This window comes from Macaca mulatta, chromosome 8 (assembly GCF_049350105.2).
Source record: "Macaca mulatta isolate MMU2019108-1 chromosome 8, T2T-MMU8v2.0, whole genome shotgun sequence".
NCBI lineage: Eukaryota > Metazoa > Chordata > Mammalia > Primates > Cercopithecidae > Macaca > Macaca mulatta.
The window spans coordinates 12,116,134-12,370,831 of record NC_133413.1 but is presented as its reverse complement, the minus strand read 5'-3'; the positions used below and the strand labels follow the sequence as shown (position 1 = coordinate 12,370,831).

Genomic DNA, 254,698 nt, shown 5'->3' with positions numbered 1-254,698 from the left:
ACGACCCTGAAAACCAGGGTGTGTACCAGGCAGGCTAAGACTGGCTGGACGCAACGTGGTCCTGGATTTGACTTAGGTTTCTCCTAAGACTTCATTATATGCTCTTTAACATCTTAAATCACACCAGTGCCATGACAGTTCCGGGGACACCCATATTTGAAGTAAAAATGGGTGGCACCACAGTCCCGAAAAATCGCCACACTTTTCCAGGAATTTTCATGAGTATTTCACCCCTTGGTTAAAGAAACCCATAGAGGTAGCAGCCCCAAGCCCCGTTTGCGTGACCCTCTCTTGAGTCCACCCACAATCCTTTTTCCTGAGTGTGTACTTTTCTCTTTGCAATAAATCTCCATATTGTCACTATTTTCTGAGTTGTCTTTGAACTCATTCTCTGGATAGTGTCAAGAGCCTGGACATTGGCTGGGGTCAAGGTCGCACTGGCGTTAGAGGATCTCCCTCAGCCCACCGGTATCAAACCTACTAAAACACAGGTTTTAACCCCCCTGGGGAAGGGTTTGAGCAGGTGACCCGCCAGCCTAAAGGAGGGTTGTTAAGATGGCGGGGACACAAGGTGTTTTATCTGGGGTATCCCATTTATCTTCACAACAACCCTGTGAAACAAATACTATATCCCCAGTAATACAGTACATGTTGCTCTGTGGATTCAAGAAAACAGCTATTTCAGGAAACACTCACAGTCCATTTTTCAACTGTAATGCTTACTTTTCTTGCTGTTAGGAAATGTTTTTTTGAGCTCACATCTATGCTAAGTCAATAATTTCTCCCGAACTTATGAAAGCCTGGAAACCCACCAAGACTCCCAATGTCACCCCCATCATTCCCTTCAGGTTGGTTGATAAGGAAGCAAATAGTTTTCAGGGACCGAAAACTGCATTTAATTGATTAAAGGCACCACTTGACCCAATGCAGCTCTACCCGACATGCGCTATGGCTGTCATTTAGGTACCCATATTTGGTGCAGTAACGTGAGAAGTTTGTGTTTCCAAAGAGAGCACCTGAACATCTGAGGCTGGAAATCCACCCCAGTGATGGTTATCAGGCTGCGGGGACTACATGCTGTAACTGGAAGATGTTCCCCAGTTCTGCTGGGTCCCGAGGCTCTGACACCACAGGTGAAATGTGAGTAAGTGAACAGTGAGAGCTGATCTGTGTTCACTCTGAAGGACTTCTCAAGAGTTCAAATGGCTCAGGGTAGCCCTACCCACACTCCCTCCCATAGACAGTCAGAAATTTACAAGAGATATTCTGTTTTATCTAGGCTGACCTTTTTTTCTCCCCACAGAGGAGGAAATGGGCTCAAAGTGACTTCTCAATCAGCCAGCAAGGTAGAGGCAGGACTGCTAACTCCCCATGTGCAATGTATTCCCCTGTGATTATCACCTGTACTCACACTGTTCTTGAGCCAGACCCCAAATTCTCCATCCTGCAGCTCCTTCTAACACAAATTTGAACTCAGCCTGGGTAAGGAGACGAGTAGGCATCACATCACCATCCTACACCACCTTACATGATTATATCTCAATAACTGCTAACTGTTCCTCTTTAGAAGCCATCAGAAAATTATACTTCCTTCTGCAGAAGCTGGAATCAATTGAAAAAATGAAAATCCTTGCTTCAGCCGCACATATACTAAAATTGGAATAATACAGAGAGGATTAAGCATGGCCCCTGTGCAAAGATGACATGCAATTCATGGTGTTCATTTTTTAAATAATATTTTTATTTAAAAAATTATTTTAAAAAAAAAATGGCCGGACATGGTGGCTCATGCCTGTAATCTCAGCACTTTGGGAGGCTGATTGTGGTGGATCACTTGAGGTTGGGAGCTCGAGACCAGCCTGGCCAACATGTCAAAACCCTGTCTCTACTAAAAATACAAAAATTAACCAGGCATGGTGGTGTGCACCTGTAGCTCCCCCAGCTACTCAGGAGGCTGAGGCACGAGAGTTGCTTGAAACCAGAAGGCAGAGGTTGCAGTGAGCCAAGATCACACCACTGCACTTCAGCCTGGGTGACAGAGTGAAACTTTGTCTCTAAAGAAAATTATACTTTCCTTTCTTTCTTTTTTTTTTTTTTTTCTTTTTTCGGAGATGCGGTCTTGCTTTGTTGCCCAGACTGGTCTCAAACTCCTGGGCTCAAGCAGTCCTCTTGCTTCTGCCTCCTGAGTAGCTGGGATTATAGGCATGAGCCACCCTGACCAGCTTATACTTCCATTTTAAATGTCCTTGGAAAACTGTACTCTTCCTTTGTCAGGAGATCATCTATAATTTGCTTTATGTGATAAAAAGAACTGGATAGGACCCTGCGCTAGGGCCTCAGCCCACACTGAAACCCCAAAGCCAGGTGTGAATAAGTCTGCTGAGGGGGGCAATTCTTTGTGAGCCCGTCAGCTGCTGCAGTCAATATGGTAGGAACCCTTGTAAGAATTCTTGTCTATGAATTATTTGAAAGTCAGCATGTGGACAGGCACAGGGGCATATGCCTGTAATCCCAGCACTTCAGAGGCTGAAGCGAGCAGATCATTTGAGTTCAGGAGTTCGAGACCAGCCTGTGCAACAAGGCAAGACGTCATCTCTACAAAAATTACAAAAATGAGTAGGGCATGGTGGCTCACACCTGTAGTCTACTCAGGAGGCTGAGGTGGGAAGGTCACTTGAGCCTGGGAAGTGGAGGCTGCAGTGAGCCAAGACTGTACCACTGCACTCCAGCCTGGGAAACAGAGTGAGACTCTGTCTCAAAATACAACACAACACAACACAACAAAAGAAAGTCAGTATGCTAAAAACTAGAAAGTCAAATGATAAAAGATAACTCAATGATAAAAGAAAACTCTATGAAAAGATACCGTGTTCCATATAGCTTTAAAAATTTTTTTTTTTGTGCTTTCCACTTTCAAAGAAACTGCTTCGTAAAGAACTATAGAAATGATTCATGGGCTGGGTGCAGTGGCTCACACCTGTAATCCCAGCAGTTTGGGAGGCCGAGGTGGGTGGATCATGAGGTCGGGAGTTCGAGACCAGCCTGGCCAACATGGTGAAACCTTGTCTCTAAAAATACAAAATTAGCTGGGCCTGGTGGCAGGTGTCTGTAGTCCCAGCTACGCAGGAGGCTGAGGCAGGAGAATCACTTGGACTTGGGAGGCGAAGGTTGCAGTGAGCCATGATCATGCCACTGCACTCCAGCCTGGGCAACAGAGCAAGACTCCATCTCGGAAAGAAAAAAAAAAAAAAAGAAATGATTCATGAAAGTATCATCTTTTTTGTTTTTTCACTGAGGCAGGGTCTGATTATGTTGTCTAGGCTGGTCTCGAACTCCTATGCTCAAGTGATCCTCCCAAGTATCAACCCAGGCAAGGACTCCTGCCTTGAGCACCTAACCTGGACCTCCTCTCACCATGCTGTAGCCCTTGTGCTTAAGTTTCTGATGGGCCAAGGGGGTATATCCCCTCCACCTTCTAGAACACGCGTGGTATGGAGGACCCTGAATTCCCAATGCAAATAGCATCAAGCCTGAATGGGGAGCATGGGGCAGTCTCCCATAGTCATTCAAAAGAAGTTGTTGAGGTGGGCATTCCTAGGCCTGGGGGTTGTGCAGCAGCTTGACCTCAGCTGTGTGCCCACGAAATTTCTTCTCTGTGCTGGATGAAACCCAGGCTAGGGCGAGTACTGTGAGTGTGCCACATCTGTCAGAGTGATGTGACACATTTAGATATTTAGGCATGTGGCATGTGGGCCTTCACGTGCACCCTTTCCCCAGGCCCTGCAAAGGATAAGCGTGGCCCTGCGAATGGTAGGGTTTTTCTAAAAGCAAAAACAACAACAACATTGTTTGGAGAAGTGGAACTCTATTATAAGTTTTCTTGCCTTAGAGGTCTATCCAGTGTCATGGATCTGATCTGTAAACTTTCCAAAACCTTTTCAGGTGAAGCCTTTTAATGTATCCTGTTTTCTGACTCTTAGATTGTTTTCTGTTTCGTTGCTGCCTTATGATAGCAAGAACATTCCATGAACATTGACTTTCTCCCAGAATCTAGACCCTCTCTGCAAGGGCAGAGTCATTTAGGAGAGTGGAGATTACATGGAAAGAGGTTGTGTCTTGAGTGAGGCCTTAAAACATGGCTGTTTAGAGGGGAGAATCCTAGATGCTCCGGACAAGTGTCTTTTTATCAAGAACAGCCTGGATTGGCCATGTGTGCTGGCTCACGCCTATAATCCCAACACTTTGGGAGGTAGAGGTGGGCGGATCACTTGAGGTCAGGAGTTCAAGACCAGCCTGGCCAACATGGTGACACCCCGTCTCTACTAAAAATACAAAAATAAATAAATAAATAAATAAACTAGCCAGACATGGTGGTACTCTCCTGTAATACCAGCTACTCAGGAGGCTGAGGCAGGAGGATTGCTTGAACCCAGGAGGCAGAGGTCGCAGTGAGCCAAGATCATGCCACTGCACTCCAGCCTGGGCAACAGAGTGAGACTGTGTCTCAAAAAAAAAAAAAGTCTGAACAGAGGTGGGCAAGAGTACTTTGTTCCTGTCCTTTGCTCTGTCAACAAGCCCCAAGTAAACGTTCATCCTGGTTTCTTTTGCTCTGTCTTCAGCATATTCAATCAACCTTCTTCCATCTTGACTGATTTCTCTTGACCTTGCTAATGCCCTAGCTACTGTCTGACTTTACTTCCTTTCTCTGTCAAATATCTTCCATAATTGGTCTATGATAGTCTGACTCCTCTCCCCTGGCTCCCTCCTTGGACCAGTCCAGGAAACTGGTTTCCATCCCCACCATGCCATCAGCCTTTCCCTCTAAAATGTCAATTCCCCCTTTCTCCTTCCTTGACCTCCCATCACTGAAAATGTTAAACAACTTCCTTTGGAAACTTTCTCCTTTCTTGGTCTATAGGATATTTGGTGTCACTTTAAGGTTTGAGTTTTCAAAAAGAGTCCCTGTAAAGGCTAATTATTTCATTCTAGGGATCAAGTTTGCAATTAGAATAAATGCTACCAAATGAAGCACTGTAACCACATGGGCAGAGTGGCCAGGATTTGCCTAGATAACGATGGCTTCTTAGGAGGACATTTAGTCAGTGCTTTTTCCACTTATATTTATATTATTCTATTTCTATTAAAGATGCATTTTGAAAATCATATGAGTGCTCTTTTGCACTGAATTTTATCTATCACAATTTAATCAAGTCTTGATTTTAAGGTGACAAAATGTTCTAATATGCACAAGACTGAGGGGTTTCTCAGGATAGGAGACGTTCTGTTCTTAAAATCGGGGTAATCCTAGGAAGCTAGTACAATTTGCTAACTGACTTGGTCTTTAAAACAAACCCTTTAACTTGCTCTCCCTTTACCCTTCAGGAGTTCAGAAAGCACAGCTTCCAGGAAATGTAACACTTTTTCAGCTGCTTTAGTTCTGATGTAGACTTTAGTTCTGATTTCATTTACCTAGCTGTTCACTACCTTAGAAGACAGGATATTCATGGGCTGGAGGTTCCAACGGACTTTGGAGTATGAAAATTACCCGTCTAGTCTTGAAAGAAAAGTCAGTAATTGCTTAACCCTTCCACGCAAATGAGACCCAGGGCTGGGTTACAACATCTCATGAGAAAATGATCTGAGTTTTTGAAAATGAACTGAGTTTTCTCCTTAAAGTCTGGAGAAGCTGAGGATATGCTGCCTGTGTCATGAAAAGGGGTAAAGGGCTTCCCACATTTCTCCTTTCTTGTAATTTTAGATCATATTTTGCTTTAAATAAATGACAGCAACAACAATGCTTCCTCCTATGTGGCTAAAGGTAACTAAGAAAAATCTCACCTGTGTGATTTTAATTAGGCCACACCCTTCTTGGCTTGTCTTTGGAGGAGATAGAAGTGGAAAAAGTCAAGGGAAAAACAGAAAGAGGAAAAGGAAGAGATATTTATTTATTTATGTATTTATTTATTTGATAGAGAGTCTCGCTCTGTTGGCCAGGCTGGAGTGCAGTGCCGTGATCTAGGTTCATTGCAGTATCTGCCTCCTTGGTTCAAGCGATTCTCCTGCCTCAGCCTACCTACTAGCTGGGACTACAAGCACACACCATCAAGCCCGGCTAATTTTGGTATTTTTAGTAGAGACGGGATTTCACCATGTTGGCCAAGCTGGTCTCGAACTCCTGACCTCAAGTGATCCATCCGCCTCAGCCTCCCAACGTGCTGGGGATTACAGATGTGAACCACTGCACCTGACCAAAAAGAGATATCCCTTCGGAAGGTGTTAGGCTTAGTCCAAAGCAGGGAATTAGAAATAAAGTCTTAAAAATTGACATCAAACACTTTTGCCAAAGGAGATCTTGGGGATCATGGCATTCTCTCCTGCCACTGGGCATCACTCACTGAGAAATCTCAGAATAATCACCAGTCATAACAGCTAACATCTCTTAAAAGTTTTCTATGCACCCAGGCACTGCGCTGTGTGCTTTTCATGCAATATTTCACTTAATCTTCACAACAGCCCTGAATAGTAGGTTCCATTAGTCTCATTTACAGATGGAGAAAAATGAAAGCAGAGCTATTGAGTGGCAAAATTCACTCAAAACAAGGCAGACTGTAAAATTCATGTATTTAATCACTGTGCTAATTCTTGGGGGGTCGGGAGGGTGGAGGAGATCGGTTCTTAACTGACTGGAAGCAGACTGTGTATTTTAAGCTGTAGAGAAGAGGGAAAGAGGCACCAGCTGGAGACAGGGCTGCCACCCAGTCTTCAGTAGAAATTGAACTAAGCTCTTACAAAATTGAAGAGTATTATATTGGGCAATCCAAAGCTCTAAACAAAGTGTCCCCAACTACAAAAACTGGGCTTAACAACTATTCTTAAATGTCACTGCAGGAAACCAACAGAATGTCTATGCTAGTTGTAGATCAGCTGTGTTTGTTCAATTTGCTAGTTTTACACAGAAACGGTTTAATACCAATGTCGTAAATCTACACTCCAGTTAGAGGATGTTTCAGACTTCATATATTGACTTCATTTTTTGAAAAAAGATGGAAGATGAATTTATTAAGCTCAGATTAGGTACAAATAATCTGACCTCTTTTGTTTGGATTTTTAAAAATTTTATTTAAAAAATATTTAAGACATACCTCACCCCTCTTTCCCAAATTTAATAAATCTGCCTTGGACTCACCATCTGATTTGAAAGCAAGCCAGTTCCGATCAGCAATGGCTAAGAAGCCTGAGACTTGCCACTTAACTACAAGCATGGAGCATAAAGTATGTGTTCAAGACACTGACTCCTCCAGAGAGCAGAGGCAAAACTATACCCAGACGACTGTTGTTTTTTCTTTCCCTTGCTCTCCAGAAAACTCATTTATCTTGGAATGAGCAACATTACATTTAACATTGGATCTCTTTGTGTTTCCAGGTCAAGTGGGAACACATATGCTCCCTACTGGGGAAAATAAACTGCAATGTATTTTTAGCATCCGTTGAAAGCACTTTCAGCTGAAGATATTCCACAGGACCCAGGCCATTTCACTACAAGCCAAAGGATTTGCCTCGACATCACCTAGAATTCCAGAACTTCTCCTGGGGGGTCCTGAAGCAGCAGTGTCCCCTCCCAACCCCCAACTGCCCACCCAATTCTGGAGCAAACATCCTCTTTCTGAGAAAAACAAGGAAAATTAGTCCAGTGAAAGATAAATGGAAAACATCTGTGAAATAGTCATGACACATGAGGCTAACTGTAGCATACTTGGCATTTTGAAATGAAGCATGTCCAGGAGGAGGGAAGGAGGAGAATGGGTTGCAGAGAGGATGCCCTTATCATCCCCTGCTTCATGTCTCTTGCTAAAGGCAAGCATTGGACAGGGAGCCACTCTATTGTGGAGCTTTTCAAAAGGGGCCTGCATTAGTCCGTTTTCATGCTGCTGGTAAAGACGTACCTGAGACGGGGAAGAAGAAGAGGTTTAATGAACTCACAGTTCCACGTGACTGGGGAGGCCTTCACTGTCATGGCAGAAGGCAAGGAGGAGCAAGTCACGTCTTATGTGGATAGCAGCAGGCAAAAATAGAGAGCTTGTGCAGGGGAACTCCCCTTTATAAAACCATCAGATACCATGAGACTTATTCACTGTCACAAGAACAGTATGGGAAAGACCTGCCCCCATGATTCAATTACCTCCTACCAGGTCCCTCCCATAGCATGTGGGAATTCAAGATGAGATTTGGGTGGGGACACAGTCAAACCATATCAGGACCTGTATGGTGCCTCAGTGAAAGGGAGAGCAAGGCATCACTCTCCACAGACCCAACCATGCTCCTAGGCATGGTGAGTGAAGCTCAGGTGCTTTCGTCTTCCATGCCACCTTCCAACTGTGTGTGTGCAGAACATAAGCTATGTAGCCCTGGGAGTGGAGTTTCAGTTACCAGTCTGAACTATAATGAGATGCAGTCACAGTGAGACAAATGGTTTAAGACTTTGCTTCCACCCACAAGGTTTTGAAATATTTTCCATGTTTAAAAATAAATGTACTAGTACCTACTTTTTAAATAAAATGACCCAGGGATATTGGGCCCTCCTTTTTGAACATCATAGTTCCAAAATTTCAGAAAAGTCAACAATGACGTAACACATATTATAAAGCATAGCATTGAAAACATAAAGTCTGGCCTAGCATGGTGGCTCATGCCTGTAATCTAAGCACTTTGGGAGGCCAAGGTGGGTAAGTCACTTCAGGTCAGGAGTTCGAGACCAGCCTGGCCAACATGGCGAAATCTCGTCTCTACAAAAAATACAAAAATTAGCTGGGCGTGATGGCAAGAGCCTGTAATCCCAGCTACTCAGGAGGTTGAGGCATAAGAATTGCTTGAAACCAGGAGGTGGAGGTTGCAGTCAGCCAAGATCATGCCACTGCACTCCAGCCTAAGAAACGCAGAGAGACTCTGTCTCAAAAAAAAAACTAAGGGGGGGAAAAAAAAAGAAAATGTAAAAGTCCTACCAAATGAGTATAATTATTATTAATAATATATTATTATTATTGAAGACAGACTAAACTTTGACTTTTTTTCTTTTCTTGCCCAAATTCCTACCCTAAGCCTGGGGAGTCATGGCCTACAAACCATCAAGTCTCATCAGAGAGGTTATATTTAACCCTGTATAATGTGGCCTGCCTTCCAACCTGAATCTGGCGTAACATCACATAACAAGGAAGTAAATCAAAATATTTTAACCCCAAATATATTTCCTTGCCATACCTTGAAATTGTCCTGCACAGTCATCTCTTATGGGGAAAAATCTGCATTCTATAGAGAATCCCTTTTCCATTTTTCCAGACTTCTTTCTGGATCCAGGAGTGAATAAACTAAGAAAGAGTCTAGCACCCTTTAAAGTCCGGTAAGAAACATTTACAGTCTATTCCCTGTGAAGCCTGCTACCTGAAGCCTTCCTCTGCACAGGGAAAACTTTGGTCACCATAATCCTTTATCTTAATCCAGACATTTCCTTTCTATTGATCCCAGGTCTTTAGATATATGCAACAAACTGTCAACCAGAAAAATTTAAAATCTACCTATAGCCTGGAAGCCCCAGCCCCGCTTTGAGTCGTCCTGCCTTTCTGACTCAAACCAGCGTACATCTTAAATGTATTTGATTGGCTGGGTGAGGTGGCTTATGCCTGTAATCCCAGCACTTTGGGAGGCTGAGGTGGGCTGATCACTTGAGGTTAGGAGTTTGAGACCAGCCTGGCCAACATGATGAAATCTCATCTCTATTAAAACTACAAAAATTAGCCAGGCCTGGTGGCACGTGCCTGTAGTCTCAGTTACTCTGGAGGCTGAGGCAGGAGAATCGCTTGAATCCGGGAGGCAGAGGTTGCAGTGAGCCGAGATCGTGCCACTGCACTCCAGTATGGGCAACAGAGTGAGACTCTGTCTCAAAAAAACAAACAAAAAAGAATTTGATCGATGTCTTGATGTCTTATGTCTCCCAAAAATGTATAAACCAAGCTGTGCCCCACACCTAGGGCACATGTTCTCAGGACCTCCTGAGGGCTGTGTCACCGACTATGGTCACTCATATCGGGATCCAATTACAATATTTCTTCAAATATTTTAGAATTTGACTTTTTTCATCAACATTATGAGGCCATGTATTTACTAAAAGCCAGGAAAGCCAAAGTTCTCATTTATTTCTGATACCAATGACTCTTATAGCAAAAACTTTTCTGCAAAACAAAACAAGAAAACCTAATTCTCTATCTACTCTCAATGTCATCCTATGAAATAGTGAGGGTCCTTGAAATAATGCCATAAGGGACTATGGTGTATAATAATGTAAGCATCACCGTTGGTCATAAGTTCATTACTAACCCCACAAATATTTATGTAAGGCTCTGGCTAAGCTGCCTGGACTTGAGACAACTTAAGAAGACATCTATCTTTGTTCTCTCCCTCAAAGCGTACCATAAAGCATTTATCCACTATTGATTAAGGTGCTCTTCCAAAGCTGTGGTCCTCTGATAAGTTCACAAGATACAGTCTATTTCAAAATTCTCTGATTTGATGGAAGTAGCTAACAGACCCCTCTGTCTGGTTTCTTTGTCCCCTAACTACAGTGGCTGCTCTGGTATTAAAGAACAATTTGAGGAAGCCCTTCCCTTTCTCTGTAAGATAATATTGTTCCATTGTTCCATTGCCTTGGTGGATCTTGAATACAATGATGTTAACATTTAATTTATATTTTCAAAACAATACTTGGAATATTAAGTTTATGTACTAGAGGTTTGGTTTTGTTCTAGTCTGGAACACTGAATTCACTATTATTTTTCTCAGTTGGGCTTATTTTAATAAGTTCTTATTAGCAAGTTCAACATGTTGTGCCAATTAAATGAAAATATCCTCCAAAATTATTTGGAAAAAATTAGAGAAGCCTTATCCTAGCAGCTTAGGACATAATCATATGTCCCTGCTGCTTATCGTGACTGTGTCACAGGCTGGGTCTCTACAGAGCAACTGGATTTAACTGGAATCAAACTCAGGTTTCCTCTTAAATTTTAGTGTTCACTTTCAGATGATGTTCTTAAAATGGATAGTTTATTTTTAAATACCCTCATGCGTAACATTAAACCTGACAAAAGATTCTAGGACATGATTTTAAAAATACAGTTGGTACCATGTACAGCTTTTTTGTATCTGTGTAAATTCACAGTGGTTCTTGAACTGCTCCCTGTCTCCCCGAGGAGTGGGCTGTCAGGAGCCATTTGTGCATGTGACCCCACACCTTGCCTTTGAATAATTAGACCTAAGGTAGGTGCTTAATTGAAACGGGGCCAAAGTCTCTTTCTTAGCAATTTGGACTTGGTCACGCCTGTAATCCTAGCACTTTGGGAAGCCAAGGCGGGTGGATTGCCTGAGTTCAGGAGTTCGAGACCAGCCTGGGCAACACGGTGAAACCCCGTCTCTACTAAAATGCAAAAAAAATTAGCTGTGCATGGTAGCTGGCGCCTGTAGTAATCCCAGCTACTCGGGAGGTTGAGACAGGAGAATCACTTGAACTCAGGAGGTGGAGGTTGCAGTAAGTCGAGATTGCGCCACCGCACTCCAGCCTGGACAACCAAGCGAGACTCCATCTCAAAAAAAAAAGCAAGAAATTTGGACTTGGGGATGAGAGAAGGAAAGCCAGTCTTCCTCTGGGCCTAGATGGTAAATTTGGAAGCATGAGCAGCCAACTCCCGACTATTAAGGGGACTTAGGAACAGAGAAAAGCCTGTCCACCAAGAAAGAAGATGGCAAATATGAGAGGCCACGTTTCTTGGGTTTCCAATAACATTTTGCTTTCTTGACTGGTATTCTTGAATCCTACCTCTTCTCCCTGCCTTCAAGACTTACAATAAATCTCCCACTTTTGCTAGAGTGCCTTTGAATTGGTTTCTCTTCTTTAAAACCCAAAGAATCTTAACATAGAAATTTTTATCTGGAAGTGAGTTTACAAGTTACAGTCCATTAAAGAAAATTGTTATATCAAAGCAGATGGGGTGAGAAGTGGCTAGTCCTCTAACCAAGAAACAGTATGTTTTCATGTGTGCAGTTCTTGCAGACTTTCAAGGAAGTACAGTCAGAGCAAGAAAAAGACTTCAGGCCAAGCTTGCCTCGCTGAAAGAAGACGAAGGAAAATAGAGTAAGAATACAGTTATGGGCCGGGCGCAGTGGCTCACGCCTGTAATTCCAGCACTCTGGGAGGCCGAGGTGGGCAGATCACAAGGTCAGGAGATCGAGACCATCCTGGCTAACACGGTGAAATCCCGTCTCTACTAAAAATACAAAAAATTAGCTGGGCATGGTGGCGGGCGCCTGTAGTCCCAGCTACTTGGGAGGCTGAGGCAGGAGAATGGTGTGAACCCGAGAGGCGGAGTTTGTAGTAAGCTGAGATCGCGACACTGCACTCCAGCCTGGGCAACAGAGCGAGACTCCATCTCAAAAAAAAAAAAAAAAAAAGAATACAGTTATGTACCAGAAGCCTTTCTGATAACAGCCAGCCATCTAATCTTGCTCAAAGTTAATCTAAAGAGCATCTATAAGGGCCAGTCATGGTGGCCCATGCCTGTAATCCCAGCACTTTGAGAGGCCAAGGTGTGTAGATCTCCTGAGTTCAAGAGTTCAAGCCCAGACTGGGCAACATAGCGAAATCCCATCTGTACAAAAAATACAAAAGTTAGCTGGGTGTGGTGACAGGCACCTGTAGCCCTAGCTACTCGGGAGGCTGAGACATGAGAATTGCTTAAGCCTGGGAGGCAGAGGTTGTAGTGAACCGAGATTGTGCCACTACACTCCAGCCTGGGCGACAGAGCGAGAGACTCTGTCTCAAAAGAAATACATCTATAAGGACACTAACCATGCTAATTATGTATCATGCTTAGCAGCAACCAGATCCTTTATTGGAACCACTTTTGAAACTAAAATTGGGGTGTTTATTGGGAAAATGTATAACATTTATAATTAGAATGAGAATATCTGATAGAAACCAGAGGACCTAAGGACTTCAGCTTCAAAACTTCTGCTTTGATTCCCAAAACCCTGCACGTCTGTTTCATTCCATTCATCCCATCAGATAAACACGCTGAGACCTGCCCCCTTGTAAAGCAAATCGGCTTTACAACAGCTTTGCAACTTGGGGGCACAGGTGACATTTCATGATTTATTAGGAAAAAAAAAGTGCCATCATAAGTTAAAGAAAATGATAGAGAAAATATTTTCAGTACATACGACATAGGGTTTATGGTAAAAATATATAAGGAGTTCCTACCAATCAATTTGCAAAAGATGAGTACCATAAAACAAAAATAGGCAAAACAATTTGCATTAGGAGAAATGCAAATAGCTAGTAAACGTATCTTTAGGAGTTTAACTTTCCAGAGTAATCAAACTAATGCAAATTAAAATAGGATACCGTATTTAGTCTGTCAGGTTGGAATCAATTGTTAAACATCCAATATTAATCAGAGAGTAGGCAAAAGGAACAGTATCAAATACTGCAGCTAGGGGTGCAAATTGGTAGAACGGTATAGAGAACATTTAATAATACACAGCAAAAACCTAAGAAAATGTTCTACTCTTGGGAATTATTTTGCTTTTAGAAATTTCTGCTAGCCAAAAAGCTGAGATAAATTAAAAAGTTTTCTAAAAAGGCCAGGCATGGTGGCTCACACCTGTGATCCCAGCACTTTGGGAGGCTGAAGTGGGTCGATTACTTGAGGCCAGGGGTTCAAGACCAGCCTGGCCAACATAGTGAAACCCCATCTCTACTAAATTAAAAATTATGAAAAAAGTTTTTTTTAATTCTAAAGAAATAGAAATGCACCCAAAGTTCTACACACAAGGATATATGGGGGGAAACCGAAAACACTCTGGATTTCCAAATGATTAAATAACTGTTGGCATGGATATATGATGGAATTCATGTAGCTATTAAAAACTGTTTTCCAAGAAAATTTAATAACTTTTAAAAATACTTATGCTGTAATATTTGTGGAAAAGATCAAACTACAGTACTTCATATAAACATGACTGCACTTTGATAAATAAAATAGATCTATATGTAATTACATATATGTGTGTAAATATGTATTCATAGGAAAAAGCCTGAAAATGTATGCTTTAGATTATGAGTAGTTGTTACTTCTGCTTACTGAAATTACAGCAATTTTCTTTTCTTTTTTATTTTTCAAATTTCCTATAATACATATGATCTTTATCAGAATAACTTATATATCCAAAGAAATTCATGCAAAAATATACGTATTGTAATAGTTAACGTTATATTTCTATATCTCAATTTATGATTGAGAGCAAGCATGTTCACAAGGAAATCCCCCTCTTTCCTGGAATATCACTCTGTGCTTCCTTCTTGGCCATAACACAATCCTTATCCAACATGTGCAGTTTCTCCAAGTTAATTGCATGAGACTCATAAAATTGGGGATTTTTAAATACATTTCAACAATGTCAGGAATCTGGTTGCTTAGTATTTCAGTACAAAACATTTCCAGAACTCTCACTTCTAGCTGAAAAAAAAAAAACACTGAAGCAGATGAAGTTCTGCAAATGCTGTTTTTGCTTAACTTTAATCCTGTTAAAGAGACTCTTCTGCCCCACCCCCCGTTTTATAAACACCCTACTTCTCTACCCCTCATCCCCTGTGTAGAGCTGATCATTGGACAATAGGCAAACGTGTGTAGCGGTCAAGCTTAACAGCAGGTAAAGAGACCAAGAGCATCACAGGGAATTCAGCCTGAGAGAAAAGAGCCTGGGCTAGTGACCCGTATTATACTCTAGTTTGCCTTTACCTGGCATTTGCATGGAAGATGGTGCTTGATGTCTTGTCCAAGTGATACAAATATGCTACCAGAAGACCCCATACGTGAGAATTTGAGGTATCATCAAAGACTAGGTAAGGAGGTACATCGGGTGCAATGGTACCTCTCACATTGATCATCTGAGTTAGGTGAAGTTTCGTAATCAAGTGATAGAAAAAGCCACATTGTAATTACAGTGAAATCTCTACCCTCCCTCACTCTGTGGCCATGGGCAAGTTGCGTAGCCACCATGACTGTCAATTCCACCAACTATAAAAGGAAGGAGTTGAATTACATCAGGCTCTCTTTTTTTTGTAGATGGAGTCTCACTCTGTCGTCCAGGCTGGAGTGCAATGGTGCGATCTTGGCTCAATGCAACCTCCGCCTCCCGGGTTCAAGCAATTCTCCTGCCTCAGCCTCCCGCGTAGCTGGGACTACAGGCACTCACCACCATGCCCGGCTAATTTTTGTATTTTTAGCACAGATGATGTTTCACCATGCTGGCCAGGCTGGTCTCAAACTCCTGACCTCAAGTGCCTTGGTCTCCCAAAGTGCTGGGATTACAGATGCACATCGGATTCTTAATTTGCAGTCTGACGATGGGCATCAGAAGGTCCATGAACAGGTAAAATTATCAGAAAATAATATGCATTTTTCTAGGAAAAAGATTCATAGCTTATATCAGATTCTCAATTCATGAACCCAAGAGAGACTATGACCCACTGAATTACAGAACCTTCAAATTCTATTCGAGATCAACATTCCAGGATTCTCCACTGATGCATATTTTGGGTAGAACTTTTACTTGATTAGAAAACTTTATTTTATTGTATCTCAGCTTTCTGGATAACAAAACCTTTTTAAATAAAATAAATAAATAAGTAGAAAGCTTTATTTTATACCATGTTTAGGTTTACTCAGACTTCAAATAGATGAGGCCAGACTCCAGGGTGAAGTGAAAATTGTATTTCCTCTCTCATCTATAAGGAATTTTGCTACAAAAAGGGTTTGAAAATGTATGGGTACACAAGAGCTACAAAATACAGAAAATGTATTAAAAGAGTTAAACATCTGTTGTATTTCATGTCAGTGAAGGATATTTTGCAATTGTGGGAAATTAGACACAGTTTGCTGCTTTTGTTCATCCAATTAAAATATTCTAAATTTAATGTGCGTTAAGGATAGTTATACACAGTGTTACCAGTTCTTGCAGACTTTCAAGGAAGTACAGTAAGAGCCAGAAAGAGAGAGACTTCAGGCCAAGCTTGCCTCGCTGAAAGAAGATGAAGGAAAATAGAGTAAGAATACAGTTATATACCAGAAGCCTTTCTGATCACAGCCAGCTATCTAATCTTGCTCAAAGTTAATCTAAAAAGCATCTATAAGGGCCAGTCGCGGTGGCCAATGCCTGTAATCCCAGCACTTTGAGAGGCCAAGGTGTGTGGATCACCTGAGTTCAAGAGTTCAAGCCCAGACTGGGCAACATGGCGAAATCCCATCTGTACAAAAAATACAAAAGTTATATGATCCTGATGCCGACCTTGGCATAGTATTTTTGAAACAGAGTCTCACTCTGTTGCCCAGGCTGGAGTGCAGTGGCTCCATCAAAGCTCACTGTATCCTCAACCACCCCAGGCTCACATGATTTTCCTACTTCAGCCTCCTGGGTAGCTGGGACTACACATGCACACCACCATGCCTGGCTAAATTTTGTATTTTTTTGTAGAGATGGGGTTTTACCGTGTTGACCAGGCTGGTCTCGAACAATCCACCTGCCTCAGCCTCCCAAATTATTGGAATTACAATTGTGAGCCACCACACCTGGCCAGCATAGTATTTTTTTTTTTCTTTTTTGAGACAGAGTCTTGCACTGTCATGCAGGCTGGAGTGCAGTGGCGTGATCTCAGCTCACTGCAACCTCCGCCTCCCAGGTTCAAGCAATTCTCCTGCTTCAGCCTCCCTAGTAGTTGGGACTACAGGTGTGTGCCACCATGCCTGGCTAATTTTTTTTGTATTTTTAGTAGAGACGGGGTTTCACGATGTTGACCATGCTGGTCTCGAACTCCTGACCTCATGATCTGCCTACTTCAGCCTCCCAAAGTGCTGGGATTACAAACATGAGCCACCACGTCTGGCCTCAGCATAGTATTTTTACAGAGTAGGTTGTGCTACAGAGAAGACCCTGTCTCAAGAAAAGAATAGGTTAGGAAGATGTGGGGGAATGTTACAAAACTGTAATTCCAAGATCCCTAACCCCACCAGTATGTAAATAGTATAGCTATAATGAATTCAGAATCTCCGGATTTTCATTCCCTGCTTGACATTCATCATGTAACGTATCTATTCACATCGGTCTCTCTGACATTTACCTATTCTTTCAAGAGACCACACTAAAAGCAACTAAATGATGATACAGACGTTTAACATCTTCTGACTTTAGAAGCCAGCTAGAGATGTGCTGGGAAATTCTGTATGGAAGGAGCACTCTGGGAGCGTCTTTGCCAGGGGCCACTGAAGCATGGTGCTAGATAACAACCGTTTTTTGACCAGCCTCGCTGAGCATGCAGAGCTGATCTCCCAGGTTCTGGGTGATCTGCGATGACGTCAGTGTGCAACAGAGACACCACATCCACAGAACGAAACAACAGACCGGCCCTGCAACTGTGGACCACAGTCCATTTTTATTTTAAAGTGGTTAACCTTGGATTGTTAGAGCTCTTATAAAAGTCTTACAAAAGGTGAAATTTGGTCTTTTAATCTTTACATTGCTCATCTCTTTAGCTTTTTGAAAAATATTGCTACCATGTATTTTTATGTAGTTTTGGCCCCCCCAAATTTAGTCAATTTGCAAATTAAGATGAAAATAAAACAAGTAAAAAGAATAAGACATTGCAAGGCCACGGTTCGTGGATCACTTGAGGTCAGGAGCTTCAGACCCGCCTGTCCAACGTGGTGTAACCCTGTCTCGACTAAAAATACAAAAATTAGCCAGGTGTGCGGGCGCGAGCCTATAATCACAGATACTGGGGAGGCTGAGGCATGAGAATCATTTGAACTTGGGAGGCAGAGGTTGCAGTGAGCCGAGATAGCACCACTACACTCCAGCATGGGTGGCAGAGTGAGACTCAGTCTCAAAAAAAAAAAAAAAAAAAACAATGAGACGATTGGATAAAAACAAAATCCAGTATATTCATGCAATGGGATATTATTCAGCCATAAAACGGAGGGAAATTCTGATATATGCTATAATGTGGGGGGATCTTGAAGATGTGATGCTAAGTGAAACAAGCCAGTCACAAAAGATCAAATATTGTCAAATATTGTATGAGTTCACTAATGCGAGATACCTAGAGGAGTCAAATTCAGAGCCAGAAAGCAGAATGTTGACTGTCGCACTGCTGAGGGAGTTAGGTGGGTGGGGAAATGGGGAGTTACTGTTTAATGCGTGCAGAGTTTCAGTTTGGGAAGATGAAGACTCTGGTGATGGATGGTGGTGATGATTGCATGACAATATGAATGAAATTAATGTCACTGAACTTTACACTTAACAATGGTTAAAATGGTAACTCTTATGTTGTGTATATTTTATCACAATTTTTAAAATCCACTGAATTGTAAAACAAACAAACAAACAAAAGGCTTGGCATGGTGGTGTACGCCTGTAATCCCTGCAGTTTGGGAAGCCGAGGCAGGGAGACAGCTTGAGGTCAGGAGTTCGACACCAGCCTGCCCGACATGGTGAAACTCCATCTCTACTAAAAATACAAAAATTAGCTGGGTGTGGTAGCACGTGCCTGTAGTCCCATCGACTAGGGAGGGTGAAGCACGAGAATTGTTCGAACCAGGAGTCAGAGGTTGCAGTGAGTTGAGATCTCGCCACTGCACTCCTGGGCAATAGAGTGAGACTCTGACTCACAAGAAAATAAAAGGAACATAAATAAATAAATTGTGAGATAGTGAAGGAAATTTGAATACTAACTAGATGTGCAATGATATGGAGGAATTATTATTAATTTTGATCTCTTTTAAAGACTCTCTTTTAGAGCTACTTAGTGAAATCTTTACGGATGAAATAATGCCGTCATTTGCTTGAGAAAAATCTGGTGAGGGCTAACAAAGAGAGTAGAGATCAAACAGTGTCGACCATGAGTCAGTTAAATTTAAAAAGAGAGGGGAAAAAAAGCACGCCTATAAACACATATTGCTGTTAACCTTACATAAATAAAACCAGAAGCTATGATTTTTAACCAAAATGTGTTACCTATTGGAATCTAAACTTTAGTTTGTTTGCCCAAACTAAGAGTGAATGTGTGTATGTATTCTCTAAACTGTATACTCCTTGAGAACCAAGTTTGTTGTTTTATCTTAAAAAAAAGTCCAGAAAATAAAGGGCACTAATAAATATTTGATGAAGAAACAATGGACTCTATCTATTTTTGGAATTCCTATGCTGCCCTGTACACCATCATTGTTTACTTGGAAAAGAAGTCTGCCTATATTACTCTCACTCTTAGGACACACAGGTTGATATTCACTTAACACAAGCCCCCCACTCACGCCATCCCAGCTGCCAAGCCTTGGTATTGTACCTTATAGGCCCCACACATTCTATTTATGACCCCCTTTGTTTGGAAAGCTCTCTTAAGATGTTTGCAAGAACCTCCTCTCCCTGCTTTTTCTTGTAACCTTCCCTAGAGTCCTGCTCTAGCCACCCCAGTATGGATTGCATCTGTGTCCCCACCCAAATCTCATGTTCAATTGTAACTGACCACGTTCAAGGTGGGGCTTGGTGGGAGGTGATTAGACCATGGAGGTGGATTTCCCCCTTGGTGCTCTTCTTGTGATAGTGAGTGAGTTCTCGTGAGATCTGGCTGTTTAAAGATTGTATAGCACCTCGCTCTCTTGTTCCCACTATGGCCATGTAAGAGGTAGGTGCCTGCTTCCTCTTCCCCTTCCACCATGATTGTTTCCTGAGGTCTCCCCAGAAGCTGAGCAGATGCCAGAATCATGTTTTCTGTACAACCTGGGGAATGAGTCAACTAAACTTCTTTTCTTTGTAAATTACCCCAGTCTCAAGTATTTCTTTATAGCAATGCGAGAACCAGCTAATACGGAAAATTGGTACCAGGGATCAATAGGATCCCTACTCTTACTTTGTCTACCTCTCTATTTCTTTACCCATCTTCTATCTCCTCTCTCCATGCACTTACCACTGCCTGGTATGTTTGTTTGTTGTCTTCTTCCCCTATAAGACTATAACCTCATGAGGAAGGAAATTTGACTGTTTTATTCACCACTGACTTTTAACCTAGGCCGTGGCATATGGTAGGTCACAAATGAATATTTGTTGCGTCAATGAATAAAGTGTTAAAAAGGCACTAACATTAAAGAGATTCTAACTTCTAGCTAGAACAATGAACTTCACTCATATCTTTAGCAACCTCCTCCTTGGGAACTTTCATGGAATTTAATTACTTGTACTTTTCATCTTCAAAGTGCATGTAAATGATTAATTATTTTACTCCATGACACAGACGCTAATGCTGCATTTTATAGTTGGGAAAACTAAAGCATAGACGAACTAAATCCCTAAAGATCAATGAGTGAGTCAATGTCAGAGCCAGATGAATAGGAGAATTTGGGATATTTAATTCTGAGCAACTGATTCCCCAAAGTCATTTAGCTATATTTTGTGCTTGTTACAACTCATTTAAAAGCATTTACAATTCCCCAATTTAAAAGCCTTTCAAGTGAGGAATTGGTTTGTTGTGACAGCAGGTGATTCAGTTGCTGTAAACCCTCATTCAGGAACTCATTCCTCAATCTGGATACAGTAATTCACAAAGCAAGCTAATGCTCTCCTACTAATCTCTCTGCCTCCAGTCCTTTGTTTTGCCAGGCATCCTTTGGAAAGACAAGAATGTCTTTCTAAATCCCAAATCAGGCCAGGCAGGGTGACTCATGCCTATAATTCTAGCACTCTGGGAGGCCGAAGTGGGTGGGTCAATCCAGGCCAGAAGTTTGGGACCAGCCTGGGCAACATGGTGAAACCTCATCTCTACTAATAATACAAAAAAAAAAAAAAACCACAGCTGGGTGTGGCGGCATGCACCTGTGATCCCAGCTACTCAGGAGGCTGAGGCGGGATGATTGTTTGGCCCGGGAGGCAGAAATTATAGTGAATCAAGATAGGACCACTATACTCCAGGTTGGGTGACAGAGCAAGACCCTGTCTCAAAAAAAAAATAAAAATAAAAATAAAAAATTCCCAATCTGACTGTGCTACACTCTAAACACATGTGTGTAAAAGTTGTCTGACTGTGCTACACTCTAAACACATGCGTGTAAAAGTTGTCTGCCTGTGCTACACTCTAAACACATGTGTGTAAAAGTTGTCTGCCTGTGCCACACTCTAAACACGTGTGTAAAAGTTGTCTGCCTGTGCTACACTCTAAACACATGTGTGTAAAAGTTGTCTGCCTGTGCTACACTCTAAACACGTGTGTAAAAGTTGTCTGCCTGTGCTACACTCTAAACACGTGTGTAAAAGTTGTCTGCCTGTGCCACACTCTAAACACATGTGTGTAAAAGTTGTCTGACTGTGCTACACTCTAAACACATGTGTGTAAAAGTTGTCTGCCTGTGCCACACTCTAAACACGTGTGTAAAAGTTGTCTGCCTGTGCCACACTCTAAACACATGTGTGTAAAAGTTGTCTGACTGTGCTACACTCTAAACACATGTGTGTAAAAGTTGTCTGACTGTGCTACACTCTAAACACATGTGTGTAAAAGTTGCATAAAGGGTTAACAGAAGCAGAGTTCTTCCTTTAGAAGGTAAAATGTGTCAAGAAAATTGACTCCGTAGAAATGAAATGAATAAATGCTGAGTGAGAGCTCAGTAAATATCTAGGACTATGAATAACTACATCCAAGGCATTATTATGTCTGTCTGTATAAAATATGTTGAATTTGCTTGTAAAATTCAGGTACTCTAATAGATTCGTTTTTCTGCTACTGGAAATACTAAGGAATGATAATAGGTCAAAATTTGCATTTGCTTCCTATCATGTAGAAACTTTAGCAAAATAAATAGCATCACAAAATTAACATTTTATTGAATTCATTTGAAAGAGCTATAGTCACCTCACTAATCTCACTGAATTAAATTATCTTGTTACTTATTTATACAAGGAAAAAAGAGCAAGTAAACTTAAGTGAATAAAATGTGAATTTTTAAAAATAGTAAGTTGCAGCTGGGTGCGGTGGCTCATGCCTGTAATCCCAGCACTTTGGGAGGCCGAGGCGGAGGGATTACCAGAGGTCAGGAGTTCGAGACCAGATTGTCCAACATGGTGAAACCCTGTCTCTACTGAAAATACAAAAATTAGCTGGGCGTAGTGGCACACACCTGTAATCCCAGCTACTTAGGAGATTGAGGCAGGAGAATTGCTTGACCCTGGGAGATGGAGGTTACAGGGAGCCCAGATCATGCCACTGCACTCCACCCTGGCCGACAGAGCGAGACTCTGTCTCAAAAAAAAAAAAGTAAGTAACTGTTTTAGCAGAAATATATGGTCTGTAAATAATTTAGCAGTTAGTAGTTTCATTAATGTTCATTCCTCATTTTGTTTTAAAATGGATGTGCCACCCTGCATCTATTGCAAATGTGGGGGAAACCCTTTGTGTCGTGTCTGCAAGAGAGATTCTCAAAGTCTAATTTAATTTTTAATTATTCAAATGTTCCTAGAAAGTATGACCCCAGAATTCTGTATGCAATCTCATTTTTCATTAGGAATTCCCTTTTAAAATGCAGACATCTCAAAAAAAAAAAAAAAAAAAAAGGTGGGGGGTGGGAACTGGGCACCATGGCTGATACTTGTAATCCCAACACTCTGGACGGCCTAGGTGGGCCGATCACTGGAGGTCAGGAGTTCGAGACCAGCCTGGTCAACCTGGCAAAACCCTGTCTGTACTAAAAACACAAAAATTAGCTGGGTGTGGTGATGCTTTCCTGTAATCCCAGCTACTCAGGAGGCAGAGGCAGGAGAATAGCTTGAACCCAGGAGGTGGAGTCTGCAGTGAGCCAAGATCATGCCACTACACTCCAGCCTGGGTGACGGGGTGAGACTCTGTATAAAAAAATAGTAATAGTAATAATAATCATAATCATAATACGAGGACAGTGGTTCTCAACTATGGCTGCACTTTGGAATCACCTGGAAACTTTATAAATAGTGATTCCTGGATTCCACCCGCTAAGATGTGAGTTTATTTGATCTGAGGAGTGGCCTGGGCATTGTAATTTTTTAAAGCAGCATCCGAAATGCAACCAAGATGGAGACCCTTGAAGAAGAGGCTCAGTCCATGGAAGTCCCTACACAAGACCTGAGAATGGAATCTAAGAAGGACCCAAAGCCAGAGAACCCTGAATATAATGGTTTCTAGATTTCTCTTAATTCTAGGTGTTGTAAACAATTTTCAAGAACGCCATTAGTAATATCTTACTGTATTCTTCACTGCTGGGGCTATTTCTCAAAAGGATCTAGTTTTCAGAATCTAGGATTTAAGTTAAATTGGGCTAAGATGAAAAGGATGTCAAAATAATGAAAACTTTTATATTACGCCGGGCACAGTGGCTCATGCCTATGATCCCAGCAGTTTGGGAGGCTGAGACATGAGGATCACTTGAGCCCAGGAGTTTGAGGCCAGCCTGGACAACATAGCAAGATGCCGTAGTTCAACCTTTGCATCTTGCTGGGTGCTTCCAGAACCCTGATCGCCTGAATCCCTTCCTTGACTGGCAGTGGATGTTGGGTCCTTGTCACTTGATTACTTAAGCTCCTTTAAAGTGTTGCTTTCCCCATCCTTGCTCCAGGCTGTTGGGCTTACATTCAGTATAAGTTCTCAGAAGCAAGGAGGCTGGTGTCATCATTCAGCACCCCTATTCAAACACTCCCTCAGTAATTCCTCCTGTTTCGTCTGGCTCATTGGGTGTTGCCCATAAAAACAGTTTGGCTTTTGTAATCACAATTAGAGCAGGCAGCATGACTAATCAGTCAGTTCACTGCATCTCTTGTTATCTCCTGTGAAGTGAGTCAGTTTCAACTTTGGCTTTCTGCTCATGTGTCACTCCCTGCTCTCTGATGTTCAAGTCTATGTTGGTTCCAGACTCTGTTTTATTTAACCTGTTTGTTTTCTTTCTAAAAACATATTCTGTATTCCCTTCCAAGCATGGAGCTAACTTCACAGGAATTTGGGAAAATTCTGATAATTCCAGCCCATACACAGAATGCCCAGGACAAGAAAGACGCTGTTCTCTGAGGAATTGTATCAAGAACACAAGTTGTTTAAGTCAGCATGCACGTGTTGAAAGTTTACAATGTGCCAGGTACTTTCATATATTATTCTATTAAAAATAAGCAGTATATGGCCAGGTGCAGTGGCTCACACCTGTAATCCCAGCACTTTGGGAGGCCGAGGTGGGCGAATCACAGGAGATCTGGAGTTCGAGACCAGCCTGGCCAACATGGCGAAACCCCATCTCTACTAAAAATACAAAAATTGACTGGGCATGATGGCAGGCACCTGTAGTTCCAGCTACTCAGGAGGCTGAGGCAGGAGAATCGCTTGAACCCGGGAGGTGGAGGCTGCGGTGAGCTGAGATCATGCCACTGCACTCCAGCCTGGGCAACAGAGCAAGACTTCATCTAAAAAAAAAAAAAAAAGCACTATATGCAGTATATGTTACTGCAGTTTTAGGTTTACAGAAAAATTGGGAAGACAGTACAGAGTTTCCATATATGCCACACTCAAGTTCCCCATTATTAACCTCCTACATTAGTATATTTGTTACAATTAATGCAATGCTATATGAATATTGATATGTTATGATTAACTAACATCTACACTTCATTTTTATTGCCTTATTTTTTACCTGTTGTCCTTTTTCTGTTCTGGAATCCATCCCAGACACAACATGACATTCTTGTCATCCATATCCTTAGGTTCTTCTTGGCTGTGACAGATTCTCAGAATTACTTTCTTTTTCGTAAGCTTGACAGTTGTGAGGAATATTGGACAGGTATTTTGTAGCATGTCGCTCATTGACATTTGTCTAATGTGTTTCCCATTAGACTGGAGTTAAGTGTTGGTGGGAGCAAGACCACAGAGGCCGAATGCCATTTTCATCACATCCTGCCAAGGGTACAGACTATCAGCATGGCTTATAACTGCTGCTGTTACCTTGATCACCCGGCTGAGATAGCGTTAGTCAGGTTTCTCCGCTGTAAAGTGACCTCCTCCCCCGCCAACCCTTCTGTTCTGTGCTCTTTGGAAGGAAGTTGCTACGTATGGCCCACACTTAAGGAGGTGGGACTTACAGCCCTTCTCTTTAAGACAGAGGATTTACATAAATTATTGGAAGATCTTATTTAGTCATTTATTTATATCAACGTGGACTCAAGGATTTTTTTTAATGCTTTGAGTTATCATTTAATTCCCTTCCCTTTCCTTCCTTCCTTGCTCTCCCTCTCTCTCTCTCTCTCTCTCTCTCTCTCTTTCTTTCTCTTGTTTTCTTGCTTTATTTTCCAGCTTTGGCCATGCTGTAAGCTCTTTCAGTTGACTTCCCTGTACCTATGACATACTCCTTTGTGCATGTGTGTGTGTGTGTGTGTTTGAGCACTTCCTTAATTTCTGGCTCTATAGGATATTTCAGACATCTTGTATATTTTCTCCTCCACTCGTAGAATCAGCCATTTCTCCAAGAAGCCCTGGTTCCTTTTATTGCAAAATGGTACTAAATAGCAAGATCTAGGTGGTAGATACTGTTGTTGCTGTGGGGAAGTCTTTGCTTCTCAGCTGAAAGAGAAAGGAAATATATGTGCATATACTAACCCATGTATTTACATATATCCATAAACATTTCTGTGTGTGACCATTTATAACTATATCAAGCTAAATATGCATTCATAGGGATGTCCTAACTCTATTCCATTACCTCATTACCTCATGGATCATTCTAGCCTCTTTCCCTTCTACCAACAGTGAGAAGTCTGACTCTGACCATCAATCATCATTTACTTAAGACCTCCTGGCCTCAAGTGATCTGCCCAACTCAGCCTCCCAAAGTGCTGGGATTACAGGCGTGAACCACTATGCCTGACCTGAATTTTAGCTCAGTTTCTATGAAAGGGTTGGTTTTGTCTTCTTGGTACTTTTGACACAAAGCTTATTTCCTTCCTTTGCCACTTCCTTTGCTGCTTTATCACCTCCATCTTTTTTCAGCCTCCACAGCTGCCAGCCATCACTAACATAAGTAAGGGGAGAAGCCTTAGCAACTTCATTAGACTTTATGAGGTGGGAGGGCACAGCTGGGTAGCCAGGTGGTGAGGGAGGGAGGGAGGGAGGGAGGGAGGGAGGGAGGGAGGGATGGATGGATGGTGGATAGATGGACAAAAATGTATCAGTAAATAGGCGCTGACTCATCCAAGATATTAATACAGCAAGGGGAAAGAAACATGGATGATGGGACAGGATTTACAGGTGACCATTAGTCAACTGTAATTTATATCAGTTGGGATATAGATTACACACCTCTGACTAGTCTGTGCCTTTTCATTGAGCTATGAACAAATCAATCATCAGCATGATATTGTCATCCAGTAACAGCTGGCAATTTAAAAACAAACCCATGTCCACTTTCCAAATCTGACCTGATGTCTGCACAATAGTGGCTGCGTGTCATTATAGATTTGTCAAAACTCATAGATTGGGCTGAGTGCAGTGGCTTACATCCGTAAACCCAGCACTTTGGAAGGCCGAGGCAGGCAGATTGCTTGAGTCCAGGAGTTCAAGACCAGCCTGGGTAATATGGTGAAATTCCATCTCTACTACTAATAAAAAACAAAACAAAAACCCATACGTTGTGCAATATCAAGAGTAAATTGTAGTCATAATGACATCTCAATGTAAGTTCATTGATTGTGATAAATGTAGTATTGTTGTGGTGTTGGATGTTGATAGCAGGGAAGGCTATGGCATGTGTGGGGAAAAGAGGTACATGGGAACTCTCTGCACTTTCCACTCAATTTTGCTATGAACCTAAAACTGCCCTAAAAAATAACTTTCATTAACATCTAGGCTGGGTGTGATGGCTCACACCTGTAATCCCAGTACTTTGGGAGGCCAAGATGGGCAGATCACCTGAGGTCATGAGTTCAAGACCAGCCAGGCCAACACGGTAAAACCCCATCTCTACAAAAAATACAAAAATTAGCCAGGCGTGGTGGCACACGCCTCTAATCCCAGCTACTCGAGAGGCTGAGGCAGGAGAATTGCTTGAACCCAGGAGGTGGAGGTTGCAGTGAGCCGTGATCACGTCACCGCACTTCAGCCTGGACAACAGAATGAGACTTGATCGCAAAATAATAATAATAATAATAATAATAATAAAGCTAAAGATTTCCCTAAAATATGAGCTGATCAAGAGTTTAAGATTCTTGAAAGAAGAAAATGGCATGGTGAAAGGAAAGGGGATTTTGCAAACTCATTTATCTGAATTTGGATCCTAGCTCTGCCACTTAATAGCTATGTGACCGTGGGCAAATTAATTGCTGTTATTTATATTAAATTGATATTAAAATGTTAAAGTATTAAATATAACTTATTAAAATCATACATAAATGACATTCTCTATTAATATTTAAAATGATATATGACAAAACTCATACAATGTGAGAGCACCAAGAGTAAACCTGAATGAACGCACATTTACAAATCATTCATGAGGTCAAAAGATCCCAGGACGGAATGTGGACTGCAGTAAAACGATCTAACTGTATTACAAAAGTATGAAACCACCTCACTGAAGAGGTGGAGGGAAGAGATGTTAACCTAAGTAACTCTGGAAATGAGCGGAGTCTGACAGACTAAAGCAAAAGAAATGGTCCATAAACACTGCTGTAGTCAGAAGTGGAATATGAGACTTCCACCAAGTATCTGTAAAGGAGGGGCACCTTTCTCCTCATCTCTCTCCTTTCCTACTGGGTAGAAGGAGAACTCATATGACTTGGCTCTGTGTGCCCACCCAAATCTCATCTTGAATTGTAATCCCCACATGTCAAGGTAGGGACCTGGTGGCAGGTGATTGGATCATGGTGGTGGTTTCCCCCGTGCTGTTCTCATGATAGTGAGTTCTAACAAGATCTGATGGTTTTATAAGTGTTCGGCAGTTACTCCCTCACTCTCTCTCTTTCCTGCCACCTTGTGGACAAGGTATTTGCTTCTCCTTCACCTTCTGCTATGATTGTAAGTTTCTTGAGGCCTCCCCAGCCATGGAGAACAGTGAGCTAATTAAACTTCTTTCCTTTATAAATTACCCAGTCTCAGGTATTTCTTCTTCTTTTTATTTTTCTTTCTTTTTTTTTCTTTTGATTGCTCTGTTCCCTAGGCTGGAGTGCAATGGCAAAATCTCGGCTCACTACAACCTCCACCTCCTGGGTTCAAGCAATTCTCCTGCCTCAGCCTCCTGAGTGGCTGGGATTACAGGCATGCGCCACCACGCCCCACTAATTTTTGTATTTTTAGTAGAGGAGGGGTTTTGCCATGTTGGCCAGGCTGGTCTCGAACTCCTGACCTCAGGTGATCTGCCCGCCTCAGCCTCCCACATTGCTGGGATTACAGACGTGAGCCACCGTGCCCAGCCAGGTGTTTCTTTATAGCAGTCAGAAAACTGACTAATACAAGGACAGGTGCCTGACATGGAAGGAGAATCCATCTTGGACTACATGGAGTGAAACGCAAGGGCTGAAGACGATGGAACAAGAAGATGGAAGACGCCTATCTTCTTCTCATGATGGTGGTGCCATTATGCCAGCTGAATCTATGTGGAACAAAAAGTAAACTTCTACCTTGTTTAACCCACTCTGATTTGCGGTTTTCTGTCACTCACAGATCAATCTAATCCTAACTGATATAAATTTTAGTTACGTCTTTTTCTCCCTGCCTTTTATCTCTCTAACAACTCCTGCATCCCTTAAAAAATGAGGCTACATAACTGTTCATGATATAACTCTCCTTGTGGGATATCCTAAGGTATTCTTAAGCACCTAATTCTAGTCAATAAAGCAGGGCATGAAGCCGACTGTCCCTCGCAAAAAGATTATGCCCTTACACGGAATAATAATTGATAATAAGTAGCATAATTTTTATAAACTCATCATCTTTACAAAAAGAGAATTTTTTAATGAGCTTTCAAGCAACAGTATAAATTTAGCTTTTGTTTCCTTTATATAAAAATTACACACTTACTGAATTTTGGGAGAAATGCCAAGAAGTATGACCTATTAAAATGTAAAGGAACACAAATTGCTTTGGTTTAGAAGGTGGCAAGTACGGGGTTTGAATTAGTCCGTTTTCACGCTGCTGACAAAGACATACCCGAGACTGGGAGGAAAAAGAGGTTTAATTGGACTTACAGTTCCCCATGGCTGGAGAGGCCTCAGAATCGTGGCAGAAGGCGAAAGGCACTTATTAAGTGACAGCAATTAGAGAAAATAATGAGAAAGAAAGAGTAGAAACCCCGGAAAAACCCATCAGATCTCATGAGACTTATTCACTATCACAAGAATAGCACAGGAAAGACTAGCCCCCATGATTCAATTACCTCCCCCTAGGTCCCTCCCACAACATATGGAAATTCTGGGAGATACAATTCAAGTTGAGATTTGGGTAGGGGGACAGCCAACCCATATCATTCTGCTCCTGGCCCCTCCAAAACTCATGTCCTCAAATTTAAATACCAATCATGTGTTCCCAACAGTCCCCCAAAGTCTGAATTCATTTCAGCATTAACCCAAAAGTACACAGTCCAAAGTCTCATCCAGACAAGGCAAGTCCCTTCCGCCTATGAGCCTGTAAAATCAAAAGCAAGCTAGTTACTTCCTAGATACAATTGGTATATAGGTACTGGGTAAAATACATCCATTCCAAATGGGAGAAATTGGCTAAAACAAAGGGGTTATAGAGTCCATGCAAGTCTGGAATCCAGCAGGGCAGTCAAATCTTAGGGCTCCAAAAGGATCTCCTTTGACTCCAGGTCTCACATCCAGGTCACACTGATGCAAGAGGTGGGTTCCCATGGTCTTGGGCAGCTCCACTCCTTTGGCTTTGCAGGGTACAGTCTCCCTCCCGGCTGTTTCCACAGGCTGGCATTGAGTGTCTGCAGCTTTTCCAGACACACGGTGCAAGCTGTCAGTGGACCTACCATTTGGGGTCTGAAGGACAGTGGCCCTCTTCTCACAGCTCCACTAGACAGTACCCCAATAGACTCTGTGTGGGGGCTCCCACCCCACATTTCCCTTCGGCGCTGCCCTAGCAGAGGTTCTCCATGAGGGCCCTGCCCTGCAGCAAACTTCTGCCTGGGCATCCAGATGTTTCCATACATCCTCTGAAATCTAGGTGGAGGTTCCCAAACCTCAATCCTTGACTTCTGTGCACCCACAGGCTCAACACCATGTAGAAGCTGCCAAGGCTTGGGGCTTCCACCCTCTGAAGCCACAGCCTGAGTTCTATGTTGGCCCCTTTCTGTCACTGCTGGAGCAGCTGGGACACAGGGCACCAAGTCCTTAGGCTACACACAGCACGAGGGCCCTTAGCCTACCCCACAAAATCACTTTTTCCTTCTGGGCCTCCGGGCCTGTGATGGGAGGGGCTGCCGAGAAAGTCTCTGACATGGCCTGGAGACATTTTCCCCATGGTCTTGGGGATTAACACCAGGCTCCTTGCTACTTATGCAAATTTCTGCTGCTGGTTTGAATTTCTCCCCAGAAAATGGGGTTTTCCTTTCTATTGCATTGTCAGGCTGCAAACTTTCCAAACTTCTATGCTGTGTTTCCTTTTTAAAACCGAATGCTTTTAACGGCACCCACGTCACCTCTTGAATGCTTTGCTTCTTGGAACTTTTCTCTGCCAGATACCCTAAATCATCACTCTGAAGCTCAAAGTTCCACAAATCTCTAGGGCAGGGGCAAAATGCTGCCAGTCTCTTTGTTAAAACATAACACAAATCACCTTTACTCCAGTTCCCAACAAGTTCCTTATCTCCATCTGAGACCACCTCAGCCTGGACCTTATTGTTTATATCACTGTCAGCATTTTCGTCAAAGCCATTCTACAAATCTCTGGGAAGTTCCCAACTTTCCCACATCTTCCTGTCTTCTTCTGAGCCCTCCAAACTGTTCCATTCTCTGCCTGTTACCCAGTTCCAAAGTTGCTTCCACATTTTTGGGTATATTTTCAGCAACACCCCACTCTACTGGTACCAATTTACTGTATTAACCTGTTTTCACGTTGCTGACAAAAACATACCAGAGACTGGGAAGAAAGAGAAGTTTAATCGAACTTACAGTTAGTTCCACATGGCTGGGGAGGCCTCAGAATCACAGCGGGAGGCAAATGGCACTTCTTACATGGCAGCAGCAAGAGTGAATGAGGAAGAAGCGAAAGTGGAAACCCCTGATAAACCCATCAAATCCGGTGAGACTTACTATCACAGAATAGCATGGGAAAGACCGTCCGCCATGATGCAATTACCTCTCCCTAGGTCCCTCCCACATCCTGGGGAATTCTGGGAGATACAATTCAAGTTAAGATTTGAGTGGGAGCACAGCCAAACCATATCAGGGTCTAAAACAATGAAAATATTGACAAAATAGTTACTTATGAATGGCATGTTGTTTATCATTTAAGCATTTTAACACATAGGCACTAATACCTCTCCATCTCCGTCTCTTCCCTGCCACCCTTCCTCGTTGATGTTATACTGGATTTAGGAATTAAGATTTCTGTTAATAGAAAGAGAAAAGGAAGATGGCAGTTAGTAGTTGCTGGGTGTCCATTTCCAAATGGTTACCTAGCAACAGTTCCAGGCGGTAGCTGCTAGGAGTAGCTCCAGCTGCTCATGGTTAAGCCGGCTTGAGCTACATAGTTGCTCTGCTAAATATCTTATTTGTGTGATTTTCAAATAAGAATCACCTTTTGGGGTTATATGGGCTGATGCTTCAGCTGGCCATCTGTTTTGTCTTGTCCCATTCCTTGACAAGATGAATGTGCTTGTTGTGTTTATAAAAGAAAAAAAAAAAAAAAAAACCCGGCCGCATGCGGTGGCTCACACCTGTAATCCCAGCACTTCGAGAGGCCGACGTGGGCTGACCACCTGAGATCAGGAGTTCGAGACCGGCCTGGCCAATATGATGAAACCCCGTCTCTACTAAAAATACAAAAAAATTAGCCAGGGGTGGTCACAGGCGCCTATAATCCCAGCTACTTGGGAGGCTGAGGCAGGAGAATTGCTTAAACCTGGGAGGCAGAGGTTGCAGTGAGCCAAGACCACCCCATTGCACTCCAGCCTGAGCAACAAGAGTGAAATGCCGCCTCAATAAAATAAAATAAAATAAAATAAGTTGTGAAAAAAAAAATCAGACAGTATTTGGAGCCAAAACAAAATGTCTCTCAAAGCTCCTAGGTGTCAAGTGATAGCAACTATGTAAATTCCTAAATAAATTTTTAAAATATTAATAAATAAAATATATCCCAGCTACTTGGGAGTCTGAGGCAGGAGGATTACTTGAGCCCAGGAGTTCAAGAACAACCTGGGCAACATAGTGAGAACGTGTCACAATTTTTTTAAGTCCACTTTTAAGTAAGAGTATTAATCGTTTACTTAGGCCCACAGAATGCATTTGAAGAGTTCAAGTCAGTGTTAAATAATTTTCACAAAAGTTAAATATCATTCTAAGGTCACTCTACCCCTTGCCTCTTAAGTTTTAATCTCTTTATGTTCAATTTCAGGAAACTAAGACAAGTATCCATAAAAGGAGAAACATGGGCCAGGCACAGTGGCTCACACCTGTAATCCCAGCACTTTGGGAGGCTGAGGCAGGCGGATCACAAGGTCAGGAGATCAAGACCATCCTGGCTAACCTGGTGAAACCCTGTCTCTACTAAAAATACAAAAATAATAGCTGGGTGTGGTGGCGGGCACCTGTAGTCCCAGCTACTTGGGAGGCTGAGGCAGGAGAATGGCATGAACCCAGGAGGCAGAGCTTGCAGTGAGCCGAGATCTCCCCACTGCACTCCAGCCTGGACAACAGAGTGAGATTCCATCTCAAAAAAAAAAAAAAAAAGAAGAAGAAGAAACACAGGATGTTTTATAGTGCTTGTGGTGCTTGATTTTTATATCTTGTCATGAAGCTGTGCCTTATTTCCTTTGTGTTAAACCTCTATTCTTGTTTATACCTGTTTTCTATCTGTATTTCTAAAACATAATGAATATTTCATCTATGTAGTTTCTTTGTAAAGTCTTTTGAGCTCTAACCTCTCAAAGGGCAGTCACTCAATATGGTTTAAACACACATCACACATGCTGAGGCCGGGCCTGAGCATGGGTGGCTCATGCCTGTAATCCCAGCATGTTGGGAGGCTGAGGTGGGCAGATCACTTGAAGTCAGGAGTTCGAAACCAGCCTGTTCAACACGGTGAGATCCCATCTCTAATTAACATACAAAAATTAGCCGGGCATGGTGGCACACACATGTAATTTCAGCTACTCAGGAAGCTGAGGCAGGAGAATCACTTGAACCCGGGAGGAAGAGGTTGCAGTGAGCTGAGATCGTGCCACTGCACTCCAGCCTGGGCAACAGAGCGAGACTTTAAAAAAATTTTTTAAATAATAATAAATAAATAAATACATGTCACATATGCTGAATGTGTAGAAATGGGATGTCTACTAAAAATCATATTCACAAGGACTCAAACAGATATCCGTACACCAAAGTTTATAGCAGCATTATGCGTGATAGCCAAAAGGTGGAATCAACCTTATCTGTTCGTGGATGGCAAAACGTGACGTATGCACACTATGGAATATTATTCAGCCCTTAAAAGGAATAAAATTTTGACACATGCTACAATATAGATGAACCTTGAAGACATTATGCTAAGTGAAATAAGTCAGACGCGAAAGAACAAATACTGTATACTTTCACTTACGTGAGATAACCAGGGGAGTCAAATTCATAGAGACAGAAAGTAGCATGGTGCGATGGGGCTAAACTGTTTAATGCGTACAGATTTTCAGTCTGGGAAGACGCATTTAGCTCCCACTTATAAGTGAGAATATGTGGTATTTGGTTTTCTGTTCCTGCAAAATTTTGGACATGGCTGGTGGTGATTGTTGCAAAACGATATGAATGTACTTAATGGCAGTCAACTATACACCTAAAAATGGTTACAACGGACAATTTTATGCTATGTATGTTTTACATAGCTTAAAAAAAAATCAAATATGCTTATTTGGTCCAGACAAATTTTAACAATGCTCTTATTTTCCCTCATGTTCCAGTATTTTGCCACATAGCTAGTGGGAGATCATTACAATACTAAAAGAGAAATCTGCTATGGAGGTTGTGTAATGTGCACCCATGTACTGAAAAATGAACCACAGTGTCTAAAAAGCAAAATCCTGGCCGGGCACAGTGACTCACACCTGTAATCCCAGTGCTTTGGGAGGCCGAGGTGAGCGGATCACCTGAGGTCAGGAGTTCGAGACCAGCCTGGGCAACATGGTGAAACCCTATCTCTACTAAAAATACAAAAATTAGCTTGGCATGTTGGTGGGTGCCTGTAATCCCAGCTACTCAGGAGGCTGAGGCAGGAGAATCGCTTGAACCCAGGAGGCGGAGTTTGCAGTGAGCCGAGATCATGCCATTGCACTCTAGCCTGGGCGATAAGAAGGAAACTTGGTCTCAAAAACGAAAGAAGACTGACTTCATTTTAAAAGTATGATTTTTATCTTTATATATTTTTTCTTTCATTTTTTTCTTGCTGTTTTTTTCTTTTCTTTTTTATTTATTTTTTGGGGGACAGGGTATTGCTCTGTCACCCATGCTGGAGTACAGTGGTGAGATTATGATCACTCCAGCCTTGAGCCCTTGGGCTCAAGCAATTCTCCTGCCTCAGCCTCCCGAGTAGCTGGGACCACAGGCACACACCACCACGCTTGGCTAATTTTTTTATTTCTTTGTAGAGATGGGAGTCTTTGTTGCCCAGGCTGGTCTTCAACTACTAGGCTCAAGTGATCCTCCCACCTTGGCCTCCCAAAGTGCTGGGATCACAGATGTGAGCCACTGTGACTGACCATAATGTTATTTCCTATTGCAAAAGCAAAACCTGGCCATTATAGAAAAATCAGAAAACGCACGCAGACCAAATAAATCCTAGGGGCACACACGGACAAATGGCCACACATACTTTTACCAAAGAAGTGTGGTAGGGTACCATGTCTACCTCTAAAGATGCTGGCCCAATATGTCCATCATCTACAGCCCATTTCCCCCAGATCCATCCTTCCAACCTTCTCTGTGATACTCTATCCCCTTATAGTTGGCCCTTGCATGCTGTATCACCCAGGTCCTTCTGGTTGGGCATCCCAAAGGAGTAGCGACTTCTCAGAAAAAAGTTCAGAAGAAAGAATTCCCAGCAAGAATTTTGGAGTTCCCCCAAAAGCAGATCTTGAAAGAATAATTTGAATGCAAGCAGTTTATTTGGGAAATAATCCCAAGAAAGTGTCGTAGGGAAATGAGGAAGTGAAACAGAAAAGAGAAGAAACCAAACAAATGGTTGTTACCCAGCAACTTACCCTTGTGGGCAACTGGAGTTTAATTTCTGGCGAGATCTTGGAAATAGTGAGGAACATGGACCTGTGAGCTGTCCCACTTGAGAGTGGGGAAGTCCCAGTATTTATCATCACTTCCCATCTGTCATTGGCTGAGGACTTAACCCTGGGATTGTGTACATGATATGTGAGGTCTGAGGAGTTACGGGGCAGCTGGTCGAGGGGACCACCTATTGGGACATGAAGACAAGAGAAAAATAGGGAATGGTCAATAGGGTCAAAAAGCTACACAATAATGCTGTAAGCAAGTACTGAACTGTGCCCATCAATTTCTCAAAAGGAGTAGCTGGATGGACCATTTCAGTGGAATGACAGGAACTAAAGCCAGAATACTTCAGAGTAAGAAGTAGAGACCATGTGTGGGGACAACTCTTTTTGTTTTTTTAAACGGAGTCTCACTCTGTTACCCAGGCTATAGTGTTGTGGTGTGATCTTGGCTCACTGCAACCTCTGCCTCCCAGGTTCAAGCTATTCTCCTGTCTCAGCCTCCTGAGTAGGTGGCATGTGCCACCAAGCCTAGCTAATTTTTGTGTTTTTAGTACAGACGGGACTTCACCATGTTGGCCAGGCTGGTCTCAGCCTCCCAAAGTGCTAGGATTACAGGCATGAGCCACCATACCCAGCCAGTTCTTCACAATGCTTGATTCTGAAAGGAAGGAGAGAAAGAGGGCTGTAGCCAAAAGGTTGTGAGGTTAGAGCAATGCTTTTCCAGCTGGGATCCTTGACAGATTCTCAGTCCGTAAGACCTGAGAATTTTAAAAGACACACACACACACACACACACACACACACACACACACAGTGTCCCCTGGATGCCCACTTCTAAGTGAATATTGCTTCCAAGTTTCAGTTCCTCTGTTTATATTTGTGTTTACAATCAAGTTGTAGCTAGGCAGTAATCCTTTAAAGATCATTTTCTTTCTTTCTTTTCCTTCCTTCCTCCCTCCCTCCCTCCCTCCCTCTCTCTCTCTCTTTCTTTCTCTCTTTCTTTCTTTCTTTTTTTCTTTCTTCCTTGAGACGGAGTTTCGCTCTTGTTGCCCAGGCTGGAGTGCAATGGCGCAATCTCCGCTCACTGCAACCTCCGCCTCCTGGGTTCAAGTGATTCTCCTGCCCCAGCCTCCTGAGTAGCTGGGATTACAAGCATGGGCCACTATGCCCGGCTAATTTTTTTTGTATTTTTAGTAGAGATGGGGTTTCCCCATGTTGGTCAGGCTGGTCTTGAACTCCCAACCTCAGGTGATCTGCCCCCTCGGCCTCCCAAAGTGCTGGGATTACAGGCGTGAGCCTCTGCTCCTGGCCTAAAGATCATTTTCAAACAGAAATTGTTCATGCTGTCATGGAGAAGGTTGATCTGGATGAGCGTGGACGTCAGTTTCTGTGTTGACAAGAAGGAACAGAGCACTGCCTTCTGCTCTGGTGGTTCCAGCTTTAGAGGTGTTTGAATTAGAATGAGTGTTCCCCATGGGGGATGCTTTTGTCCTAGAAAAGACATTGAGGGCCGGGCGTGGGGGCTCATGCCTGTAATCTCAGCACTTTGGGAGGCCAAGGTGAGTGGGTCACCTGAGGTCAGGAGTTCGAGACCAGCCTGGCCAACATGGTAAACCTGTCTCTACTAAAAATGCAAAAATAATTAGCCAGGTGTGGTGGCATGCACCTATAATCCCAGCTACTAGGGAGGCTGAGGCAGGAGAATTGCTTGAACCCAGAAGGCAGAGGTTGAAGTGAGCTGAGATCACACCACTGTGCTCCACCCTGGGTGACAGACAGAGCAAGACTCTATCTCAAAAAAAGAAATCGAGGCTCAAAGAGAAAAAGGAGAAACAGTGTATTAGTTCATTCTCACACTGCTAATAAAAACATACTGGAGACTGGGTAATTTATAAAGAAAAACAGGTTTAATGGACTCACAGTTCCACATGGCTGGGGGGCCTCACAATCATGGCAGAAGGCAGAGGAGCAAAGGTATGTCTAACATAGCGGCAGGCAAGATAGCGTGTGCATGTGCAGGGGAACCACCCTTTATAAAACCATCGGATCTCGTGAGACTTATTCACTATCACGAGAACAGCATGAGAAAAACCCATCCCCATGATTCAATTACCTCCCACTGGGTTCCTCCCACAACACAGGAGGATTATGGGAGCTACAATTCAAGATGAGTTTTGGGTGGGAACACAATCAAACCATATCACAGAGGCAGCAACATATCGGTGAGGGTAGATTTGTCACAATACAACAGGAGCACAAGCCGAGAGCTTTATCACATATACCCATCAAATCATTCTGGTTACTGCAGGACACTTGTCCTGAAAGCGTCTCTGGAAACATCCAGCGGCGAAGGACTCCAAGGCCTTAATTTTCAGAGAGGAATCTCTTTAGTGGGTATACAAGTGAATGACTCCAGCAAGACTGAGTGAGGAGGGCTCCTCTGTGGCCATAGCAGCGTCAGAATTGGGGAGACAGTGGGCAGGCCAGATGTAAAAGCCACTTGCCATTTGGGCACCCTGAGAATCTTCCTTCCTTCATGGGAATGCAGGCCCTGAAATAATATGATTTGTGTGTATCTGCAAAAGCAAGGAGAACTTATATCATAGGTAATCTCAAGATTTTGATGTTTCATAAGAAAGCTGAAGAACTTCAATGATTAGGATAAATAATCTTAGACCTATTCAGTATTTAAAGAAGTTTTACAAATAACACATACATATGTACTCATGGAGAAAAACACTGCTTTAATGGAGTAATTAGTTGCAACTTGTTATGTTATTTCCAATCTTGATCTATGTACCTATGGTTTTAGATCGTTGTGGTCCACGTGTTGAATATTTCATGAGTGACCCCAGACAAACCACTTCACCTCCACTTGTCTATTTTCTTATCAGCAAATGGAGATAACTGCTTTTATTTCACAGGGCTGTTGTGAAAAACAAGTGAAGTAAGGTAATACAAAAACAATTCGTAAACTCTAAAGTATACAATATGAGACATAATAGTTACATGTAATTGCTTCTGTTATGTTTTTCTATGTGTTACTTGTAACAGTTGCATATTATTCTGAGTTGCTGTCATAGTTTATTTAACCATAGTCTACTTGTTACTCATTCTTTCTTTTTGCTATCATAAATAAAGTTGATTATAAACATCTCTGCATGGTTTGCATTTTTTTCTCTTTTGAAATATTTCTTTAGGAGGAATTCCTGGAAGTGGAATAAATGAGTTCGAATGGTAGCTGAGACATTCTTTCTTAGATGATATACATCTTAGTACAAACAAAAAACTAGCTCATTATGCTGTACCATAATTCAGACAAATTAAGAAACTAAAACTAATTCTGGTGGTGTTAGCAAGCTGGTATATATAAAACCATATCATCATAATTTTCAAAAGGCGAATAGTTTCTTTGATTATGGAACATGTCTCCTGATGGCGTGAAATCCTTTTTTTGGAATGTGGCAGAATACAGTATGAAATGCAAAGACTTAACTCAGTAGCCTTCTTTTACAGTTTTAGCATCCTCTGTTTACAGGAGACCTGGTTTTTAAAGGATCAGTTCCTTCCCGTGTGAGGCTTCCAGCTCCTTGGCATCAGTTGGTTTTGATTCAGAGCAAAGTCATTGTAGTAAAGGACAGTTCGCTACATGGATTTTAGATTAAAATCGAGGAGATGAATTTTGTGCAGCAGGTACATAAAATACAAAAATGTATTCTCCATGATGTGGTTCCAGTTTTCTGGAAAAGATCAATTATTATTTTTTTTTTTTGAGATGGATCTTTGTTCTTATTGCCCAGCCTGGAGTGCAAATGGCATGATCTTGGCTCACCACAACCTCCACCTCCCAGGCTCAAGTGATTCTCCTGCCTCAGCCTCCCTAGTAGCTGGGATTTCAGGCATGCACCTCCATGCCCAGCTAATTTTTTGTATTTTTAGTAGAGACAGGTTTTTTCCATGTTGGTCAAGCTGGTCTCGAACTCCTGACCTCAGGCCATCTGTCCGCCTCGGCCTCCTACAGTGCTAGGATTATAGGCGTGAGCCACTGCACCCAGCCAGAAAGATTAATATTTTAAAAGTATATGCAGGCCAGGCGTGGTGGCTTACATCTGTAATCCCAGCACTTTGGGAGGCTAAGGTCGGAGGATCACTTGAGACCAGGAATTCAAGACCAGCCTAGGCAACATAACACTCTATCTCTGAAAAAAAAAAAAAAAAGAAAAAAAGAAAATTAGCTGGGCATAGTGGCACATACCTGTAATCCCAGCTACTTGGGACACTGAGGCAGGAGGGTCACTTGAGCCTGGTAAGTCGAGGCTGCAGTGAGCTATGATCCTGCCACTGCGTTCTAGCCTGGATAACAGGGCAAAACCCCATTTAAAAAGTTTTTTTAAGTATATGCAGATTCCCAGACTTCTGGAGTATAAGTGCTCTTAACATCTATGATCTGACACCATTTTTGTAGCCTTAAATTCTCAGATTGGCAAGAGGCTTCTGCCTTTTTGGATTGAAATTTTGCTTCTCTCTGGGCATTTCTTTAGAGATGATTGCGGAATCAAAGAAGAAATATCTGACTAAACTAGTATGGTTCAGTAGAAACTTTCCCTATGAAACATTTCAGAAGAATTTGACTTATACCACTTACCAAGGGATCAGGATGATTGATTATTAAGTGATTAGCTCTATTGTCCTTCTTTTGTTTTTCCAGTCACTTCTCTTTTAAATGGCTTGATGGGAAGTTAAGAGGAGGAATAACGGGAAAGCCTTGGCTGAAAGTTACATTTGATTCATGAGTGCTGCTTTGCCACTAACTAACTGGCTGACCAGATCCAACTTACTTAACCCATTTCCGCCTGAGTTTTCTCAAGTACAAAGTGGAATCTAAGGTCTAGTCCAGTTCCAACACTCTGTGATTTCATCTGGAGCAAAAGCCTTTCTCCATGACACAAGTAATCTTCTGAAGGCCAAATGACTTAAAGACTCTTTTGCAAATGTCGTGTGATTGTCGCTGCGCTGCCTGTGTGGGTGCCGGGCGGGGAAACGTGGGTGGAAGTAAATTCCTACTGTCTACAGCAACAGTTAAAAAACAGGTTGAAAAAAATACAGTGCTCTCCTGTGTTTGGGCAAACAGGAATCAGGCCACCCTGACCTCATGGTCCCACGGACGCTGCCAGGAAGCCCGAAAACTCCATCCAAAGCTGCTGAGACAGAATCTTTGGCAGAGCTGAAAGGAAGCTGAAAGGAGCCGTACCGGGAGTTCCTGCCCAAAAAGGGGTGAGCAGGGCACTTGGCAAACGCGCAGCATGTATTATGTGCTGAGTTAACACCCCTTAGTGTCATTATTAGCACTTTCAGAAATAGCCAGCAAAGCTATTTAGAGAGGGGGTTAAAAATTAAAAAAAACCACCAAAACCTTTAACTTACTCCAACATTACTTCAGGTGCATTAATACTTTTAAAATCTAAACTGTAGTCTTTCCACTTGTCGTTAAGGCATCATTATTCTTTAGACTCAAATTCTGCATTTCCTTGTTGACATATTCCTTTGGTGTTTCTTTGGCATTGCTGTTGAGCCTCAGATCCCACACTGGAGGATCGGCTTCTACGAGGTGTATTATGAGGGCGAAGTGAAAGCAAACCCCAGGGTCTCGTGTGACTCCAGCAGGCTCCCTTCCCCTTCCGGTCCCCACTGTCCCGGACCCGGAGTGTTGCCTGGCCATCTGAAGGGCCTTAGTCTCACCCGGTCTGCTCACCTCTGCTAATAACCTCTGTGTGATGGTACTTTTTTTTTTTTTTTTTTTTTTTTGAGACGGAGTCTTGCTCTGTCGCCCAGGCTGGAGTGCGGTGGTGCCTTCTCGGCTCACTGCAAGCTCCGCCTCCCAGGTTCACGCCGTTCTCCTGCCTCAGCCTCCAGGTAGCTGGGACTACAGGCGCCGCCACCATGCCCGGCTAATTTTTTGTATTTTGTTTAGTAGAGACGGGGTTTCACCGTGTTAACCAGGATGGTCTCGATCTCCTGACCTCGGAGATACTTTAATATTTTACTAAAACCTCGCTAGGGGTTCAATCTGACACTGCCTGCTGGTCTGGTTCTACACCCTGCTGCCTCTTCACGCAGCCCCTAGCTCCATGGAAAACCGTTTGCCATGGGCTTTCAAGTGCCCTTCCCTGAGCTTCCTCCCAGAAGGTTCTCGCCCCTGCCTGCTGGCCTAGATTTTCCATCCTTTGGTCAGAGGCGTTCCAACCAGAGCTGTGCCACCTTGAACAGGGGCTGAGTAAAATAAGGCTTGAGACCTACTGGGCTGCACTCCCAGGAGGTTAGGCACTCTGAGTCATACCATGAGATAGGAGGTCGGCACAATATACAGGTCACAAAGACCTTGCTGATAAAACAGCACGTGGTAAAGAAGCCGGCCAAAATCCGCCACAACCAAGATGGCAAACAAACTGACGTCTGGTTGTCCTCACTGCTCATTATGCAGTAATTATAATGAACCGGTGTGCTACAAGACACCACCACCAGTGCACAGACAGTTTACAAATGCCATGGCAACGTTAGGAAGTTACCCTTGTCTAAAAAGGGAGGAACCCTCAGTTCCGGGAATTGCCCACCTCTTTGCCAGAAAACTCGTGAATGATCCACTCCTTGTTTAGCATATAATCAAGAAGTAACTATACATAAGTATCCTTGGTTGAGTAGCTCAAGCTGCTGCTCTGCCTATGGAAGAGCCATTCTTTACTCCTTTACTTTTTTAATAAACTTGCTTTCACTTTACTCTATGGACTTGCCCTGAATTCTTTCTTGTGTGAGATCCAAGAACCTTCTCTTGGGGTCTTTATGGGGACCCCTTTCCAGTAACACTTCAAGTCTCAGCTAAAATGTCTCCTCCTGATATTTTATTGTTTCCTCTTGCAAGCTACCTCAGCACCCAGGACAATTCCAGCTGACCCTCGAAAAACTCAAGGGTTAGGGACGCCAAGCCCCTGCACAGTCAAAAATCTGCATATAACTTAACTCCTCCAAAATGTAACTAGCAATTGCGTCCAATTGACCAGAAGCTTTACTGATGGCATCCACAGTTGATCAACTCCGTATTTTGTTTGTTACATGTATTACATACTATATTTTTACAATAAAGTAAGCTAGCTAGAGAAAAGAAAATGTTATTAAGAAAATCATAAGGAAGAGAAAATGTATTTACTATTCATTAAGTGGAAGGAGGTCATCATAAAAGTCTTCATCCTTGTTGTCTTCATGTTGAGTAGGCCGAGGAAGAGGAGGGGTTGGTCTTGCACTGGGGTGGGTGGGTAGCAGCAGCAGAAGAAGTGGAAGAGGTGGAAGGAAGGGGGAGCAGGAGAGGCAGGCACACTCAGTGTACGTTTTTATTTTTTTATTTTTTATTTTTTTTGAGACAGAGTCTCCCTCTGTCACCCAGGCTGGAGTGCAGCGGTGCAATCTCGGCCCACTGCAACCTCCATTTCCCCGGGTTCAAGTGATTCTCGAGCCTCTGCCTCCCAAGTAGCTGGGATTACAGGCGCGTGCCACTATGCCCGGCTACTTTTTGTATTTTTAGTAGAGTTGGGGTTTCACCATGTTGGCCAGTCTGGTCTCAAACTCCTGACCTCAAGTGATCCGCCCGCCTCGGCCTCCCAAAGTGCTGGGATTATAGGCGTAAGCCACCATGACCAACCCTCAGTGTAAATTTTATTGGAAAAAAAATCCACATATAAGTAGATTTTGACTCACGTTCAAACCTGTGTTGATCAAGGGTCAACTGTATATATCCACAAGGGTCTGAGTTTCTTGGAGCCAAACATTTTATTTTGATTTTTATATTTTAAGCTTTGAAGCTTGAGCTCAGAATCTGGTAAAAAGGTGCCCAGTAAACGCTGTATAAATACATAGATCTGTGTTCTAACAATCTCATCTTCAATTCCTACTTAGAACAAGGTGAGGGAAGGTGTTAAATGAAAAAGAAATTTGTAAACTGACATGTGGGAATTTATATTAAACCATGTTCATACTTCAACTTGCTTTATGGAAACCTCTCCTGAAACAAAGAAAAGGAGAACCAAAAAAGGGTTCCTTTCAGTTTCTAAAATGTTATGTAAGAGGAGAGTCCCTGAACACCCCTGAACACCCCATCCCCCACACACAGGCCCATGGATTTCCCTCACATTCCGGCAACCACGGGCTCAAGTTTCTCTTTTAAAAACTTGTTAGGAAGGCTAAGCCTCGTTTATCCCTTGATGCAAATTATTCCACATAGAGATCCTCCTCCAAGAGCTCCTCGCTGGGGACAGTGAGCACCAGAGATGTGACTTTGAATGGAGGACCCTTTCCTGGCATCCGGACCACAGCTCAAACGCTAATCAGTGCTCCTGGGCTGCAATCCACTGTTGGCCCAGATTCCTGGCCCGTGGAAACAGGTCTCCACAGTGTAAAGAGCCTGGGCATTCTTGCCAGAAAAAGCTACTTTTAAATCCTGGCTCTGTCACCCACGGGCTCTATGACTGGGGAAATGTTACCTATCTTAGCAGAGCCCCTGTTTTCTCACCCATAAAACGGTGATAACAATACATGCCTCACAGTTGTTGGCAAATGAGACGAGAGGGCTGAGGTCTGGTCATGTAGCAGGTGCATATACAGAGTACTTTGTATGTCTTTGAGTGACTCTGGGGCTCTGAGACTTGCCAGGAGTAGGTTTGGATTGGTTGGTTATTGGGTCTTGTTATGAACTAGAGATGGTGTTGGGGGTGGGTTGGTAACAGCACAGGGGGCCTGGGGGATACCTGGTGAGGTGTGGCACACTGTGGACTCCTGAGGTTGATCTGCTGCGGGATATGGTATTCCAGGAGCTCCAGGGCAACTCTAAACCCACAGCCTGCGAAAGTGAGCCCTGGGTGATTCGATTCTGACACCTACTTCCTTTTCCAGTGGAGAATTTTTTCCATTTCTAGCTCGCTGAACGAGGGTGGGCCACTGACTCCATAGAGCAGTAAACACAGAGAAACTTTGAGTGTTGAAAAAGAAAGTAAATATCAGAATCAATTCCCATCTGTAAATGATCTATCTCCCTGTCTGACCTTGGAAGTGAAGCCCAGAGAAGATTGTTTCTCAAAGTGAATTCAGAGCACCTACTCCCAAGAGCTCAGACTTGTTGAATCAAATCTCTGAGATGGGGATGGAGAGTCTTCATTCAACCAAGTTCCCCAGGTAGTCCTGGTGCACCTTATACCCTCACTCCTTCAAGTGTGGTCCCTGGGACAACAGCAAGGGCATCACTGGGCACTTACAAGAACTTCAGAATCTCAGGCCCAGTCCCAAACCTACTGAATCTGCATTTTTAAAACATCCTAGTAACATGTAATATACATAACATACAATTTACCATCTTTAAGTGGACAGTTCAGGAGTGTTAAGTGCATTCACATCATTGTGTAACCTATCTCCAGAAATCTTTTCATCTTGCAGAACTGAAACTCTATACCCATTAAACAACCCCCATTTCTTACTCCCACAGCCTCTGGCAACCACCCAGAATCTGCATTTTACAAGATTCCCAGGATATTCTTATGCCCATTAAAGATGAAGAAGCCCTGCCCTAAGTATGAAAACCACAGATAACAAAATCAGGAGCCTGCAGTGGGCTTAGCGAGGCAACCAGGCCATTTCCTTAGGGCAAGATTAGGGAAACCAGTGAGCAGAACAATAGCACTAGAAAATTCTGATGCATGCTCCAGTGTGACAATCACTGCTATCCAGCAGTGATTTATAAGTCAATCTACATATTAGAATCGCCTGGGAACCCTCCAAACATTTTCATGCCTAAGACCCCTCCAAAATCCACTAACTCTAATCTCTAGAGGCAGGGCCAAGGCAACTAAATTTTTAAAACATCTCCCAGGGATTCTGATTACTCAGTCAGATTTCTTTTTTCTTTATTTCTTTCTTTTTTTTTTTTTTTAACAGTCTCACTCTGTTTCTCAGGCTGGAGTGCAGTGGCGTATTCTCACCTCCTGCAATATCCTCCTCCCAAGTTCAAGCAATTCTTGTGCCTCAGCCTTCTGAGTAGCTGGGACTGCTGGCGCGCACCACTACGCCTGGTTAATTTTTTTTCTTTTTTTAATTTTAGCAGAGATGGAAGATTTTTGCCATGTTGGCCAGGCTGGTCGTGAACTCCTGGCCTCAAATGATCCACTGGCCTCAGCCTCCCAATGTGCTGGGATTACAGGCATGAGCCACTGCGCTGCACCTCAGTCAGGTTTCAGAACCACTGATCTGCAGAGAGGAAGGAGGTTGGTAGGATGAAACGGATTCTGCAACCACACATGGGCGTTAGAGGAAAATAATGGTGCCGGGTAAGGCCTCAGAGCTGCTGCTTTGTTTTATAATCTGCTCAGCTCTCCTGGTATGAGTGATTGCCCTGGGGAGTTTAAACCAACCAACAAAGCTGTGTTTGCAAAAAGAAATTGCTATCTTATTTGATGTTCTAATTTTTTCCATGCAAACAATCCCTACCACCTCTTCCCTATTGCCTGCCATTATTTCCTATCGCAGCCCTCTGTTTATTTTCCTAATAGCATTTACCACAATTAGCAATTATTATGCTCATTGTCTGCCTCCTCTCATTAAAATAATAGCTAACTGTCTGTGTATAAAAACAAGGCTCGTAGGTCTTGTTCACCTCCTCCTCACACAGAGGCCCCTGATAAATATTTGAATGAATGAAACACACATAGTACTCAATCAACCGAGGTACCAATCAACTTTGCTATGCCATGGAATCACTGCCCCTCTTGTGGCCCCAAACCAGCTGACATCATATAGAAAGGGAGAAGCAGTCGTCTTAAAAGAAACTGCTGCACTGTCGGGATTGAAAGAAGTATGGCCGACAGGCTGTGCGCTAAAGCCCACAGGGAACTGTCAAGGGTAGTGGCGGCCCAGTGTTCTCAGGTGGTAGAGACCAGTGTAGGGAAGCAGCACTGGCAGGCGGATTACCTGAGGTGAGGAGTTCAAGACCAGCCTGGACAACATGGTAAAACCCCGTTTCTACTGAAAAAAAAAAAAAAATAGCCCAGTGCAGTGATGAGTGCCTACTAATCCCAGCTACTTGGGAGGCTGAGGCAGGAGAATTGCTTGAACCCGGGAGGCAGAGGTTGCGGTGAGCTGAGATTGCACCACTGCACTCCAACCTGGGCGACAGTGAGACTTCATCGCAAAAATAAATAAATAAATTAGAATTCTTCAATGAGTGAGTGATAGGTTCATTGAACTAGAGAAATCTGCATATAAATGTTACCTCATCCAGAACCTCCCAGCTGGTGAGGCTTGGATTACAATGTGTTTATGCAACTCCCCCTGTAGAATTCTGTAGTGGAAACAGCATAGATTTTGGAACACTATTGAAGACAAGTTCTGCTTCCTCTGTTAGCTGGCTGTTCAACAGTGGGAAATTACTTACGTGAGCTTCAGCTTCCTCATCTGAAAACGAGATGGTCTTTCTCTCATGTACTATGCCAAGCGCATAGTAAAGTGCCTGCTGCATAGCAGCGTTTGAGGAATGTTAACCCCTCAATCTGCAGTCTAGATTTTCTTACCCATTCTTTCTCACACTTTTTGTTCCTTTAGTTACAGCTTAGCCATTACCTCCTCGTCACTGGAACCACATGCAATCACTTAAAACACTTATTGTTTATAATATTTGATAGGCCGAGAAAAAAATCACATACTGTCTTGTGAATTTTCTTTTATCATTATATTGAGAGTTCTTGTATTGTGAATATATTAAAAGCTGAAGAATTTATTTAACTTATTCCTCAGCACAAATGGAAATACTTTTGGAGACAGGAGGCTTTTACCAGAAAGGGGTCCTGATCCAGACCCCAAGAAAGGGTTCTTGGATCTCGAGCAAAAAAGAATTCAGGGTGAGCCCACAGAATACAGTGAAACCAAGTTTATTAGAGAAGTAAAGCTGTCAGGGCTGCTGGTTGGCTAATTTTATGGTTATTTCTTGATCACATGCTAAACAAAGGGTAGATTATTCAGGAGTTTTCCAGAAAAGGAGTGAGGATTTCCCAGAACTAAGGTCCCTCCCCTTTTAGACCATATAGGGTTATTTCCGGGTGTTGCTATGGCATTTGTAAACTGCCGTGGTGCTGGTGGAGAGTCTTTTAGCGTTCAAATGCATTTTTTATTAGTGTATAATCAGCAGTGAGGACAACCAGAGGTCACTTTTGTCACCATCTTGGATTGGTTTTGGCGGATTTTGGCCAGCTTCTTTACTGTATCTTGTTTTGTCAGCAGTGCCTTTCTGACCTGTGTCGTGTAGCTGACCTCCTGTCTCATCCTGTGACTAAGAATTCCTAACCTCCTGGGAATGCAGCCCAGCAGGTCTCAGCCTCATTTTACCCAGCCCCTATTCAAGATAGAGTCCCTCTGGTTCTGAGGCCTCTGACACTAATTCCTGCTTCTTGCTGTTCTTTAGCACAGAATTTTGCAGTCAGGCACAGTTGTGGCATGAACCATCTTGATCTCAGTAAGTGTAATAGCTCAGATGAGGAACAATGGTTGCTCCCGAAATAGTCTTCATCCCTCCATGCAAATACTCTTAAAATGCAGCCCAACCACTGGTGATACAATGAATTGCTTATTTATTTCTAGCAATTATTTTATGATTTTTTATTAATACATAATCGATGTACATATTTTCAGGGATGTGTCATAATTTAATACATTCATATAGTTTGTAAAGACCAAATCAGTATAATTGGCATCTCTATCACCTTAAATAGTTGTGATTTCTTCATAGGTGAGACATTTGAATTATTCTCTTCTAGCTATTTAAAAATGTACGATAGGTTATTGTAAATGATAGTCACCCTACTGATATGTCAAACACTAACTGGGTCTTATTTCTTCTATCAAACTATATTTTTGAAATTCTGAAGATATACCATATGGATTGAAAAGGGTTTATATTTTTAAATCAGATTTTTATCTGCTTTATTTTTAACAGAATTCAGTGTTACAAAAGAGCTGTAGCATCTTTCAATCATTGTGATATTATTTATGTTAAGACAGTGGCGAGAAATACGAATTTATTTTCCCTATTTAGTCTCTCTCTTTTCTGTAGTAACATATCTCTAATTTTTAGTGGGTGCATTGCAGTCCAGTCAAAAGATGACATTTCCTAGAATCATTTGAAGTTGACTCAGTGAGGTATCTAAGTACTTGTCATAGAGATGTGAGTCAAAATACTGCATAGTCTTCTGAGAAGTCTTATAAAGAAAGTGTTCCGGCAGGGTGTGCTGGCTCATGCCTATAATCCCAGCACTTTGGGAGGCCAAGGTAGGCGGATCTCCTGAGGTCAGGAGCTCGAGACCAGCCTGGGCAACATGGTGAAACCCCGTCTCTACTAAAACTACAAAAATTAGCTGGGCATGGTGGCGGGCACTTGTAATTCCAGCTACTCAGGAGGAGGAGGCAGGAGAATTGCTCTAACCCAGAAGACAGGAGCTGCAATGAGCCAAGATTGTGCTACTGCACTCCAGCCTGGTCGATAGAGCAAGGCTCTGAAACTGTTCTGTGTTTATTCTTTCTCTTTTGCTGCCAGCCTGAACCATAGGAGAGATTACTGGAGCACCAGACACTTTGGACAATGAATATAAGGACCATGAGTATAAGGACCACACGCTAGAGACTGTAGAGCTGGCAGCCAGAGGAAATTGAGTCCTTAATTAATTTGGGGTAAGTTGCCACACTCACCCCAAACTGCCTACTTACAAAATCCCTTTGCAAGAGAAAGCAACCAAGTGTTATATCAAGCTGAACCTAATTTGAACCGATACAAGTTGTAGCTAAATTATACTTTGTTCATATTCCACTCTTAAGAATGAGTTTAATTAGAGACAATTAATGCATTGGTTCTATGATGACCAAATAGTTTATAGCCTACTAATTGTTCTGAAGTGCTGGCTGAATGTAGCATTTTGATTATAATGTGAAACAACAATATTAAGATGCTTAAGAAAATACAGTTGACCCAAAAAGTCAGTTTTAGACAACGATCAATAAATAGGCCCTATGTTTCTCTAGGCACCAAAGATTACCCCTTCAGGAAAACATATGCCAAAAAAAACCCCCCCAAAAAAACCACCATAATCTGCTGAAAGAAAAAGCAGTGCCTTTGGTTTTATGGATTTTACTAGCTATTTTTATGTGTCTTAAGTTTTAAATAGATTTTAGACACATTTATTGTGCTAGAGAATTTTTTATCACGAGTAAGAAAAAAAAATCTTTGTCCTAGAAACACATAGATGTAATTTTTCAGTCTTTGTTTATTAATGAAACATGAGCACAATGAGAAAGAGGTAGGAAAACTGGGAAAAATATAAGTTAGAGGAAAATAATGACAGAGGTTGTCCTACAGATTGGCTCAGATATAGGAATGTCAGAGGCATTTGAACTAGAGCAACTCCACCTTGAATAGGGCCTGGGTAAGCCAAGGCTGAGACCTAGTGGGCTGCATTTCCAGGAGGTCAGGCATTCTAAGTCACAGGATGAGACAGGAGGTTGGCACAAGGTACAGGTCACAAAGACCTTGCTGATGAAAGGATGTGGGAAAGACGCCTGCCAAAACCCCACCAAAACCAAGACTGTGACAAAAGTGACCTCTAAGTGACCTCTAGTTGTCCTCTCTGCTCATTATATGCGAATTATAATGAATTAGCATGCTAAAAGACACTCCCACCAGCACCCTGACAGTTTACAAATGCCATGGCAACATCAGGAAGTTACCCTATATGGTCTAAAAAGGGGAGGAACCCTTAGTTCCGGGAATCGCCCACCTGTTTCCCAGAAAACTCATGAATAATCTGCCCCTTGTTTAGCATATAATCAAGAAATAACCACAAAAATAGCCAACCTGCTGGTCTGCCTATGGAGTAGCCATTCTTTTATTCCTTTACTTTCTTAATAAATTTGCTTTCACTTTATTCAATGGATTCACCCTGAATTCTTTCTTTTGTGAGGTCCCAAAACCCTCTCTTGGGATCTGGATCAGGACCCCTTTCCAGTAAAAGGAGTAGTAATAATATCCACTATTTGAATAATAGATTTCTATTTACAAAGCCCACACATTATCTGACTCAGAGATAAGACTTAGGAAACAGGTTGGATTGCCAGGGGTTATGGGTGAGGGAAGTGATGACTGTAAAGGAATATCACGAGAAGGTTTTTTTTTTTTTTTTGGATAATAAAAAAGTATAAAGTGACCAGGCACCGTGACTCAGGCCTATAATCTCAGCACTTTGGGAGGCCAAGGCGGTCAGGAGTTCGAGACCAGCCTGGACAACATGGTGAAACGCCATCTCGACTAAAAATACTAAAATTAGCAGGAAGTGGTGGCATGCACCTGTAATCCCAGCTACTCGGGAGGCTGAGACAGGAGAATCTCTTGAACCAGGAGGTGGAGTTTGCAGTGAGCCGAGATCATGCCCCTGCACTCCAGCCTGAGCAACAGAGTAAGACTCTGTCTCAAAAAAAAAAAATAGTATACTCCAACTGTCTATGATAACCCATAGACATATGGGTTGGCCATAATGTTTGTCATGTATGTAAATACCACGGAATGATTCAGATTTTTAAAATATCAAATTAAGTTCAAGGTCATCAAAGAAACTTATGCAAGTGAGAGCTTCTGAGCCTTAAATTTCATTAGCTCCACCGTAAATCCACCTCTAATCATTATTTATACTTTAAAAACAATCAAAACAGTGTTCATAGTATGCACATTGTTCTGTAAACTTTTTCCCTTCAGCTATGCATCTTGGATACCTTTTCCTGTCAATACAGAGGGTTCCAGCTCATCTTTTACAAACAATTCTGTTTTTTAAAAATAATTCTGTGGTTGTCCAATATTCATTATATAATTCTTGAATGATATTTAAATTATTTCCACAGTTTGGTCCTCTCACTGGGAATATGCTTTATACAACAACAGAGCCTGGCATATAGTAAGCTCTAAATAAATATATGTTGAGGCCAAGTGGCTCATGCCTGTAATCCCAGCACTTTGGGAGGCCAAGGCAGGTGGATCACTTGAGGTCAGAAGTTCAAGATCATCCCAGCCAACATGGGGAAACCCCTTCTCTACTAAAAATACAAAAATTAGCCCTGCGTGGTGGTGGGTGCCTCTAATTTCAGCTACTCGGGAGGCTGAGGCAGGGGAATCACTTGAACCTCGGAGTCAGAGGTTGCAGTGAGCCAAGATCATGCCACTGCACTCCAGCTTGGACCACAAGTGAGACTCTGTCTCAAAAAAAGAGTGTGTTGAGTTGGTGCCTTGTTGTGAGCTGGGCGGACCCAGGTTTGCTAGGGTTAAAAGATACTGATCTTTATTTGCAGCTCCTCTAGCTAGGAGAGGTGAGAGGAGAAAACAAAGCCCACTATTCTCTTCTTCCCCTCCTGCCTCCTTTCTGTCTGCCCCTTGTCCCGCCCACTTCCCCTGGCTGTCATCGCCCAGCCTGGCTGTGAGTGAAGTGGGGGAAACATCACTACGGAACGGGTTTGGCCAGAAAGCAAGATGTGTTTTGGGACTATGCTCTCAATTTCAAAGCACTTTTAACATTATAGGAAAATGTTCCTGAACTTTCTTTCCCCACATCAATGACAGCAAAATCCCAGACGTAAAACTGGAACAGGGGCAATCTGAAGGTCCGGAGTGTATTTGGATAACGTGAGCCTGAAAAACAAAGCATACTCAAAACGAATAAAAATCTCACAAAATCAAGGAGTGTGAGACTCAAAACGAATAAAAATCTCACAAAATCTTTATGTTTTTGTGTGATAGAAGGGATTATAGACATATCTGCTTTAGCTAGGCCAAAAGGTGCCATCTGTTTTCTTGTTTGTTTGTTTGTTTTTAAGAGGTTCTTACTCTGTCACTCAGGCTGGAGTGCAGTGGTGCAAACATACCTCACTGCAGCCTCAAACTCCTAGGCTCAAGCCATCCTCCTGCCTCAGCCTCCCAAGGCACTGGGATTACAGGCATGAGCCATCGTGCTTGGCCTTCATTTGCGATTAGAAATGTTCTTTGTCACTAATAAGCCGAATAAATGTACTGAGGAAGAAACAGTCGTCTCAAAGTCTGTCATCCCAGAATGATAGAGTTTTGATGTTTTTTTGTTTTTGTTTTGTTTTTTTTTTTTGAGACGGAGTCTTGCTTTCTCGCCCAGGCTGGAGTGCAGTGGCTCAATCTCGGCTAGCTGCAACTTCCACCTCCTGGGTTCAAGCAATTCTCCTGCCCCAGCTTCCCAAGTAGCTGGGACTACAGGCACACGCCACCATGCCCGGCTAATTTTTGTATTTTTTGGTGGAGACAGGGTTTCACCATGTTGCCTAGACTGGCCTTGAACTCCTGACCTCAAGTGATAGACCTGCCTCGGCCTCCCACAGTGTGGAATTACACGCGTGAGCCACTGTGCCCCACCAAGTTTTGGCGTTTTTAGTGAGAAAATGTATATGTTTGTTTCCTAGACTAAATCTCTACATCACTCATGGAAGATAGTGGAATATTAAGCCTGCCAACTTCTCTCTTTCCAGCCTCTGCAGCCCCTTAATAGTTTAGCCTGGGACCACTCTTCTCCGTAGATTTCATCATGTTCTGAGGCTCAGGAGAATCGAAGGAACCCAAGGCCAGGTGCTCAGCATGAAGTCCAGGGTCACCGCTGTCCCTTTCTGCTTTTCAGCTGTGACATTGGCTTGCCAGGATTGGGCTCCTGCTCCCTTCACAGGGCTCAGTGGCTGCTAATGGGGTTCAGGACACACGATCCCAAAATGTTTTAGGCTGAAAGAACTTGAGAAAATGGTAAAACAAGAAGGTGGCTCTCACCTTCCCCCTACCCTTCTTCCCTGAAGCAGGTCATAAACTTAGGAAGGATTTTTCCAATGTTGCTCTAAAGCAGGTCATAAGGCCTTCATTCCAGAGGTGCCCTCCCTATACCCAGAGGAGAGGAACATCCTAATCTCCGACCACACAGGGACCCAGAGAAGAACCTGAACAAACAGGCCTGGCTACGTTCTCTCCAGTTTACTGCCATTAGATCATACGGCTTTGTCCAATCATAGTTTTGCATGGCCATCCATGAGTGAAAATACACGGGTTTACCCTCTTCTTCAGGGCTTCACTTCCTTATGAAGGCTCCTGTGTCATGTAAAACATATTCAATTGGTATGCTTTTTTTGGTTTCTTTTCTCATGTTTCTTTTGTTATAGGAGTCTGAGCCCCGAACCTCGAACCTAAGATAGGAAGGTAAGGTATTTCTCTTCTCTAACACTCCTAAGCCAAGTAACCAGGTCACATGTCTATCCCATAGTGTTCTCCAGACTGCTGAGCCACTTTGGTCCTTCTTTTGTTTGTTTGTTTGTTTATTTATTTATTTATTGAGACAGAGTCTCACTCAGTCGTCCAGGCTGGAGTGCAGTGGTGTGATCTCGGCTTACTGCATCCTCTGCCTCCCGGGTTCAAGTGATTTTCCTGCCTCAGCCTCCCGAGTAGCTGGGATTACAGGCGCACACCACCATGCCTGGCTAATTTTAGTATTTTTAGTAGAGACGAGGTTTCACCATGTTGGCCAGGCTGGTCTCGAACTCTTGACCTCCAGTGATTCACCCACTTCAGCCTCCCAAAGTGCTGGGATTACAAGCGTGAGCCAGGGCACCTGGCCTTTAGTTGTGTTGTTGATGCTTATTTGATTCAGCTCATTTCAGGCATTCAATGTCACCCTGCTAAGGGAGAATGGATTTTGTTTGGTTAGCGGCCTAACCAGCAATTGTGGTTAGACACTTTGCCTGTTTCCTTCATTCACTAAAATTATAATGTATTTTATTGCAAATGTCTCTCCATTTGGGGATTGAGTATAATTACCATTGGGTCTCTGCTGCTCCTAGTGAATTACCTAATGTTTCTTAGTTACTTACTAAAGAGCCTAACAGCCAAATAGTTTTAGTAATAGTTTAAGGTAAGAAAAAACGTAAACTTGGACAGGAGCACCTCATCCTTAACTTTTGTGGGTGTCATATTTCTCTCTGGCCATATGAAAGCATTTACCTCCCCTGTCCCCATAACTTTCACAGGGACCAAGAGACCTGGAGGCAAATGACAAGAGTCAGTGGGACAACAAAGGGGTTTACTCTTGTCATTTGCAGAGCTTTGTCTCTTTAAAGCAAACAGCCTCTTGTTTTTACAGTCACACCCTCCTCATAGTCATAAGCAAACAAATGTTGAGAAAGTGCCAGAATCACTCATGAGCAAGCTCTTTCTTTTTGAATCAGCCTTCCTCATGACTTTCTACCGTCCGCCTAGGGAAGCCTTCCTATGCCACCTACTCCCTCAGCTTATGTGTGCAAAACCAATATCACAGCCAACTCTTTTTAATCTACTAATCCTGATTTCTATCTTTTCTACCTCCATTGCATGGAGCTTTGGAAGGACAAAAATGATTAAGACAAAGTCTCCTTCCTCAAAGATCTTGCAGCCTTGTGAAAGAGACAAATACATATACATTTAATTTTAATAAAATGTGTTTAGCCAGGCACAGTGGCTCATGCCTGTAACCCCAGCACTTTGAGATGCCAAGGCGGGAGGATAGCTTGAGCCCAAGAGTTTGAGACTACCCTGGGCAACATGGCAAGACCCCATCTCTACAAAAAATATAAAACATTAGCCGGGTGTAGTGGCACGCACCTGTAGTCCCAGCTCCTTGGGAGGCTGAGGTGGGAGGATCAATTGAGCTCCAGAATTCTTGGCTGCAGTGAGCCATGACCGCACCCCTGCACTCCAGCCTCGGAGGCAGAGTGAGATTCTGTCTCAAAAATAACAACAGGCTGGGCACAGTGGCTCATGCTTGTATTGCCAGCACCTTGGGAGGCTGAGGGGGGTGGATCACATAAGGTCAGGAGTTCAAGACCAGCCTGGCCAACATGGCAAAACCCCGTCTCTACTAAAAACACAAAAACTAGCTGGGCATGGTGGTGCGTGCTTATAATCCCAGCTACTTGGGAGGCTAAAGCAGGAGCACTGCTTGAACCTGGGGGGCGGAGGTTGCAGTGAGCTGAGATCGTGTCACTGCACTCCAGCCTGGGTGACAGAGTGAGACTCTATCTCAAAAAACAAAACAAAACAAAAAACAATAACAACAACGACAAAAGGCGGGGGGAAAGTGCTATGATACAATTATACATAGGATGCTATGGGAGCACAGAGAAGGGCCACTGAGGCAAATGCAAAGCTCATGAAGGTTTTCAGGGGGAAAATGATACCTAAGTTGAACCACAAAACAATGAATACTGTTTGAACATAAAGCATGAGGCAGGAAACACTGGGCTGTGGCGGCTGGAGGGGTATATACAGGAACTATCATAAAAGTCATGGAGGTCAGGGCTTAGAAGAGGCTTTCAAGCATGGCTTTGAATTATTTATTCCTATTAAAGTTTAAGCTCCTTCAGTGTAGGAACCTGATCTATCTTGCTCACTAATGGATCTTTAATACCTAAAATGGTACCTAGCACCTAAATGGTACTAAATAAGTATTTGTGGAACTGGATGAAAGCTTGGAAATAACACTACCAGATATATATCTCTTATAAATCATTTTGGGAGCTATGTGGGACATCAGTCCTGAGGCTAATGCAATAGTCCAGGTAGTGAATTGAATGAGACCCCAACATGGCAATGAGAGCAGGATAAGGAAGAGGGAACTTATCTGAGAAATGTTTACAAAGTGAAATCAGCAGGAATTAGTAACTGGATGTAGGAGGTCAAAGAGAGGCAAGGATGACTCTTAGTGATAAAGTCTACAGGAGAAGGAACAGGAGTGGTGGCTCATACCTATAATCCCAGCACTTTGGGAGGCTGAGGCATGTGGATCACCTGAGGTCAGAAGTTCCAGACTGACCTGGCCAACATTGTGAAACCCTGTCTCCGCTAAAAAATACAAAAATTAGCTGGGCATGGTGGCTTGTGCCTGTAGTCCCAGCTATGAGAAAGGCTGACGCAGGAAAATCGCTTGAACCCGGGAGGCTGAAATTGCAGCGAGCTGAGATCCCACCACTGCACTCCAGTCTGGGCTACATAGTGAGACCCCATCTCAACAACAACAACAACAACAACAACAACAACAACAACAAAGACTACAGGAGGAGGACTAGATTCGGGGAGGGAACAAAACGATGAAACCTACATGGCTAGAAATTCTATTTTAAAAAATTTCTCTTCCACTTCCCTTTTCATTATCTACCCTTGATCCTCAGAGACCCTCTAGACAGGTGATGTTCAGATCACATTCATCCGGTCATACACATTCAAGTCATGTTTATGTAACTTTGAAATTATATCATTTATGAAATTATAAAATAGAATATAATTATATGCTATTTTTATAGTTTCTTCTTTTCTGAAAATATTTTCAGGTTTGTCATTTACTTATTTAAACCTGGTAAGCAGAGTGGGTTTATCATCTGAGTCTGAAAATTTTGATCCCTGAAGTCCATGTGGCCTTTTTCTATTATCTGTTGTTTCTGCTGATTCTCCCTCAAGTGCCTTTGCTTTCATGTAAGTGTGAGTCTCTTTAACTGTATGTTTGACACTGCTCTTGAAAGTTACACATGAGGATTTCCTGAGGCTCAGAATGAATATGCCTTCCCCTGGGAGGCTGTGCATGTGCTGCTGTCAGATGCTTAGACACACTGCTGCCTGGGAACCATCTCAAACCAAATAATGCTTGAGGCTCTCTGGCTCCCTCAGACTCTGTATGCTTAGAATGCAAATACATGTGAGAGCTGGTCTGTAGCCAATATTTCTAAGGATTTTTTTTCTTTTCTTTTTTTCTCCTGTTTTGCTCAGCTCCAAGGTAGCATTTTCTAGTCTCTTGTGGTTATGAGGCAGAAGAGCATGTTTAGTTCTGCTTAACTCTCATGCTGTTGGGGTTGCACCTGTGGTTAAGGGCTATAGGGACACTTTTGGGACTGTCCCCCTGTGCTGCACTTCTGTCCCCCTCACTCCACAGGGCTAACAACCTTAGCCAACTGGGTGTTGCCCCCAATTCCCTCAGGAAATATGTAGCTTAGGTCTCCCCCAACCCCATTCAATATATTATTCTGAAAACAGGCTTTATCCCAAAACTGGCCATTGAGTCCTCACTTGTCAACCTTTTTCTGCTTTTCAGTTTTTAAAGGCAATTCAAATAACCTAGCCCTCCTTTTATGGAAAAAAAGAAGTATTCTGCTAGAAATGTCGAACTTTGTAATTAACAAAAGGTAGACTCACTCAAAAGTTTTTTGCTTTGGGAATCTGCTGATAAAAATAAAGGTGAGTGGTTGCTTGATTTTATTAAAGAATAAATGTTTATTATTAATAGTCAACAAGATAAATCATTTCAGTTGGCATCATTATCTGTAACACTGTATGCAATTCCAACTAGCACTGTCTTTCTATCTCTGCACCTGGTACTCAGTTGATAAAAGTTATTTGAATAACCAGGGACACAGATGGTGACCTGTACTAGCTTCTAATCATATGACCTTAGGCTTCCATTTTCTCGATTCTGAAATGAAAAGGTTGAACTCTGAACTCTGAAATGAGAAGGTCATATCAGTTGAAAAAGTAGTATGGCTTATTTCAGAGCTAATAATCTGGGCTAATCACATTTCAGCTCTTTTCCCTGGGGAAGGAAGGGGAAAACAGGTTTATCCAGTTACTACTTTTTCCCCCTCTCCTCAGTCTAAAAAATAAAAGAGTTTGTGGCAGCATATGAACATAAATGAATATAGTAACACAGAAATATATACTGATACTTTAAAACCAGAGGAAGAGAAAAGAGATGAACACCACACATTTATTCCCTAATGTCCTATAATTGGGTCCACATCTATGCAAAACTTTGCGGTGGCCCAAGTAGAAAAGAAAACTTGACTAGTTACTAAACTCAAATTGTGTGTAAAATAATGGCAAGCCACAGAAAAGCTTTTCTAGATCCTTGTTCTGAGAAAATCTTCTCCCATGGGTTTTTAAAATCAGATTTCTAGGGCTGCCATAGAAAATTACCACAAACTGGGTGGCTCAGAACAATAGAAATGTATTCTCTCACAGTTTAGGAGGATGGAAGTCTGAAATCGAGGTGTTGGCAGATTCTTTTGGGGGATGCTGAGGCTGTCCCAGCATGACCTCCCAGCTTCTGTTGGCTGCTGGCAATCCTTGGTATTCTTTTTGTTTGTTTGTTTGTTTGTTTGAGATGGGGTCTCTTTCTGTTGCCCAGGCTGGAGTGCAGTGGCATGATCTCAGCTCACTGTAGCCTCCTCCTTGGGCACAAGCAATCCTCCTGCCTCAGCCTCCAAGTAGCTGGAATTACAGGCACGCACCACCACGCCTGGCTTTCTTTTTTTTTTTTTTTTTTGTATTTTTTGTAAAGACAGGGTTTTGCCATGTTGTCCAGGCTGGTCTCAAACTCCTGAGCTCAAGCGATCTGCCTTCTCAGCTTTCTGAGTAGCTGGGACTGCAGGTGTGAGCCACCGAGCCTGGCCCTTGGCATTCTTTAGCTTATATTTGTATCACTCCAAATTCTGCCTGCTGTCTCATGACCTTCCCCTCTGTGTGCCTGTGTCTCTGTATCCAAATTTCATTCTCCTTTCTCTTATAAAGATGCCAGCCATAGGAAAAGCCTACCTAAATCCAGCAGGGCCTCCATCTCAACTTGATTATATCTGCAAAGACCCTGTTTCCAAATAAGGTTGTGTACGAGTGATTCACAGGTACCAGTGGTTAGGTCTTGAATATATATTTTTCGGGCACAAAATTCACAGGTCTTTACAAAAGAAAGCCTGAAGGGTATAGAAGAAGCATTTATACCTCCTCTAGCTGCCCTTCTCCTGGGGTCCAGCCCCTCTTGTGCTCCACTCCTTCGCATCCCATCACCCCAAAGATGACTCCTTGACCACCTGGATGTCCAGCATATTCTGACAGATTGTTCTGAACTGCCCAGAAGGGGCATTAATAAATAACAGTAGCTGGATCAGCTAGTTATTTGTACAAGAAATAGAAAAAGCACTGTCAGTACTTACTGTGAACCGAAGCTTCCTGGAAGAATACCAGATTTTAGAATCATGATCAGTTTATCTTGGGTGAGTCTAATTAAGATTTTGGAATGAGGATCTAGCCATCTTTATCCTTACTCCAAATTTTTATTTGAATAAGCTGCCATATTTGCTGCTGTGTTTTAGATACAGTATGCCACTGGGCATAGTTTTCTGTGCCAAAGTCCAGAGAAATTAAGACAATGGAGGTTCTGGGACTAGTTTTGAGCCTCTGTGGTTAAATGGGTGCTATAGTTTGAAAGTGCCCCCCAGATTCCATGTATTGGAAACCTAATCTCCAACTTAATATGTTGATTGGAGGTGGGGCCTTTGGGATGTAATTAGAATTAGATAAAGTCATCAAGACAGGGCCCCCAAGATGAGACTAGTGGTTTTATTTTATTTTATTTTATTTTATTTTTTTTTGAGACGGAGTCTCTCTGTGTCTCCCAGGCTGGAGTGCAGTGGCGTGATCTCGGCTTACTGCAAGCTCCGCCTCCCGGGTTCACGCCATTTTCCTGCCTCAGCCTCCCAAGTAGCTGAGACTACAGGTGCCCGACACCTCACCCGGCTAAGTTTTTGTATTTTTTAGTAGAGACGGGGTTTCACCGTGTTAGCCAGCATGGTCTCAATCTCCTGACCGCGTGATCCGCCCATCTCGGCCTTCCAAAGTGCTGGGATTACAGGCTTGAGCCACCGCGCCCGGCAGACTAGTGGCTTTATAAGAAGAGAAGACAGAGTTGAAGTGGCAGGCTCTTGCCTTTTGCCATGTTATGACACAGCAAGAAGGCCCTCACTAGACACCGGTGCCATGCTCCTGGACTACCCAGTCTGCAGAACTGTGAGCTAAATAAACTTCTATTGTTTATAAATTACCCAGTCTGTGGTATTCTGTGATCGCAACAGAAAGCAGACTAAGACAATGAGTTAGAGACAGAAGCTGCTCTAAGTGTTAATTGGGGAGCCTCAAGACATAAGCACACTGTTTTGGGGTTCAGACTGGGGCATAGAGCACCAGGGAGAGGGGGGCTTTCTCATTTTTCTGTGGTCACACAGCTTGACCATGCAGCAGGGAGGACCAAATGGAAACCTGTACCATTCAGTGTATGAGAAGATTTGCAGCATGGAGAATGTAGCAAGTAAAGAAGTGTGTTGGAGAAGAGACACTGGTAGCTATGGCAGTGAACAAGTGACTCCTCTCTCAAACACTTCTAAGTAGAGAACTTACTCATATAAGAAAACTGGCTGGACGCAGTGGCTCACACTTGTAATCCCAGCACTTTGGGAGGCCAAGTCGGGCAGATCACTTGAGGTCAGGAATTTGAGACCAGCCTGGCCTGCATGGTGAAACCCCATCTCTACTAAAAATTTAAAGATTAGCCAGTTATGGTGGTGCACACCTGTAATTCCAGCTGCTCAGGAGGCTGAGGCAGGAGAATCACTTGAACCCAGGAGACAGAGGTTGCAGTGAGTCGAGATTGTGCCATTGCACTCCAGCCTGGGTGACAGAATCAGACTCCATCTAAAAAAACAAAAAAGAAAAAAGAATGAATTATTGGCTCCTCTCCCGTAAGCCTTGCAAGCAAAATCAGGGGGCCGTCCAGCCTAGTCATAAGAAAAGTGAAGTGACCTATCTTCTCTCTGACTGCCAACAGAATGGGTCACAAGAAACAAGCTCTTTCTATCTTTATTGGAATTCTTATTTATCTTTTAGAAAATAAATCCTATTTGCATAAAAAGAACTTTATCAGATTTACTTCTTCATGTTCTCTATTCCCAAATTGCCATATTGTCAGATGGGCAATTTGGCCCATCTGACTGACGGAACACTGAGAGGCTGTGATTGATGTGTGCAGAAGAACACAGCTGGAGGGCCATTTGAGTGTAATTACTTGGGGTTTTATTACTCTCCTTGCAAATGAAAAGTGTGAAGATGTGCAAGTGCCAATTGTTCCCAATTACTTGAAAGAGTTTCTGTTAATATCCAACCCCTTTCTGCAATTGTATTGCTAAATCCAAAGGGAAATTACCAGATTATTGTAGAGAATGTTAAGGTGGCTGAGCATGGTGGCTCACACCTGTAATCCCAGCATTTGAGGAGGCCGAGGTGGGAGCATTGCTTGAGCCCAGGCATCCAAAACTAACCTGGGTGACATAGGGAGACCCCATCTCCACAAAAATTTTAAAAATTAGTCAGGTATAGTGAAGCCCATGTATGGTCTTAGCTATTTAGGTGGCTGAGGTGGGAGGATTGCTTGAGCCCAGGAGGTCCAGGCTGCAGTGAGCACCACTGCACTCCAACCCAGGAGACAGAATGAGACTCTGTCTCAAAACAAAAAACAAACAAAAAGGCCGAGCACAGTGGCTCACGCCTGTAACTCTAGCACTTTGGGAGGCTGAGGCGGGTGGATCGCCTGAGGTAAAGAGTTCGAGACCAGCCTGGCCAACATGGTGAAAAGTCATCTCTACTAAAAATAGAAAAATTAGCTGGGCATGGTGGCGGGCACCTGTAATCCCACCTATTTGGGAGGCTGAGACAGGAGAATCGCTTGAATCCAGGAGGAGGAGGTTGCAGTGAGTGGAGATCACACCATTGCACACCAACCTGGGCAACAGAGCAAAAACTCCATCTCAAACAAATAAACAAAAATAACAACAAAAAATATATATCCATATATATTGGTTAAGCTATATATACACACACATATATATAGCTTAATAAAACAATTACATGGTTGAAATACAATCATCAGAAAAGATACCTGAATTCAATTAGAACAGTATGTGTCATATCTTTGATGCTCAATGGAATATTAGTAACAAATGAACAAATAAATAGCCACATAGAAAATACAACATAACTTTATACGAATAATAGTATATTGCCATAACTAGATATGTAAAGTCTCCTTGACCCACACATAAACAGTAAGAGGAAAAACCACAAATCAAATCAAAGTTTTTAAAAATGTTTTTTCCTTTCTAATTTTTTTTAGTTAGCTTTGAGTTCAGCTATCAAAACCGAACTTTTTTTTAACTCATTTTCTCTCCTGACAAAACAAAAGCATAAGTAGAAAAATAAAATAAAATTGGGAATATCCTCTACCTACTAGTCTATGTGCTCTTAACGGACCCAAAAAGTGGAACACACATTTGGTTATGGCACCCTGTTGACCTGTTGAAGTGGGGAGTTTGATTTTGTTAATATGACCTTGGGTGAATCCAGGAGTGCTAGAGTTCTTGAACCGGAAGATGTTTAAAAATAAGAAATAGCAACAAATCTTCAAGTTACTTATGCTTGTTAGGTTGAATTGCGGTGTTGCTCTGGGCTGTCTGAGTAGGTGGCTACTTTAGACAGCCTCTACCAAGTGGGTGGACATCCTCGGGAAACTCAATATTATCCTAAATCTCAGGATTGGAGAATATCTTGCATGCCAATGAATAGCCTGCAGGTACTTATAAATAAGTTGTTCAGTGATCTAGGTGCTTGCTTAACTATTATATCAAAGCATAATCTAAACAGGTAACACAGCATTTGGCCAAGTCATTCATAGTGTTTAGTAATTTACCTATAGAGGACTTGGCCCTGGGAAATGGTTGACTCGAACCTATGTGATTTTAGGAATTTAGGACTCTAAGAAGACCATGTGATGATGTATTGGTTTGGCATACGCCATGCCTGTTCTCCTCTGTCACCTCATAACTTCCATTGGCTCAAATCTTGCAGCACATGTGGGTTTAGGGATTTTACAGATACAAGATGGACCATCTTAGTATTTTTGCCCACTTTTGTTCTCTTATGTTACACCTTTCAGGTTGGAAATAGAACAAATGGGATTATTTGCTGGTAACAGTGTTAGATGACTCGGGGAAGAATAGATTACCCCTAGCTCCTATCAATGCACATTTATATACAATTTAAATAAGTGAGTTAGTAACGTTCCCTATGCAGCAGATGAAGCCCGTCATTCTTATGCTTATTGTGCAGTCCCTGGAGAGCTTCCATTTCCTAGAGCTGATTAACTGGTTACGGGGCTTTTCCCCACTCTTCTCTCTAGTTTTTTGTTGTTGTTGTTGTTTGTTTGTCTTTAGTAAATGCTCAAAAGCCTAGTGAGACAGACTAACAAGAACCAAATAGAGTTTCTCAGTAGGAGTTTTCTATTAATATACAAAGGGGTTTATCACTAAGCCATGGTTTTGCTCATATCCAAAACATAGAGCCAGCAAAGTCCCCTCTGAAAGAGTCTGCCAGTGGACTCAACCCAAGCACCAGCGAGTGTGCTTGTTATTTACAGAGCATTGATGAAGAAAAGATTCTTTTCCTGCTGATACTATAGTGATGTCCAAACTGAGTAATCAAGGTGCCTTTTAAAAGAAAAAAAAATCATCCTCCTAGTAGTTTAAAGATCCAATGTAAAAACACTAATATTTTATCCCATAAGAAAATTTTTTATTTAAAAGCATTGGTTTGTAAGAAGGAATGTCTTTTTGTTTTTGTTTTTTAACCAGGCCTTCCATATGAACTTGATGAACACTGGTTATGCTTTGAACCTCTTCTATGGTCATCATTACCCTAATGGAATTTAGGAACTTATATTATTTCCTATTCCCGTTTCCTAAAGAATTGCAAAAGTTCTTGTTAAGACAGACAGCTGAGGGAAGTGCCTAGGCTTTCAAAAAAAGCCAGCCTTTATGCTACCAGTACATGGGAAAATGTAAAGGAACCCTCCCCAAAAGAGTTTATTCTAGGAAAACAAAGTGAGCAACTCTGAGTGGAACTTTGGTTACAGAAAAGACAAGCTGCTTCCTGGGATGGGGGATTTTACCAAGAAGATAGAATGAGAGAATACAAATAATGGTTGACCTAAGAATTTGCAATTGAAGTTGAGACAAACCAAGCCACCTTCCCAACTCTCCCACTGCTCAGGAGTGATACCAACATCTTATTAATCTAGTGAAGCTCTAGGAATCGGGAAACTGAGTTGTATTTTGGAGAAAAGGAATCAAAAGTCTCTCTCTCTCTCTCTCATTGAAGATATCAAAAAGATCATTTAAAATACATATTATATTTGACTTTATGTTGATCCATTTTCATGCTGCTGATAAAGACATACTTGGGCCTGGGCAATTTACAAAGGAAAGAGGTTTAATGGAGAACTCCAGTTCCAGGTGACTGGGGATGCCTCACCATCATGGTGGAAGGCATGGAGGAGCAAGTCACATTTTACACGCATGGCAGCATGCAAAGAGAGCTTGTGCAGGCAAACTCCTGATTTTAAAGCCATTAGTTCTCGTGAGACTTACTCAGTATCACAAGAACAGCTTGGGAAAAACCCGCCCCGTGATTCAATTACTTCCCGTCAGGTTCCTCCCACAACATGTGGAAATTATGGGAGTTACAAGGTGAGATTTGGGTGGGGACACAGAACCAAACCATGTCATTCTGCCCCGGCCCCTCCCAACACTCATGTCTTCACATTTCAAAACCAATCATGCCTTCCCAACAGTCCCACGAAGTCTTAACTCATTTCAGTATTAACTCAAAAGTACAGTCCAAAGTCTTATCCAGATAAGGCAAGTCCCTTCTGCCTATGAGCCTGTAAAATCAAAAGCAAGCTAGTTACTTCCTAGACATAATGGAGGTACAGGAATTGGGTAAATACAACCATTCCAAATGGGAGAAATTGGCCAAAACAAAGTGGCTACAGGCCCCATGAAAGTCCAAAATCCAGTGGGGCAGTCAAATCTTAAAGCTCCAAAATGATCTCCTTTGACTCCATGTCTCACATCCAGCTCATGCTGATGCAAGAGGTGGGTTCCCATGGTCTTGGGCAGCTCTGCCTCTGTGGCTTAGCAGAGTACAGCCTCCCTCCCAGCTGATTCACAGACTGGCATTGAGTGTTTGCAGATTTTTGAGGTACATGGCACAAGCTATCGGTGGATCTACCATCCTGGGGTCTGGAAGAGGGTGGCCCTCTTCTCACAGCTCCACTAGGCAGTGCCCCAGTAGGGACTCTGTGTGGGGGCTCTGACCCCACATCTCCCTTCTGCACTGCCCTAGCAGAGGTTCTCCATGAGAGCCCCACCACCTGGGCATCCAGGCATTTTTGTACATCCTCTGAAATCTAGGAGGAGGTTCCCAAACCTCAGTTCTTGACTTCTGTGCGCTGGCAGGCTCAACACCACGTGGAAGCTGCCAAGGCTTGAGGCTTGCACCCTCTGAAGCCACAGCCTGAGCTCCACATTGCCCCCTTTCAGCCACGGTTGAAGTGGCTGGGACGCAAGGCACTAAGTCCCTAGGCTGCACACAGCATAGGGACCCTGGGCCTGGCACATGAAACCACTTTTTCTGCTAGGCCTCTGGGGCTGTGATGGAATGGGCTGCCGTGAAAACCTCTGACATGCTCTGGGTATATTTTCCCCATTGTCTTGGACATTAACATTCGGCTCCTCATTACTTATGCAAATTTCTGCAGCTGGCTTGAGTTTCTCCTCAGACAATAAGATTTTCTTTTCTTATTGCAGCATTGCAGCATTGTCAGGCTGTGAATTTTCCCAACTTTTATGCTGTGTTTCCCTTTTAAATCTGAATGCCGTTAACAACACCCAAATCTCCTCTTGAATGCTTTGCTGCTTAGAAATTTCTTCCCCCAGATACTCTAAATCATCACTCTCAAGTTCAAAGTTCCACAATCTCTAGGGCAGAGACAAAATGCCGTCAAGTCTCTTTGCTAAAACATAACAAAAGTCACCTTTGGTCCAGTTCCCAACAAGTTCCTCGCCTCCATCTGAGGCCACCTCAGCCTGGATCTTATTGTTCATATCACTATCAGCATTTTTGTCAAAACCATTCAACAAGTCTCTAGGAAGTTCTAAACTTTCCCACATTTTCCTGTCTTCTTCTGAGCCCTCTAAACTGTCCCATCCTCTGCCTGTTACCCACGTCTAAAGTCATTTTCACATTTTCGAGTATCTTTTCAGCAACACCCCACTCTACTGGTACTAGTTTACTGTATTCGTCTGTTTTCACACTGCTGATAAAGACATACCCGAGAATGGGCAATTTACAAAGGGAAGAGGTTTAATGGAGAACTCACAGTTCTACATGACTGGGGATGCCTCACAATCATGGTGAAAGGCAAGGAGGAGCAAGTCACATCTTACATGGATGGCCAGAGAGCTTGTGCAGGTAAACTCCTATTTTATCAGATCTCGTGAGACTTATTCACTATCATGAGAACAGCATGGGAAAGATCCCACCCCCAAGATTCAATTACCTTCCACTGGGTTCTTTCCACAATGCATGGGGATTGTGGGAGCTACAAGATGAGATTTGGGAGGGGATACAGGACCAAACCATATCAGATTTTATTTTCAAACGCATTTTCTTAAAAACAAATACAAGATGCTTTTCAAATAAATTATTTACACATATTCCAATTGGCATATATATTTTGTTACCATAAAAAGGTAATATACACATATGGTTGTAAACGAAGAAGAAACAGATAGTAGGCTACATGTAAAAATGATAAAGGGCTGCAGCTAATTGAGCTAATGGAGTTCCTTTCCTCATGGGGGCCCAGTGTACAATAGCTGCAGACAGCAGCTTCCTTGGTAGTGTATGCAGCCTGTTTCTTGTATGGGCTGCTCTAAGGGACCTTGGAGACAGGCCTTTCAGATGGATGTTCATGTCTCTGACCTTGCACTACTCTCAGTGCAGGCTCCAAATAGGTATTCGAGGTGCCTTTGGAAAGCCCCAGGGTGCCATGGCCAGGGTTCACATTGGCCAAGTCATCATGCCCATCCGCACCAACCTGCAGAACAAGGAGCATGTGACTGAGGCCCTATGCAGGGCCAAGTTCAAGTTCCCCGGCCACCAGAATATCCACTTCTCAAAGAAGTGGGACTTTACCAAGTTCAATGTGGATGAATTTGAAGACATGATGGCTGAGAAGCAGCTTATCCCAGATAGCTGTGGGGTCAAGTACAACCCCAATCCTGATCCTCTGGACAAATGGTGGGCCCTGCACTCATGACGGCTTCTACTGTGCTGCCCTCTCCTAATGCCCACCAATAAATCCTACTTCCTGTCCACCTTAAAAACAAATGATAAAGGGTAGTCACCTCTTGGGAATGAGAATAGGGCTGGTGTGGAAGTGAGTTTTTACTTCTCACTTGACATATTCCAAGTTTGAAAAACTGTTCCAAAGTGGGTATCATTTTTATAATAATTAAATTTCAAAAAATATTTCACTGTGTGACTAATCTGTGCAAGGGCAGAATGCAGAGGAGGGAGGCATTAGAGCCACATGCAAGGAACACCAGAGTCCCAGTGTGTTGGACTGCAGAAAGCCATTACTTATCATATTTGGCTAATAAATACAGTATGAAGATTACTTGTGATTTGTAATCTCTTAATTACAGATACACACAAAAGACAAGTCATGAATCACCCCAAATTGGAAGCAAGCAAGGTGTCCTTCAGTGTGTGAATGGATAAGCAACTATGGTGCATTTAGATAAGAGAATATTACTCAGTGCTAAAAAGAAATGAGCTATCAGCCATGAAAAGATGTGGAGGGTATTACAGTCATATTACTCAATGAAAGAAGCCAGTCAGCAATGGCTGCAGATATACAATTCCAACTATATGACATTCTGGAAAAGGCAAAACCACGGAGACAGGAAAAAGATCAGCGGTTGCCAGAGGCTGGGGAAGGGGTGAAAGAGTAGGATGAATCGGTGGAGAACAGGGGGATTTTAGCCCAATGGAGCTAGTTCTGTATGAAACTGTAATGATGGATATAGGACTTTATGAATTTATCAAAATCCATAGAACTGTACAATACAAAGAGTGAATTTTAATGTATACGACGGATTCAATTAATAATAATGTATCCATATTGGTTTGTCAATTGTAACAAATGTACTACATTAACAAAATGGTAACAGCCTAACTGTTGGGCAGAGAGAGGATGCATGGGAGCTCTCTGGACTTTCTGCTCAGTTTTTCTGCAAACCTAAAGCTGCCCCCAAAAACTAAAACCCAAATTAAGAACAAAGTTAACGCTGTTTAAACATCATAATAATAAAAGGCTACTAATAACATACTAATGTAGAAAACTAGTATTTCAAAACCAAGTCAGGACTATGATGCTCTCATCCATGTTTCTTTGTTTGTTGTTTTCAAGGTTAGGCGATGCTTTCCTTCGCTGTCCAGTTTGCAGAGCCGTCTTGGAGCTGGTGCGGGTCCTCCCTCGGTCGTCCTGGCTCTTGGGAAGGAACCAGGCGGGCTGCGGACCTGGCGCGCCCTCGTGCGCCCTCAAGTCCTTGGAAAGCGCAGATCTCGTGCGCTCTCCAGCGCCCTGCCAGGGTGCAAGGGCAGGACAGGTACATCCCGCATGCTGCGGTGGCGATCAGCGCGGACACGGAGCCCGGCTCCACCCGTCCGCCCAGCCCCGGGGTTCTGCCAGAGCGCCGGGCGCAGAGCAAGCGGGTCCGAGCTCCAGCACCTTCGGCAGCTCCCGGCCCCGGGGTACGAACGGCGGCCGTGGCTCACCGGGTGCAGGAGCAGTCGGCCAGGACACTAGAAGAGAAGCCTAGAGCAGGGCGAGTTTGTTTCCCCACCTCCTCTGGCCGGCTCAGGCTCTTAAACCCGCCGTGCAACAGACGCAGGTACCCGCTCAGGACGCTCAGTCAGTGGTGCAGGAAGCCCGGGTCGCGGTGCACCGTGTTTAAAAATAAACACCCACTTCCCTCGGGGCCATTGGTATTTATTCTATTTAAATTACACAGATTGTTTCCATTCCTTGGCGTCTGAAGTATTAAGGCTGAAGTCTGCTTTCCCAGCTATTTGCATGTATTTGTTTAGGGACGGAGTCGCTCTGCAACACGGGCTGCTCCTATGGCAACTGCTGCAAAACAAGATCAGGCTTCACCAGGGTCGGGGGAGGAAACCTCCCAAGAAAGCCAGGCACTGGAGTCACGGGTGTGGATGTCCTTTTAGGGCCTAGGAAAGGAGGGTCTGATGAGAAGGCATTGAAGAAAAGCCAGTATGACGACGATGCTTTCATGGTGAAGTTTTGTGCATTTTCTACTGAATATTTTTTAAAGTATGCCCTTCTTTTTGAGTTAGAAGGAAATATTGGCATTCAGAGTTAATGCTTCTTAAAAACAGTTATATGGAAGGGAAAGTATTCCACCTTAGCTCATTTGCATACAGTTGCATTATCCTTGATCTTTGTTTATATATATACGTGTCCAATGAATATACTGTAGGATGTGTATGTAATTATTGTATCATATGTATAGCATAGAATATAATTATATAACTTTTCTTTTGAAACTTTGTGCTTCAGAGAAGACACTTTTTGGGAAACTCCTGCACACTTTATACACTGAAGTTCTTTTTTTTGAGACAGAGTCTCACTCTGTTGCCCAGTTTTAAGTTTCTCTTTTGAGAGGCAGTAAGTGATGATTAGGGAGAATGAATGGACCACAGAGACCGAAATGAACTTGTAAGTGATTCTCTTTGGAATCTGAATGGGCCTGAGAGTCAGACCTTATCTTGGGAAAAAGTCTGTCAGGTGTGGTCACATTCGTCAGGCTCTTTTTCTGAGATAATGAGATTCCAGGGAGGGCATAGAAAGCATTTAGCTTTCCTTTGGTAAGCTTCCTTGGTCAGATAAGGACATTCGAGAAATAGTCCCTGCCCTTGGGGTTTGGGGAGGCACAAGACGAGGTTAGAGGGACCTTCATTCTGAGGCTTATTTCTGAGGCCGCTCAGCTTTCAAAAGCCCTCAGGATGCTCAGGTACCATATTTTGAGGCATGATTTTTCTATACCCCCAACATCATCAAACCACCTCATTTAAGCTTCATGTGATAGCCCATGGTTCCTTTCTAGGTTTTCTTTTGTTTTGTTTTGAGACTGAGTCTGGCTATGTCCCCAAGGCCGGAGTGCAGTGGTGCAATCTCAGCTCACTGCAACCTCCACCTCCTGGGTTTAAGAGATTCTCCTGCCTCAGCCTCCCCCGTAACTGGAATTACAGGCACATGCCGTGACGTCCAGCTCATTTTTGTATTTTTAGTAGAGACAGGGTTTTGCCATGTTGGCCAGGCTGGTCTCAAGATACCCACTCACTTCAGCCTCCCAAAATGTTGGGATTACAGGCGTGAGTCACCTCGCTTGGCCTATCTTAAGTTCTTATATTAAATATAGAGTTGACGTTTAGGATTCCTCTGGATCCAGCCTAAAAAGCAAGTCTTTATTTCCTTCTAAAGAAAAGGCTTATAACCCTATCAGACCCAATGCTCACCATTTTTTTCTTTTTTTGGAGACAGGGTCTTGCTATGTTGCCCAGGCTAGACTGCAGTGACTATTCAATACTGGTACCATCAGACCGCACTGCTTGAACTCCTGAACTCAAGGGATCCTCCTGCTTCCCCTATAGCAACAGGCATGCACCAATCATCTTTTCTTTCTTTTCTTTTTTTTTTTTTTTTTTTGAGGAGGAGTCTCACACTGTTACCTGTCACACTGCACCTAGAGTGCAATGGCACTATCTTGGCTCACTACAACCTCTGCCTCTCAGGTTCAAGCGATTCTCCTGCCTCAGCCTCCCAAGTAGCTGGGATTACAGGCACCTGCCACCATGCCCGGCTAATTTTTTGTACTTTTAGTAGGGACCAGGTTTCACTATGTTGGCCAGGCTGATCTCGAACTCCTGACCTTGTGATCCACCAACCTTGGCCTCCTAAAGTGCTGTGATTACAGGCGTGAGCCACGGAGCCTGGCCCATGATCACTTTTTATAAACAAAATTTTCAGTACTACCTACTATGCTTAATTTTTTAAAAATAGTCTTTATTTTTAAGAGCAGTTTTAAGTTCACAGCAAAATTGAGTAGAAGGTAGGGACAGAGATTTCCCATACACATAGCTTCCCCTACGCATATCTTCCCCTATTTATCAATATCTCCCACCAGAGTGGTACATTGTTGCAATTGATGATGCTACATTGACACATCATTATCACCCGAAATCTGTGATTTACTTATGGTTCACTCTTGTACATATGATGGGTATGACCAATGTCTACTGACATGTATCCACCATTATAGTATCATACTGAGTAGTTTCACTGACCTAAAAACCCTCTGAGATCCATCTCTTCATTCCTCCCTCCCCACCAACCCCTGGCAAACACTGTTCTTTTCACTGTCTCCATAGTTTTACCTTTTCCAGACTGTCATATAGTTGGAATCATACAGTATGGAGCCTTTGCAGATTGGCCTCTTTCACTTAATAATATACATTGTAGGTTTCCTTTCTGCCTTTTCATGGCTTGAGAGCTCATATCTTTTGAGCACTAAAAATTTTCCATTGTCTGGATGTACCATAGTTTTTTTCACACATTCACTTACTGAAGGACATCTTGGTCATGTCCACGTTTGGGCAATTATGAATAAAGCTTCTATAAGCATTCACGTGCAGGTTTTTGTGTGGACATAAGTTTTCAACTCATCTGGGTAAATACAAGAGCTATGATTGCTGGATCATATGACAAGAGTATGATTAGGTTTACATTAATAAGAAGCCTCCAAACTGTCTTCCAAATTGTCTGTATCATTTTGCATTTCCACCAACACTGTGGAAGAATTCCAGTTGCTCCACATCCTCACCAGCATTTGGTGTTGTGGTGTTCAAGATTTCGGCTATTCTAATACGTGTGTTGTAATGTCTCATTGCTGTTTTCATTTGCATTTCCCTGATGATATATGATGTGGAGCATCTTTTCATGTATTTGCCATATAACAAATATCCTTAACACTTCTTTAACAATCCTGAAATGCAATTCGTAGCTAATATCATTTACCTACAATATAATTGTTAAAATAGTCAATACAATGCTCTAAGAAATAAAGGACTAAAAGGAAAGTGATTAATAATGACATAATACAGGGACCCCACAAGAGAAGACATGATGAAGTAGACAGATGATTGCCCTTAAATGTAATAGGATCACCATGGAAGTGCCTCGTATTGGCAAGTAAAATATCCCAAATCAGCAATGAGATTCTCTGAAATGGCAAACAGCTCTTAGTAAAGCAAGCAAAACAAAGTATAATCTTCCCTCTTTTCACATTGTAGTTGCATTTGTGGAAATTTACTGTATATTAAAATTACACAAAACACATTTCGTGTTTATATATAAAATGGAGTTGAACTCTAGATGCAGATAATTATACATAGGGTGCTTAGTTTGTTTTTCTTACACAAACATCTGTTGGGATATTCAGAATTTGACAGAACTGTCTCATGCCAACAGTGCCACTCCAATATTGTGAAAAAAAATCCTACTTTAAAAACCACTGTTCTAAAAGATGGAACTTGGTTGAGTGTGGTGGCTCATGCTTGTAATCTCAACACTTTGGGATGCTGAGATGGGAGGATTGCTTGATTGAGCCCAGGAGTTCAAGAGCAGCCTGAGCAACATAGCAAGACCCAGTCTCCACCAAAATTTTTGTAAATTAGCTGGGCATAGGGCATGCGCCTGTACTCCCAGGAGGCTGAGGTGTTACTTACTGGTAGAGGGTCTTGACTGCAAGTTGTCTGGGTTAAAGGCATTTTTGAATGAAGAAGTGGACAAAATGCACAGCAAAGCAAGGACAGAATGAAACAAAGAAAGCTGAGATTTATTGAAAGTAAAGGTACACTTCACAGTGGGAAGCAGTTGGAGCAGCAGCTCAAGAGCCCAGATGCAGACTCTTCTTGGGTTCAAATACCCCCTATAGGTTTCCCATTGGCCACTAGGTGTTCACCTCATGTAAATAGAGTAGTGGCTCACAATCAGTGTGATTGGTTATGGACAGCAACCAATCAGAGGCTGAAGTTACAAAGGTCACACTGGTATGCACACATCGGATTGGTCTCGGACAGCAACCAATCAGAGGCTGAAGTGAAGTTACAAAGGTCACACTCGTATGCACACATCGGATTGGTCTCGGACAGCAACCAATCAGACTCTAAAGTGAAATTACAAAGTTGCACTTCTATGCAAACCAAGACTTGGCTGGCAATCAGCCTCATTGGTTGCAGATAGCAACCAATCAGAGGCTGAAGTTACAAAGTTACACTCCTATACAAAGGTCTGATTGGTTGCAATCAGAGGTACTTTCAATTTCCCATCTGCCTGAGCGGAAAAGATAGGGGTTTGCAAAGGGAGTAGCCACTGATCCTTGTCACTCAGGTGTGGATAGTTAGGGTTCTCCTTTCCAGGACCTATTCTCCTACCTCAGGAAGACTGATTGAGCTAAAGAGCGAGGCTGCTTTGAGCCATGATCACGCCACTGCACTCAAGCCTGGGTGACAGAGCAAGACCCTGTCTAGGAAAAAAAGAAAGAAAGAAAGAAAAGAAAAAGAAATAGAAAAAGATGTAACTCTTTCTCCAACAGGAACATTATGAATTTTATTCACTGACTTGAGATTTGAGTCCAAGAAGGAAGGTGAAGTTGCTGAAAAACCAGACTCACTTAAAAGTCAAAAGCTGAGCCAGGCACGGTGGCTCACACCCGTAATCCCAGCATGTTGGGAGGCCAAAGTAGGTGGATCACGTGAGGTCAGGAGTTCAAGACCAGCCTGGCCAGCATGGTGAAACCCCATCTCTACTAAAAATACAAAAATTAGCCGGTCATGGTGGCAGGTGCCTATAATCCCAACTACTCAGAAGGCTGAGAATCGCTTGAACCCGAGAGGTGGAGGTTGCGGTGAGCTGAGATCACACCATTTCACTCCAGCCTGGGTGACAAGAATGAAACTCTGTCTAAAAAAAGAAAAAAGAAAAAAAGAAAAGTCTAAAGCTGGTGAACTAATCCCAATGAGAAGCTTGGCACTGAAATGATGAGTTTATTCACAGAGAAAAAGAGCAAAGTCTCCAAAAGCTTTTCTAGGCATTTTGTAACTGAGCCGGTCCCAAGCACAGGTGCAGGAGTTCCTAGCTCAGCCACGGGGAATAACACTGCAGGGAATGCATGGCCAGGGATGAGCTGAATGAAATGGGGGGGGAATGGGATCCAGTATCCCGTCTCTTCATCTCCAAACAGCTGCCTGCCTGTAGAAACCATTTCAAGCTAGCTTGAGCACAGCGTCCCCTCTGCAGGGCTGCATGCCATTTGCTCGTCCAGCAATCCCGTAACTCATAGGCAGATGCTGTGTGCCGTATACCAAATAGCAAAGTGGAGCTGTGCGGGGCAGGAAAACTGGATCGAGAGGAAAGAGATGAGGCAATCATTCTTGGCTGCACAACAGAATCTCTTGGGAAGACTTGCTGGGCCCATTCCTATGGTATTCTTTTTTTCTTGATAAATGTTAGCGATTTTATTAGTCTTATGTCCTTGCTTTTGTGTACTCTCTGTCCCCAGGGAGATTATTTTTGAGAATTACCCCTAAATTTTCATTGTTTTTTCCCTTCAAATTCAGTGCTTATGAGACACATTATGAAATGGAGAAGCGACTCCACATTTGTTTAATACATTACTTCCTCCACTTAACCTCTTGCTTATTGGAGCTAAAAGCAGACTCTGTAGTTCTTATCTCCTAGTCGCTCTAATCCGCACTCTCCTAACCGGGAATTTACCATCATAGTTTCAATGCAATGGCAGTTTCATTTTCTTTTTCCATCCTAATCCAGTGGTTAGCTTAACTTGCTCTGCAGTGAAATATACCCATGGTATTCTGACTTAATTGACTGAGTGCATGACCCAGGCATCAATAATTTTTAAAAGCTGATAAGGTGATTCTAATGTGCAGTTGGGGTGCAGAATACCAATCTGGCAGCTGGAAACAAAAAAGAGTGAACATTTTCCCATTTGGTGCTTCCACAAAGTAATTAAATACATATAAATGCTGGGAAAAAAGAAGGCTAAGTCCCAAGCTATAAACTAGTTATATGATGTTGAGCTGGTTATCTAAGACTCAGTGTCGTCTTTAAAAGGAGGGAAATTATAGCACCAGCCATATACAGGTGTGAAGATTAAATGAGTTAATATGTGTAAATCACTTAGCATGCTGCTTGGCAGTGCCCAATAGACAGGCCCAAGGCACAGTGGTTCATGCACGTAGTCCCAGCGCTTTGGGAGGCTGAGGCAGTAGGTTCGTTTGAGCCCAGGAGGTTGAGGCTGCAGTGAGCCATGATCGTGCCACTGCATTCCAGCCTGGGAGACAGAGACTGAATCTCCAAAAAAAAAAAAAAAAAAGGGGGGTGGGTGCTGGGCACAGTGGTTCATGCCTGTAATCCCAGCATTTTGGGAGGCCGAGGTGTGCGGATCACTGAGGTCAAGAGTTCAAGACCAGCCCAACCAACATGGCAAAACCTCGTCTCTACTAAAAATACAAAAATTAGGCCAGGCGCTGTGGCTCATGCCTGTAATCCCAGCACTTTGGGAGGCCAAGGCGGGTGGATCACAAGGTCAGGAGATCAAGATCATCCTTGCCAACATGGTGAAACCCGTCTCTACTAAAAATACAAAAATTAGCCGTGCGTGGCTGTGCGCACCTGTAGTCCCAGCTACTCAGGACGCTGAGGCAGAAGAATTGCTTGAACCTGGGAGGCAGAGGCTGCAGTGAGCTGAGATCGTGCCACTGCACTCCAGCCTGGGTGACAGAGTGAGACTCTGTCTAAAAAAAAAAAAAAAAAAAATAGCTGGGCTTGGTGGTGCACACCTGTAATCCCAGCTACAAGGGAGGCTGAGGCAGGAGAATTGCTTGAACTCAGGAGGTAGAGGTTGCAGTGAGCCAAGATTACACCACTGCATTCCAGTCTAGGAGAGAGAGCAAGACTCCTCAAAAACAAACAAGAAAAGAAGTGCCCCAAAATGACTGCTGTTTCATCATTATCCTCATTGTCATTTTGGAGAATAAAAACATTAGAGGTTTATATACAACATATTTGCCACCATAAATAAGTGCAGATTCTGAAATTCAAAGCAAAAAATTTTTAAAAATCATTTTATATTTGCTAAGAGCTTTTCCTTTGAACAGAGACTGGGGGAGGCAGTTTCATAGATTTCAATGTTCATAACTGGATCCGTCCCCAGTCTTTTTTTGGCATTCTCAGCCTTGAACCGCGTCCTGTTAATCTTCCTCCACAAAAGCCCGTACTAGCTTTTATTTATGTTCTCTCAGAATATCCCATGTCTGTAATTTGTGTTGATTTATGCTCTATAAATACTAATTCCAGACTTGTGTAGCCAGCACTTTCTGGCCCCAAGTGCTCCACAAAATGGACTCAGATTGTCTTCTTGTATAATGCACAGTCTATCGGGTTGGTGAAAGGTGATAAAATGATCTGCAGAGCTCAGATGGAAAGAACCGCCTGGGAGAGCCAGGCTCCTAATCACTTAAATCCTTTCCAAACATGGGGAGGGGGTGGTGCAAGGGAGAATGAGAGCAGACAAAGCTGGTTGTCATTATTATGATTAGGCTTTTGCTCTAAGCCTCCAGAGAGTTGTGAGCTGGGGTAAATGATGTGAAGGATTCATTTGGCCTGGATAGAGACAGGCTCAAGGGGCTGCACCAGTAAAAGTGGGATGAACAGCATCTTAGACTCCCTTTCCTCTAAGCCCACTGCAAGCCACAGCCTCCCAAGCAGCCCAATGTGATAAGACAAATCCAAGGAAAAAAGAAGGAATACGCTTCCTCCTGAGAGCTAGATCGTCATGTCTCTAATCCCCCCAAACTGTTTTCCGTCAGGAATCTTATTTGTAAGCAACAGAATCCAACTCCAATGACTTTGGAAGGAAGAAATTTAGCAGAAGGCTATTCAGGAGCTCTGGCTCGTGCTGAGCAGATGGGAGAAGCAGGCTCAGAGTCAAAGTTTTAGTGGGAGGCAGGAGCACAGGTCAATCAGTGAGGACACCAGTGCAGTGGGCATCGGACATGACCACAGTGCTCACCCATGGCTGATGCTGGCACGAGATAGTGGTTGCTGCTGCGGGCATCGCTACCTCTGCACTTGGGAACTTGCCAGTGCCCTCCCATCTGCCACCACCCACCTATCCATGGTTTCTCCACCACCCTGCTGCCTGGGGTGCAGCAACCCCCAAACAGATGCAGCTTTGGGCCAGCCTTATGGAAAAGAAAGCAAATTCCCCGAATGTCTGAATCACAAACACAGAGACCACCCCCGTGACAGTGGAAATAAATGCCCTGGCCTCTGACCCCTACAGATCCATGTTCCTGCCCTTAAACCGTGCAGTGAGAGGAGGGCTGGGCTGCCGAACAGGTGGAGAGAAGAATGTGGTGTGTCCCCTAGGGGTTGGTGCTGGGGCTCATATTGTCTCCAGGGTTTCGTGCCTTTCTGTGTGGTTGAGGGCAACATTTCTCAGAAGTATGTGGATACCTGGGATTTTAAGAGGGTATCATGGCAACTGTTTCCCTCTCTAGTTTTAGAGGTGATGGTGACAAATATCTCTTATCTGAGAGCCTTTGAGTACGTACCAACTAATCATGTGGGGCAGTTGGTGGGGATCAGGTTCAAAGACGGGTGACACAGTCACTCTATTGAGTTAGCACCAGCTGAGCACAACAGGCCACCATGTTGTCTCTGATGACCATGCAGCATGGCAAGCTGCTTGTTGTCATCCCACATCCATTTTCCCCTTCTTCCTTGGCAAATGGCAAGCCAGCTAAAAATTGTATTTCCCAGTCTCCTCCTCCTCCTCCTCCTCCTCCTTCTCCTCCTCCTTCCTCCCTCCTTCCCCTCCACTCTACCTCGCCTCCCCCTTTGCCTCCCCCTCCCCCCTCCTCTTTCCTCTCATTCTCTTTCTCCCCCTCCTTTTCCTTCTCCTTCTCCTTCTTCTGACAGAGTCTCGCTTTGTTACCCAGGCTGGAGTGCAGTGGTGCGATCATGGCTCACTGCAGCCTCAACCTCCTGGGCTTAAATGATCCCTCCACGTCAGCCTCCCAAGCAGCTGAGACTATAGGCACACACCACCACGCCTGGCTAATTGTTAGATTTTTTTCGTAGATATATGGTTTTTGCTATGTTGCCCAATGTGGTCTTGAACTCCTGTTCTCAAGTGATCCTCCTACCTCAGGCGTCCAAAGTGCTGTGATTACAGGTATGAGCCATCGTACCCTGCCTACCCTCAGCCTTTTTTACAGCTAGGTGTGGCCATGCAGCTAAGTTTGCATCAGTGAATTGTGAGAGGAAATGATGCATGACATTTTGATTTCCACCGGGCGCAGTGGCTCACGCCTGTAATCCCAACACTTGGGGAGGCTAAATCTGGCGGGTGGATCACTTGAGCTCAGGACTTCAAGACCAGTCTGTCCAACATGGTGAAAACCTGTCTCTACCAAAAATACAATTTTGCCTGCAATTCCAGCTACTGGGGAGGCTGAGGCAGGAGATTCACTTGAACCTGGGAGGTGGAGGTTGCAGTGAGCCGAGATCGCTCCACTGCACTCCAGTCTGGGCAACAGACTGAGACAGAGGGAGACTCCACCCTAAAAAAAAAAAAAAAAAAAAAAAAAAAAATTTCTTTTTTGGTCTTACTCCCTTAAAACACTCCCCCAAATTTGACCTTTACTTCCCCCCAAATTGTTACAGATTTTCATTTGTTCCCTTTCTTAAATCAGAAAATGGCTATATGTGCTGCTTGGCTTTGATCATGTAGATTAATTCATAGCCCTAGGTCAATTTTTTTTTTCCTCCAGATGGAGTCTTGCTCTGTCACCCAGGCTAGAATGCAGTGGTTCAATCTCAGCTCACTGCAACCTCCACCTCCTGTGTTCAAGAGATTCTCCTGCCTCAGCTTCCCAAGTAGCTGGGATTATAGGCACGCGCTACCACGGCCGGCTAATTTTTGTATTTTTAGTAGAGACGGGGTTTCGCCACGTTGGCCAGGCTGGTCTCCAACTCCTGACCTCAAGTGATCTGCCTGCCTCAGCCTTCCAAAGGGCTGGGATTAAATGCATGAGCCACCATGCCCAGCCCAGGAGCTCTTAATCAGGGTTTTATGAATACTTAAGGAATTTGGGGATATAAGCCACGTGAGTTCATGAACTTAAATTGGGGAAAAAATGTCTTCATTTCAACTTAACTTTAACTGAAATTGAGTGTATTTTTCAATTATGAATACAGGAAAGTAACCACAGTATTAAGAGTACAGGTAACTTTGTGACCAACAGAAATATATTTTTATTTCACATTTCAGTTGAAGATATCTCAAAATATTATTTGTGCTCTTCACTAGTTTGAAATTGTGACACTAGACAATTTGACCCTACTAGATCTTTCTATTTAATGTATTAATAAAGAAGCAAATGTATTGGTAATTCACACATTTGCTTTATATGCATTGTGATGAATATATTTCAATATAATTGGTATCTTTTATAATCCTATGCATTTTATTTTACATCTTTGAAATAATTATTCTGAGGCTAGGCATGATGGCTCTCGCCTGTAATCCAACCACTATGGGAGGCTGAGATGGGAGGATCACTTGAGGCCAGGAGTTTGAGACCAGCCTGGTCAACATAGCAAGATCTCATCTCTATTAAATAATAATAATAATGATAAAAAGAAAAAAATTATTCTGAGATAGAGTCCATAAGCTTCACCAGACTGTCAAAGGGGACCTTGTCACAAAAAACTTAAGAAGCAACATGGTTTCTTTATTCTAGTCGTTCTGTCTTAGGGGATAGCAGAGCAACTGGCTCTCAGAATACATGTGGAACAGATCTCACCCTCAATGAAACCACTCACCTAGAGACTTTAAATAAGAGAGAAATCAACTTTATGATCTTTAAGCCATGCATTTTCCGGTCTTTTGTTACAGCAGCTTAAAAAATACTCTAACCATACATATAGTTTTAAGTTATTTTATTCTCTTTTTCTTTTTTTTTCTTTTTTTTGAGACGGAGTCTCGCTCTGTCGCCCAGGCTGGAGTGCAGTGGCACGATCTTTGCTCACTGCAAGCTCCGCCTCCCAGGTTCACGCCATTCTCCTGCCTCAGCCTCCCGAGCAGCTGGGACTGCACGTGCCCGCCACCGCTCCCGGCTAATTTTTTGTATTTTTAGTAGAGACGGGGTTTCACTGTGTTAGCCAGGATGGTCTCGATCTCCTAACCTCGCGACCGCCTGTCTCGGCCTCCCAAAGTGCTGGGATTACAGGCTTGAGCCACCGCGCCCAGCTATTCTCTTTTTCTTGTTTTAAAATTTATATCAACATCATTCATTAAAGGTAACAAGTATAAAGATGTCAAAATCCAACAACTTGTTGAGGATTATTAAAATGATAATAATTATGCAAATTTATTTCAAGGAGATATTTGCAGTTTGTATGTTGTATTCATCTCAGCAAAAGTATTATGTAGCACAACAAAATACTTCTTGTACTTTAAAAGGTATTGAGAGAAAATATGGTGCCTATTAAATCTAATTTGATTTCTTCTTTATCAAAAGTAAACATTAACACCTGAAATATGTTGTTTGCACAGAAATACCTATATTTGGAAGCTTGAAATATTTCCTCTGAATTGATAACTTAGAAACCAAACATGGAAATTATAGTAAGTCAATTTCATGTTTAATGTGCTAAATGCAATCTGTTTATACAGTAGTATGCAATTTTAAATTTTAAACCAGATTTTAATATATGTTTGATCCTAAGGCTAAATATTATATATACTCTTCTTGAATTAATTTGTTTATAAATCATGCTTTTGTGACTTAATTAATTAATTATTCTGGATGGAGTCTCACTCTGTTAGCTGGAGTGCAGTGGTGCCATCTCGGCTCACTGTAACTTCCACTTCCCGGGTTCAAGTGATCATGCCTCGGCCTCCTGAGTAGCTGGGATTACAGGCGTGTGCCACCATGCCTGGCTAATTTTTGTATTTTTAGTAGAGATAGGGTTTTGCCATGTTGGCCAGGCTGGTATTGAACTCCCGACCTCAAATGATCCACCTGCCTCAGCCTCCCAAAGTGCTGGGATTACAGGTGTGAGCCATGGTGCCCAGCCTGATTTAAATGAATAGTATGTATCAGTTGTTACACGGGAAAAAAATCTAAATGTTTCTATGTATTTTAAATATTCCTACAGATTATATAAAAATGAACTCATATGCTAATTGAAAATACACTTTATACTTGAAATTACTTTATATTGTATGCCTTGCAAAGTTGATAGAATTATTTTTGAAGTTATCTTTTTGCTTCCCTCAGCTATGCTATAAAGGGGCTTTGAGGATCAAATACAGAGCTCGAGAGTAGTGAAAGTACCACCAAGTTGAGAGGGGGAAGACCTTGTATGCAGGATAGGATTAACTTTGCCCACACAGGGGCCTGGCCTTTGCCCTCAGCTCCTGGGAGATAATCTCTAAACCGCTGAAATATCCTGCCTGATAAGAATGTTCACCTGAGGACTTTGGAACAAGCCCATAACCTATGCTAACAATGCAATCGATAACGCAGGCTTTGGGCCACACGGCTCCAGCTCAGCCTCTAGAGGGGCTGCAAACTAACCGTGTCGATGTGACAGAACCCCAGTAAAAACTGTGGACACCGAGGCTCAGGTGAGCGTCCCTGGGTGGTAATTCATGTATATCCTAACACATCACTGCTGAGTTAGTTCTCCACTGGGAAAGAACAACTGGAAGCTTTGCACTTGGAGCTTTCCTGGACTCTTCCCCACATGTCTCTTCCCTCAGTTTATTTATTTATTTAGAGACAGAGTTTCACTCTTGTTGCCCAGGCTGGAGTGCAGTGGCACAATCTTGGCTCACTGTAACCTCTGCCTCCCAGGTTCAAGCAATTCTCCTGCCTCAGCCTCCCAAGTAGCTAGAATTACAAGCAAGTGCCACCACCAGCACATCTGGCTAATTTTTTTGTATGTTGGTAGAGATGAAGTGTCACCATGTTGGCCAGGCTGGTCTCGAACCCCTGACCTCAGGTGATCTGCCCGCCTTGGCCTCCCAAAGTGCTGGGATTACAGGCGTGAGCCACCATGCCCGGCCCCCTCAGCTGATTTAAATTTGCATTCTTTCACTGTGATAAGCCACAACTGTGAGTATAACAACTTTCAGTGAGTTCTGTGAGTCCTTCTAACAAATTATCAAATCTGTGGGTGGTCTTGAGGATCCCTGACCCTGCAGTTAGTGTCTGAAGTGAAAGTGGTCTTGGGGCCTCCTGAACTTCACACCTGGCTTCTAGTCCTGACTGCCCCTAACTCTAGTTATCAACAAATCTCCATTTGCCTCCAAGCCACAATGTCTGCTGGTTCTCTACCAAACTCCCAACTTTCTCTGCTTTCCTTTGTGTCATTGCCTATGTTCCCTAACTCCAGGGGAAGATGAGCAGGTGGGAGACAGGGAGAAGCCATCCTACTTCTGGCTCCAGTGGCAGCAGTACCAGTGACTGTATACAACAGGGGGCCCGAGAAACATCTGAGGCTCCAGTGGAGACACAGGGTTGGCTTCTGTTCCCCAGCAGTGGGGACATCTCCAGACATTCAGCAGCTCCAGCTCGGGGACTGCTACAGCTTCTGACCTCTGGGTAATACCCCTCTTCTCTCTCTTGCTCTTCTAGCATACCCTACACCTTTGTCAACATCCCCTGAATTAATTCTCTTTCTGCTTTCAGTTTTCCTGAAAGGACAAGAAGGGAATACAGATTTCCCATCTGTATAAGGGGAATAATAATTATTATCTCTGTTCTCTTTATCATTCAGAACTGTTGTGAGCATCCACTATTAATGGTTGCTTTAAGGTTAATAAAGAATCACCTAATTTCACACTATTAGGATCATGCAAATAGGGGCATTCTCATCACAAAACAAGTATCGAGTAGGGAGGGAATTTCTCTGGAACGTGGAACAAAGACAGAAAATATATTTTAAAATGTTCTTACTGTATTATGATGCATTTAAGCCTTGTAGTCAAATCCCAGCTTTACAATTTATTGTCTGTGTGGCCGTAGGCAAGTTGCTTAAGTTCTCTGTGTTTTATTTCCTCATCTGTAAAATGAAAGTAACCATGGACCTACCTCACTGGACTTCTGTGGGGATTACATACAATAATTCATACATGACTGAAATGTTGTATAAGCTATATTCATGGACCATGATAAGAAACCACCACTATTTTCGCCTGTAATCCCAGCACTTTGGGAGGCCGAGACGGGCGGATCACAAGGTCAGGAGATCAAGACCACGGTGAAACCCCGTCTCTACTAAAAATACAAAAAACTAGCCGGGTGAGGTGGCGGCGCCTGTAGTCCCAGCTACTCGGGAGGCTGAGGCAGGAGAACAGCGGGAACCCGGGAGGCAGAGCTTGCAGTGAGCTGAGATGGCGCCACTGCACTCCAGCCTGGGCGACAGAGCGAGACTCCGTCTCAAAAAAAAAGAAAAAGAAAAAGAAAAAAAAAAAAGAAACCACCACTATTTTGTTTCTCATTGTTTATTTAAAATTTTTCAGCAGGAGAAAGTCTTTTCCTGCTCCTAAATGTAAAATCAGGTGGTTCTCTAATGCTTCTGACCATCCTTAGGTAATAAAAGTTTCTACAACCACATTAAGTTGCAAAACACACTCTCATTTCTAGATTTAGAATATCACATCCCACGTAATAATAAAAGCTTCCAGTTTTATGGAAAGTTCCCCCTAGCTGGGGTCTTTTGCTAAGGAGCCAGGTTTAGGAGGTATGATTCTCTTCTAGTCACCTTACCCCTGCAATCCCAATTTGATAACCACAGTTTCTCATCAATTGAAGTGGGTTAGGTTGGGTTAGGATAGAAAAGGTTAGGGTGTGGCCAGAAACCTTCTCCTTAAGTCACACTCTTGTAGGCTATGTTCTCACTTTCTGGGTTTGGCAAATGTTTGAAGGTGACTTTTTCATCCTGGTGCTTCAGATTCCACCGTGACCTTCTACTATGCTTCCCATGTTGAGGGCAATGTATTTGCTCCTGGTTGCTTTCCTCTTGCTCTGTGTGTGTATGTCTGTGTGTGTCTGTGTGTGTCTGTGTGTGTGTAGCTATCTGCTATGCATAGAATCTCTGTTGAAGACCCCTGTTCTTCCAGGCGTCTCTTGACCAGAGTTTAGACAGGCTCCAAGCCATCCTCCTCTCCCTCATGGTCCACATGTGAATTTTTTGTCATGACATACTTTGGGAGTGCAAGCTGACCTCAGTGCTGAAGCAACTCTCCTTCACCCTGTTAATGTCTTTTCTAGACTGCCCTTCTCTCTTGCCCTCTAGATTCTCTGGATGCAAGTCAGACTGCAGTCTACTGTGCTTCCACCTTGCAGGGGACACAAACCAAGCTCTAGTTGGTCCTAGTGAGGTCTCTCTTGACCCGACATGAAGAGGAGGCGTCCCTACCAGTCCCCTTTGGTGCACGTGACAAAGGACCCATACAGCACCTCTTTCCAGACACAGTTCCTTCCATTTTTTTCCCTCAATTTCAACTTTTTAATATATGGCCATGTATCACTTAATGATGGGGATACTTCTGAGAAATGTGTTGTTATGTGATCTCATCATTGTGCGAACATCATAGAGTGCACGCACACAAACATAGATGGTCTAGCCTACGACACACCTAGGCCACGTGGGACAGCCTATTGCTCCCAGGCTACGAACCTGCACAGCATGCGATTGCACTGAAAACTGTAAGCGATTGCCATAGTCTTAGTATTTGTATATCTAAGTATATCTGAACATTAAAAAAGGTATAGTACAACTATGATATTATAATATTTTGGGACCATCAACGTATGTGCAGTATATCATTGACTGAAATGTCATTATTCACTGCAGGACTGTATTTCTTTTTTGTTTTTGTTTGTTTGAGATGGAGTCTCGCTCTGTTGCCCAGGCTGGGGTGCAATGGCATGATCTTGGCTCACTGCAGTCTCTGCTGCCCAGGTGCAAGCTGTTCTCCTGCCTCATCCTCCTGAGTAGCTGGGACTACAGGCATGCACCACCAAGCCTGGCTAATTTTTGTATTTTTAGTAGAGACAGGGTTTCACCATGTTGGCCAGGCTAGTCTTGAACTCCTAACCTCAGGTGATCCACCTCCCTCAGCCTCCCAAAGTGCTGGAATTACAGACATGAGCCACTGTGTCCAGGCCAGGACTGTATTTGACTTAGTGGAAGTAGTCCAAAATTACGTAACTAGTTTTTGACTAAATCCTACTTTATAAGCCCTCTGGGGTGGTCTGTGTGAAAACTCACTTTGGTATTTAGTATCTATTATCTATTATCCTCATACCTCAGCCAAACTGGCAAAGAAGGAGCCTCATTTTTACATCTTTTATATGTGAAGAGCACTTAGAACAGTGCTCAATAAATATTAGCCATTGTTAACTATTGTGAACAGAAAACAGAACATGTGGGTAGTTTGAAATAAGCAAGTGGAACCAAAACAAAAGGATCACCCATTATCCTTCTTTCACAAAGAGCTTTAATGAATTTGATATTGTGGGATATCTTTTCTAGCTTATTTTCAGAGTAGAAGAGATTTTCATCTATTTGGAATGGATTAGCTGCCATTCAGCTTAAGCAGAGCAGTAGACTTGTGACCTCTTATTTTCAGGTTCATGATGCTTTGCAACTCAGCCACAGAAAGCAAAGATATGGGTGGCAAGGCTGGGCACAATAGCTCATGCTTGTAATCCCAGCACTTTGTTAGGTCGAGGCAAGTGGATCGCTTAAGGCCAGGAGTTCGAGACCAGCCTGAGCAACGTAGAGAGACCCCCCCATCTCTACAAAACAAACAAAAACAAAACAAAACAAAAACCAGCCAGGTGTGGTGGCTCCTCCCAGCTACTCCAGAGCCTGAGGTGGGAGGATCGCTTGAGCCCAGGAAATAGAGGCTGCAGTGAGCTGTGATTGTGCCACTGCACTCCAGCCTGGGTGACAGAGTGAGATACTGTCTCAAAAATAAAAAAGATATGGATGGCAGCAATTTTGCCCCACGTGGGGCTGCAGTGAGTGTATAGGGCCATGGTGTTTCTTGGGAAGGAGAATGTGGAAATGTTAATATTCAACCCATTTGGAAATACAGCAACTAACATTTCCTTCCACAGGTGTAGTAGGGAAACTGAGTGGTGCTGTCCACATGCTTGGAACCATTCCTCCAAGCCTGACTTTTTACAGCAAAAGGCTTATTTCATTTTACTTTACTTTTTGAGACAGTTTCACTCTGTCGCCCAGGCTGGAATGCAGTGGTGCAATCTCAGCTAACTGCAACCTCTGCCTCCCAGGCTCAATTGATCCTTCTGCCTCAGCCTCCCGAGTAGCTGGGACTACAGGCATGCACCATCATGCCTGGCTAACTTTTGTATTTTCAGTAGGGATGTGGTTTTGTCATATTGGCCAGACTAGTTTCGAACTCCTAACCTCAAGTGATCCACCCATCTCGGTCTCCCAAGGTGCTGGGATTACAAGTGTGAGCCATACTGCCCGGCCGGCTTATTGCTTTTTAAACCTGAAATATTTTCACGGACTGGGAGAGACATATTTTTTTTTGTTGTTATATAAATTCAGTCTCTTTCTTTGCACTTTCTTTTCTATCGAAAGTTGAAAAGTTTGATGGATTTGGAATAGGGAATGTAGTTCTGATTGGACCGGTCAATTCCCAGCTCTTAAAAGCCTGGACTGATACTCACGGATTTCTTGCAGCCTCACTTTCTTATTCCATAAAGTGGGATCCACAGTACCTAACTGCCCTGACCACTCACAGAACTGTTTTTGTTTTGTATTTTGTTTTTAGAGACAGGGCCTTGCTTTGTCACGCATGCTGGAGTGCAGTGTTGTGATCATAGCTCACTGCAGCCTTGACCTCCTGGACTAAAGGGATCCTTCCACCTCAGCCTCCTGGTTAGCTGGGACTACAGGTTCTGCCACCACACCCAGCTAATTGTTTAATTTTTTGTAGAGATGGGGTCTTCCTATGCTGCCCTTGCTGGTCTCAAACTCCTGGCCTCAAGCAATCCTTGCACCTTGGCCCCCAAAGTGCTAGGATTACAAGCATGCCCCACCGTTCACACCCTCACAGAACTGTTTTAAGGATCTGATCAGCAAACGGGTGTTAAAATTGCAATAATATTGTTTCTTTATCATGAAAGCACTTAATAAGTATATCATATAACCAGTTTTCCTATTGAGTTTGTGTTTGGATCTGCTAAAAATACATTTTACGCTGAGCAGGCTGAAAGAGAAAGCAAAACCCCAGAGAGCTCGGTGTTTTCTGACTAATAAAATAATCGACATAATCATATAATGATCAATTGCTGAACACAAGCCTGGCGAGTTCATTTATGTCAGTAAACAAATTCCAATTTTTTTCAATCGACATATTTTGTAGAATGAAAAATTAATTCAATGTTTTATAACAGTGTGATCACACATTTGTAACTGAAAGTCACATTTCTAGGAAGTTGAATGAGAGCTAAGTTTTTATTTTTATTTATTTATTTTTTGAGACAGCGTCTCACTCTGTCCCCTAGGCTGGAGTGCAGTGGCACAATATCAGCTCACTGCGATCTCTGCATCATGGGCTCAAGTGATTCTCATGCCTCAGCCTCCCAAGTAGCTGGGATTACTGTAGTATGCCACCACACCCGGCTAAATTTTGTAATTTTTTAGTAGAGATGGGGTTTCATCATATTGGCCAGGCTGGTCTCGAACTCCTGGCCTCAAGTGATCCACCTGCCTTGGCCTCCCAAAGTGCTGGGATTACAGGCATTACATCCACCATTCCCAGCCGAGAGCTAAGTTTTTAATAGCTGAGCATCCTCTGAATTATTTTGAGAGGTTATTTCCTCTCAATAAACACAACAAGTCATAGATCCTGCAGAGATTTAAACTGAAATAAGATGGCTGTGCAAGGAGACAACAGGACCACGGAGACTGAGATAAAATGATAGGAATATTGAAATATGCAAGTAAATAACTACACTGAGATTAATTAAAGGTAGATATTTTACTGTGGAGGAAGAGATTACAAATATAAAAGGCTGAGGAAAACCCTGATGTGTGGGATTGAAACTGATGATATCAGCGTGAATTTATATTTACATAGAAAAAGATACACAAAGATGGAAATATTTATATAGAGTATGTGTATGTGTGTGTCTTCCATCTCTGTTCATGAGGGGTCTCAGAAGCAATGACCCTACTGTAGCAACGAGTGTATTCTTCACTAGGCCAGGCGCGGTGGCTCATGCCTGTAATCCCAGCATTTTGGGAGGCCGAGGCAGGTGGATCATTTGAGGTCAGGAGTTTGAGACCAGCCTGGCCAACCCAACATGGCGAAACCCCGTCTCTATTAAAAATGTTTTAAAAAATTAGCCAGGAGTGGTGGCACACCCCTGTAATCCCAGCTACTGGGGAGACACAGGCAGGAGAATAGCTTGAACCCAAGAGACGGAGGTTGTAGTGAACCAAGATTGTGCCACTGCACTCCAACCTGGGTGACAGAGTGAGACTCCACCTCAAAAAAAAAAAAAAAAATTATTCTTCACTAAAAGACCCAGGACTCCTTAGAGAACTGGCAAATTCCTGGGCCAGGACAAGGGAAAGACAGAATGAGCTTGAAACAGTTTGTTGCACAAGAATGTAAGAAAATACTAAAAAAAAAAAAAAAATGGGAACATGTCAAAAGGACATAGGAAGCAGCTTGAAAAAACTCCCTTGGCCAAATCTAGGTTAATCTAAGTGTCATCTCCTCCGCCCCCCACCCCCCAAAAATGATAGAAATGGATTACATTTCCTCAAATAAAATAGGAAGCCATGAGTCCATACTGACATACATACATAGGAAAGCAAATTTCATAGGCATTTGCTTACATAGGAATTACATAGGAAAGCATCTCTTTGTAGTAGAATGTCAACTACAGAAAGAATTATGGAAATAGAAAAATCATCATTTAAGGCTGGGCGCGGTGGCTCACATCTCTAATCCCAGCATTTTGGTAGGCTGAGGCAGGTGGATCACCTGAAGTCAGGAGTTTGAGACCAGCCTGGTCAACATGGTGAAACCCCGTCTCTACTAAAAATACAAAAACTAACTGGGCTTGGTGGCAGATGCCTGTAATCCCAGCTACTCTGGAGTCTGAGACAGGAGAATCACTTGGACCTGGGAGGTGGAGGTTGCAGTGAGCCGAGATTGTGCCATTGCACTCCAGCCTGGACGACAAAGTGAGACTCTGTCTCAAAAACAAACAAACAAACAAAAGTTAAAGTCATTGTTTAATGACTACCACAATGACGGTTGATTCAGACAGGAATGGGTAATGAATGGTCCAGCCTGTGTGCTGGTATTTGATAAGGTACAGATACTCCTCGACTTACTATGGGGTTATGACCTCACAAATCCATCGTAAGTTGAAAATATCATCGTGTTTTAGATACACAGTGCTTCTTCTGATTACAGAATTTAAATATTCTTGAAACTTCCCTTTTCTTAATATCAGTGGTTTTGTCACTAAGTCTGAAACTTAGCAGTTTAATCTTGTCCTATTTCCATTAAAATATGGTTAGTCTTAATACCTACTCAGAATCCCTGCAATGTAAGGTACAAATGAAGATTCTGAGGCTACCCAGATCTATAAAGTCAAACCCTGAAATAAGGACCCCAGGAATCTACATTATTATGGAGTTCCTCAGGATTCTTACACACACTAAAAGTTAAGGGCTATTGTCGTATGGTTTCTATAATATTGAGCTTTGTGATTTTGTGAAGAAATGCCTTCAATAAAACTCTACAAAATTCCATCATGAAATCTTCATTTCAAATGTAATAATTTTCAGTTGCTTAGAGTACTTATTCAAGCATTTTTTTAATGGGCCCTTGCATAGCTAAGAATTTTTGTTTACATCACAAATGACAGATACCTTGGTTGACAATAAAATTCTTAGAGTGTAAACTTTTCCCCTCAAAATGTTGTAAATGTTGATCATTGACTTCTGGAATTTAGTATTTCAGATAAATTTGAGGACTACCTAATTTTTGTTTCAAGAGTTCTAGTTTTTGCTGGGTGTGATGACTATGTCTGTAATCCCAGGATTTTGAAAGGCTGAGGCAGGCGGATCACTTGAGGCCAGGGGTTTGAGACCAGCCTGGGTAACATGATGAACCCCCATCTCTAAAAAAATCACAAAAATTAGCCGGGCTTGTGGCACACACCTGCAGTACCGACTACTCCAGAGGCTGAGGCGGGAGGATCGCTTGGGCCTGGGAGGTTAAGGCTGCCGCGAGTTGTGACGGCGCCACTGCACTCTAGCTTGGGTGACAGAGTGGGACCTTATCTCAAAAAAAAAAAAAAAAAAAAAAAAAGAAAAGAAAAGAAAAGAGAAAAGAAAAAAAGAAAAGAGAGTTCTAGTATTTTTACGCCTGGATAATTCTATAATCTTTTATCATTTTAATTCAAAACTTTGCCAAGATGTGCCATTAATCTTGCTTGCTCTCGCACTACGAATGTTTTTTGGGTACAGGCTATTGCCTTCCATTGCATCTTTGATTATTTGCCCCACGAGTACCCTGCCAGGTACCTTCAAGCCTCCTCCCCTTTCTGCAAATTTCCTGAAGTATACCCCTGCCTCCTCTGCCTGGAAACTTCCTCCTCATTATTTCGTCACGGTTTAATAAAGCATACAAGTTTATATTATTGAGAGCAAAGTAGAGGCTTATAATTTTTTGCAAATAATGTTTTTCTCTTCTGTGGTTTCATTAGTGGTAAAATATACATACAAAAAAACTTTTAAGAATATATAAGTAACATATAAGCAAAGTAGAGGGGTTATAATTTTTGGCAAATAATGTTTTTCTCTTCTGTGCTTTTATAAATGGTAAAATGTATTATATACACAAAATAACTTTTAACAACATATAAGCAACACACTACTATTAATAAAACACTTTGCACCTGTCATCCCCGCTGAGAAATAGAACTTAGTGCATTAGGAGCCCCCACTGTGTCTCTTTTTTATTGCCTTTTCAAAATCTATTTTTCATGTAGGGATATGCGCCTAGCTATCATATTGTTTAGTTTTGAAAATTAAGATGCAAACACAAACTTAGCTGTATGAGGAGGGCCAGAATCGTCCCTATTTGATGAAGTCTCCCAGGTAATCTGAACGGTCTCTAAGTCATAGCCTGGCTTCATCTTGCTTGATTGCTGATGGGAAACCTTTGGAAATTGGTGGGCAAAGCTGTATGTGTGTCCTAGGAAATGTAGGCGTGTAAGGGCATCAGACAGAACTATGGCGTGGATTACAAAACATCAAGAAGAAATACAGGCCCGGTGCGGTGGCTCACGCCTGTAATCCCAGCACTTTGTGAGGCCGAGGTGGGTGGATCACGAGGTCAGGAGATCGAGACCAGCCTGGCCAACATGGTGAAACCCCATCTCTACTAAAAATACAAAAATTAGCTGGGCATGGTGGCAGGCGGCTGTTAATTCCAGCTACTCAGGAGGCTGAGGCAGGAGAATCGCTTGAACCCAGGAGGTGGAGGTTGCAGTGAGCCAAGATCACGTCACTGCATTCCAGCCTGGGCGACAGAGTGAGACTCTGTCTCAAAAAAAAAAAAAAAGAAAAAGAAAAAAAGAAATATGGTTACACACAGTGAGTTACAGTGTGTTTTCTCTTTCTTAGAAAACACACTGTTTCTTAGAAAACACACTGTTTTCCATGTTTTATCTCCAGCTGTTGCTTAGTTCAAAGCACAATACTTTTGTGGGGTGAATGAGTGTCTTCAACTACTATAGCAGCAGGACTTGGAAGGGAAAGTGGAACTTCATCAAGTTTTCATCAAGACAAAGTAAGCAGCTGGGTGCGGTGGCTTGCGCCTGTAATCCCAAAACTTTCAGAGGCCAAGGTAGGCAGATCACTGGAGGCCATGAGTTCGAGACCAGCCTGACCAACAGGATGAAACCCCGTCTCTACGGAAAATACAAAAAGTAGCCAGGTATGGGTGTGCACACCTGTAATCCCAGCTACACAGGAGGCTGAGGCACAAGGATCACTTGAACCTGGGAAGTGGAGGTTGCAGTGAGCCGAGATTGTGCCACTGCACTCCAGCCTGAGTGACAGGAAGACTCTGTCTCCAAAAAAAAAAAGACAAAGTCATCACATATCATCATCTGACCAGATTCATTGAACTTTCTGTTCATCTGTTAAATAAAGTAGGCATCTTGGTGGTAACAGCATTCAATGTGCCTGTCTCTTGAATTGCCCTGCTCCCATCCTGACCAGTGTCCCCTGGAGCACAGCTGTCATGCCACGATCTTTCTCCATCATCTTGGGGATTCTCTCTGCCTCTGTCCGGTGTTACATCTCCTGTTTTATTATGGACGTATAAGAGTTGCCCATATTTATGGGGTATATGTGATATTTTGCTACAAGGATACAATGTGTAATGATGCAATCAGGATAATTGGGATACCCGTCATCTGAAGGATCTGGCATTTCTTTGCGTTAGGAACATTTCAATTTCACTGTTAGATATTTTGAAGTATACAGTAAATTGTTAACAACCTTTGAAGATTTTGTGGTATAAGTGTGGTTGATTCTCAGCTTTCCCACTGGCAGCTTGGGATTTTGTTTTCTCATATTGTTACGAGAAACAAGTTTGTTAAATCGCTTCGCACTGACCCATTGGTTTTGCAGCTTCCAAAATGTCATGGCTGTTGTCTCCTTTCCTATTCTTCTAGCCCTTGTGGGTGTAGGTCTTAAAACAAAACAATTCCTATTTTTATGGGGTTCAAGAGAGAGAAATATTACATGCACATGTTCAATCCACCACGTTAACTTGGAAGTCCAAAAATGCCTACTTCTGTAAGGTCCAGTTCCTCTGGGAAGCATTCTTTTGGCTCGTCTGCCTTTAGCAGAATTAATCCTGTCCTTCAAAAGATTTTTAGTGTGGTGCATAACACGTTGGATTCTAATCCATTTGTTTACATATGCCTCTTTCCCCGGAGAAAATATGAATCCTCAAATGTCAGGATCAGGTTTCATTCTAATTTTATGAATAGCACCCATCACAATAACCACATGTATTCGCTAAATGTTTGCTTTCTACAGGAATGTGTAATTAGGTTCTGAAAAGGACAGTGCTGAACCTTTTCAAAAATTGGACACTTATTCAAGTACATGTTATATTGACTAGGAATTTTTAATTCCTCCTTATCGGTTGTCAAACTAAACCAAAACTGATAGCCGGTGAGCTCTTTCAGCAGCACAGAAGCCTGTTTCTGACACTCCAGATAGAGCAATGTTTGGTTTGAGTACCCTCTGGTGGCATTTCAAGAAACTAAGTTCTTTTACAGCCTGATTTCTGGTTCTGTTGCTGTTAAAAGCTTGATGGAAGACATCACGCATTTTCTTAAATTTCTTGATTGAACATGCATGACTTTTGCAATCAGAAAAATTGTATAATTTTTTCCAAAATAACATAACTTTATGAGTTTCTGAGACAAAAGAAGATGTTAGGAAGCTGAACAAACATACAAATAGAAATTGCACATATTTTAAAATTAATCTATTTCTAATGTTTGCTTGCTGTTTTTTTTGAGATGGAGTCTCGCTCTGTTGCTCAGGTCGCCCAGGTCGCCCAGGCCATCCAGGCTGGAGTGCGGTGGCACAATCTCAGCTTGCTGCAACCTCCGTCTCCTGGGTTTCGGCGATTCTCCTGCCTCAGCCTCCCATATACAGGCGCATCTCATCACACCTGGCCAATGTTTGTGTTTTTAGTAGAGACAGAGTTTCACTACGTTGGCCAGGCTTGTCTCGAATTCCGGGCCTCAGGTGATCCACCCACCTCAGCTTCCCAAAGTACTGGGATTACAAGCATGAGCCACCATGCCGGCCTGCTTTACCTTTCTTATTTCTCAGTCTGAGTCAATTGAATTATGATAAGCCTCAAATTGATCATTTATAATTCAAATGGTAAAAATAAATCTGGAATTCTTCATACTAGAAAGTCCATTTTCTTTTTCATGCCAAAAAAATTGAGTTTCTTCCACTCAATTTCAAAACAAATCTGAAATTTTTAACATATAGGCTTAAGCATGTTTATTTAAACAAAGACACATAAAAATGTGCAAAATGAACTTTGACATATTTTTAAGTTTTTATTTTTGTTTTTTATTTCTTTTTTCTGTTTTCTTTTCTTTTCTTTTTGGTTGTCTTTTTTTTTTTTTTTTTGAGACAGAGTCTCACTCTGTCGCCCAGGCTGGAGTGCAGTGGCGTAATCTCGGCTCACTGCAATCTCTGCCTCCTGGGTTTAAGCGATTCTCCTGCCTCGGTCTCTTGAGTAGCTGGGATTACAGGCACATGCCACCAAGCTCAGCTAAGTTTTGTATTTTTAGTAGAGACGGAGTTTCACCATGTTGGCCAGACTGGTCTTGAACTCCTGACCTCAGGTGATCCGCCCACCTTGGCCTCCCAAAGTGCTAGGATTACAAGCGTGAGCCACCATGCCAGGCCTTGGTGGACGATATTCTTAACGAAAGGGTCTGGATGTGGGTAAGCCTTCCCATCAGTGGGTTGTGCTTGTCAGCAAGGCTACACCTTCTGGTGCTGGGATTAGAGCAGAGGATCTTGTTTGTTTTTGTGATCAAGATTAGATAGAACATGATTTGTACCAGGTCACACAAATGTTTCTAAATAATTGTGTAACGCTTAGAATGAAACTTGGGGGTTGCCTGCATTAGAGAAAGGGCAAGTGTCTTTTATGTGTAGGAACAAGGGTGTGTGTGGATATGTGGGGTCACCAGAATTGTGGCAGAGAGTGTTAGTTGTCCTAATATTTGATCTTCCCTTCTTCAATAGTGATAGACTTTCAATTGTTCATAGGTAATTGTCCACAGAACCAAGACAATATTTTCACCAGGCTCTTTTGCAACTAACGTGTGGTCCTTTGACTAAGTTCCAAAGGACAAAATATAAGCATAATTAATATGCATGACTTCAGGATGTGACCTTATAGAGAAATACATAGTCTCCCTTTTACTGTTTCTGCCTTTCCATTGACTGAACGGTGTGTGGAATGGGGAGGTGTCTGGAACACGGCAGTGAGGGCAGCATACGAGGAACGATAAAACTGCAAGACAGAAAAGCCCTAGGTCCTTGATATCTTTATATTAACCTCAGAGAGAAATATGTTAACTTCTACCTCACTTAAGTCACATATATTTAAGGCCTATTTTATTCCCAATCAAATTTTAATTGTATTTTTTCCGCTTTATTTTTTGTAGACATGGGGTCTCACTGTGATGTCCGGGCTGGTCTCAAACTCTTGGCTTCAAGTTATTCTCTCGCCTCAGCCTCACAGTGTTGGGATTACAGGTGTGAACCACTGCCACTGGCCTTTTTTGTCTTATTTTCAAATCTTTATCCTAAAAAAAAGAAAACATGCCAAGAAATGAGACAGATTCTACAAAGGGTGAGATGTAACAAAATCTGGGAGTTTGAGGGGAAAATCCTGGAGGAAGGGAAATTGAACCTCTGACCTAAACAATGAATGAAATTAGCTAAGAAAAGTTCTGAAATGGGAACCGGCATAGTGTGTGGAGGTACTAAAAGAAGAATGGAAAGAGAAAAAAGGTAGTTTGTGCTAAATCAGGAGAGAGAAATATAACCCAGATCATCCTGAAGGCATTAAGGAAGGTAAAGAGGAAAAAAAGTCAAAAGTGATGCCCGTATTTTTGACCCAATCAACTGCATGGGTTGTGGAGTTATTTACTGAGAAAAGAAACACCACTCTGGACACGGTGGTTCCCGCCTGTAATCCCAATACTTTGGGAGGTTAAAGTGGGAGGACTGCTTGAATCCAGGAGTTGGAGACCAGCCTGGACAATATGGCAAAACCTTGTCTCTACTAAAAAATACAAAAATTAGCTGGGTGTGGTGGTGAGTGCTTGTAGTCTCAGCTACTCGGGAGGCTGAGGTAGGAGGATCACTTGAGCGATAATTGTGCTACTGCACTCCAGCCTGGGCGACAGAGGGACATCCTGCCTCAAACAAACAAACAAAAAAAAGAAAAGAAAAGAAAAAAGAAAAACAGAAACACCAGAGAAGTGGCAGGTTTGGGGAGGAAGATGATGACTTCACTTTGGATATGTCAAGTTTGTGGTGTTTGTGAATAGGCAAGTAGTTATGTGGCTCTGGTACTCTGAATTAAGATCATGGGTAGAGGCCGGGCGCGGTGGCTCAAGCCTGTAATCCCAGCACTTTGGGAGGTCGAGACGGGCGGATCACAAGGTCAGGAGATCGAGACCATCCTGGCTAACCCGGTGAAACCCCGTCTCTACTAAAAAATACAAAAAACTAGCCGGGCGAGGTGGCAGGCGCCTGTAGTCCCAGCTACTGGGGAGGCTGAGGCAGGAGAATGGCGTGAACCCAGGAGGTGGAGCTTGCAGTGAGCTGAGATCCGGCCACTGCACTCCAGCCTGGGCGACAGAGCGAGACTCCGTCTCAAAAAAAAAAAAAAAAAAAAAAAAGATCATGGGTAGAAACATAGATTTTGGAGTCATTGGCTACTGGATGGTAAATAAAGCTAGATGAATGGATAGAATACCTAGAGCAAGAATCTATATTTTGAAAAGAATATAAAAGTTACCAACAGGGCCTAAGATCCAAGTCCTGAAAGAATTCCGGAATTAAATGATTGGATATAAGAGGGGGAACTGATCAGGGAGATTGAGAAGAAATGACCAGAGAAAAAGGAAGGAAGCAGGCGAGTTTGCTGTCATGGAGACCAAAGGAAATGAGTGTTGCAGTAAATAAAGAATAGTCAGCTGGGCGCGGTGGCTCACGCCTGTAATCCCAGCACTTTGGGAGGCCGAGGCGGGCGGATCACGAGGTCAGGAGATCCAGACCACCCTGGCTAACACAGTGAAACCCCGTCTCTACTAAAAAATACAAAAAATGATCCAGGTGTGGTGGTAGGCATTTGTAGTCCCAGCTACTTGGGAGGCTGAGGCAGGAGAATGGTGTGAACCTGGGAGGCAGAGGTTGCAGTGAGCCAAGATCTCGCCACTGCACTCCAGCCTGGGTGACAGAGCAAGACTCTGTCTCAAAAAAAACAAGAATAGTCAGCAACGCTGGATGCTGTTAAAAGGTAAGTCAGATGAGATTTGATAAGAGGCTATTGGGTTTAACCACATGGGGATAACTAGTGACCTCAGTGGAGAAGTAGACGTCAGTGGAAATTAGGGTAGGTTGAATAGTGGGTAGATATGTGAAAAAAGAGACAATTCTTTCAAGAAGTTTAGCACCAAAGGGGGCGGGAGAAAAGATAGTGCAGCAGCCATAGGAATTCTGAGGTTGAAGGAGGTGTTTTGTTTAGCTGGAGGGCTTTTTAAGTTGGAAAATTTTGAGTCAAGCTCATTTAAATGCCAAAGGGAAAGGTCTACGGAGGAGGAAAACATTGAAGAGACAGAACAGAGAGTGGATAATACAAAATTCAAGATTCCTTGGAAGGTAGGAAAGGAGGGGAATTGAGGGAGAATGTGGTGGTGTCAACCCAGAAAATGAAGGTGGGAGGTAGGAATGGATGAAAGGGGAGGGGCTAGGACTCAGGTGAGGCAAGGGAGGTACTCACTTCAGGCACAAAATTTAAGGAGGCATCCCCCAAAAATCAGTAACTAAGATAAACACTTTACTGTAATTTTTTTTTTTTTTTTTGAGATAGCGTCTTGCTCTGTTGCCCAGGCTGGAGTGCGGTGGTGTGATCTCAGCTCACTGCAACCTCTGCCTCCCAGGTTCAAGCGATTCTTGTGCCTCAGTCTCCCAAGTAGCTGGGATTACAGGCATGCGCCACCACGTCAGTTAATTTTTGTATTTTTAGTAGAGACAGAGTTACGCCATCTTGGCCAGGCTGGTCCTGAACCCCTGGCTTCTAGTGATCCTCCCGCCTCAGCCTTCCAAAGTGCTAGGACTACAGGCATCAATCTCTTAATACATCAAAATTAATGTTAAAACTGTATGATGAACAAAATATCAGCATATTAAAGACACGATCAGATGTAAGCTGGTAGATTTGCCAGTAAAAAGCTAAAACTGTTTTCTTTGTGAAGCAGGAGGCAAGGCTGTCTGGTGAGAGTACGTGGGAAAGGAGATGGGAGGTTGGAGGTGAGAGCAGAAAAGGTTTGCTGCAGAAGTTGTGGACAGAGGGAAGACAAGACAAGTAGAGAAATCTGACGGCTGCCAAGGAGGACTAGCACCCACGTGGAGCAGGTGGCCCTTAATTCTTCACATCACTGATCTGGCCATTGCATGATCTCTAAGGCCTCTCTCAGAACTCAGAGAAAGTATGAAGAAGGAAAATAGATTTATGATCATGGCGGGTTTAAACAGGGAAAAAAGTTGAGGATATTGGCAAGGGATTTATGATAGTGGACCACAGAAGCTATGATAGGTTATGATAACGGGCCGTTGAACCTAAGCCAGCAAGGGAATAAGCCAAACATGAGAAATAAACTAAATCAAATGTGAAATGATAGCTCTGAAATATAATGTAAATGCCAAATGTTATGGGGTGAGTTGTGTCCCCCTAAATTTATGTGTTGAAGACCTAACCCCCAGTACCTCAGAATGTAACCATATTTGGAGTAAGAAATAAAAATAAAATCCTAAATCCCCTAAGGCCAGGTGTGGCGGCTCACACCTGTAATCTTAGCACTTTGGGAGGCCAAGGCAGGCACATCACTTGAGGTCAGGAGTTTGAGACTAGCCTGGGCAACATGGCGAAACCCTCGTCTACTAAAAATACAAAACAATGAGTTGGACATGGGGGCACACACCTGTAATCTCAGCTACTCGGGAGGTAGAGGCAGGAGAATTGCTTGAACCCTGGAGGTGGAGGTTGCAGTGAGCCAAGATTGTGCCACTGCACTCCAGTCTGGGTGACAAAGTGAGACTCTATCTCAAAAAAAAAAAAAATCCTAAATCCCCCAAACTACTGTACTGAACGGACCCCTTTCCAGTCAAGAAGACCCCAGAGAAACCTTAAAACAGAGTTCCAGGACATCTCCGGACAGGAGGTCAGACATGTCTCAGTCTGCCTCTTCCTTATTAAACTTTAACCAGAATCTTTCCTAAGAAGTAAGCAGGAACCAGCTGTGGAAGACAAGAGCAGATGACTTACTCTGTTACTGCTGTTAGCCAATTGTCTGAGGCCATGATGAGACTTCCCTTTCCTCTTTACAGTTTTTACATGACAGCTCACCAGTTTCACAATGCATACCTTCCTTATCAGAGACTGTTGATGATGGAGATGCTCTGGCCAGTCTACGGAGGATGCACGGAGGATTTTCGTGTACTCTGTTTCACTTTCTGATGTCAGAAGGCTGAAAACTCCACACTCAGATTATGCTAATGCTGCCGTTTGTGTACATATGACCCATGAAGAGGTATGAAGCTCAAGTGCACACGCATGTTTCTCCTTTAATAAACATTAATGATTCCTCCTATAGCTTATTAAATATGTATATTTGGCCACTACGCTCAGCATACATTCCTGTCTTATGCTTCCTTCCCTCAAAGTACCTATTTCTGGCTTCTGGCTGGAGGCTACACTTCCCAGCCTATCAGAATGGCAGCCTGCAAGGATGCACAACCCTAACCCTTTATGAGGGATAAAGCTCTCTTTTCTATACTTATGAACCTTGTCATTCTTCAGTTGGCAGGAGATTAGGTCTTTAAAGAGATGATTAAACTAAAATGAGATGGCCTGGCACAGTGGTTCACGCCTGTAATCCCAGCACTTTGGGATGCCGAGGCTGGTGGATCACCTGAGGTCAGGAGTTCAAGACCAGCTTAGCCAATATGGTGAAACCCCATCTCTACTAAAAATACAAAAAATTATGCTTTTTATTATACAAAACAAGGAGAATCCTCACCTAGATCTATTACAATGAAATTTAAGAACATCAATGACAAAAAGAAAATTTGCAGACTCCAGAGAGAAAGAACAGATTATCCATAAAAGAGTAAGAATCATATCGACATCACACTTTTCAAATAAACATAGGATACAGGAAGAAAATAACGTTTTTAAATGATTGAGGGAAAAGACTTTGTAACTTGCAGAAACCATTAAACTAAATAGAAAAGCTTTATACACATTTCCCATGAAATCAGCACAGCACCATTACTATTAATATATTACAAAGTCTCAGCCAGGCGCGGTGGCTCACGCCTATAATCCCAGCACTTTGGGAGGCCGAGGCAGGCAGATCACAAGGTCAGGAGATTGAGACCATCCTAGCTAACACAGTGAAACCCTGTCTCTACTAAAAACACAAAAAAATTAGCCGAGCGTAGTGGTGGGTGGGCACCTGTAGTCCCAGTTACTTGGGAGGCTGAGGCAGGAGAATGGCGTGAACCCAAGAGGCGGTGGAGCTTGCAGTGAGCAGAGATTGCGCCACTGCACTCCAGCCTGGGCGACAGAACTAGACTCCGTCTCAAAAAATAATAATAATAATATAATATATATATATATTTTACAAAGTCTCCTGGCCAATGTAATAAGAAAAGAAAAAGATATAAGGGGTATAAGGAAGGGCAGGGCTAAAACTGATTATTTGCAGAATTTGATAATTTTAGAAAAAAAGCAACAGAATAATAAAACTATTAAAAATTACAAGAAAGTTTAGAAATTATCCAGAATGTTCTGGGGATTAATAAACAAAGAATGTTTAGAAATTGAAAACCATCAGGAGTTGGAGACCAGCCTGGCCAACATGGTGAAACCCTGTCTCTACTAAAAATACAAAAATTAGCTGGGCATGGTGGTGCACACCTGTAATCCCAGTGACTTGGGAGGCTGAGGTGGGAGAATAGTTTGAACCTGGGGGGTGGAGGTTGCAGTGAGCCAAGATTGTGCACTGCACTCCAGCCTGGGCGACAGAGCAAAACTCCATCTCAAAAAAAAAGAAAAGAAAAAAGAAAAAGAAAGAAATTAAAACCAATTTTTTGTCTTTAAAATTTTAATTTCTTTTACATCAAAGGCAAGCTTACATAGAGTGAAACGCATAGATCTTACATGCATAATTCAATGTGTTTTGATAAATACATACATTACATAACCACTATCCCAATTAAGACGTAGAATATTTCCAGGACCTGGAAACTTCCATTGTGTACCTTTCAAGTTAATCCTCAAGCCCTAACCCCAAGCTGAAGCAGTCACTATTGTGAATTTCTATTATCATAGATTAGTTCCTGGCCTATTCTTGAACTTCATATAAGTGGAATTACAGTATGTCTTCTTTTGCATCTGGCTTTCACTCAAGATTTTTTCCAAATTCATCCATACTATTGCACGTATCAATAGTTTATTATTAGCTGGGCACGGTGGCTCACACCTGTAATCCTAGTACTTTGGGAGGCTTGGCCAGGCGGATCACTTGAGCTCAGGAGTGCAAGACCACCCTGGGCAACATGGTGAAACTCCATCTCTACAAAAAATACAAAAATTAGCTGGACCTGGTGGCATATACCTGTAGTCCCAGCTACTCGAGTGGCTGAGGTGGGAGGATCACCTGAGTCCCAGAGGTCAAAGCAGTCATGATCCTGCCACTGCACTCCAGCCTGCATGACAGAGTGAGGTTCTGTTTCCAAAAAAAAAAAAAAAAAAAAAATGCTTATTATTGTATATCAAGGAGTATTATGCCATTACAGGGATACATCACATTCTAGTTATCCATTCACCTGTTGATGGCGATTTGAGTTAATTTCATTTTTCAGCTATTATGAATAATGCTGCTGGAAATATCCATGTCCAAGCCTCCACCTGGACATTCACTTTCACTCTTCCTGAGTGAATACCTAGGAATGGAATTGCAGGGTGATAGGGACGATGTATTATGTTTATTTAATTTATTTATTCATTTTTGAGATGGAGTCTCTCTCTGTCACCCAGGCTGGAGTGCACTGGTGCTATCTAGGATCACTGCAACCACTGCCTCCCACGTTCAAGCGATTCTCTCCTGCCTTAGCCTCTTGAGTAGCTGGGACTACAGGTGTGCGCCACTACGCCTGGCTAATTTTTGTATTTTTAGTAGAGACAGGGTTTCATCATGTTGGCCAGGCTGGTCTCAAACTCCTAACCTCAGGTGATCCACCCTCCTCGGCCTTCCAAGGCGCTGGGATTACAGGTGTGAACTGCCGTGCCTGGCTCTTTTTTTGTTTGTTTGTTTCTAATCTGGTTGTCTTTTATTCTTTGTTTATTTAACTTAAAAATCAGTAATATTTTATGTAATGGTATAAAATAATTTACCATTCATAATGGCAAAAAACCCATAATGTATCTAGGAATTCCTGGTTACGAATGTACAAGATATCTATGGAGAAAATTGTGAAATGTTAAAGATCATCATAAAAGACAATCTGAATTAGCAGTTCTATATTACAAGAGGATAATTTGTCATTTCTCTTCAAATTAATCAAGTGAATTCAATCTTAATTTTTTTTTTTTTTTTTGGATTGGATTGGATTTTTTGAAGAGCAACAAATTTGTCCTAAAGTATACATGAAAGATTAAATATCCAGAAATAGCTAAGTCAGTATCGAAAAAGAGGAGTAAGAGGAGGAACATGTTTTAAAGATATGAAGACATATTGCAGAGCTGAGTAATAGAAAGCAGTGTGGGAAGGGTATAAGAACAAATACCAGAGACCAACAGAACAGAGCAGGATGCTCAAATACAGACCTAAACATATTGAATTATCTAACATGTGGCATCAGGCAGCAATGGGAGACAGCTTAGAAACAAAAGGCATTTTTGCTGGGATTACAGGTGTGAGCCACCACGCCTGGCCTTACAGTAAATTATTGATAAACAACCCAGGAACTGCCTCTTCTTTCCTTTAAAAATTCACTTGCAGCTACTACTAATCTGAGTATACCCAGGGCAACTTGAATCTACAATTGCAATCCTCAAGTTTGGCCCAAATAAACTCTCTACTTATATTAATTTTGCCTCAGCTTCTTCCTTTTAGGTTGATTATTTCATGCATGTTTCACCTTGTTCAATCTTTAATTGCTCAAACCAGAGTTTAAAGACAAAATAAGTTACTGCACGGTAGTAATTTTCACGTAGCTATTTTCATCTGGCTTGGATTTTTTTTTTTTTGACTATTTTTTGACTGACTTTGACTATTTTCACCTAGCCAGGATTTTTCAGAAGGGACATTCTTTAATTGTGTCTTACAATCCAATTTCCTCAGAGAAACTTCTTGGAGTTTCCCCAGCACAGTTGCTCATCATAGGCTTCATGGACAAAAGCCTCACTATTTATTAGATTCTCTTCTTCTTGGTCTTTTTCTTTATGACAGTTCAAATTTCTTGATGCTGCTGCACTAGTTCTAGAAATCAAAGAAACAAAGTCAAAAGAATTGTTTCTTGAGATAGAAGCTGAGATGGAGGTATGTACGGTTAGAAAGGACTACTTATCCCCATCAAAGATTATTGTTATTGGCATTATACCCTATCTCAATTGCCTATTTAACAAAGCAAATAATCTAGAATGGGCAAGATTTGAGACAAATATGATTCGTTACTAAGTGTTCACTTAACTTCCAAATTGGCGTATCTTCTGAGTAGATGGATTCAGGGCGACTTTAATCTATGCTCCCGGGTTGCAATCCTCAAGCCTGGACCAAATAAACACTGCTTATATTAATTTTGCCTCAGCTTCTACCTTTTAGGTCAATAGTATCAAGCCTCTTTAAGTGGCCTATAGGTAACTGAAGCTATGTTCAGTTTTTTTTTTTTCTCTGTGTGCGCCATTTTGTATCGTTTCTGTTGCTATGTCTTTAAATTCATTAATCTTTTTTCTGCATTGCTTAATGTGCTACCAATCCCATCCAAATAAATTTTTATTTCAAATATTTTTCACCTCCATCTAGAAATTTGATTTGTTTCTTTTCAAAAATCTTTCCAGTTTCTCTCCTATTATGTCTTCCTTTAAATCTTTGAGCATATTCATAACAGTTGTTTAAAAACCTTGTCTGTTAATTTCATCATTTTTATCATTCTGGAGTTTGTTTCTATTAACTTCACATTTTCTTACCACTTGGTCAGTCTCTCTCTCTCTTCCTCTCTATCTCTCTCTCTTTTGAGACAGAGTCTCACCCTGTCACCCAGGCTGGGTTGCGGTGGTGCAATCATAGGTCACTGCAGCCTTGAACTCCTGGGCTCAAGCAATCCTCCCACCTCAGCCTCCCCAAGTGCTGCGTGTCTCTTAATTTTTGACTGGATGTCTCACATTTTGAACTTAATGTTGTCGAATCCTGGATTTTAGTCTTTCAGAGAGTATTAGACTTCGTTCTTACAGGCAATTAGGTTACTTACAGAGCAGTTTGATCCTTTCAGGGCTTGTTCTAAGGCTTTTGAAGAGTCTACAGTAGCTTATACTCTGGGTCCTGCAGTCTAGGGCTATTGTATCTCACTAAGGCATGACGCTTTTGTAACTGCCCAAGAGTTTCATCTTGCTCACTGCCTAGACAGAGTCGATTTATCAAGACAGGCAAATTGCAATAGACAAAGTAATTCATGCAGAGCTGGCAGCACAGGAGACCCGAGTTTTATTATGTAAATCAGTCTCCTTGAACATTTGGGGATCAGAGTTTTTAAGGATAATTTGGTGGGTGAGAAGCCAGTGAGTCAGGAGTGCTGATTGGTTGGGTAGGAGATGAAATCACAGGGAGTCGATGATGTCCTCTTGCACTGAGTCAGTTCCTGGGTGGGGGACACAAAATCAGATGAGCCACTCTATCAATCTGGGTGGTGCCAGCTGATCCATCAAGTGCAGGGCCTGCAAAATATCTCAAGCAATGATCTTAGGTTTTACAATAGTGATATTATCGCCAGGAGCAATTTGGAGAGGGTCAGAATCTTGTACTTTCAGCTGCATGGCTCCTAAATCATAATTTCTAATCTTTTGGCTAATTTGTTAGTCCTACAAAAGCAGTCTAGTCTCAAGAACAGGGTTTATTTTGAGAAACGGCTATCACCTTTGTTTTAAACTATAAGCTATACACTAAGTTCCTCCCAATGTTAGTTTGGCCTACGCCCAGGAATGAATAAGGATAGCTTGGAGGTTAAAAGCAAGATGGAGTTGGTTAGGTCCGATCTCCTTCACTGTCTCAATGATAATTTTGCAACGGCAGTTTCTCTTCTGAGGTTTCTAGTGCATGTTCCATGGTATCCAATAATCTCTTCACTCTGGTTGCTGGGAGCTCAAATGATTCCCAGTTCTGTGTGAGCTCTCATCATTGTTTGGTGTACTGCTCCCCAATAATTGTTCTTTCCTGGCCTTGTGGAGTTTCACGTTTTTTACTCAGTTAAAGATTCAAAGGTACTCCTAAGCAGATTTCTGAAGCTCTTTTTCCATGTAATTCCCTCCTCTCCAGAATTCTGTCCCACAAATTCCAACCAACTTGGCCTACCCCAATTTCCTCAACTCCAATCCCTGTCTTCTCAACCTGGGAGATCCCAGGTTTCCATTTGATTTCCCTTCTCTGCACCACAGACTGGAAATGGCCTCTGGGCAAAAGGGCAGAGTGATATAGGGCTCCTTTTGTTTCTCTTCTCTCAGGTAAAACAATCCACAGCTGCCTGTTGTCCAATGTCTGAGGAGTTGTTTCCTACATCTTGTTCCGTTTTCTAATTGTTTACAGTGGGACACTAAGTCCAGACCCATTTTCTTTTCTTGTCCAGAAGTGTAAGTTTTAGGAAACTCCTTACGGAAAATGCGAATTGCTTTACTATTTTTTATGGTTGAAAACATCTTTCTCTATAACACCTCCCCACTTACCCTGCTTTTTTCTTCTCAGTAAAAGCTGACGCGATCATCCGTTCCGGTGCTACCCTCTGGTGTCCGGACTAGATCCTTGCGCAACTTCAACCCGCGCTAGTTCCGCCCACGGCCGGCCACGCCCCGTCCTCTCACCGGCGCGCCTCCCTCTTGTTCTTCCTCCCTCCCCCGTGGACTGCGGCGCTGGCGTTCCGTGCACGCCGGCTCACTGCGCCTGCGCGGCGTTTGGACGCCACACGCTCCCGGAAGTAGGAGGTGGCCGCTGGAGTTTGTGTGGCCGCCGCCGCGGGAACGCGAGCCCGGTAATTTTTCAACGGAGAAAGGCGAGGCTTTCGGGCTCGGCCGAGTGAGAGTGAGTAAGTGTCCGGCTCCAGTAGCTCTCCTCTGGCGTGACAGCCGGCATGGAGGAACCACAGAGTAAAGAGCCTGCCAGCGAGGCCGTGACTCCCGTGCTGCTGGAGTCGCCGCGGCCGGAGGGCCGGGAGGAGCAGCAGCGTCCCAGTCCCGAGGTGAGGAGTCGGCCCGCGCCCGGTTGTCGGCGCCCGCTGCCCGGTGCCCCAAGCGCCCTCGGCACCCCTTTCTTCTCAGGTGTCCCGCAGAAGGTGCAGCTGCGCGCCCTTGGACCCCAGCCTCTTCCCCCGCGCCAAGCTCCCTAGCCTTATCCTGGGATGGTTGTCTTGGAGCCCCATCAGGGCCGAATCACTCTGTGGGAGGGAGGAAATCGTCAAGACCAGTTCTGTCAATAGTGGGTGAATAGGTTCTAAGTGGGAGTTCTGCTCTAAACTTAGTTCTATGTTGACGGTTGCTGTTGTCACTCCATCTAGCCGTTATGGGTAATTTGCAAGGCTTTCTCTTTTTAAAATCTCACCATATACCCTAGGTATGTCACTTCATACCTTTAAAAAAAATTTAAAAACACCCACTAGCATCCCTCTCTCTTACCTGTTAAGTGGAGCTTCGTCTTAACTGCTTTTGCTCATTTACTGGTGTCTCATATAAACATAGTATAGTGTACGATTGAATTAATAATTTTGACATCTCATTGGTCGAACCTAGTTATAGTGGCAAAGTTGTAGAACAGTCTTGAAACTTATTTAACGAATGTAATTGTTGACTAGCGCTGCGGATTGTGATTGAACACTAAAATTGATCTTTTCCTAATAATAAACATGTTGAGCACTTCGTGAAGTGGGTATTTGCAAGAGGCCTCCTAACTCTTGCTCCTTACGTCCACAATCAATTTCTATCTGGCAGCTAGAACGAGCTTTGTAATAACATGAATTTGGCTTATTCTCCTCCTTAGTAACTTCGATTTGCTGCTCGGCGGGGTCTGGTGCCTGCCTCTGTTGCTAATTGGATCTCACACAGTTTTTCCCTTTTGTTGCCAGTGCCCCTCGCTTCCTTGTGTTCTTTTACGTTGGAAGGAAGGTCTTTCTTGTTAAGGGTGTCTCTATGTTCCTTGTGCGCTGCATGCACTTCCTTTGGATCTTTACAATTATCTTTCTCCTTCTAAAGTTGTTACTTTCAAAGAGTACTTGCTCATTCCCTCTCATAAAGAACCACTCTTCCACCTGCCTCCCTCTTCAACCTAAGATACATTGTGTCAGTCTCATCGTGTAAGTGGTTTTTAAAGTAAATTTCGAAGTTTATTTTTAGTAAAAAGTGTGTTTGAATCTACTTCTTTATATTTGAAAGTCTTGACACTTTTACAGCTACTTGAAGGCCTAGATTTCTGTTCCAAATTGGCTTTAGTGACGGTAGTAATTGTTAAAAACTTACCGTTACATGCTCTTAATAATGATACTTTTTTTTTTTTTTTTTTTTTACAAAAAGGAGCCGGGCGTAGTTGCGCTCGCTCAGGGTCCCAGCCACTAGGGAGGCTGAGTGGGGAGCATCACCTGAGCCCATGGGTGGAGGCTGCAGTGAGCTGTGATCGTGCCACTGCACTCCAACCTGGGTGACAGAGTGAGACCCTGTCTCAAAAAATAATGATGACAGTTTGTTTTTTTTTTTCTTTTTTTGGAGACAGAGTTTCATTCTTGTTGCCCAGGCTATAGTGCAATGGCATGATTTCAGCTCACTGCAACCTCTGCCTCCGGGATTCAAGTGATTCTCCTGCCTCAGTCTCCCTAGTAGCTGGGATTACAGGAACCCACCACCACACCCGGCTAGTTTTTGTATTTTTAGTAGAGATGGGGTTTCACCATGTTGGCCAGGCAGGTCTCCAGCTCCTGACCTCAGGTGATCTGCCCACCTGGGCCTCCCTGAGTGCTGGGGTTACAGGCATGAACCACTGCGCCTGGCCATGTTACAGTTTTTTTCAATCTCAAGCAAAGTTTTTTGTTGAATTCACGTGGTAAATTTCCATTATCTCTAATGCCAGTTGTCTTTGAAAACTAACAAGCTATTGCATATTTATATTTTTAATAAGTAGGTTCAAATTTCATCAGAACTCTCGAGTTCTGATGAAATTTGAACCTACTTATTAAAATATATATAAAGTATATAAAACATCAAGAAGATTTCTAAGTTTTTTTTTTTCAGTGTGCAGATGCAGAGGTTTTCCTTTTCTTTTTTTAGTAGGTAGTACCTCGATTTTTGGCAACAAAATAATAGAAGCATTTCCAAAACCTCTGTTTTCAAAATGTTCTCTATAAAGTTTCTTTTGACAAGCAAGTTACTTTCTAGCTTACTGTTAAAATGTATTTTCTTTTATCTTGCAACAACAGACTGTGTTCGTTTAAAAAAATGTTAAAAATCAAGCTCCCGTACCCTTCCCAGTAAGAAGAGGACAGCAATTTTAGAATACCTGTCTTTTTGTTATAGAAAATATGTAACTCATCTTTCAGTTCAACAACAGTTAAAGTGCTTTGTTGCAAGATAGTAAACCTGTGTTTGGTATGGAAGATTTTCATGGCCACATCCCAGAATGTAAAAGATTCTCTTATTTGAGATAATATAAACCATACACCCACTTAATTGAACACGTGAATATTGCAAAATGTTACAGTTCTGTGATGCTGAATGTTTCTCTCCATATTGTGGTATCTATCACTTTTCTCATTATATGGTCAGTATTCTATGTGACGTGATAGATGGATGTAGATACTGGCGTGGATGCTGTTGCAAATGTAAGTATTTTGTAAACTAATTTTGTGTTTCTGCAGATTGACAATACAAGTAGGGTTTTTAATATTTTCTTTGTGCTCCTTGGTGGATTGACTTGAGCATCCTTCTTTATGAATCATTAGTGTAGATCTGAAATTTGGGAGGAGACACTGATTTCTGAGGATTGGACCTTGGCTGTCTCTAGAACTTCAGTGAAGGAAGAGAACTAGAGCTGGACCTAGGAAAGGAAGCAAATTTTTCTTTATAGAAGTCATAATTTATGGCATCTATAGAAGAGGCCTACGTGTTACTTGTGAATAATTTTTGTAGCTACAGTTTTGGATGAGAATTAACAAGTGAATGAGAAAGAGGATTTGTCCAAAGAGAAAATCTACTTAAATTAACTGAGACATCTGTTTTGGTAGACAAACTGTTTCTTAATGTTGACCTAAATTTTAACCTGCCTAAAGATGAAGTTTAAAATTCAATGTAGATTTAAAGTCAAAAGATAATTTTTTATTAAATTCTGATCAAGCAGAGAGATATCTATTGTAAATTTAATATATTGTTGAAAGTGAATTATTGGTCAACTAGCAATACTTTTTTTTCTTAACATTGTTAACAACGAACCTCAATGTGGCTATTCTTTAATTTATGGACAGTTCACACATTGGAACTGCTGACTTCTTCCTCAAAGGAGATGGGTGAGTCACTCTTGAGTACTCTGGCACGTTTTTTTTTTTTTTTTTTTTTTTTTTTTTTTGAGACGGAGTCTCGCTCTGTCGCCCAGGCTGGAGTACAGTGGCCGGATCTCAGCTCACTGCAAGCTCCGCCTCCCGGGTTTACGCCATTCTCCTGCCTCCCGAGTAGCTGGGACTACAGGCGCCCGCCACCGCGCCCGGCTAGTTTTTTGTATTTTTTTTTAGTAGAGACGGGGTTTCACCATGTTAGCCGGGATGGTCTCGATCTCCTGACCTCGTGATCCACCCATCTCGGCCTCCCAAAGTGCTGGGATTACAGGCTTGAGCTACCGCACCCGGCCTCTGGCACCTTACCTAGCATTACATTTCCAGGAAATGTGTGTTGCATTAAATTGAGAGCTTAGATTAAGAAATAGTTCCTGAACCATCAGGATCAGTTCTAAGTCAGGGACTGTGGCCTCTTTGTGATTATCCTTTCTTGATCTGTAATTAAAGTTTATATGAGGACAATGTGGTAAATTATAACTGAGGTAGCAAGCTTTCATAGGGATTAACAGTAAGTACTAAGTATTTTTGAAAATTCTGGAGCATAGCTAATATTTGTGATAGTGCATGTGGAAAATAATTAACTTATAAATGAATCTTTGGAACTTAACATATTAGTAATTTGAGACTGCCTGTGGAGAAAGTAGAATTGAGTCATGGTTTTTTCTTAACAGATTTTTATTTATGAAAAGATTTATAATTCTGTGCTGCTTCTGTTTAACTGACATAAGTATAACTTTTGGAAAATGTAAGTTTTGAAATGAAATACATTTCCTTTGCTTTGAGTACTAGGAAGCTGTGATTAGATTTGCAGTCCATTTTGTTTTTATGTTGGACAATATTTGTTAACTTTGTGAAATGAAGTCAGGTTAAACAATTATCAGAAGTTATTGTACATGTGTAATGTAAAAGTTCATTTAAAAATGGGTTCATTTGTAAATACTAGCATATTGTTTGTGAAGGGCTTGTTGTATAGTCTGTGATATTAATAGTTACCATTTATTAATTGCTACTGTGAGTCTAGGAGCCTGATACATATAATCTCATTTAATCTTTGTAATAATTCTACCCAAACACTATTTACCATTACCAAATTGCCATTTTATAGATAAGGAAATTGAAGATCAGAGGCTAATATGTGACTATCCAAAGTCATGCTGCTATTTCTGGTAAATAGTCAGCTGGGGCTCTCTTATTGAGGTGGTGTTGACTCCCAACATCAGTCCTCTTTTTACTTAGCTTTGTTTCCTTTGAGGAACCTCATGACTCATAATAGAGTGGGGTAAATTGTATTGGAGACACATCTTCCTTCTTCTTATCCTTTCCTCCCTTTAGGAGCTGCAGTGAACACTTTTCATTGAACATGTAGCATGAAGAGGCTTCAGAAGTTTGAATCTTTAAATCTGTGATGTTTGTACTAATTATAAACTACATCTCTTTTTTTTTTTTTTTTTTCCCGTAGGAAACTCAACAGTATAGATTTGATGGCCAGGAGACAAAAGGATCCAAGTTCATTACCTCCAGTGTGAGTGACTTCAGTGACCCAGTTTACAAAGAGATTGCTATTACGAATGGCTGTATTAATAGAATGAGTAAGGAAGAACTCAGAGCTAAGCTTTCAGAATTCAAGCTTGAAACCAGGTAATTAAAAATAACATAAAATTATAAAAGTAGTACATACTCATTTTAGAAAGTCTTGAAAACATTGAAATATTAAAAATCGTCTGTAATCCTACCATAATGACATGACCCTATTAACAATTCAAAAACACCATAATTAACATTTTTTTATGTGCAACTCTGATTATTTTTGTCCATCTTCTAGATGATAGGACTGCTGAATCAAAGTCTATGAATGTTTTAATGACCTTCCGACAATGTATAGGAGTATCTGTCTCATTATAACAAGTGTGTTTTTAATTTTTTTAGTTGCTCATTTAAATGATGGATAGTTATATTAGTGAGATTGAGTATTTTTCTTTTTTATTTTCTTTTTGCCATTTGTATTTTTTATAAAAAGAGTTTGTTTGAAACCAGGTACGAGAAACGAAAAACATCATTCACTTACCAGGAATATTTTTTGTTTTGATTTAGTTTCTAAAAAATAATGTACAGTGATGGTATGCATTATGTTTAACTGTATATTGAGTGAGAAAACAAGGCAACTTAGTCAACTGTGTGTGTATTTTAATGAGATATACACATACCTAAGTTTTTAGTAATTTTTTATGAAACAAATCACTTTACGTTGACTTGGGCCATGGGGCAGGAATGGCTTTTGGAGTCCAGAAAAATACATAGATTTTTGATAAACAGTAGAACTGCCAGGCATCAAGAAAAAAAGTTGCCTGTATGAAATAGGTGAAAACTCTTACTTTTTCAAGGCATCTCTGAATCTTAATTCTCTTAAAAGTAGTAGTCTTCCTCTTTAGAGTTTCATCACTCTTCAGAAGAGCACAAATATATTTCTAGATTGTCTACATCATAATGTATGAAGAAATTTTTGATTCCTAATTCCCCAATTCTTTCTGTTATGAAGGTACAGCTTGTAGCCTACAGAAGATTTTCCGAGCAAAATTTTTGTCCTTCCCAGGTGTGAAGATCAGTTGCTTACTCCTGGCTTGCATGGGAGCTAGAGATGTAGATGTATGTTTATACATTTATTCAACAAGCCTGTATTGAATTCTAACTACTGCACTAGGCATTGAAGTTATAAAGGTAAATACAGATATGTTCCCCACTTTGACAATCTCAGTCTTTTGGGAAAACACACAAATCATCACAGTACGGAGTGGCCAATGCTGTATTGGAGGTCTGGCCAGGTACAGCATGAGGATCCAGAGGAGAATATTTCTCAGGGATTCAGAAAGATGACATTTGAATTGTGCCAAACAGAAAAGGGAGGGAGGGTATTTCAGACAAAAAAATAACATAGAAGCTTTTCTAATTCCAGTTTGTATGGTTTCTGTGACATGATCTTGCCTTTTCTTCAGCTGTTGTGCAACCAAAGTTATAGGACATAAAAGTGTACCACACATACTGAGAACATGACTTTTAAAGTTTTCTTATTTTTTTGAGACAGAGTCTCGCTCTGTCGCCCAGGCTGGAGTGCAGTGGTGTGATCTCAGCTCACTGCAACCTCCGACTCCGGGGTTCAAGCGATTCTCGTGCCTCAGCCTCCCAAGTAACTGGGATTACAGGCATGCACCACCATGCCTGGCTAATTTTTGTATTTTTATTGGAGATAGGGTTTCTCCATGTTGCCCAACCTGGTCTCGAACTCCAGCTCAAGTGATCCACCCATCTCCCAAAGTGCTGAGATGATAGACGTGAGCCATCCAGCTGGTGGAAGCCATGACTTATAGTATGTTTTGTCTGCAGTACACAGTATACCTCAGGAACATTTGAGAGTGGTACTGAAATGATAGGTTGTAGCCAAGTTGTGAAGGAACTCTATGTTGAAGTCTGCATTTTACCTTGTAAGCAGAAGGGAGCCACTGAAGATACTTAAGCAGAAAATTGGCATTAGTGCTGAGTTCTCAAGTAAGGTAAAGAATGAATTGAAGGGTTGTGGTAATGGAGGCATTTGCTGTACTCCACAAAGCTAATGAGAGCCATGGCAGAAAGAATTAAAGAGAATCATGTTCTGAATATTTTTCTCAGTTGGAATTGGCAAATATGGTGAATATTTGGAAGAGCAAAGGAGATGTTAAAGATAGCAGGTTTCTATCCAGAGCAACTAGTTGTATGTTTGTCCTTCCATTAGCTTTGCAGACATCTCTGGTATATGTAGTCTCTCCCCCATCACACCTCCCACCCCCCAACAAAAATAAAAAAAAGAAACTAATCCAAAGCTGTCACATGACACAGAGGTCACTCACAGTGCCTTAATATGAAAGAGGTTAAGGATTTTCTCCCTAGGTCTTGATAATTTGGAAAATCTCAAGCAAAGAAACAATATTAAGACATTTTGTCTTAAAATAGCTAACTGGTCGATTATTACTATTTTCGTGGGTAGGATTTTTTTTCACTGCTTAATTGTAGTTTAGAAAGGAAAATAGGCCGGGCGCGGTGACTCAAGCCTGTAATCCCAGCACTTTGGGAGGCTGAGGCGGGCGGATCACGAGGTCAGGAGATCGAGACCATCCTGGCTAACAACAGTGAAACCCCGTCTCTACTAAAAAAAATTACAAAAAACTAGCCAGGCGAGGTGGCGGGCGCCTGTAGTCCCAGCTACTCGGGAGGTTGAGGCAGGAGAATGGCGTAAACCCGGGAGGCAGAGCTTGCAGTGAGCTGAGATCCGGCCACTGCACTCCAGCCTGGGCGACAGAGCTAGACTCTGTCTCAAAAAAAAAAAAAAAGGAAAATAAAAGTTTAAAACGTTTTTTTAAATAGTCATTAATCAGTTAACATGATACTTTACTTGGCACTACAAGTTAATTTAGATCCTCTTATTTTTACTTCTACTTCATATTTGCAGGCCAATATAGGATTCATTTGCATAACACTGAAGGAAGCCTGAATGCTGGTTGCAACTTTATTTTTTGGAAAAATACGTATTGTTTAAAGAATGAAGTCACCTGATCACTGTTACCGTTAGGATGACCTTTCTCTCCTCCCCACTACTCCCATTTGTGGAATGTATATTTTAAAGCTACCTGTGATATTGAAATCCCCTAAATCATATTCTACCCATGATAAATTAAGAAACTTATTTCTAGTTAAGAACCTACTAGTATGATAATGTTCCTCTGGACACAGTTCACTTAGAGTGTATTCTAATTTAGTTTTCCTTGTTAAGTAACCAATAGACATTCACCTTTATATGCTAGGCTCATAATGCTTTCATATTCATATGAATCTTTTGAGTTGACTAACCTACAAAAGCCAAAAGAAAGGAAAGAGATAATACTATATCTTCAACTTAACCCAAATTTTTATATTCTTAAGTTTATATTTTGGCCAGTGGAATAATTTTATATTAATTTCAATGTTTGTATCATATATGTTATCTTAGTATATAAGGCAATATGACTGTGTTGGTGGTATATGCTGACAATGTATATGGTTTGAAATACCAGTATATGTTGGAGAAAATACTGTTATATACTACTAAAATAAAAAACTACTTGTGAAGGAAAATGTTAATGTTGTAATGAACATTATTTTAATTGTTTCTTTGCTAACTTAGCTTTGAGTCTTGCTTTTCTTACATTTATTTTAGCTAGCATTTGCTAAATTATGCTGTAATTGTCAGTGTTCAACCCAGTGCCGGCAGGTAAGAATTTTGATTCTTGACTGTAGAATTTACCTAAGTGTAACTACTCTTCTTCTTCTTCTGCTTAGAGGAGTAAAGGATGTTCTAAAGAAGAGACTGAAAAACTATTATAAGAAGCAGAAGCTGATGTTGAAAGAGAGCAATTGTGCTGACAGTTACTATGACTACATTTGTATTATTGACTTTGAAGCCACTTGTGAAGAAGGAAACCCACCTGAGTTTGTACATGAAATAATTGAATTTCCGGTTGTTTTACTGAATACGCATACTTTAGAAATAGTAAGTGAATTTTTATATTTTAATTGTATTTCTAGCAGCAACTATTCTGGTGTTTACTGGTTATGTGGAGGACCTCACTTGCTGTTTAGCTAGAACTAGACTTCTAAAGTAAGTTTTTTCTTTGCTGTGAACTTTATATCAGCTTGATTAATAGAAAAGCTTTATAATAAAGCAATTTTAGATACTACTGCTTTCTTTTTGCAGTAGCGAAAGTTAAAATTTTTTTTCCATTTGCTTAGAACATCTGGGCGTGGACATCAGAATCTCCTGGTAAGTAAAAAAATAAAATACTAATGATACAGATGCCTGGCCCTAGTCCCGGAGATTCTAATTTAGTTCTGTGATAGGGCCCCTGAAATCAGCATTTTTTTAAAGCTTTTCAGTTGGTTTTAATATGCAGTCAGGCTTGATAACCACTGCTGTGGCCTAGTGTGAACTCTGATCTCTAAGAATGATAATTTACAAAAATGTCTTTTGAACCTGTCTCTCTAGTGGAAAGTTTAAGGGTGAAATGACTCATATAGCCCTGGTTTCTAAGCCAAATGGTGTGTGTGCTTTAGATACTTGTCAGTGCATTATTAGTTCAGAAAGTCATAGTAGGAATTCCCTAAAAGAATACTGCTTGCCTTATAAAATCTGGGCAAGAATATCCTAATGTCTCATCTTTCCAAAAGTCACTTCTATGATATCCTCAGTTGCTACCAACCCACTTGGGAGTAAGTATAAAAAGGCTTTGTGAATTAAAATGCATAGGTTATTCTTAGTGCTATTAAAAATCTCTTTTATAGTCTTAATTAGTCTTTCTGTAATTTTCTCATGCAAAGCAGATTGAAGGTCAGTAAATTAGAAGGAAAAATGGCAGCTGTGAAGGCAAATAATCTTGCATAAGTCACTAGATTTTACTTCTCTCTTATTCGAGGATGTTACTGTAGCAGGTCTCCCGCATTTGGACGTTATGATTTACAGCTTTCGTCTGTATTGGTCCCACTACACACAAATATGTTATTTTTTTCACACCATAAAAAACCTTCTCTTCATCCCACTGCGCTGCCAGCTACCCCATTTCTTTGTTCCTCTTTTCAGGAAAATTCTTCACATAAGTTATATGTACTTATATATGTATCTCTTTCCTTTTCTTCCATTCTCTCAAATTCATACCATTGTGGGTTTACATTCAATAAAGTTTAAACTATGTATTCAATCCCATCATTCCACTGATACCACTCATCAACTTCATCTTTGACCTTTACCCTAAATCTTGGCAAAATTGAACATTCTCACTTTTTTTTTTTCTATTTTGAGATAGAGTCTTGAACCCAGGCTTGAGTGCAGTGGTGTGAACCCAGCTCACTGTAACCTCCGCCTCCCGAGTTCGAGCAGCTCTCGTGCCTCAGCCTCCTGAGTAGCTGGGAATACAGGTGCGTGTCACCACACCCAGCTAACTTTTTGTATTTTAGTAGAGACAAGGTTTCACCATGTTGCCCAGGCTGGTTTCGAACTCCTGAGCTCAGGCAATCCACCTGCCTCAGCTTCCCCAAGTGGTAGGATTACAGGTGTGAGCCATTCTCACTTTAAAAAAAAATAATTAACACTGCATTGCTGGTTTGAATACTTTTTCCTTGGAGCATTTTCTTCAGGTATAACTTGTTCTGCTTGATTTTTCTCTAGCGCTACTGGATTCCCTATTTGCAGTTTTCTTGGCTGGTTCCTCATTTCCTTCCCAGCTTCGCCGTATCAGATGTCCCAGGTCTCAATCCTAGCTCCTCTTCTTAGCTTACATCCTCTCGCTTGATGATCTTATCTAGTTCCATAGCTTTCAGAAGCTATCTCTATGCTGGTGACTTTCAAATACTTATTTCAAACTCGTACCTCTGTTCCAAATCCAGATTGCTTACTTGACATCTCTATTTAAATGTCTCAACCTGTTGAACTCCAGCCCATTCTATCTTTAGCCTCCTGTAGCTTGGGTGATGGCAGCTTTTTGTAATTAGAATCCTTCTAATTGCTCAGTTCAAAAACTTTGGAGTCATCTTTGACTCCTGTTTCTCTCACATCCAGGCCATCAATGATTCCTGTTTGGCTCTGCCTTCAAAATATATCCAGAACCCAGTCACTTAACTGAATTGCTGTGACTTCATTCTGAGCCCCTATCATTTATGTGACTTACTGCATTTGCCATCTAACTGGTCTTTGTGTTTCTGTCCGTGTTATCCTACAGCCAGTTCTCAACAAAGCTGCCAGAGTAATCCAATATAAGTCAGATCATTTCACCCCTCTGCTCAAAACCCTACACTGGCTCCTCATTTAACTCAGAGTACAACCCATATTCCTTACCTGCCCTGGCCTGTTGTTTCCTCTGATTGTTTCCTGTCTTACTACTCTCTTCCTTAACTCACTCCTCTCCAGGCATACTGACCTGCTTGCTCATTCTCAAAAATGCCAGGCTTGCTTTATCCCATTACTTGCCAGGACTTTAGCTCCAATTTTCTTACCCAGAAGTCTTGCTGGCCGATGTTTTTCTCCTTCTCTCCCTCCCTCTCATTTTTCCTTCCGGTCCTTCCTTAAATCTTACCTCTAAATAAAGCCTATTTGTTTATCCTGTTAAAGAGTGTGGCCTATACCCATGTTTCTGACCCCCCTTACTGCTCTGCTTTTCCTTTGCTTGCTCAAGTGAGTCTCCTGCTTCATCTTCCTGAGTAGCTGGGATTACAGGCATCTAGGTTCCTTTAGTTTTAACCTTTATGACCTTTTAACTTACATAATTTATTTAAGTGATGATTAAAGATTTGGCCAATGAATGCATAGTTCTCTCTAGCATTTTTCTGTTAAAAGTTTTTAATAGCGAATAATAACATTTTAGTAATATCTGTTATTTAGTACTACCGAATTGTAATTATAAGGGAAGTTGCAATGTATTTTTGAAAGAATGTCATTTAAAATGATAAAATAGTGATTTTAAAAGGATATGGACCTAATTTATCTGTGATATTCAGTTAAGTGGAATTTTGCAATATGTCTGGTAAGTAAAGAGTGTCTAACTTTTGAAGTTCAATTATTCTTTTTTTTTTTTTTTTTTTTTTTTTTGAAATGGAGTCTTGCTCTGTCACCCAGGCTAGAGAGCAGTGACTCAATCTTGGCTCACTGCAACCTCTACCTCCTGGGTTCGAGCGATTAGCCCACCTCAGCCTCAGTAGTTGGGACCATATGTGCGTGCCACCTCGCCCAGCTAATTTTTGTATTTTTAGTAGAGATAAGTTTCACCACTTTGGCCAGGCTGGTCTTGAACTCCTGACCTCAAGTGATCCAACCCCCCCCTTTGGCCTCACAAAGTGCTGGGATTACAGGTATTAGTCACCACATCTGGCCTTAGGTGTTCTTTTTTGTTCTTTACTGTTGCTCATTTACAATTCTTTACAACCATTTATAGCTTAATAGATAAGTATGTAGAAAGAATTTATTCTTAGGAAATACAATCTTTACTTTTCTTAATTTTTAAATCTTCTGCCGTAAAGAATATTTTTTGTCATTTTCTCTGCTACCTAGGATTAACAGTTGCTGCCTTTAAATCTTTAGCGTTTAAAATTGTGCTTAATTTCTCAAAAGTGACTCAGTGTGTTCTGGTTAGGGAGGCATTACTGGGCAAGAGGAAAAAGCACTTAGAGATTGGAGCCTGATAACAATACTGGCCTCACTTAGTTTATGGAGTTGTGAGCATAAAATAAGACCATCGTGTCAGGAGGTGGAGACCATCCTGGCTAACACAGTGAAACCCAGTCTCTACTGAAAATACAAAAAATTAGCTGGGCGTGGTGGCAGGCACCTGTAGTCCCAGCTGCTTGGGAGGTTGAGGCAGGAGAATGACGTGAACCCAGGAGGCGGAGCTTGTAGTGAGCCGAGATCGTGCTAGTCAGTGCACTCCAGCCTGGGCAACAGAGCGAGACTCTATCTCAAAAAAAAGAAAAAGACCATCGTGAAAGCTTCTTGAAAAGGTTCAACATTGCTACAGGTACACTGTGTTAGCAACTCTTAAACTACGTATATATTGTTAACAGTTAAATTTTGACTATTTAGAATTTAGTTCCATTGGATTTTTATATGAAAATAAAGACTATTCAGGAGTAAATGAGAGCAATAATTTAAAGCTAATTTATTATAACTGAAGGCTGGCATTAATTATGAACCAAATGATTTTTTAATTTAAAAATTAAGAGTGCTTTTGGTGTGGGGAATTATCTTTAAAAACTAGAAAGGTTTATGCTATGAGATCCTATAAAATTACAACCTGCTGTAATGAATTCTTCATGTATCATGTATCGTGTATCTTAAGTCATATAAATTACTTTAACTTGCTATCCTTCCCTTGCAGGAAGACACATTTCAGCAGTATGTAAGACCAGAGATTAACACGCAGCTGTCTGATTTCTGCATCAGTCTTACTGGAATTACTCAGGTTATAATTCTAAGTTCTTCTTTCTAGAGTTTGAGTTTTTGAAATTAGGGATTTACGCCGGGTGCGGTGGCTCAAGCCTGTAATCCCAGCACTTTGGGAGGCTGAGACGGGCGAATCACGAGGTCAGGAGATCGAGACCATCCTGGCTAACACGGTGAAACCCCGTCTCTACTAAAAAATACAAAAAACTAGTCGGGCGAGGTGGCGGGTGCCTGTAGTCCCAGCTACTCGGGAGGCTGAGGCAGGAGAATGGCGTGAACCCGGGAGGTGGAGCTTGCAGTGAGCTGAGATCCGGCCACTGCACTCCAGCCTGGGCGACAGAGCGAGACTCCGTCTCAAAAAAAAAAAAAAAAAAAATTAGGGATTTATTTTATACATAGTTTTAAAAAATCATTATTGTTGTAAACAATTTAATACCTTGCTTGGTAAAGATGTTTCGTGTTGTAATAATTAAAAAAAAAAAAAAAACAGCAAATTTTACACCTGGTAACATTTTCCTCAGCCTTTCCTCTTAAAGAGTTGTAGTGATGAATCTAAAGATTTCATTTGTAAAATGAAGCATCAGCAAATTGTTACCATACTGAACTTGGAGATAAATTTTATTTATTTATTTATTTATTTTATTTTTATTTTTGAGACAGTCTCACTCTGTCACCCAGGCTCGAGTGCAGTGGCATGACCTCGGCTCACTGCAGCCTCTGCCTCCTGGGCTCAAGCAGTTCTCCTGCCTCAACCTCCTGAGTAACTGGGACTACAGGCACGTTGCTACCACACCGGGCTAATTTTTGTATTTTTAGTAGAGACACGGTTTTGCCATATTGGCCAGGCTGGTCTCAAACACCTAACCTTAAGTGATCCTCCTGCCTTGGCCTCCCAAAGTGCTGGGATTACAGACGTGAGCCACCATGCCCAGCCAGAGATAAGTTTTAGAGTGTATCTGTTTACAACCTGACTTTATATGTTGCATTTATTTTTTATTTTTATTTTTTTGAGATGGAGTCTCACTCTGTTGCCTAGGCTGGAGTGCAGTGGCACGATCTTGGCTCACTGCAACCTCTGCCTCCCAGGTTCAAGCGATTCACCTGCCTCAGTCTCCCAAGTAGCTGAGACTAGGCATACACCTCCATGCCCGGCTAATTTTTTTTTTTTTTATTTTTAGTAGAGACTGGTTTCACTGTGTTGGCCAAGCTGGTCTTGAACTCCTGACCTTAAGCCTGCCTTGGCCCCCGCAAAGTGCTGGAATTACAGGCATGAGCCACCACACCCAGCTTGTTTCATGCATTTTTAGGTCTCTGATTTTTGGTTGTATTCTAATGTGGTAGGCACTTTTTTCATTTAGTTGGTTCGTTCATTCACTCCACATGTGTTTGAGTGCCTACTATAATATATGCCAGGATTCATATGTATCTTTATGTGTATGTAGATGTATGTCTGTCCAGTGGTCACAGTAGGCCTGATAAGTCAAAGTTTTATTGGGGTGTTGTGGACATCTAGGAAAAGGGCTTCCATATATGACAGAGGGAATAGAAGACTGTCCTGGGGAAAAACATCCTCAAGTTGACGAACTTGGGCTGAGTCATGAAAGGTAGGTAGGCAGAGAAGAATGGCTGGGCATTTCAGATGGGGACTGGCAGGACTACAGGTAGTTCAGGATGGTTCAGATGTGTATGGGCTGGTAAGAAATGGTCCAGATAGGCAGAGGCAATCCAGATCCTGCAGGGTCTTGTGCATCTATTTATCCTGAAAGCCTTGGAGAGTGGTTGGAGGATTTAAATATGAGAGTGATAGGGTGGACCCGATTTACGTTTTAGGAAGATCAATCTGGCAACAATATGTAGTATGCGTGGAAAATTGTGAGACCTGAGATGGGAAGACACTTAAGGAGCTGTGGCTTTCAACTTAGAAGAGATTTCTCGTTTCCCGCCTCTAGAAATCCAGTAAGCCACTATGTTGAGGCCTATAAAAAGAGAACCAACGACTGGGGATGATCTTAAATCTTAATTTTGGGAGGATTATACATTTCAGTTGAAAGTCGTCCCTGGTACTTGGTTATGAAATTTTTTAAATTTCTTAAAAATGAAACTTTAGGTGGAGCTAAGCCAAGGAAATCATGAATTTAAAGCATCAGCCTTTCTCATACTGTTTCTTTCCCTCCAACTTAGGTCTGGGTATTTTGTAGGACTACGTGAAGCTACAGCCCTGATTTTTGTATATTTTACTTTTATATCCTCAGGATCAGGTAGACAGAGCTGATACCTTCCCTCAGGTACTAAAAAAAGTAATTGACTGGATGAAATTGAAGGAATTAGGAACAAAGTATAAATATTCAATTTTAACAGATGGGTAAGTATTTAGGAAGATTATTTTTTGTATCTACTTTTTAAAGATTAAAGATACCCTAATTTATTTAACTTTTAGAATAACCACAAACTATTATTGAAGACCCTAGAGTCTCACCCCACAGGGGATAGTGTTTTTCCTTTCACCTAAGGATGAAAGAGAGGAGGAAAGCAGTGGTCACAGTTCAATCCAGGACTAGAACACTACAGAAAGATCAATATGTAAAGCTAAAAAGACTTTCCTACAACTCTGTTTTTATCATGACACTTCCTTGCTCAAAAAAGTCCAGACTCTTGAGCTTGGCGTTGAAGGCCCTTTCATCACATCCCACCCTACCCGTTTAATCTAATTCACCTGCCATTAATCCTCTTCAGTCAGACTGGCCCAGGAATTCACATGGTTTATCCTTTCTCTGTGTACTTACGTATGCTTCCCTCTCTACTGGGAGAGTCTCTTCTCGACAACTTCTTTATCATTTTTCAAAGCCCATCTTGTGTTTTACCCTGACAACCCCATTGATCTTTTTTCCTTGAAACCTTATAACTTCTATGATATGTACCATTCATGTTGACATCTGACCATATATTCTGATACGTAATCTATGTACATACATCAGACTTACTTTTGCAAGGAAATTTAAAATTCTTTCAGAGAAGGACTTTTGCTGCCTGATAATCTTCCATAATGCTTACCTTAGTGGTGAGCTTAAAGTGTATGCCCAGAAAGCATTTGTTAAATGAAAAGCTAAATGGGAAGATTAGAAAAATTAAAACATAGATGACAGACATTGTGCCAGGGCAACTCCTGTACCTTAAGGCCATTAAGGTTGAAAAGAACGTCCTAAACAATTTGTTTCAAACTGTACAGATTATCCTCTATCCTTGAGATGTCACCAACAGAGAGAGTTTAGAGATCCTCACATATGATAGGAGAAGAGCATTGAATTTAATCACATCATAACTGTTAAGTTTGGAAAAATGTTTATGGACCCCTTTAGAAATCTATTACTGATTTTAAACATGAATGAGCAGTGCTCTGCTAAAGTATACAGGTGTTTCTGCCATAATATAGTATATGCAGTTCTGTTAAAGTGTCATTTTCTGGGACAGATCACTCAAAACCTATGCAATTTTGTAACTAGAGCACTAACAAAAACCAATCATTGGAGTCTCCATAAATAATTTGGACACAGCCCAGGCAAGCAACTAAGGGAAGGTAAGGTTGCGTCAAAGTATATTAAAATTGCACAGAAGCACTAGTATCCTGGGGACATAAACTTGTTTTTAATTTTCTTATAATATAGTCGACATTATTATAAGAAAATGCAAAGGATTATGTCCTGTTCCCAGTATAGCAGTTGAATTGAGGGCTTTTTTAATTTCCTGCTGAAGTTTATAATTTCCACTGCTATTATTCTGACTCTCCTTGCTTAAGAACAACCACATGTGAACCAACATAATTTCCGTATTACACAATCAGTATTGTCCTTAACTACAATAAATTGGTTAGTGTTATAGAAACATGTTGTAGCAGAAAAAATTGTATTTTAACCGTTTGATACCAGCTACTTTTGTCTCTTCCATTTTTTTGTTTTTGGTATTGTTTCAAAGCACACTGTCAACTTACTTTGCTAAGTCTGGCATTAAAAGTAAGCTTAGCATAATACTCAGCAAGATAGAAGCCTGCCCAGAACCATAAAAACAATCAAGATGAGCCTAATAGGAATTAGTTTGTGAGCAGAATTTAATATATCCGACTTCTTTGTTTTTTAAAGCTTTATTTTGAATTAGTATTTTGTAGGAAGCAAGGTTAATTTTGTCAGGTTAATATTACGTGTGAATATGAGAAAGTTGACATCAGTAAAAGATTTAAAATACTCATTTGTAAGAATAGTATACCATTTATTTCATCAATTTTTTGTCTTTTTTTTGATTTATAGTTCTTGGGATATGAGTAAATTCTTGAATATTCAGTGCCAACTCAGCAGGCTCAAATACCCTCCTTTTGCTAAAAAGTGGATCAATATTCGGAAGTCATATGGAAACTTTTACAAGGTAAAATTTCTATATTTAATAATTATATGGTTCTTCATAAATTTGTTAAATTTTGCATGTACGTTAAGTTGTAATTTTCCAGGTGTTTTTCATGGAAAAAGGCTATATAATTAGTTCTTACTCTTCAGATTCCAAATTAGTTATGTTCAAATTAGATAAGCATTTTTCTCATTCAGCCTGTTAACTTTATTTAAATAGGTTAACTATATATACCTGACAAGTTTGAAACTGTAGGGGCAGTCAGTATGTGGATCGTTTGTGGAGCAAATGCTCCCCACTGGATTTTAATTTTACTTTACATTTATCAAAGTTAATATGTGTGTGTGGTGTAAATGTTTAAAATATTATTGCAAGACTTACAATGAATGTCAGTATTCGGCCATAGCCTTCACCAGAACTGGTTCCTGTTCTGAGGCAAACACTTTCAAGTTCTGTAAAGCTCTTTTTTTTTTTTTTTTTTTTTTGTCCCCCAGATATTTACCTTTGTATTTCTAAGTTTCATGCTTATACTACTTCTTGACTTTTCCGTTTGTGACCTATTGAATTCCTGCAATGAAAGATGAAGATTGAGCTTGACTAAGCTACCACTCCTGCATGTCCTTCCCTTCCTGCATCTTCCTACTATAGCTCTATTACCTTTCAGTCAGAGCAGTCAGTGTTCACAACTTTCCTCTAGGTGTAATAATTTACTTCTGGCGTTGTTTACTTATCCTCTTACTCTCCATTCAAACTGTAGGTCACTGCTTGTGACTGAAAACACTCACGTAGTCTGTCAGATTTTCATTTTTCCTCTTTTTTTCCTTTGCGGACTGTCTTCCTGGAGCCTTTAATCCTGTTCTAATCTGAACTATTAGTTCTTCAGGCTTCTTTTAAAATCATCTTAGGGGATTTCCTTTGATTCTCCTTCATTCTTTAGATCCTATGTTGTCATTTTTCTCCCTTACGGTTTCATTTTGGAGAAAGATGTTCTAAAGTAGTTTCATGAGAAAAGGTGCTTTTCCTTACAGACTCTTCTGTTTTAACAGTCTTTTAAAACTGAGAAGTATGCATGCAGAAAGTAGAGTTTTGCAGATTGTTATAAAGCAAATACCCTTGTAACTTCCACCCACTTAACTCCCTTCCTTCCTCATGGAGTTAACCCTAATTCATCCTTTCATGGTAATCATTTTCTTATCATTCCTTATAGCTTTAATATTTAAATGTATATCCTTATACTATATAGTTTTGTCTGGCTTTGAGCACGATATAATTAGTGTTATACTGGCTATATTATTTATTTATTTATTTTTCTCAATATTATGCTTGAAATCCATCCACATCATGTATGTCACTACAGTTCATTCACTTTATTGCTATTATTTCCATTGTGTGATTATACCAGATTTGTTTATCTCTTTTACTTTGGCCATTTGGGTGGTTTTTATTTGGGGCTTCTATGAAGATACTGTTATAAGCATTCTTCGGCACATCCCCTGGTGTCTTTGTGCACTGATTTTTCTGGGATATAAACCTAGGAGTCCTGTTGCTGGGTCATGGGATACGTACATCATTGACATTACTAGATAATGCAAAAATAGTTTTCCAATGGAGTTGTACCAGTTTGCACTCTTTTTTTTTTTTTTTTTGAGACGGAGTCTCGCTGTGTCTCCCAGGCTGGAGTGCAGTGGCGTGATCTCGGCTCACTGCAAGCTCCGCCTCCCGGGTTCACGCCATTCTCCCGCCTCAGCCTCCCAAGTAGCTGAGACTACAGGCGCCCGCCACCACGCCTGGCTAGTTTTTTGTATTTTTAGTAGAGACGGGGTTTCACCATGTTAGCCAGGATAGTCTCGATCTCCTGACCTCGTGATCCACCCGCCTCGGCCTCCCAAAGTGCTGGGATTACAGGCTTGAGCCACCGCGCCCGGCCTACCAGTTTGTACTCTTATCAGCACTGTGAGTTTATAGTTGCTGTAAGTTTTTGCCAGCATTGATATTATCAGACATTTTAAATGTTTTTTAAATTTGGTGGGTGTGTGATACCATCTCATTGAGGTATTACCTATCTGGATTGCGTTTTTGTAAACCCCTTGTTTAAATTTCTGACCATTTAAAAAAAAATGGTAGTCTATTCTTTCGTCACTGGTGTTTTTTACTGGTTTATAGATTTTTACTTTGGATGCTAGTCCTTTAGTTATATTTGATAACTTTTTTATGTGCATTTTTTGTTTATTTGTCTTTGAGATGGAGTCTCATTTTGTTGCCCAGGTTAGAGTGGAGTAGCGCTATCTTGGCTCACTGCAACCTCTGTCTCCCAGGTTCAAGCAGTTCTCCTGTCTCAGCTTCCCGAGTAGCTGGGACTACAGGCGCCCGTCCCCACACCTGGCTAATTTTGTATTTTCAGTAGAGACGGGGTTTCACCATGTTGGCCAGGCTGGTCTCGAGCTGCCTGCCTTGGCCTCCCAAAGTGCTGGTATTATAGGCGTGAGCCACCGCACCTGGCCTTTTGTGGATCTTTTTTTTTTTTTTTTTTTTTGAACTCATTTTGTGAATTTTTTTAAAAATTGTGTTCTGGAAAATTTCAGACATACAGAAATAGGTATAATGAGTCCTCATGACCCAGGTTCAACAATTACAAACTCATGGTCAGTCTTGTTTCATGTGTATCCCCACCCACTTTCCTCTTCCTTATTATTTTGAAGCAGAAGTCAGATATGATGTTGTCTGTAAAAATTTCATTACAAAGCTCCAAAAGCTAAGGGTCATTTTCTTAGAAACACAGCTACCATACCATTGTCACATCTTAAAAAATTAGCAGTAATTCCTTCATCAAATAGGCATAAATATTTTCTTTTACCTTTTGTGTGTTGAATCAGATCAGAATAAGCTTCACAGATTTGTAGTTGGTTAATATGTCTCTTAAGTTTTTTAGTCATTGATATGTGTGATATCTTAATATGTCTCTTTAGTTTTTTTAATCTCTTCTTTTTCTTCCCTAGCAATTTTATTTTATTCTTTAAAGAAACTGAGTCATTTATCGTGTTATGTTTCGCCTTATCTGGATTTTGTAATCGTATCCTGGAATGTGGTTTCAGAGATGTCGCTGTCTTCTGTATTTCATGTCAATTTATACTCCATTTGAGAAGCTCGATCCCCTTTAGGTTCTTTTTTTGCTACAAGTCCCAGATGGAATAATTTTTATTATTAAGAATTAATAAACCTTAAAATAATTTTCAGTCAGGTATGCATAAATCTACAGCTCACAGTATATTAGTGTAATCAGAAAGTTGTAGATATTATAAGGCAATAAAATGCTCCCTGCTTTTTTGAGTAAACAGTGGTTTCTCTTTGTGGACCTGTTTATTTTGGCCAGTTTGTTAGCCTACTCTTTTTTTGTGTGTGGTTTTCCCCTCTTCATAATAGGTAACTATAATGCAATTAGTTGTATAAGTAGAAACTTACGTTTCCTTTTTTTTTTTTTAATCTTATCTAAGACTTAAATAAAACTCTCCGTCACAAGTTTCTGTTGTCTATAATGCTAATAAGGTATATTATATGGTATGTCTCAAAACATTTTTGTTTTTTTAAAAATAAGAATGACCTTTTTTTAAAAATTTTTTTGAGACAGAGTCTTACTCTGTCACCCAGGCTGGAGTGCAGTGGTGCGATCTCAGCTCACTGCAACCTCCGCCTCCTGGGTTCAAGCAGTTCTCCTGCCTCAGCCTCCCGAGTAGCTGCGATTACAGGCGTGCACCACCACGCCTGGCTGATTTTTTTGTGTTTTTTAGTAGAGATGTAGTTTCATCATATTGGCCAGGCTGGTGTTGAAGTCCCAACATTGTGATCCGCCCCCCTTGGCCACCCAAAGTGCTGGGATTACAGGCGTGAGCCATCGCGCCCAGCCAAGAATGACATTTTATCCAACCTTTCTTGGGGGCAAAGGGTGGAAATGGGTAATTAAACTTGGAGCTTAATCTCTTTCATAAATTTAAAAGGTAGTAACTGTAATAATTTCACAATTATTTCTGTAAAATAATTGGCTTAGGCTAAAATGGGACTTGGTTTTTCTAAAAGTAGGCTGAAGTAATATGAATGAAAATATGGTCTAAGACACATTTTTATACAAGATTTTGGAGGGAAAACCCAAACTTTCTTTGTGCCTGGCATATCAGGTGCAAATGTGGGCTTAGCGTTTCCAAATTTTACAACTGTTTCTTTCTTTCTTTATTTTTTTTGAGATGGAGTATCACTCTGTCATCCAGACTGGAGTGCAGTGGTGTGATCTCAGTTCACTGCAACCTCCGCCTCCTGGGTTCAAGCAATTCTCCTGCCTCAGCCTCTCAAGTAGCTGAGATTACAGGTGACTGCCACCATGTCTGGCTAATTTTTTTGTATTTTTAGTAGAGACTGGGTTTCACTATGTTGGCCGGGCTGGTTTTGAACTCCTGACTTCGCCCCCCTCGGCCTCCTGAAGTGCTAGGATTACAGGCATGAGCCACCACGCCCAGCCTTCTTTATGTCTTTATAGGCCTGTGTATACGCATTAAAATGCTGTTGTTGAAGTAAAAGGAAAGGATGAAATATACCTCCTTCCTGTAAAATCTGTTTTTTTCCCTCCCTTTACAAATACTTAATTCTGGGTTGAATTTAAGATAAGCTCACATGAATTCATTTTATTTGGAAATTAGACAATTTCTGCCTTTGCTCTTCATGCGTGTTAAACACAAAAAACCCTGCTTACACATGTAGAAAGTTGAAACTACAGTGAAATGTTACTGCTTTCAAATGAATGACAGGATACTATGTTTGCAGAAATCCACAACTTTTCTAGGGGCAGAGCATAAAGTCTCATCTCCAGTGTACAGTCAGATTGTACCTATAAAGCTCTTTTCTTAAAGTCGGATTCTCAGGCTGAACAGAGATTGAGAGAAAGGATCCCTTACCTCATCATACTCTGGTGTTGAAAGGGAGGAAAAATACTTAATTTTCTCCTACAGTTTTTCCAGATTGTACTCAGTTAGACTTGAGACTTTCAAATAGCTTCCCTCAGTTGATACCAAACCCAAGCAAAAGGTGGACATTTTAAGGTTTTCTGTTATAACATGATTATTTCCAAAGACATACTCCATTACCTTTGAAATGAAGAATCTTGTCACTTGAAGTCAAACATTTTCTCCAGCTTCTGATACGGACTTGTTCAGCTGGTTCATGTGATGAAAAATGTCTATAAGGAGGCTACGTTTTGCAGCCCTTCTTCAAACTGCTCAGCAAAATCTGGCCTTTTTGTTTTCCTGTTGTTCACCTTTCAACTCAGACACCTGATGGAGAACTTTTCCTTGCTAAGCCAGAGGAAGTAAGAGGTTGATTTGTTCTTTGTCCAGATTTTCACATCATTTTTAAAAACATGATGAAGTGACTGGCCTTTGTTTAATAAAGTTAGTAACTCTTTTTCAGGCATTATCTAGGACTTTTCATTTTAATCTTTTTTTTTTTTTGATGGTAAAATATACATAATACAGGTTGAAGTATTGTGTATAATGAGTATCCCTAATTGGAAATTATTGGGACCAGAAGAAATGTTTCAGATTTGGTTTTTTTTTTAGATTATGGAATATTTGCATATACATAATGAGATATCTTGGAGATAGGACCCAAGTCTAAATATGAAATTCATTTTTGTTTCGTATATACCTCATAGCCTGAAATTAAGTTTCATACAACTTTGTGGATGAAACACTGTATGTACATTGAACCATTAGAAAGCAAAATTGTCACTGTCTCAGCCACTGATACGGACAGTCTGGTTGTTTGGTATCATTCCTGATGCTGCCAATAAGCAATCGTTTTCTTAGTCACACACAAATTAATTGTGCGTCATGTACCTGTGTTTTGACTGGGAACCATCACATGAGGTGTGGAATCTTGCACTTGTGATGTTACGTTGGCGCTGAAAAAGTTTCCGATTTTGGAGCATTTCAGATTTTGGGTTTTTGGGATTAGGGATGTTCACCCTGTATAACACTTGCTGTTCACTTAAAAATGCTCCCAATCATTGTTAAGTGCACAACAGTTCAGTGGCATTAAGTACATTCACATTGCACGACCGTCACCACATCGTTCTCCAGAACTCTCATATTCTGAAACTGAAACTCTGTGCCTATTGAACTTCCCCTTCCCGCCAACTCCTGGCAATCATCATTCTTTCTGTCTCTCTCAGTTTGGCTTATCTATATACCTCTTATAAGTAGAAGCATACAGTGTTTGATCTGTTGTGACTGGCATATTTCACTGAGCATAATGTCTTTAAAGTTCATGTTGTATCGTGTCAGAATTCTACCTTTCTGAGGCAGAATAAGAATTCATTGTATGTATTTATGGGCTGAGTATCCCTAATCCCAAAATTCAATATCTGAAATGCTCCAAAATCTGAAACTTTTTGAGCACTGACATTGTACTCAAAGGAAGTTCTCATTGTAGCATTTCAGGTTTTGGATTTTTGGATTTTCAGATGAGGGATGCAAAAGTGGTGCGATGTAAACATTTAATATTTCAAAATCCAAAACATTTCAAATCCAAAGCACTTCTGGTCCCAAGCATTTCAGATGAGGAATATGTAACCTGTACCACATTAAAAAAAAAAAAAATCCATTGATCGTTTGATGGACATTTAAGTTACTTCCATGTTTTGGCAATCATGACTAGTGCTGTTATGAACATGGGTGTACAAATATCATTCTTTTTCCTGTATAACCAGAAGCTGAATCATGTGCTCATCCTATGTTTAATTTTTTCGAGGAATCTCCACATTGTTTCCCACAGTGGCTGTACCATTTTACATTCCCACCAGCAATGCACAAAGTACTACATTCTCCATATCCCTGTCAATGCTTGTTATTTTCTGGTGTGTGTGTGTATGTGTGTGTGTGTGTGTGTGTGTGTGTGTGTGTGTGTGTGTGTGTGTGTGTGTGTTTGTTTATGGCTATTCTAATAGGTGTGAAGTGGTATCTCATTTTGGTTTTGATTTGTATTTCCCTAATAGTGACGTTGAGCATCTTTTCATGTGATTGTTAGCCATTGGCATATCATGTTTGGAGAAATGTCTATTCAGGTTCTTTCCTCATTTACTAAATGTGAGATATCATGATGTTTTGAGTTGTAGGAGTTCTTTATTTGGGATATTAATTCCTTATCAAATATATTCTTGCAAATGTATCTTCTGTTCCATGGGTTGCCATTTCACTCTACTGATAATGTCTTTAGTAATAAGGTTTTTAATGTTGATGAAGTCCACTTTATTTTTTCTTTTGTTGCCTGTGTTTTGGTGACATCCAGGAAATTATTATACAATCCATTGTCATAAAGCCTTTTCCATAGGTTTTCTTCTAAGAGTTTTATAATTGTATGTCTTACATTTAGGTCTTCCATCAATTTTAGTTAATTTTGGTATATGGTGTAAGATAAGGGTCTAACTTCATTCTTTTGCACATAGATATTCAGTTTTCCCAACACTATTTGTTGAAAAGGCCGTTGTTTTCCCCATTGATTCAGTGTATTTGTGAAGGTTTATTTCTAGACTCTATTCTGTTTTATTAGTTTATATGTCTATCTTAATGCTAACACCACTCTCTTTCAATTACTATACTCCTTCCTGCTGTTAATGGTTGTGTTAACATTGTTTTTTAAATGTTGAGCCATCCTTGCATTTCAGGATAAAATCCGACTTGGTCATGGCACATAATTATTTTAATATGTTGCTGCTTTAGGTTTGCTTATATTTTGTCAAGGATTATTGCGTCATGATATTCATAGGGGATACTGATCTGTAATTTTCTTTCCTCATGAGGTCTTTGTCAGGCTTTTGTATCAACGTGATGCTGACCTTAATGGAATGAGTTGGGAAGTATTTCTTCTTCAATTTTTTTGTGGTAGTTTGAGGAGGCTTTGTTCTAATTCTTTAAATATTTGCTAGAATTCAGCAGTGAAGTAATCTGGTTCAGAGCTTTTCTTTGTTAGAGGTTTTCAGTTATTGATTCAGTCTCCTTCCTAGGTATAGGTCTATTCAGATTTTCTGTTTCTTTGTAATTCAATTATTGGTAAGTTGTGTATTTCCAGTAATTTGTCACTTCCATCTAAGTTATCCAGTATTTTGGAAAAGTTATTTTTAGAAGTGCATTTTCCAAGTGATAATTAGTGGAAGGTACAAGATATATTGCAGTATAACAGCTTAAGATAATTATGGATATTTTACATGATTTGCTTTGTGATTATCCCAGTAACCCTATGAGTAAATAGTAGAACCGTTAGTCCCATTTTATGGATGAAGAAGCTGAGATCCATGATGCATAGGCAAAATAGCTGTGCAAACTATGGAATGTAAAACCTAACAAATCTTGATAGAAATATGAAGAAAATATAACAATTTTTTTTTTTTTTTTTTGAGATGGAACCTCACTCTGATGCCCAGGCTGGAGTGCAGTGGAGTGATTTCAGCTCACTGTAACCTCTGCCTCCCGGGTTCAAGGGATTCTTCTGCCTCAGCCTCTTGAGTAGCTGGGATTAGAGGTGCACACCACCATACCCAGATAATTTTTATATTCTTAGTAGAGATGGGGTTTCACCGTGTTGACCAGGCTGGTCTCGAACTCCTGACCTCAGGTGATCCACCTTCCTTGGCCTCCCAAAGTGCTGGGAATACAGGCTTGAGCTACCACACCCAGCCAATAATTCTTAAAAGTGGAGGTGCATGTTGGAATTTGGGGAGTGTGAGTTTTTTTTTTTTTTTTTTTTTTAGTTTATCAAGGAACAGGTTTTAAATAACTTGAAAAACATCACACGACATCATCTTTCATTCTTAATCTTCATTATCTTTAGCCATCCCAAAAGGCTAGTCTTTTTATCTAAGAAATCAGTCAAGTAAAACATGATAGAAAAATACCATGTAAAATAACTAATTTGGTTTAAAAAGGTAGATTGAACTTACATGTCCTGAACAATACATTCCCTTTAATAAATTATTTTTAAATTTTAAAACTGCAGAGGTTTCAGATGTCTGAGGATTTGGTCTGTATTTTCAGCTAAAACTCTAAGATCATATTTTAGAACTCTGAAAATTTGAGGATTTTTTTTTTTCTTTTATTTTCCCCGATGGAGTCTCGCTCTGTTGTTCAGGCTGGAGTGCAATGGCTTGATCTGAGCTCACTGCAGCCTCCGCCTCCCAGGTTCAGGCAATTCTCCTGCCTCAGCCTCCAGAGTAGCTGGGATTACAGATGTGCACCACCTCGCCCAGCTAATTTTTTTGTATTTTTAGAAGAGATGGGGTTTCACCATGTTGGCCAGGCTGGTCTCAAACTCCTGACCTCAAGTGATCTGCCCGCCTTGGCCTCCCAAAGTGCTGAGATTACAGACTTTGAGCCACATTGCCAGGCCTGAGTTTTTTATTTGCCTTATTTGACTGGGGGTATTGCCCTTTGCCTAGCTTTATTTAGCTATTTGTGCTAATTTTCAGTTCCTATTTTTCAGCTTAACTGTGGCTTATATTACAGTTTAGAACACCAAAGAATTATTTACTAAGCTGTTTATTTTTCAGGTTCCTAGAAGCCAAACCAAACTGACAATAATGCTTGAAAAATTAGGAATGGATTATGATGGGCGGCCTCACTGTGGTCTTGATGACTCTAAGAATATCGCCCGAATAGCAGTTCGAATGCTTCAGGATGGGTGTGAACTCCGAATCAACGAGAAAATACATGCAGGACAGCTAATGAGTGTGTCCTCTTCCTTACCAATAGAGGGCACTCCACCGCCACAAATGCCACATTTTAGAAAGTAACAGCAGTTTTGTGTGTGGATCATTCCAATTGAAGTTGCTATGAAGAGGTAGCAGATGAATCTCATTGAATTAGTCCTATAGTGCAAACTTTAAGCACCTTAAAACATTTAAGATCTTATTACAGGTGATAGAGATAGATAGATGTATGTGAACAGATTTTGCAGGAAGGCGTACTGAATTCTTTGTCACCAGCACTTTTGATATGAGCAGTATTCGTTACACAGTAACAGTTCCTGCTTAGAACTGACTTATAATTTAAGGTGTTCACTATATTTTCTTTGGTTTTAAAATGCAAAATCTCATTGGCTGTTCTCTTGAATGTCATATCATACTGGTGTTAAAATATGTAATGTATTTCTTTATTAACATCACTAGATGAAACCATATCTTAAAATGCAGAAGTGATTGGAAGGTAGGTCTTATCTAGCCTTTGGATTTCAAGAATAGCATAGTCCTTTTGATTTTTCAGAGTTTATATATGAAGTTCACCATGTATGTGATGAATTTCATAAGGTACTTGGTATACATATTTGCCTGTGTTTCTTTTCAACTCATAATTGGAAGAATTGTGATCGATTATAGGATCTGGTTAAAAATTCAGTTACTGAAGGAATTAATGAGAACTTGGAAGAAAATACTGAAAGGACTATCATAAGGGCTATAGCTCAAACTTCGTAATACATAAATCACTGTCATCTTTTTGGATTTGGTTGTTTGATTCTCCTTCCTTTTTTGACATATATATGCCTTAATTCTTCAATCTGAGGGACCATGCTTTGAAATAGACTGAAAATTAAGGGTCACCACCTAATTTTACTTTGTATTCAATATCATAAGTGAGGTTAATAAAGTCAATACTTTCTACCACATATTATGTTTTTGTTATTAAAAAACTTCATTGGCCACCAGTGAAGTTAGTCAATAAAATACTTGTTTTTCTGATTTTACATAGTAAGTGGCTGCTAACTGTTGAGTTATTCTTAACTAAATCTAAAAACAAAAATGTGCATTTCGACTTGATAGGGTAGAACTCTTATCTAGAGGCTAAACCCATGTATTTTCAGAATTGAATTTTTCTTGATTTCAGGGGACAATTTTTCTTGATTTCATTGACATTGCTTGCTTCCTGCCTTTTACCTTTTAATAAAAATTGTGATGCTACTTTATTCTGAAGATTTATATTTTATAATCAAATGAATTTCCTCAAAGGTTTCCAAACCTGATATATAGGGTGAAAAGCAGGAAAGTAGACGTTTTGCTTGGTGTGGGAATTATCTACATAGGGCGGTAGATTTCTTTTTCTTTTCTTTTTTTTTTTTTTTTTAAGATGTAGTCTCGTTCTTTTGCCCAGGCTGGAGTGCAGTGGCGCGATCTCGGCTCACTGCAACCTCCGCCTCCCGGGTTCAAGCAATTCTCCTGCCTCAGCCTCCTGAGTAGCTGGGATTAACAGGCTCCCGCCACCACGCCCAGCTAATTTTTGTATTTTTAGTAGAGATGGGGTTTCACCATGTTAGTCAGGCTGGTCTCGAACCCCTGACCTCGTGATCCACCCACCTTGGCCTCCCAAAGTGCTGGGATTACAGGCGTGAGCCACCGCGCCTGACCCAGGGCGGTAGATTTCTTAAGCCAATAAATTTCTGCTTTTGAGCAGTAGTCATATAATCAGTATCATAAAGAATAATGTGTAAATAACAGAAGGCATGAGTGTGTGGTGTTCCTAGATAAACTGTTACAGATTATAGTAAAATAAGGAAATCTAAGTGCTTTAAGTTTATACAGTTAACTCTTAGGATAAGACAGATATATGCTGAGATGTTTGTGAATCCCAGATAGCACTGTATGATAAACTGTAAAGTATTAATGAATGTCGTAAAGAATTTCCTACAAATCCTTACTGTGCCAGGGCAAAGGAGTAGAAAATAGCAAATCACAGATGGCAGGAGATCTAGACACTCTTTAGGTGATTTTTTCCATATAGCCATCCTACTGTGGAATTCAAATCCATGCTCTAGCAGAACTCTAATTGCCTCTCAGCACTTCCAGAGTCGCACATGAAAAGCTGAAACTGCAATTGGAAAATCTGATGATGACAAGGAAATACTACGTTTCTGGTTTTGTTTTAGCTCTATCTGCTAATTTCTTTGCCTATTTTCCGTTTTGCCAAGTACCAACAAGCTTATGTTGTATTTCTTTTTAAGACCTTCAACATTATAAGCTCTCAGTACCCTATTTTTTGTTGTTGTTCGAGATAGTTTTTGCTCGTCTGCCAGGCTGGAGTGCAGTGGTGTGATCTTGGCTCACTGCAACCTCCGCCTCCTGGGCTCAGGTGAGATCCTCTTGCCTCAGCCTCCTGAGTAGCGGGGATTACAGGCGCGTGCTACCACACCTGCTTAATTTTTGTTTTTTTAGTAGAGATGGGGGTTTCACCACGTTGGTCAGGCTGGTCTCGAACTCCTGACCTCAAGTGATTTGCCCACTTTGTCCTCCTGCGGATGTGAGCCTCTGCGCTCAGCCATAGATTTTACTGTCTTAACCCATTTTAATTCCTTTGTTGAGTCTCTGTCTTCCCCTCCAATTTGATTTGGGATTTTGCTGATGAGATTATACTAAACATTGAGAGTACTGCTTTTTACTCTGACTTTTATTGTGTTGTCTTTCAAAGACAAATAGTACAATTTTGTACAAGGAAACACGTAAGAGATGGATGTCTTTCTGGTATGCCCACGAAAACAATATTAGTATATTATTGTTACTTATTAATAGTATTTACAATTTATTAATTATTAGCTATGTTAATTTTTATTCTATGCTTCATTTGCTATGACATTGACATAGTGGATTTCTGCTGATTTTTTTCGAATCCACGATCTTTATAACCAACTGAAAAATATAATAGAGCATTATATTTCATCTTTATTTGTGTTCTTTTGGATCAAGTATTTAACATTTGCTCTGAAAAAAAAGTTTTTGTGACGTGTCTTTGTTGCCTTGAGACAGAGCTGTTTATCCTGCCTCCTAGGGAGAAGTTTCTGCCTGGATTGAAACAAAAAAACACAGGAGTCACAAGCATGTTACCTATTAAAAGAGAGAGGGTATCTCTGAAGACTAATTAAAATGGTAATTTTTTAAAAGATGGGACCAGTTGACTTTTAGTATATCACCCCAAGTATTATCCCCAAAATGATAATACAAAACAATAATTTGGAGACCAGGAGAAAAACTGGTAGTAGGATTATGGGGGAGGGGAAGAAGCACAGGTGGTCAAGATAATAATGCGTGTTTGGCCTCAGCTGTAGGTAGAGGTGCCAGAGAAACTACCTGCCTCACAGATGAGCGCACACAGGTGCATTGTAAAAGTCTGGGAAGGATGTATTGTACTCTGAAGGAAGACTTTCCATTTCTAAGCTACCATGGAGAAGTATAAGCTCCTTGAGACCAGAGACTGTGACTTCTGCATCTTTGATTCCAGCGACGTGATAAAATGTTTTGCACATAGTTGAATCCAGCGTTGATAAATAAAGGACAGCCTTACATCTTTTTTCTGTTATACTTAGCAATTTCCTCTTTCTTCTGCACCACCAACCTGTATTTCAAGCCTCCCTGCCCCACAGAGCTTCCAAAGCCAATAAATTTGTTAATCTAGAGCAGGGGTCAGCAAACTGCCACCCCTGGGCCAAATCTGGCCTGCTGCCTGTTTTTGTATGGCCTACAAACTATGGTTTTTATATTTGTTAATGGCTCAAAATAATATTTTGTATAATATGAAAATTACACGAAATTTTAGTTTCTCTGAATAAAGTTTTGGAAAGAACTACCATTCTCATTTGTTTTCATGTCATCTCTGACCACTTTTGTGCTACAATGGCAGAGTTGAATAGCTGCATCAGTGGTACCATCTGGCCAGCAAGGCCAAAAATACCGTCTGGCCCTTTACAGAGAAAGTTTGCCTACCCTTACCTCTCTTGTCGAATGCAATGTGTAAGTTGCATCAACAAACAAGAAATGGGACTGATAACATGAGAGTCTAGAGCTGAATGTTAAGGTGCAATAATGATACTTGCACCAAACATTTATTGACACTGTTAAGTACTTTACCCCATTGTTTAATAAGAATCTGGTGAGGGAGAGAGGCCTTCTGTCCAGTGTACAGATGGGAAAATTAGGTCCAGAGTGGTTAACTTGCCAAAGTTTAAGTTGTGGGAGCTGTAGACTCTGGCAGTCTGACTTGAGCCACTGCTCTTTACCCCTGTGCTATGTATGCTGCCTCCCCTCGTAGACTTTGGCTTAACCTGATATTCCAGGAACAGATAGGTTGTCCTAGGTAGAATAAACATCTTTCTGCTACAGTTCAGACATTTTCAATGCGTTTTTACTAAATGCTGCAAATCAGGGGATAATTTGATGTTCATTCTTTGAAGCAATATAAAGTATTTTTAACTTCTAATGTAACCAGCTCTGAGGTTTTTTGGAGATGGGGATAAGTGGAGAAGGAGAAGGATTTTTGCTTTAAAATTTCCCCAGTGTTCTTGAGATGAGAAACGTTAGTGTCTTGAGTTTATAATGACACAGGCTAAAGGGCTTAAGCTTGACGGATGGATTAAGAGGTGGAAGTAATTGTTTTTCTGGATTCCTTACCAAGACTTGGGTAAGGGGCTGATGCCTGAGGCTTTAAACCAGATCTGCTTTTCTACTTGCAAATGAATGTTCTCAAGTTAAGTTTCATTAGATTTGTTTTAGGATGAATACTGCTCAATCATTGTGGAGCCACAAGGCATGCTTCTTTTTATTGCACTTCTCTTTATTGTACTTTACAGATACTATTTTCTTTTCTTTCTTTCTTTGTTTTTTTAACATACTGAAGGTTTGTGTGAATCCTGTGTGGAGAAAGTCTGTTGGTGTCATTTTCCCAACAGCATTGCTCACTTCATGTGTCTTACATTCTGGTAATTCTCCCTATATTTCAAACTTTTTGATTATTATTATCTCTCTTAGGGTGACTTGTAATTAGTGACCTTTGATGTTACTATCATGGTTGTTTTGGGGCACCACAAACCACACCCATATAAGACAACAAACTTAATTGATAAATGTCTGTGTTTTCCCCATGGCTCCCTCTCCAGACCTACCTATTCCCTGAGACATAATATTGAAATTAGGCCAGTTAATAAGCCTACAGTGGCCTGTAAGTGTTCAAGTGAAAGAAGAGTCACATGTCTTCCACTTTAAATCAAAAACTAGAAATGATTAAGCTTAGAGAGGAAGGCATGTCAAAAGCTAAGACGGGCTGAAAGCTATGCCTCTTGATCCAAATTGGCCAAGTTGTAAATCCAAAGGAAAAGTTATTGAAGGAAATTAAAAGTGCTGCTCCAGTGAGCACACAAGTGATAAGAAAGCAAAACAGCCTTACTGCTGATATGGAGAAAGTTTTAGTGGTTTGGATAAAACATCAAACCGCAACATTTCCTTAAGCCAAAGCCTAATCTAGAGCAAGACTGTAACTCATATTCTGTGAGGGTTGAAGGAGGTGAGGAAGCTGCAGAAGAAAAATTGGAAGCCAGCAGAGATTGGCTCATGAAATTTAAGGAAAGAAGCTGTCTCCATAAAATAAAAGTGCAAGGTAAAGCAGCAAGTGCTGATGTAGAAGTTATAGCAAGTTATCTGGAAGATCTGGCTAAGATAATTGATGAAGGTGGCCACACCAGACAACAGGTTTTCAATGTAGATGAAATAGCCTATTAGAAGAAGATAACATCTAGGACTTTGATAGCTGGAAAGAAGTCAGTGCTTGGCTTCAAAGCTTCAGAGGACAGGCTGATTCTTTTTAGGAGCTAATGTAGCTGGGGACTTTAAGTTGAAGCCAGTGTTCATTAACCATTCTGAAAATCCTAGGGCCCTTATGCTAAATCTACTCTGCCTGTGCTCTATAAAGGGAACGGCAAAGCCTGAGTGACAGCACATCTGTTTACAACATTGTTTACTTAATATTTGAAGCCTGCTGTTGAGACTTAGTGCTCAGGAAAAAAAAAATTTTCAAAAGATGACTGATCATTGACAATGCAGCTGGTCATCCAAGAGCTCTGATGGAGTTGTATAAGGAGATTAATGTTGGTTTTAATGCCTACAAACAATATCCCGTTCCGCAACCCATGGATCAAGTAGTAGTTCTGGCTTTCAAGTCTTATTATTTAATAAATACGTTTCATAAGGCTGTGGTTAGCATAGGTAGTGATTCTTCTGATGGATCTAGGCAAAGTCAGTTGAAAACCTTCTGGAAAGGATTCACCATTCTGAATGCCATTACAAGCATTTGTGATTTGTGAGAGGAGGTAAAGATACAACCTTAACAGGAATTTGCAAGAAGCTGATTTTAGTCCTCGTGGATGACTTTTAGGGGCCCAAGACTTCAGTGGAAGAAGTCACTGCTGATGTGGTGGAAATACCAAGAGAACTAGAAGTGAAGATGTGACTGAATTGCTGCCACCTCATGATAAAACTTGAGGAATTACTTCTTAGAGATAGGCAAAGAAAGTGATTTATTGACATGGAATCTATTCCAGTTGAAGATGCTGTGAACATTCTTGACAGCAAAGGATTTAGAAGATTACATAAGCTTAATTGATAAACCAGTGGCAGTGTTTGAGAGGATTGACTCTAATTTTGAAGGAAGTTCTGCTGTGGATAGAATGCTATCAAATAGCATGATAAAGAGAAATCTTTTGTGAAAGCACAAAGATCAGTTGATGGAGCAAACTTCATCGTCTCATTTTGAGAAACTGCTACAGCCACTCCCATCTTCATCACCTACCACCCTGATCACTCAGTAGCCCTCAACATTGAGGCAAGATCCTGCACCAGCAAAAAGATTATGACTTTCTGAACACTCATGATTGTTAGCTTTTTCTAGAAATTTAATCTTGCAGGTGTATATTTATTTTTTAGACATAATGCTTTTGCACACTTCATAGACTGTTTAAATGTAACTTTTACATGTATTGGGGAGCCAAAACATTTGTGTGAGTTGCTTTATTGTGATACTCCCTTTATTGCAGTGGTCTGGAACTGAACCTGCAGTATCTCTGAGGTATGCCTGTATATAGTATGATCAAGAACAAGTTTAGAATACAAGTCCTTTTTTTTCAATTTAATTGAGTAAAAGAACAGAAGAGGAGAAAGCTTATGATTTTCTGCTTGCTAGTTTAGTGTGGCACACCATCACTGGTAATGGCAGATTGATGGAAGGGAGAGGTTGAGCCTTCCCTTTCAAGTGTCCATTCTTGCTTGCCATCTCTGCACCTTTGAACATAGACCTGTTTTCCCTTTGGATTTATTTTTGTCTGTGGGACCATGATTATCACAGTCACATAGGATTGAAACCATGAAACTCATGGTCCCTCCTTCCCCCTTTTAGCACAATGTCCTTTATTTTCCAGTCACTTTATCCTCACCCCTGTTTTCATCATTGCTACACAGACTATTGCTAAAATTTAACTGACTTCTCTCTTGCTGTCTCTTCCTATATACCACTGTCATTAAAAAACCTTCCTAAAATGTTGCTTTGCACACTGATCTCAGAAACCTTCCCATTTCTGATGGGATGCAACTCAGCTCTCTGTTGGCATATAAGACCCTTCACAGTCCGATTTCCATCTACCAACTTTTATAGTAGCCATCTGCTCTGGGGTAATAGTTATTCGCCTCACCATCATAATTGAATTGCATGTGCACCATCCTACTTCTGTCCCCAGGAAGTTAGCCCATCAGTCTTATCCTCTTGATTCTGTTTTGTTAAAGACCTGCTCTGATTTCAGCCTTCTCCTTCCCAGATGACCCGGACCTTTTTCAACAACTCCCTCTATTCGTTCACTGCGCTTTTGTTGTATTCATTGGGCCCTTCATTTGTGCTGCAGAGATTCATTTGTACTGTGTTGTTGGGGTTTTTTCTGTTTCCTCAACAGGAGTGTAAATTATTCAGGCACATTTTCTTTCTTGTATCTCAAGAACCTAAGACACAGTGGGTGCTTAGTTAAAAATAATTAGTGATGGTAAAATATATCCTCCAAGGTTAGTACCTATTCCTGAAATTGCAAAAGGTAGCATAAGTCTTGACTGCTGTGATGAATGAGTTGCTGCTTTGGCAGAGTTACCGATATGAGCTATCCCCTTTTCTGTTACTGTGCACCATAAATAAATTTTTACAGGCTCTATCTCCAGTAGAAATGTGTAATCCCTGTCTATGCTTGACTTTCCCTCTAGGTGCCAGGAAAAGCAAACAAATGTTAAGCTGTCCTTCCTGGTAGTTCAGTCTGTACATTGCTGATTTAAAAAAAAAAAAAAAAAAAAAAAAGTCTGCTCCAAGTATCTTTGGCCTTGAAAAAGGTTATTGCTTACTTTTGTTCTGTGTTGAGCACTGATTTTTCAAACTTTTTGCACAAGTACTCCCTAATACTTAAAAAATATTGTTTTAAAAGGCAACTATCTATTTGCACATTTAAAGGTGTTCCTAAGTTAAATATTGGCAAAAGATACAATACCAGCATAGTATAAATATTGACATTTTAAAACAAAACAGGCTTCATTATATAATCAGTGGAGTCTACATACCATAGAAATTTAGTACCATTATCTACATAGAAAATACATAAAGGTTTTTAAAATTCCTCTTTCTCCTGGAACTTGTATTTTTGTGGGAGAATCTTGCAGTTCTCCCACAAGATTTTATTCTAATGTACTACAGTAATCCCCTCTTATCCGTGGTTCCGCTTTCCATGGTTTCAGTTATCCAAGGTGCAGTAACAAGATATTTTGAGAGAGAGCACATTCACATGACTTTTATTGCAGTGTATTGTTATAACTGTTCTATTTTACTAGTTATTGATATTAATCTCTTTTCCTAATTTACCTACATTAAACCTGATCATAGATAAGTATAGGAAAAAACATCAGGTTTGGTGTTATCCAAGGTTTCCGGCATCCTGGGGTTCTTGGAAAGTATTCCCTGTGGATAAGGGAGTACTGTACAGCAAAACTCCACCACAATATCTAGGTAGGACCCCAAAAACTTGAGTTGTGAAAATGTGGGGTCATATTATTGCAAGAATAATGAAAAAATATATTTTAGTTTGTACTGTCGCACAAAGATGCAGAAATAAAGTTTTGGTGAAGCTTACTGTTTCACCATCATTAACTGACCAGTCACTAAACTTAGAAAGTCCCCATTGATGACAAGGCAGTCACTTTCTAGCCACCACCACCACCTGCCATCTCAGAGAAGCTTACAGCTTTCAGCTCCTGTGTTTGAGCAGAGGCTCTGGGCTGGAGTACAGGGACCAATTCCACTACATCCGGTTTTCATCTTGTAGCTTGTTGTCATCAGGTTTTACTCTATATTTTTATGCCTGAAAGTCATTGATCATACTGTCATACATCTTTGCAACAAATATATATACATTTAAAATTATATGTGACTGAGCGCAGTGGCACATGCCTGTAATCCTAGCACTTTGGGAGGCTGAGGTGGGTGGATTGCTTGAGCTCAGAAGTTCGAGACCAGCTTGGGCAACAATGGCAAAACCCTCTTTCTACAAAAAATTCAAAAACTTAAGCCAGGCATGGCGGCACAAGCCTGTAGTCCCAGCTACTTGGTGGGCCAAGGTGGGAGGATTGCTTGAGCCCAGGAGGTGGAGGCTACGTTGCATGGAGATCTATTTATTTATTGTGACTGTAAGGATGTGTTAAATTCTATATTTACTCAGTCATTTGCCTAATGGATCAAGATATAAATATATTAAAAATTTTGGAAATTCTTTAATGACATGTTTTTACAATTAGTTTATATAGCTGAATGAAAATGACATTGCTAGAATGAAAGAGGGTCCAGCATCAATTCTATAGCTTTACCTAAAAGCCTTTTACTCAGTTCTTTAATTTCTGTGACAAAAAATCACGTTGTCATCTATCATCTGTGATGATAAATCATTCTGCAGCTGACAGCATGACTAGTTTCTTGTTTATTTTTGTTGAAAACAGAATTTTGAAAGTTGCCTAACTTTTAGAGGTGTTTACTTAGAATTTACTCATTCTCATATTTAGGGATGTAAAGCCAAAGGGCTTTACCAAGACTATCAAATGATTATTAATTATATCTGTTACTCTTTAACCTGGAAAACCTTTATTTATTTCAGTATATTCTTAACGGGTTGGGAAAATCCAACCTGTGCATTACTCTTGGTACAGTTAGTGCTTTAAATATATTTTTATTATGTGTTTCATCAAAACCTTGGAACTACAGATTTAGTCATTCAATTCGTGGTACATGTCCATCATATAATGAAATCAAGCAAAATATTCATTTCATGAATCAAATCAAACTACTGACTTTGTCAGAAAAAAAGTCTGACTTGAAAATTCATGTTAGTGAATTTTGAACTTATACAAATCATTAGAAACCATCACAGAACACCTTTTGTAAATGCTTAGTGAAGGTGTCAAGACTTAATTTAACTTATAACAAGTCACAGTCATCTGTGGCAAAAACAAGTTATTTAGGAAGCAAGTTAGATTGATAAAAGGCAAGATACTCTTTCAATAAAGGTGTGTACATATATTGAACTAAGATGTTTGGCTTTTGTTAGGAATCAAAAAATAACATTAACTTTTACTAGGATTATGCTTAACTAACTAACTGGCAGCTATCTAGAACCTAATTTATTTTCTGTTAAGAGGTAAATATTTCCCATTTCATAAGATGAAGTAAATTGATATTTGACTGTATTTGGAGTAAATATTTCACAATATGATTATGGTCAGTTTTTTTATTTTTTGTGATCAGTTTTGTCTATAGGTTTTATTCAGTGCATCAAGAAAATTCTGATAGTCCTGAAAATTATTCCAAGTACAACTGAAATACTCAGCATCACTAAACTCTTTTTGTTTTGACTGTCCAAGGGTATTTTTCCTTCCAGTCAATGATTGTTCTGTGGATGAGTTTTTAAATAGTTGAAAAAGTGACTTAGAAGAAAAGCTGTCTGTAGCATTCAGTATTTCTTGCTGATACTTGCCACTGTTTGCTGGTGGGACCTCCACCAAGAGTGATTTATTTCTTGGCAGGAGTCTTGGAGAGGGAAGTGGCCAGTTTGTTCAATAAAAATCATTACTGTCACTTTACCACATATTCACATTTTGAATATCCTAACAAGTCTCCGAACATCCCCATTTCTAAATCCCCCTTTACAGAAGTTTAGAACAGGGAAAGTCACAAAGCCCTTAAAGCCTTAAGCTGACTTGAGGAACCTTTCCGGGTAGGAGGCTTCTGTTCTGTTCTCTGTGTTCGCTACCGCCTTGGGGCAGCAGTGCCAAGTGGGCTGGGAAGGTGAGTGGTGTCTTTGTTTTGTAGAACGGAAGAAAGCGTGGATGCCACGGGTTTGCTTTTGTTAGAGGGCTGTATGGAAGCTCAGAATTACCTTAAATTCCGCATTAATTAGGTCATCCTGTAAAATTCCCCTTGCTGAGGCACCCTTTAGAAAGTTTCCAGGTGGCCCTAGGGTGAGACATATCCCACATGAAGACCTCTGGTTCGAAGTGTTGAAAATTTCTGTTCTTTTCGTATGTTCATAAAATGTTTTCATCAGTAATAGAGTGTGTGTGTGTGTGTGTGTGTGTGAGTTCACATTTGATACGGTTCTTGTTTAGAGCTTCCTTAGCTCTGAGAAAACAAGCTGAGTCTTTTGTAGAAAGAGTGGAGCACAAACCTGCCCCTGCCTCATTCATGTTGAAAAGCCTCTCCGTCAGCCCGCCAGCACCGAGCGTTTTGAGTGCCCTTTGATAATGTCAGGAACACCTGGGTTAGCATTATTCCCTCCTCAGTCTAGTGCTTACTCAGTCCTGGGCCCTGCTGAAACTGCATGCATACAAGGTATAGTGTAATGAGACGGTTCTCAGTGCAGACAGCTGAGCCCCCAGTCACTTGCCCCGCTGAGTGTTTCAGCGATTACTCTGCACTTCTGCTAGCCTGCCTCTTCATGCATGAAGAGTACAGTGGGGGAACAATGAGCGTGACTTCTGTTCACTCTGTGTGTCTGGTGAGAAAAATGTGGGAATTCCAAGCAACAACGTATTAGTGATGATTCTGGAAATTCAGGAGAAACAGGTAAAATATAAAGAAACCTGAAGTTGTAAAAATTGTGTTAAATCCTACGTTCCTTACTACAGACGACTTCCTTGTATTCTCCCACTTCATGATTTGATGGGAGAGTGGGAGGGGGAGCTTTTAAAAATTAGGTGTGTTGCAGCATACACATTCTTTTCATCAGCCCATGGAACATTCTCCAGGGTTGACCATAGGTTAGGACACAAAACAAGTCTCAAGAACTTTCTAAAACTCGGAATAATATAAAGCATCATATCTGACCACAAGGGAATTAAACAACATCAATAACAAGGAGCATTCGAAACTAAAGAAACACATGCAAATTAAACAACATGCTCCTGAATGGTCAATGGGTGAAAGAAGAAATTAAGAATGAGATCTAAAACTTCCTTGAAACAAATGAAGTAGAAACACAATGTACCAAAACCTATGAGACATAGCAAAAACAGTACTGAGGGCAAGTTTATAGCAATACATGGCTACATTAAAAAACTAGAGAGATTTCCTTCTCTCTCTCTCTCTCTCTCGCTCTTTCTCTTTTCTGTCTTCTCTCTTCTCTTCTCTTCTCTTTCAAGTTTCACTGTTGTTGCCCAGGCTGGAGTACAGTGGTGTGATCTCAGCTCACTGCGACCTCCGCCTGCCGGGTTCAGGAGATTCTCTTGCCTCAGCCTCTCGAGTTGCTGGGACTACAGGCATGCACTACCACGCCCAGCTAATTTTGTATTTTTAGTAGAGACATGGTTTCACCATGTTGACCAGGCTAGTCTTGAACTCCTGACCTTGGGTGATCCTCCTGCCTTGGCTTCCCAAAGTGCTAGAATTACAGGCATGAGCCACTGTGCCTGGCCAAGAGATTTTTAAAGGAACAACCTAACAGTGTACCTCAAGCAACTGGAAAAGCAAGAACAAACCAAACCCGCTGGGGGAAAGCAATGAGATATAGTAGAATAAGATAAGCATTAGGAATTTCTCAAGGCCAAGAGAAATCCCTGTAAAGAGAAGAGAAGGAACTTGGGGGCTGCAGAGCCAGAATGCCTCACCCAGCATATGTTTCATACGCTGTGTCCTTGGTCCTAACTCTGTGATAATTTCTCCCTGTGGCACACAAGATTTCAACTATCCCTTCTCTGCAAAAGGTTCCTAAAATCTATTGCCCTGACCTCTCTTTTGAGTTCCAATTTCCTGGGTATTTCATAGGTGTCACCAGTGTTTTAAATTTTATACATTAAGAAACAAACAGGTGTTTATTTCCTCACCTACTAACCCCTCTCCTGCCTCCAGCAAACACACAGCCTACTCTTGTGTCACTCAAGTCAGGGAACACCTTCCCATTATACTCGAATCTGCCAGTTCCCTATTCTTTGGGGGTGCTTATGAGGAGGTAGCATCCTTTGTCACACTGCAGGCCTTCTGGAGCTTTATGCCCGTGGAGGAAGCCTGGATGTGATGGCTCTTTGTATCTAGAATGAAAGTTAGCTGACAAAGCTGGAGGGAAGTCTTATGCTTTGAGGAGGTAATACAGGTTGAGAATCCCTAGTCCAAGAATCAGAAACGATCCAAAATCTGAAGCTTTTTGAGTGTTGTCATGATTTCAGATTAGTGATGCTCAACGAATAAATATCAATACAATGCAAATATTCCAAGATCTGAGGAAATTCAAAATCTGAAACATTTCTGGTCCCTAGCATTTCAGAGAAGGGATGCTCAACCTGTACCTGCACTTGCTTGAGTCAGTTACCCTGCATGCTCCCGTGCGCAGCGCCGTATGTTCCCCGGGGCACGCTCTGCAGTCTGCAAGGCTCTGGAGAAAGGTGTGGCGGCGCTTCCTGGCTGTGGGCGCTTCATCTCTGCCATTGGAATAGCTTGTGTTTGATTCTATTCTTATGTCTAAGTACATCTCTTTGGGTTTCTAGCCTTGGAACCATGCTTGACTGTGGAATGGGGTACATAATTCTGATTTGTTTTTAAAGTGTTATTTCTACTTCTTCATGTATAATTGATGCAAACCATTTCTGACATTCTTTAGAACACGTGTGTCTTCTTGAAACTCCCACCTTTAAGACGAGCGACGAGTGTGTTTTTGTGTGGTTCAGATATGTAGGTGATATATCGGGGAGAAACCTGTGTATGCAGCACCCTCCCCCAACCACCCAATTTCAAGCCCAGCTTTTGTGATTCAATTATGAATAATTAGCCTCCTGAGTAGCTGGGACTACAGGCCACAATTGTATTGTTTATATTCAACAAAGAAATATTTACTGAATATTTAATTCTAATTGAGAAAATAAGGCATAAGCAGGGAAAGATAGTTCACAATGTAAAGTAAGTTTCAAAAGAGGCCTGTAGCATGATGTTTAAGGCTATAAGAGATTGGAATTGGATCTGGGTTTAGATCTTAGTTCTGAGACTTGCTGGTGGTGGGACCTCAGCAAGTTACTTAACCTTTATGAGCTCCCAATTTTCCTTACAAAACTCTTTATAGGGTTGTTGTAGGAGTTAAATGGGATATCATCTGAATCATGCCTAGTGAATTATAACTGAATCGTAGAGTAAGATAAAACATCTTCAAATAAAACATCTTCAAAATTCATCATGGTGCGAAAGGATGTCCTTATTAGCATGGCATGCTGGATGCAGGGCAACAAGTCTAGAGCTCCTTCAATTTTCTCTGATTAGGGGATAAGTGATCCCAGATCCTGGAATGGTGTTGAGATTGTTGAAAGCAGCAAGGTGACTTTGGTGTGGGAATAAGGAGGATGTGAGGAACAGAGGGGAAGCCAGGGGCCAGGCCAGCAGGCACATCACTGTGTCAGTTCAGTAGGAGAGTTCACGCTGGCCCCCCTACAAGTAGATCTAGTTACCAAATTGCCAACTACCCATCATCAACTGAAGATGATGGAGAAATAATTACAATCCATGATGTGGCCAAAGTACACAGAGGACAGTATAGGAGCAGAAGCAAAGCTTAACGGACTAGAGGGTCAAAGAGGGCTCCTTCAGGTGGAAACATAAGCTAAGCCTTAAAGAACAAATCAATGATATTAGAAAGAGAAGCAATCTTTTACCAAGCAGCAGACTCAGCATGTTGAAGAAATAAAAACACAGGAACATTGAACACCACTGGACTCTCCAAGGCGGTATTTTCCCAGTGGGGTTCTTTTCCTCACTGTGAAAATAGAGATTCCAAACCTGTCCTTGACTCTAACCCTGACCTGCCACACCTGCATCATCTTCTTGGCTAACACTGAGCCAGATTTCACGTGGCGAGAACTGTTCTGAAATCTTGTCTTAGAGTCCTGACCACGAAGCTCTTAAGAGTAGTAACATTACATTCAGCCCTGAGCTGGCTTCTCAGATTTCCACTAGACTGGTTCTGCAGCCAGTGCTGTAGGGACTTCCCCATCCCACTCACATATACTTGCACTGAAACGAATTGCTCACTCCAGCTGTATAGGTCTAGCCTCCACAAATAGATAGCTTAACAGGCAGGCTCTCATTAAACTTTAGTAGAAACATTCATGGATACCAAAAACTGTGTTTCAGTGGCTCTCAAATCTAATGTATTGACCCTGGGCATGGTGGCTCATGCCTGTAATCTCGGCTACTGGGGAGGTCAAGGCAGGAGAATCAGTTGAGCCCAGGAATTTGAGATCAGCCTGGGTAACATATCAAGACCCCTATTTGTATTAAAATATAAATAAATCTAATTTATCATCAGAATCTATAGAGTGTTGTTTTTTTTTTTTTTTTTTTTTTGAGATGGAGTCTCACTCTGTCACCCAGTGCAGTGGTGCAATCTCGGCTCACTGTGGCCTCCACGTCCTGGGTTTAAGTGATTCTCCTGCCTCAGCCTCCTGAGTAGCTCGGATTACAGGCATGCATCACCACACCCGGCTAATATTTTTGTATTTTTAGTGGAGATGGGGTTTCACCATGTTGGCCAGGCTGGTCTCGAATTCCTGACCTCAAGTGATCCGCCCACCTCAGCCCTGCAAAGTGTTAAGATTACAGGCGTGAGCCACTGCGTGTGGCCATATTTATAGATGGATTTTTAATACAGAGTCCCAGACTCCACTCAGAGATTCTAGGGGGTGGAGCTGGGCCTGTGTTAAAGAAAAAAAATAATTTAAAAAATTAAATTAAAAAAACAAATTCCCAGAGGTAACTGTGATCCTCAGACAGATCTGGAAACCTTGACTGAGAGGACCCCCACTGGGCCATCAGCCATCACCATGGGCCTTGCCGATGGAATCTGACCAATGAGGTTCTTTTTCCTGAGAATCAGTTCTGAAAGATGCTAATTCTTCTGAGCACATCTCTTGAGTGGCAGTGATGAGTGCGCCCCCCCCAGTGACAGTGACATTTCTCCTTGCAGCCTGGCAGTGAGAGCCAATCAGCAGAGAGAGACCTGAGCAGCACGTATGCGAGGCTGCCTAGAGGAGATAAGGCAGAGTGGCCCGAGGCTTCTCCAGTTCCTGAGGCCACACTGCACACGGCCACACTCCTCTCCTTGCTTCCATGAGACGCTCCTTTACTTCTATGACAAATTCCCCTCTCCAGCTAAGGCCAGCACAAGTTGGTTTCTGTTACTTGCAATTAAAGAGCCCAGTGACTACGACTGTCACTCAAATAGCATCCCTAAAGAACAATGAAGGGACACACTTTAAACATGCTAGTTTTGAAATATCAACTTTCTCCCCAAACAACTCTGGAAATGAGCTCTTGCTCAGGGAGGAAAGAACAAAAACACTGTGACTGTTGACTTGTTTATGCAGCTATTAGCTTGGTCCAAAGAATATCCCCTTGTGAAAAAAGAAATTCAAGATGCTGTATTGATGGGAAGAAATGAAGCTGTGGAAGCTCCACTCTCACAAGCAGGGCCCACATTGGCCTCCCCCCGGGAAGAGGAAATACAGTCAGTTCTGTGGCACAGGTGAGCTCCAGGCAGAGCCAATCTCACTCACGCTGATTGCAGCCTGCACCTTCTGCCTCACCCTCGTAATCAGCCAGAGGCTGGCAGAGGTCTGTGAACTGGGCTGAGAGTTTTGACCTGTTAGGTTTTAGCATATGGCAGAAACAATCAACACTGCCCAAGAAATGAATAAAGCACAGCTGTTCCCAAAAGGGAAAACGGGCAAGCTGCTGTTTCCCAGACGGAGCACTCCTTGCCACACCAGCATGCCCCGAGGGTCTTCCTGCACAGGGCACTTAGGTATTCACCTGCTTAGGAAACACGTTCCGGCCTCTAGCCACCATCCCACACCTAAAAACCAAACAGAGTCATTCATCCAGCTGGGGACGGGGAGTTTATAGCAGTGCCTTTTGGGTGGGTGGTGAGCTCAGCTAGTGGTGGCTTACTCCACTCATCAGCCTGCGGCCAGAAAGCCACGTAGGCCAAGTAGCCCTGCTCTGCTCACTCCTGTGGCCACAGAGTGGTCCCTGGGCCTAGCCAGTCAGCTGGCTGGCAGATGCTTGCCACCAGGAGATGGGAAATGGGCTGCAGAAGTTCGGAAGCAGCAAATGTCACCTGACCCGCCTGGGCAACATAGCAAGACCTCGTCTCTATAAAAAATGTTTTAAAAATTAGTCAGGCTAAGTTTTACATGCCTGTACTACAGGTACACATCTGTAGTCCTAGCTACTCAGGAGGCTGAGGTGGGAGGATGGTTTGAGCCCAGGAGTTTGAGGCTGCAGTGAGCTGTGATTGCACCGCTGCACTCCAGCCTGGGCAACAGAGGGAGACCCTGTCTCTTAAAAAGAAAGAAAGGTAGAGTGGGGCTTGCGTCTGTCCCTACCCTCCGCTTCAAACAGAGCAATTCCACCTTTACCTGTTTATTAATTGGACTTCCTATCATTTTGTTTGAAGACGGGAATTCATAACTGCTAATACTAATTGCGCACGCTGTGTGTTGGGGTGCACGAGTGCACATACACCCACCAGGCACCATGCCAGATGTTCCAGATGCCTTGGCTTGATCTCTTCAAACAAGTCCAAGAGGGAGATTCTGTTATGATGTCCACAGCACAGCTGAGGAAACGGAAGTCAACTATCTTGTCCAAGGCCACAAAGCCAGTAAGTGGGAAAGCCAGGAATTGAACCTAGGTCCCTCAGACTCTACAGCCTTTCCTGCCATTGTCCTCTGGAAAGGGCCACAACACCTGAGTGAAGAAAAGCAAAGCCCAGTCTTTCTCTAAAGCAACTGTTCTCCACCTTGTCTGCATACTGGAGTCACCGAGGAAGCTGCGACCAGCGCAGACGCTGGGCTGTCACCTCTGGAGGCACTGGTTTGCTTCATCGATCTGAGAGCAGCTTGGGCATAGGGATTTGTGTTTTTAAAGATTGAAAATCACTGCATTAGAGAAGCAGTGATGGGAGTTCAATAATTAGAATTACATGTCAGCACTGATGTGAGGGTTCAAGATAGGAATTTCCCTCCTGGCACATTACTCAACTGATTGTTTAAAAAGTGTCCTTAAGAAGAAGAAAGACAGCCAGACTCCTCCTGCAGCTCTGGTGGAAAACGGAGAAGACTTTTCCTTTCCTCCATCTCCCCCAGGGCCTGGTGGAGTGAGGCGTTGTCCAGCTGTAAACTGTGTGCACCAGGCGGTCACTGGTCGCTTTTCTGGTGGGGCCAGCAGATAACAGTTGATGTGTGAAGGAGGCAGGGAAGGACACGGGAAAAAGGTCCACTGGAAATCAAAGCCCACTGTCATAATTCTGTCCTTTTTTGAGACAGAATCTTGCTCTGTTGTCCAGGTTGGAGTGCAGTGGTGCAATGAGAGTTCTCTGCAGCCTCAACCTCCTTAGCTCAGGTGATCCTCCCGCCTCAGCCTCCCGAGTAGCTGGGACCACAGGTACATGCCCCTGGCTAATTACTATTATTTTTATTATTATTATTAGTGGAGATGGGGTCTTGCTATGTTGCCCAGGCTGGTCTTGAACTCCTGGGCTCAAAAAGCCTCTCACCTTGGCCTCCCAAAGTGCTGGGATTACAGGCGTGAGCCATCACATTCGGCCATCATTCTTTTCTTTATGCACCCAGTCCAGGACCAAGATAGGTGGAGGTGAGTGAGATGTAAACTCAGCCATCAACATAAATAATGTTTGAATGCCATCTTTACAAAGGGCAGCAAGGCACAGTGGCTCACGCCTGTAATCCCAGCACTTTGGAAGGCTGAAGTGGGCGAATCACCTGAGGTCAGGAGTTTGACACCAGCCTGGCCAACAGGTGTCAGGACCAACCCTGTCGCTACTAAAAATGCCGGGTGTGGTGGCAGGAGCCTGTAATCCTAGCTACTCAGGAGACTGAGGTAAAAGAATCGCTTGAACTGAGGAGGCAGAGGTTGCAGTGAGCCGGGATCGCACCACTGTACTCCAGCCTGGGCGAGAGAGCGAGACTCAGTCTCCAAAAAAAAGGGGCAAAATTAATGCAAAAACATTCATGGTGAAAAAAATGTCAATGTCAAGTGTTGAAATATGGATAGCATCCGACAGGGCTGAGGTTGGGGTGAGGGGAGCGAGGTGAGTCCTGCAAGTAGACCTTTGGATCCTGTCTTTATTTGAATTTTGTGGGGTTTTTGGCATTAATTTTGACTTTTAAAAAATATTGCATGAAAGTATTATTATTATTTATTTATTTATTTTTATTTTATTTTTTTTGTTGAGACAGAGTCTCGCTTTGTCGCCCAGGCTGGGGTGCAGTGGCCAGATCTCAGCTCACTGCAAGCTCCGCCTCCCGGGTTTACGCCATTCTCCTGCCTCAGCCTCCCGAGTAGCTGGGACTACAGGCGCCCGCCACCTCGCCCGGCTAGTTTTTTTTTGTATTTTTTAGTAGAGACGGGGTTTCACCATGTTAGCCAGGATGGTCTCGATCTCCTGACCTCGTGATCCGCCCGTCTCGGCCTCCCAAAGTGCTGGGATTACAGGCTTGAGCCACCGCGCCCGGCCGAAAGTATTATTTTTCTTAAATTGTGTGCCCAACTGTAAAGGATTTAAACAACGTTTGACTTGGTGATCCTTCTGCATTGAGGCAGGGGATGTCTCAGAAGCACACCCTTTGAAAAGTATCAGAATACTAGGCCTCCTCCTGTAGCCCCCACAACCCCACCTCCCCTCAAAAGAAAAGAATACTAGGCCTCCACAAGGCCGGATGGGGTTTCTGTATCAAAGAGAAGACGTCAATGGAGAGATAACCTGGTCATTCAGACGCCGCAGGTGAGGAGAGAGGGACAGTGGACAGCCATGCCCAGAGAAGGCAAACTGAGTGCATGACCATCAGCCCATGCCAAGGGCAGCCTGCAGAGTTCCTGTCTCTGTTGATTCACTTGGCTGGGATAAGTTCTAGACCTGAACACACACCTCCCCATCATACAGGATTACTCACTGTTACCCTGGTAAATTAACCTGTTTAACCTTTGGCTCCCTCGTCTGTAAGATAGAGCTAATACTATACCCCTCACAGTGATGTTTTAAGGATAAACGAGGTAGAATGTATGTAAAGCACTTTACAGAGTGCCTGGTATATTCTAAGTGCTAAAAAAAAAAAAAAGAAAAGACAGTTATTTTCACCTTACCATTAGATTTTCTAGGTCAAGGCTGGGTGCAGTGGCTCACGCCTGTAATTCTATCTCTTTGGGAGGTGGAGGTGGGCGGTTCACCTGAGGTCAGGAGTTCGAGACCACCCTGGCCAACATGGTGAAACCCCGTCTCTACTAAAAATACAAAATTAGCCGGGCGTGATGGTGCATGCCTGTAATCCCAGCTACTTGGGAGGCTGAGGCAGGAGAATCACTTGAACCTAGGAGGTCAAGGTTGCAGTGAGCTGAGATCGCGCCGTTACGCTCCAGCCCGGGCAACAAGAGTGAAACTTCGTCTCAAAAAAACAAAAAGCAAAAAACAAAGATTTTCTAGGTCTGTTCTAGGTCTGTTCTTGTCTGAGTCCTCACATTTCACTGCTCCCTGGTAAGTCACCAGAGGTTAGGCCAAGCCAGTGAGCTTTGATGCTTATTAATATAAAATCTGGGAAATTGTCACTAAAATGAGCCAGAGTTACGGAAGGAATGGAGAAGCCTGGATTCTGGTCTCAGCTTCAGGACTTGTTAGCTGTTGGAACTTAGGTCTATCCCATCGCAACTCTGGGCCTCTTCCTTCTTTATGCCATAAGAGTAACAGTATCATTCCCATTGCTCTTCTGTTGTGGGGATCAAAGAGATAAGAAGGGTGCAAAAGTGACTCAGGGCAGCACCTTCGGATGGAAATGAGCTTTGTTAGGGCATTGTTCTTTCAGTGGGCTCATTTGTTTGCCTGGGCTGGTTCATCTGGTTTTGAGGCTGAACTTTAATGATCTTTGGAGGTGGATTCTTTATTCTGGAGTTTAAAATGATAGCAGAAAGAATTAGCTGAAAGTAACAAAACTTGGACTATGGAATGAACTGGAGTTATTGGCTAAATTACTATTTAAAGTGGGTATGATAGATATTAGTTCTGGTATTAATTATATTACTTTCCCATAGGGAATCAGAGGCATTTAAATATATTTTATACACACACACACACACACACACACACACACACACACACATGAAAAGGAGTTTATTTCTTACAGAATGGTGGCTGAGAAGCCCACAGTTGAGGGACTGCGTCTGATGAGGGCCTTGTTGCTGGTGGGGACTCTGTGGAGTCCTGAGGTGGCTCAGGGCATCACATGGTGAGGGGGCTAAGATTGTTAACATGCTCAAATTGGAGGTGTTTTTAAGAAGCATAACTAAGGGCTGGGCATGGTGGCTCATGCCTGTAATCTCAGCACTTTGGAAGGCTGAGGCGAGCAGATTGCTTGAGGTCAGGAGTTCAAGACTAGCCCAGCCAACATGGTGAAACTTACATCTCTACTAAAAACACAAAAATTAGCTGAACGTGGTAGCGTGCGCCTGTAGTTCCAGCTACTTGGGAGGCTGAGGTGGAAGGATCACTTGAACCCAGGAGGCAGAGGTTGCAGTGAGCCGAGACTGCACCACTGCACTCCAGTCTGGGTGACGGAGTTGAGCCCCTGTCTCAAAGAAAAAAAAAAAAAAGAAGCACAACTAAGGGAAGTGCCTTCCTCTTGGTCCTGCCTAGAACCACTTCCTTTGTTCTTCTGAGTTTGTACATTTAGATCTTTGTAAGTGTCCTATTAGTTATACATTTTCCTTAAGTATGAGTTTGAATGATCACTTTATTTTCTCAAGTGAATGCACTCACTTATGAGAATTTTCGGTCATTTTGACCATAATTGCTTAAAATTCAGACTGTAGCTGCAGAGTCATTTTCTAGCCATCCTTAGAGAGTGAGTATGGTGTAAGGATTGAGACCCCAGGCTCAGATGCCATGCCGCTAAATAAGTGACCTTGCTCTGTTAAACAGGGGCATGCCAGCCCAGATCTCATAGGGTCATAGTGAGAAATGAAAGAATTAATGTTTATAAAGTGCTTAAAATAGTGTTTAGTGAATAATAACCACTCAATAAATGTTAGCCATTATTGTATTGACCTATTTGTGTTAGCGCTTGTTACACTGGTCTGCACGAGGCTAAAACTTGGGGCATGTTCTCCATGGGATGTTCTCTGTGAGTTTCAGCTACTGCTCCTAGTACCCTTGCTGACAGCGTTTTTGTCTCTCTCTGTGTTCTAGTTCTCTGCTTTCTTCCATTCTTCCGTGTCCATGTATAGGATTAGATAGACTACCCGCCCCCCCCCCCAATAAATCCTCTTTAAGCAAAATTGAGTCAGGTGTCTCTTGCTACCAAAAGAACTGGACAAACTCCACTAGTGTGAGAACAGTCACCTTCTATTCTTGTGCTAATTGGTTGAACTCTCCTAGAGCACTGAGTCTTCTGGGATTCTGGCAATGTACTGACACTGACACCAGCAGCATTCTGGGTAAGCAGCATATACCACTATTATCAGTGAACGAATCAAGGAACACGCTAAGTGCACATATATGAAGGGGCATCTTTTGCACACAGAACTGGGGCACAGTTGGCAAGGAGGTTAAATATGTTAGCTTCAGGATACATTTAAGGAAACTGCAATAAAGAGATTTACCCAGAAAACACATTTCAGAACTATGGTGTAATAAAACATAGGTTTGGTCTTTATCCCTGACTCCTGGCACTGAGCATCAAAGACCCTTGGAAATTTCCGAGTGGTTGGAATGTCTTTTGTTATTCATTAATCCTTTCTGATCATAACTAAGTTTATGCTATTGAGGCGAGTCAGGGTGGGTCCTTAAACAGTTTCAAGAGAGAGGCTGGCCACACTACAAAGACCAAGCTTATGATTAGAGGGTGGGAACTTTGGGCTCCACCCCTCAACCGCTGGAGAGAAGAGGAGAACTGGAGATTGAGTTCAATCACTAGTGGCTAATGATTTATTTATTTATTTATTTTTGTTTTTGTTTCTGTTTGAGACAGAGTCTTGCTCTGTTCCCCAGGCTGAAGTGCAATGGCACAATCTCAGCACACTGCAACCTCTGCCTCCTGGGTTCAAACAGTTCCCCTGCCTCAGCCTCCCGAGTAGCTGGGATCACAGGCGCGCACCACCACACCTGACTAATTTTTGTATTTTTAGTAGAGTTGGGGTTTCGCCATGATGGCCACGCCGGTCTCGAACTCCTGACCTCAAGTGATCCTCCTGCCTTGGCTTCCCAAAGTACCGGGATTATAGGCAAGAGCCACCACGCCCAGCCAATGGCTAATGATTTAACTGATCATGCCTAAGTCATAACGCCTCAATAAAAACTCTTGAGCAACAAGCTTCCAGGAGCTTCTGGGTTGGTGAGCTCATGATGTCCTGTGAGGATGGCATGCCCAGAGAGGGAACGGAAGCTCCACACCCCAGCCACTAGCCCCATACCTCATCCTATGCGTCTCTTCCATTTGGCTGTTCTTGAGTCGTATCCTTTATAGGAAACTGTACGTGAATCATCAATACAGTGCTTTGTTGAGTTCTATGAGTCACTCTAGTCTATTAATGAACCTGAAGCAGTCATGGAAACTCCTAAATTTATAGTCAGCCAGGTAGAAGTGCAGGTAGCCTGGGGACCCCACTGGCCCTGGACGTTTTATGGAACTGAGCCCTTAATTTGTGGGACATGACGGTAACTCCAGATAGTACCGGAACTGAACTGTAGGACACCCAGTGAATGTTAGAGAATTGACGTTGAAACCATAACAACTTTGGAGGAACTGATTGTAAGAATTCTCTTCTGAAAAGTAGTCAAGTCCTCTGTTGCCTCCAGAGAACCACGTTGAAATCATTGATAACAGAGTATAGTATTCTATTTCTCTGCTTTCTTCCTTTCTTTCGTGGTATTCAACAGATTGTTTGGAAGTGAAAGGAAGTATATCTGTGATAGGTGGCTAAACCACACCCTGCGGCACGCAGAGTTCTAAGGCCTGATAGGCTACGGGGTGTGATAACCAACTCCCATTTCCACATTCACATATGAAGTTGATCAGATTTGTGATTTATTCTGCTGAAATTCCCCACAGCTGGTCCAACTCTCTTACCTTGTAAAAGTAACATCATGGGATTGAGTACATCAAAGGTGATATAAACTGTAGTGGGAATGGTGTTTTAGAGCACATTTTAAATAACCTATTTTTGGACTTATCTGTATGGCGGGCTCCCATTAGAAAACAGTTGTGAGGGCTAAATGATCCGCATCAAAACACATCAGTTATGTACCCATTTAATCCTATTCTGTTGTACTTTTTTGTGGGATTCAGCTTTCCTTTTCTACAAATACATTTCTTCTCTTTTTTATACTTCTATTCTTACATTTTTGTTTCTATTCATTACGTAACTGAAGTGAGGATTGTAGAGTCAGAAAGGGAGTGATCCCTTTCCTCCCCATCGTAAGGCTTATGGCTGACACCCCTACAACAAAAGACAGGTTACCAAGGAAACAGCACAACAAATGTATTTGATCGTCGTTTTATGTGGCACAAGAGGCTTCAGGATAAAGACCCAAAGACCCAGAGTAACCTATCCATGTTTACATTTAGGGTCAAGGAAGCAGGGACAGCCATGTAGAAATGTGATTGGGCCAGGCACCATGGCCCACGCCTGTCATCCAGCACTTTGGGAGGCCAAGGGAGGCGGATCACTTGAGGCCAGGAGTTTGAGACCAGGCTGGCCAACATGGCAAATCCCCATTTCTACAAAAAATACAAAAATTAGCCAGGCGCGGTGGCAGCGGGCAACTGTAATCCCAGCTACTCAGGAGGCTGAAGCAGGAGAATCGCTTGAACCCGGGATGTCGAGGCTGCAGTGAGCGGAGATCGCGCCATTGCACTCCGGCCTGGGTGACAAAGCAAGACTCTGTGTCAAAAATAAAAAATAAATTAATTAAACACATAATAAATAGAAATGTGATTGGACAAAAAAGGTATAAACTGTTAAAAGAAAAACTTCAGGTGAATTAAATTTCACAGAGTTTAATTGAGGAAACAACAATTCACGAATCAGCAGCCGCCTGAGCCAGAGGAGGCTCAGAGACTCCGGCACAGCCCCGTGGTGGAAGATTTGTGGACAGAAAAAAGAAAGTGACATACAGAAAATGGAAGTGAGGCACAGAGACACAGGAAGATTGGGTATAGCTTAGTGTTTGCCTTATTTGAATGCAATTTAAACAGTTGGCCACATTTGATTGGCCAAAACTCGGTGATTGGCACAAGAGTAAACTACAGTCTGTTTACAACTCCATTCAGGTATAGTTCATGAGGTACTTTAGGTCAAACTTAAAATATGTAAGGAGAGGCCGGACGCAGTGGCTCAAGCCTGTAATCCCAGCACTTTGGGAGGCCGAGACGGGCAGATCACGAGGTCAGGAGATCGAGACCATCCTGGCTAACATGGTGAAATCCTGTCTCTATTTAAAAAATACAAAAAACCAGCTGGGCGAGGTGGCGGGCGCCTGTAGTCCCAGCTACTCGGGAGGCTGAGGCAGGAGAATGGCGTAAACCTGGGAGGTGGAGCTTGCAGTGAGCTGAGATCCGGCCACTGCACTCCAGCCTGGGCGACAGAGCGAGACTCCGTCTCAAAAAAAAAAAAAAAAAAAAAATGTAAGGAGAGAGCTTTAGGAGACTTGATTTAACAGAGCTGATGGTAATCAACTGAATGGGGAAACCTAGCCAGGCTTGCCTGCTCAGATTCTTGTTGGCCTCTGGGTTGTAGCATTTCTTCTTCCTTGGTGTAGGGCAGGACCCCCTCTGGAATGAGGGGCTTTATTTATGAGCAGCTGATACATTGAAATGTGGGGGAAGGTAAGAGTAATGTTTTTTTTTGTTGCCCAGGCTGGAGTGCAGTGGTGCAATCTTGGCTCACTGCAACCTCTGCCTCCCTGGTTCAAGCCATTCTGGTGCCTCAACCTCCCAAGTAGCTGGGATTACAGGTGCCCACCACCATGCCTGGCTAATTTTTTGTATTTTTAGTACAGATGGGGTTTTGCCATGTTGGCCAGGCTGGCCAAGAGAGGAATATTTTTAAGGCTTTGAGGGAAAGGGGTTCTGGTTTCTATGGCCCGCCTTGGGGAAGAGGATTACCAGTTTCTATGGCTTGCCTCAGGGAAGAATGAGAGACAAGAGACAGAAAGGCAGGGGAAGGTCAGAGAGAAACTTCACTCCTAAGGCCTTCACTTTGGGGCATCACTTTCTGAGCTCCAACATTGTTACTCTGGATCCTAATTCATACACATTCCTCAGAAGCTCTGAGATCTCACAGGGTGCCTATGTGCTATGGGTTCCTGGAGCTTAGAGGAGGCATCGTGAAGAAGAGTTGGGAAATGGAAAGGTTTTTGGGCCTTGGAGCTGTGATCCCCAGCTCCGCTGGAAGCGGAAGACACTGTCTCCGGGGATTTGGGATCAGATGGATGGGGCACTCCCTGAAGTCAGAGAATGCAGGAGCACCAGCTCTGTCCTGCTCCTACCTCTGTTGCTATTTGACCTTTTTCCCCTAATCTGTTGGGGTAAGGGGTTATATAGCATCACATTAGGACTTTCCTACATTGTTAAACTATTAATGAGTCACTAAAAACAGGATCGAGGTAATGAGCCATATATAGTTCGCTTAACCATGTTCTATGGCCAGTCATATAGGTTGCTTTCAAGTTTGGCTTTTATAAAGGCATCTGTAAATAAAATATTTGTCCATAAAGATGTTTCCAAATTTAGGGTAAATTCCCACAAATTAATTCCTGAACATCTTAAGGCTTTTGGTCCATTTTTCAAATAACTTCGCAAAGGGCTCTGTTTTCTAAAAGGCAAGGTCTAAAGGTGCATTTTTTTCGTTCCTTTGCCAGCATTATTATAGTTTTTAGAAAACTTTTACCAACGTAGTAGCTGAAAAATGATTGTATTGATTTCATAAATACTTCCCTGATTACTTTTGATGTAATCAAACACTTTTTATTACCCGTCAATTTTGATTATCCCATCAATTACATGGGAACACTTTCCCCATGTAATTGTCTGTTGGTTTTTTGAGACAAAGTGTTGTTCTGCACCCAGACTGGAGTGCAGTGGTGAGATCTCGGCTCACTGTAACCTCTATCTTCCGAGTTCAAGTGATTCTTCTGCCTCAGCCTCCCAAGTAGCTGGGACTACAGGGGGCACCACCATACCTGGCTAATTTTTGTGTTTTTTATAGAGATGGGGTTTTGCCATGTTGGCCAGGCTGATCTCAAAATCCTGACCTCAAGTGATCTGCCTGCCTCGGCCTCCCAAAGTTCTAGGATTACAAGCCTGAGCCACCACACAGGCCTGTTTTTTTGTTTTTTGTTTTGTTTGAGACAGGGTCTCGCTCTGTCGCCCAGGCTGGAGTATGGTGGCGCAATCACTGCTCACTGTAGCCTTGACCTCTTGGGTTCAAGTGATCCTCCTGCCTCAGCCTCCCAAAGTGCTGGGATTACTGACGTGAGCCACTGTGCCTGGCTCCTGTGTACGTGTTAGCCACTTATTTTTTTCAGGTGCTTTGCCCAGCTCTGGGCTGTGCTGCCTCATACAACTTGTAATTGCAGAATGAAACCCACCAGGGATTGGCAACAACTCCAATCGCCACCTAGAAGACCCAGCACGTAGCTCACAGACTCCATCACTTTTGAGGTCCAAGTTTAGAAATCACAGTTGTTAACTAGTTTGTGGTTTGCAAAACAAGGGTTAGGAATCTAGTCATTTGCTGATTCATCAGATATTTTTTATGGGCTCTCTATGAGCCAGACACTGTTTTAGGCACAGTGAAAAAGACAAAAATTTTTCTTTTTATGGACTGTACATTCTGGTGAGGACAGGAAGAAAGTAAACATCATTAAGTCTGTTGTCAAATAAATTAAAAGATGTTCATTGCTTTAGGAAAATGAGCATCAAGGTTTAGGAGTGGTTTGGAGAAAACTGGAGGTTGAAACCTGCTGCAGATGTAAAGTGCGGTCAGGACAGAGCCCAGCAAGGAGGTGAGAGAGCCATGGGAGCTGCCTGGGGACACTGCATCTGGCAGAGGCACCAACCATGGGGAAGAACAGTAGGAAACCGGGATGGCCAAAACGGGGCAAGCAATCGGAGGAATAGGAGTTGATGCCAGAGAAGTCCAAGGGGTGGATCTCATAGGGCCTTGGGGGCCGTTGCAAGCATTTGGGCTTTCCTAAGGGTGAAATGGGAGGACCAGAAGGTTTTCAGCCACAAGAGTGTTGAGATCTGTCTGGCGTTTGAAAACAGTAGCTCTGGCTGGCTGCTGCATTCAAAGCAGACTGCAGGGGGTCAAAGGCAGGAGCTGGAGGAGAGGGCGGAGCAGACAGACTGCTGCAAATTACCCAGAGCCCTCATGTGGCCCTGGAGCTGGTGAGTGAAAAGATCCAGGAATCCTGCAGAGCTGATGGGATTTCCTGATGGAGTGAATGTGCCCCGAGAGAAAGGGTGGAGCCACGGACAGTTTCTATTTAAGACCTCATAGGTTGCTCTGTGCCCCATCGTCCCTTAACTAATGTCTGAGCATTTCCAGAGTTGAACCAGAGACACATTTACTCATGGGGCTTGCTTCAGGTATGAAGGGCATGATAACTAATCCCTGCCTTGAGAACTCAGAAGGGGCAATTGTTTTATCCATGTTAATGAGATGATGAATAAAAATGATAATGACATTGTGGCGTTTGGTCCATTCTTTGATGATCTTCATATATTACTGTTTAACATTTTTTTCTCTACACATTTAGAGAAACTTCTCTAGTAGCGAACTATAGAAATGATCCCTGAAAGTATTGTCTTCTGTTTAACTTTACTTAATTGAATTAAGATAGTTATTTCCTATCTTGGCAACCACATGTGGATCTTATACAAGATTTATGCATGATGTCTTTTTTGCTGTTGTTAGAACAACTCAGAATAATAAAATTCCAGTTCATCGTTGGACAACATTGTTTCCCACATCCGTGAAATAGACCAAAAAATAAAATAAATAGCAACTTCATAGACAAATAAATAAATAAATAAATATATAAATACATCTTTTATCTTTAGCCGTTTTAACCGTCTCATACAAACCAACCATCTGTAGTACAGCTAAATGCATGTACAAAAAAAGTTAGTGGAATGCTCAGAATAAGATTGTTTAATTGTTTTTGCTTCTTTCTATGAGTTTTCTTTTGTCCTTTGAGGTGATAACGAACTTGGTCACAGCACAAGTAAAGTCAGAAGTCGGACAGAAGATGCTCAGGAGGCTGGTTTGATCACCTGAGATCATTAAAAATGGCGGACTCCTGACAATATGTGCAAAAATATAAAAGGAAACTCAAAAATACTAACAAATCTCCTTTTTAAAATTACTTAAAAAAAAAAAAAAAAAAAAAAAAGACAGGGCCTTGGAAGTTTTGATTCTTTTTTCCTCTCCTGTTGCAAACTCATGTTGTGGTTTTGGGCGGGTGGTGGAGAGTGTGTCACCAGCAGGTGGCGCTATCTGCAGTGGCTGGGCCTCTCTCTCCAAGGTGACCATGTCTAGTTTCTGAGACAGGAAGTGGAGGGTGAATAGGTCACGGCCGCTTTTTTTTTCTTTGACTTTTCTGCTGTGTGGTTATCCTCCTCATCTTCTGCTTCGCGATATCAACACCACCATCTTCTTTATCTTGCCACCAGGGGCCTTAGCTTCTTCATTCATCTCCACCCTCTTCCTCACCTCCACCTTCTTCCTCCTGCCCTTCCTCCCCACCTTCTTCCTCTTCTTTGTCCTCTTCATCGTCAGCCTCATCTCCCCATTTTCTTCACTGGGGTTCCCACTAGCAGGGGCATCTCTTCCCCTTTCTCCACCTGCACAACTTGCTGCTTCTCCTTTAAGTGGTTGGTGGTCATCTCAGAATTAGTGTCCACAGATGGACGTCTGTGACACAGCAGGCTCCCCGATGATCCCATGCGTTGGATAACAAGAAAACAAGAGTTTGAGGACCCTGCCAATAAAATGGGCACAATGCAAAGATGGCTTTTCAGAGCAACCGGTGAGCACCTGATGACTTTTGAAGTCGCCAACACTGGCAGTGATTCGATTTCGTGTTCACCTGGCCTTTGTTGGGTTGTTGGGCACGGTGAAGGAGGGTGACAGATTACTGGCAGAAAGGAATCAGATGCATGACTTTGTGAAGATGTAGGATATTTTCAAGGAGTGTTCAGTTATGAGTGCCGGTCATTGTTTTTAAAGGAAGGGATTTAACATTTTAAGTATTCTAGTTTCTTACCTGAAATTTAAAAGAAAGGAAGAAATAAGAGGTCTGGCAGACCCCACTGCAGAGAATAAAATGTGACAAGCGGGTGAGTTGAGAAGGAAACGGTTGACTGGTTTATCTCTGTGGTGGCTTCTATTTTGGGAAAGTTGATGATCACATTGCCTCACTGTTCTGATGTTCTCAGTGGCCTCAGCTGAGCTGCAGTGGAGTGAGGGGGTGAAGGAAGCATGAACGGTGACAGTCATTCCAGCTGCCTTGCAACGTGGCAGATGGGAATAAATGCCCATGAACTGGGAGAAGATTTGATGGCTGCCCATTGCTGCATAAACCTGGCCAAGCCATTTTACGCTTCTAAGCCTCAGTAAAAGGGAAATCATTCTCATTGCCCTACCTGTTTCTAAAAATTGCATGAGTCTCCAAAATTGCAAGTGTTATGACATAAAATTGTTTTGTGAACACTAAAGACCTATACAAATATAAGCCCCCATTGTTGATTTAGCTACAGGGTACGTCATTCATACACATGAAGTATGTTATACTCAAAGACTGTATACACATTTCTGTATCAGCCTGAAATCTGTATTAAGTTTTCTAGATATCAAGAGTCCATTATTTTATGACTGGAATTTTCCTGCTCTGTGCATTTGTTTATTATAAAGGTCATGGTGGGATTTCATTTTTAACCTGTGTGCACACGCGTGTGTGTGTGTGCAATGTCAATAGTAGGAGGGAAAAAAGAAAGGTGACCTAGCCTGGACAACATGGTGAAACCCCATCTTTACAAAAGATGCAAAAATTAGTTGGGCATGATGGCATGCACCTATTGTCCTAGCTACTGAGGAGACTTAGGTGAGAGGATCCCTTGAGCCCAGGACCTCAAGGCTGCAGTGAACCAAGATCGCACCACTGCAATCCAGCCTGAGCAACAGAGTGAGAGCCTGTCTCAAAAAAAGAAAACAAAGGTGACAAGACCTTCCATAACATGGATAAGGCCTTAAAGATGTTCCAGTCCCATTTCCTCAAGTTTTAAAGAAGCTGCGTTCCACGGTATTCACTGAATGATTTCAAGATTACACAGCTAGTCTGAGCAGAACCGGGACAGGTCTCCAAGTCAAAAAACTCCTGCCCCAGCAGGTTTTTCTACCTCATTTTGCTTCTTTCGCTTATTCTACAGTTTTCCCATACATATGAGCACAGAGAGTTATGCTGCAAATACACACACACACACACACACACACACACACATATACACACAAATTTTTTTTTTTTTTTGAGACAGAGTCTCACTCTGTTGCCCAGGCTGGAGTGCAGTGGCGCTATCTCTGCTCACTGAAAGCTCTGCCTCCCGGGTTAACGCCATTCTCCTGCCTCAGCCTCCCAAATAGCTGGCACTACAGGCTCCCACCACCATGCCCGGCTAATTTTTTGTATTTTTTAGTAGAGACAGGGTTTCACGTGTTAGCCAGGATGGTCTTGATCTCCTGACCTCATGATCCGCCCGCCTCAGCCTCCCAAAGTGCTGGGATTACAGGTGTGAGCCACCGCACCCGGCCACACACAAATATTATATAACATTCTTGCCTCAACAGTCTCCTTTCCCCAAGCAAGAAGTTTCCACTAAACCTTGAACAATTTCACTCAAAGCTTTATGGCTAAAAAAGTGGAGGAAGTAGAGAACATATAGTTTCAGAGCAACATCTAATCTAGAATTGCTTTTCTCCTTGCCCTTAACTTCTTTTTAAATTCAAATTTTCTCAGATTTATCTAAAGTAGTATTATATACAGTTGACCTGAGACTGTCTCAGATTTAAGGAAGCGTTTCTGGAAACCTCGCCCAACAACTTCCCTCGCACCTCATGTGGCTGTCCTGCCCTTGGGGAAAGTAGGTTAGGTTTCAGGGTTTGCTTTTAGTAAAGGCTCTCTTTCTTTCTCTCTTCTTTTCGGAGACAGGATCTCATTCTGTTACCCAGGCTGCAGTGCAGTGGCACGATCATAGCTCACTGCAGGCTGGAACCTCTGGGCTCAAGTGATCCTCCTGCCTCGGCCTCCCCTAGTAGCTGGAACTACAGGTGTGTGCCACAATGCCTGGCTAGTGGCTCTCTTATGAATGCTGAGTGGAGGCTGGATTGGTGGGAGCGCTGGCCATTCGCCAGAGGGGTCTTTATTGAGCACCAAGCAAAGCAACCTTCTCCCTCACCTTTAGGGTCCTAATATCCATGCTTGCTTCTCTTCCTAGAATGCATTGTCTGAATTTATCTTCTTTCTTTATCTGTGTACGTATGTATTGTCTTACTCTCTCTTCATTAGAATGTAAGCTTCCTGAGAGCAGAGAGCTGGCTTTTGTTGTTCACCTGCGTACCTTGAGTGACCGGACAGTGGTTGGCACACTTTTTAAAATTTTTAAATTTTATTATTAGTTTTTGAGACAGGGTCTCTCTCTGCCACGCAGCCTGGAGTAGTGGTGCAATCATGGCTCACTGCAGCCTTGACTTCCCTGGCTCAAGCAATCCTCTCGCCTCAGCCCTCCCTGGTAGCTGGGACTACAGGTGTGCACCACAACGCTCGGCTAATCTTTTTGTTTTTTATAGAGATGAGGGTCTCGCTGTGTTGCCCAGGCTGGTCTCAAACTCCTGGGCTCGAGCCGTCCTCCCACCTTGGCCTCCCAAAGTGCTAGGATTACAGGCGTGAGCCACCACACCAGCCACTTTTAATATTTATTAAAAGGACAAAAGGATTGTGGGGTTAACGGGTTGAACATCTGGATCCATATTCTCAAATCACCTTCCCAAAATGTCAGAATTCACTCTCCCATTAGGAATCTCTAGGAGGATCTTTTCCCCTGAATCCTCTCTGAAGCCGAGTATGATAGTTTTTAAAATCCTTATTAGTATGATAGGAAAAATTTTTAAAAGCACTCATATTTTAATTTACATTTCTTTGTTGCGATGTATTTTAGAAAGATTGTTATTCCGACAGATTTTTAAAAGGTGTAGTAACATTCTGTTATGTCAATACCTCGTTGGTAATCTTCCCTGGCAATGCTGGATGGATTAAAGGGGACTGTGTCACCCTCTCTTAGTTATGGGCATCAAACACGTATGAAAGTATTTTGAGAAGTATAAACAAGTTAGGCAATCCGAATGGTTTCTTTTGCTCAAGATGAGAGTACAGAAGACGATGATTTCACTCAAATAGCACTTTTAAATTACTCTAATGCTTGCCACCTAAGTGACAAGATCATTCATATCTCAGCATCATGCAATATACATATGTAACAGACCGGCACATGTACCCGCTGAATCTGGAATAAAAGTTGAAATTATTAAATAAATAGGTAAATAAAAAAAGTAAAGTACTACTTTACAAATGTGGGAGCAGGAAGAATCATAGAGAAGGAAATGATTACACTATTGAACATGTTATTTCCTCCTTGAGTGTTTTAACTATTGTTAAGTCCACAGAGGAATCTGCAGGTTTTAGAAAGTTGCTCCAATCATTCTGAACATTGATTAGTTTTGCTTAATTTCAGGAAGACTATTATGGCCGGGTGGAAGTGGCTCATACCTGTAATCCCAGCACTTTGGGAGGCTGAAGTGGGTGGATCACCTGAGGTCAGGAGTTGGAGACTAGCCTGGCCAACATGGTGAAACCCTGCCTCTACTAAAAATACAAAACTTAGCTGAGTGTGGTGGTGGACACCTGTAATCCCAGCTACTCAGGAGGCTGAGGCAGGAGAATCACTTGAACCTGGGAGGCAGAGGTTGCAGTGAGCTGAGATTGCACCACTGCACTCCAACCTGGGTGACAGAGTGAGACTCTGTCTCAAAGAAAAAAAACAAAAACACCAAACCAAAAGTAAAAAGACTATTAAAGAAAAACAACAATAAAAAAGAAATAACATGTATGTATAAAAATGAAGTACTCTGAAGAAGCCAGGGATGGCTTGAGCCCAGGAGTTCAAGGCTGCAGTGAGCTATGATCCCACCACTGAGCTCCAGCCTGGGCAACAGAACAAGACCTTGTCTCAATAAAAACAAAAAGGACTCTAAAGATACCTAGTTATATTTGGGACACATTGGCAGGTTCAGAACTACTAGTATGGAACAGAAAGGAAGAAATTGATTGACTCATTTCCCAGCTACTTATTCATCCACGGAACATTCTTAATGAACACACACAGGACTCATTGCTCATAAGGATCAATTAGCCCACTTCAGCAGTGGAGTCCATCCTTGCAAATGCACACAGAAAGAGAACATTTGGCATCTGAAAGAATCTGGTTCAAGTCGCATGTCTATAGATCAAAGTAAAAATTTTTAAATAATTTTTACTAAAGTTCCATGAACCATGTTTGTAACTTGGGGATGAATTCATCTGAAATCTCCTTTCTCCTCACCATTTTTGCAGCCCGTGTGTGCAGGGCCGGGCAGGGAATTGTGGTGGAGGCCCCGGGGTGGCAGGGTTGGGAGCTGGGACAGAGACGTCCAAGGGCACCCATGGCTGCTGTCACTCTGTACCTCTACAGAGACTGCAGAGTGAACGGGCTCTAGCTTCTCTCCACCCAGTTCTTCTGGGTGTTTTGGTCTGTTGATTTTCCAGTTTCCCAAAGCAACACATCTTTCTTGGCCTGTTTGGAAAGAGAACTGTTGCTAAGGTTATTGAGCTCGCGAGGGAACGTTCTTGTGTTTACAGCTGTCTAATGCAGGGCAGTGTTCTAAGCAGACGATGGCATTGTTAGAGACATCTACGAGGTCAGTTTTTCCTAACCACTGTAATAAATCTAATGATAACCAGCTAACTCGACAAAGCCATTTCTCCAAGCGGCTTCAGTGTTTGATAACTCCTTTTCCTTTTCTGGAATTTCTATTCTAGTTATTACATTTGGAAGTAGAATGCACACCCATCACAAAATGCCTAACCTTTACGCTCCCTCAGTGGAATTCAATATAATTAAAAGCAGCACGTATTTAAAGTTCTAGTAATGCCAGCTCTATGTGAGAAATTTGGGGAACATCCAAGAAATATAAGTCTTATAAATGATGTCCTAATTACAAAAAGAAATAAAATCACCTTTTCCAGTTTTCAGTTTCCAGTTCATTCATCTGAGGAATGTTTTCTCCAGATAGGACAGGATAATTGACTCCTTTAACACGGTACCCCATTTTGCAGGGAAACAGGAAAAGTCCTCCTGCGGCTCACTCTATGGCCGATGCCTTCCTTGAAAGAGTTCAAACTGTAACACCTTCATCACACGCTTAGTTTTTGAGCTCCAACAGGGCAAAGTGATTCAACTTTGGAAATAGAATGACAGAGAAAGACTGGGTGCAGTGGCTCATGCCTCTAATCCCAGCATTTTGGGAGACCAAGGTGGGAGGATTGCTTGAATCCAGGAGTTCAAGACCAGCTTGAGTGACACAGTGAGGCCTCGTCTCTGCAAAAGACAAACAAAATTAGCAAGCGTGGTGGTGCGTGCCTGTAGTCCCGTCTACTTGGGAGGCTGAGGTGGGAGGATCATTTGAACCTGGGAGGTTGAGGCTGCAGTGAGCGAAGATTGCACCACTGCATTCCAGCCTGGGTGACAGAGCAAGACCCTGTCACACACATACACACACGCAAAATGACAGAGAGGCAGAATTCTCCCAAGTAGAAATGAAATACCGGAATACCATGATTTAGTTTTCCTGTAGTTCTTTCCCTAGCATTTGATAATAGCTTTCCTTTTGAGGGAGTCAGTGATCTTTGACTTTACTTCATAGCCCTCTGAGGTTGGTGTGTTGAGTCTTGTTTTCATACCACATTGACTCTCCTTTCTAGTGGCTTGAAGGTTTTTATTATTATTTTATAAAGCTTTATTGATATATAATTCACATACCATACAATTCACTCATTTGAAGTGTGCATTCCAATATTTTAAAGCCTATTCACAGCATATATGCCACCATTACCACAACCAATTTTAGGATAATTTTTTCTTTCTGCTTTTTGCTGTGGGGTTTTTGCAGTGAAAACCTGCTAGACAAATTCCAAATAACACTCGATTTCAGAATATTTAATCACCTCAAGAAGAAACCTGAAGGATCCTTCCATTGCCACCTCTATCTCTGTCCCCTCCAGCCCTCAGCAACAACTAATCTACGTTCCTATTTTTTTTTTTTAAGTCTTTGAAGCCTTCATAAATCAGCCCTTTGATGTAAATTTCTATCTCACTCTGCCACTATTTTTGATCAATTCTTCACCAGAGCTTCATCTTGACGGGTGCTCTGCCCTTCAGCCGATGCCACTGCACTAAGGAACAGAGTGACCCTCCGCCCCGCTCCCGACAGAAGCAGCCTCAGAGAGAGAAGTGGAGGGTTAGGGTCAGCGTCAGCACTGAGTGTGCTCGGGTGAACTGCAGGTCTTGACTTAGCCTCGAGGACCTCCTCAGCCTCGCACCCCTTCATTCAGTTCCACCTACAGGCGTGCATCTTTCGGCCTCCTCTGAAGTACAAAACCATTGTGTGGTCTAGCTGCTCATTGTATTTTCGCTCTGTGGTTTTCTTTAATTTACATCCCTCTTCTACTCTGCTGGCCTTCGGGAGTTTTTTATGTTTATTCATCACACTCATCAAGGAACAAATGCATAATCCTTCATCTGGCTTCTGCTGTCAGTCAGTTTGAATCTTGGTTGCCTTCTCAGCCATAAACTTTATCACCCGGCCTCATGCCTTCGGCTTGGTCCTTGATTTTGGAAGCGCAGTGAATCAACATTATTTATCTTTGCAGAAGGCTGTATCTTAACCACCCCATAGTAGCATTAATCTGTCAAATCGTCCCAAAGATGTAAGGCACTATTTGTTATTGAAGTGGAGACTTCTTTATTGAAGGGTATTGTCCACTCTTAGTAAAGTATCTCAACTTATGATCCCAAATACTTCCAAGAAGGGGAAGCGTGAGAGAAGGCAGAGTTTGGGGTGTCTGTAGGGAGGTTACTCATGGACAGGTTAGCAAATAAAGCATTGTAAAGGAGATCAGTGAAGTAAGATTTTCCTAAAATAACAAGTAGAATTTTGGTGATTTTTCTTTTGGTTTTCCAGTTCAATTTTTAACCATTCCATATTCAAATATTGTTTTGAAGAGGCATTAACTCAGGCTTTAAAAAATGTTGCTGAATCAGTGTGCAGGAGGGAGAAAAATAATTTTAAAATGTTGCTGAAAAATTATAGTCTTCTGGTATGAAATAATTATATTCTCCTGGTATGAAATAATTATATTCTTCTGATATTAGAAAGCCTCTTATTTCTTAAATAGGCTTAAACATATTTCAATTAATCTTTATGCAATCAGGACTCTAAAGACTGACATGAAACTACATAGAATCCAGTACGCCTTTTGTTTAGAGTCTTTTACTTATTCACAACTAACTTCATAAAAAAAGTCAAATCCTATAAAACACCTTATAAAACACCATTACTAAGTAAACATTGTACTTTATAAAAATTGTATTTATTATTTTTAAAATTTATTTTTTAATTTTTATGCTCTACAGAGGTCTTGCTATGTTGCCCAAGCTGGTCTTGAACTCCCAGGCTCAAGCAATCTTCCTGCCTTGGCCTCCCAAAGTGCTGGGATTACAGGTGTATAAACCACTGCGCCCAGCCGTATTTTTTTGTGTGTGTTATTTTTTCGTTTTTGTTTTTTTGAGACACGGTCTTGCTCTGTTGCCCATCCTGGAGTACAGTGGTGCAGTCTCAGCCTACTGCAACCTCTGCCTCTCAGGTTCAAGTGATTCTCCTGCCTCAGACTCCCAAGTAGCCTGGATTACGGGCACTCGCCACCATGCCTGGCTAATTTTTTTTTTTTCCAGTGGAGATGGAGTTTCATCAAGTTGGCCAGGCTGGACTTTAACTCCTGACCTCAAGTGATCTGCCCTCCTCGGCCTCCCAAAGTGCTGGGATTATAGGCATGAGCCACCGCACCTGATCCATATTTTTAAATTTAAATTTAAGTTTTTATTTTTGAGGCAAGGTCTTGCTCTGTCACCCAGGCTGGAGTGCAGTGGCAAGAACATGGTTCATGGCAGCCTTGACCTCCTGGGCTCAAGCAATTCTGTGGCCACAGCCTCCTGAGTAGCTGAGACTACAGGTACATACTATTATGCCCAGCTAATTTTTTGATTTTTTGTAGAGCTGAGATCTCACTTTGTTGCCCAGGCTGGTCTCAAACTCCTGGACTGAAGTGATCCTCCCACCTTGGGCTTCCAAAGTTGCTGGGATTACAGGTGTGAGCCACCATGCCTGGCCAGTATTTTATGTTTATTGTGTCTGCATGTATATGGGAACTCCCTGTCATATTTCCTTTTTAAAAATTTCCAAATTCCTAAAACCTTAATTAATAGAGCACATCGTCCTCTTAGGTTGTCAGTCCTTCTAAGGGAAAAGCAGCATCTCCTGGTGTGGTCTGGTGTGGTTTTAATCTTCAGTGTCACAAGAGCAAGCCTGCCCCCACCAGCACCACAGTGAGGTGACACAGAAGAGCACTGGGCACCACGTGTTTACTTGCATTCCTCTGGTCCCGTGGAAGCCCATTATTCCTTTCCTGACTCCTATCTGAGCCAAAGGCCCTATATGGCCAAGATTCCCTGTTCAGTGATGAAATGCCAGCACATGACATTCTTTCTAATGAGTCACAGTCAATAAAAAATGTTTTCTAAATGAATCTGAGTATGTCTCCACACCAAGCAACACGGAAGAAAAATCTTATCAAACCAAAACATCTTGTTTTATCAGCTGAGCCCAGACAGACCTTTTCACTTTTGCAAAGTGAAATTGTTTCCACACAAACCAAAAACCCAGTCTGTCCTTAGTTTTCCTTGGATACATGTGTTATATGCTATGAGGAAATGAGGCAGACACATTTTGGGAAATATTTTCAGGGTTTGGAGACTGATGAGAGATTACTGAGGAGTTTGTGTACAATAATAATAACACAGCTAAAGACATTCACTTTTAAGAGCTTCCATGTAAACATTAGGTTAATATCGCATGCTAAACATGGCGTTCTTTTTTTTTTTTTTTGCAATGCTTTGTTTTCATTATGAACATGGTCTTTACGTGGAATAGCACTGACCCTATTATTAGAGGTGGAAATGTATTAGCCATGCATTTTGTTGTTGTTGTTGCTTCCAAAGAGACTTACAGTAGGCTTTGGAGAGCCACAAAGAATCCCCACGGTGTGCACACATCAACCACAGACAGGTTAACCTTTCAGGCTCGGGGAGAAATGAAAATGAACTGAAGAAATAAAATGTAATGATCACCCAGGGGTTCACTAGTATAGTGAAGGAGAAAAATAATCTTTTTTTTTTTTTTTTTTTTTTTGAGACGGAGTCTTGCTGTGTCGCCCAGGCTGGAGTGCAGTGGCAATCTTGGCTCACTGCAAGCTCCGCCTCCTGGGTTCACGCCTTTCTCCTGCCTCAGCCTCCTGAGTAGCTGGGACTACAGGCGCCCGCCCCCGCGCCCAGCTAATTTTTTGTATTTTTAGTAGAGACGGAGTTTCACCGTGTTAGCCAGGATGGTCTCGATCTCCTGACCTTGTGATCTGCCTGCCTCGGCCTCCCAAAGTGCTGGGATTACAGGCGTGAGCCACTGCACCCGGCCTGAGAAAAATAATCTTTAAAAATTTTTATTTATTATTATTTTTTATAGAGACAAGGTCTTGCCATATGACCAGGCTGGATTTGAACTCTTGGGCTCAAGCCATCCTCCTGCCTCAACCTCTCAAAGTGTTGGGATTACAGCAGTAAGCCACTGCACTTGGCTTTTTTTTTTTTTTTTTTTTTTTTTTTTGAGACAGGGTCTCACTCTGTCACGAGGCTGGAGTGCAGTGGCACAATCATGGCTCACTGCAGCCTCAATCTCCTGGATTCAAGTGATCCTCCTGCCTCAGCCTCCCACGTAGCTGGGACTATGGGTGTATTCCTCCATGCCCAGCTAATTTTTGCTGTTGTTGTTTTGTAGAGACGAGGGCTCACTTATTGCCCAGGCTGGTCTCAAACTCCTGGGCTCAAGTGATCCTCCTACCTTGGCCTCCCAAAGTGTTGGGATTACAGGTGTGAGCCACTGTGCCCAGCCAGAAAACAGAAAATCTGAAGGAAAAAATACAAGCAAGCCATGCATACATAGTTTTGTCCCCTAAAACTACGGTACAGAAGACAGGGTATAAATTACGGGACTGGCATCCATAAAATTCCCTAAGGGAAAGATGCACAACATCTAGGGTTCGTCTGTAAGTCAAAGCAAAGCCAAGTCAGAATGAGATGAAGGATTTAAATATGACCAAGGCGCCAATGTGTAAATGATACCATAGACAAGTGAGAATTCATTTGGGCCTTGAACTTGACTTTCTCTCAAGTACTCCCAATTTTACCCAGTAAGGAAAAGAGGTGGGTGGGGGATTAAGTTCTTATTTGCCCATCAAGAGTTTGTTTGCTTAAATTATCCAATGCCTTTGATAATACCATGTGCTTCTCTTTCTATGGGAAAAACTACATAATATCCAGAGAAGGCTAACTGGAATGGTGGAAAAGCCACTTCAGTGAGAAATGGCTGAAAAACCAGGCATATTTAACAAGAAGAGAAATCTGAATGAGGACAAGAGGGCTGCCAAGAATCTTTAGGAGGAAGCAGGGATGTGTGTTCTCCTGTAGTGCTGCAGAAGGCAGGGCTAGGACCGCAGGAGAGCTGCCCCACCTTTGAAGGAGCTCTCTGGGGCAGAGTTGATGATTTAGAAGATATGGATTTATTGTAAGGCCACGCCAGTGGAAGGTGGGGAGATCGGAATATAGCCAAAGGGGAGGTAGAGAGAGCTGTTAAAGAATGTGGACTTCACAGCTTTCACTGCCTCTGTGCTCTTCCCCTTCCAATCTACCTCATACGCATACCAGTGTTACTTATCTGCTGGTCAAAACGTTGATTAGCTACCCATTACCTACTGAAGTATGCTGAAACTCCTTTTCCTGGTATTCAAAGCTTTCTGTGGTTTTACGCTTCTTTTTCAGCCATATCATCAGATTAATAATTTTCCCATGTTCTCCAGTTCTTAAATGTGGCGTGCATTTCCCTGCCACATTCCTTCCCTGCTTAATTCCCTGACTGTTGAAAACCTTTAGGGCCCAGGAAAAATTCCACCTGTTTCATGAAACCTATGTAGAGGCAAAGGGAACTTTCCTTTTACCTTCTGAAGGTTCAATAATTTGAGTCTCTGGAAGAAACCAACAATAGACAGATTAATAGGAGAAAAGGCATACAAATTTATTATGTGTGCATGTGCACAGGAGCCACACAAACTGTGACTCAGAGGAGGACCAGTTGACTGAAGCTTTTATACTCCACAGAAAAAAATAGGGGCTGGGGGCTCCTGGAGGGTGGTGGTGATGAGATGTGGGAGGGAGAGGGGCAGAAATAAACTGTGAACAAAGGCTGCTTTATCTGCTTATAATGCAGAAAAAGTATCTCAGGCAGCAGCCCTCAGAGGAATACATTGGTAGCCTATGGTAAAAGTCTCTCTGAGCAAGAGGTCAGACCTTTAGTCTCCTTTCCTGAGTTAATCTTCCCTGCCTGATGATTGCATTCCTCTGGAGGAACTTCCCTTAGTCAGATAAGAGAGGACTACAGAAAGCTCTTCTCTGCATTTGCTACTCCCCAGGTACTCTCAGTTTGAAGTCCAAAGTAGCATATTTGAGGAATTGTTTTCTGAGCCCCAACACCAACCCCATCCAACCTTTCTTTATGCCAGGGGAATGCACTGCTTTCTTCCTGTGTTCCCATAATACTCTCATGGTCTTTCTGACACTGATCCAGCCTATCTTTTTTTCTTTTTTCTTTTTCTTTTGAGACAGTCTTGCTTTGTCAGCCAGGCTGGAATGCAGTGGCGTGATCTCGGCTCACTGCAACAACCTCCACCTCCTGGGTTCAAGTGATTCTCCTGCCTCCGCCTCTTGAGTAGCTGGGACTACATGCATGCGCCACCACACCTGGCTAATTTTTGTATTTTTAGTAGAGACAGGGTTTCACCATGTTGGTCAGGCTGGTCCCGAACTCCTGACCTCAAGCAATCCACCCACATCGGCCTTTTAAAATGCTGGGAATACAAGTGTGAGCCACCACACCTGCCCTACCACCCTATCTTTTATCTAATTCGGTATCTGTATAGCATTTTTTTTTTTTTAGTTCATACAGTATTTTTACAAACAAAAGTATTACCTACCTGGGAGAGCAGTATTCCCATTTCACAGATAACTCAGGCTTTGAGAGTTTAAGCAACTTGACCATAACCATAGAGCTAATACTTGCTAAGGCTGGAATTCAAACTCAGGTTTTTTAACCCAAAGTGCAGACTCCGCTTCCCCTCACACTGTTGTGAGGATGTTTTTTAAGTCTAATAAATATGACAGAGATTTTCAGATTCTGAAGTGCTACCCAGATCAAAAGAGGGTTTTGTCCATTAGACTGCAGCCTTGTAGAAGCCAGAGACCAAGTCATTTTCATCTGCACATATAAATGCATATTCTCAGGTCCACCCAGACCTGCTGAATCAGTGACTCCAGGGTGGGGTCCAGCAGACTTTGTTAGAACAAAGCCTTCCAGGTGTCTGCTGCATGCTCAAAGTCTGAGAAGCAAGACTCTTAAGAGAAGATTATGTTTTTTCTTTTTTTTTTTTTTGTGGGGCCCTTGTCCTACAGAGACTACAGGGGCATTATGGGATCATTAACAAGGACGCAAACCTCAATTCTCAGAGGAGAGAATTGCTACTAGTGCTGAGTAAGCAAAGATTTTATCAGGATAAAAAAATTTAAAGACTAACCTGGCAAGATTATGAGCTCTAAGGGGTGTTGGCTTACCTGGAAGGCAGGTGTCAAGTAAAGCTTTGAGTAGAGAAGGCAAGAAGACAGGACGTTGAAAGGAAAATTCTTTATGGGTGTCAGAAAAACTCATTGGGAGGGGAAAAAAGATTTATTATGGAATTTTAATATGAGAAAGAAATGACGCTTTTGTAAAAAAGGCTATTTACTGAACATTGCTGACAGCAGGCCTTTCATGAAAGGGTGGAACAATGGGAAGGAGTAGCAAACGTTGAGAGCAGATGATGAAGCACTGAAGGCAAGGGTAGCCACTGATCTCCAGAAAAGAGCTTTGAGTTCCTGTGACCATTTGATTCTGGAAAACACTAACATGAGTTCAACTATAGACTGTTTTCATTATCTCTAAACAAATGCATTGTTCTAAAGAAGGAAACAAATATGTGTGAAGGGTTCCTGGTTTCTTGAAGCTATTTTGAATAATGCAAAAGTGTTGGTTGTGACTCTCATTGAAAATGTGTCCAGAATAGGCTAGCAAAAAAAGAGGTTGCTAAAGTTCAAATGACTGTGTCGATCTAAAAGAAAGAAGCTGAGGCCTAAAATATAATTGGAATAGTTTAGCCAAAGTGAGGACAGCTGCTGGGAAGACTCAGACCCAACTAGCCTTGGATATGAATTCCATTCGATCTTTGCTACAAGCAGGTTTGGTTGTTTTTTGAGACAGGGTCTCACTGTCATCCAGGCTGGAGTGCAGTGGATCCTGGCTAACTGCAGCCTTGACCTCCCCAGGCTCAGATGATCCTCCCACCTCAGCCTCCAGAGTAGCTAAGACTACAGGCACACACCACCAGGCCTGTATAATTTTTGTATTTTTTGTAGACGCAAGGTTTCACCATGTTGCCCAGGCTGGTCTCAAACTCCTAGGCTCAAGCAATCCTCCAGCCTTGGCCTCCCAGAGTGCTGTGATTACAGGTGTGAGCCACTGTGCCCAGCCCACAAGCAGATTTTTAAAGACAAAAAAAAAGTTGTCGGGATGGGGAGTAGGCTGATACAAAGTTGTTTGTCAGGAACTGGCTTACAGGAATAACATTGATTAGTGATTGGCTATACATTGTTAGGCTATAGGGTGTGGTTATAGTGTTCAATGTGGCATTATTAGGTTACCTTACAGCTACTTGTGGCAATAGAAAGCAGTTTTAAGAATAGGACGTGATTGCTGTCTCATTTTAATGTCTCCCTGGGCCTGATAATTTAAAAGGACTTGCATTCCTCAGATCAAAGTCCGTTTACTTTCTCAACTGTATAACCCAAGTAGCCTGAATAGATGTGCCCTGTGAGTGTCTAGGAGCCTCTGGTGTCCATGTTCATGTGATGTCCTGACAGGATGACTTGTGATGAGTCTGGCCTCTGAGTGACAGTGACATTTCTCCTTGCAGCCTGGCAGTAAGAGCCAGTTAGCAGAGAGAGACACGAACAGCACATATGCAAGGCTGCCGAGGAGAGATGAGGCAGAGAGGCCCCGACGCCTCTCCAGTTCCTGAGGCCACACTGCATACCTTTGTGAAGTGCAGCACCCCTGCCCTGATCTTCCAGCAGGTTTTCACCAGGTTCATGTTCACCTGTTCCACCTTGCTGTTGCCTTATTCCCCGCTGTCTCTTGTTTTCTAGATGTGTCTTTGGGTTCTAGCAGCTCAGAGCTCTGAGTGTGGAATCATCATCATTGTAGACCTTGGCCACTTCTTCATTTCCCCCTCCCCCAAAGCACCACTCACTTGGCTTCTGCAGGAACAAGCATTTAGTGCAGATATCAGCTAAATGGGGGGCAGGGGGCACCAGTGCAGACAGCACAGCCCAGAATTGGCTACTACTTAAGATTTAATGCTATACTGAAATGTTCACTGATAAAATGTGCTACCTGGATTTATTAGTCCAGTCTCACACTGCTATCAAGATACTATTTGAGACTGGGTAATTTATAAACAAAAGAGGTTTAATTGACTTATAGTTCCTCATGGCTGGGGAGGCCTCAGGAAACTTAACAATCATGGTGGAAGGTGAAGGGGAAGCAAGGCACATCTTACATGGCAGCAGGCGAGAGAGAAAGCAGGGGAAGCTGTCATTTATAAAGACCATCAGATCTCATGAGAACTCACTCACTATCATGAGAATAGCCTGAAGGAAACCACCCTGTGATCCAATCACCTCCCACCAGGACCCTCCATTGACACATGGCGATTACAATTTGAGATGAGATTTGGGTGGGGACACAGAGCCAAACAATATCACTGGAGTTTCTTTCAAGATAATCCGTGGGAGAAAGGTGAGTGAGTGGGGCATTTTAGATGAAATCAGATTGGCTGTGCGTTAATAATTGTTGAAGCTGCCAAGGGTGCATTGAGGTTCTTTATACTAGTCTGGTTACTTTTGTATGTACTTGAAATTTCCCACAATAAATTATTATTTTTTAAAGTGGATGCTGGAATCCCTCAGGCATTGCCAGCTCAGCCATTTTATTTCTGGCCATCCTTCTCCTGATATGTTCCCTGGGATCTGTCTTCCCCTCTGCTACCCATTTCTTCACTCTCTTTCTTTCAGGGCTCTCAAAATTCCTCTTGTCTTCCCTACCTAAGGGGAATACTTAAAACAACTCCCCTTTCTTTCTTCCTTCCTTCCTTCCTCCCTCCCTCTCTCTCTCTCTCTCTCCTCCTCCCCCTCCTCCTCCTCCCCCCCCTTCTCCTCCTCCTCCTCCTCCTTCTTCATTTGTTTTAAGGAGCAGGGAGTTTAATAGGCAAGAAAGAAGGGGGAAGAAAGACAGAAGAAGCTCCCCTGTACAGAGACAAAGGGAGGGGTGCTCCAAAGCCAAGAGAGGGAACCCCCACAACTTCCATTTCTTATGGAGAACAAGCAATTTAATTATTCTATGTCTAGACTTGTCATTAGCCTGCACTGGAAGACCAAATATACCCATTAATATTGTTTTTCTGAACAAAAGTTGTTCTCTCTGTATGAAGAATTCTGCCTTCATCTCAGTCATCCTGCAGCCACCTTTTAAAGTCACTGTATCCCCCTACCCCATTAGAACGCTAATATTTGTTTAACCTCAGAGTAGAATGGAAAGCATGAATGGTAGATATTTCTTATGACTCCAAGAAGTGGAATTTAGTCTTTCTCTAGAACCTTCCATCAGGAGAGGTCCACTATGAGCCTGGTTTAGAGGGGAAGGAGAATGGAGACCCCCACAATGTCCTCAGACTCTTGTTTTCTTTGTCTTCCTCTTACTCCTTTTACCAGAACTTCTGGCAAGTAACATGTTGACTCATGGTGTTTTATCACTTCCTTCCTCTGGCTCACTTCCAGTAGAGATGCTAATGAGTTGCCAAGTCACCAGTAGGCAGGAAAAGACGGAAGGGCTTCTCTGCCATGGAACCTTGATCATCTGGTGTTAATAATCTGTAAACGACATTGGCAAAATGACAGTTAAGCTGAATGAGAAGGTATCTCCTGCTTTCTGGCATGAAATCTTTCTTTCTTTGTTTCCTTTGAAGTCCATATCTGTGTAAAAGATGCAACAGAAGGAATGATCTGTACTTCTTGGGGGTCTTAATCTCTGCTGTGTTGAAAGGATATTGAAATAAATGGATGGGCACCTACATCTGGGATCCTCATCTTAGAGACTAGGTACCTCCTTGGGAACTCTTAGGCAAATGGCTTCTCTCCTTCCCCATTTCCCTTCAGGGGCCAGAAGGTCAGACAGAAAGTCCACCTTGAACCTATCTAAGTTCTGGGAGAAAGCCTTTCTAGAAACATAGGGAAAGTGAATGATGAGATACCCAGAGAGTCATAATTATAAGAGTCCAGTCTGGTTAGTTTGGGGTGAACTAAGGCATGAAATGCATTGGAGAAAAGTGGGGAGGATGGAATATCCTAAATTTTGTAAGTCCTAAAAGTAGGGTTGCTAGATAAAATATGGAATACCCACTTTAGTGTGAACTTCAGGTAAACATCAAGTAAATTTCCTCAATATTGCATGGGACACAAGTATACTGAAAAAATGTATTTGCTGTTTATCTGAAATTTAATTTTAACTGAGACCCTGCATTTTTTATTTGCTGGTAACCCTAGAAAAGCCCAGCCAATCGGAGCTTTTATCACTCCATTGAATGTAACAAGTGGTCACTGCGCATTTGTCGGGGGGAAGCAAAGTCAATGACTGTGGTAATAATCCCTTGACCTACTTTCAGTGAAAAATATTACTTCTTGTATTCCTTTGGGAATGTTGCTAAAACAATGGCTGCGCTCTGATGGTAACTCCCATCCGAAGATCTTTTATTACGTGGTATATGCTCCCTAGAGAAAGCATACCATAATAAGAGAAAGCGTACCCTCTAGGGGTCAGAAGTTGATGTTTATCTCCATTCTTTTTCTTTCTGTTTTTGATGCCTTATGAATTTTTATTTCTTTATTAAGGAAAAATTTAAACATATACCAAAGAAGAGAGAACAGTGCAATGAACCTCCATGTACTCAGTATCCAGCCTCAGCAGTCATCAACTCATAATCAATACTGCCTCATCATGCTCACTTTGGGAGCACATATACTAAAATTGAAATGATACAGAGTTTTGCATGGCCCATGTGAAAAAAAAAAGGGGGGTGGGAAGAATACTGCTTCATGCTTGGCACAATGGTTCATGCCTGTAATCCTAGTACTTGGGGAGGCTGAGGCAGGAAGATCACTTGAATCCAGGAGTTCAAGACCAGCCAGGGCAACATAGCAAGACCCTGTCTGTACAATTGTGTTTTTTTGTTTTGTTTTGTTTTGTTTTAATTTAGCCTGGTGTGGTGGTGCACACCTGTAGTCCCAGCTACTTGGGAGGCTGAGGCAGGAGGATCACTTGAGCCTAGGAGTTTGAGGTTGCAGCAGTGAGCTTTCATGGATGGCATCACTGCTCTCCAGCCTGGGCAACAGTGAGACCCTGTCTCAAAGAATACTACCTCATCTATTCCACCACATTTTTGTCCATTCCAACCCCATTATTTTGAAATAAATTCCAGAGAGCTGGAGCATTATTGCTTTGTAACTTTCTACTTCTCACTGTACCTTTCCTTTCCCAGTAGTGGAATTGTATGGACAGTGGCTGCCCCAAATCTGAACATTCCTTGCCCCACATTTTTATCATTGTGTAGTTGCCTGCCTGCCCGATATCAAATCCCCAAATATGCATTTTCCAACCTCCCTTAACTCCACAGCTCAGACACTCAACTTCAGTTTTGAAAATCAGACCCTCTTGGCGCAAGATTTTGACTAGAACTTGGGCTTGGAGGAAGCGGGAGGAGTTGGGTGCACGCCATCAGGTCAGCTGTGCAGTGACATTGTGGGGGCTGCTCCTGGAGGATGACCCAGGAAAATATTCCTCCGGCTTTTTCCAAGGAGTTTGTGAGTACCCTAACTACATTAATAAAGCCCTTCCTTTACACACTAGCTAGAGGGATTCCACTGACTTTTACTAGATAGCTGGACTGATACAAAAGCTGATCTTTCTAACCTTTTAAGAAGCCTAAGAGGAGAGATGTACACAAGCGCTTCAGTCACTCAGGAGAAAAATGTTGTGATTTGTATGAATATGATAATTTGTTAAGTACAGGTTTATGGGACCACCCTATAGCAGTCGTTCCCAAAACGTAATCCTCCGTGCATCCCCCAGCAGCCCACCAACCAACAGCATCAACATCACCTAGAAACTTCTATAAATTCAGATTCTTGGACCTATTCCCAAGACCTCGTGAATCAGAAACTTGGGGGGCGGGGCCTAGTAATCTGTGTTTTAACGAACTGTAGGTGATTTACGTCAGCAAATTCCAGCCTGAGGGCTACATTCTGTGCCCACTGCTTTTTTTGTTTTGTTTGTTTGTTTGTTTTGTTGTTGTTTTGAGACAGTGTCTCTCTCTGTCACCCAGGCCAGACTGCAATGACATGATCTCGACTCACTGCAAACTCTGCCTCCTGGGTTCAAGCGATTCTCCTGCCTCAACCTCCCGAGTAGCTGGGATTACAGGCTTGTACTTCCATGCCTGGCTAATTTTTGTATTTTCAGTAGAGACAGGATTTCACCATGTTGGCCAGGCTGGTCTTGAACCCCTGACCTCAAGTGATCACCCGCCTCAGCCTCCCAAAGTGCTGGAATTATAGGCCTGAGCCACCGCGCCCGGCCCTACCACTTGTTTTTATAAATAAAGTTTTATTGGCACACAGCTGCACTCATTCATTTATGTATTGCCTCTCTCTGCATGTGTACTAAGCTAGTAGAGCATCATGGTTATGATAGAGACCATAATGATCCACAAAGCCTACAATATGTACTATCTAGCCCTTAACAGAGAAAGTTTGGGGCCCCTGATTTAGATTCACTCTAAATGATGAGACAGTAAACATTAGAGGAGGAGTCAATAAGAACTAAACAGGAATATGTGACACTAATTTATAACAAAGTGTGGCTGTTGGGATTGGTGTCCATAAAATGGCGGTCTTTCCTTAGCTGAGGTCTGTGAGAGACAGAACAGCAGGTTGTTTCTAACTTGTTAACGGCAATCTTCATGCTGAGGACAAATTTAACAAACTCTTATTTGATCAAGATGCTTTTCTTAAAGTGTGTGCAAGAGCACGCATGTATTGGTTTGTGTGTATCTAGAAGATAATCTCTTGAGCAACCAGGAGGAATCACAGAAAAGAGAATGTTATCCTCCTATTAGGAAATAACTCTAGTCCTCTTTCAAGTCCTAATTTGTTTGTCTAGACTGCGGCATTTACCATGAGTGCTAAAAAAATGGTGATAGTGGGCCAGGTGTGGTGGCTCACACCTGTAGTCCCACAACTTTGGGAGGCCAAGGTGGACATACTGCTTGAGCCCAGGAGTTCAGGACCAACCTGGACAAGATGGTGAGACCACCAACGCTACAAAAATACCAAAAGTTAGCTGGGCATGGTAACGTGCACGTTTGGTCCCAGCTACTCGGGAGACTGAGGTGGAAGGATAACTTAAGCCCAGAAGTTTGAGACCAGCCTGGGTAATATGACAAAACCCCGTCTCTACAAAAAATACAAAAACTAGGTGGGTGCGGTGGTGTGCGCCTGCAGTCCCAAGCTACTCTGGAGGCTGAGGTGGGAGGATCTCTTGAGCCAGGGAGGTCGAGGCTGCAGCAAGCTGAGATCACACCACTGCACTCCAGCCTGGGTCACAGTGATACCCTGTCTCAAGACCAGCCAACCAACCAACCAATTCATTCTGTTTGACCCACAATTTCACTCCTAAGAATGCACTGTAACAAAATAAGTAAGGATGTGTTCAATGATATAGCAACAAGCCTGTTGGTTGCAGCACTGTTTATAACAGTAAAAAATGAAAAGCAGCCTAAATGTCCTACCTAATCAGTGTGGTTAACTGTGATATACATATGTTATGGAAATATTATGTGGCCATTAACATGATGTTGTAAAAATTTACATACTGGCATGGATAAATACTCATACTGTTGAGTGAGCAACAGTGTCAAAACATTATTTTGTCTATTTTCCTGCAATGGGCCTACTATTATGTATACCCATTTATATGCCTACATTATAATCTAGAAGAGTACACAGGAAAATTCTCAAAATTTTAACTGGTTTGAACCTAGTTAGTGCTGGGCGGTAGGATTATGAATAACTTTGACATCCTTCTCACCCTCTCATCTTTTTTTTTTTTTTTTAAGTTTTTTGAATTTTACTTTAAGTTCTGGGATACACGTGCAGAATGTGCAGGTTTGTTACATAGATATACATGTGCCATGGTGGTTTGCTGCACCCACCAACCCATCTTCTAGGTTTTAAGCCCCACATGCACTAGGTATTTGTCCTAATGCTCTGCCTCCCCTTGTCCCCCACCATCATCTTATTTTTATTTATTTTTAAATTATATTTGTATTTATTTATTTTTGAGATGGAGTTTCGCTCCTGTTGCCCAGTCTGGAGTACGATGGAGCGATCTTGGCTCACTGCAATCTCTGCCTCCCGAGTTAAAGCCATTCTCCTGCCTCAGCCTCCCTAGTAGCTGGGGATTACAGGTGCATGCCACCATACCTGGCTAATTTTTTTTTTTTTTTTTTTTTTTGTATTTCTAGTAGAGACAGGGTTTCAACATGTTGGCCAGGCTGGTCTTGAACTCCTGACCTTAGGCCCACCTCGGCCTCCTAAAGTGCTGGGATTACAGGCTTGAGCCACTGCACCCTGCCCTTATTTTTATTTTTAATTTTTCTCCAGTGATCATGTATTACTTGTGTAATTATATGTATTTTAATGCACCTGCATATACAGACATCTTAGTTTGGAGATGTAACAACATATTTAAATAGATAAATTTGGATCCCCTACCTTCTGCTCAAGTTGACATAAATGTCCTCCCCATGCAGCTGGGTGGGAGCACCAGGCCCCACAAGGGTTGCAGGTTCCCTACTTTTGCAGAGAGGGAAAGGGGCAGATTCTGGTAGGGACAACACATTAAGGACCCCTTGCTTCTTCCTCATTTCCTGGGTAGGATGGTCAATCACCCCAGTATGCCTGGAACTGAAGGATTTCCCAGGATACAAGACTTTCAGTACAAATAGGGAAAATCCCAGGCAAAATGGGTCCAGTTAATCATCCCATTCCTGGCAGATTTTTTAAAAATGGTATATACGCCTACAGGTACACAGAGCTACGTTTGTGACTCATGCTGCGGTGTGTGGTTTCATGAGAAGTTACTTATGAAATCATTGCTGATTTCTGATCCTCATGGCCAGGAAAGGTAATAAACTCAACAGGGTTGAGGTCAGTTCAAAAAAGAGGCCTTCTGACCCCAAAGAAAGCAGAACTCATTTCAGACGTTCTGCATTTCTCTGCATTTAACACCAGTGCATGCATTTGTTCTGTGTCTGAGCCTCTATAAATAAAAGAAAAAAAAATTAACGTGTTTTCTGAATAATTCAGGTCAAATTAGTCATTCAGTGACTCAATTTCCTACTTTCTTTACAATTAAACATTAAACTAATGTCACTGAAATTGCATTTACTATATTCCATTAGCCCAAGTTGTGCCCATTCTGCTAAAGCTCTCGACATTCTTATTATCATTAAAGAGAAAGAGAAAAGGACCAGGAGTGGGGACTAGCAAACCACAGCTTGTATGGGAAGGAAATTTGACATGTGATGCAAGCGGAAATTTGTGTAAACTGCTGGGAGATTAACAGTGAGTGTCTCTCTGTGTGTTGCCCATCCACCCATTTATAAGTGGTGGGAGAGATGGCGCAGAGGGGGAGCAATGCCCATTCGACAAGTGCAAGTTGTGGGCTCAGCTGGCTGCTGGGCAGTCATCCTTTGTTTGAAAGCAGCACACCTCCTTTTCACCAGCAGAGTCAGGAGCTGTTCTCCTGGGTAATTTCAGAGAATTCACCTCATTGCTCACATGCACGTCATTCCCTTTGGATCACAGCATGCTGGAGGGTTTAACCAGGGAAGCGACAATGAGTGTCCCTGCAGAACAGGCCAAGCACATTCCCTGATCAGGTCATGCGGGTGAGTTAATACGTTCACTACGTGCTCCTCCTACCCTGGAGAGCAGCATGACCTTAGTTCCTAAGCCGCAGGGTTAGCACGTACAGTCTTATGTAGTGAGCCAGACTTAGGACAGAACTGTAGCTCAACCACTTCCTCACTGTGTGATGTTTGGCAAGTTATTCGCCATCACTAAGGCTCGGTTTCCTCAAGTAGATTAGGGAAATAACACGGTTCCCACCTCACTCTCATCTTTCCCCTTCTTCACTGAGTTTCTCTCACCTGTGCTTCTTTGTTGCCTGTAAAACATATAGGCCAAGGAGAAAGTTGATTCTGGCATATTCCAGACCATTCTCACCTTTAATTTAGTTTATTTAATTTTTAAAATATTTATAAATAGGGATGGGGGTCTTGCTATGTTGCCCAGGCTAGTCTTGAACTACTGGCTTCGAGTGGGCTTCCTGCCTTTTCATCCCCAAGTGCTGGAATTATAGATGTGAGATACCACACCCAGCCTGGATCTCTTTCCACTGGGGAACTTAAGATTCTTCTTCCTTTTCTGAGAATGACTTGGACACGAGGGTGGTTCACTGTGGTCCCTAGATGATGCAAACTTCAGAGGGAAGAAAATGCCCTGTGAGGAGGAAGGAGAGAGGAGCCCCCCTGGCTCTGAGTGGAGACTCCTGGCTCTGCCTTCAGAACTCCACTCCTGGTCACCATCAAATTCCTGCCCGGAGTCCACAGATTCCAGTCCTTTGTTGTTCTCCCTGCCTCTTCTTCACCAGCTGCACCAAATGACGAGGTTTGGGTAGCGGGAGCGATGCTTTGGGTTTTTGTTGTTTTACACCATTAAGAAAAATAGAAGGATTAGGTGGGAGAGTCCGCTTCGCTTTTCAGTGAAGAAATGAAAGGTGTGGCAAGATGGGTTCAGGTGCATTTTGCTGGTGGGAATGGAAATAAGATTGGGAGGAGGAGGATGTGAATGTGAACAATGAGACAGATTCCCTGAAATTACCCAAGAGAACGGCTCCTGACTCGACCGTTGGCAAAGAGGGTGTGCTACTTGCAAAGCAAGGATGACGGCCGAGATGAGATCACATTTGCATTTTTTTGGATTGTCATCAGTCTCACTGTGCCATGTTTCCAATCTGCACATGTGCAGATGTGCAACCGGGAGACACAGACAGGCACCAAGAGCCAATATTGAAAATCCCACCTTCTCCTTGTAAGCAAACCTAATCCAAGGACCTAGGACACTTGCTTGACCCAATTATCCAGAAACTCCACTGCTTCGTCCTGATGTGCTGTGAGAGAGGAAAGGAAGAGGGGCCTACAGAGAAGGTGTATGGTGAGCTCAGGTGCATTTTGCTGGTGGGGGGACACATTGGTGCCAACTTGTTCTGTTTGTCCAGTGATGTAAAAGCCTTTCAAAGTTCTCATTGGTTGACCCAATCATTCTAGTTCTAGGAATCCAGCCAAAGGAAATAATCAGCAATGCAGATGAAGATCTATGTTAAGGGTACTTACTCTAGCTTATTTAATATGGTAAAATATTGGAAAAAAATCGACATGACCAAGGGTGGAAAATGAAGTAGAATATGGTGGAATTCCAGTCAATGAAGATGATGTTTTAGGAGTATTCATTTTTAAATGGAAAAAGTAACACATGCACATGGTTAAAAGTTCAAATAGGACAAAAGCGAAGAAATGAGAAAGGAATCTCTCTCTGGGGTCCTCCTCTATAGATAAAACTACGTACTCAGTTATAGACTGTGCTTTAGAAAAGAAATAGGTGAAACAAGAAAGTGGTTTCAAAGTAATGATAAGTGGAGGAAAGACACAAGATCAAAAAACAACCACCACAAAATAAAACAATGAACTTCCTAGTATAATTGCAATTTGAGAGGCTTGAGAAGAGAGTAAGACAGAAAAGAAATATTCCAAGCTGTTTTTGAGTGATGAAATTTGGGATAGTATTTATTTTCTGTATTTTATAAACTTTTTATAGTGTGTAATATTATTTCTAATAGCATTTAAGGAGCTAAAAAATTACATTTAAGTTCAGAATTCAGCAAGGAACAGCAATGATCTTCTGTAAATCATTTTTTCCAAAAATCAAGGTTCTTTATATTTACACATATGTGTTCCTCTATTTCCTTTATGCATAAGTTTAAAATAATGCTGCAAGTTAATTATTCGAGAACACCCAGACAATGCATTTTATCTCCCTGTTGGCCGGCCCTTCTTCAGCATCTAACTTAATCAACACAGGCAAGAAAGTTAGAAGACACCACCACAAGAAAGAATTCTTGGCCGGGCACGGTGACTCACACCTGTAATCCCAGCACTTTGGGAGGCCGAGGCAGGTGGATCACTTGAGGTCAGGAGTTCAAGACCAGCCTGGACAACATGGTGAGACCCTGTCTCTACTAAAAATACAAAAATTAGCTGGGTATGGTGGCAGGCAGCTGTAATCCCAGTTACTTGGGAGGCTGAGGCAGGAGAATTGCTTGAACCCAGCATGTGGAGGAGGTTGCATCACTGCACTCTAGCCTGGACGACAGAGCGAGACTCTGTCTCAAAAAAAAAAGAGTTCTTCCTATTGTTTGGTGGTCTTGTGCTCAAATAAAAATGTTTTGCTTATTTTGCATTTCAATGTCAAACACAGAAGTCTGAACTTTGCCTTTCTATAAATGAATCCATCAGGGAAGATAAATTTGACAGTGGTTCTTAGGTCAAGGTCTAATGTTATGAGAGTTTTCCAAAAGAATCCCAAGGGAAAGCATGTGTCTGGTTAGCATATGACAGCACTTAAGAACAAATTATTCCCAGTTTCCAAAAATGTGAAATGTATATTTGGGAGTCAGGTTAAGTTTCTGGATTTACAGTAGTATTTCAGAATCCATCCACATATTTTAAAGAGACAGACATTCCTAAGTGCCCTCTAAAAAGACCCAGTAACAAAATTGTGAATTTTGGGGTATTGGAAAGAGCTTTCTGCACTCACACTGAAGTGTGTGTATGTGTTTTTGTTGTTGTTGTTTTGAGACAGGGTCTCACTCTGTCACTCAGGCTGGAGTGCAGTGGTGCAATCTCAGCACACTGCAACCTCCACCTCCTGGGTTCAAGTGATCCTCCTACCTCAGCCTCCCAAGTAGCTAGGACTACAGGCACATGCCACCACACCTGGCTAATTTTTGTTGTTTTTGTAGAGACAGGGTTTGGCCATGTTTCCCAGGCTGGTCTCAAACTCCTGGGCTCAAACAATCTGCCCGGCTTGGCTTCCCGAAGTGCTGAGATTACAGGCCTGAACCACTGTGCCGCGGCTGTGTATGTGTTTCAGTGATGGGATCCCCACAGTGTGAAGGATCTTAAGTGTGAAGACCCTTATTTGGAGAGGATTTGGAGGGGTGTTGGCTTCTCGTTCTGTTCAGAATCTTCCCGTCTACACCACTGCACACATGGCCTGTGGTCAGGCTCACCTCTGAGTCCAGGCTGGAATGAGCAAATATCTTGTTTATAGCCACAGACTGGTTCATTGGTTAAGTAGGTGAAGATGTCATGAACTAAGATTTGCTCTTGTCATGGGTAAACAGATAGGGGACATCACTGAAGATTACGGAAATCAAATGAAGAATTTTTTTCCTTCGGTCTTTCTCACACATATCAACCTCTTAGGATGCATGATGACTGTGAGCTGACAGCGCTGAGAGCAGGAAGGAACCAGGGCTGCAAGCAGTGGTTTACCACTTGGACAAGATTCAGACGTATATTTCTTCATACCCTGAGTTCTTGAGAACTGGTGATTTATATTTTTAGAGATGTATTTTGTCTTAGTTTCCTAGGACTGCCATAACTAAGTAACAGACCGAGTGGCTTCTTAAGTCCCAGAATTGTATTCGCTTACAGTTCTGGAGACTGGAAGTCTGAGACCAAGGTTTTGGCAGCATTGGTTCCTTCTGAGGGCTGGGAGGGAGAATCTGTTCAGGCCTGTCTCTGAGTTCTTGAAAACTGGTGATTTATATTTTTAGAGATGTGTTTTGTCTTAGTTTCCTAGGACTGCCATAACTAAGTAACAGACAGAGTGGCTTCTTAAGTCCCGGAATTGTATTCCCTTACAGTTCTGGAGACTGAAAGTCTGAGACCGAGGTTTTGGCAGGGTTGGTTCCTTCTGAGGGCTGGGAGGGAGAATCTGTTCAGGCCTGTCTCCTGGCTTCTGGTGGTTTGCTGGGAGTCTTTGGCATTCCTTGGCTTGTGGGCGCATCACTCTAATGGTTGCCTTATGTTCACGTGCTACTTTCCCCATGTGAGTGTGTCTGTCTCCAAATATCCCCTTTTTATAAGGACATCAGTCATATTAGATCAAGTCCCACCCTATTACTTCATTTTAGCTTAATCACCTTTTGAAAAACCAGGTCTCCAAATACAGCAGGGGTGTCCAGTCTTTTGGCTTCTCTGGGCCACATTGGAAGAAGAAGAATTATTTCGGGTCACACATAAAATACACTAACATTAATGAAAGCTGATGAGCTTAGAAAATCTCTTAATGTTTTAGGAAAGTTTATGAACCTGTGTTGGGCCACATTCAAAGCCGTCCTGGGCTGCACGTGGCCCAAGGGCCTCGGGTTGGACAAGCTTGAAGTACAGTCACTTTCTGAAGTACTGGGGGTTGAAACTTTAATATGTGAATTTTGCGGGGGATGCAGTTCAACCCGTAACAAATATACACACAGGTATATGCGTACACCTGGATAATATTTTTGGAAGGGAAGACCTAGTCTCAAAAAAAAAAGAAGAAGAAGAAGAAAGTAAGAAAGTTTGTAAAACAGCTTAAGGCTATTTATTTATTTATTTATGAGATGGAGTCTTACTCTGTCACGCAAGCTGGAGTGCGGTGGCTCAATCTCAGCTCACTGCAACCTCCGCCTCCTGGTTCTAGCAATTCTCCTGCCTCAGCCTCCCGAGTAGCTGGGATTACAGGCACGTACCACCACACCCAGCTAATTTCTGTATTTTTAGTAGAGACAGGGTTTCATCACATTGTCCAGGCTGGTCTCGAACTCCTGACCTCAGACAATCCACCCGCCTCGGCCTCCCAAAGTGCTGGGATTACAGGCGTGAGCCATCATGCCTGGCCAAGACTTTAAAATAATTATTTTGTCAATGGAAGAGCTAGGTATGACTTTTACGGGAAGATGTCCGTGTGCTTAAAGTGTCATTTATCATTCAAAAGCAGATAAAGGAAACTTCTTTTTTATTTTTGTTTTTTATTGTGGTATCCCATACACCAATCAGCTAGCTTCAACAATTACTAATAATTGTTATAAACTAATTGTTTAATAATAACAAGGATAGTAGTGATTATTAGCAATTTAAAAGCTTTGCTGGAGAATACTATCAAATACAAATAGCAGACAAAGCATTGAGGACAATTGAAAAATTAGCTACAGTGTTTCTCAACAAGCTCCAATTTCTAAAATAATAGCATATTACAATATGAGCATGAGAATCGTCGTGGACTCTCAGGACAAATCCAAGCAACCAGCAGAGTCTCCTCAAGGGGCAGAGGATTGTGCCCTCATTCTCAGTGCAGACTTGGGCAGCGTTCCAGAAGCCTCTCCAAGAGTTAAGCATTGATATTTGCCTCGCAATCCCTCTCTCTGCAATTGCTGCAAGGGCTGAGTCTCAGACTTTTCAATCCACGTACTCTTTGATGAGGCGAAAATCCTCCCCAGCATCTGCCCCACCTGTTTGCTCTGCGCACAGGGAGAGAGCTTGGCTCTGTTCCCTCTGCTTCTCTGCGTCCTGTGTGTTGATGGATGATGAGTTTCTAGCAACCCAACTGCTCAGAACAAAGACACGTCTCCTTTCTCTCTTCTCTGCGTGCTAGTTGAGGAACATAAATGTGTTTCTCATTATTTGGTCTGTTTTACAATGTGAGTTCCTGCTGGAGTTCACTGCTTTGGGGATTACAAGGTATTTCATCTCCTATAGGACAGGCCCTTCCCTAACACTTAACAATGGCAGTCTGTCTGAAGACAGGAAACCCTGAGGTGTTTTGCTAAATTTAAAGGCTCAGACAAATATTAAGGTTGGAGAGATTTTTCTTTTTTTAAAAAAAAAAAACCTAATTCTTTTATATAGCTAGTGTGTATATGTGTTATGGGGATGGGAAGAGTCCTAAAATGGGTGATAGGAAGGATCCTAAGATAATTAATTCTCAGCTTAAAAACCATAATGCACAATGGAAAGAGAATGGGCTTTAGAACCAGAAGGTGGGATGTGAATCCTGCGGTTTTCCTACTGGCGGTTGTAACAGCTTTACTTCCATCAGCTGCAGGATGAGGATTGTATAACCTGCTTTCTTAGGACTGGTGTGAAGACTAAATGAGATGCTGCATGAGAGCATCTGGCACACTGTAGGGCTTCATGATTGCTACCTCTTTGAAAACACTTTTAAATTTTAGATTCAGGGAGTACATGTGCAGGTTTGTTATGTGGGTGTGTTGGGTGACACTGGGGTTCTACTGAATAGATTGGGTTTCTGTTAAACCCATCACCCAAATTGTAAACATGGTACCCAATAGGTATTTTTTCAATCCTTCCCCTTCTGCCTCCCTCTCCCCACTTGGAGTCCCTAGAGGGCTACCTCTTATTAAAACCTAACTCTGTAATGGTGAGGAGTTCAGCACTGCAAATTCAAATACAGGGGCGGTGGCCACGAGATGCCCAAATCCATGGGACAGTTCTTTGTTGTTGTTGTTTGTTTGTTTGTTTGTTTTTGAGATGGGGTCTCACTCTGAAACCCAGGCTGGAGTGCAGTAGCCTGATAATGGCTTAGTGCAGCCTCAACCTCCTGGGCTCAAGCCTCCTGGGTTCAGGTGATTCTCCCACCTCAGCCTCCTGAATAGCTGTGACTACAGGCACATGCCATAATGCCCAGCTAATTTTTGTATTTTTTGTAGAAATGGGGTTTCACCATGTTGCCCAGGCTGGCCTTGAACTCCTGGGCTCAAACCATCTGCTTGCCTTGGCATCCCAAAGTGCTAGGATACTGTGCTCATCTGGGACAGATGTTTATATAATAGAAGTTTGCTCTGTGTTTAAGGATCATCTATAGAGGTGGCGGGGGCAAGGCACTTGGCCTTACTAGCCTCATTAAAGAAACGTTTCGGGAGCCCCCGCCACCTAGCTGCAGGGCACTGGGTCATCTGGAATATAGAAATCATAATAATCCCCCTTGCATCATAGGCTGACCTGAGGATCAAATGAGATAATGTCTGTGAAAGTACTTGGTAAACGTGAAGCACCGTCTAAATGTATTGCTCAGGGCCTGAGGTAGAGAGGACGTTTACTTTGGGCCATTCATGAGGTTCAAGTACAAACTCTCCATTGCGTGGCATTCAGCGCAGAGCAAACACACTCTATTTGGCTTTAGCATTGCATGAAAAGTCAACAGTGCCTTTTCAGTTGCTTTGCTTCCTCTCTTCTCCTTTCAAAACAAAGCCAGGCCCTCTAAGAGTTTCCTGCTGAGTTTATAAAGAGGTGCCGGCAAGTCCAGCCCCGGCTCCCGGGATATTTGAGGCTGGGGAAGAGTATGGCATCAAAACAAGGGGTGTCTGAGGACACCTACCCTTGGTTCTTCAACGGATTGGCCTTCTCTCAAGCCTGAAACCAGGGCTAAGTACCCCAGAAGCAATGCTTTCTTTCCCGTGGAGGTAGTCACAGGAGAGGGACCATGAAAGAACTTGGACAAGGTCACTGCTAGATTGTGGAAGGTGTCACTGTGAGGATGATCAGAAGGGAGGAGTGGTGACTTGGGGCTGACCTCGGAAGCGTGGTCCAGCTGTGGATTGTACATTTCAGGCATGCTTTGAGAAGAGTCCTAAGTGATCCGAAGTCCCGTTCCATGAAATGAAATGTCCATCTCTTCACTTCTATTGCCATCTTCTTCTTCTTCTTTTTTTTTTTTTTTGAGACAGAATCTCACTCTGTCACCCAGGCTGGAATTGCATGATCATGGCTCACTGCAGCCTCAAACTTTTGGACTTAAGCAATCCTCCCACCTCAGCGTCCCAAAATGTGGGATTACAGGCATGAGTCACTGTGCTCGGCCTCTGTTCCCATTTTCTGTCTGACTTTCTCCTGACATTCTTCTTTTCTTCAGTCTCACGCGCCCATCCTGCAGATCCTAAATATTGCCTTTATGATGGGAGTCAGGGCTCTTCACTCTCTAGATGAAGCAACTTTCCTACCCAGGTCCCAAACGGACGCACTCCCTGTCTGCCTTTACTCTTTTAGCTCTCCTGCTTCCTCTGGAAGTCCCCCTTTCTTCTATCTTCCCATTGACACCCTCTCCATCCTTCAGGACCCTTTGTGTGTGCCTCCCCATGAAGCCTTTTGTGACTATTCGATACCCAGCCCTTTCTCCCCGCTCTCATATGCTACCTATTTTTTATGTTTTTTATATTGCTCTTTGGCCCTTCATGATTTTCTGTTTCGTATTCACTCATTAACAGTTGAGTGTCTTTGTGCTAGGCATTGCATTTGGTACTGGGGACCCAGTGGTAAACCAAACAAACAGGGCCTCTCTTCAGAAATAATTTATCATTTAGGGCCAAGAGTAGTGGCTCATGACTATAATCCCAACACTTCAGGAGGCTGAGGTAGGTGGATCACCTGAGGATCACAGGTTGAATTCGAGACCAGCCTGGTCAACATGGTAAAAACTGGTCTCTACTAAAAATACAAAAATTAGCCAGACACGGTGGCATGCGCCTATATTCCCAGCTACTCAGGAGGCTGAGGCTGGAGAGTCACTTGAACCAGGGAGGCAGAAGTTGTAGTGAGCCGAGATTGTGCCACTGCACTCCAGCCTAGGTGACAGAGTGAGACTCTGTCAAAAAAAAAAAAAAAAAAAAAAGTAATTTATCATTTAGTAGGCAGTTAAGAGACTTTTAAAAGAAAGAAAGGAAGAAAGAAGAAAAGACATAAATAAGCACTATATACTACATCATAAAGAATGTGGATTTTATTCTGAAGGCAATAAAAGCCATTGCAGAAGTTTAATTTTTTTTTTAATTTAAAAATTGCTTAACAACCCAAATGCCTATCAATCAAAGAGTGGATAAATAAATTGTGGTATATATATACCATGGAATACTACTCAGCCATAAAAAGAAATGCAATAATGACATTTGCAGCAACCTGGGTAGAATTGGAGACCATTATTCTAAATGAAGTAACTCAGGAATGGAAAACCAAACATCGTATGTTCTCACTCCTAAGTGGGAGCTAAACTATGAGGATGCAAAGACATGAGAATGATACAATGGTCTGGGCACGGTGGCTCACGCCTGTAATTCCAGCACTTTGGGAGGCCGAGGTGGGTGGATCACTTGTGGTCAGGAATATGAGACCAGCCTGGCAAAAATGGTGAAACCCTGTCTCTACTAAAAATACAAAAAATTGGCCAGGCGCAGTGGCTCACGCCTGTAATCCCAGCACTTTGGGAGGCCGAGGCAGGTGGATCACCTGAGGTCAGGAGTTTGAGACCAGCCTGGCCCAAGATGGTCAAACCCCATCTCAACTAAAAATACAAAAAATTAGCTGGGTGTGGTGGCTTGAGCTGTAATCTCTACTGCTTGAGAGGCTGAGACAGGAGAATTGCCTGAACCCAGGAGGTAGAGGTTGCAGTGAGCCAAGATGGTGCCTTTGCTCTCCATCCTGGGCAACAAAAGCAAAACTCCATCTCAAAAAAAAAAGAAAAAAAAAAAGAAAAAAAAATTAGCTGGGCATGTTGGTGCATGCCTGTAATCTCAGCTACTTGGGAGGCCAAAGCAAGAATCGCTTGAACCCAGGAGGCAGAGATTGCAGTGAGCCGAGATCACTCCACTGCACTCTGGCCTGGGTGACAGAATGAGTGAGTCTCCATCTCAACAACAATAACAAAAAGAATGATACAGTGGGCTTTGGGGACTCCAGGGAATGGTTGGGAGGGAGGTGAGGGATAAAAGACTACACATCGGGTACAGTGTACACTGCTTGGGTGATGGGTGCACCAAAATCGCGGAAGTCACCATGAAAGACCTTATTCATGTAACCAAACACCACCTGTTCCCCAAAAACCTATTGAAATTTTAAAAATTTAATAAAGAAATAGAAAAAAGTGTTTAACAGCTTTATTGAGGTATAATTGATGGACAGTAAATTGCACATATTTGAAATATACAATTTGGTAAGTTTTTTTTTTTTTTAATTGTTTGAGACAGGCTCTCATTCTGTCACTCAGACTGGAGTGCAGTGGTGCGCTCTCGGCTCACTGCAACCTCCGCCTCCCCGGCTCAAGTGATTCTGCTGCCTCAGCTTCCTGAGTAGCTGGGATTATAGGCGCCCTCCACCACACCCGGCTAATTTTTGTATTTTTAGTAGAGACAGGGTTTCACCATTTTGGCCAGGCTGGTCTCGAACTCCTGACCTCAAATGATCCACCCGCCTCGGCCTCCCAAAGTGCTAGGATTACAGACGTGAGCCACCACATCTGGCCACAATTTGGTAAGTTTTAACATCTGTATATACCCATAAAACCATCACCACAATATGGTGAACATATCCATCCACCAACAAAGAGTTCTTGTGCTCCCTTCTTCCTTCTTCCCAAGCAAGAATTGAACTCCAATGCTACTGATTAGTTCAACTTTTTCAGAATTTTGTATAAATCATCATACAGGGCTAGGCACAGTGGCTCATGCCTATAATCCCAGCACTTAGGGAGTCAGGAGGTTTGCTTGAGCCCGGGAGTTCAAGACCAGCCTGGGCAACATAATGAGACCTTGTCTTTACAAAAAATAAAAAAATTAGCCAGGTGTGGTGGTACATGCCTGTGATGCCAACTACTCAGGAAACTGAGGTGGGAGAATCAGCTGAGCCTGGGAGGTCAAGGTGGCAGTGAGCTGTGATGGTATCACTGCAATCCAGCCTGGGCAACAGAGCAGGACACTCTCTCAAAAAAAAAAACCCAAATAAATAAATAATCATATACTATATACTCTTTTTAACGTGGCTTTCATGCTCTTTACTATTGAAGAACATTCCATTGTATGATACACCAGTTTATTTATCCATTCACCTATCAATGGACCTTTGGGGTTGTTTCTACTTTTTGGTTATGATGAATAATGCTGCAATCTTTGCTAACAATATTGGTGTGGATATATGCTTTCATTTCTTTGGGGTAGACAACTGTGAGTGGAATTGCTCAGTCATGTGGTGAACAACCAGTTCTGTTGAACCTCAGGGCCACCGTTCTGTTCATGTCAGCTCATTGCAGAACCACATCAATGAAGACCAAGATAGTAAAGAAGAAAAATTGTAGCTAACATTTACTGCACATTTACTACAAGTCAAGCATTGCGCTATGAACTTTAAGTGCGTTATTCATTAACCCCTTCAATAATTCCTCTGAAATAGGTACCGTGAATATCCTCATTTAAAATGAGGAAGCTAAGGCTTTTCAAAGTTAAGTAACTTGCCTAAGGTCTCTTAACAACTAGCGAAAAGGATAGAACTCAAACCTGTCTTTCTGACCTTACAGCTTGTGTTTCTATCCATGGTATAAATGAATGAGTCAATGTATGCTAAAGTCAAGACGCTTATCTTTTGTTTTGCTTTCTTTCAGCATGGACAGAAGCACATTAACCTAGTCACAGGTGCCAGGGAGGGGCATTCTGATTAGCTGAGATGTTGGTTTCATTTTGCTTTACTCTTAGTCTAAGAATCTAAGGAAAATATAATGTGCAAGGTACATTTGGCAATCATTTTATAGATTTTGTTAAAACTCCATAGGAATCCTTTATAAAGTTGTCTGATCTAAAATATATGACTATATTTAAAATGTATTTGTTTGCTTGCTTTAGATGGTAGTTTTTTTTACAGGACCTCATCCATCAAAACACAATAAATGGGAATTGACTATAGAATCCTGAGAATTTGTAATATTTGGAAGCAGAATGACATAGCAGAGAGAACATGAGTTTGCAGGTAAAAGAGACTTGGACTGAATATTCGGTCTGATGTTTCACAATGGAAAAGCTATTGAAACCTCATTTTCTCTGAGGTAGAATGAAGATAGTAATGCCTATTTAAAGGGTGGTTCTAAGGATTAAAGAAGATGACAGACCTGTTACCCAGTGAAACATTAGATTCTTGGTGAGGGTCAGGTCCTAGTTCATTTTTCTAGTCCCCCACCCCTGCCCCCCACCCCCTCCCCTTTTTTTTTTAAGGGATCATACCTTTTTATCCTGGCTTAAAATCTAAATCCCTTCCTGCTAGGAGTTGGTGATCCTTCCCAAACTGTGTGCAAAATTTGGTATGTTTGTACGTGTTCATTGGTGAGAAAGTATCCCTGTGTATTAGTACCTTTTCAAACTGTTGTAAAGAACTACCTGATACTGGGTAGCTAATGAAGAAAAGAGGTTTAATCGACTCACAGTTCCACATGGCTGGGGTGGCCTCAGGAAACTTACAATTTTGGCAGAAGGAGAAGGGGAAGCGAGGCACGTGGCAAGATGCAGGGGAAGTGCCACACTTGTAAACCATCAGATCTCGTGAGAACTCACTTACTATCACGAGAACAGCATGGGGGAAACCACCTCCATGATCCAATCACCTCCCACGAGGCCCCTCCCCATGGGGATTACAATTCGAGATGAGATTTGGGTGGGGACACAGAGCCAAATCATATCACCCTGGCTTTCATCAGATTTCAAAGAAATCCTTAGAACCACTGGGAGATTGTTCTTCATTCATTCAACAGTATTTACTGAATATCCACTATGGGTCAAGCATTTGGCTCAGATAAACTGTGTCCCTGACTTTCAGGAAGATACAGCCTAGAGTGGTGAATAAAAGTATGACCTGTTTTGTGAATCTGTGTATTATTAGGTTGGTGCAAAAATAATTGCAGCTTTTGCCATTGAAAGTAATTACTTTTGCACCAACTTCATGCTTACATGTATGGAGATGACACATCAGAGAGAAAGGAGAGTACATGAAACAAAAAGCAGAAGAGTCCAGGCCGTAGAATGGACATGAAAAAGAGACCCTGTGAGCAAGGAACAGGCATCAAGAAAATAAACCTTCCTGACTTTGACTTACAGCCAACTGCTGTATTAAGGTGTAGGACTGTGTAGGTTCTGCCCCACAGAAGCGCCGGACAAGGGGTAAGTGGAGAGGGTTGGGGTGGGGAGGTGATGAGATGCAGCTTGACCTCCCCTTTCCAAGCTGGGGGCCCTCAGGACTCTGCCTACCTGGAGAGAGCAACTTTTTCTAATATGCTCCAAGGTGCCATAAGAGGCTGCCAGCCCAGCGTATTGCTGCTACATAGAGAGTCAGATTTTCCTTTAGGAGCTGAGCTGTTAAACTTGAAAGTAGATCAGCTCTAGTCCTGAAAAGGAAAACAAAAGTGGGTTCTTTGGCTCTTTGCTCAATTGATCCCTTAAAGGACGTGATCAAGATAACTAACAGTTGGGTCACTATGTCAACAGTGTTTGGAGAACAAAGGAGGTGTCTTTCAGCCTCGCGCCTTTCCAGGCAGCTAGTAAGGTGAGTTGGAAAAATCCTAAAGCAGGAGAGGAATTTGGGTTTCTTGTGGCTCAGTCCCCTCATTTTATAGATGAAGAAACCGGGACCCGGGGCATCATTTCACAGCCTTTTCTTAAGCACGCAGCTGGAGAGTGGATGGTAAAGGCAAGAGGCCCTGAAGGATTCATTGTGCTCACTATGAGCACTTGACAATGGGAAGGGGCCCCTCTGTGGTGACACTGGTGACACCGCCTCTCCTGGCCCTGTCCACGGTGACTGGCTCCACCCACCTGGCATATCTCGGGGCCAGCGCCTGTGCCTATTTATTCTTTCGAGTCTTGCACTTTGCTCTTTTATTTTTACTGGCCCTGCACTTGTGTTTGCTCTTGGTGCTCTCTTCATACATATTGCAGGAGGCCCCATGTTTAACTTGAGCTCAGGACTAAATATAACCACTGCTATCGCCAGAGGCATCCATGCATGTCAGCCCTTTTTCAGTGTTTGCTGCACCCTGGGTCGCAGGCACAGGGCAGGCCCCAGCACTCCTTTCATAGGAATTCACTTTTAAATGGAAACCATCACCAAAAGCAGGAGTGACCCGGGCCAGGAAGAAATCAGTTCTTATCACAAGCTGCACTCATGCTTTGTCCCTGGTGTGCAAAAGCCTGGTCTCCACATCTCCAAACCTCTCTTCTCCGTTTAATGGGATGACTCCATCCCCATCCTGGGGGCTGTTTGAAAGGAACTGCAAAGTATCTGCAGCTTTGACACGTGCTTTTGTCCTCTGGGGCCTTTCAAAGCCTTTAGGCCATGCCACAGACCTGCAGACCATGGTTCTTGGACATTGTTCCCACACTGCACATTGCACCAGGACAAGCTTCCACCTCACCTCCTCCAGGAAGCTCTCCCCCACACTCCTGTCAACACTGCCCTTGCCTGTCTCTAGTAATCGTGGTGATTTAAAGTTGCCTGCGTGGTTCATAAATTATGGTGTGGTTTTCATCTTGTCAAAATGAGAGCAAAAGTCCTTCATTACCTGAACTAGTGTCTTCTACTCACCAATCCCTGATCCCTTTTCTCAGTGCTAAGAAAACAGGTGCTTGCCAATATCTCACTCTCTTGAGAACATGGAATAAGATTCAAGCTTGCATTTCCTGCTTCTCTAAATACGGTAGGATCTGCTGTGACCTCCGCTGCAGGCTGGGGAATGCCAGGCCAGAAGAGGGGCTTGGAGGGGCAGCTAGAGCTCCTAGAGAGAAAAGAGGGCACCTGCCCAGCCAGCTGAATCAACCCAGGATAATGAGACAGCAGAATTCGAAACCACATTGTTCTTGCAGCTTCCACTGCGTCTGAAATCAGATCCTTTACAATTTCTTCAAGATCTACAAGTTCAGAGACTCACTCCTTTGACATCATTTTCTGAATCAATCCCTTTTTCTCTCCATCCCTTCCTTCTAGCAATTGTGATCACCTGCTGTGGACAAAGTTGAAGGTTAACAAGAAGTCTAAGATGTACTCCTTGTACTTCTAGAGCGTGCTACCTAGGACAAAAGACTTCTTTAAAGTTATGTTGAAAGGAAGAAGAAAGGACCCTTGGATAAGTCGACTGGGCTGCTGTTGGAAGCCATCAGCAGCAGGGGTTGTTTCGGGCACAAATTCAGGGAGAGTGGGTGATGATAGAGTAAGGAGATGTACGGAGGAAAGAGGAAGGGTTTATTTATGTGTTCATTTGTGAGCTTGTTTCAACCCTGGGGAAAGAAGCAAGTGGTGAAGGTGGAGATTGAAACTACCAGAAAAGGCAGAAAGGAAGAGTACCCAAGACTCCATTGGAGAAAGAGACAATGCAGCGTGGCAGGGACATGGGGCCACGCCTTGGGTGCTTCTCCATGAGGACAGGTCGTGATTGTTCCATCAGCCTCCAGATAGACAGCTAGCAGTTTTCTATATGGCTGCCTGGCCGCTCAGCCTGTTCTTCAAAAGGTCTTCTTAGGTCGCATGTTGGCTGTAGGTGAGGACTGGGAATACTTCTTGTTCTTTGCCTTTGATCCTGTGTGTACAGGGTCAACCTCATGCCATCGGGACTTTGACTGAGGACACAGTGTCTGCCGCCATTCACGGAAAGAACTATTCTGGTCAGGGTACATCTGAAACTGGCTGCAGTTTGCTTGTAGGGGTGGGTGGGGTAGAGGCATCAGAATTTGAGAGTCTCTCTGGCTTCAACATGTCTACTCCGGACAGTTAACCTCAAGGGGCCCCAGGAGGGTATCTTCCTGGTGCCATTGAGAACACAGAGCATGAGCAGCCCCCATCTTCAAGGAAGTGGAGCTGGCTGTGAGCTCAAGGTAGGGCCTTCTGATTTTCAGTGATTTGTTGTTAGAACCGGAATTTCAGGGTTTTTGCGGCCTGGGGTCTATCCAGGCAGGGGTTAGAAAACTGGAATGACTAGATCATTAAGTGGTGTTGAGTGTGGCCATGCCAGAGTGTGAAAGCTTTAGCAGGAACACAGAGCAGGATCTTATCTCCACGGCCTCAGTTAGACACATGATATTGCATTAGACATAAGCTCAAAGCTCACATCTCCCTTGGAAATACATAGTAATATCTATAAACAATGAGTTGAGATTAATAAAATATTCTCGGCTTGTGTTTTAAATCAGATTGGAAGTCCAGTTCATTTCGATAACTAATATATGCTTTTAGCTATTCCACAATCCATGCAAAATAAGATAATGTGTTGTGTGTATAGCCCAGGACCTGGTGGACACTTAGAAATGCTGGTTACTTTCCTTAGTCTCGTCCCACCTGTTCCCCATAGAAGGAAGTCTGCACCCCATACATTTGAAGCCCTGCACAATTTTTTCCCTTTCTTGTGTTCAATCATATGTAAGCACTAATTATGTGCCAGGCCAGGGAACACAATAGACAAAGTCCTTGCCCTCATAGAATGTATTTATTTATTTCTTAGAGACAGGGTCTTGCTCTGTTGCCCAGGCTAGAGTGTAGTGGTACAATCATTGCTTACTCCAGCCTCCAACTCCTGGGCTCAGGCAATCCTCCCACCTCTGCCTCCCAAGTAGCTGGGTTTACAGGCATTCACCGTCATGTCCAACTCGTCATATAATTTAGATTATGGTAGGAGAGAAAGTCAAGAAACAAAACACAGTGTACCATGCCAGGTAATGAAAAGTTCTAAGAAAAAAGTGCAGCAGGGTCAGAGGATTAAGCATCCACCTTAACATCTTTATTTCACACTTAGTCACCAAAGGAGCCCTCTGCTAGAGCCAGGCTCACATCCAGCCTCAGATAGTACAGAGTCTCTTGAAGGTCAAAGTGTATGCAATTCAACTATTTATTTCACCAGAAAAGCCCTCCAAGTCCCCTAACTCAGGGATCCCCCAGCCCCAGGCCATGGACTGGTACTGGTTCATGGCCTATTAGGAAGTGGGTCACAGGGCAGGAGGTGAGCAGCAGGCAGAAGCTTCATCTGTATTGATACCCGCTTCCCATCACTCGCATTATTGCCTGAGCTCTGCCTCCTGTCAGATCAGCAGCAGCATTCGATTCTTATAGGAGCCTGAGCCTTATTGTGAACTGTACATGCGAGGGATCTAGGCTACACGCTGCTTATGAAAATCTAATGCCTGATGATCTGAGGTGGAGCAGTTTCTTCCCCAAACCATCCCCTGCCCCTAAGTCTGTGGAAAAGTGAAACAAATCCCCGAGACCACTGCCCCAACCCTTATTTTGCACATTTATTGTTGTGTTGCTTTTGATTAAGATTCCAGTGCTTCTTGTATCTTATTCTTTCCAGTTGGGTTCAATTTTCTTCTTTAGAAAATATACTCTTGGCCAGGCGCGGTGGCTCAAGCCTATAATCCCAGCACTTTGGGAGGCCAAGACGTGTGGATCACGAGGTCAGGAGATCGAGACCATCCTGGCTAACATGGTGAAACCCCATCTCTACTAAAAAATACAAAAAAAAAAAACTAGCCGGGCGAAGTGGCGGGTGCCTGTAGTCCCAGCTACTCGGGAGGCTGAGGCAGGAGAATGGCGTGAACCCGAGAGGAGGAGCTTGCAGTGAGCTGAGATCCGGCCACTGCACTCCAGCCTGGGTGACAGAGCAAGACTCCGTCTCAAAAAAAAAAAAAAAAGAAAAAGAAAATATACTCTTTTTCACAGAGGGTCTGTGAATAGTATATTATCTTAGTCTTAATTTGTATATATACACATATATATAGAGAGAGATGGAGCCTTGCTCTGTTGCCCAGGCTGGAGTGCAGTAGCACAATCTTGGCTCACTGCAACCTGCGCCTCCTGGGTTCAAGCGATTCTCATGCCTCAGCCTCCCGAGTAGCTGGGATTACAGGCACCCACCACCATGCCCAGCTAATTTTTGTATTTTTAGTAGAGACGGGTTTCACCATTTTGGCCAGGCTGGTCTCAAACTCCTGACCTCAAGTGATCCACCCACCTTGCCTCCCAAAATGCTGGGATTACAGGTGTAAGCCACCACACCCAGCCTTAATCTGAATATATTTTTGTTTCATCTCTACACTTATTTAATAGTTTAGCCCTCTATAGTTTCTAGATTAAAGTTACTTTCCACTAGCAGTTGGAAATATTATTCCACCATCATCTGGTATCCGTTGCTGCCATTGAGAAACCTTTTGTCAGGCAAATTGTTATGCTTTGGGTAATCTGTCTTTTTCTCTCATTGCTTCCTTCTCTCTTCCCTTCTGTTTTTTTTCCTCTCTCTCTCTCCCTTTTTCCCTTGTCTGTTTTTAAGGTTTTTTAAATTGCGTGCGTGTGTGTGTGTGTGTGTGTGTGTGTGTGTGTGTGTTCAGTAGCTTCACTATAAGGCTTCTTGGTATAGATTTGGTTTCCTCTGTCCTGCCTGGGACTAACATCTTCAAGTATGAATTCTTATTCATTTTCTCAAAGCTCAAATCCAGTGAATGTTGACTCTTCATCTTCCGTTTCTCTTAACATGCTGTAATATTTTCTGTCTCTTTATCTCTCTGGCTGCAGAGGGTAATTAATCTGTGCATATATTTTACAATCACAGATGACAATGATCTATTTTGCAATTCCCATATTTGCTACTCAGTTTTGCTGATCTGCAGTTACGCTGTGCCCTGCATTTTAATCTCAGTGATGAGATTTATTCATTAATATTCTTTTTTTAAATTTTTTTTTCTACTTTCCCAGTGCCTTGTTCTCTTCTTGGGGTTTTGTCTTTTTTAGATATGTATTTAATCATTTCAAGCGTTTTTCTTTCGTATTCTCTTTCTAATTGCCATTCTGTTCTATCAAGTCTAATTCTCCTGTTTATTTTGTCTGCTCATTCTTGGTGAATGAATGGTGAATTGTTGCCTTATGTATTTTGTAATTTTCAATTTGTGCTCTAATATACATTGTGTGTGTGTAAAAATTTCTTGTGGCATGGGTGGTGAGAATGTCCTTCTAATGTTATTATCTCTATTTCTGCCAGGGACTCTATGGGTATCACTTAACTAAGACCTGTTTTTTTTTGTTTGTTTGTTTTTTTGAGACAGGGTTTTGCTCTGTCACCCAGAATGGAGTGCAGTGGTGCAATCTTGGCTCACTGCAACCTCCACCTGCCAGGTTCAAGCTGGAATCAGGGTTTCACCATGTTGGCCAGTCTAGTCTCGAACTCCTGGGACCTCAAGTGATCAACCCGCTTTGGCCTCTCAAAAAGTGCTGGGATTACAGGCATGAGCCACCACGCCCAGCCCCAAGACCTGTTTCGTTTGTTTGTTTGTTTGTTTTCTTATGTTAGTTCCTGAACTTACAGGTTCCTAGGCCAAATAAATAAATTTGAATCCTTCATCCATGCAAGGTATAGGCCTAGAGTTCCCATTTTTCAAGAGAGACCTTATTTCTCCACCCAGAAACAGAAAAAACTTTCTTGTAATACCTTGGTACTGATGGGTAGATTTTTCTAGTTGATCTTATAACCAAGGAGGCAGCTCTAGCAGGGTTCCAGCTTAATACAGGAATTTCAGTTGCCAGCTCCATGGTTTTATCAGGCTCAAAGCCCTGCGGAGGTTAACATGTAGTCTCAATGTTGGCTTTAAGACGCGATGCTACATAGATCCCTAGTGTGGTCCCTGAACCAGCAGCCACAGAAGCAGCATGTTGTGGGCTGTCAGAAATACAGACTCTTAGTCCCCACTGCAGAATCAGAATTTTTATCTTAGCAAGATTCACAGATGATTCCTGTGAACCTTACAGTTTGAGAAGCTCCACCCCAGGCCACATGTTTTATAATGCTCATTCTTCCATCCTCTCCCCTACAGAAGTTATCATGTCACTCATATTTTTTCTGGGCTCTTTGTTTTAAACTTCTCTCTGCATTTTTGGAAACAGAGATGTAATTTTTTCTTTCTTGAGAGCTCATCTGTGCATTTAAAAACATTTTTGTTGAAACCTTCTTAGTTGGTTATATTGCCAGGCCTGGAAATCCAATCCTACTCATTCTTCAAAGTTAAACTTCAAGCTTTCAGCAGTTTCCTATGCCAGCCCCTACCTTTGTGCTTTGTAGATACAGACACTCAATAAACTATTTGTAGCTTTTGCATTCAAATGATGGATTAGAAAAATGTTCTTTATAGTGAAGTGGTATCGTTTTTGCTTAGTTCTGCCCCTTCTATGGTATTCTCTTTTTTAACAAAATATCCTCTGTGTCCCACTATATACTTTTTACAAAGCTAGCTCTGTCTCAAGCCAAGGCCTCCTCTCTGACGCCGTGGAATTTCTGTAGTGAGAGAGGAAAAATCTGTTGTGCTCTCACAGTCATAGACACGGAACAACACAGCAGGGCCACTGAGCACCGTGGAATTTCTGTAGTGAGAGAGGAAAAACCTGTTGTGCTCTCACAGTCATAGACACGGAACAACACAGCAGGGCCAGGTTATCAGTGGCCTCTTCTTCCAGAGTTCCTGTGGGACACTTGGTTATCTCAGCCTGTTCCCAGTTAGCCTACACGTGGCGGTCTGCCTAGTAAAAGCTGCAGAGAAAGCAGCTCTGTCCAGATTCATTTGATTAACTATACAGGCACATTAACTGTACACTTGCTCATTGCATTGCAGTATCCTGAACCTCAGGGGCACTTGAAGGGGAAGAGGAAGTAGCTCCTGCCTTTAGGGTGCTTATAATCATATGGTAGTGAGACACCCACATCCAAAAGGATGAGAAGAAAAATCCCAAGACGTTAGAGACACAAGTGCCTCATAGGGAGGTAGAAACTGTGTACAAAGTACTGAGAGAACATCAAGTAAAGAGAAGCAACTCCATTGGGTGGGACAGAGCAACATCATCCCTTGTTTCCTTAAATTGCCAGTAAATATTTATCCCCTGCTTGCTACTGCTTGGGGCCGAACCATTCTCCTTTGTTTTAGAGAGAAGGAAAGAACCCGTCTGCTCTCCCCTGCCTGGGAAATTCATCACACCAACAGCAGAGATCTTGGCTTTTTACACTATTTTGGGGGCTCTACTTGGCATAAAATAATACATTCCCTGCATGGGGCTAGGAGGGATTGCTGCTTTTCTCCCACCTCCTGTACGGTACATCTGGCCAACAGTCCCGATAATTGTTTGCAAAGCTTCTATTCGAACATGTATATTGTTTTATGAATGGCAAAAGAGGAAGCCAACAATAATCTTAGGTCTTCATCTGCTTCTTTCATCTGAAGGGCGGGATGATTCTCTGAAGCTGCCCTCCAGCCAGTGTCCCATGCTCTCTGTTTCCCGGGAAGCCAAGATCATCAAGATTATTGTCTTCTTTTGCTAACGGCACACCCACCCCTGGAGTCCCGAACCGCATTCCTTTCTAAATCCTACCATTCTTAAATGCTCTCTTTCCCTGGTGACTTTGTATCTGAATGGATTATTTGAAACTTCAGTGGTGCCTTATAGTGTTAGGAATTGTTTTCATGTCTTTCTGACTTATCTCCCCAAATATATTTTAAGCTATTCGAAGGCAGAAGATTCATAGCATGTGGCACAATGGCAGGCAAGTTCTCAAAGATCTCAAGAAAGTCTGTTGAGCCCACATTCATAGCACTGTTGGTTATCATATATAAGGTAACTCACCTGCTCTGATGAAGCCCTTCCATATGATGCCCAGGTTGTTGTAGAAGTCATTTTACTAAAGAATGTCTAAGGACATAGGAATGTCTTGTTCGTAAAGGTCAGAGGAATAAGCCAGACTTTCCACTGTTGGGGGAGGTGAAATGCCACACAAGTGCTTACCTGAACCCAGTACCTCCATTCTCCCTCCACTGACAGTTTACTTCCTATCATCTTCTCTGCCATACAGAATCATCGAATGTCCCATACAACTTTCTGATGTTATGTACAGACATACCTTGGAGATATTGCAGGTTCAGTTCCAGACCACTGCAATAAAGCAAGTATAGGCTGGGCACGGTGGCTCACACCTGTAATCCCAGCACTCTGGGAGGCTGAGGTGGGCAGATCATTTAAGGTCGGGAGTTCGAGGCCAACCTGGCCAAAATGGTGAAACCCTATCTCTACTAAAAATACAAAAATCAGCCGGGCACAGTGGTGGGCGCCTATAATCCCAGTTACTTGGGATGCTAAGGCAGGAGAATCCCTTGAACCTGGGAAGCAGAGGTTGCAATGAGCCAAGATGATGCCACTGCACTCCAGTCTGAGTGACAGAGTGAGACTCCATCTAAAAATAAAAAATAAAAATAAATAAATAAAGCAAGTATTGCAATAAAGCAAATCGCCTGAATATTTTGGTTTCCTAGTACACATAAAAGTTATCTTTGGGAGGCCAAGGCGGGCAGATCACAAGGTCAGGAGATCGAGACCATCCTGGCTAACAAGGTGAAACCCCGTTTCTACTAAAAATACAAAAAATTAGCCAGGCGTGGTGGCAGGACCTGTAGTCCCAGCTACTTGGGAGGCTGAGGCAGGAGAATGCCGTGAACCCAGGAGGCGGAACTTGCAGTGAGCTGAGATCGCGCCACTGCACTCTAGCCTGTAAGACAGAGTGAGGCTTTGTCTCAAAAAAAAAAAAAGTTATCTTTATACTAAAGTCTATTAAGTGTTCAATAGCACTCGTCTAAAAAAAGATGTACTTATCATCTTAATTTAAAAATACTTCAGGCTGGGTGTGGTGGCTCATGCCTGTAATCCCAGCACTTCCGGAGGCCAAGGCGGGTGGGTCGCTTGAGGTCAGGAGTTCGAGACCAGCCTGACCAACATGGTGAAACCCCGTGTCTACTAAAAATATAAAAATTAGTAGGGTGTGGTGGCGGGTGCCTGTAATCCCAGCTCCTCAGGAGCCTCAGGCGAGAGAATTGCTTGAACCTGTGAGGCAGAAGTTGCAGTAAGCTGAGATTACGCCACTGCACTCTAGCCTGGGTGACAGAGTGAGACTCCGTCTCAAAAAATAAATAAATAAAAATAAAAATACTTTATTGCTAAAAAATTGCTAACAATTATCCAAGCCTTTAGCAAGTCATAATCTTTTTGCTGGTGAAGAGTCTTGCCTCAATGTTGATGGCTGCTAACTTAGCAAGGTGGTGGTTGCTAAAGATTAGAGTGGCTGTGGCTATTTATGAAAATAAGACAATAGTGATATTTGCCGCGTTGATTGACTCTTGCTTTCACAAAAGATTTCTCTGTAGCTTGTGATGCTGTTTAATAGCATTTTACCCATGGTAGAACCTCTTTCGAAATTAGAGTCAATCCTCTCAAATCCTGCCGCTGCTGTGTCAACTAGGCTTAGGTAATATTCTAAATCCTTCATTGTTGTTTCAGGAATGTTCACGGCATCTTCAACAGGAGTAGATTCCATTTCAATAAACCACTTTCATTGCTCATCCATAGGAAGCAACTCCTCATTTGTTGAAGTTTTATCATGAGATTGCAGCACTTCAGTTATATCTTCAGGCTCCACTTCCAATTCGAGTTCTCTTGCTATTCCCACCACCTCTGCATTGACTTCCTCCACCAAAGTCCTGACCCTCTCAAAGTCATTCATGATGGCTGGAATCAACTTCTTCCAAATCCCCATTAATGTGGCTATTTTGGATGCATGCCTGTAGGCCCAGCTACTTGGGGAACTGAGATGGGATTATTTGAGGCCAGGAGTCAGGAGTTCGAGGTTGTAGTGAGCTATGATTGTGTCACTTCACTGCAGCCTGGTGACAGAGTGATACCCTGTCTCCAAAAATATTTATTAAAAAAACAAAAAATTAAAAATGTTTTTTGGCCTCCTCCCATGACACACAAGACCACATAATGGCATCTTAAATGGCAAATCTTTTCCAGAAGGTTCTTAATTTACTTAGCCCAGCTCCATCACAGGAATCAGTATCTACGGCAGCTACAGCCTTACAAAATGTATCTCTTAAATAAGACTTGAAATCTGAAATTACTCCTTGATTCATGGGCTGCAGCATGGATACTGTGTTAGCAGGCATGAAACGGCGTTAATCTCCCGTGCATCTCCGTCACTGCTCCCGGGTCACTAGGTGTATTGTCAATGAGCAGTCCGATTTTGGAAGAAAACTTTTTTTTTGGAGCAATGGTTCTCAATAATGGGCTTGAAATATTCAGTAAACCATGCTGTAAACAGATGTGCTATCTTCTGGGTTTCTTTGTTCTCTTTATAGAGCACAGGCAGAGTAGGTTTAGCGTAGTTCTTAAGGACCCTAGCATTTTAAGAATGGTCAATGAGCATTGGCTTCAACTAAAATTTACCCGCTGGATTAGCCCCTCATAAAAGAGTCAGCCCCTCCTATGAAGCCAGGCATTGATGTCTCCTCTCTAGCTATGGAAGTTCTAGATGGCATCTTCTTCCAGTGAAAAGCTATGTCTTCTACATCAAAAACCAGTTGTTGACTGTAGCAACCTTCATCAATTATGTTAGCTAGATCTTCTGGATAACTCTCTATAACTTCTATATCGACACTTGCTGCTTCCTCTTACACTTCTGTATTATGGAGATGGCTTATTTTCTTAAACTTCATTAACTACCCCCGGTAGCTTCCAACTTTTCTTCTGTAGCTCCCTCACCTTTCTCAGCCTTCACAGAATTGAGGAGAGTTAGGGTCTTGCTGTGGGTTAGGTTTTGGCTTAAGAGAATGTTGTAGTTGGTTTCATCTTCTAACCAGACCACTAAAAATTTCTCCATATCAGCAATAAGGCTCTTTCACTTTCTTATCATTCATGCGTTCCCTGGAGTAGCACTTTCAATTTTCTTCAGGAACCTTGCCTTTGCATTCACAACTTGGCTAACTGGAGCAAGAGGCCTAGCTTTAGGCCTATGTCAGCTTTCAACATGGCTTCCTCACTAAGCTTAATCATTCCTATCTTTTGATTTAAAGTGAGAGATGTGTGACTCTTCCTTTCACATGAACACTTAGAAACCATTGTAATATTATTAATTGGCCTAATTTCAATATGGTTATTGAAGTTGTTAACAATAACAATTTTGTTAATTGGCCTAATTTCAATATCGTTATGTCTCAGGGAATAGGGAGGACTGAGGAGAGGGACGGAGACTGGGGGATGGCTGGTCAGTGGAACAATCAGAACATACACAACATTTATCAATTAAGTAACCGTCAAATTACTAACAACCAAAGGCAAAAAGAAAATCTTGAAAGTAGCTAAAGAAAACATAGTTTACAATAGAGAGCAACAATGTCAATTATCACTGATTTCTGTGCAGAAACAGACAGAAGAAGACAGTGGAGTAACATCTTTAAAGTATAAAAGAAAAATACTCTCAACCCAGAATATCTATATCCAGTAAAAACATTCTTCAAGAATGAAAGTGAAATGAAGACATTTTTCAGATACACAAAATCTAAGATAATTAATTACTGGCAGAAGTAAACTCTGAGAAATACTACGATATAAGTTCTTTAGAATAACGGAAAAGTTATCACATAACATCTTAACCCATTGAGGCTGGTACAGCAAAATAACATAAACTGGGTAGCTTGTAAACAGAAATTTATTTCTTAAAATTCTAGGGACTGGGAAGCTAAAAGTGTCAGCAGATTTGGTGTGTGGCGAGGGCCCACTTTCTGCTTGACAGATGATGTCTTCTTGTTATATCTTCACATGGTGAAAGAGGCAACTGAGCTTCCTCGGGCCTCTTTTATAAAGGCACTAATCCTATTTATGAGGGTCACATCCTCATGGCCTAATCACCTCCCAAAGGTCCCACTTCCTAATTCCATCACCTTAGGGTTTTTTCAACATATGAATCTTAGGGAGACACAAACATTCAGACCATAGTACATAGCAACTTGGAATTTCAAGGCAGAATGAAGAGCATAAGAAATGTTAAGTATTTGGGTGAACATGAAAGACTGTTCCCCTTTAATTTCTTTGAAATACACATAACTATTTAAAGCAAAAATTAAGACATTGTTTCTAATATATATAGATGTATATGGATATTGGTAAAATGTATCTAGATACATGAAAACTATATCAAAAAGAATAAAGGGACCTGTACAAGTGCAAGATTTATATATTTCATGTAAAGTGGTGCAAAAGTAGCCCTAAGTAAATAAGAAAGTTAAGGGTGTATATATTAATCCCTAGAATAATCACTAAAATCTAATGCAAATAGTCATAAATAAGCCAATGGATGCATTAAAATAAAATTCTAAAATCTACAATTAACTCAAAAAAATGTAAGAAAAGAGGAACAGAGGAATAAAACACAGATAAGACCAACAGAAAACAAATAGAAAATAGTAGGCTTAAATCCAACCATAACAATAATTATATTAAATATTTATAGACTATGCATTCCAATTAAAAGGCAGAGATGGTCTTAATGGATAAAAAAGGTAGACCTAAATGAACACTGCCTATAAGAGTTACACTGTAAATATAAAAACAGTAGATTGAAAGTAAAGGTAAAGTAAAGGGATAGAATAGAAAAAGAAAGATATACCATACAAACAATAAACATGAGAAGACTGGGTGGCAATAATATCAGATGCAGTTGACTTTGAAACTAAAATTATTACCAGAGATAAGGAGGGACATTTCATAATGATAAAAGTATCAACTTATCAGGAAGACATAACAGTTATGTATGTGTATGGACCAAATAACAGAGCTTCCCAATATAAGTGTACCTTGTTTTATTGCGCTTTTTGGATACTGAATTTTTTACAAAATGAAAGTTTGTGGCAACCCTGCATCAAACAAGACTATCATCACCATTTCTCCAAATGCACATGCTCACTTTGTGTCTCTGTGTCACATTTTGGTAATGCTTGCAATGTTTCAAACTTTCTCACTCTTTTTAGTGTAATACCATAAACCTTGAATAATATCATGAGATCCATATTGAGTGCTCCTAGTGACACTGGAAGTGCTCCCAAGAAACAGAGAAAAGTCACGACATGACAAGAAAAGGTTGACTTGCTTGATGTGTACCATAGATTGAGCTCTGCAGCTGTGGTTGCCACCATTTCAGACAGATTATTCATCTTGTGAACAGGCAATGGAAACTTACGGTATCAGTACATACAGTAGAGTGTTGTAAATGTATTTTCTTCTCCTGATGATTTTCTTAATAACATTTTCTTTTCTCTAGCTTACTTTATTATAAGAATATAGTATATAATACATATACAAATATATGCTAATTGACTGTTTATATTATTGGCAAGGTTTCCAGTCAAAAGTCAGCTATTAGTAGTTCAGTTTTTGAGAAGTCAAAAGTTATATGCAGATTTTTGACTGCATGGCAGGGGTCAGCATCCCTAACTTTCACATTATTTAAGGGTCAACTGTAATAATAGTTGCTTATATATTCTTTGCAAGGCCCAGTGCTAAATGTTCCATATACATTATCTCATTTGGCCTTCCCCCAAACCTTTACATTAGGGGCAAGTATGGTTCTCATTGATTTTGCAAATCAATGAGTGAGACCTAAAGGGATCGAGTGAGTTGTCTCTCAGTCACACAGCTGAGTGTGTTTGGAAGCAGGACTGAAATCTACTTCTGCCTGACTCGAAGGCCCCTTTTCTTATAAGAACGGGGTAGATACAGGTTTTATTCCTTCTTCCCCATAGACAAAAAGTAGCATGGTTCATGGTCATGTAAATACACACCCTGAATATTTACCCTTCTGATTCCCTTGCGTTGGGGGAATATCCACATCCAAGAGACCCCTGCAGTGCGCGGGACTCCAGAGGGAGGGAGTCCTGTGGATGTGGAAGATCTGCTTTTATCTGAGAGTCATGAGATCTGACTGTGGGTCCCTGTTGTTGCTAACCCCCTGTGTGATCTTGGGCAATTCACTGTCCCTGTCTTTACCTCTACTTGCTCCTCAGTAAGTGAGAATGAACTGAGATCTCTTCCTGAAATTACTTAGCCTAATTCTATGGTTAGTTCCTGGTGGCCAGGAACCAGAAATAAATCTCTCAGCAAAATTTTGCTTGTGGACCATGAATCTTAGAGTATCCATGGTATCACTGATATCTTTAATTCCCAGATATTTTCCAGTAATGAAACTCCAATAAAGCCAGGATCTCTGGTTCTTAATGTGGTGTTCTCCAGATCTCTGACTCCATCTAACCCCACTTCCCCCAGATCTATCATGTTTCAGTCCGTGCTGCTGGCCTGCCATTCCTTAGGAGTGCCTTAATCCTGGCCGGGTCACATTTTTTTCTTTTTTTTTTCTCAATCATAAGGATTTCTTGATTCCTACAAAGGGAGAAAATTCAAGGGTATGATAGTCATCCATCTTGGGAGCCTGTGCTCTGGAGTTGGGCGGCTTATCTTTCCCACCTACCAAAATTATCTCCCTGCCTCATCTGTCCAAGGTGGGCGGAAAAGGTTGTTTCCATTTACGACTCCCTTGCAGAACTCAGTTTCCATGACGCCGCTTCCGTACCACGCCTAGCCCTATATTAACAGCACAGTGGATTGGACACAGGGCCTCTTCTCCCAAGAATTCATCAATCCATAAGTTTTCATTAAGTAAATTAAACTAAGGCTCTTGCTAGTGCCTTCCTGGCACAAGAAACTTGTCAGTTTCTGGAATCTCTAAGGGTTCACACCTCCCCTCCCTCATCTCCACCTTGTCTTATTATTATTATTATTATTATTATTATTATTACTGAGATAGAGTCTCACTCTGTTACCCAGGCTAGAATGCAGTGGCACGATCTCGGCTCACTGCAACCTCTGCCTCCCGGGTTCGAGTGATTCTCCTGCCTCAGTCACCCGAGTAGCTGGGATTACAGGTGCCCACCACTGTGCCTGGCTAATTTTTGTATTTTTAGTAGAGACGGGGTTTCACCATCTTGGCCAGGCTGGTCTCGTACTCCTGACCTTAAGTGACCCACCCGCCTCGGCCTCCCAAAGTGCTGGGATTACAGGTGTGAGCCACCACACCCGGCCTGTATTATTTTTATTTAAATAATTGTGCTGGAAAAATCATCCTGCTTGGGGAAAAAAAAGTAACGTAGGAAGAGGCATGGGGCAGACTCAGGGTGTTACAGCAGTCCTTTTGAGAATGACAGCTTGGGGCACAGCCAGTGGAAGAATTCACCTTCCTCATCTTCTCAGAAATGGCTTCAGGATGAGGTTATGGGCATAAAATATGCTTTCCTTTAGGCTTGCTGCGTAACTTTGGGGAAGGAATTTAACCTTGCAGTGGTCCAAGTGCAAATGTCCAAGGTGTTACTTCCCATAATTTTGTGACAATAAGAATTCTTGAAATACTAGGAGACCCTTGCAAAAATAAAGTGACCTTGCAAAAGTGACATTTCTGGCCACTGCTGAATCTATAACCGGACTTAAAATGGAGCTTTCTGGTTTGTCATAAATTTATGCCCTTAATTTACTCCGAGACCGACCTCTCCAGCTGGTTCTGGGGATGTCTCAATCACATGTCAGCATCTTACATGCCATGGGCCAGTGATGACGAAGGCTGGATTTTCGCACATGGGAAGGCCAGATGGCACCACTTTTGCTTATGACTTCCATTTGCCATCTCCCTCTTTCCACTTCTCCTGCTGCTTGTGAGAATAGATCCACATTTGCTAACCTAGACCTCATGGGAGTTAGAGTCACCAAATAAAGAGAAGAAGGCCCTTAGCTTGGCAAAACTTCAAAAGTTTCCACTTTCTAATCTAAAGGGGCAAAACTACAGCCATACCTTGGAATGAAGACTGAAGTTTCCCCAGAACTGCTAAAGTCTCACCCATGGCTAATCAAATGTCAAATTCTCACAGCAAGAATTTTCCAGAAGGGGAACAGGTAATTGGATGTCATTTAACTTCCCTGGGCCTTAATTCTCTCAGCCGTAAAATGAGGCAGTAGGAGTCACTGGTGCTCCACAGTTCTTTCCTGAGTCAACTATGTAAGAGTCTATCTTTTTATTCTTTTTTGTTTTTTAATTTTTGAGACAGGGTCTCACTCTGTCGCCCAGGCTGGAGTGCAGTGGCATGATCTCGGCTCACTGCAGCCTTGACCTCCCAGGCTCAAGTGATCCTCCCACCTCAGCCTCCCGAGTAGTTGGGAGGGACCACAGGCATGCACCAACATGCCCAGGTAATTTTTTTTATTTTTTTGTAAGACAGAGTTTCACCATGTTGCCCAGGCTGGTCTCAAACTCCTGGGCTCCAACAATCTGCCTGCCTTGGCCTCCTAAAGGAGGGATTTAGGAGTGAGCTGAGATTACAGGCGTGAGCCACTGCACCCCGCTGTCTTTTTATTCTATTGCATTCAAGTATTATTGCCAAAGGTTGATGTTACCTAAAATTAGCCATTTTATTAGTCTTCTTTTACCCCTTCCCACACTATAAAATACAATGATTAGTAAAAGCTCATGACTTCTATCTTGCTCTAGCTCAGCAAACAACAGGAGGCTCTCATCCTCCTATGGATATATTTCAGGTCTTCACTGATTTTTCTTAGGTGTCTATAGTATCTTGGGAGGGTTTCTATTCCCAACTAACCCTATATCCTCTCTAAAGACCTACCCAAATATTCTAGCTTTAACTTCTCTGCAAAGTTCTATTCTTGTATTTCCAGTTACCCATAGAGAATTTTCACTTGGAAAGAACATCTCATCATAAGATAGTTAACAGATATTTTTGAGTGGCTATGATATATCCATTGTTATGAGTAATCTAGAAGAAACATTAGACACTGCCTCTGTTCTTTTTTTTTCTTTTATCCTTTTTTTTTTTTTTGAGACAGAGTTTCAGTCTTGCTGCCCAGGCTGGAGTGCAGTGGCGCAATCTCAGCTCACTGCAACCTCTGCTTCCCGGGTTCAAGCGATTCTCCTGCCTCAGCCTCCTGAGTAGCTGGGATTACAGGCGCCCGCCACCACGCCCAGCTAATTTTTTGTATTTTTAGTAGAAAGGGGGTTTCACCGTGTTAGCCAGGATGGTCTCGATCTCCTGACCTCAGGTAATTGACCCGCCTTCGCCTCTCAAAGTGCTGGGATTACAGGCATGAGCCACCACACCCGGCCACCTCTGTTCTTCAGAAACTTAAATTACAACAAGGGAGGAAAAAACAAATATATTCATCCAGCAAACACTTGTTGAGGATCTATTTATGTGAGATACTTTAAAGTCTGATAGGAAATGTCACCATGTATCTCAATTTGCCGGGAACTGTCTTATTTATACCTGTCACATTGGTGTATTATAAATAGCAATCCTTCTGACCTTCAAAAGTGCCCTAGTTTGTATGGCAGATTAGAAGATTGCTTTGATGCTGGGAAGTGATAGGGCCTTGATAACATCATCCGCTAGAGTCCGGTCAATGGAGAAGATTACCACAGCAACTAAGGACCATTATGTTAACAGCAACAGATATTGTCACACCCTGGATGTTTTTGTAATTTGAATGAGGCAATCTCATTCATTATCTGAGTTATTTCTAGAAGCTATATTCATGTTGTTGGTTAATCTAATGCAAATTGTTATTCTGATCAGCATCTATGCCTCTGGGATAGGCTTAGCCTATGCTGAGACAGGTCTATAGGAAATGGACCAAGGAGAAGCCTTAAAGAGTGGGCAGGCCTGGTGTGGTGGCTCACGCCTGTAATCCCAGCAGTTTGGGAGGCCAAGGCGGGCAGATCACTAGAGGTCAGGAGTTTGAGACCAGCCTGACCAACATGGTGAACTCCTTCTCTACTAAAAACAATACAAAAAAATTAGCCGGGTGTGGTGATACATGCCGGTAGTCCCAGCTACTCGGGAGGCTGAGGCAGGAGAATTGCTTGAACTTGGGAGACAAGTGAGCCGAGATCATGCTACTGCACTCCAGCCTGGGAGACAGAGCGAGACTCCACATGAAGAGAAGGGACCTGAAGTCTCATCAGCTCAGTTCCATAATCATGCCTGGGTGGCTACTCCATGCTAGGCACTGCCTCTAGTCAACAGGGCAGAAGGAATTTTATGAGCAGAGCAGGGAGGTGGGAAACAGCATGTGGTGTGTGGGGCCCGTGGAGTAACTTGGCACTGGTGGGCGTCTACAGTGTGTGGCAGTGGCCAGCAGGGGATGTGCTATGGGAATAGGCAGAAGCCACATGATGGAGAACCTACATCAAGAAACATCATGCTTTTTTAAAGTTTGAAAATGAAAAGGGTACCTCCGATGTGGCTCTATCCCAAGGGCTCTGCCTGCCTTGGCAGCTGCCACACCTGCAGCAAGACGATTCATTTTTCAGCGCTTCTGGGGAGTCCCTGACAACCTTTCTGCCCCTCCAGGGCTCTGTCCAGCTGTATGTTACTCCTATTTGCAGATTTAGTGCTGATGAGACAGTTTCTGGAGACCCAGGACAAACAATGCTGGCTGGAACAGCCGACCCCGGGCAGTCAGCCCCTTGTTTGGCAGCACTTCCAGGTACTACAGAAGAACTGGTGCAGCAAGGACGATCGATTCGTATGGGTCAAAGTAGGGATGTTGATGTTCTTCAAGAATGTGCAGCAGTTGCTGATAATGTTGGCTGACACTGAAGATCCTGCCAATTTCTTTAATCTTCCTTCCTGCTGGTAGACTCGGATGGTCCCAAAGGCCATATATACCAGCCTGGAGTGCTACCCTGAAGCCACTGGATCTTCAACTCCCTGCCACTCTGAACTGCCACGCACAGAGCAGGTGATCTTATTCACGCTGGCGACATAAGTTCTTGGCAACAGGAGCAGAGCAGTATGGTTTGGTGCATAACACAGGAAGTTAAAAAAATAAAAATAAAAAAAGGAAAGGGGAAAAAATGCTCATGTCAGTGTGGAATGGGCAAATAGAACCCACCAGAAAGGTAAAATGTGAAACTAGCAGGAAGAACTGTCTCCAATTGCATGAGAAGAACATGCCAACAATGATTATTTTCAAAGATAATTGTTAAGAAACACATGGCCAAGAACTTTAAAAAAAATCAAGTACAAGCCAGGCATCGTGGCATGTGCCTGTGGTCCCAGCTACTTGGGAGACTGAGGCAGGGGGATGGCTTAAGCCCAGAGTTTAACACTGTAGTGTGTGATGATCATGCCTGTGAATAGTCACTATACTCCAGCCTAGGTGACATAGCAAGACCCCAGCTCTAAAAAAAAAAAAAAAAAAAAATTATGTGCTGACGTTTGTTTTCCAGTTTGCTGGGCACCAGCACTTGAAGAAATATCTCTTTTAGGACGAAGAGATATTTTCCTGAAGTTGTGTGAAACAGCTTTTCCTCTGTACTAACTCATTTAAACATTAATGAGTCTTAATTACTTTTTCTTTTCTATTGCAAGAGTCTCACTGGTGTTCATTTGGTGAAGAATCAGCGATGAACTAAGGGAGTGTGGGAGGCATCCTCCTCCTCTGAGGACTGTAAAGATGCCGATAGATAGAAATAATCTTGAACAAAAAGGTCCACGAGGTTATTGGGCTGATTTGTGGCCCATTCTGGGTCATGTGCATGCCAAGTCCATCTTTTTCATCCAAAATGCCTTCATGAGTATGTTCTGAACTGGGATCCTGAGAGTCATACGATTATGACTATTTTTTAACTGTGACTCTCACCGGAGAGAATGCTCCAATTTAACATGCCCCTTTATGAAGTTCAACTCATGATTAATTGTCGTTTACACCAGCGCTACTCAAAGTGTGGGTCTCTGATGCTTGAGGAGCTTGGTGCAAGCTGTAAATCAACATACTGCTTTCTTCATGGAGAAACTCAAGCACTAAAATCCTGTCCGCCAAACTACAGTGTGCTTGGTGAGGCGGTTGACACACATTATGGTGCAAGCTTCTCCTCTTGATGTGGCAGGGTAACCGTTTGCAGACCAACATCTGTCTACAGACTGCACTTTAAGGCACTCTGAAATATACTTGACATATACTTACATCATCTTTATAATCTATAAGACGTAATCTATAATTATTAATCTGTCTCAATTTTAAAAAGATTATTTTGAAACAATTTCAAATGTATAAAGAAGTTGCAAGACTACTACAAAAAACTCCTGTATGCCTTTCTTTCTTTTCCTTTTTTTAATTTATAATTTTTTTTTTCTTTTGTAGAGATGGGGTCTTGCTATGTTGACCAGGCTGGTCTCGAACTCCTGGCCTCAAGCGATCCTCCCATCTCAGCCTCCCAAAGTGCTGGGATTACAGGCATGAGCCACCATACCCAGCCCCCGTATGCCTTTCATTCAGACTCCTTTCAAGTTTTACCCATGATGTGCTTGCTACCAGTGGGTCCAATCATGATCCCATGATCTGGCCTCTTTCTATCTGGATGTTTCTTGGAGTTCCATGCCCTTGACCTTTATGAAGGTTACATTTTATAGAATGATCCTTAAGTTGGATTGTTCTGTGTTTCTTCATGATTAGACCAGGTCATGCATTTTGGACAAGAATGTCACAGAAGTGATGCAGTGGTCTCACTGCCCACTATCAAATAGCCCCTGATGTCATTTTGCCCCATTGGTGATGGTAACTTTGATTGCTTGATTAAGATGGTGTCTGCCCCATTTCTCCACTGTAAAGTTACTTTTTCTTTTGTAGTTAATATTATATAAATATTCCATTACTCATTCCATTTTTACTTCCTTGTTTTAGAACTCATTGATGTTTCTTGCTGGAATTAGTTATTACTGTGATGTTTGCCAAATTGTAATTTTCTAATTGTATTATTCCCCTTACATTAACAAATTGGCATTCTATTGTAAGGAAGAACTTTTGCATCTCCCATTTTTATAAACAAATGTGTTATCATCCATTCTATTCTTCTATTATTCAATGGGTTACAAACCTCACTCATTAATTACTTTGATGTTCATGTAGACCCAGATTTTGACAGTTGGTTTCCTGTAAAGCTGGATTCTGCATCCTTTTGCCATGTGCCTCTCCTTCTTTGAGAACTTCTTCACAAAAAGCCCTTCCAGGATATCTGGTACTTTTTCTGTTCCGGGTCTGCATCAGCCAGTTCTTTGAGGAGCCTTAGTTCCTTTTCATGGATATTTAGAAGCCAAGACCTAGGTGCAAAGTAGGCCCTTTGCTACTGGAGTGTTGCTTCTCCAGGCCCTCTCAGTGGACAGAATTAGGAAATAGATGTATTTGTATCTGTCCATATATGCAAACACACAAAGGTGTGTATACACACACATACGCCTTTACATCTATAATTCTATCTTGACATCTTAGGGTTGCATCATCCTTAGTGTATTTATTTGCTGGCCCCTGTAGGTAGCCATCCTCTCGACTACATGAGGGGCCTCTCACCCTGCTCTGACTCTGTCCTCATAATTGTTACCATTGTCAGGTGCCACCAGCTGCTTCTGCCACCTTGCTCCAATACCACTCTTGCCCAGGCCACCGTCACCTGCCTTTCTTGTGCCTGCTCAGTGACTCTTGGGCTGAATTAGGAAAGAGAGGAAGGAAGCCAAATTTTTGTTTCTTAATTAGAAAAAGAAGTAAGCAAAGGCTAAATGGAGATTACCTGCCAAGGTTACTCCTTTGTTTCCTCTTAGGAGACAGATAAGACAGCCTGTCAGGATGACATCAACATTGAAATGAAAGGGTCTTCAGCATCTCTAAGTCTGCTTCAGGATCGTAATCATGGCCAGAAGGGTGGGAGGGGTGGTGCTTGTGCATCCTGCAGTGCACGTCAGCCTTGGTTTTTGCAGCGGGAATAAGGCTATCAGTTATGGCTTTAATGTCACCAAATCAGCAGAATGCGTGTCGACTGGTCTAGACTTGCATCATGCCTGATGAAAGAAGATGAGAAAATAGAACGTTGGTTTTTCTGACAAGGGGCATTTGGAAACGTGGGGGTGTTATGCGTTGTCACAATGCCTGGGGCCCACTGACATTTGGTGAGCAAGAGCCAGGGATATAAATGTTCTGTAGTGCACAAGGCAGTCCTGCATGACAATGTCTTGTCCCATTCAAATGCCAGTAGAGCCCCCTCTAAGAGATACAAACAGGTGCTCACCCACAGGAGTACAGTTTGCAATGCTTTAATGCCATTACTGCTATCATGTTGATGAGGGGACATGGTCTCCAGGCTCCACCAGATGGGAGCAAAATAACCATAACTGCCAGAAATAGGAGTGTTTGTAGTAACTGCTTCCACATATTCTAGATACCCACCCACTGTGTGCAGTTATGAGTGAAATTGTGGCACCTTTGTGAAACCCACAGCCCTGATCTTGGTCCTAGTGGGCAGCATGACATTGGAATAAAATTCAAGACATCACGTGATCCTGTGTTGTGCCCTCTGTTGAAATTAGCAACTGGAAAATAAATGTGTTTCTACGGTCAAGGAGAACTGGTTACCTATTATGAGCTCACACATCCGTCACTTGGTCAAGGAGTACTTGCTTGCACTTCCAAATTGATTGTAAGCTCCTCGAGAGCAAGAGGCAGTATGGCAGGCTTGTGTAATCACCCATAGTGTCTTGCAATTAGTAGGTGGTTACAAGCCCGTGACTCAAGGTTTGATTTTTCCCAGCTGGACCATTCACCATAACACTGGGTAAGGGCTCACATCTATTTTCTACAGTGTTCCATCACCTCACTAATTCGTATTTTAGATAGGGCTGAAATCTGTAAATTTCTGAACTGGTTAAGCAAGGGAGAGGAAGCAAAGCCCTTTTCTCTTTCACCTACTTTCTCTCCCTCCCTGCCTCTGATTTATAGGCTGTCAGAAGTGGATGCAGGAATGACTTCCGGATAGGTGGGCAAATGACCCTACTGCTGAATTGTGCTACTTTAAGCTCAGAGCTGAAGAGCAGGACATCCAGGCTTGGGAGGACAGCTAGGGTCATAGGTGTAGGTTGGCTTCTGCCATGAACTCTCTGTTCAACGTTCAGCAAGTCTTCTAACCTCTCTGGGCCGCATTGTCTGCATCTGTAAAATCGGGAGGTTGGACCTCACGATCTCTTCACATCTGTGGTTCTACAGTTTTCTGTCTTGGACCTCATGAAATGCTATGAATCACGGCCACATCCTGAATAGGCAAAGTGACAGGGAAATGTCACAAGGATGGCAAAGTGACAGGGAAAACAGAGTGAAAAGTGTGTCCTATGATAACACTGGAAAGACCGTTCTCTGGCCACAGTTCAAACCTCTCTCAGTGAGGTTTGTCTTTTGTCTTTTTCTTTTTCTTGTAATTACAGGAAGAACAGCAAACAGCACTTACAGCTGCTGCTTTCCCAGCTAGGAGGATAAGCCAGGCTCAGGCTCTGGGGGTGGAGAGATGGTCTGTTGACCTCAGCTTTACTTCCAGACCACAGGAGTCCCACATTTGTCCAATACCTCTTTCTTTTGTCCCATGGAAGGAGGGCTGCAATGACTGGACAGTTCCACTCTCAGCAACAACTTCTGATCTTTGAAATTCTGATCTCCTTTTAACAAAGTACGGTGAGAAGTAATTTAGACTAAATGACTTGACACCTGTATTTCCTGTTACTTTACTTTTCTTTCCATAATTATTTTAATTCCTGAAAAGTGGAAAAGTACTTTCTCCATCATGTCTCATTTTTCCCTTTTACCTTAAAAACATAACTCTGCATTTATTATAAACTATCTTAAATCTACTTTGGAAGTGATTTGAAAATAAACTGTAAAATAACAGCGTTGTAGGTATCTAATAAGCTTTGTGTTGTAGTCAAGAGGAAAAAGCAGTAGACACATTTAGTGGTAAGTATATGAAGTAGAAGGGACATGAGAGAATATTTAAATCATTGCTTTTCAAATTGCAGGTTGTAGCCCATTAGTGGGTCCTGAAATCAATTTAATGAGTTGCAACCAGAATTTTTAAAAAATAACATAGAATAGAGTAGAAAATACCAGAGTACATCACACATAAAAAAAGTTTGTTAATGAAATGTTTGCTTAGGCAAGTTCTGACTTGCGTAAAATATCAAAGCTATTAGAAACTATAAAAAACAGAACAAGAACTTTGCACAGTAGATGAGAGCATTTTATTTTACTAAGAATTAGTTTATATGATTAGCTATTGTGATATCCCATTTAATTTAGAAATAGTCTTTGCAAAATCCACTGAGAAAACCACTTGATTAAATATTTATTGAGTGCTCAAATGTATGAGGAAGTGTGCAAAAAAATTTAACGAAAATACTACTTATTAGGTCCTGTAACTAATAGAGATATTCAACTATAATTTAAAAGCTCCCAAGAAGGAAATTTCTAGGCCCAGAAGGTTTCAGTGGTGAATTCCATTGAACATTTAAAGAAAATTTAATAATTTTACACTATTTCTTCCTGAAAACAAAAGGGGAGGGAATGCTTACCACTTCATCTTATGAGACTAGTATTACACTGATACAAAAAAAAAAAAAAAAGATCAATATGGCTTATCAACTTAGACACAAAAATCCCTGCAAAATATTAGAAAATCAAATCTAGAAATATATTAAAAGAATTATATACCATGACAAAATTTATTTCAAGTATGCAAAGTTATTAGGTCAATATTTAAAAATCAATCCATATAATCTACTGCAAAGAAAGAAAAAAATCACACAGTCATATCAATTGACACAGAAAAAGCATTTGACAAAATCCAACAGCCACTCATGATAAAAACTCTCAGCAAACTAGTAATAAAGGAAATCTTCTTTAGCTTGATAAAGAGTAGCTATTAAAAGCCTACAGGTAACATCATGCTTCATGTTGAAAGACTGCTTCCTGTCTGAGATTAGAAACAAGGCAAGGATGTCTACTCTCACCACCCTTACTCAACGTGGTGCTAGAAATTCTAGCTATTGCAAGAGTGCAAGAGAAGTAAATGAATAGTGTAGAGACTGGAAAGGAAGAAATTAAACTGCCCCTATTTTCAGATGAAATGATTATCTACATAGACAATCTCAAGTGATCTATAAAAACTCCTAGAATTAATAAGTGAATCCAGCAACCCTGCAGGATATAAGATTGGCACACAAAATTAATTGCATTTCTATTTGTAAAAATGAACATCCAGAAACCAAAATTAGAACACAATACAAGTCACTCCAAATAAAATGAAATACTTGGCCGGGCGTGTGAAGGATTTCTGTGCTGAAAATAACAAAATGCTTATTAAAGAAATTAAAGAAGATCTAGATAAATGGAGAGGCATACTATGTTCATGGATTAAAAGATTTAACATTTTAAGTCAGTTCTTCCCAAATTGATCAACAGATGTAATGCAATTTTGATCAAAATCTCAGCAAGAGTTTTTGTAGACAGAGACAAGATTACTCTAGAGTTTATATGAGAATTTTAAAAATTTTTTAGAATTTAAAAACGTCTTGGGGCTGGGTGTGGTGACTCATGCCTGTAATGCCAGCACTTTGGGAGGGCAAGGCAGGCAGATCACGAGGTCAGGAGACTGAGACCATCCTGGCTAACATGGTGAAACTCTGTCTCTACTAAAAATACAAAAAATTAGCTGCGTGTGGTGGCAGGCGCCTGTAGTCCCAGCTACTTGGGAGGCTGAGGCAGGAGAATGGCATGAACCCAGGAGGCGGAGCTTGCAGTGAGCCGAGATTGCGCCACTGCACTCCAGCCTGGGTGACAGGGCAAGACTCTGTCTCAAAAAAAAAAAAAAAAAAAGAAACTTGTTAAAAAAGAATGAAGTGTGAGGAATTACTCTACCTCATATTAGGTTTTACTATATAGCCACAGTACTCAAGATAGTATGGTATTGTTCAGGCACAGGCATATACATAATTGAAACAGAATAGAGAAACCATAAATTAACCTATATGAATATGAAAGAACCCATAAATCAACCTATGTAAATATCTCCAACTGCTTATTGACAAAGACGCAAAAGAAAGCCTTTTCAACAAATGGTACTGAAGTAAGTGGACATGTATAGGCAAAAAAAAAACCACAACCCAAACCTCTCGCCTTATCAAATTTAACTCAGAATACAACACATTTGTAAATTTAAAATGTAAAACTATAAGACTTTTGGAGAACAACAAAGGAAAAAACATTTGAGATGTAGGCCTAGGCAAAGAGTTCTTATACTTGACATCAGAAGCGTGATCCCATAAAGGAAAAAATTGATAAAAAGTAAACTTTCCTATGAGAAAGTCCATGTGAGGAGAATAAAAAGGCAGACTGAGAGAAATATTTTCAAATAATACATATGACAAAAGACTAGTACCTGGAATATATAAAGATCTGTCAAAACTCAATAGTGAAAAAAAAAAAATTCCCCAGTCTACTTGGCAAATGGGCCAAAGACATACATATATTTCACTAAATAAGATATATATATGGCAAACAAGCACACAAAAAAGTTCAGTATAATTAACCACTGAGGTAATGTAAATTAAAACCACAATGAGATGTTACTACACGCCTTTCAGAATTGCTAAAATAAAAAGTAGTGACAACAGTGGTCAGGTGTGGTGGTGCTTACCTATAAGATTGTATGAGCCCAGGAGTTCAAGTTCAGCCTGGACAACATAGTGAGACTCTGTCTGTAAGTAAATAAAAACAGTGACAACACAAAAAGCTGATGAGGATGCAGAGAAACTGGATACATTACTGGTGGCATTGTAAAATGTTATAGCCGCTCCAGAAAACAGTTTGGTAGTTTCTTATCAAACTAAACATGAGACTGCCATATGACCCAAAAATGTCACTCTTGGGCATCCATCCCAGAGAAATGAGAATGTGTATTTGCACAAACACCTGTACATGAATGTTCATAATAGCTTTATTCATAATAAACCCAAACTAGACACAACTCAAACGCTCATCAATATATTATTAATCTGTACTATGGAATAGTCCTCAGCAATGAAAAGGAACAAATTGTTGATACATGGACCAACTTGGATGAATCTCCAGAGAAATAAGCTGCGGGGAAAGTCAATCCTCAAAGTTTACCTGTAGGATTCCACTTGCATAACATTCTTGAACTGACAAAATTAAAGAAATGGAGAACAGATTCATGGTTGCCAGGGGTCAAGGACCATGGTGGGAGTGGGGTGGGGGAGGAGAAAAGCCAGGCAGAGGGGAGGAGCTGTGGTCATAAAGGACATGAAAGATCCTTGTGGTTCTATGTCCTGACTAGGGCCGGGAGCAGTGGCTCACGCCTGTAATCCTAGCACTTTGGGAGGCCGGGGCAGGAGGGTCGCTTGAGTCCAGGAGTTTGAGACCAGCCTGGGTAATGTGGCAAAATCCCATTTATGTTAAAAAATAATAATAATACAAAACATTAGCCAGGCATGGTGGCACACACTTGTGGCCCCAGCTTCTTGGCAGGCTGAGGTGGGAGGATTGCTTGGGCCCGGGAGGTTAAGGCTGCAGTGAGCCATGATTGCATCACTACACTCCAGCCTGGGTGACAGCAAGACCCTCTCTCTCTCAAAAAAAAAAAAAAGGTAAAAATTATATCTGACTGGATTAACATCATTATCATAGTTGTGATACTGTATTCTAGTTTTGCCAAATGTTACCATTGGGGGAAACTGAGTCAATGTTACATGGAACCTCTCTGTCTTGTTTCTTACAACTGCATGTGAATCTACCATTATTTCAAAACAACAGTTTAAATTTTAAAAAGGAAACATGAGGACTCTCTGGTCTTAGATGCAAGCAAATGGAATAAAAAATGTATGATTTGGGCAAAGACTAAAATAACTATTGGAGGATTCTAAATGGCTTGGTGACAATGACATGCCTTCTTTTTCTACATTGCCATAGAGTACTTAGTCCCAGTCATACCCTTGCCCATGAAGGCATTCAAAAATTTTGTTGTATGTGTTATTATTAGTGTGGAATAGACGTTGCCCTGTCAAGCGGTTTAATGTATGAATATAAATATAAATCGCATACGTATAATAGGCAGCTCAAGTGTGGTTCTGTGTGAACAAGCCAATATTTTTTGCGTGTGTGCAAGGACATGATAATTATCCTTGAGAACAGAAGGAAAACATAACCAGAGTCCACATTTACTTTGGGGTCCACAGCTGTATTTCCTTCCCGTGGAGGTTTTGCTTGTTCGCTTGCTTTTGCCTTTTTCTATAGAATATCCTTCAACCACATTCATCAGCCTAGGAGGCAGGAGAGTGGAATTCCTGTGTTGGAAGGAAAGGGTTTGCACCCATATTTCTGGGGCCCTGGGGCTCTCAGGAGATGCTTCAGGGAGGGGGAATGGGTGCCGTTTCTATCTTGGGCAGCTTGTTTTCTACCTACTTGTCCATGGCTTCACACTGGATTTGGTTTTAGAACAGATTCTATGGCTTCATAAAATGTTAGAAAACCACCAGCGGCTCCTGTCTGAGTTCAGCTGCACAGCACTGAGGTTGCAGCTGGAGACCTGGGCCTCTGCATTCCCTGTCTGGGGAGGGAGTGCAGAGGCTGAGATGAGGTGTGAGCGGTGTCCTGGAGGGCTGGAATGAGTGCCCCCTGTCACTGTCTCTCTGGCTCCTGCCACTGACAACAGAATGTCGTTGATTCAGTGTTGCTTGCCCAGGGAGGACAGGGTGTGTCCTGCCTTACAGAAGCCCTGGGGCAAAGCCATGATATTTCAAAGCAGGAAAATCAACCAGGGTGAGAGGGACTTTTTTTCTGGAGAAAATACTGTTTGAAAAATGTTTGTTTTCAAAGTCTGTGTGTGTGATATAGTGTGTGACTAATAGAAGCGATGAGAGCCCAAGGTGGTCAGGTGATTGATCAATCGATGAGAAAAGCCCCTGGAAAATTTGTGTGAACAAATACTTAGTTGCATGAGCAAATGTGCAAAGCAGTGTTCAAAAAGATCTTATGAAAATATCTGGGAGATGGAAGGTGGCAGTTGCAACGAGCCAAGATTGTGCCACTGCACTCCAGCCTGGGTGACATAGCAAGACTCTATATGAAAAAAAAAATTGGAGAAATCTTTCAGTAATAGGTTCAATAAATTGACTAAGGATGAAGAATAATATAATAATTTGTAATAAAATGGCGTGATAATAATAAAATCAGTGAAATTTCACCTGCCTTATTCCACGTTCAGATGAGAGCAAGATGTTGACCAGAAGGCAATCCACGTGGTGACTCTGGAAGGAAGCCTGGCTGAAGCAGTGACTGGTTTTTCTTCCTCATCAGCTCTAGCAGTGTACGTGGTGATGTGTGGTGTTTGGATGGATGCTGGAAAACTAACCCTCCTTTGGTGGTGAAGAGCTCCCCTTTGATATGTCGGGGCTTCCTGAAACCTTTCCAAGACCCCTCAGCACTGATGTTAGGATCCTCAGCATAACAGACCCAGCTTCAGCATGGGAGTAATGGTAAATACCAGCCAGAGGAGGCAACAGAGATGAAAGGGAAGAGCATGTGTGCCTGCCCCTCATGGTGCCACCAGGAAAGCATGGGGGACTTCAGGGCCAGGGCCCAGGGAGAGCACTTCGGAGATGAATTTCTACCTCTTTGGTCTCCTGCAGTGCTTAATGAAGGCCTCTTGAACTTGCTGGGCTAGAGAAAGATGAGCTGAGGTCCTGGAGTTAGTTAAATTCCTAGGAGCACTTTGATGTTACTTTCTGGGGACTTGGGTTTTGGAATACTGCAAGATCCAGTCCAATGTCTCTGTCCACAACGAGCAGCTTCCTCAGGAGCTTGGCCAGTCTCCATTTGTTGAGCATGGGGGAGAAGTGGGAGAAAAGCACTGGGAGGAAATAAGCCCAAAGCGTGAATCACCCCTTTCCTCCTAAAGAAGCTACTGTCAAGAGTGAATTGGCTGAAATTTCCAGAGGGCTTTTGGCCACCAGCACTACAATTAGGAAAGAAAAGCCAACCAATACAAACAAATCTAAACCACAGACTAAATCACCACTCCATGATAACCCATCCAGAAAAAGCACAATCCAGCCAGAACCGACTCCCAGCACAGGACCAGCCTGGGCTTTCCGAGCTCTCTAGAGGTCTGAGAAGATCCCGAAGGACCAGGAAAGGTGAACTCGGACAGCATTCATGCCGTCGGTTTTGCCCAAGGTGTTCCTAGTATACCCTGGTTAGCTTCCGGCTAACTCAAAGGATCCTTATTCATTCTCGAAAGCGTCCCAGATTAGATCATAAATTATATGGTCATCTTAAAAAGAAAAGAAAGCACTCGGACAGCATTCATGCCGTCGGTTTTGCCCAAGGTGTTCCTAGTATACCCTGGTTAGCTTCCGGCTAACTCAAAGGATCCTTATTCATTCTCGAAAGCGTCCCAGATTAGATCATAAATTATATGGTCATCTTAAAAAGAAAAGAAAGCAAGCCACTGAAAATAACCTACGGACTCAAGACTTCGGCAAGTCAGCTCTCAATTCTCTTCCTATGTGACTCTTGCTTGGGGTTGGCGAACCACGGCCTGAGGGACAAAGTCTGCCCAGGCCCTGCTTTAGTATGACCCACGAGCTAAGAATGGTGTTTACATTTTCAAAGGGCATTTGAATAAAAATAAATATGTGACAGAGACCACATGTGGCCCACAACACCTAAAATTTTCACTACCGGCCGGGCGCGGTGGCTCAAGCCTGTAATCCCAGCACTTTGGGAGGCCGAGACAGGTGGATCACGAGGTCAGGAGATTGAGACCATCCTGGCTAACACGGTGAAACCCTGTCTCTACTAAAAAGACAAAAAACTAGCCGGGCGAGGTGGCGGGCGCCTGTAGTCCCAGCTACTTGGGAGGCTGAGGCAGGAGAATGGTGTGAACCCGGGAGGCGGAGCTTGCAGTGAGCTGAGATCCGGCCACTGCACTCCAGCCTGGGCGACAGAGCGAGACTCCGTCTCAAAAAAAAAAAAAAAAAAAAAAAAATTCACTGCCTGGTGCTTTACAGGAAAAGGTTGCTGACCCCCTACCTGGCCACTTGATCCTGCAGCTTTGGGTAGAAGGCTGGGATCTTGGATCATTATCGATGTCTTTGGCCCCAAAGAATGTTGACGATTCTGCATCCTCATCCTACCTTTGCCAAATCCAAGGCCCAACGCCAGGCCGCCCAGTGCTGGAGAGGCAAAGCAGTGTTTGTGGAATGAACAACATCAATGCAAGCATGTCACGTACCAGAGAATCCCATGCAGAAAGCAAAAGGCATCTGTTGAGATTCCCTCTCTTCTCCTCCAAGGGAAGGTGATAAGAAGGAATGAGGTTTAGTTAAAGCCTTTCCCTGCCGCAGAGGGTTTCTATTCTGGTGGAAGGGAATGCTGCCGCCAAGAATTCTGCCTCTCTCCTGGAATGCCCTGGTAGCTACGGTTCCTTGGTGGTTTCCTTCCACCAATTCAGCCTGAGGTTTAATCAGGCCCTCAGAGACCCACATCATTTCATTCTAACTTTCATACTTCTACGCGGTCTGTGGTCCTGGTACATACTGAGGAAGCCTTTGGGAGGGATGTGACTTTCCCTGTATAAAAATGATTTTGTTCACTCCTTTCCTGGGAACTGTATTTCTCCAGCATGAGGGACAACTTTTGAGAATCACCATCGTGGTCTCTCAGTTCTGTGAGATTGTTTCTGGTTCACAGGGACAGTTCTTGGAAAAAAAGACCTGTGTCATTCTCCTGGCTCAGTCATTGATGGGCTCTGGACTCGAAGAAGCTCACTCAGGGCCTTCGTCTCTCCCTCCCTCTCTCTCTCTCTTTTTTTTTTGGGGGGGGGGGAGAGTCTCATGCTGTTGCCCAGGCTAGAGAGCAGTGGTACAATCACAGCTCACTGAAGCCTCGAACTCCTAATTCAAGTCATCGTCCTGCCTCAGCCCCCTGAATAGCTGGTATATAGACACGGCACCACACCCAGCTATTAATTTTTTTTTTTTTTTAGAGATGGGGTCTCACTATGTTGCCCAGGCTGGTCTCGAACTCCTAGCCTCAAGCGATCCTCCCAAGGTGCTGGGATTGCAGATGTCAGCCCAGCTCACTGTACCCAGATACCTTCCTCTCTTTACCCATAAAAAGAGAGCTCTGTGACATTTCTTCCAGCCCAGTCACTGAGGATGTGATGAAGTCTGAGCGAGTGTCTGGAATGTGATTCATTCGCATGATTCCTGGAGAGGACACGAATAGTGTACAAGGTGCTTCTTATGAGAGTCTATATTTAGAAACCTCTTAAAAATGAACATGTTGGCTGACTCTCAAAAGCATTCAGGGCACTGCTAGGGCCCCTGGTTACCTTATTCCTACTAAATATGCTCAGGGCCTCTTCAGTAGAGCCACTGACAGGAGATGGGAGGCCGAAGAGGTCGGTGGCAGAGCTTGGATTGGAAGCCAGACTTCCTGAATTCCAGTACCTTCCAGTGGCTCTCCATGCCCACCAGAGGTGTTACTCAGAACATGTGAATGTCCTTTGTGGGAGTTGGGGGAAAAGCACCTGGCACTGCTTCATATATGGAAGCCGAGCGGTAAATGTTCAATTGAATTACTGAGAGGTGGACATTTGCCATTCTGGGGACATTGCTCTAGAAAAGTGTTTTTCTTTTTCTTATGTTGTTTTTATTCCAGACATCCCTGAGGTGTTGGTCTCACAACTTACGATTAATGATTAATTAAAACCGCACGTGAAGGCAAATTGTGGGCAGAGTGTAAAAATCTGGAGAGTTATGTATGGAGCTCATTTTTCGCATCTGCACACTAGCTGCTAAACTTTAATACACTCTACCTTTCCACTAGAGCCACTGCCCACTTCCCCCGGGTGGCAGAGGACTTGTTGACATGGAACTTCAAGATGCAATTTCCCAGCCTGCATCTTGTCTTGAACTTTGGGAAAAAAGCAACTCTGGAAATCTCACTTCTCACTTTGGGTGAATATCCACTACCTATCAGGGGCTGTTTTGTTTTGCTGGTTACAGTTTGTTTGCTCAAGCAGTTAAAAGCTGTAATAGCCACTTACAGTTTTCCTGCTTTTGTTTGAATACATCTGTCTGCACTGGACTTCAAGTGCAAATGACAGGGTAAGAATGCCTGTGACCTAGGGTGATTAAAAATGGGTGCAGAATAACAGTAGCTCCTGTATCTCTTCCCTAAAACTTACCTTCTCAGCTAAGATGTGACAACTTAAAAAAAGCAATTATCTCCTCTCTGCCTTGCACCTTTAACTCAGGCATTGACTGTGAGCTTTTTCTTTGGAAACCTAAGATCGATATGTGTAAACATATCAATTTGAAATATTACTCCACTTACTCTGGCTCTAAGAATAGAAGGACAGTTTCAGTTTTGTTTTGTCTTCCTTTATTACATTTTTGCTCTTGAGATACAAACAAACCTCTCATACCACACAAAAAACATCCATTCGTGGGATTTTTAAAGTGCATTTCCCCTTGAACTTTGTGTACAAAAATATTTATCTTGTAAAACATGCAGAAATTTCTTGACAAGGCACTTTTAGGTATAAAATGAAGATGAGTCCTTGGTTCTACATTCGCATTGAAGTACAAGTGAAACATCCTCACAGCTGCGCTCTCAAAGCCCTCAGAGGTCCAGCAGTCTAAAAACTCGTCAACAAGACTGAAAACATTCACAGTTTTACAACGTGGGTTGCAGAGCTTTACAGCCATGACCAGGAAAAACTGCCCGTAACAACAGCTGTCCTTCCCAGTTCCAGATGTGTTGTCTCACTGTAGGAATTAAGCTGCCAAATTGTCTTCGTGTGACCCTGCAAGATCCCATTATCCATGTAACTTCTTGTCTCCAATTTCAGTGAACATGTCAGGAGAGATGTGATCGGGACTCTCCCAGGACTACATTCAGGTGAGAAATTTTAGAAGAGGAAACAAATAAAAGGCAACCAAGGTTTTCATCCCCTATCCATTGAGAGGGAAGATCCAGAAAATGGGCAGTTCCAAAAAAAATGAACACTTTCTTGATTGATAAGCATATGTGGCCCATTTAATGTCCATGTGACTACAACTAATGCCTTTTTTCAAAAAGAAAACGGTTTGAAAAGATCAAAACCACAAAGCAATCTCCTAACAGTTCCAAATTGACATCTTCTAAAAATGTATCATATTTTACCACCATTAAAATGAAATCTTAGAGGTAAATTAAATTCTACCATTGCCTCTGAAATTGTTTTAATTTCTGGAGAACTGCACGCCTCCATTATTTCTCACCAGCTCCAGTAGAACAATCATTTTTTAAATAAAGAAACCCACTCAAATGCTTCATGTCTTCCAAGAGATACTGAAAGCTTATTTATTAATTATCTGTATATAATCCAGCTTATTTATTGTACCCAGCTGGCAAATGCTCCGCAGGGCACTTGAGGGAATAAATATACAACAAAAATGAAGTTGCTTCCCTGTTCCCAGACAGCTGCACCTGTGCCAGGTGGCTGGTCTTTCTGGGGCAACCTGGGAAAGATTCTGGGACTCAAGGGTCACTTGTTACCATAACCAAGAGCTGTCTGAAGGCAAATCTACAAGTTAGGCTGCAGTGAAGTCTCCAGCTAAGGAACCTGTCACCCTCTGAAGTGTGTAGGCTTATCTACTGATGAAGAGCTATCAAACAAGGAGAGAAGCCATCAGTGCAGCTCCTGAGGCCATCTGAGAATTTCACGGGACAGAACTGGGCCAAAAGGAAAAAGACTGTTTGTGGCAGGAGGGTAGCAGGGGAGCGAGTGGTAAACAGAAGCCAGCTAGAAGGCAGTATTTTTCAGACCCCCATACATCACTGAATGACAGCCCTGATGAGGAAAGTCAGGCAAGTAGAGTCTTTTATTGGAGAAGAAGGGTCTCTGCGAGCGGGTGAGGACTTGCCTTCTGAACGGTGCGGTGGGGTGAGCATCCCAGGTGTGCTGGCTGGGGTCTTGCAACCAGTGCCCCCAGCAAAAAAAGCCAGGGTGAGCTAGGAGAAAGACGGGTAGTGGGAAGGGTTTACGGCTGCTTTAGAAGAGATAGTTATCACTGAATTATCATATTTCAAATTTTGACATGGGAATGTCTTAAGATCATTATTAGATCAAATTCAACTGACTTTATTAAACAGAGTCACTGCAGGCCTTTTTCTTATGAACACAGAATGATCCTTAGTTGGGTAACATGTCAATGCCAGTGCACTCTGTGCCTTTCCTGCATTGTGGGGAGGGCACTTCTTAATGCAAAGTAAAATTCAGGACCTACATGACATCAGTTTTGTTCCATTTGAGTTCAATTTATGCTATTAATAGCTCTGATCACCAAATTTACAACATTTAAAGTACTGTCTGTTACCCAATGTCTGGTATGTTTACATACAACATGGTTCTGCCCAGTAACAGCGTAAGGTAAAAATGTGATTTCCCCTAAAATTATATTATCATGTGATCCTAGAGTGTTACCTACCTGGGAGAGGTACAAAAAACAAAGCATTAGAATTCAGGCTAAGAACAGCCAGTTTTAGGAATAAGAATTACATTGAATAGCATTTAAGAGCATTTAAAACGTCAAGGCATCTTAAACTTCAAAAATGAAAACAAAAACAAAACAAAACACCACCACCAACAAAAACAACCTAACCCAACCACAAAACTCTAGGAGCCAAGGCACTCAATATCTGCCTGTTGGTTATATACAAAGCCACCGATGGGAGGTCTTTTCAAATTAATCTGGAAAACCCAAGCACAAGACTCTTAGCTTGAAAAGCCTAACAGCTGTGCCTCCAAATCCAGGCAACTGTGCTTCCACTCCTCTTCTTGCTTGCCTTAGGAAAACTTCACTTTAGTAAGATCAGGCAAAACAGCAAATAAAAGAGTCATTTAACCAAACTCCAAAAACAAACAAAAATAGAAAGAAAAAAAAAAAAAACCCAATTTCTTACAAATATACATGTAAAAATATATTTTTAAAGCACCCCTAAGTAAATACCAATCTTACCCAAGAAAAATCACAGGTTTGGGGTCTATCTGATAATGATTGTCCCAGAGGTCTCTCTTTTTTTTTGAGACACAGTTTCACTATGTTGCTCAGGCTGGAATGCAGTGACATGATGATCTTGGCTCACTGCAACCTCCACCTCCCGGGTTCAAGTGATTCTCCTGCCTCAGCCTCCCGAGTAGCTGGATTACAGGCGCCTGCCATCACACTCAGCTAAATTTTGTATTTTTAGTACAGATGGGGTTGTACCACGTTGGCCAGGCTGGTCTTGAACGCCTGACATCAGGTGATCTGCCCGCCGCGGCCTCCCGAAGTGCGGAGATTACAGGCATGAGCTACCACACTCGGCCCCGGAGGTCTCTTTCACAACAGCACTAACCAACAGACTTTAGTCCAATATGGTTAAGAACAACGAATCTCTGAAATGTCAGAGTTGGCAAACATTTAAAATAACCTATAAGAACTTGGGTGAGGTTTTTCTCCCCTATCCCTTTCCATACACACCATAAATAAGAACACCCAAATCCGTGTCCCTGGGTGCTGGTAAAGTGTTCTAGATATTGTAAATCACAGTCAAGATAAAACCATTTTCTGCAGGTTTTGAGGAAACATTGGATCTGCAAATCAAATGTCCTAAACACAGCAGAAAAGACGACACTTCAGGAAGGGAGATCCAAAATTCTTTCATAAAGAATGAAACCAGCCAAGTAAGTTAAAACAAATCTTGTCATTGAGCTTTCCAAGGAAAAATCAGATTTTCCCGGTGATTCAGGGTAAATGTGGGGACTTAGAAAGCTCCCCCTAGAAGGCAAGAGGAGAAGCGGAAAATGTCCCCACTCATGACTGTCCTGCCTCGTCAGAACCCTGCAATCTGTGCCACCGCATAGGAACCAGTGGGTTTTGATGACTGGTGTGTTGCTCTCCGCTGGAATAGATCTGTGGGGTCAAGAAAAGCGGGGAGGAAATGCCTATCTCAATCACCAACCATTTTGCCTTTATTATCTTTTCCTGAACGTCAGATCGATTGTGGAAAAACATAAAATGCAAAAGATGAACTTTCAGAAAACAAGAGCCAATCCCATTTCTCTTCTGCAGCTGCATTGGAAACGTGCGTCAGGTCAGTGTGTCACAGCACAGAGATACACGTGGACGGGGAAGCACAGCAGCTTGCAGGAAAGGCCTGGCTGGCAGAGAGCACCCAAAGATGAACACGACAAACAGTGAGGGTCCAACGCGAGGTGGCCGGGGCTGAGCGGCTTTTTCTGCTCTCCTCTGAGTGGAGAGCAGAGATCCTTCCAGCTTCATCAGCTCCTACAGCTTCATCAGCACTGGCACAGGCTTGGTTCCCATCCATACCCTTTCCAGCACAGACCTGCACAGACTCTCGTGGCTGCCACAGTGCCCAAGCGCGCCAGCCACCACCGCTTCTTTGAGGGAGACACCAATTGTGTAATCTGAACCTGGCTGGATTTTCTGGTTTAAGAAAGAAGTGAAGAGGATCCTTTTATTTTCCCAAACTGGGCCTCATGGAAGTTCCACTTTGCTCCTCCCTGGCCTTCCATCTCCACTGCACAGTGAGCAGAGCTAGGCTTGTCTGCGGCAGCTCTGCCACGCCCTGTCACCCGCAGTCACTAGTAGTAGGGCCCTAGCTTTTCGTATCCCAAGTAACTTGGCCACTCTGGAAACAGACCATAGGAACACCGAGGGCTTCCAAATTGGTCAAAGGATATTCCCAAATCCGGTCCATTGTGGGGCTTGGTCGTTCCCTGGGTAGATTTTAACTCAGCCCGGATGATCCTATAGTTCTTGCCTCTGTTGCTGTCCCAGTGCGTCTGTCCATTGCACTCGTAGTACACAGCAAACTCCATTCTTTCATAAGACTGAATCTTCTCGGGCAAGCTGATATGGAAGGAGAACGTGTCCCTGTCTGAACCAGCGTAAGTGTCCTTCACGTACTGACAAGGAAAGTCTGTGTAGCTCTTCCAGGTGTCAAACGTCATCCTTATTTTCACGGTCTTCTCGAATGCAAGGTTCTGAACCTTCACAGTGCCTGCAATGGCCCTGTCCTTGAGCACACAGTTCTCAAGGCAGACGTGGTCAGCCTGAAGTCGATTTCTAAAGTCTAAGTAATCTGCAGAGGGCTGGGAAAAATCCAGGACAAAGCTCTCGCTCTCTGCTGTCGTCAAGCTCACAATGCTGTCTAGGAGCTCGGTGATGTTGAATGTGATATCTAGCGGCTCATCGAATTCTGAGAACACTTTGACCATTGTCAAGGCCAGCCCTTGGTTGTCTGCGAAGGACACCCGCTTTTTCACCTTCTTCTCCTGGACAGCTGGGGCCACCATTCCACTGGCTTCCTTCTTGCTGCTCAGCTGAATACAAGGCCTCAGTGGTTTGCTGGGCTTTGGTGAGATCTTAAAGGCAAACCTCTCTCGGCGCAAGGAAGGAGCCATGCAGCCGTACCTGTACTCGATGTCCACGGCCATCATGGGGCTAGATGAATAGGCTAGAACCCTGGAAAGGGAGAAGAAAGAAAACAGCAGAGCGATCAGATCAGACAGGTGTGTAAAGGCATCATTCCAGCAGGGACTGGCAAACAATATTTCCTTTTATCTCTGCCCACATGGCTACAGGTCAGGATTAACTCTAGTGTGCTCCAGCACAACACGGGTTTGAGGGAAGATTATGCTGTGGCGGGGACGAGTTGGGGGGTGCGGTTCAAGGTTAAAATAAACAAAAGAGTAAGAAACCCACCAGTTTTAAAACTAAATGCACAGGTTTTTGGGTCAGCATTTCTTGGGGCCTTCTGTTGGCTAATGTGCCACAGAGGATAATTAAAAGGGCATAAACCGTTTTAAGATTTCCCAAACCTATATGACTAAGAAGGTGTCTTCCACAGATAGACACTATTTATTTACGTATTTTTAGAGACAGGGTCTCGCTCTGTTGCCCAGGCTGGAGCACAGTGGCGTGATCACAGCTCACTGCAGCCTCGACCTCCCAGGCTCAAATGATCCTCCCACCTCAGCCTCCCAAGTAAGTGGGACCACAGGCGCAAGTCACCATGCTTGGCTAATTTTAAAAAATTTTTGTAGAGACAGGTCTTACTATGTTGCCCAGGTTGGTCTTGCACTCCTGACTCAATCCGTCCTCCTGCCTTGGCCTCCCAAAGTGCTGGGATGACAGGTGTGAGCCTCTCTGCCCACACTTTATTAATTGAGAAGTAAAAATTGTATATTCTTATGGTGTACAACATGTTTCCATATATGTATACATTGTGGAATGGCTAAATCGAGCTATTTAACATGCATTATATCACACTTTTTTGCAGTGAGAACACTTACAATCCACTCTCAGCAATTTTCAAGTACATAACATATCATTACTAAGTATAGGCACCATATTGTACATTAGAGCTCTCCCTGTCTACCTGAAATTTTGTATCCTTTGGCCAAAGGATACCTCTCCAGTCCCTCCACCCCCAGCTTCTGGTAGCCACCATTGTACTCTCTGGTTCTATGAGTTTGACTTTTTCAGATTCGACGTATAAGCGAGATCATGCTGTATTTGTCGTTCTGTGTCTGACTTATTCGCTTAACATCCTCCAGTTTCATCTATGTTAGCACAAATGACAGGATTTCCTTCTTTTTTCAGGTGGAATAGTATTCCACTGTGTTTATATGCCATGTTTTCTTTATTCACTCATCTAATGATGGGCACTTAGGTTGATTCCATATCTTGGCTTGGTGAATAATGCTACAATGAACATAAGAGTGCAGAGAACTCTGATATACTGACTTCAATTCCTTTGGATATATGTCTGGTAGTAGGATTGCCGGGTCATATAGTAGTTCTAGTTATGGTTTTTTGAGGAGCCTCCCTACTATTTTCCATAATGGCTGTACTAATTTACATTCCCACCAACAGGAGACAAGGGCTCCCTTTTCTCCACGTCTTTGCCAATACTTATTTTCTTTGGTCTTTTTGAAAATAGCCATCCTAACGGGTGTGACATGACATCTCATTGTGGCTTTATATTTGCTATAATCTGATAAAAAGAAATGGACTCATCCCACAAATACAGATTGGGTGTTTCCTATATGCCAGGCATTGAGCAAGACACTGGGATTCAATAGTGAAGACAGACACAAACCTGCTTTCATTAAGCTTATGGTAGGTTTTTAAATGTCAGGATACCGTTCTGGGCGGTGGCTCACGCCTGTAATCCCGGCACGTTGGGAGGCCGGGCAGGTGGATCATCTGAGGTCAGGAGTTCGAGACCAGCCTGACCAATATGGTGAAACCCTGTCTCTACTAAAATTACAAAAATTAACCGGGCATGGTGGCATGCACCTGTAGTCCCAGCTGCTCTGGAGGCTGAGACAGCAGAATTGCTTGAACCCAGGAGGCAGAGGTTGCAGTGTGCAGAGATCACACACTCTAGCCTGGGCGACAGGGCAAGACTCCATCTCAAAAACTAAAAATAAATAAAATAAAAACAATCAGCAATTTAGTATTTTTAAGCCTTTAACATAGGTGAATATTTGTTTTTTCCACAAGTAAAAAATTGGCTCTATAAGAATAAAAAGCAAATACAATCATGCTAAACGAGGATAAATCTGAATTAACAAAAACTATATTTTCTATAAGTAAAAATGATAAGTAAAACAAAAAAGATTAAAGACAAACTGTGAAAATATTTTACAATAAGCATAGCAGCAGAGCTAATACCTTAATATGTAAAGTGTTCTTACAAAGCAATGAAGTCAAATATTCCACATAGAAAAATAAGCAAAGAACGTGAATAGAAAATTCAGGAAAAAAAATTTTTAAGTGGCCTATAAATATGCAAAATGTTCAACCTTATTATTAATTTAAGAAGTATAGATGAGAAACAATGTCTGTTTTTTATTTATTGAATTAGGAAAAAAATTTAAAAGATAATGCAAGCTTTTTCTTTTTTTTCTTTTGAGATTGGGTCTTACTCTGTCACCTAGGCTGGAGTGAAGTGGTATGAACATGGCTTATGGCAGCCTCCACCTGCTGGGCTCAAGCAGTCCTTCCACCTCAGCCTCCCGAGTAGCCAGGACCACAGGCACGAGCCACCATGTCCAGCTAATTTTCAAAAAACATTTTTTTGTAGAGACGAGGTCTCACTATGTTGCCCAGGCCAGTCTTGAATTCCTGGACTCAAGCAGTGCTCCCACCTCCGCCTCCCAAAATGCTGGGATTTACAGGTATGAGCCACTGTGCCTAACCGATGCAAATATTTTCATTAGTCTAAATTGGCACGACCTTTCTAATTTTTTTTTTTATCATTTTTTATTCTAATATCACACAGAGACATTTATCCTAAGAATTAAAAACACATAGAGGTGAAGGTACTACAATGTTCAATGCCACATTATAGGCGGAAAAAAGATGACAAAATAACCTAGATGACCATTAACAGGTACCTGGTTAAATCAAATGTACCACATCCATGTGATGTACTTTTATTTTTATTGTTATTATTTTTTCCTTTTTTGAGACAGAGTTTCACTCCTGTCGCCCAGGCTGGAGTGTAACAGCACGATCTCGGTTCACTGCAACCTCTACCTCCCGGGTTCAAGTGATTCTCCTGCCTTAGTCTTTCAAGTAGCTGGGATTACAGGAGTCTGCCACCACGCCCAGCTAATTTTTGTACTTTATTAGTAGAGACAGGGTTTCACCATGTTGGCCAAGCTGGTCTCAAACTCCTGACCTCAGGTGATCCACCGCCTCAGCCTCCCAAAGTGCTGGGATTGCAGGCAGGAGCCACCAAGCCCAGCCCATGTGATATAATTTTATAATCATCATTAAAGCCATTATTTTAAAAAAGATTTAAATGAAATGAAAAAATTATACTTATGTCTATATATAGAGAGAGAGACAGAAGATAAAATTGTACATAGAAACTAGACTTGTGGTGAAAAAATGCATTTGACCCTTCAATGACATGAGTTTGAACTTTGCAGGTCCACTTATGCTCAGATTTTCTTTTTTTTTTTTTTTTTTTGAGACGGAGTCTCGCGGGATCTCGGCTCACTGCAAGCTCCGCCTCCCGGGTTCCCGCCATTCTCCTGCCTCAGCCTCCTGAGTAGCTGGGAGTACAGGCGTCCGCCACATCGCCCGGCTAGTTTTTTATATTTTTTAGAAGAGACGGGGTTTCACCATGTTAGCCAGGATGGTCTCGATCTCCTGACCTCGTGATCCGCCCATCTCGGCCTCCCAAAGTGCTGGGATTACAGGCTTGAGCCACCGCACCCGGCCTATGCTCAGATTTTCTTCTGCCTCTGCCGCCCCTGAGAGAGCAAAGACCAACCCCCTCTCCTCCTCTTCCTCCTCCTCAGCCTACTCAATGTGAAGAGGATGAGAATGAAGACCTTGATGATGACCCACGTCCACTTCATGAATAGTAAATATACTTTCTCTTTTCTTTGATTTTCTTAACATTTTCTTTCTTTTAGCTTACTTTACTATAAGAATACAATATACGTTACATATAAAATACAAAATACGTATTAATCGATTCTTGATGTTATTGGTAAGACTCTGCTCAACAGTAAGCTATTAGAAGTGAAGGTTTTGGGGAGTCAGAAGTTATATATGGATTTTTGACTGTGTGGGGGCTAGGCTCCCCTAGACCCCATGTTGTTCAAGGGTCAACTGTATTATGTAAATGCAGAGAAAAAAGACTAGAGATATATTTAAAATCAGAATACCTAGGTGACAAGATTTCAGGAATTTCTAGTTTCCTGGTTTATATTATCTTATATTTTCTAAAATAATATTGCGTCTATCAGAACAAAATGAACCTAAAAAATCCTCAAACATTTTAAGATATGCCAAAAGCCTATCCCAACACTATTGCCTCACTAAATTTGAGCACTTTTTTTTTGTGAGACAGGATCTTGCTGTGTTGCCCAGGCTGGAGTGCAGTGGTGCAATCATAGCTCACTGGAAACTCAAACTCCTGGGCCCAAGTGATCCTCCCACCTCAGCCTCCAAAGTAGCTGGAACTAAAGGTGTGCACCTCCATGCCCAGCTAATTTTTCAATTTTTATAGAGGCAGGGTTTCACCATGTTGCCCAGGTTGGTCTCAAACTCCTGAGCTCAAGCAATCCTCCTGCTTCAGCCTCCCAAAGTCTGAGCACTTTTTATCATTCTGATTACCATGGCAAATTTATATTTTGATTTGACAGTTTCAACGGACTAAATTAAGGAAATGAGTGACAAAAATAGGATTAAAATCTCAAGTCTGAGAATCACAGAACACAGGATCTGGATGAGTCCCCAAACCTATCTCCTATCAATCTATCCCCCTCCTTATGGCACAGGTGTAGGTGTGTGATGACGTGTTGGGGAGCTCACTCGAGCAGCCATGGCCACCCCAAGGAGTGACAGGCAACATGCCAAGTGTCTTCTGTAAAGAGCTGGGACCACTGGTTCAGTTCCATAAATATTCTCTCATTTTCACCCTCTGACTGTGATTAACCAAACATGTAAAGAAAAAGGGTGAAAGGACAAACACGTATCAGATTTGACCACATTTTTCCAAAAGTACAGCACTTCCCTGGGATGCAAGAAGCACTTACAGATGGTCAGTCAGAGAAATACACATATTCAGAACCAAATAAAACAATAACTTATGGCCAGAATGCAGGTGCTTAAACATTCATTTTAAAGGATATCTGTCTCACTGTTTCCCCTCTAATAAAATCAATCTAGTGAAAATGTTAAGGGCAAATTTGCTTTCAATTATCTGTTCTTATACCCACGTAACTGTTCTGAAAAGGAAAGTTCTGACTGAACTAGGCAAGGTAGGTTTGCAGAGGTTCAATGGATTGACTAACAGGTTCAATGTGAAAAAAAAAATCCTATAATTAACAAAATATCTAAATTTTAGTTATTCTTGTCCTTTGCAAACTGTGTTGGAATTATACCCTCAGCTCTAACTTTAACACAGGTACTGTTTTTGTTTTGTTTTGTCTCATTTTTATTATTTATTTATTTCTTTCTTTTTGAGATGAAGTCTTGTTCTGTTGCCCAGACTGGGGTGCCGTGGCACGATCTCAGCTCACTGCAACCTCTGCCTTCCGGGTTCAAGTGATTCTCCTGCCTCAGCCTCCCAAGTAGCTGGGATTACAGGCACGTCCCACCACCCCTAGCTAATTTTTGTATTTTTAGTAGAGACGGGGTTTCACCATGTCAGGCTGGTCTTGAACTCCTGACCTCATGATCTGCTCGCCTCGGCCTCCCACAGTGCTGGGATTATAGGCATGAGCCACCACACCCAGCCTCATTTTTAAGTAAGTATAAAGACCAAACAAGTGGCTATATCTGGCATCCCAGTGACCCCCACTCTACCCATCCTGAAAAATCTGGGTGTGAAACTGAGGGAGGAGGGGTTCCTCTTCACAGCTTCCTCCTCACCTGAGTCAGCACAGGTCAGCTGCAAGTTCTCTTTGCACCTCCAACAAGCCTGCAAACCAACCTCCTACGTGCTTTCCTGCATGTTAGAAAAAGGCTTGGAAACTCTCAAGATATTGTGGAAACAGAACTCCAAAGCAAAAGGATCAAAGAATATACACACTTACAGCCCACTAGAGCCAACGTCCCAAATTCTAATCCCGCAGGCTGAAGAGACTTAGCTGAAGACCTTGGTAGAGTTTCACTGTTTCAACCCAGTGGCATAAATTTGCCTCTGAGATCCCTTTTATCACCAAACTGTAAGAACAAGCAGAAGTCCGGCTTGGAAAGGCCAGGCTCCAGTCAGAGCCAGAGCTAATTAAACAATGCTGCCGGCACTTGCAGGAGTCAAATTGCTATGGCAAGATTCTTCCATGAAAGGCAAAAGTAAGGTTATGATGGCCCAAGATTACCTGCAGGACTACTACCCCAGGAACATTGCACAAGCAACCCCAGTCTAGAATCCCTTCACTCTGTTTGTGTGTCACCATAACTGCAGGTGAGGACATTAACCTGTGTGACCTCAATCTGCGGTATGACTCGACTGTCAGTCACCTGGCCTGTCCCACAGATAGCTTCCAGCTTTTATTTACCTGGTCATTCTCCAAGAATCAGCACACCAAAATGCTGGTTTGGTGTGGGCTTTCCTGACCTGCTCAGGAACTCCCCAGCAGACTGTGACAGGGATGGCTGCCGCCATTCGGAAGTACTCCTAGCAACTGAGATGTGCAAGGTAATATTAAGTTCCTGAAAAGGAGGCACCTGGACAGGTGCTTCTTTTACAAATGACATGAAAATGATCGGTTCCAACACAGGATGCACCAGGCTGCAGCCCAGCCTCCTCTCCTGAGAGACTCTTTGGCTACTCCAGCTCTGTCCTTTTCCCAGGCCAGGGAATATGAGTCACCAACGTTGGCCAGGGGAAAACAAAAGAACCAGAAGTTATGGACATACATTTGAACCATGAGAGCAGGATTCAGGATCTGATACCAGTTGCGGGATAGGAACAAGAGTGTATGAGTGCTGCTCCCAGGTAGGTATGAATTCTCAAACACTTGCTTCCATAGAGATGCCTCAGAGCTCAGGGATCAGTTTCCCTGGTGAGGGACTGGGCCATGCTTGAGGGTAGATTTCAGTGTTCATGGCTAAGACAGGGCAAACCCTAACAGATCATGGAGATAGTTTTGCATAAATGCTTTCTCTGTTCCACTCATGACAACACACCTTCTCAAGACAGCTGGCCAAGGTGAGAAAGCCATGGTGATAAGTACAGACCCGCACAGAAAATAACCCCATGACCTTCACGGTTTCAGGCAGCTGGGCTACTGACTTTCTGGCTGTACCTTTCATAGGGAGAAAACCTTTTTTGTATCAGGGCCATGACATTATCCCCTCCATTCTCTCATTCTCTCTCTCTCTCTCTCTCTCTCTCTCTCTCTCTCTCTCCTGATAAGAAAAGACAAAAAGGCCGGGCGCGGTGGCTCAAGCCTGTAATCCCAGCACTTTGGGAGGCCGAGACGGGCGGATCACGAGGTCAGGAGATCGAGACCATCCTGGCTAACACCGTGAAACCCCGTCTCTACTAAAAATACAAAAAACTAGCCGGGCGAGGTGGCGGGCGCCCGTAGTCCCAGCTACTCCGGAGGCTGAGGCAGGATAATGGCCTAAACCCGGGAGGCGGAGCTTGCAGTGAGCTGAGATCCGGCCACTGCACTCCAGCCCGGGTTACAGAGCAAGACTCCGTCTCAAAAAAAAAAAAAAAAAAAAGAAAAGACAAAAAAAGGCCAGGCGCGGTGGCTCACACCTGTAATCCCAGCACTTTGGGAGGCTGAGGCAGGCGGATTACCAGGTCAGGAGATCCAGACCATCCTGGCTAACACGGTGAAAGCTCATCTCTACTAAAACACACACACACACACAAAATTAGCCGGGCGTGGTGGCGGGAGCCTGTAGTCCCAGCTACTCGGGAGGCTGAGGCAGGAGAATGGCAGGAGAATGGGGTAAACCCAGGAGGCGGAGCTTGCAGTGAGCTGAGATCGCGCCACTGCACTCCAGCCTGAGTGACAGAGCAAGACTCCGTCCCCCCCCCAAAAAAAATAAATAAAAACAAATAAAGAAACAAAAAATCAGATGTACAAGCAACCCACCAGGAATACTGAAAGCTGCCAAACTGCATTCAGTAAACATTCACAACCAGGTTATAATTTTCATTTTTAAAGACATGGCCATCTACCTCCCTCCAACAATTAATTCTGTGTTCCCTTCCAAAAAGTTTCACTGATCCAGCATGAGGAGAGTGCACGTCTTTTCCCCTTGTATTTAGACCATGGGGCCCTATTGACAGCCTTAAAGGCTACTTGTACCCCTTGATCCTGTCCCCATCATCCAAAGAATCTTGATATGTGAATGAGGTTGCATATTCTAGGAAAGAGGCAAGTTCAAATGACACAGCCCCTGCTGTCTGAAAACGTAGGAGGGAAAACAGGGCACTAGGCTAAGAATGCCCGCACCTTGCTTTGTTGCTGGAGCAAGTCACTCAGCGGCTCTGGGCTTGAGGTCCCCCTCCAAGGTCCCTGCTGGCCCTGACATTGTATGTTGCGACCCACGCCTGGTGCCGTGTCTCTTCCCACTAACTTTTTTCCCTAAATACCTCAACTGTAGTTTTGTGGTAAGTCCTCCAGCTGTCTTCACTTTAGTTTTGGCTCCTGGACAACTCTGCCCACGGAACCATTTCCTCCTTTCCTCCTCTTCCTCCCAGCCCAAAGCCCTAATTGTCTCTTCTGCTGCACCCTGGGTCTCCCAGGCAGGCCCCGCCACTCAGACCACAGGTTCCAACACCTTCCAAGTCTCCAAGTTCCCAAGTCCAGTCTTTCCTCTGTTTTCTCCTCTTTTTCAGAAAACAATGCTCTGACAGGCCCCCAAATCTTCCAGTACGTCATTACCGGCCCCCACTCCCTCTTTTGCAGCTACTGTGCCTTCCACACCCCTTTTTTTGGATTCCAAAAGGGGGCAGGAACAGGCCAGTGCTCTCCAGGCTGGAGGATCCTACCAGTTATTCTCCGAGCCTGTCCCCTCCGTCCAGCTCGGCCAGGGCTGCACTCCGCCCCCAACCTCCCTACAAGCTTCCTTGGCCTCGCGCGGCACCCACCTTTTGGGCCGCAGAGAAGCCCCCTCCCCAGCTCGCTCGCCGCATCGGAGAGCCCGCAGGGTTGTGGCAAGGGCGACTACGTGAGCGTCGGTGTGTCCGGGAGGCAGGGCCTGGGCTGGGTTCCCGGAGATGTCGGCGGGGGGAGGAAGACGACGAGGAGGAGGAGCCCGTTATCGCACCCGGGCGGGGCCGGCAGCGGGGCAACCCCGGCCCGAGCAAGCAGCGCGACACCAGCACCCCCGCGCGGCCGCCTGGCCTCCGCCAGCCCGGGACGGGGATCGTCCTAGGCCCTGTCGCCCTCGGTGGCCTGAGAGCCTACCAACTGTATTTCCTCGCGTTTTATAGGGAAACTAAGGCCCGAAGAGAGACGAAGCAGCTTGTCCTTAATCTCCAAACCCCACTACCCAACTTTGGAGACGTCTCCAGACCTGTCGGGACCCGGGGCTGGGAACTTGTGCTAGGTTCGAAGCCAGAACAACAGGTGGCAAAGGGATCAGCCGCCGCAGCCGCAGCTCCCGGGTCACGGTCGCAGCCGGGCCCAGCAGCGCGGTGGAGCACGTGGGCCCGGGAGGCGCTTCCCAGCTGCGGTCCCTGGATCGCCTATCCACGATGAAGCAACAGCTCCCTGGGGCCAGCTCCCTAGAGTGTTCCAGCCCCAGTGTGGCAGTGCAAGTCGCACGGTGAACATGTAGGTGACAGGAACCCAAACGGGTCCCCGCTGCACGCCCTCGCCTTGTTGTCCCCGGCCCTTCCCTCGGACTCGAGGCTTGGGGAGGTACGTACCGGGTTCAGCTCATAAGTCCCGAGGGCAGACGCGCCAGCCCGCGGCAGCATCCGCACTGGGGGAACAGGGACAGCGGCCGCGACGGCACGAGCTGGGCGCCGAGCTCGGGTTCGCGCCCCCCGCCGGCGGCCAGGTCCGTCAGTGCGCAAGAGCTGCGCGCTCACCTCCTCCCTCCAGCAGTCACCCGGGACTAGAGCTCCCCGCGGCCGCGCTGCCCCCTTTAACTTTCCGGCCACCTCTCGGGACCCCGGGTTCCATCCCAGGCCCCCTTCCACGTGAACGCCCCCCGCAGCCAATGGGCACGCCCGGGACCCCAGCCGCTGACCAATGGACGCGCAGCCACGGTGCCGGGGCGCACCACTTCGCCACGTGATCGGCAGCGCGCCCGGAGTGATCCGGTTGCGGGCCAGGGTCTGGGAAGGGGGTGGTGGGTCGCCGTTTCATCAGAAGCCCCAGAACGGGCGCCAGGGGGCAGGGGCAACTTCCTACAGGAGAGCGTCCCGTTAGAATGACAGGGCTTTTGCAAAAGTCTGACACCCGTGGCACAGAGCGCCCCAGATATGGAGGGTTTCACAGGTAGGTATACTTTAGAAGAAATTTCCTGACTTGAATCTGTTATAATCACTACCTAAATCTGCAGGGCCTCCGTGATACATATTATGCTCCTTGAGATCTATAGAAAATGATTTTAGAAAAAGAAAAAAAAAATGATGACCTTAAAGAGTTTGAATCACAGGCTCTTCCTTTCTTCAGTTGACATGTAACTTGATCTGAACTAACCACGTTAGGCATAAGGCTACCAGTTTTCTAATTTTAATGACCAGTAAAGTTTTAGAAAAAAAATTAGAAATTGATATAGGATTGCCAACTTTTTAAACTGCCAAGAAAGACATGAAAATAAACAAACCCTACCGTCTTCTATTACTATTCTTTTCTTTTTATTTTTAAAAGTACTCTTTAATAGCAATAACAACGAAATGCAGGAAGGATGTAAAGGCCAGTCTTTCCCATTGGATATATTTAGCTTTCTGAAAACTCATTATGTTGAATATGGAATTTGGGAATTTCTGCTCTAAGGGATATAGGCTCAGCTTCCAATTTTACTAGGAATGCAAGCGTAAAACAGTAATGGGTGACAAAAATCCAAAACAAGACTTTAGCTCTGTAGAGAGCTTCCCCGGAGGGAGTTGTGGTGTCTGAAGGGTGATCATTAATCTTCTTCCTTCTTTTCGATGGGCAGATCTGATAAGGGACCACCTGTGAAATCAGCTATTGGTAGGTGGTTGGCAAATAGCGCTTCTGTGCAATATTCCCTCTGCCAACTTTAAACCCTCTTTTGTTAGGTGATGAGTAGGTTGAAGATTGTTAAGCCAAGTACTAGCTAAGTTTCTCAGGTGTAGTGAGCATGCCGGAGGAGTAGGCAAAGATGAAGAGCCAACAGGTATTGCAAAACCTATGCAGGCAAAGGGTAATCTGAACCACACCGGGAAAGAGTTGGGACGAGTACAGCTTTGTAGCATTAGGGTTCGGAAGGATTTTTCTTACACAGATCTAGGAAACCGTGGTCAATAATTTCCCCTGTGGTTTAGATGACTATTTCAGACCAGGAGAGAGGGGTTAAACTTAGTTGTGGCACACCACAGACTTAGTAGGCAGGAGGGTGGCATCTTTGCCATCAGCATAGAGCTGAGATGCAAGCTCAGAGGACGGCTTCAGCAGGAGACCCAGCAGTCCAGAGCTCTGGAACCTGAGAGCTGGACCCACCCTCAGACACGATCTTGCCTCACCCTCTCATTTTATGGCAACAAAGAGGGAAAGTGAAAATGGAAAATTTCAATGCTTAGTGCATCAGTCACACCAAGTTCTTTCTATTATATCTGGCATTGGGTTTCAGCTTTAATTTTATTTAATAACCCTCCTCCCCCAACCAAAAAAAAAAAACGAAACCAGAAAACAGCAGTGGCTAAGCATAGCAAATTATTATTCTTCCATAAACTGTTCTTTTTCATGGCTATTAGTGGTAGCACTGTCCATCTTTTTCCTTGCATTTAGGCTCATGTATGGCTACTTCAGTCATCTCTTCATTCATTTATTCAACAACATATTACTAAGGAACCTCCGTAAGCCTGGATGCTGAACATGGAAAAATAGGTGAAATATAATTTTACCCCTGAGAAGCCCACAGGCTAAAAAATATTGATTTGGGATAAATGTATGTTAAGGTAAGTCTCTGTGTTTAGGGGAGTTAAGAGGAAGACCCTGTGTGTTTAGAAGCAGAGTGGGTGGGGAATGGGGATGACCAGAGGATGATCCTATAGATATGACCACTGGGATCCTGGAGGAGGAGTTAGAGTTAAAGGGTCACGTCAGGGAACATGGCAGGAATTGGCAGAGACACAGAGTTCGGTAAGTACCCAAATAATTTCTACTCTGCTGATTAAAAGTTAGGTTCTCTTTCTGGCTTAAATATTAAACAATGTTCCTTTATACATGTGTTCACATCAGCTTTCTGCTCGTCCAGAAAGTTTGAAAAAGGATTGCATTTGTTTTACCTCCTTCTCAACTTAATGCATTTCAAAAACAGCTCAAACCTAGTCCTGTTCTCATCGGAGATTTTGGAAGAGAAATCTTTTTTTTTTTTTTTTTTTTTTTTTGGTGGAGTTCTAACATGCTTCTCGTTGAATGAAAATGATTACAAAATTAATCTAAATAAAAATAACCAGCCTTGGGAGTCAGAACTAAAGAAGAGAACATTCTTTTGCTTGATCAGAATAGCAAGTGGGAAAGACTGCTTCCAAACTGCCCAAGTCAATTTATATTTAGCCGAGTGGAGTTGTTTGCACCTGTCAGAGCTGCAGACGTGTTCTGGCGCATTATGTTACCTGGGGCCCCCTGCCCCTCTCTCAGATTTGACTGACGTTGACTTGCAAGGTCATGTTTTATGGGGACAGGCAGAGGAATACTTACAAAGGAACTCTATGAGCCTCTGTCTGCAGATAATGTGTCCTTAGCATGTGAGAAGATCTTGAGTATTTTACACACGAAAGCTCCTAGAGCCCATTAGGGCATTTTTTCTTACTGTTGAGGGCTTCGGAGTTCCTGAGTGAGGTTGATAAATGGATCACTTGTTTGAAAGCTGTGTGACTACAGAACTGCTTTTATTCTACAACTTCATACTTTGTGCAATGCTTTGTGTGAGTGTGATATATTTTCTTTAATTTGTGTTGTTTATTCTTTTTTATGATTACAGTTGACTCTTGAACAATGTGGGGGCTAGGGTCACCAACCTTCTGTGCAGTTGAAAATAGCCATATTATAAGTTTGACTTGCCAAAAGCTTCACTACAATAGCCTGCTGTCAACCTGAAGCCTTACCAAAAACATCAATAGTCGATTAAACATATTTTGTATGTTATATGTATTCTATGCTATAGTTTTACAATAAAGTAAGCTGGAGAAAAGAAAATCTTAAGGAAATCACAAGGAAGAGAAAATATGTTGGCTAGGTATGGTGGCTCATGCCTGTAATCCCAGCACTTTGGGAGGCCCAGGTGGGCAGATTGAGCCCAGGAGTTCAAGACCAGCCTCGACAACATGGTGAAACCCTGTATCTACATAAAAATACAAAAATTAGGCCGGGCGCGGTGGCTCACGTCTGTAATCCCAGCACTTTGGGAGGCCGAGATGAGCGGATCATGAGGGCAGGAGATTGAGACCATCCTGGCTAACACAGTGAAACCCCGTCTCTACTAAAAATACAAAAAAATTAGCCAGGCGTGGTGGCGGGCGCCTATAGTCCAAGCTACTCGGAGGGCTGAGGCAGGAGAATGACATGAACCCAGGAGGTGAAGCTTGCAGTGAGCCGAGATCATGCTACTGCACTCCAGCCTGGGCAACTGAGCGAAACTCCATCTCCAAAAAAAAAAAAAATTAGCCAGGCATGGTGGCGTGCACCTGTAATCCCAGCTACTCAGGAGACTGAGGTAGGTGGATCATGTGAGCCTGGAGAGGTCAAGGCTGCAGTGAGCCGTAATGGCACCACTGCACTCCAGCTTTGGCGACAGAGCAAGACCCTGTCTCAAAAAAGAAAGAAAAGAAAAAATATATTTAGTTCATTAAGTGGAGTTGGATCATCATAAAGGTCTTCATCCTGGTTGTCTTCACGTTGAGTAGGCCGAGACGGAGAAGGAAGTGAAGGGCTTGGTCTTGCCATCTCACAAGTGGCAGAGGCAGAAGAAAATCCAAATGTAAGTGGACCGATGCAGTTCAAACCCAAGTTGTTCAAAGACATTGTATTAGCATTAGACATTGTGGAAAATACAGAAAAATGTAAAGATGAAAATAGAATTAGTGCTACCCAATGATAACCACCAATATCATTCACTATATTTTCTTTTTTTTTTTATTTTTTTATTTTTTTTTATTTTTTATTTTTTTGAGACGGAGTCTCGCTCTGTCGCCCAGGCTGGAGTACAGTGGCCGCATCTCAGCTCACTGCAAGC

General features: G+C 42.4%; 2 protein-coding genes, 4 long non-coding RNA genes, 1 other non-coding gene and 3 pseudogenes across 28 annotated transcripts; 4 read left to right on the top strand and 6 right to left on the bottom strand.

Moving 5' to 3' along the window:
- The first annotated feature begins 1,630 nt into the window (after positions 1-1,630).
- LOC114680464 (U6 spliceosomal RNA) lies at positions 1,631-1,729 on the top strand (annotated as a pseudogene).
- Positions 1,730-67,238: 65,509 nt separating this feature from the next.
- On the top strand, positions 67,239-67,373 carry LOC114680490 (small nucleolar RNA SNORA70). The gene has a single exon (XR_003732709.2). It is a non-coding gene; the product is annotated as a small nucleolar RNA SNORA70 (small nucleolar RNA).
- A 28,539-nt stretch (positions 67,374-95,912) lies between these two features.
- Positions 95,913-102,354, bottom strand: LOC144330698 (uncharacterized). The gene is made up of 3 exons (XR_013397077.1): positions 102,294-102,354; positions 99,957-101,138; positions 95,913-96,105 (listed from the first exon to the last, which is right to left on the bottom strand). It is a non-coding gene; the product is annotated as an uncharacterized LOC144330698 (long non-coding RNA).
- A 2,923-nt stretch (positions 102,355-105,277) lies between these two features.
- LOC106999684 (uncharacterized) lies at positions 105,278-106,668 on the bottom strand. Its single transcript, XR_003732259.2, has 2 exons — positions 106,533-106,668; positions 105,278-105,454 (listed from the first exon to the last, which is right to left on the bottom strand). It is a non-coding gene; the product is annotated as an uncharacterized LOC106999684 (long non-coding RNA).
- Positions 106,669-106,766: 98 nt separating this feature from the next.
- On the top strand, positions 106,767-245,688 carry ERI1 (exoribonuclease 1). 21 transcript variants are annotated; one of them, XR_013397056.1, is made up of 9 exons: positions 106,767-107,041; positions 111,849-112,027; positions 115,733-115,943; positions 120,310-120,393; positions 122,627-122,736; positions 124,673-124,787; positions 134,350-134,639; positions 137,612-137,709; positions 137,883-138,403. XR_013397056.1 is itself a non-coding variant. In XM_077942990.1 (8 exons), exons 1-7 carry the CDS (start codon positions 106,934-106,936, stop codon positions 225,335-225,337), a joined length of 1,023 nt encoding a protein of 340 aa, XP_077799116.1. In that variant the 5' UTR covers positions 106,767-106,933; the 3' UTR covers positions 225,338-225,360; positions 233,752-234,489. The 21 variants fall into 21 exon arrangements, 16 of the variants coding, with proteins under 16 accessions (XP_077799116.1, XP_077799122.1, XP_077799117.1 ...); XR_013397058.1 differs by lacking the exons at positions 134,350-134,639; positions 137,612-137,709; positions 137,883-138,403 and adding exons at positions 230,968-231,938; positions 232,091-232,753; XR_013397059.1 differs by lacking the exons at positions 134,350-134,639; positions 137,612-137,709; positions 137,883-138,403 and adding exons at positions 230,968-231,947; positions 232,101-232,753.
- LOC144330705 (uncharacterized) lies at positions 157,984-164,254 on the top strand. Its single transcript, XR_013397084.1, has 2 exons — positions 157,984-159,980; positions 162,645-164,254. It is a non-coding gene; the product is annotated as an uncharacterized LOC144330705 (long non-coding RNA).
- Positions 163,945-164,028, bottom strand: LOC114680549 (small nucleolar RNA U3; annotated as a pseudogene).
- Positions 171,462-171,509, bottom strand: LOC114680485 (U7 small nuclear RNA; annotated as a pseudogene).
- Positions 182,973-192,690, bottom strand: LOC144330701 (uncharacterized). The gene is made up of 2 exons (XR_013397080.1): positions 190,973-192,690; positions 182,973-183,265 (listed from the first exon to the last, which is right to left on the bottom strand). It is a non-coding gene; the product is annotated as an uncharacterized LOC144330701 (long non-coding RNA).
- PPP1R3B (protein phosphatase 1 regulatory subunit 3B) lies at positions 235,138-250,575 on the bottom strand. Of its 2 annotated transcripts, none has more exons than XM_001090588.4 (2): positions 250,197-250,575; positions 235,138-240,289 (listed from the first exon to the last, which is right to left on the bottom strand). In XM_001090588.4, exon 2 carries the CDS (start codon positions 240,262-240,264, stop codon positions 239,407-239,409), a length of 858 nt encoding a protein of 285 aa, XP_001090588.1. In that variant the 5' UTR covers positions 240,265-240,289; positions 250,197-250,575; the 3' UTR covers positions 235,138-239,406. The 2 variants fall into 2 exon arrangements, with proteins under 2 accessions (XP_001090588.1, XP_001090708.1); XM_001090708.4 differs by lacking the exon at positions 250,197-250,575 and adding an exon at positions 249,414-249,594.
- Between the last annotated feature and the right edge of the window lie 4,123 nt (positions 250,576-254,698).

Bases quoted from the DNA above. Each gene is read 5' to 3' on its own strand.
- PPP1R3B (XM_001090588.4), bottom strand. From the start codon at position 240,264: ATGATGGCCGTGGACATCGAGTACAGGTACGGCTGCATGGCTCCTTCC.
- ERI1 (XM_077942988.1), top strand. From the start codon at position 106,934: ATGGAGGAACCACAGAGTAAAGAGCCTGCCAGCGAGGCCGTGACTCCC. The intron at 112,028-115,732 runs GTAATTAAAAAT...TCTTCTGCTTAG, and splicing joins GAATTCAAGCTTGAAACCAG to AGGAGTAAAGGATGTTCTAA. The intron at 115,944-120,309 runs GTAAGTGAATTT...CTTCCCTTGCAG, and splicing joins ATACGCATACTTTAGAAATA to GAAGACACATTTCAGCAGTA.